This window comes from Bubalus bubalis, chromosome 20 (genome assembly GCF_019923935.1).
Source record: "Bubalus bubalis isolate 160015118507 breed Murrah chromosome 20, NDDB_SH_1, whole genome shotgun sequence".
Taxonomy (NCBI): domain Eukaryota; kingdom Metazoa; phylum Chordata; class Mammalia; order Artiodactyla; family Bovidae; genus Bubalus; species Bubalus bubalis.
Window position 1 is genome coordinate 56,193,334 of NC_059176.1, and position 288,358 is coordinate 56,481,691.

Here is a 288,358-nt window from a genome sequence, read left to right on the forward strand (position 1 = left end):
ATTCACACTTTTGGATTGTATTACAAGTTAATCACCAAAGGGATGTTGCCTAGAAGCTTAAAATATATATAATGGCCCATCTCTGGAAACTCTGCCTCCCAGGTAATGAGCATTAAGCTAAAACACCTTTGTTTAGCTCACAAGAAACATCCTGACCAGGCTCACCTGTGACGGCTGCAGAAGGAAGAAATTAACACATTCCGTCTGAAGGCTGATGGGAACCAGGAAGTGTTTGACTTTACTCCCTCCCTTTTTAGTATAAAAGAAGCCTGACTTCTTCAGGCAAGATGGTTCTTTGCGGGGGCGCTAGCTCACCATCTTCTCAGTTTGCTGGCTTTCCGAATAAAGTTGTTATTCCATGCCCCAACAACCTGTCTCTCGATTATTGGCCTTTCACTTAATAAGCCGTATGAGATTTGACTGGGTAACATTTATGTTAATCCCATACTCCTAATTTATCCCTCCTCTGAGATGACAGCTATAAGTGTTAGCTCCTGCCTCTTCTTCTCTCATTCTCCCTTATTCTCTGAATTTCTTCACCTTTTCTCCTTTTTCTTTTCTCTTCCTCCTTGGTACTGCCTCTGTCCCCTCTTCCTCCTCTCTCTTTCTTCTTATCAAGGGAAGCAGCAAGAAATACAGCACCCTGTTCCCTCTCCCCATGACAAGGCACATCCTTTCTATTTTACTGGGCTGCCTTTCCGGAATTCTGGCCTCAGGCTAGCGATTGACAACGTGTGATCTGTCAGTTGGTGCGCTAGGATCTAGATTCATAGGCCCACTGTTGCCAATATCTCAATCTTCATTCTTCAGTTTAATCAAATTTTCAGATTTCCCACCATCCAGGAAGTCTGTAGGTTCCCTTTCGTTGAGCAGTTGTGCAGCAAAGTCCCCTTCCACTAGCTGGGAGAACTTGGCTCACTATTTTTCAAGGAGTTGGGTCTTCCTCCTTCTCCTGCTAATAGATCTTATTAGCAGGCACCTCTGCCTCCAATTTGGTGTTTTGTACTTCACTCATCAGAGTAATTCTGTGAATTTCAGAAACAAAAGCAGATCCTTTATTCAAAAGTTCCTTCGTTCTCTCCTTCTCTTCCTCAGGCTCCCTCCCCGCCTCCCCGCTGCAGCCCCACCTTGTATCAAATAGTAGTCATACCTTCTGGAACAGTCCTGAGCTGTCATATGCTATGCAATGCAGACAGTGCATTTTCTCATAATCTGGAGTTGCTGGCAGAGCAAAAGGAAACAAGAAACAAAAGCTGCATTTCAGGAACTTCATTTAGTGAAATACACTTCCTTGTGGTAGTTTGCCAGTGAATTTCCTCAGCTGCCAATGATATTTTGAAAGTATATGGGGGTGGGGTGGGGTAGTGAAGGGAATCACATCAATATACTAAGTCAGGTGCCAGTTTCCAATGGTGTCTTCATTCATTCATGAAACTGTAGAAAAGAGAGAAATTCACTGGTGAATGAAATTTATTACCCTTAACTACTCTGTTCCCTGGGCTTCCTTTGTGGCTCAGATGGTAAAGAATCTGCCTGCAGTTTGGGAGACCTGGGTTTGATCTCTGGGTTGGGATGATCCCCTGGAGAAGGGAAAGGCTACCCACTCCAGTATTCTGGCCTGGAGAATTCCATGGGCTGTATAATCCATGGGGTCACAAAGAGTCAGACACGACTGAGTGACTTTAACTTTCACTCTGTTCCCTATATTTCATATAGAGGAGAATAAAGGAAAAAGAAAACAAAACTGATGATAAAAGGATTGCTATAGATTACAAACACCGCCCAAAGTATATTAAAACAAATGTAATCTCTTACAAATGCTCAAAATTGACCCTATATTAAAATGTTTTGTTTTTTGTAATAATTAAAACCTTGAGATTCTATGTTTCCTTATTTGATATTGAGGGGTCTTTAATTCAGCTGTTAAGAATACAGATAGCTACATGGGCCTGAAAAAGGCATTTTGCAGGGCTTCCCTTGTGGTCTGGTGGTTGCAAATCCGCCTTGCAATGCAGGGGACCCCTGTTAGATCCTTGGTCGGGGAAGATCCCATATGCTGCGGAACAACAAAGCCTGTGCGCCAAAGCTACTGAGCTGCAGTCCTGCAACTACTGAAACCTGCCTGCCTGGAGCCTGTGCTCCACCGCGAGAAGCTTTCCTTTCCCAATCCAGATGCTATGAGTTAAATTTCCCCTTAAAAAAAAAAAAAGGCATTTTGCATTTCTCCATATAGAGTTTTATCAAAGAATATCATCAATTATTTTTTCTCATTGGCAAATTAGCAAACTGTGGCTTAACAGATACATCTTAAAACATATAAGTCAGCATTAAAATAATACCCAGTGACTGGTCTTTTAAAAAAAATATCATGTTAGCCATTTTAAAAAGTTTTGTTGTTCAGTTGCTGTATCGTGTCCGACTCTTTGTGACCTCATGGACTGAAGCATGCCAGGCTTCCCTGTCTTTCACTATCTCCTGGAGCTTGCTTAAACTCATGTCCATAGAGTCGGTGATGCCATCCAACTAACATTTATTTCTGGCTGCACTGGGTCTTGGGGGCTGTGCGCAGGCTTTCTCTGGTTGCAGTGAGCAGGGGCTACTCTTTAGTTGGCGTACACAGGCTTCTTATTGCAGTGGATTCTCTTGTTGTGGAGCACAGGCTCTAGGGCTCATGGGCTCACCAGTTGTGGTATACGGGCTTAGTTGCCCCTCGGCATGTGGGATTTTCCTGGATCAGGGATTAAACCTGTGTTTTCTGCATTGGCAGACAGATTCTTAATCACTGGACTACCATGTAAGTCCCAGAGTGATTGATTTTAACTTCTTCTCCCAGGGTCTTTGAGCACCAAATTATTTTCTGCTCAACAGGTATTTTTGAGCTCCCATTATGTACTCCAGTTGTGCTATGCACTGAAAGAGAATAGAAAGAAAGAAAACACAGTCCCCTCCCTTGCAGAGCCTTTCACATTCAAGAAGATGAGACATCCAAGAAATCTCTTGAAAACAACTCAAGACGTCCCTATGAAAAATAAGATTAGCTACACAGCATGCACTTTCAAAACATTGACAAAATCCATGGACGTATTGAAAAAATTCAAGATGGTACAGGAGAGTACCGTGAAAAGTAATTCAGCCTCCTACCCCTCACCCAACTGCTTTTTCAAAGGCAATCTCTGCAATGAGTCCCTTGTATAGCCTTCCAGTAACAGCATAAACATTTTCAAGCAAGTTATGTATAATAGCATATATCTATTTATTTACACAAATCCTACCCACTTTTTAAAAGAAGAGTAATCTAGAAAAGCTAGGCATTGTTTAGCAATCTCAGGAAATAATCCTATAGTAGGAACTCAAATATTTCAATGACTAAGTGAATGAACAAGTCCTCTTTGTCAGGACATTTTGATTTCTTGCTATTTTATTTTATTTATTTTTGGCAACACCACATAGCATATGGAATCGAACCCATGCCTCCCACCATGGAAGCGTAGAGTTTTAACCACTGGACCATCAAGGAAGTCCCATCTTGCTGTTTTAAGTTATGCTGTGTGAAACATTTTTTCTGATTCAGCTCTTAGTTAGGTAGACATTTCCAGAAAAGGAATTACTTGGTTAAATACTTTAGGTATTTCCAAGTTGCTTTTCAATAGGCTATTTTCTCCCATCAGCACCATCATGGGTAGTTTCATTTTTCTTTACTAATCTGATAGATGTAAGCGTAATTTCCTTGCTGCTTCTGTTTGCATTTCTTTGAATTAGTAGGGTTGGGCATTGTTTCCCCAAATGTTTGCCGGCCATTTATAATCATTTCAAACTGTTTTTGAAATTATCTGGTAGAAGACTCTTGCGCATTTACCTCCTGGGGTTTTTCTTACTGAATGTTACAACCTTGTTAAATACAGAGACTACTAATCCTGTTCCATGTTCTTAGTAAATAGGTCCCCTCATCTAGTGTTTGCCTTTTTTCCCCTTTAACTGGCTTATTTTTGGCCCAGAAGATGTACATTTATATTTGTTCAGTTCTCTCTATTGAGTCATCCATAATTCATTTCATTGCCTTTGAGGCCAGAATAACCTACTTATTGCATCTTTTTAAGAACTGTGTAGAAGTTGAAGGAAAGTCCATCTTATGCTTATAGCCTGTCAACAGGGGGATTTTCTAAGCATTTGTTTGTAGAGCTAAATTTATAACTCATTCCATCTTTGGATCCCAGGTATGTGGACTTAAGAAAACATCTTAGACATCCTTCTTTTAGGGGTTTTGCCTTATTGGTGCAACTTTCATGTGGAAAGCAAATCATTTGGAGTCGTCAAATGCCGTTTTTCTTTCTCCTCTCTTTCCCTTCTACCCAGAGTGGAAAATTACTAAAGGCTTGGTCTCTAGCCTCTCAATTAGTTCATCTCAAGTCTTTGTTTCAATCTCATCCTCTTCTTGTGGCTACAACTAACAATGAATCTGATCATATCAGTCAGGGTTCTTGAGAAATAGAACCAATAGGATACACACAGACACATACACACAACCTCTCACATTAAAGCAATACCCGAGTGAAGTACGGAGAGGGAGGTTTATTTTAAGGAATTGGCTCACATGACTGTGGGGGTTGGCAAGTCTGAAGTCCAAACAGCAGGCTGGAAATTCAGGCAGGATTTCCACATTACAGTCTTGAGGCAGAATGCCTTCTTCTCTGGGAAACCTCAGATTTTGCTTTTAAGAGATTCAACTGATTTGATGAAGCATTATCGAGGGTAACTTTCTTTACCTAAAGTTAACTGATTGTAAATGTTAATCACATTTACAAAATATCTTCACAGCAACACCTAGTCGAGTGTTTAACTGAACAACTGGGCACCATAACCCAGCCAAGTTGACACATAAATTAACCTTCACCCTGATCTTCCCACTGGATTGGCTTTCTTTATATCATATACCTAGTCTTCTGTTCCTTTTAAGGTTTGTCTGTGAGTATGAGTAGCTTTCATTAAACACTGAGTATGTAGTCCACTTGGAGGAGGCAATGGCAACCCACTCCAGGATTCTTGCCTGGAGAATCCCATGGACAGAGGAACCTGGCAGGCTACAGTCCAGGGGTTGCAAAGAGTCAGACAGGACTGAAGTGACTTAGCACACACGCATGCCGTCCACTAGCTTTTGTTGAACACTGAGTATGCAGTCCACTGTATGTGCCGTGTTCTTAGTTGCTCAGTCATGTCCGACTCTTTGTGATGCCATAGACTGTAGCCCGCCAGGCTCCACTGTCCATGGGATTCTCAAGGCAAGAATCGTAGAGTGGGTTGCCATGCTCTCCTCCAGGGGATCTTCCCAACCCAGGGTTCGAACCCAGGTCTTCGCATCGCAGGTGGATTTTTTACCCTCTGAACCACCAGGGAAGCGGTCCACCAGCTTTTACTAGATGTGTCGTATGATTTTGATAACACTCACTTGTGGGTACGATCATTGCCAGATTGTTTCTATCGTTGGTTCCCTGGCTATGCAAATGTGCTGCTCTAGAAGAGGAACTGCAGTGAAGCCCATCCTTGGAATTAGGAGGGCATCATGTATATCTCTGACAGTATGGTTATTGGAGAGTTTGAGATCTGATAGGATATTTGATAAGAGGAATTGTTGATGGTGCATTAAATATCCCTTGTCTGGGGGTGGTATGGAGGTTTGGGCTAAAAATATCAGCTTTGTCCAGCTTTGTCCCTTACTAGTCTTGGGAGAACAAAGCAAGGCCTGAGAAAGGGAGGATGGAGGCATTGGTTGGTCAGGGTGCCACTAAATCAGAAGAAGAATATGGAACCAGATGTGAAAACCTGCAACTGCTCAGATACTGGGAGGAGGCAGGGTGGGAACCACCCTAGCAAAGGGGATGGAGCTATGTGGGCAGCTGCTGCCAACCTGGCAGTGAAGCACAGCTGATGTACAGGATTGGAGTTGTGGGAGGTGAAAAAGGACTGTACAGCCCCAGCACTGGTGGTGGGGTGAGGACACAGTCTTGCATCCAGGTTCTCATCCAGACAGAAGAAATAAAGTTGAGCCTGCTTCTTTCTCATAGGACAGGTCAGTCCTTGGCTTCCTGAAGACTCACAGTCTTGAAACTAAGAGCAGTAACAATCACTTTTCCTAAAAAACGAACAATCTGAGGTCCAGAGAGGGTAAATCTCCCACAGTTCAGTTCAGTCGCTCAAGTCGTGTCTGACTCTTTGCAACCCTATGGACTGCAGCATGTCAGGCTTCTCTGTCCATCACTAACTCCCAGAGTTTACTCAAACTCATGTCCACTGAGTCAGTGATGCCATCCAACCATCTCATCCTCTGTCATCCCCTTCTCCTCCTGCCTTCAATCTTTCCCAGCATCTTTCTCATACATAGGACTGATTTCCTTTAGGATTGACTGGTTTGATTTTCCTGCAGTTCAAGGGACTCTCAAGAGTCTTCTCCAATACCACAGTTCTAAAGCATTCATTCTTCAGCGCTCAGCTTTCTTTATAGTCCAAATCTCTCACAAGGGGTCATTTATAACTGTATTCACATGTGTTATGAGTTGTGCCCTCTCCCCTCCAATTCATATGTTGAAATCCTAACCGCCCCCAGTGCCTCAGAATGTGACCTTACTTGGAAATTGGGTCAGAGACGTAATTTGTTAAGATGAGGTCATACTGAATTCGAGTGGGCCACCAAAAATGGGGAAACTCTACAGACATTGCATACAGGGAGCAGTCATGTGAAGATGAAAGCAGAAAGCAGGGTGATGCTTCTTTTTTTTTCTAAATAAAATTCCCATTTTAAAAATAGCTTTATTTAGTTAGTTATTATTTTTGACTGTGCTGGGTCTTCGCTGTGCAGTCTTTTCTCTAGTTGTGGAGAGCAGGGGCTACTCTCCAGCTGCAGTGCTTCTTACTGCGGTGACTTCTCTTGTTGTGGAGCACAGGCTCTAGGGCACGTGGGCTCAGTAGTTTCGGCTGCTGGGTTCCAGAGCACAGGCTCAATAGTTGCGGTGAACAGGCTTAGTTGCACCGCGCCATGTGGGATCTCCCCGGATCAGGGATCAAACCCGTGTCTCCTGTATTGGCAGGCAGATTCTTCACCACTGAGCCACCAGGAAAGCCCAATGTGTTGCTTCTGTAAGCTAAGAAACACCAAAGGTTGCCAGCAGTCATCAGAAAGAGAAGAGGCTGAAACGGATTCTTCTTCTTGGTCCTTAGAGGGAACCAAGCCTGCTAACATCTTGATCTTGAGCTTCTAACTTCCAGAATTGTGAGAGAATACATTTCTGTTGTTAAACCATCCAATTCGTGGTATGTTATTACAACAGCTCTAGGAAATGAATACGACATGGAAGCATGTGTTACTTCATTTTTGGTTTAGACCTAAGCCTGTGGTTCTATTCGTGGCTACAGTTTATTACAGCAGAAGAATATGGACAAAACCAGCAAAGGGAAAGACTCTCAACTTGGCTCAGGCCCAGTGTCACAAACAGCTCCTCTGTCATCGGTAGGAATCACTTCTACTCGGGGTTTGATTTGCTTGACTTCACCCTCTTGTACTGACGTAGGTCCATCTCTCTCAAGGCTCAGTGGCCTAAACACCACACTCTGTTCCACCTTCCACCTCTCCTTCTCTCCCTTCCCTCCTATAATAGTAATAGCCAAGTCTCATAGCAATGTAAGATACCCCAGAAACTGTTCTAAGGGTTTTGTATATCAACTCAATAAGGTACGTGTGTTGTCATTGCTGTTCAGTCACTAAGTTGTGTCTGACTCTTTGCAACCCCATGGAGTGCAGCATGCCAGGCTTCCCTGTCCTCTACCATCTCCCAGAGTTTGTTGAAACTCATGTCCATTGAGTCGGTGATGCCATCCAACCATCTCACTACCTCCCTTTTAAACAAGAGAAAACAGAGGAATAAGCGGTAAAGCACATTCTTAAGTGGCACAACTTCAATTCAAAATCCTGTGGTCTGGCCCCAGACCCAAGGTCTCAGCTCTGTAGAACTGCGTCTCAGACTAACACACTCTGAGCTGCACACAGGCACGTGCCCATGGCTCAAAGCTGAGCTGATTACAGACCTTCCAAACACAGTGAAAAACAGGAACTCTAACAGAATCAAAGCCTGTCCTCTACTAGCTAAAACTCCACTTACAAGTGTTTCCAAATTTCTTGAATGGCCATAGCTACTGTTCTCTGTAATGACACTATGAACCACAGAATACTGAAGTGCTTTATGAACTCTTAAAAAAAAAAAAAGCCGTGCATAATAGTACAACAATGTGTATGTAGTTAATGTCATTGAACTGTATATTTTAAAGTCATTAAGGGAATTCACTGGTGGTCCAGTGGTTAGGACTCCATGCTTTCACTGCCAAGGATCTGGGTTCAATCCCTGATCGGGGAACTAAGATTCTGTAAGCCATGTGACTCAGTCAAAAATGAAATAGTAAAATAAAACAAGGTGACTAAGATGGTAAACTTTATGCTGTGTGTTATTTTACCACAATTGTTAAAAATGCAGATACAGTTCTATATATTTTAGTGTGTTATGAATGACCCTTCCTCATGCATCAAAGGAGACTTTAGAGAGAATGGTAATACTTTTATTTGGCCCTCCATGCTGATTCGAGGAAAAATGACGTATCTAGAGTCCAATTGCCACTTGAAGCCTGGTCATGAAGATCAGGTGACCATTTGTATAATACTGGTGGAAAACAGCATCAATGCCCATAAGATAGCATCATGAATGTTTAATTGCCCTGTTACATATGGGGACAGCAACGTGATTCAGTTATCTGTATATTCTTCTTCATCTTCTTTTTCATTATAGGCTATTACAGATCTTGAATATAGTTCCCTATAATATACAGTAGAATATAATATGCAGTAGGGCCTTGTTTATCTATTTCATATCAGTAGTTTGTATCTGCCAGGAGGCTTCCCAAGCCTTTGGGGTAACCCCACATCCTCCCCAGTCGTGGAGATGTTTTCTCCTTCCAGAGCCAGGAGGGGGGTCCACTTCCATCCTCATCTGTGGTCTGCGTTGACTCTCATCGGCTTGGGATATCCACTCTTTCAAATCTTCTTGATAGTCTGCTTCTTCTAGAGATTTTTTTTTTTCCTCTCAAACATAGAAAACAAACATGGTTACCAAAGGGGAAAGAAGGGCGGGATAAATTAGTAACTGGGGATTACTAGATACAAACTGTGTGTGTGCGTGCTCAGCCGCGTCCCATTCTTTGCAGCCTCATGGCCTGTAGCCCGCCAGGCTCCTCTGTCCATGGGATTCTCCAGGCAAGAAGACTGGAGTGGGTTGCCATTTCCTCTTCCAGGGGATCTTCCTTGACCCAAGGGTCGAACCCATATCTCTTGCCTCTCCTGCATTGGCAGGCAGATTCTTTACCACTAGCACCACCTGTCAGATACAAGTTACTAATATGAATTAGATAAACAACAAGGACCTACTGTAGAGCATAGGAAACTGTATTCAAGATCTTTAATAGCCTATAGTGAAAAAGAAGATGAAGAATATATAGATAACTGAATCACTTTGCTGTACACAGAAACTACAACATTGTAAATCAGCTGTACTTCAACTTTTTTTTTAAAAAAAGCTTTTTTCTCTGTCCAAGGCTGTTGATTCTCAGCAGCACAGTTTCAGTCCTACAGGGAACCTGCTCAGCCTCCCACCAGTACTTCTTCTATTTTATTTCCTTCTCAGACATTAAAAACCTTACCTCTGCTCTCAGAAACCAAGACCAAATAGGTCTTTACAGTCTCCAGGGCTCCCTTCTGCTTTTTCCTTGGAGGCCAGGGTATTGTTGTTCAGTTACTAAGTCGTGTCTGACTCTGCGACCCCGTGGGCCGCAGCATGCCAGGCTCCTCTGTCTTGCACGATATCTCAGAGCTTTCTCAAGCTCATATCCATTGAGCTGGTGATGCTATCTAACCATGTCATCCTCTGCCACCCCCTTCTCCTTTTGCCTTCAATCCTTCCCAGCATCAGGGTCTTTTGCAATGAGTCGGCTCTTTGAATCAGGTGGCCAAAGTATTGGAGCTTCAGTATCAGACCTTCCAATGAATATTCAGGGTTGATTTCCTTTAGGATTGAATGGTTTGATCTCCTTGCTGTCCAAGGGACTCTCAAGAGTCTTCTCCAGCACCACAGTTTGAAAGCATCAGCCTTCTTTTTGATCCAACTCTCACATCCATACAAGACTACTGGAAAAACCATAACTTTGACTAGACGGACCTTTGTCAGCAAAGTGATATCTCTGCTTTTCAATATGCTCTCTAGTTTTGTCATAGCTTTCCTTCCAAGGAGCAAGCATCTTTTAATTTCATGGTTTCAGCCACCGTATTGTTACTCAGCTGTGAATCAAACCCATGAGTACATCTATGGTCTTTATCCATTGTATTTACAAAGAAATATTTAAACAGAGCGAGGAGTTCCTTAATTGTTCTATACCGAGACTGAGGAGAAAGGAGTAAAGGACTCCTTTCAGTAGCTTTTCTAAACTTTATTTTGTATGGTAGTTGTATAAAGTTTTCTGTGCTAAAGCACATCCCTTCCCCCGTCTTTATTTATTTATGTAAATAGACTGAACTGGAGACTTCTGGTGAAGAAGGGGTTAAGACTGCAGCCCACTGGCATTTCAGGAAAGCAGTAAAAGCTTCTCCTTGGCTGTGGCCTCCTGGGAGCCTTAATTTTTACCCAACCTCACGGTTTTTCCTTCTAAATTTCAGACTTTTCCTTGCCTTTTTGGTCTTCTCACTGTAACAACACCCTTCCCTGTAACCCTACCCATATGTCTTGAACTTTACATGTTTTCCCACTTTTGAGTACACTGGAAAATAACAGCTCCTAGAATCTTGTCCTTCTCTTCTTTTTCAGTTTTAAACCATGTCTGTCAGAGCTGGGGAATTTAATGCCTTCAACTTCACCTTTAAACTTAGTCATGTCACACATAACACTTTCTGACTTCCAAGTCTGAAGTGATATAAACTGATTTTTTCTGCATATCCTGCATACTTTGTTGTAGTATGTAGGATCTTTTTAGTTGTGGCATGTGAAATCTAGTTCCCTGACCAGGGATCGAATCCAGGCCCCCTGCATTGGGAATGCAGAGCCACTGGACCACCAGGGAAGTAGAGTTGTGTTAATTTTTGAATGATATATACTGCACTCAGTATGAACTAGGACTTGGCTGAAAGGCTTTTGAACAAAGCTAGTTATCTATTATATAGTTTGCTAGTTTTAAAAAAACTAGGCATTTGTTAGCTAATTAGAGGATTATACAGTATACCTACATTCTTCCTTCTTGATCCTTTGGGCATTTTTCCTTTATTACTGAGCGGTAAAGACGATGGAAACAAATCACCATTGATTCAGATGGCAGATGAAGAGCTTAGAGGGAAGGACAGAACAATGAATTTATTGAAAATCTCTGGTGGAGATCAGGAACATTGATAAGCCATCGTGAACCGCAAGTGTTGGATTTTGGTTGGGGAGGGGCAAGCAGTTTTGGAATGTGGGATAGAAAACCATGTCAGGTGAGACATACAGTTTTGTCCAGAGTTCTGACAAGCACAGGGGAGCCAGAATGAAGCCTGCGCCCCTGGTCCCTGGAGGAGCAGCCGTTACTTTACCTGTCTCAGGCTAGCTTTACGTGGATGCTTCTCTTTACCCCAGTTTGAGTAGCAGCTATGTCAATGGACTAACTTTAACATGTATGACTTTTCAAAAGCATGGCGTAGGGGACTGATGCCAGCTCTGGTACTTCCTAAGTAGGAGCACCACCTCCTACTTCTGCTTACCGAGGTCCTCACAGCTCAGGCTATAACTGCACTTCTCTAAGAAGCGCCCCCAGGCAGTCCCCACCGTCTGTTCTCTCCTCCCCTGGACCTCACGAAGCCATTCTTATTTGGCCCCTCGTTTAGATCCTTAATCATATTCCAGCTTACATGACACACAATCACTTCATAAATGTCCCTCTTGCCACCTAACTTGGATGACAGCTTCTCAGGGGCAAGGCTCTTAGCACCTGTGTGTGCTGCATTCTCGGAGTTCCTGCCCAGATGGGGGCTGCCGTGATGGCCTGGGAAGGAAACCAGTTGCTCATAAAGGGAGCAGACAGAAAACAAACTTCCAGGGTAAAAAAAATCAACATGAGAGGGCTGCAAAATATTACTTTAGGTGATACCAAGCATACAGTTTGACTACGTTCTCCCAGTATTAGGGGGTATTTTGCAACCTTGATTGACAAACTTTGAAAAAGCCTTGGGCATTTTAAGTAAAGCAGACAAGCAAAAACCAGACCTCCAAAAGTCAACTCTTTACCGCTACCTGATCTTACGTGCTTCTACAAAAGAAAAAAACTAAAATAAGAAGCAAGAAAAATGGCCTTTAGATTCTGAGTAGCTGGGGACCAACAGGAACGTCCCAAGTTACCAAATTCATTCATTATGCAGATAGGTGTAAAATGCTAATAATAGAAGACTACTGTATCTTCTCCACTTGACTGAGTCACTGAAATGAAAACCCAGGATTATTAGATGTCTAATTAACTGGATGGATCAGAGGAAAATCTCATCCGTAACAGTCAAAAATTCTTCTGCTGGTTTTAGACAGCTTCTAATGTCCTTTCCTATTTAGCGCTGTATAGGAGAAGGCAATGGCAACCCACTCCAGTACTCTTGCCTGGAAAATCCCATGGACGGAGGAGCCTGAAAGGCTGCAGTCCATGGGGTCACGAAGAGTTGGACACGACTGAGCGACTTCACTTTCATGCATTGGAGAAGGAAATGGCAACCCACTCCAGTGTTCTTGCCTAGAGAATCCCAGGGACAGGGGAGCCTGGTAGGCTGCCGTCTATGGGGTTGCACAGAGTCGGACACGGCTGAAGTGACTTAGCAGCAGCAGCAGCAGCAGCAGAAAAGGGAAACAATCTTATTACATAATTTCTCAGTAAGAGAAGCCATGTTTTCCTTGAGTGGGTAAAGAGTCTTCTGAAGAGAAAAATAAAACAAGATAGAATTACCCCTGTATATAAAAGTTACATAACAAAAGTACAAATGTTGTATGATACCAGTTATATGCTACTGAAAACGGGCATATTCATAGAGACCGAAGGCAATGGCACCCCACTCCAGTACTCTTGCCTGGAAATTCCCATGGATGGAGGAGCCTGGTAGGCTGCAGTCCATAGGGTTGCTAAGAGTCGGACACAACTGAGTGACTTCACTTTCACTTTTTCACTTTCATGCATTGGAGAAGGAAATGGCAACCCACTCCAGTGTTCTTGCCTGGAGAATCCCAGGGACGGGGGAGCCTGATGGGCTGCTGTCTATGGGGTCACACAGAGTCGGACACGACTGAAGTGACTTAGCAGCAGCAGCAAGGTAGAATAGTGGTTACCGTGGGCTGGGGAGGGAAGAATGGAGGATTATCATTTAACAGAGTTTCAGTTTGAGATGAAGAAACAATTCTGGTGATAAATAGAGGTGATACTTACACAACATTGTGAAATATTTAATGCCACTGGGTTGTGCATTTCAAATCGTTAAAATGGTACATTTTATATATATTTATCACAATAAAAAAACTTTAAAAAATAAGTAGCAAGAACAACAGTTTTTGATGAGACACACAAATGACATGTCACAAAGAAATTACATAAATTTGAAAATGTTAGTTGCTCAGTCGTGTCTGACTCTTTTCGACCCCATGGACTGTAACCCGCCAGTCTCCTCTGCCCATGGGATTCTCCAGGCACGAATACTGCAGTGGGTAGCCATTCCTTTCTCCAGGGGATCTTCCCAACCCGGTGGTCGAGCCTGGGTCTCCTGCATTGCAGGCGGATTCTTTACCATCTGAGCCACCAGGGAAGCCCAACTGTACAGGAAACAAATAAATTAATGTTACACAATTTTTTTAGGAGAACCCTTAATTTCTATTCCACAGTCCATCCTTTAAGAACTTAATATATACAGTAAGTATAACTATTGTACAAAAAATAATGACACTGTGAAAAACACAGAAGGTGTTAGCTCGTTCAAAGTTATGGTTGTTTCCTGTATATGAGTCTAGAGTCTCAAATCATGTCAGGCTTTAATTATGTCAGCCGAGTCCAAGTTCACTTTGTCAAGGATATGGATTGAGAATGGAATTACATCCTATTCCTGGGTTCTGGAGAGGCAAAGCAGTAGTCAGGGTCACTCTGTTAGCACAGACTTATCCCAGGGTCAGAACCCAGAGGCCAAATAGATCTCAGTATTTGTTAGCTGCCGTGCAATTTCTGAAGGTCACCATTCCATTCGACCTAGGAGCTCACAGATCAAACTGGATTGGCTCATCCCTGCTTAAAGAGCAAGCCTGAAGACAAATGACTGCTAATTAGTATCCCATTTTGTGTGCAGAGTAATTTTTTTTTCCTATGTGATCTCATCTGACCGTCATACTTAACTGCCCTGCAAAGAAAGTGGGGCAGATAGAATCATCTGTATTATATGACTGAGGAAGTCATGAGGGTTAGGTCCAGGAAGTCCAAGTGTTGAGGCTTTTCATGGCTGTGTTGGGTCAGAACTGAAGCCTTTTGGTTACTAGAATTCCTTTTCTGCAACTCTACCATCCACGTAGGACTGGGGTTCAGGTGAACGCACTTGTCTCAGGCACAAAATTTAAGAGGTGCCAAATCAAGATAAATAATATTTTTATGTAATGTTTTTAAAGGGGAAAATTAATGCTAAAATATCCCTGAAGAACAAAATATCAAATATTTAAATCAAGACTGGCTATTTGCTGGGGCTTCCTTGGTGGTGCAGTGGTTAAGAATCCACCTTGCGATGCAGGGACATCATCAGTTAGATCCCTGATCTGGGAAGATTCCACATGCATGGGAGCAACTAAGTGTGACAGCCACAACTACTAAGCCTGTGCGCTCTAGAATCTCTGCTTTGCGACAAGAGAAGCCATCACAATGAGACTCCCACACACCGCAGTTAGAGAGTAGCCTCGGCTCTCCACGACTAGAGAAAACCAGGGAGCAGCAACAAAGACTCAGCACAACCAAAAAAAAAAAAAAAAAAGGAGGGGGTGGGGGGATTTCCCTGGCTGTCCAGTGATTGAGACTCTGCACTTTCCACTGCAGGGCGGGGTGGGTTAAATCCCTGTTGGTTGAAGAACTGCTGCTGCTGCTGCTGCTAAGTCGCTTCAGTCATGTCCGACTCTGTGCGACCCCATAAATGGCAGCCCACCAGGCTCCCCCGTCCCTGGGATTCTCCAGGCAAGAACACTGGTGTGGGTTGCCATTTCCTTTGCCAATGCATGAAAGTGAAAAGTGAAAGTGAAGTTGCTCAGTCGTGTCCAACTCTTCTCGATCCCATGGATGCAGCCTTTCAGGCTCCTCCGTCCATGGGATTTTCCAGGCAAGAGTGGAACTAAGAACCGGTTATTTGCTTGTTCTCTGACCTCGAGTTATTGTGTAATGGGAATAGTTGTTTCCCCATCAGCCTGAGGTTTCCAGGCCCCCTAGGCTACCTCATCCCCCTCCTGTGGGTTTATGAGTGTTGATGATGCTGTGCAAACAGACAGGGAAATATGAGGCTTTCTACAGAGTCACGGGTTATGTTTGGAGACAAGTATCAGAACCTGGCTGCAGAGAGCCAGGGAGCAGCCAGGACCAGGTTGGATCCCACAGCTGAGGATGCCAAGGTCCCTGTGCTCTGCTTGCTCCTGCATTGCCTCTGTCCACTCCCTCTCTTTCTAGTGCCTACATCTAAGAAAGAGAAAAGACGACAAGGTATCACCCTATGGCACCCTGAAAATCAGAGCCCAGGTGAAGTCCCAAGGAGTTCTCAGGACAGAGTCACTTCTGGGTGGCTGGTCAGGGGCTATTGCATAAACATATCAGAGTTCCAGACAGTCTATCAGAGTGCCAGGGGCAAGATCTATTTTTGATCACTGACATACAGTGTGTGCCCTACTTTTAAGAAGCTCTAACTGGAGAAGGAAATGGCAACCTACTCCAGAATTCTTGCCTGGAGAATTCCATGGACAGAGGAGCCTAGTGGGCTGCAGTCCATGGGGTCACACAGAGTCAGACATGACTGAGTGACTAACTTTCATTTTTTCAATAAGTGGAAAACTATATTTACATAAGAAGTACATGAAATTGTGATGATTTACTTTGGCTAAATCATGTTGAAGCCCATTCAGTATAAAGTTCTCCTAATCTAGTTAATGGAATCTGATTACAGTTGGTGGGTATTTTAACAGAGCAAATCTTTCATCAGCTGATATTTGAGCATCTACAACTATGCAGTAGTAAACAAAGTCTAAGTCAAGGTCTCGGCTGTCAGCCAAAGCACGTGGAGCCTGCTCAGGGAGATGTGATCCATATACCCAAGTAGACAAATATTAAGCTATGAAAGAGCCCGTTGAGTACAGAATAACATAGCCATTGTTGTTTAGTCACCAAGTCATGTCCCACTCTTTTGCGACCCCCATGGACTATAGCCCACCAGGTTCCTCTGTCCATGGGATTTCCCAGGCAAGAATACCAGAGTGGGTTGCCATTTCCTCCCCCAGGGGATCTTCCCAATCCAGGAATTGAACTTGAGTCTCCTGCATTGCATGTGGGCTCTTTACCATCTGACCCACCAGGGAAGCAACATAGCCATTAACTCATGGAAATTCCAAGGTGGGAAAGTAGTTCACTTTGGAAGACAGAAGACAGAACAGTTCGCATGAACTGGTTCAGTCCAACAAGCACAGCCCACTGTACTCTCAGGAGATGTGGTCTGCTCCCACTGAGGACTGGGCAAAGGTGAGGGGCAGGCAGAGGCTAGACAGAATCACAGGAGCGTGACATCAGCAGTCTGGCTGAGTAGCTGCTTTATGAAGCTGGCAAACCACCAATGTTATGCTTGAAAGTGGCTACAGGAAGATGACTTAGAAAGAAATGGCTGAAGCAGTTAGAACAAAGCAGGGCCTGTACATGTCCAGGTCTGAAGAGCTCCAGAGGTGAGAGGTTAGTGGGTGATGCAGGAGGAAGGTCAAGGAGAGAAACACTTGAGACTGATGGTCATATCTGTAGGGGAGAGAATGTTGGGATGGCATGACTTCACAGGGGCTCGACCTGTCTGTCTAATAGGCCCCCCAGTCCTGCAGTCTTAGAGACAACAGATAAAATACAACCACACTCTAAGTCATCTTGGTATTGTGATCCTTATAATAAAATCTGAAATATCTTTGGAAGGACATTGGGGAAACTAGTTGCATTGATTGCTTTCAGAGAGGAGCTCTGGGTAGAATAGGAAGAGAGAGTGGAGACTTTTCACTGTACAGCCTTTGAACTTTGAACCAGGTGTTAACTCTAAACCTTTTTTTTTTAATTAAAAGATAAAATCCATGTGTGTTTGAAAAAAAAAAAAAGAAACAGGAACATACGTTTCTAGAGTACAATCTTCACAGGTTCCTCCATAAAAAAAAAAAACAAATAAGCAGGGACTTCCCAAATGGCTAATACTCTGCACTCCCGATGCAAGGGGCCAGCGACCAATCCCTGGTCAGAGAACTGGATCCCACATGCCGCAAGATTCCACATGCCGCCAACTGAAAGATCCTGCAGGCAGCAAGGAAGATCAAAGATCTCAACTAAGACCAGGCACGGCCAGAAAAAAAAAAAAGCAAACTCTGGAAAATTTTAAACAAACAGCCTTATTGAGGTATAAAATTGACGTACAATAAGCTGTGCGTATTTAAAGCATACAATTTGGTATGTTTCAGTGTGCATTTACAGTTGCAGAACTATCAGCATGAAAAAGATATTCATCACCTTTAGAGATCTCCTCCCTCATGCCTTTTGATGTCCCTGTTTTACATCCCGCCCCATCTTTCTCCCATCTCCAGGCAACCAAAGCACTGATCTACTTTCTATTAGTTTGCATTTTCTTGAATTTTATATAAATGGACTCATATAGTATGTACTCTTTTTTTATTTTTGGCTTATTTTCCTCAGGCAAAATAAATATTGAGATTAACCCTGTTGCTTGTATTGATAGCTTATTCATTAAAAGTGATGGATTAGTATTCCTTTTTTCTTTTTTGGCTATACCACGTGGCTTGTGGGATCTTAGTTCCCTGACCAGGAAATGAACCTGGGCCCTAGGCAGTGAGAGCATGTACTCCTAACCTCTAGACTGTCTGGGAAGTCCTGAGTAGTATTCTCTTTTATAGACACGCACCTGGGTAAAAATCTAGGCGCAGCATCATACGTTAAGTATTTTGAACTGAACAAGAAACGGCCAACGTTTTCCAAAGGGGCTGTACCATTTAGCACTTTCAAAAGCAAAGCATGAGCGTCTTTTATGGTTGCTCTGTATCCTCCCAAGCTGGCAGAGTTTTTTTATTTTCATTTTTCAGTTTTATTGAGATGTAGAAGACATACAGCATTATATAAGTTAAAGATATACACCATAATGATTTGATTTTCATCCATCATAAAGTGATTTATCACAATAAGTTAAGTTAACATCTGTCATCTCATATAGGTACAAAATTAAAGAAAGAGGAAAAGTGTTTTTCTTGTGATGAGAACTCAGAATTTACTCTTACTAACTTTCATAAATATCATACAGTGGTATTAATTATATTTATCATGTATATTATATCCTGCTGGGACAGTCTTTTTAAACTCTCAAGTTCCTATTATGTACGTAGTAATATCTCATTGCGTTTTCAGTTTGAATTTCCCCGGTGACTAATGATACTGAGCATCTCATTTTTTTTATTTGGCTTCACTGCTTGGCTTGCATAATCTTCATTCCCCAACCAGGGACTGAACTCAAGCCCTAGCAGTGAGCCACTGGACTGCCAGAGAATTCCCCTAGCATTATTTCATGTGTTTATTTATGATTTGTGTATCTTCTTTGGTGAACTCTTTATGTATTTCACTCACTTAAAAAATTGCATTGTTTATTTTTTTATTGTGTTTATTTACTTTTCATTGATTGATGATTTCCTTACAATATTGGTCTGATTTCTGTCACACATCAACATGAATTAGCCATAGGTGTACATATGTCCCCTCCCTTTTGAATCTCCCTCCCACCTCCCACCCCATCCCACCCCTCTAGGTTATCACAGAGCCCCAGTTTGGGTTCCCTGAGTCATATAGCACATTCCCATTGGCTACCTATTTACATATGTTGGTGTATATGCTTCCATGCTGCTCTCTCCATTCATCCCACCCTCTCCTTCCTCCCCCTCACCCTTGTCCGTAAGTGTTCTCTATGTCTGTGTCTCCATGGCTGCCCTGCGAATAGGTTCATCAGTACTATCTTTCTCGATTCCATATGTATGTGTTAATGTATGATATAAAATGTTTCCAGTTTATTATTATTTAATGTTGAGAGTTCTTTATACATTCTTTATATAATTCATCTGTGATTTGCAGATATTCTGTCCCTGTTTGTGGCTTTTCATTTTCTTAACAGTTTCAAGGAGATATTTCTAATGTTACGCAGTTAGGTTATGAACTGTTCCTTTTATGACCCATGCTCTCTTCTCTCTGGTACTTTGCCCTGGTAACTCCAGCCACCGTGCCCTCCCTGGGCTTCCTGGACTGCCAATCCGTCTCCTCAGCTCAGGGAGATGGCAGGGTTCTGCCTGGGTTTCCTCTCCCAGCACTGAGGCTTGGAGACAGGGTTGCAATCCAGGCAGTAAGCGGGGGTAACAGCAGTGCTTACCACATTTGTTTCCTGCACTCAGGAATCATGGTCCTTAGTTAGCTGATGCCTAATGTCTTAAGTACCCTTGCATTTTTCTTGCCTTTTGTCTGTTTGTTTCAGGCAGGTGTGTAAATCTGGTTCCTTAGGCTCTATCTTGGCTGGGAAGCACAAGTTCCCTTATACTCCGCTTGAAAGTTTGATAGAATTCAACTTAAAATATATATTTATTTGGCTGCGCTGGGTCCTAGGTGTGGCACATTGGATCTTTGCTGCAGCATTTGGGATCTTTAGTTGTGGCACATGAACTCTTAGTTGCAGCATGTGGGATCTAGTTCTCTGACCAGGGATGGAACTGAGGCCCCCTGTACTGGGAGTGTGTTGTCTTAGCCACTGGACCCCCAGGGAAGTCCCTGAACAGTTATCACTTACTTTGGAAAGCCTGAGTTGTAGGCACTCACCTAGCTATCATGGGATATTGGCAGAGTTAGATGAAGGCTCCCAGGAGACGGCAGAGACGCATCTGCAGGTTGTAGTGTGACTGAGGCTTCCCTGGGAATTTACAAGAACCTCACCTCGGCAACATCAGGAGTGAATCCTGGAGAAGACATGCTGCAGCACAGTGGGGCGCTGACAGGCAAGACAGGAGGCGCGTGTGAGGCGTGTGGCAGTTACGTGGCTGCGAGTATGCTGTTCCATTTTAATCTGCTTCTCACCTTGGTCTAGCAGTGGGTCAAAGCAGACCATATCTGTGGAGGAAGAAGTGAGTCCTCAGCTGATCTAGATGGTGTGGCTTAATGGAGGAGAGAGGAATTTTATCAATACCTGGTCCAGATAGGTCACGTCCAGATTATAAGCTAGGTCACAGGTGTGACCCCTGAGTTAGGAAGATCCTCTGGAGGAGGAAAGGGCAACCCACTCCAATATTTTTGCCTGGAGAATCCCATGGACAGAGGAGCCTGGGGGGCTTCAGTCCATGGGGGTCACAAAGAGTCAGACATGACTGAACGACTGAGCAAGAAAGCAGGTTCACCTGGGTATTCAGTCCTCAGGCACAAAGGAAGGAACCAGGGGAGGCAGATACCGATGAAGCTATCCTGGAGTCTGTCTCTTGGGTTATGCTGCTCCAGTTCTGCCTGGTGGCTGTCTGGAGCAGACTTGACAGCCTGGGATCTCCCTGTACCGTCCACCTGAGGACTCTGTTTGCCCACCTTCTGCAATAGATCTCCCCTGTCCTCTGATTATGTCTTCCTCTTCCTTGGTTTGCTCCCTTGCAGGATACATTCTCCAACAGCTCCTTGAGAAAGCATTCATGGGAGGTAAACTCTTTGAGATTTTGCAAGAAAGTTGTCTTCATTTTACCCTCTACACGCTAGATATTTTGGCTAGGAGTAGAATTTGAAGTTGAAAATCATTTTTCCCTTAGTGTTTTGAAGATGTTGCTTCACTAACATGCTTTTTTTTTTTTTTTTTTTCTGGCCATGCCTGGCACACGGGATCGTAGTTCCCAGACCAGGCATTGAACCTGCATCCCCCGCTTTGAAAGCTCAGAGTCTTAATCACTGGACTGCCAGTGAAGTCCATTCACTAACTTCTTGATTCCAGTGATGTTATTGAGAAGCCTGAAACTATTGATTCCTGGTCCTTTGTGTGTGACCTTTCCTCCTTGAAGCTTGTAGAATCTTCCTTTGACTTCTATGTTCTGGAATTTCACAATGATGAAACTCAATGTCTACTTCATCTGTTGGTCTTGCTTCTTGATCACCCTTTTCCAATTGGAAATTGTGTTCTTCAACTCTGGAACATCTTGAATTATTTAGTTGATGATTCTTTCTAATTCATTACCTTTGTTTTATTTTTCTGGAGTTTCTATTATTCAGATGTTGAACCTACATGCTGCTGCTACTGCCAAGTCGCTTCAGTCATGTCCGACTCTGTGCAACCCCATAGACGGCAGCCCACCAGGCTCCCCTGTCCCTGGGATTCTCCAGGCAAGAACACTGGAGGGGGTGCCTACATGAGTTATCCTTTAATTTTGTTTCCTAGTGTCCATCACTGCAGATGGTGACTGCAGCCATGAAATTAAAAGACGCTTATTCCTTGGAAGAAAAGTTATGACCAACCTAAATAGCATATTGAAAAGCAGAGACATTACTTTGCCAACAAAGTTTCATCTAGTCAAGGCTATGGTTTTTCCTGTGGTCATGTATGGATGTGAGAGTTGGACTGTGAAGAAGGCTGAGCGCCAAAGAATTGATGCTTTTGAACTGTGGTGTTGGAGAAGACTCTTGAGAGTCCCTTGGACTGCAAGGAGATCCAACCAGTCCATTCTGAAGGAGATCAGCCCTGGGTGTTCTTTGGAGGGAATTATGCTGAAGCTGAAACTCCAGTACTTTGGCCACCTCATGCGAAGAGTTGACTCATTGGAAAAGACTCTGATGCTGGGAGGGATTGGGGGCAGGAGGAGAAGGGGACGCCAGAGGATGAGATGGCTGGATGGCATCACTGACTCTATAGACTTGAGTTTGGGTGAACTCCGGGAGTTTGTGATGGACAGGGAGGCCTGGCGTGCTGCGATTCATGGGGTCGCAAAGAGTCGGACACGACTGAGCGACTGAACTGAACTGAACTGAACTGAGTGTCCATTTCTGTCCTTCATACTTTGTTTTCTCTGAGTTTTCTCCAATTTTATTATTCTTTCTATTGAGTTTTCCATTTCTGTCACTATGTTTCTTTTTCTTTCTTTGAATTATTTCTTTATATGGCATCCTTTCCTTTTTCATGGATCCAATATCATTTCTTTCCCTTTTGAAATACTAATGATGATTAAGAAATTTTATTTTTTAATATCCTTTCCCTTCATGGCATGTTTTTCCTTCAAGTTACTTTTTTTTTTTTTTTTATTCCTCTTGGTTTTGGTCCTTATTGTTCATGTGAGAAACTTTTATTAGTTGTTTGGCATTAACTATTTACTATTAACTATTTATTCCTCATCAAGAGTAGAGTCTGAAAGGGTGACTGGAAGCTCCGACTGTAAGATTGGGTCTTATTGTAACTCAGCCAAGGTTTTCCTCAAGAAAGAGCCCAAGACTTACACACAGGGGAGTGATGACGTGATCCAAAGAAGCAGGAGTGGGGTCAGCGGGAGGGAAAATGGCAGAGCACAGCATCAGCGTTAGACATGTGCCGCAGCGACCGGTGCTCTGTTTCACGGCATCTTCTGAGTCCCGTAGAATCTGTCTCAGCTGTCCAATCAAGGGACCAAAGTCTTCAAAAGTATCCCCACAGGTATTATCTTCCATAAATTTCTGGCTTCACATTCCTCCATGCTGATGCAGAGTGATTCTGTTGACCCAGAGATGTCAAAGCAGCTTTGAGACAGAAAGTACATTCAGGGACGAGATAGGTCTAGATAGAGACATTATAGGGAACTGGCTCAGGAGATTATGCTGAGAAATCTCATGATGTGTCATTTGCAAACTGGAGGGCAGAAGAACCAGTTGTGTAATTCAAGTCCAAGAACCGGGGAGCCAATGGTGTAAGTTCTAGTCTGAGTGCAGGAAAAGACAAGTGACCCAACTCAAAAAAAAAACATTAGGCAGAAAGAGTAAATTCTCTTGTCTGCTTTTGTGTTCTATCAAACTCTCAACCGATTGGATAAGGCCCAATATCCGCTCTGCTTCCCTGGTGGTTTAGCAGTAAAGAATTCACCTTTCATGCAGGAGACACTTGAGATGTGGGTTTGATCCCTGGGTGGGCGAGATCCCCTGAAGGAGGAAATGGCAACCGCTCCAGTATTCTTGCCTGGGAAATCCCAAGGACAGAGGAAATTAGAGGGCTACCGTCCACAGGGTCACAGAGAGTCAGACACGACTGAGCATCCATGCAGTATCTGCTCAGTCTACCAATTCAAATGGTAATCTCATCCAGGAGTGTTAATTAATATCTGGGCATCTTGTGGCTAGTTAAATTGACACAGGAAACCCATCATATTTGCTCTGGGAAGCTATATGGAACTTGATGGAACAGTGGCTATGACTTTGGGTAGAATGACAGCTGAGATCAAGAGGATTAGGAAGCAGTGCACAAAAGGTGTCTGATACATTGATCCTGAGCTTTTCTGAAGGGTGACCTGGTTGGACCATTGTTAGGAGTTAGGAATGCCCCCTGTGGGCCTTCGTCATAGACCTATTAAATTCCTGAAAAAGAGTCTTCCAATCTTGTACCCAATGGTAAATGTCACATTGCCAGCATTCTGAGAGCCAAAGTGGGATTGTGGGTGTGCCCAGTTGTGTCTGACTCTTGGCAACACTATGGACTGTAGCCAACCAGGCTCCTTTGTCCATGAGATTTCCTGGGAAAGAATACTGGAGTGTGTTGCCATTTCCTTCTTCAGGGCATCTTCCCGATGCAGGGATCAAACCCCTGCAGCTTGGCAAGTGGATTTTTTACCACTGAGCCCTTGGGGCAAGACAACTGGAGTCATCTCACTTGCTGAGCATCTGGCCTCCGGATCTCCTGATTTTTGGTGTGGTAGCTAGGCCCTCCAATGTGCCTGGCATCCTTCAGACCAGAGACTCTCTCTTTAGAATAATCTCCAATCTCCTGCTGGAATCAGGGATGGGATGTGAGCTCTAACTGCTTCTCAAACTGCTGTCACTCAGCTCTCTTTATTTCACCCTTCCCCTTCCCACTTAGTCCCAGTGATCCCCAGCTCTGGTTTCTGAGCCTTCTGAGTGTAAGTTGGGTTGGATCTTAGCTTTCTCAAGCCTGCTTAATTTTGAGATAACCCTCATCCATCTATTTTCCAGCTTCGGAAATTGTGTTGCTCTCTTGTGTTCTTTCCCTGATAAGTTTATGAAAAGAAGGAAAGAAGGAAGTAAAGAAAGGGAGAAGAAAAGCTGTTTAATGCAGTTTGGGGATGGAGCAAAATTAGCTGCATGCATACCGTCTGCCATGTTAGCCTGGAACTGGCTACACATAGCTCCTTCCTTTGTGTCCTTCTGACTTAATTTACATGTCACCTCCTCAGAGAGGTCTTCCCTGACCACTCAACCTGTGGTTAGGCCTTCCATCAACATACCTAACTGATGACTACTTGGTATTTTCTTATGTACAGACTTCTGCCCCATGAGAATATAAGCTCCATGAGAACAGGAACCCCAATCTATGCAGCATCCCCAGCTTCTAAAATGGTACCTGGTGGGACTTCCCTGGTGTGGTCCAGTGGTTAAGAGTCTGCCTTGTAATGCAGGGGACACAGGTTGGATCCCTGATTGGGGAACTAGGATCCCACATGATGCAGAGCAACCGGGCCTGTGGAACCACAATGCAGCTACTGAGCCCGAGCCCTCAGGGACCCCAGTGCCATAACTAGAGAATGCGTGCACTGCAGTGAATATCCCGTGTGCTGCAACTAAGACCTGGCACAGCCAAACAAATGGACTTTTTTCAAAAAGGAATAAAGTCTAAAAAAATAAAATAAAATAGTACCTGGTACATGGAAGAAACAAGAACTGCGTTCGGAAACCTTTTGAATATACGAGTTTCAAGTTTGCGTGTGATGTACCCTGGGAGAAAGAAAGATCGCCGTCTGTGAAGAAGGAGCAGGGTGTTTCCAGAAATAAGAGAGGCTGCATGTAAGTCACGTGAGTGTGAGCAGCAAGAGAAACTGCAAAGAGCAGGAGCAGAGCTGTGGAATCTGGACAAGCCTGTATTTGAAAACTCTGCCTCTGACATCAAGGTCATCCTAGGTTTTGATTGAGCCTCCGTGATGAGTTGGGCTGACCCTCAAAGGGAGACACTCCAGGCAAAGGTGGATGTGTAGGACAGGACATAAGGCGGGAAGCATGTCTGGCTGGCTCTTCTTTAATGGCCACCAGAGGAGAGGAGGGCAGAAACGGGAAACAGGCTTGCGGAGCTGCAGGGACGCAAGCAAGCAGCTCTGTCCTGCAGTGTGATGCCACAGCTCACGGGGACCGGGAGCTGCTGCCCATCATATGTGCCAGGGACCCTTATCATCAGCCAGGGACACTCCAGGGGCCATTCACATCTCTGGAGGTCCTGAGTGTTGTATGACCTTTATTTCATTAAAAAAATAAAAAAAGGTACAGGTGTTTTGTGCAGCCAATGCAGATGACATATACACAAATTTTTTTTAAAGACTTTTTGGATGTGGACCATTTTCAAAGTCTTTATTGAATCTGTTACAGTATTGCTTCTGCTTTGTGTTTTAGTGTTTTGCCCGCAAGGCAAGGGGAATCGCAGCTCCCAGACCAGGGAACGAACCCACACCCCTGCATTGGAAGGCGAAGTCTTAACCATTGGATGCCAGGGAAGTCCCCACAAAAAAATCTTTTTTAAGTTACCTTTATAACAGTGGCAGCTTTTAGCCCAGGAGATTGAGTTTTCTCCCTTTCCTCTCTTCATTAAAAAAGTAATACCTTCACATGGTTCAAAGTTCAAATGTCAAGAAAGGATATAGAGTACAAAATGCCCTTCCCACTTGATTCTCCACCTTCCTCTCAGGTCTCCTCAGAGGTGACCAGTGTAAACAGATCCTTGCATCCTTCCAGAAATAGTCTCTGCCCATCGAAGTTTTTTTTTTTTTTGACAAGATTAAATTGGAACAGATCTACTTAGAGCACGAAGCATGAAGAGGCCCTTCCTCTGAGGAAGTCAGGGCTAAGGGCTGGGTTCTTCATTTTCACTGGTAAAGAGAGACAGTAGTAATAGGAGCCTGCGGGGGCTGGGGGAGGGAGTGACCTCCTCTGGGTTCATTGGCAGATCACTTAGCACGAAAGGAACTGTGGTGGAAGTAGACTGTGGTCAGCCAGGTGTCAGGTGCTTTTTTTCAGGACAGAGCTAGTCTACCTTCCCCGGTGGGTTTTCTTGGTGTCTTAGTGGGAAAGATTGAGGGCAGGAGGAGAAGCGGACGACAGAGGGTGAGATGGCTGGATGGCATCACCGACTCAATGGACATGGGTTTGAATGGATTCCGGGAGTTGGTGATGGACAGGGAGGCCTGGCGTGCTGCAGTTCATGGGGTTGCAAAGAGTCAGACACGACTGAGCGACTGAACTGAACTAGTGGTAGAGAATCAGCCTGCCAATGCTGGAGACACAGGTTCGATTCCTGGGTCAGGAAGATCCCCTGGAGAAGGAAATGGCAACCCACTCCAGTATTTTTGCCTGGAGAATCCCATGGACAGAGGAGCCTGGCAGGCTACAGTCCATGGGGTCGCAAGGGTCGGACACGACTTAGCAACTAAACCATCACCACCAGTCTAGCTTTAAAGAGGATGGCTAAAGGCACAGTGTTGACATGGCAAAAAAAATCATGACTGTCATGTGTGAGGTGATAGGGAAAACATTTCCATTGGGTAAATAAGAGCCTTCTCTGAAGAAGACGTTGTGTGGAATGTAAGCTTGGGAGAAGAAAGCTGTTTTCTGTAAGCCACCCAAGATGTATCTTCTTAAAAGGGAGTCACTCCACAATTGAACCGTGAGGATCCACAATTGGACAATGAGTAAAACAGGAGAGCTAGAGGGACTTCCCTGGTGGTCCAGTAGTTAAGAATCTGTCTGCCAACACAGGGTTCCAATCCTGCTTCTGGAAGATTCCACATGCCGTGGAGCAACTAAGGCATGTGTGCATGCTAAGTTGCTTCAGTCGTGTCTGACTCTTTGCAAACCTATGGACTATGGCCCACCAGGCTCCTCTGTGCATGGGATTCTCCAGGCAAGAATATGGGAGTGGGTTACCATGTCCTCCTCCAGGGGATCTTTCCGACCCAGGGATTGAACCGGAGTCTCTTATGTCTCCTACACTGGTAAGCAACTAAAGCCCAGGTGCCATATGACTACTTAAGCCCATGTGCCTCAAGTGTTGTTCACTGCAACAGGAGAAGTCACCACAATGAGAAGCCCGAGCACCACAACCAGAGAGCAGTTCCTGCTTGCTGCAATTACAGAAAGCCCACACACAGCAATGAAGACCCAGCACAGCCGAAAACAAAACAAACGAACAAAACCAGAACTAGAGACCTAGAGTTCCCAGGTGGCATGCCAGGCGACTGATAGCAACAGGGTGGAGGATGGGGACCAGGTCTGGGAACCAGGATTAAGTTAAAACGGATCTGACATCTCCCAGTTGGAGGAAGGCCCGATTCTGAAGGTGGAACACGTCAATGAAGTAGGGGAGAGAGCACCTGGCAAATCAGACAGCTCCCACAATGGGAGATCCAACTGAACCCATCTGGCAAGGGGACAGTCTTGGCCAAAAACTGGGAGAGGCAGAAGGGAATGGGTCTGGAGTCAGACTACTGGGTTCTAATATTTCTTAGCAGTGTGGACCTGAGCAAGTTAAACTTGTGTCTCAGTTTCCTAACAGAGATAATACACAGTGATAATAACAGCCTCTCATAGGGGTGCTGTGTGATCACCTAAATCAACCTCCAATGAGGGCTTAGAACAATGCCTGGTGCATAGCTTACTCAATGTTTTTGAGTCATACCTATTTTTAATAAGGACCTGTTCAGGCCAGTTTTGCTGGCAGAAAAGTACTCCGTGATGAACCTGGACAAGCAGAATCATAGATGGATTTCAGGTAGGGCTAGGAGGGAAAAGGTGGGGGGATGAACAAAGAACACACAAGAACAAATCAGGAAGGATGAAGACAAAAAGTTCAGGGTGGGGCTATTTCAGAGAACAAAGCCTGCAGCAGGTCTACAATGTTCAAAGTTAGATTGTGTAAAGGAATATCTCTTGGAAATTAAATGGAGAAAAGCTGAATTTCAGTTAAAGAAGCATTCTTTTTGTGTTCACTTAGAGCTCAAATTACACTCTTAAGGAGAATGGCCAGTTTGCACAGAAGGAACCCTAATATCTATATAAAGTTAGATTTGAGTTCTAGCCCTAGTTCTGTCCTAAGTAGCTGATGCTGTACTTAATGAACTAACAACTGTATCGTTTTGAAAAGAAGGGGCCAGACCTAGTTCCTAGGCCTCATGAATATTTAACATTCTCTGATTCTAATTCAAGAACAGAAAACAGGGTCTTAAGAGAATTTCAGAGTTGCCCACCTTTCCCTAAGACTCCTTCCCTCAAATAAATCCGTTAAGACGAAGAGCATCTAGTGTTCCTTTCCTTTTTCCCAGGTCCCTTGCCAAAAGGAGCAAGATTTCTAAAATGCTGGCATTGGGAGAGAGCCACTACTTTTTCTTTTCCCATCCATTTCAGTAAAGTTTAGGTTTTCAGTTATTCCTCGGTCTGCCAAGAGTTGCTTCCAGATTTAAGTAGGAAGAAGGGGAGAGGGGGCGGGGAAAGATTTGCTTAAAGGAAGTGAAGCTTGTTTTGCCTGTGTTCTGGGAGAAGGTGGTTGGCAGGTAGACTATGACTGTTCAGCTTCAAACTATCGCTTTAACACACTGGGGAAGGGTGGAATCTGGCCCAACCAGGATTAAGAGATCCTGATTTACAAGGCCGAGGGACAACGTACCTACCAATACACTGCCTTTCATAAACGGTCAACAAGAAGGTTACAAACTCTCAAATAAGTGGCATCTCAATTAGGATGCCTGGCTAGGCGGATGTGCTGGTTGGAAAATCACTTGGCTCTAATTCTTTGACCTTTAGGGAACGATTGGGTTGTTTAGAAGAAAAATCTTGAGTTCTACAGTTGAGGAGAAATGGCTGTTGCCCAAGGGCTATGAACCTGCATCTTGTTTGCCCGTCATCCTCTCATTTTCCTTTTTAAAAAAAAAAAAAAAAAAAAAAGACAAAAATCTGAAGTCAAAAACACCGAATTCCAAGTTTTTTCCAGGAGCGAAGGCCCCATCTCTAGGCCACTGTACTAATAATACTGGCCTGGCCTATTTCGCGCCTGGGACCCCCCCTAAGTCTTCTCCGAGGGGTCCGCACTGCGGGGTGCAAACCCACAAACCAGCTCCAAACCAAATGTTCCATCGTCAGCCAATCGCTGGCTGGGACCCCTCAAGAAAACCAGAGACACCTACAGAAGGTGAGTGGCATTAAGGCCAGCCTATCCGCGGGGAGGCAGCTGAAGGGGGTGGGTTCAGAATTAGCCAATAGTCTCCAAGTGGTTGTTGTTAGGCGGGAGGAAGACGCTTGCGAGCGTGCGTGAGGCCGCTCCCCGGGAAGGGGGTGGCAGGAAGCTCGAGGAGCCAATGACCGCGGCGGGCGGGCGGTGGCGCGCATGCGTATTGCCACCTGGGGCTGCGGGCGGGAGGCGGGGAGGGTGGGGGAGGGGAGCGGGCAGGAACGCGGCGGAGCTGCTGCCGCCGCAGCAGCCGCCGCCGCAGCGAAGAGGCCATGTTGTGTGGTGTGTGGGGCGGGGGGGAGGAGGAGGAGGGAGTAGAGCCGAGAGAGGAGACGGGAGAGAGACACCACACACACACGGCACAAGATGGCCGGAGAGGCAGCAGCACCCCGAGCTGTCAGGCGTTCCGCCGCGGCCGCGGAGCCCGCCGGCCGGCGAGGACCTACTCCCGGGCGGCCCGCAGACCCGCGGGAGCAAAGCGGCCGTGACTGGGGGGCGAGGCGGGCCGCGCGCCGGTCTGGGAGCCCGCGGCAGAGGCGCCCGGGGCGGCTGGGCCCACGACGCGGAAAGCGCCGCTGCGGCAGCGGCCGCCGAGGCTCCCCGGGGCCCCGGCGGCCCGACCCGTACGGGCGGGAGGCTCGGGCGGGCGCCCTGGCGCGGGAGTCGGGTGCAGGCGACCAGGAGGGGTCGGCCGCGGCGTTCGGACCCGGTGAGTGGCTCCCCGGCTCCTTTTATTGTCCTTTGTCCTTGGGAGGAAAAGCAAAATGTCCTTGAGCGCGCGAGCAGGAGGGGGCGGCGGGCCGGGCCTCGCGGGCCGGCTCTCCCCCGGCGGCGCCGCTCGCTGGCTCTCCGGGCGGGAAGAACCGCGGGGCCGGGAGCTGGGGGCGCGGGGCCCCGCTGCAGACCCCGCGGCGGGCGGGGGGCCGTCTCGCTGCCTGGACCGGCCCCGCGGGGAGAGGGGCGGCGGCGGCGACCGTGCGAGGAGAGCCCCCGTCTGTCCTGGTGAGTTATTTTGATATTTAGGGTAAGGAAAAAAGAATCCCCTTTTCATGTCCTTCCAACTGGGGAGTTTTTTTAACCCCTTTGCCGTGAGGTGGGAACTCATCTTCGTGGTCGAATTTAAAAGAACAATGGAACCCTGACTACGTTTCAACAAAAAATAAAAACTTGTTTTTTTTTTTTTTTCCTTTTGGGTGTTGGCTTTTAACTCTTTCCAAGCCGATTTTGAAAACGGCTGCAGTGTTACAGATGAAAAGGTAGTTGCTGCTTGTTCAACCCTTTACTGACGTTAAGGTTGTCTTTTTAAAAATGCAAGTTGGAGGAGTGCTTCTGGTATTTCAAAAATTACGAAGCCAAGTTTACTATGTCGTCAGGGCTGTTTAATGGAAATAGATTATAATTACGGTGCTAGAAGATGACGTTTGATTAAGGTAGTTTATTTTACTGAGTGATTACGCCAAGATTGTTTGACATTCTGTTGTTTGAACAATGATTAAATCTACTATTGGGGTACTTTTAAAAAGGTCATAAGGAGCCGTTATACCACACCTGAATGTTAGGAGGTACTTGGGTCAGTTCCTAGACTTTTAAAAGTTTAAGTTCGTCGTTTGATTATTTTTAAAAATAATGTATATCCTCACAAGCTGTGGTCGACAAAACTTTTGCAAAGGAATATTCAGAGACCAAAATCCCTTTGTGAAGTTACTTTCTGGTAGTGTAAATATTAAAGTAGGATTGCTCGGTAATGGGCGATGAAGAGGAGCCATATTTGTTGCATGCATAAAAATCCAGTTATGCTCAAAATGGAACAGTATTTCAATAGTGTATTATGATTTTTAAAAAATTTGTAGAGTTCCCTGTACAGTCTAGAAATTTTAAACATTGTCTGAGAGGGAATTTAAGTTTAGTGATTTGAAGAACAAACCACAAATGCACAAACCTTTGTGTATTTTAGAATATATTTGTCTTCGTCCTGCGGTAGCTCGTGTGTTGTTGTGGAGGTGAAGATCTACGTAAAAATAGTGTTGGGCAGATGTACGTAGTACTTGTAAAATCACAGGTAGTGTTGTATTTTTTTAATGTTTCTGAGGGTATTTTTGTTAGTGAAATTGTTTTATTTTCCGAATAGCATTCATATACTGCTACACGTTACATCAGTTGCGCATATCTTGATTTTACAGACTGTTGTTTTAACCGTTTTGGTTTTTCAAATCAACGTTTTTTGAAATTTTTGAACACTGCAAGTCGTTTTACATTAATATTCTGAATCTAGTTTTTCAGAATCCTCTAAATAGCAAAATGCAAAATAATTGCTAGTTGTTTAACCTCTTAAGATCTTTTTACATGAGAAATGGGGGAAGGGAGACTGAAAATGTTAGAGACCTCAGTTTGAAATTGAATAAAGATCATAGGTAGTACATGTTTTAGATTTGCTTTAAAGACAAAGCTAATATCCCACTTGGTGAGATCAAATAACTTGTGGTTTAAAAATTTAAAGTAACCAGTAGCCATTTTAACTTCACTTATTTCTCCTGGAGTTAATTTTTAATTGCTCATTTCTTGTAAAAGGTAGTTCTAGATGATAAAGAAAATTTAAGATGATTTCAGTCTTTACAAATGGTAAACTTCTTTGTTTTTGTATATTGCTTGGCATCAAAAGAAAAATAAAAATGAAAAGGTCATAATCTTAAATCTCTCCAAAGATGTGAATTTTTTCTTTTTTAATCTCATTGCTTTATCTCTAATGTTTATGCATGCAACCAAAAGATGAGGAAAACAAAGAGTGATAGATACTATGATAAATAACTGCAACCTTAAATGTACAGGTAGCATGTTGATGAGCCATCTTCTTGAATTTATCCAGTGATCATGTCTCTGGAATATTTTCTCATTGTTTCATCACACTGAAACTTTGGCCAAGAATTGTTCAAAAATCAAAACACTGATATTATCTTTTTTTTTTTTTAAGGTAACTTACAAGATTAAAATTAAATTTGGTTGACGACGATTCTGAACAAATACGCTGTTTATTTGAGGTAAGAATGGGTAAATTGTACTACTTTGACATAAAAGTAAGCTTATTAGGTTTTTATTTTCTTTGATAATTTATATTTTTGATACTGATTATGAGTAAGTATCTGAAATAATTTTACAAAATCTTTAAACCTTTTCATTGAGAAGTATTACGTGCATAGCTATTGTAACTTAATGTACCTTTTGAATAGTTTAAAATACTGAAGGTCCTTTAAGCCTTTGTTTAATTTTGGGACCAAGAAAAAGACTGATTATACTTTCAGGAAAACCATAAACCAAAGATATGCTTTTTATTTTTTGCTGCCTAATATACTGTGCAAACAGTTTTAATCTTTTAATATTGAATAAGTTCATTGGAAAATTCAATCTAGTTACTATTCATATTAACATTTTAGGGGAGAATGTTTTAAAAACTAGGGTTTTGTGAGCATAGATTTTAGTTTTTGTTCCTTTTATGAAATAAGAACTTTAAAAACATGTATTCCTACTTGGCTTTTGGTGGTTCCATCAATAAATTGTTTAGAATATTGTTTTCTTCCCCCCCCCCAAAAGGTATGCCATTTTGAAGACTGAGACCATGGAATTTTATCCTTGAGGATAAATCTTTGTGATAGTCTGTATTTTGTATAGCAAGTAAGTAAATGTTTTTACCCAACATATGAAGTCTAATAGCTACCAACATTTGAATAGGAAAATATCAGTAAAGGTTGTCAATGTGACATAAATTGTAGACTTAATCTCAAAAAAGGGATGAGAAAAAGCCCGTCAAATGCATTTCCTTATATCAAAGCAGTTTTGTGCTAATGTTAAAACAGTTGATACATGTGATTTATATCAGCTGTGAGACATTCAGTAATTTTCAGTTAAATGGTGGTTTAGATTCATGGTTAAATCAGAAGTTGAGTCATCTTTACAATCTGAAATGTACATTCTTCAGCCATTTTTTTTGGTGATATAGATTATGTTTTAGAAATGGCGTAGAATTTTTCTATCTGCAGATCTTACAATTCTTAAAAGAACTGTATTTCAAAAATTAAGTAGACCCTTTCATAGTCTAGTTATTATTTAGTGGATTTAAAATAGTCATTTTACCTATTTTTGTGAGTCTTTCTTCCCAAACAGGTAGAAAAATAAGTTATTTTACAGGAAACTAAAATGATGAGACTAAGGAGACTTGTTACCTATAGCTTAGTAAGTCTTTAGAGCTTGAAAGGAAGGAATAATTTCAACATGTATATGATTTTTTGATACCCTAAAATTAGATACATGAATTAGAAAAAATATGTACAGAATTGTCAGGAATAATTTCTTACTCCTTAACACTGAATGTGGAAATTAATGTCAAGTGATATTAACAAGGGATTTACCAGAGGAAATATGGAATATAATGAGATATCTTGGGAAATTTTAAGGATAGTCAAATAACCAGTTAATTCACATAAGGGCAGGTTTGCATTTGGTCTTATAATTTTTGTGGATAATATATCATTGGTGTTAGCTTATTCTGTTGATTCAAATAGATGATAGAGGTAATATTTTTATTTCTTTTAATTTAGCTTAATTTTTGCTTTTTGGTCCTTTTGCAGTTTGGTCAAATTTGTGTTTATTATAATGTACAAAAGAAACCAAATATTAGACCTTTAACAGTAATGTTTTAAAGATGTCGTATATGTCGAGTCAAGACATGTTTCATCCCAAGCGTCTTTAATACAAATATCAAGGTTAGGGATTCCTTCTTGTAAATGATAGGATGTTATTTTGGCATTCAGATGTGCTTGGACACTGTTGTAAAAATTGAGAATTGAGCTTCTTAAGACACAAATGTATGTGAAATTTAGGGTAAGTTTAAGTAGAAATTGGCAGTGACTTAGACTACCGAAGTTGTAATTTGAATCCATAAAAGTAAAAAAAAAAAAAAAAAAGACTTTAAGATTAAAATATTAAATGGAGATTTTAATTTTTTTGTCTAGTATTAATCATTATAAAAATACTTTAAATGATATAGAAACTTCTAAATTAACATAATGGAGTTCAGTTTTCCTTTTTATCACCAACAAAATAAAAAGATTTTAATAAGTCACATTTTAAAAAGATCTGCATGTCCTTTGACCTTCATAATAATACGGCAGTGTTTTGAAATCTGCTGCTGAGCCAAGCTTGTAAAATTGGCAATATTTCTGGTAGAAAAAAAGAATGGATACATGAGAGCAAATATAACCAAAGATTCCATTATTTTAAGTTAGTATATTTCATAAAAAATGATTTAGTTTATTACTATTTTCTGTTTGAGTCAGAGTTACAAATACTTAAATACTTGTTTTTATTTTAACATTTTGAATTCTTGAATCAAAATAACCTGATCAGGTTCGAGATTGAATTCCATTGTGTTTATCATTGTGGCAACAACTGTTTAAAAAATTCCCTGGAGTTCCACAGATAATGAAGGAAGCCATGCCCATAGTTAACAAAAGGCTTTCATGAACTACTGCATTATAATTAGAGGCTAGATTATATGAAATAGGTAATTTTGAATATAAATTTTCTTTCAAGCTTAGTTTACTATTCACAGTTTCTTGATTATTTAAAATTTTGGACTGTGGACAACCAATTAATTTGCCTTGTTTACTCTGATTTTCTTCTTTGTTGAGAGGGAAAAAAGATAACTTGGGGATATCTCCATCTTCTCCATTAATGAGAGGTGTGTGAAAGAATGGAAAGAATAACTGATTTAGCAGAGAGGAGACCCAGCTTCTAATGTGAATTAGTTCTGTCATCTTGACATTTTATTCACTGTGGGCTTTAGTCTTCCTAATTTGTATAAAATACTTGGAGTTTTCCAATCTCACACCAGTTTGCTCTTAAATTGTGTGGTAAAAATAATAGAGTGTCTAATTCTCTTAAACTGAACTGGAGAGCAGTTTTCATAATTTTTGCATTGCAAATTGTAGGTGTTAATTTTATGTTGAAGTTATTTGAATAACGTGAGACCTTGGGTGGTAGTATACCTGACTTTCCTAATTTTGATGGTGGTTTTGTCCCTAAATTGTGTCTGACTCTTTGTGACCCCATGGACTACAGCCTGCTAGGCTCCTCTGTTCATGGGGTTTCCCAGGCAAGAATTCTGGAGCGGGTTGCCATTTCCTTCTCTAGGGGATCCTCCCGACCCAGGAACCTGCGTCTCCTGCATTGGCAAGAGGATTCTTGACCATTGAGCCACCAGGGAAGCTGTTTCTTAATTTTAGGCATTCTAAACTATTAATAAATAGTATAAATGCAGACAATGGGGAAGTGTCTTTAAAAAATAGAGATTTAAGAATGCTGCAATGAAAGCATTTTGAATTTTTTTCCTAATTATTTCATTAAATAATTTAAAGATTAATGTATTTAATGTAACATTTGCAGCTGACCATCATGATTATAAAGCTTACATGCTTGGCATAACCTATATAATTTCTCTGAATACAACTGTATTTCAGAGATAAATATTCTCTTACTCAGCTGCCTTTCCCTTCCAGGTTAAGTGGCTCAGCGCACTTAATTGTCAAATTGAGTGTTATTTCTGAATATAATTAACCATGACAATTTAAATTCAAGGATATTCTGAACTTTACAAATAAAAACTGATTTGAATGTTTACCTAACTTCCAAGAAGCATGTTTACTACAACAATTTGATTGATACATTGTGTAAAGCTAGATAATCCACTGTTTTGGAAAACAAGCTTTTGTTTTTTGAGTTTATTTGAAATTGAGTATTTCCCAAACAAGCAATTATGTCCTTAATATATATTACAGAGTAGTCAAAATCATTTTAATTTAGGTTATCAAGCTAAATATTTTGCTTAACTTTAATGGTTTATGAGTTGTGAGAGTTTTCTTATAACTTGATGACTTTACTACTAGTATCTTATTATTTTTTTTTTTTTTTAGTATCTTATTTTTGTGAAAAATTTCTTATATTTCACAATGCTCTTAAACTTTATTCTTAATTAAGATGTTAGGTGGTTTTGAGGACTTCAAAAGATGACAATCACATGTAAGACAAGCACAGATGGCCTAGTGTTAATGTAAGACTGCACTAAAGTCATCTTTGCATTTTATTATAAAATGACCAGCAATCATAATATACCTTTCAGTTCAGTTCAGTCGCTCAGTCGTGTCTGACTCTTTGCGACCCCATGAATCGCAGCACGCCAGGCCTCCCTGTCCATCACCAACTCCCGGAGTTCACCGAGACTCACGTCCATCGATTCAGTGATACCATCTAGCCATCTCATCCTCTGTCATCCCCTTCTCCTCCTGCTCCCAATCCCTCCCAGCATCAGTCTTTTCCAATGAGTCAACTCTTCGCATGAGGTGGCCAAAGTACTGGAGTTTCAGCTTTAGCATCATTCCTTCCAAAGAAATCCCAGGGCTGATCTCCTTCAGAATGGACTGGTTGGATCTCCTTGCAGTCCAAGGGACTCTCTCAAGAGTCTTCTCCAACACCACAGTTCAAAACCATCAATTCTTCGGCGCTCAGCCTTCTTCACAGTCCAACTCTCACATCCATACATGACCACAGAAAATCCATAGCCTTGACTAGACGAACCTTTGTTGGCAAAGTAATGTCTCTGCTTTTGAATATGCTGTCTAGGTTGGTCATCACTTTCCTTCCAAGGAGTAAGCCTCTCAAATGAGGATCCTTGTTACTGTAAAATATTAAAGATAGATAGGAATACGAGCAAAATTGATACATCAAAGTTTGTAGTCTGCTTAAGGTGAACTTAGCTTGTGTTAGTGGCTCAGTTGTGTCTGACTCTGCAACCCCATGGACCCCATGGACTGTAGACCGCCAGGCTATGCTGTCTGTGAAATTCTCCAGGCAAGAATACTGGCGTGTATTGCCATTCCCTTCTCCAGGGGATCTTCCCAACCCAGGGATCAATCCCAGGTCTCCACATAAAGGAAAGCTTTGTCAGGTTTTGGAAAGGAGATCGAGTGGTAGATTACATCAGTGTCAGTAATTTTTGTGGTGGTGCAAAGTGTGATCCAACTTCTCATCTGGTTTTCATGGAGTGAGCACTCTGAACCACATACTTGTACTGGTAAAGAGCTTTTTTTAATAAGCTGATGAGTTTTCCTCAGATATTTCTTTCATGGATATTCCCTTAAGTCATTCCTGCCCTACTCTCAGGGACTAAATCAATTTATTTTTCTTGATTGATTTAGGATTTATCTTTGTTCAGTAACTGCCTTCTTTATATAAGGTCAGTTTAAATTTGGAAGCTTAAAAATGAGTAATGCTGTGTTTCTTGTTAATTGCTTCATTTTATTAACTTGTTGGGAGGAAATTTTAGAACCTTGATCTTAGAAGAAATTTTGAAGCAGGTCTTTGCAATGTTTCTTGGATATGAATAGTCAAAATGATTAATGGGTTTTGGTAAAGTTACCAGGAACTTGCTTTATAATTTGAAAATTGGAAACCTTGGTCTTGGAAAACATTTAGGTAGCTTAGTTGTTGCTTAAATCTTAAACTTTATTTTACTTTCTAAAAATTCTTAAATTGGTACTTTTTTATATTGAACTTTTAAACAAAGCATTTTGGATAGTTCTTGCCATTATTTTGATTATTATAATCTTACTTTGGCACAGGAGTGACGGGAAAAAGTATATACCTGTATTCTCAAAAATTTACTCGAGATAGAGAAACATTGTCTTCCATGTTGGTGAAGTATTTCGGTCTAACCAGTGAAAAGTATGGGTATGGTATTTTTATCAAGCTACATACTTTAGAGAGGGTTAGTGTTGATGCTGGGAAGAATTGAGGGCAAGAAGAGAAGGGGGCGACTGGATGAGATGGTTGGATGGTATTACCAACTCAGTGGACATGAGCTTGAGCAAACTCAGGGTGATAGTGATGGACAGAGAAGCCTGGCATGCTGCAATTCATGGATTCACAGGGTCCAGCAAGACTTAGTGATTGAACAAGTGTTGAGTAGGTCCATTTAATTAGTAGTAAAGGAAGGTTGGAAATTATGCTTAAGGTTTCTATCCCAGAATAGTGTTGATTTGATTAAGGTTCATGATAATATAGTAATACTGGAGAGTGAGAAACATGGCCTTGCCAGGTTGGAAATGGGCGTTTTCCTTTAGAAATGTTGAAAGCAGGTTAGATGAAGGACCAGAAGATAAAATACTTCTGTTTTGTTGAGTGAGGTTGGCTCTGTTAAACAGCTGTTTTAACAACCATGACTGCCTGTTAGGGAGCCCAGATTTTTACCTAGGAAGTTCTTGGGGACTGAGACTTAACATGTGTTTTTATAGTAACATTCTACAGGTGAAGCTCCGAGCGTTCAGATTTAAGATTCTCTGGATTAGAACTTTTGATCTTTTGGAACTATCTTTATAAATACATGTCTGGTAATTGATTCTGATAAGATGTTGAAATTTCCAAATCTATTTTTGTGTTTCTGTTCATAAAATTATATTCCTTTTGCTTTCTGCAGGAATATGAATCCTGAAGCTGAATTACCTAAGGGGCCTCTACAGCGAAGTGAAATAGATGTTGGTGGAAGCATTTAGTAAGTTTTTACTCAATTTACATGTTTAATCTGTTTTTTAAGTTTAAATATGACTTTGGAAATTTTAAGTAAATGAGTCTATAAAAACTGATTTAGTGAAATTCAAAACAATACAAAAATAGACCCATATGGTTAGATGTGTACCAAGTTTATTAAAATCTTATTAATTTACTCCAACCTTTATTACTTTCTGCTTTTCTAACTTAGGTTCAGGCAAAGTTTAAATGGCAAGAAACCATATTTGAATATGCTTTTAATACTATACCTAGGACTTCTCTGATGGCCCAGTGGTTAACACTGGGCTCCACTGCAGGGTGCAGGGTTCGATGCCTGGTCAAGGAAAGACGAGGCCACGGGCATAGCACAGCCAAAATAAAAAACCTGCACCATAGATCTAGGTGTTTGTAAACTGCCCTCTGTTTTTATAAATAAAATTTTATTAGAACACAGCTATGCTGTTTCATTTACACATTTTCTGTGTCTACTTTATTCAGAGCTACTGAGTAGAGAGTAGCTGTAGCCAATGGCCGCAAACCATTGAATACTTAGTATCTTGTCCTGTAAGGAAACCTAGCTTATTCTGGATCCTTCTTTTTTTGTCAGCTTTACATACATAGAACTTAGAAGCCCTTGAATTCTCTTGGTAATAGACCATACTTTTTACTGGATTTCATTGTTACTAATTCAAATAAATGAAGTAATCAAGAGCTTTCCTTAAACTTGAAAGCCCAACAAAAAGTTCTTTTTACACTGGGGTTTTGCCTTGATAGTGTAGAAGGTTTGGTTACTACTATGGAATTTCTAATTCACCATCTGAGAAATAGTGAGAAAAGAGTGGTGAGACTGTATAAATGAATTTGGATGAATTTTCAAATGGATTTGTTTATTTTTGACAGAACTTTTTAGTATGATAATTATTTAGTAATTGTTTTATAAAAGAGTTTTTGAATCACATTTGCGTATCTAGATTCTATATGATAATCTTTGTTTCTCATTATTGTTGAACCTCTATTATATAAATGGTGACTAGGACCTGTAAAATTGAATTTCTTTTTTAATGGGGGGTGGTGAGGACAGAGATGAAAACTTACCTAATGTAGTATAATTTATTGACTTCATGCCTTCTATTTTAAAGTGATTAATTGCCTGGCACATAGTGGGCGCTCAGTAAATACTTGTTAATTTAATGTATATAGTTGCTGTTGAACATTTGTCAACTAGTGTTTGGGGTCTAAACTAAAAATGAAGGGAGATTCATGGTTAAGTTTATACTGCTTTAAATAGTAACTTTTAGATATGCTTTAAATACTAAACTTTGACTCAGTAAAAGCTTAAAAGTTACAAGAAACCACAACTTTCAATCTTTCATGAACATGTAGTCAAGTTTTAAACTAATAGGGATAATGGGGAAGATGTGATAATAAAACTTTTAAGTAAGATGATTTTTCTTAGCCTCCATAGTTGAACAGCATAGTTTAACAGTAACAACAGCTGGCTGCTTTTGTTTCTTGCATGCCCACCTTATTTAGGACCCAGACTTGTTAATATATTTTAATCCTATTGAGGAGTCAAGCTGTTTTTGGTAATAAGACAATATGTGAATTGACTATATTAAATATTTTCAAATTTAAAGGCTGTGCAAAGAAGATTGAAATTATGACATAAGTACCAAGAAGATTAATTATGTGATGATAATGATCAATTTCTCCTCCTTTCTGTAATTTTGTACCCATTTGTCCCACTTGTTTTGCATTAAGTCTTTGAATTTTAACAAATTGTAACATTTATTAGAACCATTTGTTTAAAAAGTTGAGTCGTTCATCTTTTTCCTTGTGCTCTTCCCGTCTTCCACATTTTTTTGTTGCTTTTAAAATGGGGGTTTGCTAAGAAGTAGAGGTAAGGAAGTGGCTTATTTTAGGGGAAACTCTTAAAACACATCCAGTAATGAATCACTTGCTTGAATTTCAACTAACAACTCATTTTACAGTATCCCTATGTTTTTTTAAACAAATTTACTGAATTAGAATTTAAAACTTTCTTGTTCAGTATTTTTAATTTCTGGCTGTACAGTATTTGGGGATTTTAAGAGATAGTAGATACTTACTACCTTCTTACCATAAAAGTTTGTCTAGAACTGACTTAGAACAAGCAATTAAAAAAATAAGTATAAGTGACTATTACAGTGGGAAAATTCTCTTAACTTTTCATAGTATTAGCTTGAAGCTTGTATGTTTGATGATGGAATTCTGGATCAAACCATCATCTCTTCAGTATGTTTGCAGTAATCCACAAATTATTGAAAAGATATGGAGTAGTAGGGCTTTGATACTAAACCCTATTCAGTTTTCTGTACTGATCTTATTTTAATGCAACATTAGCATTGTGTTAGTTACTCAGTCATGTTGGACTCTTTGTGATCCCATGGACTGTAGCCCACCAGGCTCCTCTGTCCGTGAAATTCTCCAAGCAAGAATACCTGAGTGGGTTGCCATTTCCTTCTCCAAATGTGACATTAAATTCTCTTTAAAGCAGAAATTGTTTTTGTCTTTTAAATAGTTGACCCCAGGACCCTATAGATTTTTCAGAGATACCATGACGATTGGAATATAAATTGTTTAATTCATTAAGGTTAGTCTGTAGGTCCTCAGGTACTTTGGTTACTCTGGTATATTGGAGTAATAACTAATATTTATTGAGGTCGTTCTATATGCCAGGTAATGTAAAAGCTATAAATGTTAATCTTCACCACTACTGCTCCATAAGGTAGGTACTACTGTTACTTCTGTTTTACAGATGAAGAACTGGATTTAGTTACCAATGAAATTTCCAGGCTCAACTCATGCATACCTTTTCACTTTTTTAACTTCGGTTATTTGCAAATTTAATTTTTGCAAGAAACTGAAATTCCATGAAATTAAATGGCTCATTCTGAAATCCTTTACTTTTCTTTTAAGTGCTTTGAATGTTTGACTTAGCTCTTTTGCTTATTAACAGAATGCTTACTTTTTGGGTTTTGATTGGCTTCATAGGAATGCAGATTGATCATGGCTTTTCTAGTACCAATCTTTTTCTTCATCCCACTCACCTCCCCCCCCTTTTTTACCATCTTAAATATGATGACAGTATATATGATAGCACAACCAATATGCTGGTATATTTTAATCTCTATTTTTGTCACACAAGATGATGTATTCTGTTAATTTTGATACGATTTTAATATCATTTGGCTTCCTTGTGAATCTTTAAAAATATGGTTTTAATTTTTTAAAATAAGGCTTTAATATTTTACATAGTGTCAAGAATGGATTTTGCCTCTTGCTTTGTGGCAGGAGAGTATGAAGCACTGAGTTTATCACTTAGTGTACTAGATTGAATAAATTGCACCTATTGCTATTGTAATGACTGTAACTTGATATCAGTGCATTAATGTCATTGTTCATCATAATAGTATTTACATTCCAAACATCATTTAGAGCTTGATCCTTCATTGTAACAGAGTTTGAGAAATTGGTTTATAATTAACTAATCAAGAGGAATGAAGGTTTTTATCTTTTTACTTTAATATAGAGATATATGTCCCTTAATTTTAAGGAATGAACAATTCAAGTGGAAGCTATTTTACTGATCTGGGAAATGAGTTATTTTTAGTTCTTTTAGGCTGGAGAGATACGGGCAAAAACGTTAGGGAGAAATATCTTTTGTTTGATGTTATTGATGTTGTGACACTCATTTTCAGTATCTGTTTAATGAGTGGTGATATCTCGGTTAATCGTGATTTATTCAGTAGATTTTTGTACTGTATATAGTAGACAACAGCAACAATGAATCCTTATAGTTTTGGAATGAATGTATTAATGAGCAAAAAATGCCCTTGTATTTAATAACTTCCAAGTCAGTCATCCAGACTTTATTGGTATAAATTAAGTTTGAGAGCTGTAAAATTTATAGAGAAGATCAGAGTTAAAGCTTATTTTTCTAATTATGTTTGATCATGATGAATCAGGGCCATTTATTTAATGGTAAAATCTCCTGACTTCCCTTAATTCCTTTAGCTCAAATTATTTAAGCAATTTTTTTTTAAATGAGGAATATTTGATGTTTTTGAAATGAGAATTTTACTTGTATTGAATTTGAAATCTGATACATCAAATAAGACAGGCAGACACTCTGCATTTTGATCATTTTGTTTCCTAGTGGCTATATGTTTCCTGCATTCTCATGTATGTAGCTCAAGATTATCCGTATCCATTTGTGTTACCTATGCAAAATTAAGATCTGTTGCACCAGAGAACTGCTATGATCCACTGCTTTGGTCTTTTTTTAAAAAAAAATTCTTTAAGATTCTTTTCCATATTTAGTTTTATTTGAAGAAGCTTGGAAAGTTTTCTGCATTGAGATTTAGAATCCATAGTGTTTGCTGTACTTTAGCTTTCCAGAATTGTTGGATTTGACTTTTTGTTTCCATTTCTCATGTAGATAGTATAACAACATTTAACTATTAAAAATGTGACTCTTACTGCCACATTTTTATGGTTACTCTGTATCTGTGACAGGACAAGAATTTTGTTACTGGTGTGCTGTTTGTGCCATGCTTCTCTCAATGAGAAGTTGTCTGTGCAGCACATGCAACTTAATATAATACAGTTTTAGAGTTTAAAGTTGTTACAAAATTATTAAAGCATTATGTATGGTAAGCTTATCTTCAAGGTGGGTAGATGTTGTCTGTTTGAAGGAATATGATTGTTGATATTCCAACAGCATTTTTTTTTTCTTTTAATGTTTTCATCAAGCACCCAGTCAGCTTGAAGAGTCTCAAATGGACCCTACCACTGAGAAATCAAGATGGCAGTCCACTATGGGGAATTGAGAAAAATGGATTAATACAAGAGTGCTGTGATAATATACAACCAAGACAGGGTTCTTTTAACATGGATTTCATGAAATGAATGAAGATATAGGTTTCTTAACAGCACAAATGGACAGTAAATTTGACTTTCTAGAGACTTTTTGTATCATTAGAATATTTTTGACATTTGGAGAAAAAGATGGCACATTAACAGATGATAGTTTGTATGCCTGGAATTTTTTCAGTTTGATTTGTATGAGTATGACCTTGTGGAATGTTAACTTTAATAAAATTTCTAACACTTTAAAATTTCTCAGTTTGGGTTTTTTTTTTTTTTTTTTAAAAGCTCATGTTTCATTAAATATTCAGTGTCGCCTTAAATCACACTTTGACCTTTACAGTTGCCCAGCAGTCAAGTGTACTGAATAAAGCTGGTAAAATGGAAATGGTGTGCTGGAAAATATTTTACTTGGTTGATTAACATTTGTCTTTTTACAAAGTTGTGGAAATTTATTTGTGCCTTAAAAAATGATTGTTCAGGTAAAATACTATTGTATACTTTCTTAAAGCATCTTGCTTAACCAGTGGGTCAAGGATATTTGATTTGCTGTGAGACTTTAATGAACTTAAAAAAAAAAAGGCCTTTTGCTTCAAAATTCAGCATGAATGATAGTATTTTTCTGAATTAGTATGTTTTGATGGAAATGGTCCCTTTCATCTATGCTTATTAAATATTATAAATAAAACATCTTGTAGAATATCTAAATTAAACTGAATCCTCCTTTTGGCTTAATGGTTAATATTAGGTGAAGAGGTGTTGGATTTATAGGAAGGTCCTTAGGGTATTCTCAGAAGAACTTAACATTTTGGTGTCAATAATGTCTACAATAGATTTTATAAGATAAGATTGCTTATTGTATTTTTCTGATTCTGTACATTTAGAAGGTTAAGTGAACCACACTATGTCATTGATAACTTTTGTTTGAATTCTGGGTGAATGCTGCAGTTTCGTTCATTGATAATCAGTTAAAATTATTTTCAGTTACTATTATGGGGTGTGGCAGACTTTGATAAATCAATTGTTGATTATATTTTCCCATTATATAGAGAACAAATGATAGTTCAGCTTTTGTTTTTTGTTTTGGTGAGAAAATGTTAATCACACCATGTTTGTAATTAATGTCAAATACCAGGATACACAAGTCAGTGATCAATAGAGATGTTGTATTCATTCTCATTGGCTGATTTGAGTTGGTTTATATAGATCAAAAGTGGAATTTTGGATTTTGATTTTTGGTACAAAATTATCTTTTGTAGAAAGTATGGAATTGAGACTGGGTTTTGTTTATGGATTTTACATTTACCTGGGTGCAAATTATTGCTTTTGTTGAGTATAAATCTAAAGTTGGCTTCTCAGTGAGGGAAGGGTGGTGGTCTGGCAGATAACGTTGAGTAAGGAAAGTTGATTGTTTTTGGATGTGTGAATGTTTTCTTGGGGTGCTTGTTGAGAAAGATGAATAATTTGGTTTTGGCATTAGTGATTTTGTTTACGTAGATGTCATGGTTTTGATATGTAGGAGATACGTGACATTACTTTGGTAACTTTTCCATCAGATATGACAGATTGTTACTAGTTTACCATTGTTGAAATGGGTGTATACTTAGAATTTGATTTGGAGTACAAGGGGATGGTTGAAATACATGTGTTGGTTTTGGAGGTGGAGTTTCTTGGGTCTGTTTTTTCATTGGTAGTTCCATGCTCTTGAATTTAATAACATTGTTCTGCCTGAATCAGTATGGTATGAGAATTTGGGGGGTATGGTTTTGGCAAGGTTGTATAATGGGTTAAAGAATCTTGTGAAAATACAAAGAAAAGTTGAGATTTTTGAATAAAAACTAGTTGCATTAATTTTTGCCCTAATGCAACTGAACACTAGGGAGGCGCTCTTGTGCCCCTTCCTTTCAGTTGGGATGGAAAATTCCCCCTTAAACTTAATCCTTAGATAATTTTTAGGCTTTATAAGGAAGGCAAACCTTGAATTTTAATTTATGAAACTGAGGTTTTGCTTTTATTTAGAAACCATTTTACCATGGTGGGGGTAGTTTTTAAAAAGATTAGTACTTAAGCTGAGCTTTATATTCTCCTAAGAATTATCCCTTTTTCAAAATGGCTTGATAAAACACCACTTCCTGTCCAGAGAGGAAGTTATTTTAGCTCAAGGACTGAAATATTTAGCAGATCTTTAGACAAAAGGAACAAATTACATTTCTCTCTGGCTTAAAAAGGGTGTTTGAGCCAGAGGGGGTTAAGAAACCCTCCCCCCTCCGCCTGATGGGGTGGTCTGGAGGGGCAGGGAGGGGTGGGGGTAGGGGTCCTTAGGCTCCCTGGGATGGAGGATCTTTTTTTTTTTTTTTGGTGGAGATGAAGGGGTGGGTCTATGGTACATCACCTGAGTTGTGGGGTAAATGTAGAGAGTGTCAATCAAAGGCAGAGCTCAGAGCTGGGAAGGAGGCTCTAGATGGCGGCTGTGCCTTAGAGAGAGCGCGCTCAGCTCCCTGCCTTCGCCTCACTTTACGCAACTTTCCCTAACTTTCGGGCAGCCTCAGGGGGCCCCCGCAGCCCCCTGCCTCTCCTAGTGACTTACTGGGGTCGATTCGAACCTTTTTTAGGGAGAAAAGCAGCTTTTGGGAGCTTTCTTTTCGTGCCTTGTTGGAAAGAAGCAGCCGTACTGAGAGCCCAGGTCGTTGTTTTTTCCAGCTTAGAAGCCATGGCGCACCTCCATTTTTGTGCGCTCTCCTAATGAGGTTTTTTTTCTTCCGGACCCGTTTCAGGATTAATTGTTGCTTTATTTTTTTGAACAGTTAACATATTTGAGGATTATATTATTTATTTTTTGCTTTTTAGCGGAGAATTTTGTTTTTATTTTTAATTATTTGGGATCTGATATTTTTCTACTACTAGATAGGACTCTTGCTTTGGACCTACTACATGGATCAGGTAAGTTCACGATCATTAGTGGTAATTTAAAAGATTTACATGTTTAAGTTTGCTCTATTTTCTGTAAATATGTGAAATTCCTGGATGACGCAATAAGATACAGAGATTGTTATTTGTATCCAGTGTGTTACTTTGAGAAACTTTCCTTATTGATAGTGATGATTCCCTCTGTTCGGTTTATCATGTTTTTTTTTTTTTTAAAGGAAAAAATAGAAATATTTTGTTTTTTGGTACTTACCGCCGTTGTGTTATAACAATATCGTTACATAGTCAGGACTTTGTTCCTGATAATAAAAGCCATCGATAGAAGCTGGGACCTTACCTTTCTTTCAACTTTTGACAGTAAATACCTGGGCACAGGACTTCAAAGCAAACACAGATTCCCCCTCCCCCTTAATATTTAAGACTTAAAAGATGATGAGAAATAAGGACAAAAGCCAAGAGGAGGACAGTTCGCTACACAGCAATGCATCGAGGTATGAGCTATCAACTTTCTTCCTTTTTTCTTTTTTTCGGGGAAACCTCAGCTTACATTGTTTACCTTGACAGACAAGGATAGCTGTCTGTTTTATTTTAAGTATTTTACTAATTTGAGTTCGTTTTTTAAAGCGTGACCTTGAGATTGCTAATATGCCACACCCTAATTTTTTGGTAGCAATTTATGAAAGTTAAGTTGTGACTTAAGGCCTCTTACAGCAGTCAAAAGGTAAGGTACCTTTATTCAAGGGGGCCTTTCCTGCAAACCACAGGTTTTTTGACAGTAAATTTCAGTTTTTAGGTTTTCGTGCTGTGGGAAAATGACCTTGTCGGTTTAGCCATTGCTGCATTGCACCATTTTACATACAAGGCAAATTTTTTCTTTGAAGAATCTAGGATACCCAAACTAGTAACTGAAGGCCATAGAAGAGCCTTGTGGTAGTAAATTATAGTAAATAGACATTTGAGAAAGTTATATGAATGAAAAAATGTACATTTTAAAATGAAATTGCAAAAAGGACCTTTTGACTGATGCCTCTCAGTTTATATTTTTATTTGACTCTATGTTTCTTTTGATACTGTTGACATTTTAGGAAATTTTGATAAGATTTAATCAAAACCTTTACTCTTGATGGTTACAGTTCCTGCATTTGTGAAATCAAACCTGTGATCACAGAAATCTTGGAATACGATTAATATGCTTCTGTTTTGTGTGTGTTACTGTGATTCTAATTGTTTATTTTATATTTAAAATACTTTAAGGTTTGCATTTGTATGCTTATATTTAGACAATTTTCTCTGGTTGGTAGATGTAGTATTTTATCCTCGCATTTTAGTTGTAGCTGCTTTAAATTTATTGATTTATTTCGACAGAGTCGTCTGGAATGCTTTATCTTCTGAAGCTTACAAATGTTACTGTTTGTTCAAATCATGATTTGTTTCACATTTGTTGGAGTTCACCATATTAGTGACTAAGTAATAAAGTCTCTAAGATATTTTGTTGTATGAAAATCCTCTAAGATGTTTTGTTGTATAATCTGTATATTAATTTTCTAAAGTATGTATGAATACATTTCTTGATGTGTATTCTATGAACTGTCACATTACAAATTTTAAATTAATGCATTTAACAAGAATTTGATTGGTTTATATGAATTTTTTCCCTCCCCAGTTTGCTTTTACTTTTACAATTTTTTATAAACAATATATATTACTAGGTTAGTGAATTGAAAGTTTTGAACATGGTTTATTTCTAATGTTGAATTCTTATTTGTGTTATAAGACTTAAAATATTTTCACCCTTGCTTTGAAAAATACCTTTCCAAATTCTTTTGCAAATTGAATTGTCACATAGTTTGGATTGCTGTCTTTGAAATTGAATTACCCGTGTAATTATCTAGGCAAGATTTAGGACAGAAAACTCTTGATTCTAAACTGATTTTTCTGAAAAGTGATGGTGACTTGAAGACATAGGAATCCCCAGAAATCTTTGACAAATTATTAAAGATTCAATACCTAAAATTGGTACTCCCTTGAGTGTATGATTTGCATATTTCACATGGGTTCTGGCTTTCTCATGCAAGGCTTGTGGTTAATGTCATTGATCAGACTCTGCTTTCTAATTTAAAAAAATTAAATGGTTTTGTTATTTTCATTAATTTACTCTGACCTGGAAAACGACATGCAAGTTGCCATGCATTTGTCTTCTGGTTATGGGGTTGCAGCTTAACTAGGAGCATGCACTGTACTTTTGAATGTTTTGTCAAGTATATTTTGATTCATACACCTGATGAGTGTCAAATATTTGAAACACCTTGAAAAGAAGATGGAGTTTTAAATTACTGTTCCCCCTAAATTGCATACTAATATATGTACATAATTATGACATCACTTCCTTTAAAAATTGTAAAGCTAAGAGAATGTTAGTGATGTTTTATTGTAGTAAATTGTTATTTTTAAATGAGCTAAAACTATGACTTACCACAGCTAGTACTTGGTTCCTTTATGCTTCAGAATTTCTCCATAAGGACCTAGTTTCAATGGCACAAAGTCTAGTGTTTGGAGAATATTAGAAAAATCACTTTTGCAGCCTGAGCCATCAGAGGAAGGGAGGAGTTTGCAGGTCAAGTAAACTTTGGTCTGTGAAATTACTTTAGGACCTGGGAGAATTGAATGTGATCTGTTATTTTCCTGTTTGGGGAAATAATGGCAATACTTAATAGTCGTCATGTAAGTTTGTTACTCTTTTGAAGTTAATGCTTAAGTATTATATGTTAACACTTTGTATGTTATGGTTTTTGAAGGTTAAAAGTTCTCTTTCAAAAATGTTTTGATTTGGTATCTAAGTTTTAAGTATTTGAAACAAAGTTTTAGGGATGGACAGAGAAATGAGGATCACACACTTACCTAAGACAATTCGCAGTGGGGGTGACTTCAGTAATAAAATAATGGGAAGGGAAGGGAAAGTGAGTGGAAGTGTGCACACAAAGAGCTCTGTGTTCTAGGACGCTGCGTTTTGATTTTATCATAGAAGTTTATTAAAATTTATCTCCAAACCCTCTGCCTTTGAACCAGATTTATTTTGATAAGCTGAGCTGCGGGCAAAATCTGCTTTTTAAAATCAGCCTTTTAGTTGTCGCTCTTAAAAGGCTGATGATGGTTAGAAATTGGCATAATGCAGTTGCTTGTGAACTGGAACAGGGACTTTTTTAAGTGGCAGCCATTTTATGATGCTGATAATTCTTATGAGTCGGGATTTTTTTTGAGAAGACTGAAAATAAAGCAAATTTAAACCTGAATTACCAAAACATCTGCCCCTCTCCCCCCTTTTCGTTCTTTGGTACTGAAATAAAGGGCAGCTTGGTAGTTAGCGCAGGCAGCAGCTCTGAGTCCCTGGCATCTTGGTGCAGGTCCAGCTCAGTCACAAAATGGCTGTTCCTTTGTGCCGCAGCGCTGACAGACATACTGCATTGCACTGTGTACTCGCCAAACAGCAGGAAGTTGCCGTGCGGAGTTCAAAGGCCGGCCGGCGCCGGCGCCGACTGCTGATTGGCTGTGCGCGCGCCTGGCAACAGCGGGTCAACAGCGGCGGCCTTCGGGCAGGCTCCGCCCCGTGACGTCAGGTCCCTCGCCACAGGGAGGAGTGTACGCAATGACGTTAGGTTGCGTGCGCAGCCTGGGTCGTTCTTTTTCGCGGAACCAGCCGCCAGCTGCGGGGCACGGGGGTTGGGGAGGGGCAGGGACGCTGGCTGGGACTTTCCGGTGGGCGGCCTTTCCTGGCGACGTCCTCCACCCTGTCCGTGGCTGTCTCCACCCTGCTGTGTGTGTTCTTTGCCCAACCCTAGGAATGGTTTTCCTGATTTAGAAGCGGCTTCAGCTTTTGGAGAAAGTGAAGGACCTGCGTGTTGTTTTTACAATTTTCGTTTTCCTTTCTCATATCCTAGAGGGTTTTTTTTTTTTTTTTTCTCTTTTTTATTTTGGTATGTGTGTTTCCTGTGAAGATTAGTGAGTTTGTAACCATTAACCAAAAGCGTTTCACTGTTAAGAGATATTTTTATTTTAATTGAAAGTTGTTAGTTAATGGTGTTACAGCTGTTGTTTTAACACATGGCTCATAAACAAAGGGAAGATTATTTGAACTTGTCCCCGTGCATTTTTACTTGGTACCAAACATTTTCTCAATTGACATTTGATGGAGAAAAACTCAGGTCAGTATGTGCAAAGTGATTTATTTTTAAGGGATAATTAGGTAGAAAATAGCAAGAGATTTTCACCTTCTTAGTAACTGTTAGTCTACTAATGATAGGTTAACAAACGAATACATCAATAGCTATTCATTACTATAAACAAATGTTAGGAGACAAGTCTTTTTAAGTGTTAGAGCACTTGCTAAAAAATAGTGACTCCCGAAGCATGTGCAATAGTGGAATTCCTTGGTAAAATCTTAGGAAACTTGACCCGTTGTGGAAATTTTAATTCAGTCCTGGTAAATTTGTTAAAATATTACAATGATGCTCATAGTCTGCCTTGTTAGCAACCCTTGCAAGGATTTCTGGTTAAAAAAATAATCAGAGCTTACCAACCATGACTTTATAATTTGGTCATAAGTAATGAATTTAAGCACAGAGGAAAAACAGTATTGGTCTGTAATCAATACTGTAATATACCCCGGTGAATAGTTTTTTTTCCAAGCTTTTGGGGGTATTTTAACAGTAAGTGGAATATCAGATTGTTGGCAATAGTTAAGATTTTTTTTCGTAGAGTAAAATATACTTCCAAAGAGATGTGGAACTCCTGAGTGCAGGTAGAAATGTTTATCTGGGCATATCGTGAATTTTTTCTGAATTAAGTTTGTAGAGTAAAATTCACTACATTATTAATTGGTTTTGTAGATTCGCATAGTCTTTGTTCTTTAGGAGGAATTGTTGAAACTTTTAGGTGAAATTGGGTTTTCCGTTTGTTTTATAAACTTGTTCATCAAGTATTCTGTAAATGATATTTCAGTTATATGCTCAAATATATTTGATGAAAATTTTAACAGCCTTAGGGACAAGTACTTAGAATTTGAAGATCATTAACATATTAGCAACTTAAGGTGAATATAAAGCAAGTAGAAAGGTTTGTTCTTCCTATATTTTGTGATTGAGTTCTGGTTACATTAAAATTTTATTTGCTAAATGCCCTAAATTAAAAGAGAAGTAACACTGCAGTTGTGTTCTAGAATGTAAACTGCTCTGTAGTAGATGTCATAGATATTACTGTGAATTAAAATGACTATTATGATACATCCTTAATCTCTGTGAACTATTTGCATGCTAATTGGAGCCAGTTAACTTATTGAAGCGGAGTATTAGGTCTCTTCATTGAGCTTTCTATGGATTTTCCTCCTGTGTGCAGAATGTCATGAAAGGGCAGGAAAAGTGCTGGTTAATCTTTTTTCTTTCTTTTAGATTCTTGACTTGAAAACCTGCAGTTTCCATTTGATATTTGGCTTTTTGGAGTGTAAGATCTTTAGTAAAGGTTGAGTAGTTGCAGGAAGGTGGGCAAACTATTTCATGAGGTACTTTAGTTATAAAAAATTTTAGCAAGTTATTTTTTGAGAGGTGAATCTGGAAGTTCGGTTGCATTTTACTCGCCAGTATGTGAAACTCACAGATTTTATAATTGGTTGGCTTACTTACCTCCTTCCATATGGAGTTAAACCCCTGACAATTGTGAGATCTACCTCCTAAAACCACTTATTTCTAGACTCCTGTCCTTTCACACATACAATGTAGCATAGCCAGCTTGTTCCTGACATAAATATTAAGTGACTGCTCTGTGTGACATCTGGTAATTTTATTCTGGATCAGAGCATCAATTTTTTAAGAGGTTTTTTTTCTTGTTTTCTTTTTGGGAAAGCCTTAAAACTTGGTTGGATTTCTTGAAGAGATATTTCCTTTAGGGAAGAAACAGTGTTTTGTGTTTAATCACTCGAGAGTAATCTTGTATACAATTAAAAACAACTGTGTTGCCTTACTTATGCTGCTGATTGTTACTATAGCTGACTACTTCCCTCCTGCATTTCAGCGTGACTGCACATTGAATTCGAATTCATACCTCACCAAAACTGCCTGTTACTACCTCTTTGGAACTTGAGTGTTATTAGTATAAAGCCGAAACAACAAAAGTTGACACAGTTCAGGAAATGCCAGTGAGTGTCATATGTTTGTTATCAGTGATTTAGCAGTGTTGGAGCACATATTTCATGTTTGTTTTATAAGTGGAGGTTTATACGTTTTAACTACCTTCATTTAACTCCCTGCCCCCTCAGACTCCTCACTCCCCTCCCCCTGAACCATTCCCAAGCCCTGCTTCTGGTTCTCAAATCTCATCTCTATTTCTATCATTTACTTTATTTTTGAAATATAATTGATATACAGCATTATGTTAAGATGCTTGGCTAATGTCACCTTTTTTGTTATTTTAGTGATAACTTTGGAGAGACCTCACAGTTTGGGGGGGTCCTCCTCTTCATGAGGAGAATGTTGCAGAAGAGTGATGGGGCATCACTGTGATGATAGTTCTGATTTTATACCCAGGTCAGTTCTGACGGGTCCTTTTGTGATTTGTGGCGTCTTGAGCAGTTCCTTCTCCACCTGCCCTGGCGAGAGCTGGGTGCAGTGATGAGCACTAGTGCAGCATCAGGCTTCCCTGGTGGCTCCATGGTAAAGAGCCCGCCTGCCATGCAGGAGACACACAGACGCAGGTTCCATCCCTGGGTGGGGAGGATCCCCTGGAGGAGGGAATGACAACCTGCTTCAGTATTCTTGCCTGGAGAATCCCCTGGATGGAGGAGCCTGCTAGGCTAGAGTCCACGGGGTCACAAAGAGTCAGACACGACAGAGCACACAGGCACGGTGCAGCCTTTACTTTAGTACAGACGACTTCTCTGTTTAGGCCAGTGAAGTACATTGCTGGAATTTTCTGATTTTTGAAGTGTGGATATGGGACCTCCCTGGCGGTCCAGTGGTTAAGACTCAATTCCGCTGCTGGGGATGTGAGTTCAGTTTCTGGTCAGGGAACTAAGATCCCCCATGCCTTGCAGTGCAGCCAAAAAAAAAAAAAAAAAGTGTGGATAATATCAGTCTTCATTGGGTTACAGAGATTAAATTATGTAATGCTGATAAAGTGCTTAGCAGAGACACTGTTAGGTTGAAAGTACTCAATAACTGCAAGCCACTAGTAACACTTTATTCCTCATGTTTCATCTTTCTTTTTCAATACTTTCTAAGTTCCTCTTTAAGAGCCAGGTTGCCCCTGAGGCTGGTGGCCAGGCCTCCCACAGGAGTCAGTTTAGGCCAGTTAGGTTAAGATGAATTTAGAAGGCAAGATCTCTTTTAGTTCGTTGAAACCTTGGGTGTATTTTGTAGTTAATCCTAGGATTTTTTGCTTGCTTTTTCCTGAGAACCCCAGCCTTCTCCAGGGAGCGTGTGAGTCTCTGGGCTAGACCAGCTTGTGTTGAGTCATGGTCCGCTCGCAGTCGCCGAGTAGAGGCCTTGTCTCCTCTTCCCTGAGCTGGTGCTCACTGCCCCGGCCTGCCCCCTGCCTCGCCTCCATCTCAGGCTGTGCCAGAGGGGGTGATTCATACCAAGGTGCGGTGCTGTTTGGACATAAATGTAACTGCTGTAGTATTTCAACAGATGTTGAATTGGCTGTAGGTTGCTTTTACTAGTCAGTCTTCCCCGTAGTGGCACTTAATTTCATTTAATGTAACGTGCAGTGTCCAATTTATTCTATTAGACCTGTAGTCTCATGATTTGTTTCCCTTTCCTTTCCCTTGCTTTCCTTCACCTTTGGTTTATGAGTTCCTTGAGTTCTGTCTTTTTTTTGTTTGTTTGTTTCTACATCAGACCTTGGAGAGCTTCTAATAATACCAGTGTCCAGCCCAGCCCTTGTGATTCAGTTTTAAAAGCTCTCCACGTGTTTCAGATTTGCCTGTGTTTCCATACATTGACGTGATTCCCCATGTGTTTCAAATCTTCCCATGGCGCACTTGTTACATTCTTTTCTAACCCTTCCTCCATTACCTGTCCTGGTTTCTCAGTTCCCTTTTTAGGGCAACTGGCAGTTGGTCTGGAAGCAGTGGGGGATGGGGTGCTAGTAAGGAGGTGGTGTAGGGAAAGAGGGAAAGTTTCCATTTGAACGGCGTGCCAGATCCTGCTGTAGCATACCTTTAAACTGTTCATAGTGTTGGGTTTTTTTTTTTTTTTCCTTGCCCCCAATTGCTTTAAACTCTAGCTCTGTCTCTTCCTTACTGTGATTGTCTTCTTAAACCCTCTTGTTCAGTTGCTCATTCATGTCCTATTCCTTGCGACCCCGTGGACTGCAGCACACTAGGCTTCCCGGAGCTTGCCATCCAGCCATCTCATCCTCTGTCGTCCCCTTCTCCTGCTGTCAGTCTTCCTCAGCATCAGGGTCTTTTCCAATGAGTTGGCTCTTTGTATCAGGTGGCCAAAGTGTTGGAGCTTCAGCATCAGTCCTTCCAATGAATATTCAGGGTTGATTTCCTTTAGGATTGACTAGTTAGATCTCTTTGCAATCCTAGGGACTCTCGAGACTCTTTTAGAGACCTCTGAAAGTTTGGATTGCATAATTGACTTTGAATGCAGTTACATTCCCTTCAGAATTCCTTCCCTCCCCCAGCTGAGGAAAGGTAGCTCAGGGCTGGAGCAGTTGCCCTGGGTTGTCCTGTGAAGCAGTGATTTACGGTCATATTTGTCACCCATTGGTGGGTTGTGAATTGTAACCAGCATTAAAAACGGAATAAGAAAGTAGGATATAAAAATAAACCTCAAGGTATTGCATATATATGAGTGATTTCTCAGTCCAGCAATGGCTGGTAATCTTTCATTTTGGATTTTTATCTTGAAGGAAAATAACATGTGGTGAACATTTTATAAGAAAATACCTGAGTCGATTTACATTTTGTGGAGCGCTCACTGTGTCAGGCACTGTTTTAAGGAGTTTCGAATGTAGATTTTGTTTAGCTCGAAGGTTACTGTAGCAGGATTGCTAGTGACCTCCTTCCGCTAGCTTTCCCAGGCCTACCGTCCCCAGAGCTTGCCTTTGAACTTCTGTGGGTGGTCCTGCATCCTGCTGAGCTTTTTTATACTAAACATGTCATCCCAATCCTTCAGTTGGGTTGTATACCTAGCTAGAGGGTTTGTAGTTACTTCTCAGATTCGTTTTTGCTGGCTCTGCTTACAGTGTTACACTTAGGTTAAATATCAAATCAATAGCTCTGATTGTTGAGAGATGTTTCACTGGAACCTGTGTTGATTTATTCTGGAGAGGTTCAGTAATTGCCAACGGAAGTGGCTGCTGTGAGCCTGCCGCTTGCTCTGAGTCCTGGGTATGTGTTCCCTGAGCCGTCCATCCTCACGCTGTGTCTGTGAGGCAGGTACGATCGTTACTCCTGTTGTAGATGAGAAAACTGAGGCACAAGGGCAAGCAAAGGGTAGCCTTGGCTTCAGGCACTGGCAGTTTGGCCCCAGGATGAATTATTATAGATGGGAAAGCGGAAAGTACATAGGTGATTGAAAACATAGAATAATTCTGTGTTCTGTTTACCTTAAACTTACTAAGAAACCAAAAGATGAAAATCACCTTCTGATGACTGATGGTGTGACTGATGAAGAGACACATTGCTTTTCAAAAGGCCATAAGGCCATACTTTTACGTGAAACGATTCAAGTTAAATTGTTCCGGGAAGTGATTGCCCTGGGGGTAGCGGTGGGTGGAGGGAGGGAGCCGTGCTCTGGAACCTTGCCCTTGCCTGGTTTGACCTTCTCCAGTCACGCGTGCTGCAGCCCATGGGGTCGCAGAGTTGGACACGGCTGAGCGACTTGAGTTTCATGCATTGGCGAAGGAAATGGCAACCCACTCCAGTATCCTTGCCTGGAGAATCTCAGGGACAGAGGAGCCTGGTGGGCTGCCATCTATGGGGTCGCACAGAGTCGGACACGACTGAAGCGACTTAGCAGCAGCAGCAGCCGCACGTGCACTTTGAATCTGGCCAGTTTGTAGACGTTGAGCTTCTCATTTTTGTCTTTTGCTGTTGGTAAGCTTAATTTCCCACTGTAGGCTTTGCATCAGAATCACTTGTGAATTCAAAACACCAAGGCCCATACCTGATTGGATTTTGGGAGGGGAGGGAGGGAAAAGGAGAGAGGGGAGGGGAGGGCAGGGCGGGGAGGGGAGGAGAGGGATGGAAGGGAGGGGGCAGATAATCAGAATTATGCTCCAGGTGTGGCCTTGTAAAAGCCAGGGCTGGAACAGCTATTCTATGCATGCACTAGAGAAGTAGTTCCTGATGGTGGGGGTCAAAAGTCCACTCCAGTTATTTGACCTTCCCATGGAGGTCGCATATGGCTGGTAAGTTATCCTTTAGAGGGAAGTGGGTGATGGGTCAAATTCTTGTAGTGCTCCTTTTACTCTTGCCTGATTAAAAGGTCTGTTCCTTCTGAATTTAGCTTTATATAGGCATTTAAGTCCTCAAATCTACTTGCTAAGAATCACCTGAGTTGCTTGTTAAACATTCCCAGGCTTGCCTGGAAGTTGTAACTCAGTCGTTGAGGGATGTATGTGTGTTCAGTCACTTCAGTCTCGTCTGACTCTTTGTGACGCTATGGACTTGCCTGCCAGGCTCCTCTGTCCATAGGATTCTCCAGGCAAGAATACTGGAGTGGGTTGCCATGCCTTCCTCCAGGGGATCTTCCCAACGCAGAGATCGAATCCGTGTCTCTCTTGTGTTCTGCATTGGCAGGCGGGTTCTTTACCACTGGCACCATCTGGGATGGTGCCCAGGAATCTGTGTTGACAACAGGCTCCCTTGATTTCTGCACTCAGGCAGGTTTGGGAAATAGGGGCTAATGGGACAGGATTTGGGGTCTGTTTTGTTTCTTTTTAGCTATTGAATTGCAGACAGGATGCTCTGAGCTTGTTTCTTTGATAGAAGTTAGAATTAAATAATGCTTTAAAAAAATAATGCTTTAATAAACTAGTTTTGAAATTAAGGATACCACCTCCCCGCACCCCTGCAAAACTCTTGCAGCGTCTGGAGGTGTTTTTGGTTGGGGTTGGACTGCAGTTGGCATGTGGTAGATAGCAGCCAGGGACTCGGCTAAACATCCTACCATACAGGAGCTTGTCTTTCTGCTCCACCCTCTCCCCAACAGGGTTGTCTGGCCCAGAGCAGTGATGGCGAGTGTGAGAAATTGGTCTAAAACAGTAAAGTTTTTGCCTTGAAAACTGTTGGCTGTTCTTAAGAAAGTTGGGAGCCCTCACCTTTTCTGTGGACTAGTTCAGGGGCCTCACTTCCTGTGACAATGTGGGCATAAGTTCCACATTTACTACTGAGGTTAGCAGCCAGGACGTTTAAATCTCCTTTGAACTCTGGAGTTACTGTCTTATAAAAGTCTAGGACACAATTGCCTGAAAGTTATTAATAAGGAAAGAAAAGACTCAAAGGGCTGAAAGGAACTGGTCAAACAAGTTCGTACAGCCCCAGGGTTTAAATAGAGGTAAATACATCAGTTGATACGGTGGATTATGCCTTTGTTGTTCAGTCACTTAAGTCATGTCTGACTCTGCGACACCATGGACTATATAGCCCGCCAGGCTCCTCTGTCCATGGCATTTCCCAGGCAAGAATGCTGGAGTGGGTTGCCATTTCCTTCTCCCAGGGATCTTGCTGACCCAGGGAATGAACCCTTGTCTCCGGAGTTGGCAGGCGGGTTCTTTCACTGAGCCACCAGAGAAACCCATGGTGGTTTATAGGGCTAGTTTTACTTGTAACTGCCTTTCATTGCATGAAGGGTTGGTTTTACATGTTACCCGGGTAGAAAGCTTGCCTTTTGTGTAGTCCTTAGGGCATTATCAGATCCGGACTGGGATAGGTGTTTGTGAAATGGGTATTTAATTTGTGCCTTACCCAGGCTTCTTGTTGTAACCCACTTTTTTCCCCTAGTGATTTGTTTGCCCGGATTCCGTTTGTTTTACGCTTTTTAAACCATTGAGGGCCACTCCCGTGTTTCCTGGTCATCGGGCAGCAGAAGCAGCATGATAGAGATGCAGGCGCCCTCTGCCTGACCCCAGCTGAGGATTCCAGAAGCAAGGCTAAAAGAAGACAGATCCCTCCCCTGCCCCCGCCCCCGCCCCGGGCCACTTCTTGGGAGCAAGAGGTGGTTACTGATAGGACTTAACCTTTTATCTTCTGAAACTGTACACGGCATTTTGGTGTGCATTTTGTCTCATATGGGTTATTGGGTTGGCTGAAAAATTCATTCGGCTTTTCCCAAACCTGAATATACTTTTCAGCCAACCCAATACCTTTTTCTGAAAAGAGAATCCTTCGTGTTCCCAGTGTTAAATTCCCAAAGTATTGCTGAATCTGAGGATGATCTGCATCAGAATACTGATTAGTTTTGCTGTGTTAGAAACACAGCTCTTTTTTTGAAAAGTTAAGTTCAGAAAAGTTCAAAGAGTGAAATTAAAGTTTTAAACAAGATAAGTACAGTTAAAATCCTATTTACCCTTTCCCCTTGTCACTCTCGTGAATTTTGCATATGAAAAACTTGGCATTTTAAAAATTATGATTCATGCAATATATTTTGTGTTAAAAAATATAGCTTTGAAATTGTCATATTTTTATGGATGACACATCCCTAGTCTTAACTGCTGTAGTTAATTGCATAGTATGATTGAGTGACTGAACGGATGGATGACTTTCATATTTTATCTTTGCATTTTCATATATGAACATGTAAGTTAATTCCTTTTTTAAAATCTTGTGAGCAGATCTCTGAATATTTTTATACTTTTCCACCTCTTGCACACATTTGATGATTTGTTTAGGTTATATACCCACTGATCAAATCACATGACTCATACGCATATTTTTTAGCTCAACTGGATAACGCAAAATAGGTTTCCAAAGCTTCTGCTGATTACCTCCAGTAATCATATATGAGTACTATTTTCCCTACTTTCTCATCATCCTTTAATGTTACCAGACTTTTTAATTTCTGCAGAGCAGATGACTGTAAATTTAATGTGTTGTAATTACACTTCCCAAGTTACTAGTGAGGCCTAATTAACTTTTTTTTTTTTAATGTTTATTGGCTTCTGCTGTTTGGTTTTTTGTAATTGCACGTTCATTTCCTTTGCCCAGTTTTTTACTGGAATTTTCTTTGCTACGTAATTCTTCCTATGTTGTATGTGTAAATGCTTTGTTGTGGGTACATTGAAATTTCTCAGTCTCTTGTCTTTGAACCTGATTTAAAATGTTGCTTATTCTTCAGAATCATGGGACTTGAACCAGAGGTGGAGGAGGTCTTAAAGATAGGATTCAACTTGTTAGAGGAACTATATCTAGTGTTTTTTATTACGAATAAGAAACTTGTGACTTAATGATCCCTGCCTTTCTATCCTCTTATGACACAAAGGAGTGATTGAGAAGGACTTGTCCTGCACCGCCCTTGAAATGGTTCTGGCCTTGATCTCTTGCTGGGTGGTTTAATAATCTCTTTAACTGATTATGACAGGGACAGAAATACCACTTAGAGGTTAATACTGTGGATTTCATAATTCAGACTGGGGATGGGGTTGACATAGACACATTCTTGGGCGGGAACTCTTCTGTAAAATGAGGGTACGGATTGGAGGAGAATGTTAACATGTGATGCAGAAGTGCTCCGTAAATGCTAGTTATTTTATTATTGATAGTACATAGTCTGGAAGTAAGCTTCATGGAATTCCAGTGTAGATTGCTTTGTGTTTTTATTAGATTTTCCTTTCACCACCACCAACCAGAAAAACAAGCTCTGCCAAGCAACCCGGCCATTTTGTAAGTTTAGGAAAATAAACAACCCAGCAAGTGCTGAAATGGCAGTTCTTGGGCGGAGACGCGCAGGCTTGCTCTTCAGTCAAGTGTTGCTGTGCTGCCCTCTTGTGGTCATTGCTAAAGTGGTGATTAAAACGGGAGCAGCTTGCTTTCACAGTCGAGTTGTAAAGACACTTAATCTCTGTGTTTTTGCCAGCTTGAAAGGGATTTTCAAGAGTTATCAAATCTTTTTTAGCAGTGAATGACAGGAAGTGTTAAGCTTTTTTAAATAAGTATTTTTCTATTGGAGTCCAACAATTCCCAGTTTTGACTTCAGTTCCCTGTATTTATTTATGCATTGTGTTTCCATTGTTGTGATTGTTCAATCAAAAATTACAAAACTTGTTTGCAACTTAGGTTTTGTGTAATTTTTAGGTAAACTTATTTTTCATGAGAATTCTGTATGTATGGTGGATAATCATTCTCAAATTCCATTTTTCATTGCCTTATAGCTAGCTATTAATGCCATTGGAAATCAGGTAATTTTATTACTTTAATTTAGGTGAAAGCTTAGTTAAAAGACTACTTACCCTCTAACTTGATTTGTCCTTTTTTCTAGTCTCGTGGACTTTACATATCTCCTATTCTAAGCATCTCAGGCTACAGTTTAATATTGATAGTATTTTGTATTATCATTAGACATTAATAGTGAATCTTCATAATATTTCAGGAAATTTCATGTCCTTTGAATTAATAATTAGGTCATCAGTATCTTAAATGTGGAAATATTTATAGTTTCTCCTAAATATTCTTTTTCTAATTTTATATTTAGGAACTTGTCCTCCTAGAAGTAGTATGCAAATTAATTGAGTTATATCTTTATTAAGGCTTATTTTAAAAAACTCCCCCCCCCAAATATTATTTTAGGTCGCTTAAATCTGACTTGTTTCAGAAATGATTAAAAAAAAAAAAACCCTTGGTCTTACTCTCATTCATATCTTTAGTTCTTTTTGTGTAGGATTGGGGATTCTTACACCCCTTGCCTTGAATTTGACTCTCGGTTGAATTTATTATGAACAATTTGAAAGACTAAAAAGATTGATACATAGCAAACAGCTATGAACTCAACCACTCAGCCTCAGTCCTAAAACCTGTCCATATCATTTTCTGATTACATCTGCCTCCCTTTACCCCCAGAAGTAAATACAGTTGAAAATTCATGTTTTGTCTTGGGTTTGACTTTCAGAGTTAACTGTTTTTGAGGGCTTCCTGTGTAGCTCAACTGGTAAGGAATCTGCCTGCAATGCAGGAGACCCCGGTTTGATTCCTGGGTCAGGAGGTTCCCCTGGAGAAGGCATAGGCTACCGACTCCAGTATTCTTGGGTGTCCCTGGTGGCTCAGCTGGTAAAGAATCCGCCTGCAATTCGGGAGACCTGGTTTCAATCCCTGGGTTGGGAAGAACCCCTGGAGGAGGGCATGGCAACTCCTGGAGAATACATCTGCCTCCCTTAACCCCCACAATTAAATACGGTTGTAAATTTGATGTTTTCTCTTGGATTTGACTTTTAGAGTTACTATTTTTATTTTTAAATTGCACAAGTAAGTAATTCATGAAATCCACAAGGTACTTCAAATAACCCACCCCATAGAGTAAACCAGTGTTAGCAGTTTGGTGATTAAAATGATTTTATGCACGTAGCTATGTTTTACCTGAAAGGTGTTGTATGCCTGCTCACATTTCCAGAGGTCACTTTCCTACACAAACACAAATATAGAGCTGCACATGAGGCATATATACAAAAACATAGTTTTGTTATAGTGAACAATTTTAAAATCTAAATATTTTGCTCAGGAATACAGAGATATGGAAGTATGTCAATGATATTTGTAGCTTATTCGTTAAGAGAAACAGTTTAAAAATAATGTAAATGTCCCTTTAATAAGGGAGCAGTTTAAATATGTATTCATCGTATGAGGCCATTCAAAGAGAAGGAGGTATTCATGGACACAGGTGTACCCTGATGTGGGAACTGGTATCAAATTGTCTCCATCACGTTGGCAGTGACTGATGGCATGGGTTGCGAGAGGGCGCAGGCCTGAGATGATCTAGGGTGGAGACCCACGCCAGGAGGGCCAGAGCCTGCACTTTCTAACTGGTCACTTCCTCGTGTTTCTTCTCGCTTGCTGAGCACCTTCTGAGTGGTCACAGGTGGAGAGGAAGTGAGTTGAGATGTGTTAGTCACCTGGACTAGTTAACTTGACTGTGCCAAGGACCCAGGAGTCAGTAAGTACAGTGGGGCCTTGAAGATGCTGAGTCACCGTTACAGGGTTCAGGTTGATCGGCTGAGTCTCTAGGACTTTGAACTCTTGTGGTGAAATAAAACGTGAGCTTTTTAGAGCCACACTTAAGGTGGAATTTCTGCCTCACTCCCGCCCAGCACTCTCAACCTCCACACGAGGGTGGTAATGCCTAATAGTGTTGTGCTGGTGGATATATAAGTCAAATAGACATGTAAGGTGCTCAGCATCTATTACATGATCAGACAAATGATAAGTTGCTTTCCCCTTCTGCTCCCTTTCCCAAGGTAGACACTCACCCACTCCCTGTGTTCTCATTGCTTCCTTGTGTCAACTGAAGTCCATCTGACTGTATTTTGCTTGCTGTGGGTCACACAGGATATTTGGGTCAATGCCCCTTCCTTGTGTACTGTCCTGTTCATTCTCTGGACACATCTGTCAAATGGTAGCACCTCATTTCTGGTTTGGAAGAGAGTGGTGGTAGATAAAAAGCCTCGCTCTTTTTAAAACATCCTTTCTGGTTTTCCTGCCATGTGTCTTTTGTCTTCTGGTTGCTACACCTGAGGTCCTTTGTGTTGGCACTACTTTAGGTTCTGGGTTGCTGCTTGCTTCCTCCTCTGCTCTGCCTCTCCTAAATGAATAGATGGTTTCTAAGCAGAAGAGCTGGGGGAGCTCTCCACCTTTTTTTTTTTTCCTGTAGACTCCATCAGATTTAGGTCTCTTCTCTATAGTGTCCTCATTCCTGCCACCATGCCCCTGGCTCTCTTTTTAACATTGAAGAACGTGCCTTCTGTTTTATTTTTTGGTGTGACTTCTGTCGTTTACCTGTTGCGCTTTCCTGATGGGGGCTTGGAATGAGGAAGTTGGGGTTGTGTGGGAGTCCAGTGGCAGTCTTTATTGGACTAGACTCTTTGTTTATCTTTTTCTTTTAAGTCTACCAGGTCTGGGACTCACCTGCAGGAAATTTCAGGGCAGGAGTTCTGGTTTGGGGTTACTGTGTATATGTTTTTAATTTGCACCTGTTTTTGAGAGCCATTGATTGGATAGTTGCAACGATTGCATTTTTACTGTTTGAGTGACTCTGCCTTGGTTTTGTTTTGTTCTGTGTTGTTTGCTGTTTTGTTTGTTCCTTTTGATTTTGTCTTTGTCTTAAGGAGGGAGGGGCTGAATGATGAACAAATAAGACTTAGTGGGTTCAGACAGATGTTCCTGGTTTCAAACACTACCTGTGTCATCTTCAAGAATTATTCAACTACTTTTATTTTATCTTAAGGCCATGCAACAATATCTTTTATTATGTATGGGTTTTTAAGATTATTTTTGCAATATCTCCATACACGGGCCAAAAAAAAAATTGTTTAGCATATTGGAACTTGCAAACCTGATCACTGCATAGAGAAGGCAAAGTTACCCTATAGCATACATAACCAGGATTCCTGTTCATCTGCCGACCTCCAAGAGCATGGGGAAGAACGTGATAGACAGACTGGCACCCACCTGAACCTTCATTCACCACCGTTCGATAGCCCTTTTTCAGGCCCAGATGAGCAGCACATTTCTTGCCAACAATCATCAGATGTCCAAGAAGACTTTCATCATCTGCTGCTGCAGAAATCTGGGATATATGTTTCTTGGGTATCACCAGAAAATGTGTTGGTGCTTGAGGGGAAATGTCATGGAAAGCAAGACACTGGTCATCCTCATAAATAATTTTGGCTGGGATTTCCTTGCGAATGATCTTCTTGAAGATGGTGTCGCCGCCAGGCTGGGTGACCTGAGCCTTGGCGATCTCATCTGCCATCTCTGCCTCCCTCCCTTGCGGCCGGCCGGGGAGAAGGTTAGGAGGAGGGAGGTTAACTACTTTTAAGCTTCAGTTTTTCTTCATCTGAGTGAAGGACAAAATAATATCCCCCGTTTTATTTTTTATTTTTTCAAAGAGCTAATCTATATAATTATATGGCATATGGCATCATATAAGTAAATCAGGAAATGGTAGCTGTCAGGTGTCAGGGATGTTGAGAATGGCACTAGTGACATTATTTGCAAATAATATAAAAGTATATTTGAAAATTTTGATCTTGTATTACCAAATTACTATCTGCTGTCATATTAATGCTAGGATTTTTCTTTTAAAACCGATTTATGTGGCAGTTCTTAAATTTTTTTTTTAAATCTTTTTTTTTTTTTTTTTTTTAATTAAGTCATTCAGCATCTGAAGAAGCTTCGGGTTCAGACTCAGGCAGCCAGTCGGAGAGTGAGCAGGGCAGCGATCCAGGAAGTGGCCATGGCAGTGAGTCAAATAGTAGTTCTGAATCTTCGGAGAGTCAGTCGGAATCTGAGAGTGAATCGGCAGGTTCCAAGTCCCAGCCAGTTCTTCCAGAAGCCAAAGAGAAACCAGCCTCTAAGAAGGAACGGATAGCTGATGTGAAGAAGGTATCGGCCTTGCTGACAGTACAAGTGTGCCGCGAGCCTGGGCCAGAGCGCAGGCCTCTGCGTTCCTGTGGGAAGCTCCTTAGTGTGTCTAGATAATGAAAATTCATCTGCAGCTGCCTTTCCTAATAATACACTGTCTCTGGATCTAAATGGGGACTGCTATCTGCTCTACTAGTTAAGACACAGGGCTATGAGGAGAATATTAATAATTACATGAACCATCATATAGGACAGAGAGACATTTTGTTGTTTTGATTTTTAGCATTTAAAAAAGATTGTTATATATATAAATATATTTTTTTTTAGCACAATAGTAATACAAGAGAAAATCATTGACAGATGACTGTGAAATGCAGTAGTTTGATGGATGATTCCAGTCCAAGAATAAGGGATGTTTTATTTTATTAAGGAATAGAAGGAGAAGTACTCCTCACAGAAAAGAAATTATCTTTACCTAGGCAATGTAGATATTCTTCGCCTAACAGAAGAATTTTCGAGCAGAGAATGCAAAAAGGTGAAAATTGAGTTGCATAGAAATTTCTCACTGATGTCCAAACTTTGGGATGCATTCCTTTTGGGGAAAAATAATGACTTGGTCTAGGTAATCATGAGATGCAGCTGATCTTTTGAAATTCTCATTTGAGAGAATTAAGTTTAGAATCACTAGAAATATTTAAAAATTGCTTTTAGAAATTTAAAAAGGTCTTATGCTGAAAGCTTTATGAGAAATCAATTTTTCCTCTAAGATACAAATCTGTGTTTGCACACAAGAGATCTTCCCTGGAGGACAAACAATTTTAAATTGCCTACAAGTTCTATAGAATAGCTTCAGCAATCCTGAAATTAAAAAAACAAAGTGAAAAAAAAAAATAAAAAAACAAAGTGGCTTTTAACTGTTGGCAGAATTGAGATTAACTGTTATTTCAGTTCTTCTGTTCCCAGTATAGTCATTGCTTAAGGTTAAATGGCCCTGAAGGATTGGTGGGAGGTTGGGGAATGCTGGTGGTGGTGTAGTGTTAGGGACAGGGAAATGAAAACTCCTTCTTAGCTAACTCGTCACCAGAGAAGGGACTTTCAGACACTCAAGGGTTGTGCTGTGTTGCTGCTCAGTATGTGGAGGCCCTTCACAAGAGACATGTCAGGTGACTTATTCCAGAGAGACCCTATGTATGGAAGGTACCACTTAGAGTATCTTGTCTGAGTGTCATTCAGCTCAGAAATTAACCTGCAGAAGGCCTTGCTTGGCTCTTTTTTAAACTTTCTTCTGTACAGTGAAGAGTTCTTTACTTGCAGAGAGTAAAGAAAGCCATAGAAACCACGACTTGGACGGGGTGTTTAAAACTTTACTAAAGTCATGTTGACTGGGATTCTGGGAATCAACTGTAAGGCCAAATATCTATGTGTGTGCGTAATATACATATATATATGTAAAACTTAATTTAAGGAGAGACAGGATTAAGATTGCATGTCACAGTGGAAGTACAGGTTTAGGCAGAAATATTAAAGTTAAGGTGATCAATTTTAAGAAGTTAATAGATACATGGATGGATGTACTAGCCAGTTAGAATGATTAGGTTATGACTTTAATAATTATTCTGAAACGAGCTTCTAAAGAACGCTCTTTGTTTTCTGTACACTCGTCTCTTTCACATGGTAGTTTTTATTGAAGAGTTGAATTAGGTATCACTAGCCCTCAAAAGGGAGAAGGCACTGGCAACCCACTCCAGTACTCTTGCCTGGTAAATCCCATGGATGGAGGATCCTGGTAGGCTGCAGTCCATGAGGTCGCTAGGGGTTGGACATGACTGAGCAACTTCACTTTCACTGTTCAGTTTCATGCATTGGAGAAGGAAATGGCAACCCACTCCAGTGTTCTTGCCTGGAGAATCCCAGGGACGGGGGAGCCTGGTGGGCTGCCGTCTATGGGGTCACGTGGAGTCGGACAAGACTGATGTGACTTAGCAGCAGCAGCTGCTGCAGCCCTCAAAAGGACAGATGGGAACACAAGATGATTTTAGGATGTACACATTACAGTGTGTGTTGTAGTAAAGTCCCAACAGGTGAGCCTGAATGCCTCATATTTAAAAATGGTAAAACTAATTAATGTAGTACCATTCCCAGTTAATAAACACTAATTCCTGTGGAGCCACTTCATAGCTCTCAGGTTCAAGAAAGGGTGGATGTGGGTTGATTGGCAGGGCTGGAGCAAAGCTCTTGCTGCCTCCCTTTCTCTGCCCCACTGGTTCGAGTTGTGGACATTTGCTGCCTTTTTTGCCTTTATTTCCTGCCGCTTGATTGTTACTAATTCTTGGTTGGATCTTTTGTCCTCTGACTCACATTATTCTAAGGTTAAGGATTCTTCCCTTTTGTAAACTGAGGACACTGAACTACATGGTTATATGGCTTCTCGTTCTGAAATGCCTATTCCTAGAACAGCATGCTTGTTATCTTTGGAGGGGTTGTTTTTCTTCAACTTTCCTGGGATTTTTTTTTTTTTTTAAAGGTACTGTTGATTATGTCCGCCCTTGACTTTGTGACATATTGTGTTCCTGAATCGTCTTTCATCATTTTTGTCTTTTTAGGGATCCACTTTCCACACATTTCATGATGAGCCACAGCCCGAGGCTTCTCTTGCCTCACTCCAAATATTTTCATGACCGTAGCTGCCTCCCATATTTCAGAGGCAAATCCAACTTTCTAATCTTGGCTTTCAAGCATCTCTTCTAAATGTTTAACCCTGTTGTGCATCTTCACTTCAGTGTTCCACAATCTTTTAAATTCATTTTGCCTATAGGTGATTGATTTCATTAAAAGAACACACAACATGGGCTTCCCTCATAGCTCAGTTGGTAAAGAATCCACCTGTGATGCAGGAGACCGCGGTTTGATTCCTGGGTTGGGAAGATCCCCTGGAGAAGGGAAAGGCTACCCACTCCAGTATTTTTGGGCTTCCCTTGTGGCTCAGCTGGTAAAGGATCCTCCTGCAATATGGGAGACCTGGGTTCGATCCCTGGATTGGGAAGATCCCCTGAAGGGAAAGGCTACCCACTCCAGTATTCTGGCCTGGAGAATCCCATGGACTATATGTATAGTCCAGGGGGTCGCAAAGAGTCGGACACGACTGAATGACTTTCACTTGACTTCACTCACACACAACATACTTATCAGCCATTACCTGTGGGAAGAATAGAGGCTGGGGGTTAGGTGAATCCTTAGAGCAGCTTAGAGCAGCAGGGAGAAAAGGGGGGCCTTTTGTATTTTTCCTTTTGATTTGTTAATTTGAGTCTTTTAAATTCTAATAGGGGGATTATTTGGGAAGATACACACTCCATAGAAAGACTGTAGGCCATCTTGGAAGGCAGGAGAGGCCAAAATCAGGTCTTAAAGGCAAAGGGTTAAATACTGTTAGAGAGTAAAATGACGTGTGCTGGAGCAGGGTGCCAGTGGGTCTTGTTCTGAGAACTTAAAGCTGAATGTTGGAAATACTGAATTTTGACTGTATCTGGCATGTTGCACATCCTGAGGAATTTTTAAATATATACAAGTAAACTGATGCTTACTTAACAAAAAGTTGGTGGTGGGGCTCTATTGATTTTATTTGAGTTTCTCACATGAGTCTTATGCAGTCAAAGCTGAAACTGAAAGCATTAGGGACTTAAAATTCATAAGTAAATATTATTTTAGTGGAAGCAGTTGTTCTCTTATGTCTCCATATTGTTCAACTGTAAGTTTATATTTTGACAATGGGTAAGCAGCGTACTTTCTAGTTTAATAGCCATGTAGTGACGAAGAGGTATTGTCACAACTTTAATGAGTTCTAGGGTAATATGCTTTATTCTTTTTAAAGATGGTCCTTTATTGTCTCATTAAACAAATTTGAATTCACTTAAATTGAAATATATGTTCCAATAATGTAAATAGTAAATGGGGGTCAAGAAAAAAAGATTCATGTGTAGTCTGTTAATTTTACAGATGTGGGAAGAATATCCTGATGTTTATGGGGTTAGGCGGTCAAACCGAAGCAGACAAGAACCATCACGATTTAATATTAAGGAGGAGGTAAGAAAAAACAATGTTTTAAGGGGATATGATCACACTCCTTACCTTACCTCATCCTTTCTGACTCTGGTTTGTATTACCATGAACTTCAGGCATGGGAGTTAAGTGACTGGAAAGCAAGTTTTTTAAACCTAATTCAGCTGGAAAAGCCACATGTGGCTTTAAAAAAAAAATTACCAGGAAATCATGTCATAGAGGGTGCTTTAGTGGAGTGTTATATAAAACTGCCCTTGAAGTTTGTTTGTTTCTCATAGTGCAATTGATTATAGCAAGAAGTTTACTTTTTAAAGCATGGAGTTTGTAAATTCTAGATTTTGTTAACTGGGTCACCAAGCACCGGTGACAATGGAAGTAGTTTCAGATTTTCTGCTGAGAAAGGGAGAGTGTGCCTAAGTGATTATTTTGCCTAAATTGTTAAAATTCGGTTTCCGAGTTCATTTTAATGTGCAATATAAAATGTTGAGTGCCTATTTACTTTCTGAGATTGAATAGATTGATGATTTTAAAAACTAGTGTTATATATTGGATTTTGTTCTCTCTATAGAATCAGACCTTTCCTCAGTTTGTGTGAAGTTTTGGGGGAAATCCTCTGTTTTAACTCTGTGTTAGGTTTATAGCCTACATTCTGAAGAGGTGTTCTTCGGTCTCTCAGTGAAATGTCCCCTCTGCCTTCTTTGGCGGACTTTGCTGTTCTTAACTATGTAACGTCCCACTGATAACAGTTAAATATTAGTAGCCAAAGGTTAATGAGTTTGGGGCAGTAAGTATACTTTAAAAATGTGATTGACCATAACACATGCACAGCATTTATGCTGTTTTATTTTGAGTGACCTCTGAGCTGGTTACCCTTAGTTAGCTTTCTTTTTCCTTGTTTGTTATAACCAAGCACATGGTGTATATACCTTTTCCCTTTTGTATATAAATTAACACATTGTTGGTAGGTCACAGGACCAACAGAAATGGGAGTATCTTGCCGATTTAACACCTGGGGAAAAGAGCTGCTCAGATGTCCGTGACTGGAATCGCTTGCTCTGCTGCTGTCAGCGGAGTACTGCTGGCTCATGACTGAACAAGCGCTTTATTGAGTCTGAAATGAAACAGGTTCTTAGTCACCACCTTTAAAGGCACACTAAATGTTGTGTGGCATTTTCATGCCAGACATTCTGTATCAGCACCCAGTATGGTCGCCATTAGACATGGGTCTTTTAAAATGTGTATTAGGTAAAATTAGGTAAAATGAAAAGTCCATTCCCAGGTGACACCAGCCACATTTCAGGGGCTCAGCCACGTGTGACTGCTGGCTGCTCAGTGGGCCACTGTAGACACAGGATGTTTCCTTCATCACAAAATTTTATTAGACTGTGTTCTCTTAGAAGTCCAGCTGAAACAAATACTTCTTGGCGTTACAGGTAACTCAGCAGTAAGAGACAAATTAATTTTCAAAACGAAAGAGTGAAAACCACCAAACAGAGGCTTAGGTGTCTTTCTGTCTGAAAGCTCATATTGAGTAATGTTGCATTGAGTAGATCGTGGAACCGGGGTTCGTGTTGTCCCTGAGAACTGTGAACTAAAGTCTGTGATCTTTTTCCCCCCTCACACCCTGAAGGCAAGTAGCGGGTCTGAGAGTGGGAGCCCAAAGAGAAGAGGCCAGAGGCAGCTGAAAAAACAGTAAGTCTCCCCTGGGGTGGTCCTGCCTGGGGAGTTGGAGCGTGCGGCTGTCTCCGGGCCTGCCTGCCTTGTGTCTGCAGTGCGCCCTGGGCCCCAGAGCCTGCTTCTGTCTCTGCTGTCTTGGCTTCCTGTCTGTCTGAGTCTGCTGCAGCAGCAGGGGCATTTGAACGTTGGGCTGCTTTTCAGGGCACACCACAGCTATTCCATCTGATTTGCCCTATTAGCCCCATTATTTTTATTTTTTTCTTAAAAATGTGCACAAATCCCAAACATACAGGCATTTGGTGTTCTGTTCCAGTTAAGCAAGGAACACATTTAGACTGGCTGTTTTTCCTGTTCATTTGTTCTCTGTGTTGGCGTGATAAAATTATACTGATTGGACACCCATTTTAATATGAAATACCTTATTGTGTCTGTGTAGTTTTACTGTTGGCAGTTCATAAGCAAGAAAATTTTAATTCATGAGGTTAATGTGAAATTCCTTTATGATATGGATTATATATTTGTTATTGTAAAACTTTAAAAACTCTACTTATGGTAAAAAAATTTGACTTTTTTTGAGAAATAATTCAATCTTTATGGGGTGGAATGTATGAATCCCTTTGACAAACTGAATTCTACAGCCTGTCTTCTCAGAAAAATACTCAAAACCCTGCACACAAATTCAGGGGTTTCTCATGGTAAACGGTTGTCCTTGGCTCTTGTTGAGAGTCTCAGTTATATCTTCTCTGTTTTAAAGTATTGTAATCCTTAACTTGGGCTTGCCTAGAAACTCAGCTGGTAAAGAATCCGCCTGCAATGCAGAAGACCCCAGTTCAGTTCCTGGGTCAGAAAGATCCCTTGGAGAAGGGATAGGCTACCTGCTCCAGTATTGATGGCCTTCCCTGGTGGCTCAGACAGTAAAGAATCCGGAATCCATCTGCAATGCAGGAGACCTGGGTTTGAGCCCTGGGTTGGGAAGATCCCCTGGAGGAGGGCATGGGAACCCATTCCAGTGTTTTGGCCTGGAGAATTCCATGGACAGAGAAGCCTGGTGGGCTATACAGTCCATTGGGTTGCAAAGAGTCAGACATGACTGAGTGACTAAGCACAGCATAATTCTTAAGCATTTGGCCAGAGGCACAGTAACGTGAGTCTTTAAATTTCCCCATCTCTAAAATAGGGTAATACTTATTCTGGTAACTTAACACAGTTATTAGAAACTATGCTCAGAAAAGTCATAGTGTTTAATTTTGCCCTGCCCAGAGGGCACACAATTTCCATTTGTGTTTTAAATATTTCATTAGAGTTGCAGAAATGATGACTGTAGGCAAGCCCCTGCTTCGTGGCAGCTCAGAAGGCTCTATCCCTATTCCAGGGCCTGCTTAGGAGATCTCAGTTTCCCAGGCTAAAGGCTTCAGAGGCTTTTTGGGAAGTCCATGCATGTGTTTTTTCCTCCACCGTCTGTCTACATTCTGCAGGTCCATTGGTAGGAATCTAAATGTACTGTATTTGAAAACCTGAACTCCTAATTATTTTTTGGCCACTGTACATGTGGGATCTTAGTTCCCTGACCAGGGATTGAACCTTTCATCACTGGAGTGGGAGCGCAGAGTCTTGACCATTGAACCACTAGGGGAAGTCCCTGAACACCTCATTTATGTAGCTTTATTTGGGTGTGAGAATCCCTCTAGCTTTCAGCCCCTGGGTAATACATCAGACTTGGTATTTTGACTGATTTCTGTATTTGCTTTTCCCTCTCCTTTCAATCCTGAGAGCTCTCCCAAGTTTGGCAGCTCTCAGAGGCCCTTGTGACCGTTCTTTGCCCGAGTAGAACCTTTCCACTTCTTGTCGGGGAGAGGGAGAGGGGATGTCTTCTGTGAGGCTGCTTGTCTACTTCTGGGCTCTTGCTTAGGAACTTATCGTAAGCGGAGGTTTTCCTCATGCCTGTTTGTCTGGGCCCCCCTCCTCTGGGCAGCTGGAGGGCACTGGGGTTTGTGGAGAGCTCTTTTCCTGAGTCGGTTTAGTTAGTAACATGGATTAGGGGAGGTCCTGCAGGTGCTGAGACTCAGGTCACGAGAGGCGGCACTGCTGGGCCCTCTGTGGTCTCAGCAAGGGGGACGACCTAGTGTGTGCGCACATGGGCTTCAGAACTGGACATTGTGGACATTGTGAAATATTAGCACAGGGCAATGTTTTTCCAAAACACTGCAGATTGTCTCACAGATTTTAAAGTTTTTAAAAGGAACCATTTTTAAAACTTTTTTGGGGGGATTAATTTCAAAGAGTTGAAAAATTTTAAGGGTAAGAGCAGTACAAGGAATCCTGTATACTGAGATTCACCACTGTGTACCGTTTTTGCCCCATTTGCTTTCTCATTGTGAGAGTTCTCTTTATATATATTTATGTATACACACAAGGTAATGTTTTTTTTCTGAGCCATTTCAGACTAAGATTCATAAACCATGGTCTTTAACCTCTAAATACTAAGTGTGTATTTTCTAAGAATAAGGATATTCTCTTTTGTAAGCAAAATACAATTTTAAGGTAAATAGATTTAACATTGCTACAATACCGTTGTCTAATTTGGATTCCAATTTGGTCATTCAACTCAACAGTGTCATTTATAATATTTTTCTACGCACAGTACAGAATCCAGTCTCAGGTTAAATATTGTATTGGATGTCAGCTTTCATTAGTCTGGAGCACTTTCACAGACTTTATTTGCTTTTGTGACATTGACACTTTAAGGACTACAGTCTTGGAAGGGACTAACTGCTGGCGTCATGTGATTAGCATTTTAAAAGCTTAGAGGAGGAAAACATTCTTTTAATTAATTGGCAATTCTTTATGGTCCAACTCTCACATCCATACATGATTACTGGAAAAACCATAGCTTTGACTCTATGGACCTTTGTTGTCAGAGAGATGTCTCTGCTTTTTAATACTCTGTCTAGGTTTGTCATAGCTTTTCTTCCAAAGAGCAAGCATCTTTTAATTTCATGGCTGCAGTCACTGTCCACAGTGATTTTGGAGCCCAAGAAAAGAAAAATCTGTCACTGCTTCCACCTTTTTCCCATCTATTTGCCATGAAGTGATGGAAGTGGATGCTATGACCTTGGCTTTGAACGTTGAGTTTTAAGCCAGCTTTTTCACTCTATATTTTACCTTCATTAAGAAGCTCTTTAGTTCCTTTTTGCTTTCTGCCATTAGAGTGGTATCATCTGCATATCTGAGGTTGTTGATATTTCTCCCAACAGTCTTGATTCCAGCTTGTGATTAATCCGGTCTGGATTTCTCATGATGTACTCTGCATAGAAGTTAGATAAGCAGGGTGACAACATATAACCAACACACTCCTTTCCCAAGTTTGAACCAGTCTGTTGTTCCATGTCCAGTTCTAACTTGCTTCTTGACCTGCATAGAGGTTTCGCAGGAGGTAGGTAAGGCAGTCCCTATTCATGCTGTCCTAATTTGTAAAATGTTGGGTAGGATTTCTGCTGACTCATTGCAGTCCCAGTAGTGTTCAGCTCCACTGAACAGTGGTTCCAGAACCCTCTTTTCCACCTGGAATTTAAAAAATGATTTTGTCTAATCATTTGAAGTTACTCTCCTGAGATTATAGTTGAGATTATAGTTGTTTCTTCCTTGCCAGTGCAGCAAAGGAGTCTGTCACAGTCCTGTGACACAGCAGAAGAGAGTCCTTGTTAGAACAGACTTATCCTCTTCATTGAGACTTGCTTCTGAACACCATCCTCTTTGGGAAAATCGACTGAAAATCAGTGACGTTAAAGCAGTTGGTTCCCTGTTTTCCTTATCTGCCTTCTGAAGTGGAGGAGAAAGGAGTTCCCTTCTTTGAGCTCTTAAAGACAGTTAATTAGGAAGCCTCAGTGGCTCTTGGCCAAATTTTAGGCTTATTTTATTTTAAAATGGCTTTTGTTCATTCCCTTCTTTATAGTTGTTTAGATTTGATTTTTCCCAGTAAAGAAAAAAGGAATCCACTTTTTCCCAGTAAAGAAAGAAAACCATACCTAGTTAACTTGCATTCTGACTTTTTCCTGTCTATTTATATGGCCTTGAGGCCTCAGTGGTCAAATCTTGGTATTTTTTTCCCCCCCAGTTCCCAAAATTTTGGCCAAAGTTCCATTGAGTCCCATTTAGGGAATCCCACTGGTGGCTTCTTAGAACTGGATCTGGCAATTCAGGTCTCCTTTAACATGGAAAATATTTCAATCATGATCCCATATTTGAGACTTCTCTTTGTAGCCCAACTTATAATGTATGGCTTAGTCAGGGAGTCTTCCTCCTATAGTCTACATTATTTGAGAAGCCAGCAAACTCGAGGGGTGGATGTTGGTTTCACCTGTTGGAGAGCCAGGGTTGGGGCAGTAATCTGTTAGTAATTGATTGCCCTTTTCACTTCACCACTTATACAGAATTAACAGTATTGCTGGTCCTAACTTGCCCCCTCCCCCACCATTCTTGAAAATTAAAATGAAATTTGAAATAATCCACCAATTTCAGATACATATATATAAAACTCCTTTCAACCTTTTAACCCTCTTAACTGTTCAGCTCCTCCTGGAATGGTCTTCAGTAGGTTCTGTTGAGAATAGCAGAAATGTGGGTTGACATACACCAAACAGCTTGTTCCCACTGGGCTTGATTTTCCCTCTGTGTGGGAAGAGTACTTTGGACCAGTTGCTTGGCTAAGTTTTTGTACCTTCTCATATTGGAAGATTCGAAGTCCTCTTGGTTATCTGTACGTCTACAGATCTGCAGTTTAACTGGAAAGCTCTCAACCTCCATTCTCTCAGTGTCTACTGCCACTTTAGTCTCTAAAATTGTTGAAGCAGACCTCGTTAGCTACTCTGATATAACAGTCTCAGTTCCTGGCAGAGTTATAGAAATTACGAATAATACTTGATTGTAGATCTTTCTCATCTCATCTGCTTTCTGTTAGGTCTTACGTGCATGTTCTTTCAAGCTTGTTTCCTGTGAAACCACTGCTCTCCAGTTTGACTGTGTAAGCTCCTTCTAAGGGGTAAATAAACTGTTCTAGTCTTGGCCAAGGAAGGCTAGATCCTTAGGTGCCAGTCTCCCCACTGCTGGAGACATCTTTTTTCCTCCTGGCCATCACCATCTATTCCTTGGATCCTTTAGAACACATTTATTATATGAGGCGCTAGGAAACGAGAATAAGGCGGGTGCCCAAAGCCCAAAGTATGGTTTGCTTTAAAGAGGGAGGGATGGGTATTGGTGATAATAGCAGACCTTAATATTTTACCAGTCACCATCCATAAGTGCGCCCTACCTGTCTGGCAGACTGATAGGGTTCATTCTTTGTATTTAACAAAGATGTATCTCCACTTGCCTGCCTTTGTGCCAGTAGAACTTGAGTAATGTACGTGGAAGTGCTCTGTGGCCTTTTCATGGAAGGCTTGAGAACATTTTCTTTCCTGGTGTTTCGACTGAATCAAGTGTAGGACTGTTTAGAAAGGTTCTTCCACTATTACTTTGAGTTATTTTCCCATGAAGAATATTGACTTGACTTTGCAATTTGACAGCAGTTGTCTTTAACATAACCTCATTTTCTATACAGAGACCCAGAGGCACATGGTAATTGTTCTGTTTAGAGAGAAATCCTAAACCAGGTTCTTGCCTGTTGAGTTTTTTGTTTCCCTGGATGTTTCTTGACCAGTTGCTATTATGTGTATTCCTTCCTTCTTCCCTGCAGGTGGGAAATGAGCTGAGTTCCTGTGATTTCTTTTTTGGTCTTCAAGGAAACTTCAGAAACTGTTGGGGCATAGCAGGGCACCTATAGGGTATGGCTCTCCCACGCCATCCGTTATCTTGACGAGCAAAAGGACACCTACTGTATTTAGTGATTATTAAAACTACTTCATTAGCTGGACAGGTTAATTAGTGGGTGGCAGGTTTATCATTGATAACATAATTTTAGGGATTGTTTAATCAACACATTCTGAAGATAGCTAGTGTAGTACTCAGAGAACTCTCTCAGTAGTATCAGCATCATCTGAATTTGGTAACATTCAGATTTTTAGGCCTCACATTAGACCTCCTGAATCAAAAACTGGCTGTGGCCCAGAAAACTCTTTGAGCAAATCCTTTATATAGTTCTGATCCATACTAAAATTTGAAAACCTCTGATCTAGTATATATTATAGCTTCAGTCTGATCAATGATAATAGTAAATAAAAATAAAATATTAGAGAATTGGCAACATTTTTTTTTTTTTTAGAACAAATAGTTAAAAAAAAAAATACAGCCTTAGCTTCATCATTTATTTTGATACCAAATACAAAATAGGAATAGGTATTACACATCTCAGGAAGGAGCCCAACCAAAATTTGGAGCTAAAACTAATCTGTTAGCATAATATCTAAAATATACATGTTCTGCCTTGTTTTGCTCTTCTGCTTGAAATGGGTTTTGTCAGATTCTTCAAGCGAAACGATCTTGAGGAACTCTTTGAGGAAAAAAAAAAAAATTTTGCTTTGCTTTTGATCACAGAGAAAAATGGAAACGGGAGCTCTCGGAAGATGAACAGGAACAAGGCTCCAGTGCAGAGAGCGAACCAGAGCAGACAGTGAAAGCCAGAAGACCTGTCCCCAGAAGGTGCCGTGCGTGCTTGGGCGTCCCTGCCTCTGGTTGAGCTCAGTCTGTGTTAGGTTGAGGAGGACGGTGTAGTACTGGCACGGGGGCCTCAGTTGCCAAGCTGCAGTGTGTTGTGACTCTGGATTCTGAATGCCTGATTAACTTCTTGCTCATCTGCATCGTTAGCAAGTAATTAGATGACTGAGCTGCTGTGGATTTTGTGTGTTTGCACGGTACATAGGTAGAGAGTGAATCTTGCTGTTTCATATTCCAGGTGGACTGGTTATGAGGAACAAATATATCTTCCACTCTTAAAAAAAATCTCTCTGTGTATTTGACCAGGGTACAGATTCTTTTGGGGAGAACTAATTTTTCCTACGTTTAATTGGCTGATCGAAACATACTTGACTGTTTATTACCCTGTTCGTACCATCTGTATTGACATTAAGCAAAGAATCTGTCCAGAGATGGAAGTAGGTGGAGGTGGGAAGAAACTGGTAATTTCTGATCAGACAGATGGCAACAAAAGGTATTGGTGATGGGGGGAGGAAGACAGGAGGCAACGAGGCCCCAGGAAGATTTTTCTCCTTGCAGTGTTAGGAGGGGTTGGCAAATGTTGTCTTGGGCCAAATCCCACTCCCCCCACCCCCCCATTTTTATGTGGCCTGTGAACTCAATATAGCTTGTTTTTAAAAAGTTTTTGTGATGTGGACCATTTTAAAAGTCTTTATTGAATTTGTTACAACATTGCTTCTGCTTTATGCTTTGGTATTTTTTGACCACAAGGCATGTGGGATCCTAGCTCCCTGACCAGGGTTCTGCATTGGAAGGCAAAGTCCAACCCCTTGGACTACTGGAGAAGTCCCTCAGTATAGCTTCTGGTGAACATTTGTAGTTTCGTGATAAGGAACACTAAATTCGAACACTAATTAAGTGAAATGCTATCATCACTTCAAAAAGAATTCTGTTCTTCTTATTAGTAGATGTTGTATCACAAAAAATACACTTGATCATTATTATTTTATTTTGAATTTTTCCGTAAAATATTTGTTGAAATTTATTTTCTCTTGTTAGGTAAGTACCTTTGTGGTAGCCTCAACTTTGCCTCTTGTCTGAGAAAGTAAAAAATACTTATCCTCTGGCCATTTACAGCAGAAATATTTGTCTGTCCATGGCTTAGGATGTTGTACCTGCCCCCTCACCTTCCACCCCTGTAGGGAGATTCATTAGTGTTGTCTCCTTTCATCTGAGTTTCAGCTCTCAGCCCTGGAACCCACTCCAGGTCTGTCTTCTAGATTTTACCCATCTTTTACTGACTCTCTGGTCATCTGTCTGTGTCGTGTTGGTTATGGCAAGTATGAGAGAAAGAGATGGCTGTGATTGTGAGTTTCCGTCACCGTCTTTCTCCTCTCACCTTTTCGCCGCTGCTGGAGTACTTGATTTCCTTGTGAGAGCTCCTAGTCTGTGGCCCTCCGTCTTGGCTGCAGGGGTGGCGCCGCCTGCAGAGGGCCGATCTCCTCAGCTGTGCCCGTGGTCTGTGGCAGGGCACAGTCTCTCAGGTAGTCTCCAAGGTGTCTTTTATGTACATGGAAGAAAAAATATGTGTAGTTATTTCTTGTCCTTTACTTCTTTATACAGATGATAACATTCCATGCATCATCTGCATTTTTCTTTCATTATCTCTCTTGGAAATCTTTCCTTACCAATGCACAGAAAACTACTCCCTCTCTATTGTTTTTTATGGTCGCAGGGTATTCTGTTTTCAGACCCTGATGCTGGGAAAGATTGAAGGCAAAAGGAGAATGGGGTGACAGAGGATGAGATGGTTAGACAGCATCACTAATTTAAGGGGCATGAATTTGAACAAACTCTAGGAGGTACTAGAAGACAGAGAGCCTGGTGCAATCCATGGGTTGCAGAAAAGTCTGACGTAACTTAGTGGCTGAAAAACAATAACAAGAATTCTGTTTATTGAACTAGTTCCCACTTGATGACCATTCAGTTTTTCTAATCTTTTGTTATTGCAAATACCACAGTGAATAGTTTACTGTGCCTGTATCAGTTTATATCTGTTTGTATCTTTTACTTATTCCCAGAAGTAAAATGGTTACATTAGTAACTTTGGTAGATATTTCCAAACTGCCCAGAAAAGAGCTGCCCTCAGCAACAGGCTGTGTGTATTGTGGTGTCAGGCGATCCTAAGGAGCAGTGGAGAGTTGTTGCCTGAGAACCCCCAGTGCGGTCCTCCCTTCATCCTTGCCAGGGATGGGTCCCAGGAGCCTTGTGTTAAATAGATGCCAGAATCCGCGGATGCTCAGGTCCCTTCCTTACATGAAATGCTTTGCTGTTGTATTCCGTGTAGACTAGGCCTCTCCTCCCGTGTACTTTTAGTCATCTGTTGATTACTTTTAATACCTGCTGCAATGTTAATACTTATGTAAACAGCTGCTAATGCTCAGCAGTTTCAAGATTTGCATTTGGGAACTTTGTGGACTTCTTTTCCCCCCAGATAAGTTTTTGATCCCTGGTTGGTTAAGTCCGTGAGTGTGGGACCTGCAGTCACAGCGGTTGACGGTGTCTCCTGTAAATGACTGGAGGGTGTCAGCAGTAGAACCGTTTTGTTTCTAGTGAAGCAGATTTCTCATGAACTAGAATCTCATGGAACAGGACCTAGGAATATTCATGTCTTAACATTCCCTTGGTTAATCTCTATGGTAAGCCCTGCTCTGGGCAGTACAGTTATATAGATTTGAAGTAGACACCAAATGATGAAATAAGGACTTGGCCATTTTTCCTTTTCTCACTTTAGAACAGTGCCCAAACCTCGTGTTAAAAAGCAACCTAAGACTCAGCGTGGAAAGAGGAAAAAGCAAGACTCTTCTGATGATGAGGATGAAGATGATGAAGCTCCCAAAAGGCAGACGCGCCGCAGAGCAGCTAAAAATGTGAGGTAGGTGATGTCCCGGAAGGGTTTCATTAGTGAGAGGAAGGGGCATAGTGTAACTGGCTAGAGCTTGCTGTTAATAGGTCCAGGATCAGACATTTGACAGGTGAAAATAATGACCTGTGTCTTGAGATTGTATTCAGAAAGGTTCTTTCAAAAAGAATGGTCCTGGCCAATAGGAAAATGGAAATAATAGTGATAAATCATATCAAGCCTTCATTCCTCTGAAGAGAACTACTTCAAGTTCACGTTTCCTGGAGTGGTAGTGACATTATCTTCATTTCATACCATTCTTTGGGACTTCCCTGGCAGTCCAGTGGTTGAGACTCCATGCTTCTAATGCATGGGGTGCGGTTTCGATCTCTGGTTGTGGAAATAAGGTCCCACAGGCGCTGTGGTTTGGCCAAGAAAATAACAAAAATAAAAGTATAGCACTGTTTTTAGGAAAGACATTTGGATTGCAGTCTTGCTTTTGAATTACACTTTCAATCAGATAAATTCCTTTGAGTTTCAGCTTATATAGTGTTGGGCTTCCCTTGTAGCTCAGCTGGTAAAGAATCTGCCTGCAATGCAGAAGACCTGGGTTCTGTCCCTGGGTTGGGAAGATCCCCTGTTGAAGGAAAAGGCTACCCACTCCAGTGTTCTGGCCTGGAGAATTCACTGGACTGTATAGTCCATGGGGTCGCAAACAGATACGACTGAGCGACTTTCACTTTCTTTATATAATGTTACTTGGATGTAATAATCTTATCAAGGTTATGATAGTGTATGAATAATTAATAGAAAATGAAATAAAGGAATAGATACAAAACATACATATTTTACTTTATACCAGTCAGAGGGCAGTTAATTTCATTTTAGAGGGTACATAGTTTTCTTTTGGTCTACTTAAAGATGGTGAAGCTGAATCCTGAAGTTATTAATAACCTGTTAAGTGAATCCAGTTAACAATTTGAAAGCTAAGACTAGGCTTTGAATATATTAATGTGTAGCTTAGCACTTTTTCCTCCTATAGCTAGCTGTACTGCATCCAGCATTGTGTTTTTCTCTTTTGTAACTCCCAAACCCTTTGTTGTTAATGTAATATATGGTGGAAGGTTATGTTTTAATATTTTTAGTACCAGGAAGCATGCTCAGTGACTTGAAGACTTAAATTTCATATTCTTGTTATTGGGAGACAAAATGCAGGGTTGATGCATTAATCTTAGAACCAGTTTTTTCATTAGGCAATTTTTTTCATTATGCATTTTCTTTCTTCGTAGTTGTTTCCTTGTTTATACATAATAATGATGTCGTTAAAAAATGAAAACATAAGAATGTCCTTGTAGTTTTCTGTGTCTTGCTTACAAAAATCACTTTAGTCAGTTTTTATTTTGAAATATGAGTTAGCCTTCCTGCCGCTATCTATAAACATGCAGTAATACTTTAAGCAGGAACAAAAAAATGAACTTTGAGCCTACTTTATCATGGCTGATCTGCAAAACACCATGTTGGAGCCAAAAGGGTTGTCCTAATGATCTTACATATGGTGATTTTGGATCTGAAAAGATAGTTTCTTATTTATTCGGCATTATTCCTCATGCAGTTATAAAGAAGACGATGACTTTGAGACTGACTCAGATGACCTCATTGAAATGACTGGAGAAGGAGTTGATGAACAGCAGGATAATAGTGAAACTATTGAAAAGGTCTTAGATTCAAGGCTGGGAAAGAAAGGAGGTATGCAAAGACAGTGCTTCATTCTCGCTATAGGTGGCAACAAGCGTTAGGGCAGGGAGCGCAAATGTTGAAGGAGGAATGGATTTAAGGGTCACTGTTGCCTTAGGCACAGGAACAGCTTCCCTTTTTCTAGCTTTCTTAACCGCCTGTGGCCAGGGCCCTTCCCTGTGGCCTCTGCTGTTAGCTCCCTGAGTTCTTTCTGCTCCTCTTGTTTCTGCTTGAATGCTGCTGCTTCCTTGTCCATCTCCTCAGCCTGCTGCTTGCGTTGCTTCAGGAGCTTCTTGCCACCTTTGCGGCTAGACGTGGTTCCTGCTGCCACTTCCCTGCCATTGGAAGCTGGCAGATTACTTTTTCTCTCTGCTCAGAAAGGCCCAAATTTTATGTATGTAGCTTGAGTTAGTAGGGACCAAAACAAAAGGATGTTGCTGTTCCGTATTTATTGTGTTTGAACACAAAGATTTCTTTGATTTCACCAGCAAATTTTAGAATGTTTAAATGGGAAAAATTGGGTTTGCATCTTGAAAACATTTGAAATTGCTGGGCATGTTCATTCTGTATTGTTTGTGAATATCTGCATATTTGAAGATAAAGGATTTTAGTACTTCATCCAAAAAGAGACTCTTTAACAACTGTGTATTTGGAAAGCTTTTCAGGGTCTGGTTTCATACTTCTTAAAATTTAACTGAATCTTTTTCAGCCACTGGAGCTTCTACCACTGTGTATGCAGTCGAAGCTAATGGAGACCCTAGCAGCGACTTTGACCCTGAAAAGGATGAAGGCGAAGTCCAGTACCTCATCAAGTGGAAGGGCTGGTCATATATCCACAGCACATGGGAGAGTGAAGAGTCCTTACAGCAACAAAAAGTGAAGGGTCTAAAAAAACTAGAGAACTTCAAGAAGAAAGAGGATGAAATCAAGCAGTGGTACATTACCTTTCCTAGATAAAAGAAATACACTTGCAGCCTGGGGGAAGGGAGAGTTTTTAAATAGTGGAGAACATGACTGTCTAGAATATCAAATTTTGCCTCTGTCAACTGAATGAACGTGGAGGCATCCATGGTTACCTTTTATAAAACTGTGACCTGAAGATAATACATATTTTTATGTATAGCCAGGAAGTCTGTAGAGTTTAATAATAACAACGAGTTTATGGGGCGTTTTTCAGATCTGATCTTGTTGTCAGTCCTTACGGTAAGCCTGTGAGATTTATACAGAGTGTTACTTGTTGACAGAGTGAGCTACAGAGCAGCTCTGTGGGCCCCGGACTCCCGCAGCCTGAGTCCAAGGCTCATGTCCTTAAGCACCTTGTTACTTTCTCTGGTTATGCTGGCATAGCCTGGATGTCAGGAGTTTAGTGTTCTAGAACTCTCTGGGATATGGTATACTTAAAACGAATCTTGGTTTTACAGTTTACTGAAATGATGTGACAGGAATGTTCTGAAACTGTGATCACCTTGTGGTTTTTAGCTTGCTTACAGCTTTGAACATGTCAAGTTGTATGAGAAACATGGGGCTACAATACACACACCCCTAAACTGATAATAAATAAGAAGTGTAAGTTCCCCCTGGAGACACACACTTCAGTATCATGTGATCAGGTTAATTAGTGTTAGTAATAGGGACAAATGGGTTCCAATTCCTGTTTTATTACTGTGCAGAATATGCTATTTCAGTAAATCAGATACTTTTTTTCTTTGAGTCAACAACAAAATTATATATCTCTGAGGTATGGGTAGTTTGTAAAGAATCATTAGAATTTTGAAAGTCCTTGAAAGTTATAGTAGTATTTAATTTCAAGTTGCTGGTGGTGTTTTATAACTGAGAATAATTGGTTTTCTAAAAATGTCAACATTTAATCACTCCTAAAGTCCATCAGATATGAAAAAAAGACATCTTTTCTTATAATCTGAGTTTTATTGGCCTTGTCTGTTAAGATATATGAATTTATCACAGATCACATGAATTTATCACACAAAATAGTTATTTTTAGGTTTCTTTATAAACAGGCCACATCAGCAAGAACAACTGGTGTGTCCTTTAAGTCTGAGGTTTCAGTGTTTCTACAAGTCTTACATGTTTTTCTTAAAATCTCTGGCCTAATTATTAGTACAAGATCACTAAAGGGACATATGAAAGTAAAGACTAAGTTTCCTTTCCTGTTTTGACTTTGCATTGATAGATGAGTATGGATTCTCCAGATCTAATTAGTATGTACTCTTCCTCGTTTGACTTCTGGCCAGGTTAGGGAAGGTTTCTCCTGAAGATGTGGAATATTTCAACTGCCAACAAGAGCTGGCCTCGGAGCTGAACAAACAGTATCAGATCGTAGAAAGAGTAATAGGTAAGTACATGGAAACTCATTTAAGCAGTGTTGGAGTTCCAGGAATAAAGGAACTTTTTTTTGGGAGTAAGGTATAGATACTAAAAAATGCATTTTTGCAGGTGTAAATTTGGAGAAGAGTCAGATGCCTAGATTTATTTGGAAGGAAAAGCTAACAAGACTTGCTGGTAGATTTGGAGATGGGGAAAGACAGAGGGGTGGTGTCAGTATTCTTGACCTGAGCAAATAGGAGATTGGAGGTACCATTTACTGAAACAGCAAGACTGAGGGAAGAGAAGTCAAGAGCTTAGTTTGTCAGTTTGATATACTTCACAGTCATCTAAGTGGATAGTATTGTGAAGGCTGTAGAGGATGTGAATCTGGAGTTTAGAACTCAGTCTTAGCTGGAGATTGAAACTTGAGAATTTATCTGTGTGTAGATAGTATTTAAAGCCTAAGGTTTAATGAGATCATCAAGAAATGTACACATGGTGAGAGCAGAAGTCTGAGGGCATTCCAGCTTTTGAAAGTTGTGAAGAAACCAGCAGAGGAGAGTGAGAAAGGCCCGTCAATGAGGTGGCAGCCAGGGGGTAGGCGTGCCAAGCACCGGGTAGCTCAGGAGGCAGGTGGCGTTGCCAGTCAGGGAGGACTGGGGCTTGATCCTTCCGCTCGGCAGTAGTCCTGGCCCGGGGGGATGAATCCCTGGGGTGGTGGGGCTGCAGGTGGGGGTGGGGAGACAGAAATGGGGCCAGATAGGGTTGTGAGAACAACACGGCTGTCTCTTTTTTATTTTTTTAAGACATGAGATAGTAGAGTATATTTGTACTCTTCCTCACAGGGCCTGAAATGTCACTGTTTTCTTGGTTTTGGTGATAACTTACCTAATTTTCCATTTATTTAGCTGTGAAGACAAGCAAATCTACACTGGGTCAAACAGACTTTCCAGGTAAGTGAGAGATCTTGTTTATAAATACTGTCTAAGAGCGATGCATGCTTTGCCATGTGGTGTTGCCTTGGTTACACATAAAACAGAATGTCACCCCTCTCCTTTAATTGGCAGTTGCTGATCTGTAAATTTTTGTGTGAAATAGCTCACAGCCGGAAGCCGGCCCCTTCCAACGAACCTGAGTATCTATGCAAGTGGATGGGACTGCCCTATTCAGAGTGCAGCTGGGAAGACGAAGCCCTGATCGGAAAGAAATTCCAGAGCTGCATCGACAGCTTCCACAGTCGCAACAATTCAAAAACCATCCCCACAAGAGAATGCAAGGTGTGCTGACTGCTGGCCTTTGAGCTTTCAGGGGAAGATGTATTGCTGCAAAGGCCTGGCCACACACATAGATGCTGGGGGGAGAAAAGACTGCAGAAGTAAAGGACAGTTCTCATGTGGAAGAAGATGACCTAATCTTGGTATCAAAGGAAAACCATTAAAACAGGAGAGCAGGATGTGTTGTATAATGGCTTTACTGACTCTTTTCATCTTACTATTTACACAGTTAGATATACCTAGTTCAGAGATACTGTGGAGACTCCTTGAAAGAGTTAAAGCACTTTGAAGAGAAGTGGCAGGAAAAGGAAGTGAGTGAATTCTACAAAAGACAAGAATCTGTACAAGTTGTCTTATTTGATTGATCCAAAGACTGGATCAACCAGTCTCTGCTAGACTGGTTGTACAGATCCTTATCTTTTGTTGGTATTTATTCCCTGTATAAAGTGGAATGCTTGGGTCCTCAGTAATAAAAGTATACGTAAGACATGGCCTCTTTGTCCGAGAGGTTGTCTTCAGATTCATAGCACCAAACCTGTACCTGTAAAAAGCAATGTGTCACTGGAGGTCAGTGAGTGTGACGATATCCAGAGGCAGAAGTCACTGAGCCACAGGGATCACTGAAGGGGTTTTAAAACTAGAGGAAGTTGTGGTACATGAAGTGCCCTACCCTTGAAGAATAGATTGGAGCTGGTTAGACAAGATAAAAGGGGGCCCAGGTTATTGCCCTCTTGTGAAAGATACTAAGAGAAAGATGTTTTTGTAATATAGTTGGGGGACCACCGGGCCTCAGGGTTGGAAGAGGGAGGTGATATTGACAAATCAAAGTGTATATGTATTGAATACCTTGAAGGATATATTGACTTTATCCTGTGGGTATAGATAAGCCTACCCTCTTGAGCAGAGCAGCAGGCCAGAAACAGTATTTCATTTAGAAAGCTTAATCTAACGACTGTGGGTTGGAGACTCCAGAGTAAGTAACTGTTAAAGCCAGAAGGTCCCACCAGGAAGATGTAGAATAAGCCCCTGAAGGGAGAGTTGGTGTGAGGATGAAGGCAGTAGCAGCAATTGAAGGGTCAGACAGGAGAAGGTTTGTGGGGAGACTTGGCGGGAGCGGACAGCTGCGAGTGAGGCATCTGATTCTGTTGGCTGCCAGCTGCTCACAGAGGAGAGCTGAGACAAACAGTAATTACCTTATCGGATACTTCAGTAGGATGACCCTTCTTAATAGGGCACTCATTCCAGAGAGTGCTCATCTTCAGAGAAATGCTCCCTGCAAAAAAGGCTTTTGTGGGCAAATCACTCTGGGATGCACTCCTGAATGAGCTTCTCCTGTAAGCTCACGGCATCCACAAACATGGTAGACTTGAAAAGTCACGAGCCATGGGATGCATGTAACTTTTCAACCCAGTGTTTCCCAAACTGAGTTGGCCGTAGAAGACACATTTTGTGCAAACCGTAGAGACATGGCTTTACTAGGCTGCCAAATCTTCACACCTCTGAAGGTGAGAGCAGCATCTTTTCCTTCAGAAAGCCAGACTCACAGAGTTGGGGCTTCAAGGGAGGTGGGCTGCTTTTCAGAATTTACAAATGCTGTTATGGCAGCATAGACAGACTTTCCGAGAGGCATTGTTTTGTGCTGTTTATAGAGTAAGGTAACGCCAAGAGGAAAACAGGTGACTCACTGCCCCACTGTAGAGATGATGTAGAGTAAGTGCTGTTTAACGATGTTCACAAACTTACTTCAGGAAAGAAGCAATAACTAACAAAATCTCGGGCTGCCGTCTGGCTTTGGGGATGTAGACAACAATGCAGGAACTCATGGTCGGTTGGGTGTGGTTGGTGATACAGATGTGAAATTTCAATTCTTATGCTTTAGTGTAGAGTGCACAAATCATGGTTAGCATTTTAACATATGAACAGGTTTGCATATGAAGAAGGTTAACAGGTTAACATATGAAGAAGGTTTTCTTCATACCTGGTCTTTGTTCAATTCTGCATTTCAGGCCCTGAAGCAGAGACCACGATTTGTGGCTTTAAAGAAACAGCCGGCATATTTAGGAGGAGAGAATCTGGAGCTCCGAGATTATCAGCTGGAAGGTCTCAACTGGCTTGCTCATTCCTGGTGCAAGTACGTAGAAGATTATGTTTGATGTTTTCTCTACTGTTTCTGGCTGTTTAACATGTTAGATGCAAAGAATTACTCCTTTTTATTCCCTTCTTCAGGGGATCTTCCCAACCGAGGGATTGAACTTGGGTCTTCTGCGTTGCAGGCAGATTCTTACCATCTGAGCCACCAGGGAAGCCCCATTGTATATTATTATTGTTCTTTGTCACTATGTCATGTCCGACTCTTTTGGGATACCATTGACTGTAGACCACCAGGCTCTTCTGTCCGTGGGATTTTCTAGAATACTGGAGTGGGTTGCCATTTCCTTCCCCCTGGGGATCATCCTGACCCAGAGATCGAACCCATGTCTCCTGGATTGGCAAGTGGATTCTTAGCACTGAGCACAAGGGAAGTCCATTGTATATTATAGAAAAAAAAATCATATATATATATGTGTGTGTGTGTGTGTGTGTGTGTGTGTATGTATGTATGTATATATATATTTGATTAAGAGAAATCACTTCTGGGAATTTTCCTGTATGTGTAATTACCACTTTAGCCTGAAGTAAAAAGTACTTTGTTATTTAGTTATTGGGAGGGTAATAGCCAGCGACCTGTGTCATACTGTGTTATTCGTGAGCACAAATAGCAAGATAATTTGCCCAAATCTTTGGTGTGGAAGGAATTATTCTAAGATGAGAGAAGATCTCTAATTTACATACTGGTGCTAAAGAGTCCTGTGATTCCCCTGCTCCCCAATTGCTATACAGGCCATCCCATTTAGAGAAAGTTTTCTGACAGTTGAACTTGTGAAATTATCCTTCACTTTTTGTAATAAGATTACCATAGTCTTGGGAAAAAAGAAGAGAGATGAGACAATGAGGTTTAAAGGTACTTTGAGACTGTACTCATGAATTTTATTCACCAAGTTCAATTGCAGACTCAAGTATTCCCTAATTACTGTGCATTAGGAACCCATGTAGGCCTTGAGAATTTAATAGTGAACCAAGACAAGACAGGATTTCCCTGTCCTCATAGAACATACAGGGTGAAAAGTACCTTTTTAAACCCCCTCAAGGTGTTTTATTTGCAAATAAGTATTATATCCCTTGAAAAAGAATCCAAAGGTTTTCCCTCCTGTGTTTTCATCTTGCTTCTTCATGGTCCATGATGCCCACTGAGGTTGTTGGTACAATGAAAACAAACTGACGGGACGGGAGCAGGCCATTCTGCCATTTTTCTAGATCTTTCAGTTGCACATCAAATCTGGGGCTGGTCACTCCACACTTACGAAGCCTGCCTGTGAGGCTCTCAACAACTTGTACAGCGCAGTGATCATGGATGATTTCAAATTTGCCAGCGTAACCAGGCTTCTTCATCAGGGTTAGAAGCCTGACAGCAGCTTTGGAGCGTGGTTTGATAGGCACCTGGCATTTGCCTCTTTTCCACACTGTTGGTATTCCTGAGAGCGCCAGCCTGGACACCCATGTGCAGCATCATGGCGGCACAGAGAGGCGAAGGAGGGAGGGGAAGCACCTATGTCTGTCTGCACATTCCTTCCCCAGATGGCAGCTCTTAATTTTGTCAGTATTTGGTGGCAAAGCAAGAATTCTTATTTCAGAATAGAGTACAGCTCCAAAGCAAAGACTTGTGAGCTGCTTTTCTCAGTGCTGAAAAGATGGTTTTTCATTACGGAGATGCATTTATGTGACTTTCCCAGTTGAGCCATCTGTTTTTTGTCTTGTTAAAATTTATGTAATATTTAACATTCAGTGTAAGAAACAAAGATCTTGAGGTTCGATTCCTTTGAGAATGGAGGTCTGAGGTAACTCCTGTTCTCGATTGCTGGAAGATTATTTTTGTTTCCGAGAATAGTGAGATGTGCGCTTCCTAAAGGACAATTATAAGCTCAGTGGAGCCTTAGAAGTTGTGTAACTAATCCTCTTGCTTTACACTTCAGGACTCTTAGGAGCCCTCGTCCAGAGTCACACCCTGTAGAGTCTTTAAACTCATTAATTCAGAATCAGCTGAAAAAGGCCCAGTTAGCTACTGGGCCCTGGTTGTGGGAACCTTGCATTAAGTAACATGCTGTTTTGGTCTAGTTCCAGAAAAACAGGCAGATCAGACCTCCTTTCATGTGTATAAATGGACAGTGGCAGTTTGCTAGGGAGAGGAAATGTTGGAGAAAATTAACCCTGTTTCCTCCCCAGTGGTGTGAAAAGGTGAGAGAAATAAGAGGGAAATCACTCAGGGATATCTTCTTGGTGAATTAAATGTCTTGTTTTTCTAATCACTTAGTTGTCTTTAACTTGAATATTAGTTTTTGTTCTCTCTGGTCCACTGATTAAGTGTGTATTATACATATGTAAACCTCCCGTGGCCTCATTTTCAAGAACCTTTTTATATTTTCAACCTTACGGCATATATGCATCCCTGGTTTCCTGCCAAATGGACTCTTTTCTATTTCCAGAACATATTTCCTAACTCTGGCTATTTTTTTAAGTTTAAATTAGCTCAAATTAATTAAAGTTTTTTTCCTAGTATCTGGACAGTCCTTTCCTATTAGCACCCTGTTGAAATCCTGCCTGTCCCCTAGAGCCGTCTGTCTCAAAGTGTGGTCCAAGGAGTATACCCATATTACAGTGTATCCAGGAGTGCTTGTTAACAATACAGAGTTCTGAGCCCTTTTCCAGATATTCCGATTGAGCAGGTCTGGGGTGGGATTCAGAGATCTGATCTGCAGCCTACCCCTGCTAGATACCAGTATGTTTAAAGGAAGCTCTGTGCACCTGCGGCATGTAGGTCTGGAGAGTAGTGATTACAGCATTAAGCAGCCCAGTGGCAGGCAGTGGAATGGGTGGGCAGTCTGAACAAGGGCCCGTGACTGTCAGGCTGTAGGGCTCACCAGGAGTGGGGTAGCCCGTCTGCCTCTGCCTTCTGCATTGATGGAGCCCAGGGCATGTGCTTTACACCACTATTCCAAACCTGCCTTCTGTTATAAGAGGTAGATGGAAAGCGGCTCTTACAGTAATCCAGACCTCAATTATACTTAGGTTACTTGTTACCCTGCTGTCTTCTGACGCAGGAGACGATTGCAGAGGAGAGGAGAGGAGAGACATTTGAGGCTCAAAACCCCTGACTTGCTGAGGGATATCGTGAGGCCTTGATGCCTCTGCTGTTTGTGCATATACTGTTTTGTTTGTTTTTTGTTGTGAACTGATGATCTTTTTGTTTTTATCTTTTTCTTTCTGCAGAAGTAACAGTGTAATCCTTGCTGATGAAATGGGCCTAGGAAAGACCATCCAGACCATATCATTCCTCTCCTACCTGTTCCACCAACACCAGCTGTATGGCCCCTTTCTTATAGTCGTCCCTTTATCCACCCTCACCTCATGGCAGAGGGAGTTTGAAATCTGGGCACCAGAGATTAACGTAGTGGTTTACATAGGTGACCTGATGAGCAGAAATACGGTGTGTAAACAAAAAGAATTGGGATAGAATCTGTGTTATAAATGTATTTTGGAAATTGACCTAAAGCTATTATAGTCTTTAGTAAAATTGTGCTTCTGACACTGTGCTGTGCCCCTGTTACTGGGACATTTCTGTATCACAAAAATACAATTCTGATAGTCTTAAAAACGTATGCTTACTTTGTAAAGAAAAACAACAGCTGTACATGAATGGGAATCTTTCCTAGATGGATTGCAGTATTAAGTTTTTCTTCTTTCTTTTCTGTGTACTTTCAAGACCACTTAATTTACAAAGGATTATGCGATAGAGTTTACGCCTTATGAAATGTTAGTAGTATTTGACAGAGATAGTACTGAAAATAATTTAGTTCTTAGAATTTGTTTCCTAACTTTTAAAAAATGGGACAGTTGTATAACTTATAAGAAAGGAGTAAAAGGACGGTGAGCTATTTCAGAGCAGCAGACATGAGAATTATTTGTCTGATATCAAAGTTAACTTGAGCATCAGGAACTTGGAACACAGGGGCTTAAGTTTATCTTTGTTTGACAGATCTTTTCTTGGTAACGAGTAACTTTTTTTAAGGTACTGTGTGCCAGGCCCTGTGCTGGGTACTTCATATATATTACCTATAATCCTTATGATAGTCTTTAAAGTAGATGATATTCTTTCCAATCAACTGATGAAGGAAATTGACAGAGAGGTTAACACTTGGCCTCAGGCCAGCTGGACTGTGGCAGAGCTGGGGTTGGGACAAGGATGTGTTCAATCCCAGACCTGGGCTTTTTCACCACTGGATGTACGTTGGAATGAACTGTTTCTAGGAAGTTGCTGATAGTTTCATTGAAATTGCCTAACCTAAACTCTGGCAGATTTCATTGCTCTAATTTTGAGTTTCTAAGTACATAATAGTTCCTCAGTTTGTTGATCCATCCGTTAACCATTAAAAAAGAAAATCTAGATTATGTAGACTTGCTTCAAACACCACTGCACTGAAAGGTGAGGGCAAAGAAAAAGAACTCTAAATAATTGTGGGGTCAGGTACACTTTCTTTTCTTCCCAGTACTCCTTTTCTTTGTTCTTCCTTCCCACTTGATGGTGATTTTCTCAAGCTCTCCTTGACCCATTCTCCATTCCTAACTTGATAACCAAACTGTAGGAGCTTTGTCATGGACCATTGTGCTTGCTGGGTGTCCAGTTATGTACTTTATACTTTTGTATGAATGTGTTAGTTTTTATATTTGTTTGCATTGATGTTATTTTCATTCTTACTAGGTTGTATTTTAATCCTGTAAGCCTCCCTTTCCTCCTTCTTGGGGGCCATATCTTACTGCTATATGATTAATGAAATTTCTGACCAAGTCAGAAGTTGGAATTTGTTTTATTTACTAATAAAAGTATGCCCTACCCAAAGAATAATCAAATTATATTTCCTTAAGAAAATTTTCATTCTGGAAGATCTCTAGATAAGTTCAAGTCACCAGGGTTTAATTACTCATGAAATGCATTTTTTTCTCAAATGTATTGGGGCGGGGGAATATGGAGAGAAGACTATTTGAATTCTGGCAATAAAGTTTTTGCTGCTCAGTAATAGATCTTTTAATTCTAACTTGTATTGCTCTGTACTTTGGTTGCTTAGATCAGTTTAGAATGTATAAGGTATTCATTAAGTTCTAATTAGATTTAATTTTTTATTTGGCATATTTTGTTGCATCTGTCATAAGACTTGGTGGTGATATAGAAGGCTTAAAGTAGAAATTGTGTCTTAATTTCTATTTTCTTTTATAGATACGAGAATATGAATGGATTCACTCTCAGACCAAAAGGCTAAAGTTCAATGCGCTTATAACAACATATGAGATCCTCTTAAAAGATAAGGTGTGTAATTGGTAACCCAGGAGTGTGACTTGTCCAAATGGTGTGGTCTCTGCCTCCCCCTTGCCATGTTATTTTTCTGTTTTTATTTAAAAAAGCCAACAAATGAAGAACATAAAATCCATGAAGAATGTTAAGGTTATATATATATATATATATAAAAAACCCTAGAACCTTACAGTCGAATGGGACCTTGGGTCACCTAAGCCAATTGAATAAGACAGGATGAAAGGGGATTGAGGCCCACACCTGATAGGAGATTCTGGTCAGTCATTGGAAGCTGGTCTTGAGTGCCTCTCAGGCATTTGCCATCTTATTGTTAAGCACTTCTCCAGAACAGACGTTGTGAATGGTCTCTGTGAAGAGGACAGAAAAATGAAGCTCTTTAAATTATCTCCTTTCTACCGTTACTATGAAATGTATGTGCCAAGTGATCCCATTGATGATGATAGGTGTAAGCAAGTTCAGCTTGTTTACAAGCTGTGGCTTGTAACTAGCTTGTGGCTCTTGGTGTTTCTGTGCTTCAGGGTTGGGATGGAGAATAGGCAGAGAATAATCTTAATTAAGGAGAGACTGCAAAATCTTGAGTTTTTGTTTTTGTGTTGTTTTTGCCCAGCATACCAGTTTTTGTGTTTTTGCTTTGAGGCATGCAGCGATACCTGAAAGACCCCCTGTAGGTTTTAGAGGATGACCTGTTCTTTAGAGTAAACACCAGTCTGGCAACTAAGAGAATAAACAGAAGAGTCTTACGTACTTTTAAGTCAGTGAAGAATAAATGTTTCTGTGTAAACCTTTGTGATGGTATTTGTACAGAGATGATTAACACTTGAAAGTATTTTTAGGTTCCCTTCTGACCTGGTGGCTCGTTCTGTTTTGTTTTTACTTTAGACTGTGCTGGGCAGTATTAACTGGGCCTTTCTGGGAGTGGATGAAGCCCATCGGTTGAAGAATGATGACTCTTTATTGTATAAAACTCTGATTGATTTCAAGTCCAACCATAGGCTCCTGATTACGGGGACCCCTCTTCAGAATTCCCTCAAAGAGCTCTGGTCCTTGCTGCACTTTATTATGCCGGAGAAGTAAGCTCCTTCCTATGTATTTCAAAAGATGCTAGAATGTCTGAAATGCCAATGCTTTTTAACTTTTTTAGCAGACCTTAGGGAAAACAGATGGCATGGTTTGGGGAAAGCAAAGCATGGAACTGAGGCAGCAATAAAAGTGTGAAATGTTTTATAACAAATGATAGAAAGCTCAAAAATCAGTCTATTAAGGAAGAAAGCATATTGTCTACCAAGCATTTGAATTGTTTAATGCTTTGGAGGAAATAATTGATAAATAGAAAACATTTCAGACCTTCTCCCAGTAGCTATGAGGTCATCAATATAATTGGAATGGTGTATACAAGGTATACAATCTGAAAATAAAATATCCTAAATCTAAGGTTTTGATAGTAAAAGCATCAACTTCAGATTTGTTACAATTACCTATTTAAAGAATTGTGGGATGTCTTTACTGAAAAGATTTTTGTGGGAGAGATGGTATGTACATTTCATAAAACTTAAAAAATTATCCAATGGTGTTTGATGATACTTTAAATCTAAATTGTTACCCTAATGTGGAATACCCTACTCAGCATCTGACCCATCTTAGCATTTTCTCCACCACTGATTGTGCTCCATCCATTCTGGCTATCTTCTGGTTCCTTTAACAAGCCAAGCATTGCTATTCTTTTCTTTATTTTATTTTATTATTGTTTTTAGTTGATTGATGATTGGTTTACAATGTTGTTTTGATTTTTGTCATACGTCAACATGAATTAGCCACAGGTGTACATATGTCCCCTCCCTCCCACCTCTCACCCGTTGCCCGCTCTAGGTTATCACAGAGCCGCAGTTTGGGTTCCCTGAGTCATACAGCACGTTCCCATTGGCCATCTATTTACGAATGTTGGTGTGCACGCCTCCATGCTGCTCTCCATTCATCCCACCCTCTTCTGCTTCTCCCCACCTTTGTCCATAAGTCTCTTCTCTGTCTGCGTCTCCATTGCTGCTCTGCGAACAGATGCGTCAGTACCTTCCTTCTAGAGTCCATGGATATGTGTTAATATACGATATTTGTTTTTCTCTTTCTGGCTTACTCCACTCTGTACAGTAGGTTCTAGGTTCATCCACCTCATTAGAATGGACTCAGATGTGTTCCTTTTTATGGGCATTGTGTGTGTACCACAGCTGCTTTATCCGTCTGTTGATGGACGTCGGGGCTGCTTCGGTGTCTCGGCTGCTGGAAGCAGTGCTGCAGTGGACACTGGGTCCGTGTGTCTTCCTTGGGTTTGGGTTTCCTCGGGGTAGGTGCCTAGGAGTGACACTGCTGTTCACATGGTGGCTTTACTCCTGGTTTTAAAGGAGCCCTCGTGCCGTCTCCTGCAGTGGCTGTGTCAGTTGACATCCCACCCATGGCGCTGGAGGGCCCCCTTCTCTCCACACCCTCTCCAGTACTTGTTTGTGGATTCTTTGATGATGGCCATTCTGTCTGTGGTGAGGTGATCCCTCCTTGTGGTTTTGATTTGCATTTCCCTAATAATGAGTGATGTTGAACATCTTTTCATACGTTTATTGGCCATCTGTATGTCTTCTTTGGAGAAATGTCTGTTCAGATCTTTCTGTCCACTTTTTGATCGGGTTGTTTGTTTTTCTGGTATTGAGTATTGTATGAGCTGCTTGTCTATTTTGAAAATTAATTCGTCAGTAGTTTCATTTGCTATTACTTTCTCCTATTCTGAGGGTTGTCTTTTCACTTTGATTACAGTTTCCTTTGCTGTGCAAAAGCTTTTACGTTTAATTAGGTCCCATTTAATTATTTTGTTTTTATTTCCATGATTCTAGGAGGTGGGTCATAAAGGATCTTGCTATGATTTATGTCACAGTGTGCTACCTATGTTTTCTTCTAAGAGTTTTACGGCTTCCGGTCTTACAAATAGGTCTTTAATCCATCTCGAGTTTATCTTTGTGTGTGGTGTTAGGAAGTGCTCTAATTTCATTCTTTTGCACATAGTTGTCCACTTCTTCCAGTGCCACTTGTTGAAGAAACTGTCCTTTTCCCATTGTATATTCTTGCCTCTTTTGTCAAAGATAACGTGCCCATATATGTGTGGGTCCAAGCATTGCTATTCTTTTTGTCTGGAATGTTCTTTCTCCTCATCTTCAGAGGGGAAGTCACTTATTAATACCTTTGCCTTACCTTATGTGACCAGCGAACCTGAAATTCCTTATTGGACATGCTTATCTTCCACACCCCGTTTCATTTTCTATATGGCACCTTTCTCTGCCCTGCCCCCATTTATTTCCTCACTGATCCTGTGCCATTAAATTATGTATTCAGAAGTAGCAGGGATCTTGTTTGTTTATTCATCTGTGGTCCACAGACCTAGAGTAGTACATGGCACGCAGTAAACAGTTCAGTTAAGAATTGTCAAGTTAATAGATGAAGCGCCACTTTTTTTTTTTTAATTTGGAGAAGACGTGAGTGCTTACTCTGTGCCATAAACCGAGCACGGCATGTTTTGGACAGCCTAAGGAAACAGCTTATGGGAATGTAATGTATGTACCATAGAATGTGGTACAGGTGATGGTGCGGGACAGGGAGGCCTGGCGTGCTGCAGTCCGTGGGGTCGCAAAGAGTCAGACACGCCTGGACGACTGAACAACAGCAACAACCGTGGAATGTACCGTTTTAAGTATACAAGTCAATTTTTTTTTTTTTTTTAGTAAATTTATAGAATTGTGCAGCCATCCCCACAGTCTACCTTTAGAATATGTTCCTCACCGCAAAAAATTCCTTCTTGCCTGTTTGTAGTTAATCTCTGCTTCAACTTCTAGCCTTAGGCAGTCACTAAACAGTTTTCATCTCTAGAGATGTACCTTTTCTAAAAATTTCTTCTGAATTGAATCCTAATAAGTAATCTTTTGTTTTTGGCTTCTTTTACTTAGCATAATCATTTTGAGATTCGCCCATGTTACAGAATTTATAGAATTTATTAGGAGTTAGTCTCTTATTATGGAGTCATATTCCATTCTGTACACCAGTTGATGGATGTTTGGGTTGCTTCAGTTTGGGGCTATTTTGTTAATGATTATATACATGGAAGTGGAATTGCTGCGTTATTCATACAGTATATATTTAACTTCTTAAGAAGCTACCGGCTGTTTTCCAAAGAGACTGTACCATTTTACATTCCCATCAGAAATGTTTGAATTTTTTCATTTCTGTCATCTCTGGTACTTGGTGTCTTGTCAGTCTTTTGGATTCCAGCATTCTGGTGGGCAAATAGTGATATCTCGTTGTGTTTTGACTTGGTTTCTATAATGACTAGTGATGCTGAACATCTCTTCATGTGTTCATTAGCCATTAGTGTATCTTTGGTGATATGTCTGTTCAGTCTTTCACCCATTTTTAAGTTAAATTGTTTACCTTGTTCTCCTTTGTCCTTGGACGTGGGGTATCTTTTGTTGTGTTCCTACATATTCCCGTCAATGGTTGTTCAACAGCTAGTTGCGATTTTGGTGTTCTCGCAGGAAAAGATGAGTGCACATCCTTCTACCCGCCATGTAGCAGCACCCTTAATGAGTTGAAGAGGTTTTTAATTTTTTAAAAGTGGTCTAGATTGAAGTTCTTTATTAGACTCACATCTTCTCTTAAAGCTGTAGTACCTCATTTCTCCAGTGTAGGTAGATTCCTTTTATTTCTTGTCTTACTGTATTGGCTAGAATTTCCCATGTTGAGTAGAGTTGGTGGGAGTAGGCTGTTGCAGGATTTTTGTTAGGTACCCTTTATAAGGTTGAGGAAATTTTCTTGTGCTCCTAGTTTTTGAAGAGTTTTTACGAGCTCTTGAGTTGTGTTGGGTTTTGTCATGTGTTGCTCTTCTGTGCCTGTGGAGGTGACCATGAGATATCTGTTCTGTATTCCACCCGTGTGGTATATAGCATTAATTACTTTTTGGATACTGTCAGTCTTTCATTCCTGGGATAAATCTGACTTGGTCATAATGTTGAATCCTTTTTATATGTTTCTGGATTCAGTTTGCTAATATTTTGTTAAAGATTTTTCCATTTTTGTTTCTGAGGTACCTAGTTTTTTTGTTTTTTGTTTTAGTGATGTCTTTCTGGCTTTGATATCAGGATCATAGAATGAATTGTACAGTATTCCCTCCTTTATTTTCTGAAACAATTTGTTAAGATTTGTATTACTTTTAAAAATATTTGATAGGATTCGCCAGTGTTGCCTTGTGAGCTTTGGCTTTTCTTTGTGAGAAAATTTTTAATGAATATTTCCATTTCTCGTTATAGGTCTATTCAGGTTTTCTGTTTCATCTTGACTTTGTTTTGTTAATTTGTGTCTAAGAATTAGTGTATTTCATCTAAATTGTTTTGTTTGTTGGCATAAAGCTAGTATTTCCTAATAATCCTTTTAATTTTTCAAAGATCAGTACTGATCTAAATAATACTTTGATTATGGTAATTTGTGTCTTGTCTCTTGGTCTTTTTATAATAGGTAAAAGTTGTCAATATTAGGGATGTTTTCAAAGACAGCAGCTTTGGAGGTTATTGGTTTGTTTTGTTTTTTTCTATTTAGAATTTCATTTATTTCCACTCTCATTTTTATTATTGTCTCCCTGTGCTTTTCATTTAGTTTTCTTGTTTTCTGTTTTCTTAAGATGGAAGCTTAGATTATTGATTTAAGACCTTTTCTTCCTTTTCCCAATATAGGTACTTAAAGATACAGATTCCCTCCCTGTACTGCTATAGCTGCAGCCCGTAAATGTTGCTATCTTCTGTTTTTGTTTTAATTCATTTTCACCTGTTTTTGAATTGCTCTTTTGATTTTTTTCTTTTGTGCATGGGTTTCTTTTTTTTAAAGTGTGTTATTTTCTAAATGATTTGTAGTTTACTTCTGTCTTAGAGCACATGCTTTAAATGAATTATTTGTTATAGTCTAGTATGTTTTTTATTTTTGAGGATATTCCATGTATACTTGAAAAATGTTTATTCGGCCTTTGCTGGGTAGAATTCTGTGTCTGTTCAGTCACCTTTGTTAACAGGCTCCTACGTATCTTGCCGACCCCACGTGTAGTAGTTCTATCAGAAATTGAGTGAAGTGTTTTAATATTTAACTACAGTTGTTGAATGACCTACTTCTTTCAGTTCTGTCAGTTAGGGGGTTCTGTTGTTAGATGTGTGCACATTTATGTTGGGTTGACCAAAAATTCATTTGAGTTTTTCCATAACATCGTACAGAAAACTCTAAATGAACTTTTTGGCCAAACCAGTATTTGTTGTATGTTTCGGATGTATTGAGCTTGTTACCATTATAGCACGGCCCTCTTCGTCTGCAGTGCTGCTTCTCGCTCCCTGGGTCTGCTTTGATCTCGAGCTCCTCAGCCCTCTCCTGATGACTGTCTGCACAGTGTACTGCTTCCATTGGGTACTTTCGTCCTGTATCTTTCTCTAAGGTGTGGCTCCTGTGGACAGCATATAGTTGGGTTTTCCTTCTTCTCTAGTAAGATAATGTCTGCCTTTTGATTGGAGCACTTAGTTCATTCACATTTAATAGAATTATTGATATGGTTGGATTTATGTCTGTTTTGTTCTCCCTCTATATGTCTTATTTCTTTTTTGTTCCTTTGCTTTTTTCTTTGCTGACTTTTTTTGTTTCAACAAATAGTTTTTAGTGGTTGCTCCAAGGTTTTTAGTGTATACATCTTATCAAAATATTCTTAAAATTAATACTGATTTAATTCTGGTAAAATATAGCAACTTTTCTGCAGTATAGCTCTGTTTTCTCCTCCTTCATTGTTCTAAACCCAAGAATACAGTGATAAAACGATTGCTTTATTCAGGCTTGTGTTTGAAGGAAATTAAGAAAAGAGAAAATATATTTATACAGTCTTACATATTCACCATTTCACCTTACCATCTTTTAGTGATCTTCATTTCTTCTTGTGCAGTCAAGTCGCCGTCAGGTGTCACTCTAGCCTGAAGGGCTCTGTTTAGTATTTCTTGTAAAGCAGGCCTTCTACCCACAAATTCTGTCTTCATTTGTCTGTGCTGTTCTCTTTTCACCTTTAGTTTTGAAGAATAGTTTAAGACTCCTCAGAAGACAGAGAAGCTTGACTACTCTGATTATGCTCTTACTACAGCAGTTTTAGAACAGGCTTAGACTATTTCTTTTTTTTGCAGGCATCCTCACTATAGTATACTTGTAAGAGAGGAGGCCCCCTCTATGCCCCTCCTTCCTCGGCCTTCTCTTGAAACAGAATTTCTTAACCTCAGCACTGTTGACATCTTGGGCTGGATAATTCTTTTTTTGCAAAGTGGGGGTTGGCTCTCCTTTGCATTTTATGGTGTTCAGCATCCATGGCCGCTACCTACTCCATGCCAGGAGTGATCCCCCTTCCTCAGTTGTGACAACCAAAAATGTCTCCAGACATTGCCGAGTGTCCCCCAGAGGGTGAGAAGCACTATGCGAGAGAGTTCCTGCTGCCTCCCCGCATTGCCCATTCTGCCATCCTTCCCCCTCCCCCCAGTCTCATTGCTGATCTTTCGCCTGTTCCATTTGCTGCTCACCTGCTCCTCTGCTCCTCACACAGAGCTCTGTGAGTCAATAGCAGTCACCTTTTTGAGGAGGGAGGCAGTTTCCCCCTTCTCTTTAAATATTCTATTGTCCATTCTGTAATGAATACCCTGTCCATCATGTATTAGCAGAAGCCCATGTTTTTATACAGTGTGTTTTTCAAAATGTGCGTGCTATAAAACAGATGATGAATGAAAGTTTAGAAACAGTGGGGGTATCACCTATTAGTGATCTTTGTTTTCTGAAATGGATAAGAGAATTTTCAAGTACATTACTTTAGAGTTTTCATATTGTTTTCTTGTATCTGACTTTTGATATACTGTGTATGTTTAGCCTCAGATTGTAGTGAGAATATGCCGCCTTAGATGATGAAAAATGTGTCTCGTATCATATGGTTAATAACTGGATAGACTGAGATCGATATGTCTCATATCATATGGTTAATAAGTGGATAGACTGAGGCCAATCTCTGGTCTTCTGTGACCCAGGACCATGTCTTTAAACTTCAAATTCTAAAGAGAAGTAGTGCATTCTTCATAGCACCATAGAGATGAAGTAGAAGTATTCTGCATAGTAGGAACCTTGAGGCCTGTGGGAACTTATGTGCTCATTTTCTAGAGAAAGAAACGTGATGCTTAGTTTCCTCCAGTGAATGGCTAGCTAAGATTTGTCCTTTTGTTCTTGGCTAGCGAGGTGGATGGTAGGGATTTTGACTCCTAAATGGTCATAATTAATTTTTTATGCTGTTAAGCAACTGCAGCATTCCACCCAGCATGGGCTACATTTTGGGAAAAAAGTTTTATGTTTTTGTTTTTATAATTGAAGAGAGCAATTTTGAATTACTTTTTTCCACTAGAGATGATCATTCAGTTAGTGTTTGCCATTCAGTTAGTGTTTGCCAAAGTTTTCCATGTGGCCAGTTGGATAATTATTGGAGGATGGATTGGAGTTAAGGGATGTACTTTGTGTATGTGTGTGTATGCGTGTGTGTGTATCAGCATGTGTATGTGTAAGAGAGCTTTTTCTCTTTGTAAACTTTGTTTTTAAAACATTATTATTTTCATACATTTAAAAAAATCATTTTTCACGAAGGTGTATGTGTAAGAAGGAAATCCATTAGTTAAGAAGTTTAGATTTTCCTTTATTTCCATCTGAGCTTGCTGTGTGGACGACAAATCCTGTACTTTCCCCCTACCCTTTGTGGTAGGTCCTGAGGTTCATTACGGCTCTCTACAACTGTGTGTTCATTTTAGGGAAGTGATGCGCTGAAGAAATGTCATTGTACAGAAGAGAGGTTTACTCACATAACTTCCGGACTTTCCCTTCCTCAGCTGTGATAGGCCATGGTTCTCAGCATCCAAAAGTTACTGTTCTTTTTAACCAGCTGAGATGGCATTTCCTTTGTGCAGAGTCGATCAGTCACCTTTTCTGCATAGCGACTCTGACCAGGAGCGCACCCTTACTGTATATGGTTACTACCCTTACTAGAGACATATCATTGAGCCACTGTGTTCTGTATGTAGTGTTTTTGCAAAGTATGGGGCTTGCTTTTAAAGCGAGAAAGAGCTACGACTACATCAAAGAATTCAGCGTATACACATAATCATGTGCAAATGTGTATTTCATACCCACCCTACAAAATAACTTAGTTTGATAGAGTATTTTCGGAGATTTTTACCTCTTAGTGTTTTGTTGTTGTTGTTTTGCTTCTGCTGTCTAGTCCAGTCTGTGAATTGTTTTGCACTTTTCCTTTCACATATTTATCACAGGACTTCTAGTATAGTGTTCTCCCTGCTTTGATTTAATTTTCTTCTTTGTTGTTCCTCACTAGAGTGAGCTTCTGTTTATGCAAAATCCCAAGGTCTGGAAAATGCAGAATTGTTTCTACTTCGGTGAGAGGCATATGTTAAATAAATACAGAAGTTGATTAACAGAGGAATAGTTAAAATAGTGACTCTTTAGGCTGTGATGTGGTATCATCATAAGTTCACCATGATGACGGTATACCTTTTATATCCATGGTATTACAAACTGACAGTTGTCCAGTGCGTGGACCAGCAAATTTTTCTTAAAGAACTTGGTAGTAAACATTTCAACTAGGCATATGGTCTCTGTCACAACTACTCATCTGCTGTATAGACAGAAAGCATCCATAGGCAGTTTGTAAATAATTTAGTATATATCTAAGAAATAATATCTCATTAACTTTTTTAATGCAATAAGAATATACTAGGTGGGTGAAAATATTTGTTGCCTAAAACAGTAGGAGCAGTAAGTCTTGTTTTAAAAAAAAGTTTATTATTAAAGTTTTTAGACTAGTGTAGTTTTAATTAAAATGTGCTATGTAAATTAAAACATTCTCTAGAAATTATGTATCTCCCAGCTCTTAAGAAAGTAGCCTGATGTATAGGAATGGTCTTTCATTTCCAGTTGCCTCATACATTTTGCGTTGAGATGCTGTTGAGATAGCTCATTTTTCACATTGTTCCTTTTAATCCTCTTATCAGTTTTAATTCTTCAGTTTATGTTCTTATTCTTCATTGCAGTATGGCAGAATACAGTGTGCCTTCGGTTTGTCGAGGGAGAAGCTTTAATGGTTTTCTCAGGTCTCTACCGCTAAAGGTTGTTTTCTTTGCCTCTCTGAACATGGTGGTTTCGGGCATTGCCAGGTGTCACTGGCCTTGCAGCTGGTGCTCCTGGTGCCTGATGGCATGCCTGGCCGTCCCTGGGGTCAGAAGTGGCAGCAGACAGTTAGCATCCTTGTGCCCAGAGGCAGTGCTGGCATTTGACTTTCTCTCTTGTCAGAGATCTCATTACATGGTAGCTCTAGGTAATGTCAAGTCCTGAGTTTAGAATTCCGGGACTTGGCTGACCTCGGCACAGCAGGGCATCCTGGTGTTGGAAGGCAGACTGTGGGCCTCATCTCATCCACTGAGCTTCAGTCTGTACACAGAACTAAGCAGCTTCTTCCAAGTGCTTTGTTGGCTTTCATGTGGCAAGTCAGCAAGCTTATATTTTTCTAAGCCCCATGAAAGAAACTTCTTTCAATTTTTATTTTTGAAAGAGCTTTGATCATAGTGTCCCATACTGAATTTCTGCCACAGTCCTTTAGTGATCGAAAGATGGTTGAATTAATATTTACACAGGAGAAACTTTGATCTATAGAGTTCAGGCAGAATTTGTTATGGGTGACTTGTTTTTAAATTTCATTGATAAATTTTGTGCCTCCAAGTTCTGTTAGTATTAAATTTGTATCACTTACATCATTCTTCTTGTCTGGGGGTTGTTGTGTGGTTGATTGTCATTGTGATCTATTAACTTTTAAATCTGTGGGCAGTAAGGATGACTGATGGAAACGATATAGTTTTTTCATTTGGTGACAGCCCTGATACCACCACTAATTATTCTTTTATTTCTGAATATTGTTTTCCCTGTAAATTGCAGCTTATTAAACGATAGCTTATGATTAATTTTCTGCCTAACATTTTATCACAATAACTTGTTACTTATGTACTAATTGCATGATTTACTGAAATATTTTGTGAACCCTGGATCCAGTCTCAGAATCGGAAACCTGCTGTTATCCAGTATAGACTTATGAAATTGATTCAGTTGATTTTCCCTTGCCTTTTGTTTTCCCCGCTCTTATATTCAAGAGCTAGTGAAAGATAAAATTTATTTATCCTTATAGGGAAGACTCATTTTTTTTAACGGACTTTTTTTTTTTTTCTAGTTGGTTGCTTAAAAAAGAAATTTTAATTGGGAAAAAAAATTTTTTTTTTCTTCTGTGTAATTGAGTAACACTGTTCTGTTTTATCTCTAGGTTTGAGTTCTGGGAAGATTTTGAAGAAGACCATGGGAAAGGGAGAGAGAATGGCTATCAGAGTCTTCATAAGGTGCTAGAGCCTTTCCTTCTCCGGAGAGTGAAGAAAGATGTGGAGAAATCTCTTCCTGCCAAAGTGGAACAGATTCTCAGAGTAGAGATGTCAGCCCTTCAGAAACAGTATTACAAGTAAGTCATTGGCTGAGTCAGGCCCAACTGGGATTAAGATCAGTGCCAGGAAGACATGAGAGAGAGAACTGACAGGTAAACTGCCTTTTTTAGTGAAGTCTCAACACAGATTTAAATCGCAGTTTATTTATGGCCGGAGAGAGGGAAATTTATTTTTAAGGACTTGCTTTGTTTAATTTTGTTGATGATTACTAATAGTTAACAGAGCTCCAAAGCCAAAACTGCCAAGTCTGGCCTGTTCAAAGACCTGCCTTCATTCTTGTCTCCTCCATTCCAGTGTCTCTTCTCCTTAGGTAATGATTACTGTTATATTTAAAAGTCTTAATGTTTATCTTTCCTTTATTTTTAATTTTTAAAATAGGAGCAGATACACGCTAGCTTCTTCTGGCCTTTTGTCTTCTTATACAGATGGTAGCACACTGCATTTTTCTGTACCTTACTTTTTCCACTTACTGATGCCAGACAGCTGTGCTGGGAACACTGCGCAGTGGTGTGCAGAGGCAGGCAGCCCTCCTTTTACAGCCGCATGGTGGGTCTGTGGGAAAGTTTGTTACCAGTCCCCCAGTGATGGACATTTGGATGGCTCCAAGTACTTAACTTTTATAAATAGTGCTATAGTCTTTGAGCCATCCCTCTTTGAGATGGGTTCCTAAAACATGTGATTGCTGAAAGTGTAAAGAAATTTCACAGTGCAGAAGAAAAGTGCTTCTCATATTTTGGGGTTTGTGGTTAGAGCTTATTTGGATATGTGTGAATATTCACGCACCCCGTCCTCCCTTCTTTCCAAACTGAGTTGTAAAACACACTCATCATGAGCACTGTATTCTGTAAAACTCCCTTTTACACAATTTAAATGGATATGTAGCTTCTGTCTTTGATATATCTCATTTATTTAACTGATTTTCTAATTTGTGATAGCTTAATTTCCACTTTTATACTATATTAAAGACAACTTCAGTGACAGTCATTGTTTATGTGAAATACATAAATGTAATATATGTTCTAGTGTGTGTGTGTATATATATATTTATATATATATTTTTTTTTTTTTTGCCTTGGCTTTCTAAAAAAAAAGTACTTACTTTCAATTGGAGGATATTGTGTTTGTCTCTGCCATACATCAACATAAATCAGTCATAGGTATACATACGTCCCCTCCCTCTTGAATCTCCCTCCTACCTCCCACCCTATTCCATCCCTATAGGTTGTCCCATAGCACCTTAATCATTGAGCTCCCTGCATCATACATCAGTTTTTTATTGTTATTATCCTCTCTTAATATTCCTGTGCTCAGCCAGGTTGAATACCCGATAGAATGTTGAATGGTCTGACTCTGGAGGTGTGTGAGGGCTCCTGCTGAGGTGGCAGGAGATAGAAGGTAAAGCGTCCTTCATTGAATGGTCTGGCTCTGGAGGTGTGTGAGGGCTCCTGGTTAGGTGGCAGGAGGCAGAAGGTGAAGCGCCCTTCCTCGCCTTTTCAGTTCCCCTCCGCCCCCATGCCCTCAGTCATAGTGTTTCCTTTTATAATCTTCTGGTATACCCTGTTCTCTTTCTTTGCATCTGATACTATCATTATTGTCTTACTTTGCAGATGGATTCTGACCAGGAATTACAAGGCTCTCGCCAAAGGAACGAGAGGCAGCACATCTGGCTTCCTTAATATTGTGATGGAACTGAAGAAGTGCTGCAACCACTGCCACCTGATTAAACCCCCTGAGGAAAATGAAAGGGAAAATGGACAGGAAGTTCTTCTGGTGTGTGCCTACCTTGTTTGTAATTAGTTTCTTAAGGACAGTTGATTTCTGTAGATGCTTTTACTCAAAACACTCCTTTTCCTCCCTGATGGCTCTTCAAGGAGCATCAAAAGAAGCTTTAAAAACAGGTGAGGAAAACCAAATAGCTAGGAAAAATCTGGGAAGTATATTGTCACAGATACCAGGTAAAGAGCATTTTAGGAGTTGCTTGTCAGCTAGATTGCAGAAGGCTTCCAGAAGCTTTAAGATGATTTTAAAAATATGAACTCTTAGAGGTGAAGGGCAGATTGAAGTATCCTTTTGATCATGATCGTGTCTTTTTGTTCTTCAGTCCCTGATCAGGAGCAGTGGGAAGCTGATTCTGTTAGATAAACTGTTGACAAGACTTCGAGAAAGAGGAAACAGAGTCCTTATCTTCTCTCAGATGGTGAGGATGTTGGATATCCTGGCTGAGTACCTGACTATTAAGCACTACCCTTTCCAGGTAAGGATGCTCGGTACTTAGGGTCTCTCCCTTCCTCTCTCCCTCCCTCCCTCCTGGGTTGTATGCTTTGCTTGTTAAGTTATCCTCAGGTAGAAAACAAAGAGTTTTCTTGTTTGAAACAAATTGAGATTAAGAGTCCAGGAGAGTCTTAATTTTACTTTTGTAAAATTAAGGGTTTTCATCTTCATTCATTAATCTCCAGTAAGATGAGGAGAAAAATAAGGAGGAAGGAGGAGTTTCTTTAGCATAATATTTTTCTGCATGTTAGACAATAAAAAAACAAAAATTTATCTGTAATCTGTATATAGGCATGTGTGCAATTTATTTGGCCTAATATTATTACATAAGTTTTTTCTTTAGTTTTGGATGGACTAATGCAGTTAGGCTAATACCTAAGATACTTGAAGCTAGTGATTCTAAGAAGACCAAGCTTTAAAACTCAGTGCAGATTGTCTTTCAGAGTACCCTGAAAGGCCTAGTTACATCCATAATACCTGGTGTGGTCTTTGAGCAGCTGTCTTGATACTGTGGTTATTATCAGAAATAGCACAGCGGAAAGAGTCAGTGATCCTTCAGTACATCTGATCCCTGGCTGCTTTCAGGTCTGGCTCATCATTTGGCATCAGTGAAATAAGATGTTACTTTTTTCTCTAGGGAGTGAGTAGTCTGGTGTCTGCTCAGGTTATCATGACTGTTGCCTTCGCTTAGTGAGAATACTAAAAAGAGGGCATTTGGGTTTTCTGATTTCAAGACTTATCTTTGGGTCAGGGCTGTCAGGTAGACTTGGTAGTCAGAAAGAAGAAGGGGGGTTCCCACGTGTGATTCTGCCTGTGTTCAGGTGGCTCTGGGTTTGGTGGGCAGAGCGCTGAGCTGTGGGTCCTTCAGATCCCGCCCCGCCCCACCACTGATGACTGGCTAGCGGACAACATCTGTGTGGTCAGTTTTGCCCTCTGTAAAATGAGATAGTTTGTCTAAAGTGGTGATTAAGGGGCAGCAATATGAAAATGATTTTAAAGAGTGAGAAATGCTTTATATACAGTGTACAGGTAGTAATTCTTCAGTATCCACATGTTATGGTATCTCTACAGTGACATTGTTTTGGACCTAGAGTTGACATACAGTCTAATGTAAGAATTGTATGTGCTGGGAAATGCCAGAGGCTCTCTTGAGGATACATTTTGGCTGCTTGAATGCTTTAGTTTTTGGAAAAGCTGGGGTATGTGACCACCTTAATGTTTTCAATATTGTGGGGAAATGTCTTCCAAGCAAAATTATGTAAAGGATTTTTTGATGTATATAGCAGTTAATATGAGGGCAGCTTTCAGCCATATTAACTTAGGAGCATCACTTTTCCGCAGGAGCTAATTGTGAGGTGAGCAGTGGTAGTGTTTCCTGATTTCTTGAGGACCCACAGATGGAGAATCAGACAAAGCCTCTAAGCACAGCGTGGTTGCCGTCTTTCTCCTTATGTCCTAGCAGCAATTCTCATCCTCAGATGGACCTAGGTGGCCCTCAGAACCAGAAGCATCTGAGCTTGAGTGTGTAACCAGAGAGCTTGGGGCATGTTGGGTGTGCTGCTCAAGCACAGCTGCTGGATGGCACTTGGCCAGTGTGTTCTGGTTATTTTTACTCAGAGGGTGTTGGAGTGAGGAAGGTTTCAAGTCTTCTGTTCTATTTTGAGTGCAGCTGATTTTCCTACCTTATGATTTTCTCGTGGTTTATTTTTACAGCGTCTGGATGGTTCCATCAAGGGAGAAATCCGAAAACAGGCGCTGGACCACTTCAACGCAGATGGGTCTGAGGTACAGCATGCGTGGCTTTGTTACTTGGGCAGTCTGGGCTCTGTATCAAGGGGGAAAGCCTTTCTAGCTGAATGTGCTTTCTTTCAGAAACAGTTCACAGTGCAGTGTCCTACCTGATAAGAGAAATCACTGATGTAAAAGGTGGCTCTTACCTTGTTTGGTTGTCACCCTGGAAAAGCATATCCATGCTTGTTTCTCTTCCCTGGGCTGAATTAATGGCAGAGTAGCTCTGATATCAACAGAGTGCTCTCTGGTGCTCCCAGATGGCAAATTTCTGAGCCTAGAAGAAAAACAAGGCCAGGTTGTGGAGGGCTGACCAATAGGATTAACTTTGACATGTGTGCTAATTCAGAAGGTTCTGGCCTGTACTCTTGGTGACTTGAGTCTTAGAAAGTGTGTTTGTGGTATCTCAGATTTGCTGGTCCTTGGTAGGGATGTGGCTTAACTCCCTTGCTTGGGCTGATAGCAGCATCGGTCCATCTGTTAGGTGTTCAGCTTGAATTTGGCAATATGAAGTATTTTGTTTTTAAGGCATGTGTGGAAGAGCCCTTAGGACAAGCTAGAAGCCGTGTAACCTTGTAATGTGTGCCTGTCAAGCTGTTAAATACCGTGGGATTTGAGAGAAGTAGGGGGCTGTAGTGGTATGAGGAGGGGAGGAAGCCAAGGAGAGCGCTGGAGGTGGGACTAAGCAGTCTGTGGAGAGAGCGTGGGAGCCTCTGAAGCCCAGGTGGCTCTTCTGTGTAGAAAGACCGGACTTGACTTTCTGCTTCTCATGAGCTTTAAGCACTGCGTCTGTCACTCCAGAAAGCAGGACTCCTGCCCCTCGAATTGCACACAGGCCCAATTAGACTGTGGTATTCTGGCTTCTTCTCTAGCTTAAAATTTTAGTTTTCCTTGGGGAGTTTTAGACGCTAATCTCTTCAGAACCAAGGCTCTGAATAGTCAAGGACAAGAGGAATTGAATTATTAAAACTATTGATAACCGTCTAATTCCCATTCCTCCTTTCCCTCCTCCGAGTTCCTCACCTGTGAACTTTCACATGGTTTTGCTCCCCGCTTCGTAACCCTGCGGTGGCGACCTCAGAGTAGCAGTCAGCGTGCAGCCCTGAGCAAGCGTGCGGTCAGTGTCAGCTGCTTTCATTATTCAGTGTGTTGAGGTTGGCTTTTGTGCCCTACTCTAGGTTTAAACTCAGTATGAGTTAGATGTCTTATACTGCCCTGTGTCAGAAAAAACTAAAGTCAGTTTCTTCATAGTTCTCCACTCAGCCCCTTTCCCCATGGCTAGATGGAGAAGATGGTTTCTCTACCATTTTCTGCAAACCTGAGTCTTTCTTAAATTAATTTAAAAATTTATGTACTTTATTACTGGGGGAAAGGATTATATGCACATTTAGAAATTTTGCAAGTTGGTGAAGAGTACCAAGAAGAAAAGCTGTACAAACTCGCATTCCAGCTTGCTATTCGTATCATTTGGGTCCATTTCATTCATCCCAGAGGAAACCGTTTATTTGTTTATATGTTTGCCCCAGTTGGAATCAGGCTGCATATAGTCTTGTGGTCACCTTTCATTCAAAATTCTACTCTAAGCATTTTCTCCGTATCATTTAAAGATTTAAAAAATCTTGGTTTCTAATATTTCTCATGCCTATTCCCTCATTTATTTAACCATTTTATTGTTGTCAGATGTTCAGTTAAGAGGATGTGAGCATGTAAAAAAGGTTTTTAGTGCCTTTTGCTGAATCACTTTTTCCAAACAATTTATATTCATACTTTTTAATGTATTAATTTATTTGGTTGTGCCTAGTCTTAGCTGAGGCATGTGGGATCTAGTTCCCTGACCAGGGATCGAACCCAGGCTCCCTGCATTGGGAGTGTGGAGTCTTAGCCACTGGACCACCAGGGAAGTCCCTATATTCATACTTTTATGTATGAATACTTCAATTTTACCTCACCCTTTAGTTTCATAGGTTTTAACCTTTACCTATTTGGTAATAGACATAACTAATATCTTAATATAATGCATACTACCTTTGATAAAGAATGCCATTGAAAATAATTTTTTATGATCATTCAGAGCTCAGATTTCGTTTATGTTTTAGATGTCTTATTCTCAAGTATTTACCTGTGGGCTTCGCTCTAGAGTGTGGAACTGCTGGGTATTTCTACCAAGGATCACAGACTCAGTGCTTCAACACCCCTGGCAATCAGTTCTCTATTGGAACTGTTTAAAGTTCTTGTGAGACAGCTCTCTCTATTTTTAGTTCTCCGACAGTGTTGGTGAATGACTGTTATTTAGACTGGGGAGACCCTTTCGTTGCATTTATGTATATGTATTAAATACAGCCATTTATCAAAAGATAACTCAAAACTACCAGTGTTTGAGATGCAGATACCACTTTCACGAGATGCAGACGGGTGTGGGGTGCCTGCCCAGTCTCTGTTATGCCGTTGCTGTGGAAGCTGGGGTGTGTCAGGGCCTGGGTCTTTCCCGTATGCGGCTCTTCAGCTTGTTCTTCCCTGGTTTCCTTGGTGCGTGTCCATGGTGATTGAGGGCCCTGTGCTGCCGTGGCTCCGTCATGTCGCCTGTCAGTACAGTGTTTCTGTATTCCTCAGCAGCCTAATAAATGAATGGACATTTGCTCAATAAAGTTTCCTTGCTTATACGGACTGCCTGCCTTACATGGCATAACTCTCCTTTACCCAGGAAATAAGTATGTAGACAACTTACTGAAGTGATCTGTTGATAACTAAGTTTGTCTGGTTTTTGTTAACTACTTGTATACTAGTTTTAGTTGGGCAAGACCACTAATTCTTTTGCTCCTATTGCCTTATCCATTTCTACTTGACTCCCTTAGCTCATTGCACCAACTCTTACCTTTTAATCAAATGAAAATTCACTCTGCCATCAAGTCCCTGACATTCTTGTAGCCTCCATAAAGTTTGTCCATCATATCTCACTTTTCTTCGCACCTGCAGGGGTTTCCAGGTGTGAGGGCTTGTTGGACTGTGAGACTGTTTCTGAGAGGCCACTGCATAAAGTAGTATATTGCATTGTGTACAGGACTTCTGTTTCCTGCTCTCGACAAGGGCTGGTGGCCTGGGAATCAATTTGGCTTCAGCGGACACAGTTGTCATCTTTGACTCTGACTGGAACCCCCAGAACGACTTGCAGGCACAAGCCCGAGCCCACAGAATTGGTCAGAAGAAGCAGGTCAGTGGAGAAGCCTTTGGATGTGGCTTGGAGGGGAGGTCGTTGTCTATGGGTAGATATCTGTTAATTAGCTAGTAGAGAGACGTTGTCTTTAGGGCTGAGATGAGATGAGCCTATAGTTATGGACCAGTTCTTTTTCACTGTTTGTAAAGTGTATGACCAGTAACTTTCTGGCTTACTCAAAGGTACATGATGAATAGACTTAGAATTAAAAATTCCTATTTTTGTATAGAAAAGTTGTGATATTCACATTGTTCAGCACAGTCTACTTCTATTACACATGGTTAGTGTTAGCGCTGCTGTATGCTGCACAAGTACACACTTGTTCCTTCAAGGATGAATTTCAAAGTCTGCTCCAGTATTAGCTACCATTTAAGTTTCATATGTGGTTGGAGATTCAGTTTTGGTAAAACAGATAATTCTTCAGCAGCATTTTTATTGTTAGGTCAAGGCTATAATAATAGTTCTTAGAGGCAATTTTTATTTAAGAATGTAGCATGCTGCCCATAGTAGAAGATATTATATATATTAATGCTTAAGTTGTCTGCTTGGATCAATGACTTACAAATAGTAAGCCATAGCAGAGAACAGATTTTTTTTTTTAAATTTCCCCTCTTGGTTTTAGACAGAAATAACTTTCTGTGTGTGTGAACAGGCCATAAGCATAACATTGCCTTTTCCTACAGGTAAATATTTACCGCTTGGTTACAAAGGGGACCGTGGAGGAAGAGATCATAGAACGGGCCAAAAAGAAGATGGTATTGGACCACCTGGTGATTCAGCGCATGGATACCACTGGCCGAACGGTTCTGGAAAACAACTCTGGGAGGTCCAAGTAAGTGCCAGAAAGGTGGGAGAGGTAGCAGACATCAATTTTACATCGTCATTTCGTGTAATTCATTCATTCTTCTCATGAGATGCTCTACAACAGACATTAATCCGTTGATTACCTGGAAAGGACCAAGCCAAAACTGCAAGATAACACTTTGATTTTATTTTGCCTTCCCCATTTCTCCTTCCTCTTTTCTTTTTTTTTTTTTTTGGCGTACCAGCCCTCCGCATGTGCCCTCTTGTCTTTCTTGCCCTTCCTCTTTTCTTTTTTTTTTTTTTTTTGGCATACCAGCCCTCCACATATGCCCTCTTGTCTTTGCTGCCCTCCTCTTTTTTCTTTTTTTTGGGGGGTACCAGCCCTCTGCATGTGCCCTCTTATCTTTGCTGCCCTCCTCTCTAGCCTCTTGCTTTTGCCTCTGCCTGTCCTGTACGACACAGCAGCAGCAGTGGCAACTGTGTGCGCGCCCTCAGGCTTTCTGCCTGGCACGGTATTGCCTTGGACTTTTCAGCAGCGAGGCTGCAGCAGGTTGAGTTGGCAGCCGTTTCTTATTATTGGTAAAAATGTTGGGTGTGGAGATTGCCTTTCCTACTGAAAACAAAAGGGTATGAAAGGAAAATAGTTAAGTTTCAGCTGGCTTTATTTGGAAGCACAACAATTTCTCTTAGAGAGTTTACATTTTGACCAGACTGTTGAGTACCTTCTGTGGCAGTCTTACAGTTGTGTTACAGGTTAAATCAAATGAGCCCTTTCTAATTGGGTGATGATGATTTTCCACTAAAAAGAAAACTAGGACAGAAAAAGCTTGTTCTTTTATTTTGGACCAGAGAGGAGGTGTTTGAAAATTCTTGGTGAACAATAACTTTCTGAATTAAAGGATGAATAGAGGATTCCCTTCTGTCATGTTGCTAATTACCTTTCTTGTTTACCCATGTAAATATATGAACCAACCAGAAAATAATTGCTGTCTTAGTCTTTTGTTAAGTTTACCACTATAGACTCATCCTGTGGATTAAAAACCATGAAATATTTGTGAGATCATTTTTCTTGTGGCAGAATTTCTGTTCTCACCAGTAGTTGGACCTCTTTAGGAAGAATATGTATTTAGAACTCAATAGAGGTTATTTGATGTCCCTAAGAGATTACAACTACATTTTACTTCTACAGTTCAAATCCTTTTAATAAAGAAGAGCTGACAGCGATTTTGAAATTTGGAGCAGAGGATCTCTTCAAAGAGCTTGAAGGGGAAGAATCAGAGCCTCAGGTAATTAACAGCAAGGGGAAAGAATGTCTTGATAAGTATCATCTGTGAGAGTCTAAATTTTTCTGGAAGCACATTCTAAGCCTGAGACTTTTCTAAAGAAAGAGTAGTTACTTGCAGAACATAGTTTCTCTCTTTCCTTATATGGCTGAAAGTGCTTACAGAATTGAATGGGAAAGAATGAGAAAATCTGGAGGGTTTTGACTTTGCTGTTCTTTATTCCAATTTTATTTCTTGAAATTTCTGAAGTGTCATCCTATGATTTGTATAAATAGTAGTTTGAAACGTTGGATATAAAACATTATAAAAACTGTGAGTGTAAAAGAAAATGGAATCAGAGAAGAGGGTTGGTTTATTTGCACCAGTATTCTCAGTGAATGCTTGACCACTGTTGGCTTTTCACCATGTTCTTTTAGGAAATGGATATAGATGAAATTTTGCGCTTGGCTGAAACCAGAGAGAATGAAGTCTCAACAAGTGCAACAGATGAACTTCTGTCACAATTTAAGGTATTAAAATCATTGTCTGAGAAAGTCCTTGGCATTGATTTGTGAACCAATAATAAGTAATGCCTGTCAGTACTTTGTCAGTGCAAGACACTCTCTGCTTTTCTTTTTACCTAACTTGATTCATACCCCTTAAAATCACTCTCCAGAGTTCCAAGTATGGTGTGAATATAGACTGTACAGTCCTTCCCATGGGGGTGACCACTGAAGTGGTCCATCTTGCCCAGAGTCAGTGGACAGAAGAAAAATAGTTGTGGTGTGAGTAAGGCTGCAAATACGCTGTCAGTGGGACAGGTGGAGAACTAGATAATGTGGAACTCCGGGAGAGATGTTAATAGAATCATGACAAAGAGAGGTCAGAGGTATGAAAATAGAAGGTGGCAGTGGGGAGGCTCCTGATGACTTCGTGGCATTAGGGAAGTTGTGGGATGGTTGGTGGTATTTGATAGAAAATTAAATGAGATCAGGACCAAACGCAAAAGCTGGATACCGGATGAGTAGGAGGTGACCGCATTGAGTATAGACTTTATTAAAAAGCTTAGTAAGGAAAACAGCGAAAGTAATTTATAAGGATGAAGGGTCAGGCAAGGTAAGGTTTTTTAAAGGTGTTACCATGTTTATAGGTTGAGGAAAGAGCTTGAGAATAGGAAAACATTGAAAGTTCTAATGAAAGAAGGATAATTTGGTTACACATTGCCCAGGAGGAGACTGGAAGGGATATAATCAAAAGCACAGATGGAAGAATTGGCCTTCGAAAGACAAAAGAAAAATCCACTTTGGAAGAAGAGGGGAGAGAAGATGTAGAAGCTGCAGGTGGTGACCTTACTTACCAGGAAGTGAGGTGTTTACTGAGAAGTGGAGAAGTTTTGGGATGGCGCCATCCAGGAGCCAGGAGTTTCTGGGAGGAACTTGATAGGGACTAGAGCTGAATTTAGAAGGTGGGGCTTCATGTTAGAGCAAGTCAGCAGGATCAAATGACTCTCCAGCATTACTTGAGGTCAGAAAAACTGGATCAGTTGTTCATCCCAAGGTGGAAGATTGGCTTAGGAGGCACAGAAGAGTCATCAAAGTGGCAAAGAGTTGCCCAGATTCAAGTGAGAATGTGGTTGAGTGGATTCATCATTGGTTGGTTCCGAGCATGTTAGAGAAGAGGGTAAGAGGCTACATGGATGATTACGTGTGGTAGACCCACTAGGACTGAGAAGTGTTTGGGAGGAAGCAGTACTTTGTGATGAAGTCCAGGGTTGGCCACAGGTGGAAGTTGTCGCAGTGGAAGAAGAAGAAAGGGGTTGAGTGGATCACAGAGCTCTAGGATCAGAGTTAATGTGTCTTAAGGATGCAGAAGATGGAGGTGAATTGTTAGCATTTCAACTGGATTTCACTTCTGTGACTAATGCTCCCTTCTTAAACAGACGTAATCTTCATGATGGTGTCCTAGTCAAAATATTATATGATTATTTAGATCTGGAAAACTTCTGCATATTACAGATTGATCAGAAGTCAGATTATTGGTGACACTTGTCTTTCTGTAAGGCCCTTTTGGCCATTATGTTTCAGCATCAGGTTAGGTAGGATTCTGCTTAAATAGGGACTCTATATCTGGAGTGTGTCACTGAATTGACTTTCTTTTCCTAATAATTCTTTTTTGTTAACCTAATTTAACTTGTTGGAAACATAACAAACATTTCTTTGAGGTATTTATGACTACATGTTTCTTAAGTAATAATAACCAATCCTTAGAAAATTCGTACTATACTGTAAGCACTGTTTTAAGTGCATTCTGTATATCAGTCTTTCAGTTTTTACAACAATGTTATGTTGGAGTCACTGTTATTATCATTTATAGATGAGGAAACTTGAGATATAAGGAGGCTAAGTAGATTTCCTAAAGTCACACATGTTTGGAGTTGTTATTACTTCTTAGACAGGGATTCTGGCCTGTAGAGGGCTACACCACTCTTGGGAAAGTTAAATTCCCAACTGCATGAACCACTGATGTATCTGTAGTATTGGTATTTGTATCAACTAATACTATTTCAAAGTGAGATCTAAAGTAGTTACAAACAGTGCTTAACTTGAGAGATCAGTCAGATGACTCATTTTATGGAACAGAAAAATGTTAAATTTTAAATCTCAGAAATTACATACCTCTGGTTTTGTCCTGTAATATTAAAATTCTGATTGTAAAGACATGATATCCATGTTGGAAGTTAGAGTTAATTTTGCCCGAAAGTTCTGATTTCAGTGTCAGCTCTTAAGTTATTTTGAGGAATGGAACCTCGTAAACCTCTTTAACTTCAGTCCTGACCTGGGGCCTGCCCACCAGTGCTCAGAAGTGGCCAGAGTTAGTAGATGTTTCTCTGTAGCCATAGTCTAAGGCTTTCAAACTCATACATGCAGATGCCTTTCTTTCTGGGATACATATTATGTCTGTATAAATATAATTAAATGTCTGATATCAGGCTTTCCTGGTAGCTCAGTTGGTAAAAAATCTGACTACAGTGCAGAAGACTGGGATTTGATCCCTTGGTCAGGAAGATCTCCTGGAGAAGGCAATGGCAACCCACTCCAGTATTTTTGCCTGAAAAATCCCATGGACAGAGGAGTCCATGGGGTCACAAGAGTTGGACATGACTTAGTGACCAGACTACAAAATGAAGTAAATGGAATATTCTTCCCAGTTTGCTTGAATTTTTTGCATTTTATGTTTTCGTTTTTATTCCTGAGACTTAACGCAGTTGTGAGCATGTGAAATCATGAAATACCGTTAGCCTCTGTACTTGTAATAAAAGTGAATCAGGTGACCAGCTGACTAGACAGTAGCTGCTGCTTTGAGTTGTGCCTTGTTTCGGACGAGCTCTGTTCAGTACCAGCTTACAGTGCACAGGCCTGTCAGGCCTCACCGGGCTAGCATCAGGGGCTCGGATGTGATGGTCTATGTTTACTTTATTTTTGGCCACACAGCACAGCATGTGGGATCTTAGTTCCCTGACCAGCGATCAAACCTGTGTCCGCTGCAGTCTTGCAGTGGAAGCATGGAGTCCTAACCACTGGGCCACCAGGGAATTCCCTGTAAATATTGTCATCTAAATAAATCTAAAAGTTCTAGTTAATATATTAGAAAATGTGTATGATTTAATAGCACGTCTTTTAATAAAACATAAGACAGCTTGTATCTTTTAATCTTTCTTTATTCTTCAGTAAAATTCCTGATGAACTTTAGAACTCGGCGAGTAGATTTTGTTGAGGGGATAAGGGAGAAATTAGTAGAAAACTGATTTTTTTGATTATGTAATATCATAAGAGTCCTCTTATTCATAGCATTTTAGATTCAAAACACTGCATGAGTTGGTGTTTCAGTAGGTGGTGTTCAGGAAATAGTGAAATGTCGGTCAGACAGTGAAATCCTTTTGTTGTAAGGTTGCCAACTTTGCAACAATGGAGGATGAAGAAGAGCTTGACGAGCGTCCTCACAAGGACTGGGATGAGATCATCCCAGAGGAGCAAAGGAAGAAAGTGGAGGAAGAAGAGCGACAGAAGGAGCTGGAAGAGATTTACATGTTGCCTCGAATTCGGAGTTCCACTAAAAAGGTGATCAAGGGAGACAAAAGAGACGGACGTGCTTCTGACGTGCAGGGTTCCAGGGCAGAGTTTCGGGAACTTAGCAGAGGGAAGTGGAAGCGTGCACAGGGCCCAGGAGCGTACCTGGGATACGTTCGATCTCTGCATCTTGGCCCTTTGTGAGATGGCTGGACGTGATTTGAGGTTGACAGAAGGCTGCTTTTTGCACCTAGGACTAAAAGTAGTAATTTTAACAGTTGGGTTCTGCTTGGCGAGGCCTTCAGCTTTCAGAGTCAAATGTCTCTTCCTCTGTAAATGCTCTTTCATAGCACTTGGTATAAATACTTAGTAGGAGATTATATAAAGTTGCTTCAGTTACAAAGTGCCATCATAGGCACTGTCTAATTTGATTTTTGTAAGAACACAGAAATAGATAAACTCTGTTTTTATTACTCAGTTTGCTGGTGACAGCACACTGAGGTTTGCCTAAGATCCTAGTAAATCAATACTAGCTAATAGTAGTTGTCGTTGAGTATTCACAGTGTTCCAGGCATAAGTCAGTGCTTTTACACTAACTGACTCATTTAGTTCCTATGAAAACCCTGTATTATAGGTGCTATTATCCCCATTTTACAAATGGAAAACAAAGGCATGGAGAGGTAATTTGCCCAAGGAAGTAAACATGAACCTACAATCCAGATATTTTTATTCCAGTGTACTTAATGATGACCAGATGACCAGAGACAGTATGTAGTTAATGATGACCAGAGACTGTGTGTCTCTGGCAGTGTGAATACACAAGCAGATCTTCTTTCATCGCATGCTGTCTGCCTCCTCCTCTTTTAAAGGCAGATTGACTTGCCTGATAAAATAGGAAGTTCCGAGCTTTAAGGAGTTAAGATGGGCTGGTCTTAGTCCTTAGATCACTTGGACCTGGCATTTGCTACAGTGTAACTTTGCATTTTCAGGCTCAGACAAATGACAGTGACTCTGATACTGAGTCCAAGAGACAGGCCCAGAGGTCCTCTGCCTCTGAGAGTGAGACGGATGACTCTGATGACGACAAGAAGCCCAAGCGCAGAGGGCGTCCCCGAAGTGTGCGGAAGGACCTGGTGGAGGGGTTCACAGACGCCGAGATCCGGAGGTTGGTGGAGGCCCTGCTCTCCCTCCCCTCACGTGTGGGTGGGCATGCTGTAAGCCTCAGGTGATGCATCCCTGACCTGGGTGACAGGGCGGAGGGCGGCAGGGAGACTGGAGTCGTGCCCAAGACCCCGGGATGATTCTGCCTTCTCCAGGCTTTTCCTCAGTTGAGCTCTTTTGTTTACTTCTTGTTCTCTGCTCTGAACATTTCATGATGAAGAAAGTCCAGCCACGAGGAAAGAGGCTGTTGGGGGTCACCTTGGGCTGGAACTTTTTTTTGTTTTTATTGAAGAATTTAAGTACATACATGCATACATATTTAACAGTGTATATAGAAGAAATGGTATAATATAAAAAATTAAAGGAGTACAGATAAGCCCAGTTTACTTTCTGTTAGTGTTAATACTGGTATCAGTTTGGTTTACTTATACACAGCATATTGTTCGGCAGCTTGCTTCTTGTCACTTTCAGCCAGTTTTAGGTATCTTTCTGTTTCAGTACTTATTACACATTTGTTGGTGTCTGATTCACATTCCTCTGCCCTCCAGAAAAATCTAAAATTGTTGCATTGACACCATTTCCCCCTAGTTTCTATGTTATCTTTTTAAACAGGTGAAGAAAGTAGAAACTGTGAAGATAGCTAGCTTTATGATCTAATCCATATTATTAATTTAACTGTATCATGTAGTCCTTTTAGGTCAGTATTTGAAACCATGAGGTCGTTGTTTCCCACTAAATGTTACACCTGTTCTGTTCTTCTTTCTTTCTTTATTATGGAAAAACGTAAATACATACAAGCATTGATAAGACGTCAGCACCCTTCCCCTGGGCATTGTCTTAACCCTTGCGAATCGGTAGTCCATCTTGTACGTGGCCCTGCTTCTGCTGCCCCTGCCCGGAGTGTCACACAGAGAAGGCTGTGTGTTGTGCTGTGGCTGAGTGGGAGGTGCCAAAGGTGTTCACTAGGCCTGCTTGGTTTACTGCTGTTCAGGTCTTCTGTGTTCTCTGACCCTCTGCCTGATTGTCCTGTGCATTACTGGAAATGGGTGTTGACATCTCTATTGTTGCTGTATTATTTATTTCTCCTATTTTGTCAGTTATTGTGTTCCATATTTTGGGGCTCTGCTGTTAGGTGTGTATACTTGATGATATGTTGTGTTGATGGACTGGCCCTTTTCTCATTATAAAATGTCCTTTGTCTCCAGCAGCAGTTTATGTCTGAAAGTTTATATCTTGGTTCAGTACTCATGTAGATACTCTAACTCTTTTGATATTGTATGTGTGGTATCTTTTCCCTTTTTTATTGCAGTCTATTTGTATCTTTGAATCTAACTTGCAACTCTTATAGGCTGTATTTAGTTAGATAATTTTTTAAAATTCATTCTATTGGTTTCTTTGTTTTGATTGAAGTCTTTAAACCATTTACATTTAATGCAATTACTGATAAAATAGAATTTATGTCTGCATTTTTGTTTTTTATGTCTTGTATCTTTTTTGTTTTGTTATTTCCCCTATTACTGCCTTCTTCTGTATTGCATGATTTTTAGTATAATATTTTAATTTTCTTGTTTCTTTTACATTTTAAAAATTATTTTCTTAGTGGTTTCCCTGGAGATTATAATTAATATTTTAACTTAGAACAATTTAGTTTGGACTAGTATCAGCTTAATTTCAGTGGTATTCTAAAACTTTACTCCAATTTAGGTACATTCCTTCTCCCTTTTTGTGCTTTTATTGTCATTTAAAATCATTTTAAATGATTTAAAATCATTCAGTTCAGTTCAGTCGCTCATTCGTGTCCAACTCTTTGCGACCCCATGAATCGCAGCACTCCAGGCCTCCCTGTCCATCACCATCTCCTGGAGTTCACTCAAACTCACGTCCATCGAGTCGGTGATGCCATCCAGCCATCTCATCCTCTGTCGTCCCTTCTCCTCCTGCCCCCAATCCCTCCCAGCATTAGAGTCTTTTCCAATGAGTCAACTCTTTGCATGAGGTGGCCAAAGTACTGGAGTTTCAGCTTTAGCATCATTCCCTCCAAAGAAATCCCAGGGCTGATCTCCTTCAGAATGAAGTAAAAAGTTACTGAAAAAAATACATATACACTGTGTTTTTTACTTACTCAGGTATCCTCCTGAGGCTCTTGTTTATTCATGTGGATTTGAGTTGTTTCATGTGTTTTCATTTCTGCCCCAAGTACTCTCTTTTAGTATATCTCTTAGGGCAGGTCTGTAGCAACAAGTTGTGTCTTTATTTATTTGGGAATGTCTTAATTTCTCCTTTGTTTTTGCAGGGTAGTCTTTGTTCTTTTCCTCTTTCACATCGGATAGCCTCAGCTGACTTGCCTTTTCACTGATGTTTTCTTCTGTCAGTTCACATCTACTCCTGTGATTTTTTTTCATCTTAGTTATTGTACTTTTCAACTCCAGTTTATATGTGACTCCTTTATATAATTTCCATCTCTGCTAATATTTTCCATTTAGTGATACATCATTCTCAAATTTTCTTTAAATTCTTCAGACGTGGATTCCTTTAGTTCTTGTATATATTTACAATAGTTGATTAAATCCTTTGTCTATTAAGTTCAACTTTCGGATTTCCTAGAGACTATTTCCATTGAAAACTGCCTTCTTCCTCTGTATATGGATTATACTTTCTTGTTTCCTATAACTTTTTGTTGAAAACTGGACATTTTAAGTAGTACAGTGTGGCTAGTCTGGACATCAGAATCCCCCTGCCAGCCAGATTTTTGTGTTTGCTGTTCTTTGTTGTTGTCATTTGCTTACTTAGTAACTTTTCTGGACTAGTTCTGTGAAGTCTCTGCTTATTTAGCTTAGAGCTCAGCTAATGATTGGTCAGAGGCTTTCTTAAGCACCTTAAGTCTATCAAACAGTAAATCTCCAGCCTTTGCTGAAGGACTCCTTGTGAATGCTGAGGCATGTGTTCAGTGCTCTGGCAGGCAGTTTACGACTTTGCCTTATCCTTCAGCTCGTGTTTGTGTGGAGCCTGAGGACTGGTCAGAGGTGAGAGATGAACAGCTTCTCGTGTCTTTGCTGTGCCTTCACACAGCCCTACACATGTGCAGCCTTCTAGATTCCCGGGAATATGCCTGAGCTTTTCAAAGACGCCTGTGAACATCTTCTCACCTGTGAACACCCCAGTTTTTCCATCGCAGTTCTTGATCAGCTTGTTCATCCCCAGCTTATAATGCTGCTTCAGGCAGCCATGGTGTTAAACCTTTGTCTCTAATTAATTTTTGACTGATGAACTATGGACAGTGTCTTCACAAACACCCAAGTCAAATGAAGACAAGCCTGAGAATGGACTTTCTCAGGGTGCCATCGGTCAGGCCAAATAGCACTGTGCTCTGGGGAAGGAGCTTCTGTGGAGCTCCAAGCCCGTTCTGCTCCCTGTAATGGCTGCTGTGTTGCTGTTTGCCAGCTGCTGTAGCTGGGAAAGGGGTTTTCAAGGCAGTCTTGGTGCTGGGGAGAGGGCACGGGAAATAGAGCAAGTCAGAATGGCAGAGAGCTCACCATTCATACTGAGATTCAGCTGTTTTCTTGAATATATGCTTATAAGTTAGCTGCAAGCCTTTGATTAATTTCCAGCATTCCGACAAAGTTGACTTGGACAGTTTCTCCCAGGGTTCTTGTTGCTTTTGTGAAGGAGCAGATTTTCAAGGGTTCTTATTACTCCATCATTCCTAGAATGCTTCTCTGTCTCACTATTATTTTGAAGTTGGCTCAAAGGACATATTTCAGATGTAAAGTGTGTGAGTATATGTCAAGAAAGAGAAATGTCGAGTTGGGGAATAGCCCTCAGGTTTGCCTTCACATAGAGCACTTTCCTAACCCTTGTATCCATGCTGTTCCTTTAATAGTGTTTCTTAGCTGTCGTCACATTCATCACCACTTTTAAGAATTGCTCCGCCTTCTCTTTTCATTTTTTTCTCCATGGTGTCTCTTCTTTCACTGTTAGCTAACCAGATAAGTTGGCATTTTACAGTGATGACCTTCATATATTGTGAATCTTGGGTTTTAGTGAAAGTGCTAGTGGTTGGCTCTAGGGAGGGGAACAGATTAAACATATATTGGCATTTAGCATAGTTTAGGCTAGAGACTTGTGGAAGGATGATTAGGTTTTAGGTTGGAGACACCGTTTGGCAGAAGGAGTCAGAGTTTCCAAAATAGTTTTGCCTAAAAAGTTTAAAATCATATATTTTACTCTGCCTTATTACAAAAAGTACTTGAGGCAGTCCTAAAACTCTTTTAGTTGTATTATTGACCAGAACATAATGGAAAATATTGTAGTATGGAATTGGAAGTAACAGCAGTGGACTGAATAGACCAGTATAACTGTATTGGATTTTATCATAAGAGTTGTGGTTACTAAATCATTTATTACCTATTACCTATTAACTTGTACCTTCTAAAACTGCTAGTACTAGAGTTAAGCCATTTCCTTGGAGAAGGAAATGGCAACCCACTCCAGTGTTCTTGCCCGGAGAATCCCAGGGACGGGGGAGCCTGCTGGGCTGCCGTCTATGGGATCACACAGAGTCGGACACGACTGAAGCGACTTAGCAGCAGAGTTAAGCCACCATACTCAATTACATCCCTAAGCAGTTTCATGACCAGTCACTGAGAATAAAGTTGATCTTTGGTTTGAAAAGCTTTTTAGCACTCATTTTAAGTTGGCCATTTTCAAAGGCATTCAATATTTATTCGTTTAGTGGCAGTTGCAAGGATTGGGCAAAATCTCTTTTTGACCGTTTTTATGTTTTTGACCATTTTTATGGCTCATATTTCGTCACAGGATGTGTTTGCACCAGCATAGCCGAAGTCTGCTTTTTAAATGTGATTTATTAATCATTTTCCTAGGTTCATCAAGGCGTATAAGAAGTTTGGTCTCCCTCTTGAACGGTAAGCTTAGTAACACAATAGTTTCTTATCCACCTCTTTTTCCCTTCTGTTATGTAGCAGTTTCTTTTTTTGGGTCTGTTTTCCATTTTTAAGGTCTGGCACCTTTTGACAGTCTGATTTTTAGACATGACATGCTCCAGATGACTTGGAGATCAACAAAACATTTTGCAGATGTAACTGCACTTTGCTTCTAGGAACATTACAGTGAATGGAAGTAGGCTGGAGAAAGGAAAGTGAGCACAAAGAGGCAAACTAGTGCTGATAGCTTCTGGGCACTTCACCCGACGGCCCATTTAGTTAATAAAGAAAGCTGAGCCCTTTCCCCTGTTTTCTGAATTAGTCTGTTTTTGTGGACTCTTCCAAGTCAAATTCTTAATGATGGAAAGTGAGTAAGTTAGTCATAGTCACTGCTGGAGGGTTCTTGTTGGAGCTTTGAACAGTCAAATGAGGAATGAAGAGAAAAGCGTCTTTGCAGGAACAAGCTTACACAAAACCAAGCGGTAGCTCACACGGGCACAGGCCTTGAGGTGTGTCCCGGTATCTGTCTCTCCTCAGGCTGGAGTGCATAGCACGTGATGCTGAGCTGGTAGATAAGTCTGTGGCGGATCTGAAGCGCTTGGGGGAACTGATTCACAACAGCTGTGTGTCAGCAATGCAGGAATATGAAGAGCAGCTGAAAGAAAATGCCAGCGAGGGTAAGTCAGCAAGTCTGCCTCAGTGATGCTCACAGACCTGGATCGGGATCTGTGCTGCTCAGGGGTCTCTTCTCCTCACTCTTTCTTCACACTTGTATCCTGTGCTTCCCTTCTTTTTGGAAGTGTGTATTCTCACCTGCCTTTATGTGAGCTCAGTTGTTAGATCCCAAAGATTTACTCCCAAACGAAGTTGATTTGCCCAGGGTGCAGAGCACTGAACAAGTGGAATGATTTCTTTTAATGTTACTGTAGAAAGTTCACGTTGGCTTGAATGATGTAAAGATCTGAGGAGGTAAAGCCTGACTGGGCACATTTGTATCACGGTTGCAAGTGAGTACATTACAGAGCACCAGTAGGAGTTATCTTGGATGCACATACAGGTGTTGTTTTGTTGTGATAAAGGATTTAGAGGATTAATCCAAATAGACAAAGCAGTAGCTGAGTATTATAAAATTCTTGGTGAGAGTGAGACTTTCTTGGCACTAGAATTTGTTGTAATTGAATTTGACCTGTAGCATGTTTTCTCTTATACACCAAAAGCATTTTGCCTGTCCTCTACAAGCAGGAGGGGTCAGGAGAGAGCTGAGGTCCTTGTTGTTAAAGGACGCCCTTACAGTTGAACCTCAAAGAGATGAACATGTGACCATTCCAATTCCCTGGACTGTGCTGTATCTGTGCAGTTGCCTCCATTCTTGTGTCTCCCTTCACCGAGGTTACTCACAGGAGGCTCTGTCAGCTGTGATTAAGGGTTCACACGTGGGAGGCAGCCCGTGTACCTGGAATCTTGGTCCTGATGGTTCTCAGCTGCAAGATCTGAGACAAGTGATAGCCTCTCAAGGATCTGGTGCAGAATGGAGTAGTAGCCCTGAGTCAGTGGGCTTGGATGGCCACTTGAATAATTTCATACATGTGAAGTGCTTGTCATCATGTTTGCCTTGCAGTGTTAGCTATTTCACCAAGTAGAGCATTATTTGTGCTCTGAAATTTTCTTCTTTATACTATTACTGAAAGTAATAGAATTTTAAAATACCTTGAATATAGTCGAAAACATTTTTTAGGTGTGGTTTTTGTTTTTTTTCCCCCATGAAAGAAAGAAAAACTTGAGTGGTATGGACAATGATCCAAATTTGTGCTTTTATAGCACCCAGAATACGTTCAAACGTAAACCTTAGCATTACAGTGCTTTTCTTTTTTCCTTGTAATTGGTTTGAATACGTATTAACTCATATGGCTCAAAAATGAAAACCAACTATCCCTGTTTCTTGTCTCTTTCTAGAAATGTAAAATATATATATATGTTTAAAAAAGGAATAGATACTATTTTAACACAGTTGGTGATGTAGCATGCATACTGTTGTACCTTGCTTTGTCCATCTCACAGCATATTTGGGAATATTTCCTTGTGACAGGTGCCCCCTCGCCCACATACCTCTTTTCTCTGCTTATTCACAATCTGAATCTGATGGATTGCTTCCTCTGGGCATTACTTAACTTGTTTCCGTATACCTGTATTTTCTATAAACTGGCATTGAGTGTATTCCTGAGTCCAGGTTTCCTGCATTGGCAGACGAATTCTTCAGCAATACGCCACCAGGGACGCCCCTTCCATATACCTGTATTTTCTATAAACTGGCACTTAGTGTAATCCTGAATCCAATTTCCAATTCTAATGTAAGATTATTGATACCTCTTTTCTCAAGCCAAGAAATTTTTGTTCCTAGAAATGTTAGCATAATCATGTATTTGTCTTACACGTATTTCCAAATATTAATATCCAATTGTACTGTTTTGTTTTTTTTTTTTTTTGTTTGGATTTTTGTTTGTTTGTTTTGGCTGTCTCAGCTTGCTTGGTCTTAGTTCCCTGGATTGAACCTGGGCTGTGGCAGTGAAAGCCTTGAGTCCTAACCATTAGACTGCCAAGGAATTCCCCCACTGTTACTGTTAACAATAAGACTTCTCAATGCAAAGTCTGATTCTTTTGCATTTCTTTTTGTCCTTAAAATCCATGCATTAGTAATATACCAGGTACCGAAGTACCGTGTTTTAAAATTGTTTGAAATTGTTCTTTTCTCTGTGTGGTTATGCCACCAACTTATAATATGTAGTTCAATATCTTTTGTTTACATTTCAGTTTCTAGGGACTACTTTTCTTGTTTTTATGAAACTGTGTGTGTTTTAATTATGTAAACCATTTGTATGGCCCAGAGTCAGAACTGTCAAATAAGGAGCGCATGGAGAACCTTGCCTTCATCCCTGTCCCTGGGGCTGTCTTTTCTCCCACAGACAAGTGCCGTTATCTCACAGATTTCGACTTTGGCCAGAAAGTCTGTGGTTAGAGTTGACCTGCTTTGTTTTTGCCTCTAGGATTACTTTAATTTGAAACTCGAGCTAGGGATAACCTTTCCATGACTTACTTTGTTCATCCTTTTCAAATGTGTTAGGTATTAACTTGATCTCAGGCTTTTATAGTAAAGCAGTTCATCTTAAAAAAATTTATTGATGAGTTAGAAAAACAAAAGAAAAATCTTAAGTGTTTATATCACTCCTTGAAAATCTTCTTTCATTAATTAGTTTTAGAGCCAAAGTATAAAACAAAGAGGAAGATTAAAATACAATTATAAACACTGCTGGACTGAAAAATTCTAAATCTTAAAAAACCGAACTGTTTAGAGATTATTTTACAAACATTAATTGAGAAAACTTTTTGCTTTATTGATTGTATCTTTGGATTAACAGTAAACCAGAGATACACATTGAGGGAATAAGCATTTAGGATTGTTCACCTGCGTTTTCTATGAATTCTCACGTATAGTGAGAATTCTGTATACTTCTTCTGTGTACACTTCTGAACAGTGAATTCTCATGTAACAAATATGCAATTGATGTTCTTTAGGGAAAGGACCAGGGAAAAAGAGAGGCCCAACTATCAAGATATCTGGGGTTCAGGTTAATGTGAAATCTATTATCCAACATGAAGAAGAGTTTGAGATGCTGCATAAATCTATCCCTGTAGACCCTGAAGAAAAAAAAAAGTGAGTATAACATGTACCCACGCACGGGTGGTTGTGCCATTAGAAAACAGATTTGAAGTTAGAGTGTAGTATTTTCATTGTCTTTTTGAAGTACTAGAATGCTTTGTCTATGTTCATTTGTGTTTATTTCCAAATCAGAAAGGCCTCTCCTCTCACGTCTTCCTGCTTTGGAAAACTTTTCAGATATTGCTTATCCTGTCGTGTCAAAGCTGCACATTTTGATGTTGAGTGGGGAGTAGAGGACGACTCTCGTCTATTGCTGGGAATTTATGAACATGGCTATGGAAACTGGGAGCTAATTAAAACGGACCCAGAGCTTAAGTTAACTGACAAAGTAAGTGATTATCTGTGGTGCTGGAGATTTCTAGAAGATTTGTTGTATATCTTTTTATCAATGACTTACTTTTAACTGTTTTCTGAGGGGTGGGGGATCAAATTAAAGATTAGTACAACAGTAAATTCCTGGGGTTTCTATCCTTGAAAACATTGCCGTCTTTAGTGGACTGTGGCACTATTTCAGAGCTGAAGATAATAGCCAGGTGAAATTTTGGGGAAATATATAGGAGAAATCTTAAAATTCTGATATTTATCGTAGGTTAGATCTCATTGCAACAAATACCAGGGTTGGATTATTAATAATAAAAGCATTCCTCAGCCTGAGTTGTTGGCACTTTCTTTAAAACAATATTGGATCATTTCTCCACCTGGAGAAAGAATGAGCCGTGCCTTGGTATTTTTTGTAATGGAGTTAAACACGGGCTGTACTTCTCCCACAAAATCAAGCCTCCCACCCTATCCGTTGCACATCAGGCTGCCTAGTAGTGAGGCCGTGCTCAGAGCTGTAAGCAGGGAAAGCTGACTGGCTCAAATTTTCGTAGGATGCGCTCCATGTTGGGCTCCCGGCAGGGCTTTTCCCGGCACGTCCCTCAGTGCTCATCCCAGGTGCGGTGTTCTCAGAGGGTGCCAGCACCCTGCCATAAGCACTGAGACCACATCCAGCCTGGCCAGGAGGCCCAGCTGCGTCCTGGCGTAGCTCAGTGCTCTCCGGCAATGCTCTAAGAAGCATTTTCAATCTAAAACGAAGCTTTAACCTAGCTCCAGGGATTCCCTGCTCCTGGAAGGAGGAAATCCACGACGGCTGGGATGCTCTAGCAGACGAAGCCAACAAGCCCCTCCTACCTGAGTTGTTCTACCCTGTTAACAGCACAGGTAGGAGCCAGTGGGAGAGCTGGATTTCTCCATCCCATTTTGTAAAATGAGAACGGCTCATAAGGGATGTTCAGTGACTGGGAGCCATGGACATGAGATAGGATCTGAGGCTTTATCTGTGTTCTGGGTGGTTGGGGAGGGAAAGGATCGTTTAGCTGTTTGTCATCTTTGTTCATCCTGATCCACTAACCGGGCTGTGGGCCATGCCGGGTGCTTCTCTTCCTTTCCTGTTGAAGATTCTGCCCGTGGAGACAGATAAGAAGCCCCAGGGGAAGCAGCTGCAGACCCGAGCAGACTACTTGCTGAAGCTGCTCAGGAAGAGTCTGGAGAAGGAGGGCACCGTGACGGGCGGGGAAGAGGTGAGTGCAGCTGCCAGCCCGGCGTCCCCTGGGGCCTGAGGCTCCTGCCCTGCAGGGTTGGGTGGGCAAGAGATGCCCCTTCCGGGTGCGGCACAGAATGCTATCCTCTCCTTGTCAGCTGTTGCTATTGGGAGTTCAGTGGTAATGGTTTGGTTGGTAATGGTAGGAATGTTCGTGTAGTAATTGAACACCTAAACACCTTGGCATAAACCCATTCTTCTAGAATACTGCCTCAAAATAGTTCTCATCTCTCCCAGTGCCACTGGTCTAGATAGACTGTCGCTGTTGCTTTATGCCGTTTCCTTGATTTTGGAATATAGATCTTGTTACTGTCTGAATATCACTGCATTTGCCTGTTCCAGCTAACACTGGCTACGTGTAGTCACAGGTCCCAGGGATAAAATGGGTAATTAGGATACACAGTTAATTCAGACAGTGGACTTCAGTTGCAGTGAGTGACCTTACCTGCTCAGTGAAAGATTTCAGCTGAGTTACTAATGGACTCCTCCTTGACCTTTTATTTCCTCAACTTGTCATTTCTCTTCAAGCCTGGAAAGATGCAAATCACAGTTAGGAGATCAGGTTACAGCCAGCACCAGTAGCCTTTGTGTGTACATACTCCTTAAGTGCTCCCAGAGCTATGCCATTTGTGTTAATTTCAGAAAACAAAAAATCCCAGTCCCATACTTTGTCCTTAACAAAGTCCCATTATGTAAGTAATATCACTCTTCACATAATATGTTGAGGATATTCTGTAAGTTAGGTTCTGGAGAGAGAGATGAGACCATGGTTTTTACTTTTGGATGATACTATATCTGAGTAGATAAACACATTTTCCTTATTTTTAGATACAGCATGCTTCTCCATTTTTTTATGTTCCTGTTACTATCTTCTGCATATTATCTTTCTTCGTATTTGTGCATAAGGTGATTTTCCTTCTTTTGAATTTTGTCTTGAGATTGAATTCCAAAAAATGGAGTCAGTGGGTTCACGAATATGGACATTTTTGTGAGGCACAGAATGATTTATTTTTTCCTCCTTCAGATAAAATTGATTGCACTACCATGAATTTTCTTTTGCGTTTCCTCTTTTGAATTATATGGCTGCTACTATGCAAAGAATCATAATGTTATGTGGTCATACTTTTGAGGGACTTGATTTGTAGTTTTGTCATCATTTTCTTCTTGTTTCCAGGCCAAATTAAAGAAGCGGAAGCCTCGAGTGAAAAAGGAAAACAAAGCACCGAGGCTGAAGGACGAGCATGGAATTGAGTTTTCATCTCCTCGACACTCAGACAATCCATCAGAAGAGGGAGAAGTAAAGGTGTGAGGCTGCGTTTCAGTTGAGATGATTTTCTAAGTTACATTTATCGTGCCAGCTGGTGTAAAACCATTTGAAGTGTGTTTGGTTTACATACCAGAGTAGGTAAAATGGAAATAGAAAATACATGTATCTTTGCTTAACCTGTGAGAGAGGAATATAGTTGTTCATGTAAAATCAGTGATTGAAATAATGAAAGCAAATAAAGGGAACCACGAAATTTAGTGATAAATGGCAGCTGATGCTCAGCCTCACTGTTGGGATGATAAGGAGTGGTGGAGACTGGTTAATCAGGGAGCACATGCCTCATGCCTGGGGCACCTATGATGCAGTTCATTGTTGGGCCAAAAAAAACTCTTTGTGGTTCAGATTTGGCCCAGATCTGTCAATTTGTAACCTCTGGTCTAAGGAAAGTGAAAAGTAACTTGGTAGCATTCAGCCTATTGAATCAGGGACTGAAAACTATGGGATTTTATTTTGTTGCACTTTGAGGTTAGTTCCAGGAGGCTCAGAAGTGGGTATATGAACTAGCATGGATTTGAGTCAAGCATACATAAATTCAAATTGTAGCAACCTTACCAGTTACTACCTAGCAATAATCTCTTTGGTCTTCAGTTTTTTCCATGGGAATAATGATGCCTATGTAGTGAAGAGCATCTGCCTCTATAGGCTTCAGTTGAAGCAGACGGCTTTAAGGCTGTGTGCTTGAGAACACGCTTCTGTGGGTGCAGTGATGAACCATTGAGGGCAGTGCTTTCTAGTTTTTTTGTTCCTAGAAAGTAAACGAGGGAATAAAAAGTTTGTGGCAAAAGCTCACAGCCCCATTTGTTTTCTAGGACGATGGCTTAGAAAAAAGTCCAACGAAAAAGAAACAGAAGAAGAAAGAGAACAAGGAGAACAAGGAGAAGCAAATGAGTTCTAGGAAAGACAAGGAAGGGGACAAGGAAAGGAAGAGATCTAAAGACAAGAAAGAGAAGGTACCAGTGTTGTTCTACTTCCTGAGATGCCCACAGCCTTTGGGATTCCCTTCTAGGATTTAGAAATAAAACGGGGTTTGAGGGCCCTGAAAGAACTGTCATTTCATGACTATAGCCCAGGAGGAAGGATGGGGCTTCCCGTCAAGATGCCTGCAGCTCTCCTTGCAGAGAGGGGGCAGTGTGTGCATGGCGGTATTCTTCAATGTAGAAGCCTTGCTCTTTTATTACACATTTCAGAGAGGGTGTTAGAATGAGATGGATCAGGAAATTACGTGATACATGTTCTCAGACTCATGGTAGAAAAGCACCATCTACGGATGAATCTGAATACATGAAAGGTTTAGAGTTCGAACCAGATACTATCAAGAGTAGAAATGGGTTAAAAGCCTTGTTACTGTGTAATCTTCATATTTCGGTTTTATGAAGTTCATTCCAAACCTAGAATTCTGGTTCAGTGTTGAATCTTGCTGACTTCTGATGAAGTTATTTTTCAGTTAATCTTTATAATCATTGTTAAAACATGCAAATAACTGAATTCTGCCACCACTTATAAGTCTAACAGATTTCTTGATGAGGACATATGAAACTTTTTATTATTATATGCATATAAGAACAAATATAAAAATTTGTTTAGGAAACAAATTTGTAGAAAAATTAGGCTAGGCTATTTGGATTGCCTTTTCTTCCCACATAGCAATATATCACAAATAGTTTTCCAAGCAAATAAATAAAAGTTAAAGCCATTTTTAGTAGATAAGGAAGATTTTGTTTGTAACTTTTTGGAAGTAATTTAAGTTTCCCATATTGACATTGCTTTCAAATTTCTAATGTTATAAACTCTGTTGTGACACATATCTTTCTTTGCATTTGTGCTTCTGCAGAAAGATACCTTTAAAATGAAATATTTAAAAAATAGATGGACAGAGAACGATTTAACCAGCAACCGTGTACCTGATATTGGTACCAGCAACAGATATTGCAGCTGCTGACATTTTTCTTGTTTACTTCAAGTGGTTTTTTTCTGGCTGCTGTGTTTGGTGCTCCACACACCCATTACCAAACGCCCCTCAGTTGGAGCTCCCCTCTGTTCCTTCTCCCAGTTTCATTCCTCTCCTCTGTAACACTGCTCTGACACTGGTATGAAACCACCTTACCCATGCTTTTATACTTTTCCTACATGTTATGTAATCATAAGCAAAGCATAGTATTGTTTTATGTTTTTAAATGTTCATACCTACAGTTAGTTTTTATTTGTATCTGTATCTCTATCATTCTGCACCCTTTCATGGATAAATGAGCTTCATCCACCTGCATTCATATAAATTCAGTCATTTAAACTATCTTAGTTATTTAGATTGAAGCATATGTTCATTCTTAAGCTGTTAATAAAGTTGCTTCTTGCTGCTCTGTTGGAGCTCTTCAGTTTACATTCTTAACCTCTTGATGACATTTTTGTACATTTCATCGATTAGGCGATAGAAGCCAAAATAGCACTGATGAAGCTAAAATTAAAAGTGGCTCTGTTTAGAGACAGGAACGGGAATGATATATGATTAAACTGTTAATTGAATGTGTTTGGCTTCATGATATCTCGAAACCGAGGCCGTCTAGTATACCCACTTACAGTGATGTGACGCCGCGAAGAAGTCCGAATGCAAGACAGGAGCACACAAATGACAATGACTCCTTGTAACTCTTTTCTGAAAAGCCTAAAGGTGGTGATGCCAAATCTTCAAGTAAATCCAAGCGCTCTCAGGGCCCTGTCCATATCACAGCAGGAAGCGAACCCGTCCCCATTGGAGAGGATGAGGAGGATGATCTGGACCAAGAGACATTCAGCATAGTAAGTCCTGGAATCGAGGGGGCGGGGTCTGCAGCTGCCGTGCTTGCCACGCCTCTCCCAGTTCCTGCTGCCCAGCTAGTCGGTCTAGTAGGTCTAGTAAGCAGCATGGCATGAGACGAGGCTAGGGTCCGGCCGTGTGAGCCGGAGCAGTGGTGAGCGTGGCCTGTTTCACATGCTCCTGTGTTGTGGGCGAGGGGCTGAGCCACGGCCTGGGGTGTGGTCCAAGCCGCAGCGCGCCGCCTCCTGAGAGACAGGGACGCTGAGGGGAGAGTCACGGACCAGGCCTGCACAGGATGGTGACAGGCCAGCGCGTCCTCAGGGGCGTGCCCCTCATCAGAGCTGCGGGCGCCTGCCTTACTGTGCTGCTCTCGTCCCCTTCTCCTCCTCTCTTGAAGTCACTTCCTCTCCCAAACTTCCCCACATCACTGTTCACTTGATTTCAGTGTATGTTCATTTAGTTTCGAAGAAAAAGTGGTCTTCAACTCTCAGAATATTCCTGCTCTGGGGCAGCAGTGGATAGAATTTTGACCTCATCCTGTAAGAGTCTTCTCTCTTTTTACCCTTTTTTGTGTGTGTCTGTGTTCCCAAAAACCTATATGCATATGTGTATTTTTTTTTTCTCTTCATGCTTATCTCATTTTTCTTAAATCTCTTTACTCTTCTTCCTGTGAGCTCTCTGAGGGAAAGTACTATGTCTTCTAAAGTAGGTGTAGATGATAGAAGTATCTCAGTAAGTGAGTAAATGAATAATTACACAACCGCCTCTCTGATCTGTTTCTGGTTCTTCGTTGACCCAGTATTTATAGGAGAACATCATTAGCTAATGCTTCTGTGGTACCATACTATTTTAAAAGTGGCTTTTACCCAACATTGTAAATCAGCTGTTTGTTGCTCTTGTTTAGTCGCTGAAGTCATCCCTGACTCTTTGCAACCCCGTGGACGGTAGCCCTCCAGGTTCCTCTGTCCATGGGATTTCCCAGGCAAGAATATTAGAGCGGTTGCCATTTGCTTCTTCAGGGGATCTTCCTGACCCAGAGATTGAACCTGCGTTTCCTTCACTGGAAGGCAGATTCTTTACCACTGAGCCATGAAGGAAGCATCAATCAACTGCACCTGAATTAAAAAAAAAAAAGAAAGAAATCGCATTTATATATTCCAGCTCATTTACTCTTGTTTTTATATTATGATATCTTAAAAATGCAGACAATTTTCAGAAATATAATGGGCATTGATAGAGGTACCACAAAGTTTTGTCAGGTCTGAATGTTTTAAGGCTCAGACTCTAAAGTTGAAGCTCCTGGCTCTGCTTTGTTTCCTCCCCAGAAGTGACCACAATTCTAGTTCGATGTAGTTCTCATGTGTCGTGGTTCTCATGTGTGACTTTAGAGTTTTACTACTTAATCTCTTTAAAGACAGCAATAGCTCACATAATCAGCCAGGTATTGTTAGTGTGCTTTTTGTGTCTTTTCTCCATGACAACCTGTGAGGTAAGTATTATCTCTGTTTTACCCCTTAAAAAATAATGTGAGGAGAGTTAAGTAACTTGTCCTTTTTCACAGAGTTAAGATGTAGAGCTAAGATCTGACCCAGGCGATTTGACCCACGAGTCTGGGTTCTCCCCATTACACTGCACATCCTCCCAAGTGTCCATAAACAGCATGACTGCTGCTTTCCAGGTCTGGAACGCCACACTGTATATCTTGTAACTTGCTTCAGCATGCACACTTTTGAGATTTATTCATGTTGTTAATTTTGTCTCTGATTTCAGTGTTTCCTATTATTCTGTTTTATGATTTCCACAATTCATTTCTTTTTCCTATTGATGGACATTGGGGTTTTCCAAACGTTCACCACTACAAATAGGCTACAGTGAAACTGTAAATATATCATCAAACGTGTGTGTAATAGCTTCTCTAGCATGTAGCTTGTGCAGAAAAGCCGGGTGTTTCTTTGGGTCTGCACATCTGCTTTATTAGATGTTGCAGAATTCATCTTCAAGGCAATTGTAAAGATTTGTTCTCTTTCTAATGATGAGTGTGAGTTCTAGGTGCTTCCCAGTCTTGGAAACACTTGGTAATTTCTGACTTCTTACTGCTGCTGCTAAGTCACTTCAGTCGTGTTCGACTCTGTGCGACCCCATAGACGGCAGCCCACCAGGCTCCCCCGTCTCTGGGATTCTCCAGGCAAGAACACTGGAGTGGGTTGCCATTTCCTTCTCCAATGTAGGAAAGTGAAAAGTGAAAGGGAAGTCGCTCAGTCGTGTCCGACTCTTAGCGACCCCATGAACTACCGCCTACCAGGCTCCTCCATCCATGGGATGTTCCAGGAAAGAGTACTGGAGTGGGATGCCATTGCCTTCTCCAGTCTGACTTCTTAATTTTTGCCAATCTAAGAGGTATGAAAAAATTGGCTAGTGGTGGTGTTGAACATTTATTTTCATATTTATCAGGTATTTGTGTTTCCAGTGAATTGCCTGTTCATATCTTTTGCCTATTCTAGATAACTTTTATATCCATACCTTCCCCCCCCAATACCTGAGCATTTGTATTTCTCAAAAAACTTCAAGATAATTCTGATATGCGTCTGGATTTTTAAAAGTGATTACGGGTAGTACTTACCTTTTCTATAGGAATCTTGTTCATGATGCTCATCTTTTGTCTGTTACAGTCATTACAGGTATCTTCCAGTTTATTTTGTGTCCTTTTTAAAACTTTAAATATAATACTGAAAAGCAGATTTTAGGTATATGGCTATGGAGATTATCACAAGTGATGGGAGTTTGTTGGATTTTTGTTGTTATGCAGTTACGTGGACATGTGGCTTACTGGTTCCTTACACTGGATACTTAGTGGCTGACAGCCATGCCCTACAGGTCAGAGAAATACTCCTGACTTACTCTGTGGTAATTTCCTCCTCAGTTCTTAGTTTTATCCTGGTTTTCGGACATTGAACTCTGGGAGTGGTCCCTGATATTATCTTAAAAATGTTTTCCACTTCTTCGTCAATCCTACGTTTCTCAGAGATCTCCTCAGCTTTGTTTCTGAGGGGAAATGCCGTTATTTCTTTTGAGGCTTTTGCTTCTTTGTCATTTTATTTGCAGGATCTTTTCCCCCATATATCTCTCCTAGATTTGTTTCCATCATTCGTGTTAGATTTTTCCAGATGGCGTGGTGCTCCCTGGTTGTCTTCTGATATTTAAGAGTAAGGACTGAGCTTCTGATTGGAACCTCTGAGCATGTGCGTGGCACTTGATCAGCTCTGAGAGTGTTCTTCATAGGGTGATCTGGCTGGGCTGCTTCCTCAGAAAACTTCAGTCGGGTGGTCAGCATCTTTTGGTTCTTGCTTTTGGGTGGTCAGGTTTTAGGCACAAGAATCCTCCAATTCTCCTGATGGAGGATTGAGACCTGGCTTTCTTCATTCTGGAATCTGAGAGGCAAAAAAACCCCCAAAAGCCAAGCTGGTTGGTGGCTCATCTGATATGCATATATTAGCATGTATTCCATATAATGCTGTTTTCAGTGCAGCAGGCTTACCCCTCAACTATGCCTGTGCAGCCCAGTTAAAAGACTTATCCTCTCCAGAGAATAAACTGTCATATATGTTGTTGGGCAGAGTTAGAGATCTGTAAGGTTAGGTGTCTGTAATGAATCTGAGTATCTATTCCTTTTAGGCAATCTTAAAAAAAAAAAAAAATCCTTATTTTCAGCCTTCACCCCTACTGCCAGTGATACTTAGCAAGCCTTTGGGGGAATAAGTTTGCAGCATAAATCGGGCTGGCTCTCAGCTCTCTATTAAGTATCTATTAAGTGATTTCACTTGCTGTAATAGTTTGCTGCTGTTGGTTTCTTGCATTTCCCTTGTCTTTGTGGGATTATCTCTTCTGAAGTCAATTCCTTTACTGTCATGTTAGTGGATGGAGACAGCAAGAACAAGTTTTTTGTGTTCAGTCCACTTTCTTTATCTGGAAGCCTTTCCCTCAGTTTCTTATAAGCCTGAAGGACTTGTAAATATTTCACCCTGCAGTTTTAGGTAGTTTGTGGTGCCCGGTTTTCAGGTTAGGTCTGTAGTTCCACTTCAGAACTAAGTAGTTTGGTCACGAATGCCCCTCTGGCAGATGAGGAAACAACGGTGTTCTGGAGGCCAAGTAAAGTGTGAACGCCGCTGCTCTGAGCGCTGGAGCCGAGACTGGAGCCTGACGTTTTTCTGACTCTCTAACATTTTTCCTTGTTGCCCTGCCTTTCTTTCCCTGCTTCTCTACAAGTGGTCATGTGGCCTGAGGGGGGCTGTGTGTTCTCTGGGAGTTCAGGGCACAGGAAGCGTGGGGTGCAGAGGGCTTATGCCTCTCCTCTGTCGCAGTGTAAGGAGCGGATGCGGCCTGTGAAGAAGGCGCTGAAGCAGCTGGACAAGCCTGACAAGGGGCTCAGCGTCCAGGAGCAGCTGGAGCACACGCGGAGCTGCCTGCTGAAGATCGGGGACCGGATAGCCGAGTGCCTGAAAGCTTACTCAGACCAGGAGCACACCAAGCTGTGGAGGAGGTAACCCGCCGTGGCCCCGCACACCTGTCGCGTTGTCTGTCCTGACTTGATGACAGAGTGTGTGTGTGTTTGGGATTCTATTTTTGTTTTATACAACATGACACAGCCACCTAATGAAAACATTTTTTCTCAGCAAAAGCCGATGACTGGCAGCATACCTGCAGGCTTCAGTTTTCTTTTCCTGAAATAGCCTATTCCTCTGAGGCCAGTCTTGACTGGGTAGGATGATATTATTATTTTATGAGAGAAATACTGTGGTGCTGGATTTGCTGGTCTGTCCTCAGAATAAAGACTCAGTCTTTGAACCTGGAAGGGATAGAAATCATGTATAATTTCACTACTCTACCCATCTCAGGTTAATAGAGATAATATAACTAATTGGTTAGTTCTGTATCAACTAATAAGAGAAGGCAAAAGCTCAAACCACTGGAGCTGTGAGTTTTCTTCTCTCTCATAGTTGAAGAACTCAAGTAGTAATTTGGATTAGTGCAGTTAATCCAGAACTTCAGTTTGTAAGGCATCATGACTTACATAGATTCATTTATAATTCATTTCTGATGTTTATAAAACATGCCTGTAATTTCTCAAAGAGAATTGTAACATTAAGTCTCTTTCTATACTCCACAGTTACACTGAACTCATATACTTCACAGTTAATCATCTTTGTGTAATATGCCTAACATCAGTGGATGGATTTTTGAGTGAAAAGGAGATTTAAGAAAACCTCTGTCATGATGCTATTCATAGCATGCTTCACAGCCATGAAAAAAGAACATTTAAGTTTTGAAATGTGACTTGACTTTCCTCTTAGACTGTTCCCAACTTCTGGATCCCTGTATCCAGCCGTCTGGCTCGCTTTTTACCCAGCGTCACCCCTATTGGAAGATAAAAGCTCACCATCCTAGCGTATAGTTCCATGAAGCTAGGCTGGATACTGTGCACTATGGCCAGTCTGTGTTTAGATGTGCTGGGTACTGTGGTCCTGGCCTGCTGTGGTTCATAAGTAAGTCCTTGCCCACTCATGAGAAACTCTCCCTCATGCAGTGGTGCTTGGAAGAGCAAGTCTAGTAGGAATTCCAAGAAGGTAGAAACCCGTGCAGAGGAGCAGTCAGGGAGGGAAGACTTGCAAGGGGCAGGCAGGTAGACCGAGCCGGTGTGGGAGAGCAGAGTGGACCTGCTTAGATGGGAGAGTTCTCAGGCTTCAACAAAACCTTGAAAGTGGCTCCTAGGGTTTAAAGCAGGTTGTTAAGATGACTGAAGTGCTGCTTCAGAAGACTTGAGAGAGAAAGGTAAATGGCTTCCGTAGGAGGCCGCAGGTTTACTGGTCAGGAGCTGGACAGTGTTCTCTGAGTGGCACTGCGTGGCGTGGTGTGGCTGCATGCGAGGACGCGCGCCTTTCCTTCGCGCACACGAGGGTACCTGTGCCTCCGTGTTCTCCACACCTGCTCCACCAGCCACTCCCCTGTTGGCAGTCGTGCCCTGCACAGTGGAATCAGAGCGGAGCGGCCGCTTGGGGTTTGGAAGGCAGGGGTGACAGGCTGTGGTGGTGGCAGCTGGGGAGGGGGCAGCAGTGCAGAGGTGCCCCTGTGCCTGGGCCCCTGGGAGGCGGTGGTGGTGACGGGCCGAGGGCCCAGGGAGGGCAGAGGTGGGCGAGGCCTTAGGCCTGAGGTCACAGGCGCCAGGAAAGAAGTTAGAGGGGTTGTAGCTGTGAGACGGAACCCTTGTCTCCAGATTGTCAAATTCTGTTGATGTTAGTTAGCTTCCAAAGATGTGTTTCTTATTGATGCCAAGACCCGAAAGATCATTTCTCTCTTTTTTATACTTGGAAAGTATTCCAAGTATAGCAAAATCAATTAACTTGCCATCCATAAAGAGAACAGTTATTTTTAAAATTCTATAATTTACCAGAAAAAATTTCTTTTTCTTTTTTTTTAGGAACCTATGGATTTTTGTCTCCAAGTTTACAGAATTTGATGCTCGAAAATTGCACAAGTTATACAAGATGGCTCATAAGAAAAGATCTCAAGAAGAAGAGGTAAAAATACAAATTTAAGCCTAATTCATACAAACAGATAAAAACCAGTTCTGCCAAAAAAATTCCCTCATTACTGATTTTGTCTCAGGAGATGATTGTAAACTTGTAGGTTGTGGTCTGGAAAGGGCCCGGGGTTCCCTACTCTTACTTTACAGGTGGAGGCCTGGGCCCGAGAGGGGCTGCGGGTGGGTTCTCGCCTGCTGGGTTCTTCCACCGTCTTAGCCGTGCACTTTGTCCACATACTCCACAAGTAGTCAGACTATCGGCTGAGACCTGATGGGTGGTAGTGCCAGTGTACAGGAGCCAGACAGGGCTGGCATTCTGACGAGGGCCTGTTCCTCTGTGTTCTTATGTCCTGGAAGTGTTTACTCACCAGGCCCTTCCCTCCATATGCACCTGTCTTAGCGGTGGATTATCAGTGTGGCTCCTGAAAGATGACGTCGTGGGCAGCGCCCGCCTTTTCTCTTCTCTCTGGGCCATGTGCCCTTGGTGTCCCTCCAGCGTTTGCACACAGGGCCCCAACCGCTTGTGTAAAGGAGCAGACACAAAAAGGTGCCCAGGAGATGCTGCCCCTTCTTTGGTAGCGGGAGATGGGCACGAAGATATTTGGCCGATGCTGGAGGGCAGTGTTGCTTGTTCAAGTGTGTCCATTTGCAGATCTGCTGACTTGCCCTGTGGGCCCTCCCCGCAGTTAGCCACATAGGGCCAGTGTAGGAACACCCAGCACCTCCTTCACCACCCCGTCCGCTCCGCGGAGGCCTGCGGGCTGAAGGGCGCGCATCCTCTCCCGGATCAACAGCACCTGGACTCGTGCCAGGTGCAGGGCGGCTGTCTCCTGTTGCACGCGCGTGTCCTCTGCCAGCACTGCTTTGAGCGGTGGGGCAGCACCGTCAAGTGGTTTATAATTTAGTTTCACATGGAAAAATATGTTAGAACAGTAATATACAGGAATACTATAATAACATTTTTGCTGAATGTTAGCGTGAACTTTATGCGTTGTGAAAAGTCTTTGAAAGAATAGTCAGGAAAAGCCCCAGTAAGGAATGAAACAGTTGGGCAAGGCACTTGAGGAAAGAGGGGAAGTTAGGATAAGTGTAAGTTGGACATACGATGTAAAGGGTAAAGGGCTTCATTAGGCAGGTTATCAGAAGTTAGATTAAGGTGGTAATGAAACTAGCGGGCCTACTAGTTGGGGTTATTGTATACATTCACCGCCTTTCTGGAGGATAATTCAGTAAGATTTACAGAAAGACTAAAACATGCAGTTCTTCTAGAATTTAGTTGAAAGAGATAATTAACTATTTAAATATGTTTATGTGTAAATGACTTCATATATCCATATCAGGGACTGTTCAACCATAAATATAATATTATTAGTAACAGTAAGTATTCACATAAGATTTTCACAGTACATTAACTGAAAAAAGAATGTTAAGTAATACTTTTGTTTAAAACACACACACACACGTGCACGCACACACAGGATAGGAGTTCCTCCTTTGTAGTCTTGCTTCCCACAGTTTTAGTTATCTGCAGTCAGTCATGGTCTTAAAATATTACATTGGAAATTCCAGAGATAAACAATCCGTAAGTTGTAATTTACGCACGGGTTTGAGTAGCGTGGTGAAACCCTGTGCCGTCCTGCTCCGTCCTGTCTGGGACGTGACCATCCCTTTGTGCAGCATGTCCACACTGGATTCACTGCCTGTGTGCTAGTTAATTGGTGGCCCTCGGCCGTCAGATGGACTGTACGGTACTGCAGTGCTGTGTTCCCGTAATCCTTATTGCATTTGATGATAGCCGCAAAGCCCAAGCGGAGTGACGCCGGCCGTTGGGATGTCCTCTTTCTGTGCCTGCTGTGAAGTGCCTCGGGCACATGCGCGCATGGATTCGGTGCTGTCCTGAGTGTCAGGCACCTGCCGAGGGCCTTGGACTGCGCCACCCAGGGACTGGGGGGACTGCTGTGTATATATATATAAACACATACCGGACCAGATTATTAACAGTAATTCCCTTGGAGGTGAGATTTCACGTCACCTCACATTTCTTAGTGTTTCCTTACTATATTTTCTGATGTTTTTATTTTGAATAGTCATTTCTGTGGTAGAGACGTGATGTTACTTAGATGTTCAGTGTGATGACTTTGGCATGGGAACCAGTTCCCACTGGACCAGTCGGGAGGTTGGTGGTTCTGGTTTCATGTGGCCCAAGAGCAGCCTGCAGGAGGGCTGACAGCCTGGCACCTGTTCCTCACCCCAGGCAGCGACAGCCAGCAGCCTGGCCCAGGCTCTGACAGCCGTGGGTCATGGAAACTGGCTTCCTTACAGTGAGGGGCCAGTAGATGCAGCAGCAGATGGAGCTCTGTGAGGGTTTTCATGCCCTGGAGCTCAGTGGAGTTTATGAGCATTTTTTCTTAAGAAGGTATTAAGCAGCAGGGGAGCCGAGAGGGACTTGTCAAAAATCAAGAGGGAAATGTTTAAAGGTGATGATCTTTATACTGTTCTTGGGAACTGCACCTGGGATCCTGAGGGTCTTTGGTTTCCTTTGACTCTCCAGGAGCAGAAGAAGAAAGAGGATGTGATTGGTGGTAAGAAACCATTTCGACCAGAGGCCTCGGGTTCCAGCCGTGACTCCCTGATGTCTCAGCCCCACACCCCGCACAACCTTCACCCGCAGAAGCCTCACTTGCCTGCCTCTCATGGCCCACAGATGCATGGACACCCAAGAGACAACTACAATCACCCCAACAAGAGACACTTCAGTAATGCAGGTGAGTCGTCAGGGAAGCTTTAAGAAGAGGTGACAAAAGAATTGTTTTCCTTTCCAGAGACAGCAGCCTGGCCTTTGTGCTTCATTCTTTTCTCTCACTTTGTTGTCTTCTTTTTTTCTCAGTGAAATAATACACGAAATAGAGATCCAAAAGGCTTAATTCAACTTTAGGAAGAACATAACTCACACAAGTAAACACAAGACGAACGAGAGACTGAGGGAAACCGTTTACACTGTATATGAGAGTTACATGGTAAACTGCTAATACTGAAAAACCCCTTATGAATTGATAACAGCCAGATGACCAAATACAAAAATGGGCAAAGGTTAGGAATGGAGAATTCATTTGGAAGAGGAGATTCAAATGGCCCATAGGACAAGATGAACAGTATTGCTACTAGGGAAATGTATGTTAAAGTAACAATAAGTTAACCGTTTTTTTTTAGCCCATTCAGATCAGCAAAAATTACAGGGTGAAATTCACACACATTCATGAGTGTGACTTGCTACTCCAGAAAATAGTCTGGAGTATCTAAATCCAGAGGCCCATTTTCTGGGAGTCTGTCCTGTAGAAATGCAAACACGTATGATGAGGGTGCTGTTGTAGCCTTGTAATGGCAAAAAGCTGGAAATAAATGGGCTTCCCACTAATAGAAAGATGGTTAGATGAATAATAGGGCATTTATACTCTGTATTATTAGCAGTTGTTTAAAAAAAAGAGTTGCTTTATAGATAAAAGTCAAAATTGGAAGGAAAAAAAAGCAGCAGCAAGAACCACAGAATCTCTGTGGCATGTGTGTTTACTAACGTGAAAGTCACGTACCGTAAAGAAGTGTAACCATTTAAAATGAACAGTTCAGCGACATTTAGAACATTCACAAAGTTGTATAACCACCACCTCTATCAAGTGCCAAAGCGTTTTGATCATCCCAGAGAGAGAACACGCTTCATTTGCCCCTCCCCAGCTCATGACCACAGTCCCTGGATTTACTTACTCTGGACTCTGTGTGTTAATAGCGACACACAGATTCATGTAGTATGTGCTGGGCCTTCCACTGGGCTCTGGTTTTCAGGGTCTTCCCTGTGGCACGCGTCGGTGCTTGCTTCCTTCTGTGACTGAATGAAGCACCACCGTATGGTTAGACTACAGTTTGTCGTTCCACTAGTTGGTGGCCGTTTGGTTTCTGCTTTTGGTGGTTCTGAATTGTACTGCTGTGCACATTCGTATGCAATTATTTGAGTGCCTATTTTCAGGTCTTTTAGGTGTACAGCTAGGAACGTGGAATTTTTTGGTCATGTGATAATTCTGTGTTTAACTTTTTGAGGAACCGCTAAGCTGTTTCCCATCATAAATATTTGAATAATGTATTTGCATAAGCATAGAGAGAGATGTGAAAGCATACACACAATAGCAGTTACCTTAGACCTGGTGGCCCAGACAGTGGAGAGTCTGCTTGCAGTGCAGGAGACCCAGGTTCCATCCCTGGGTCAGGAAGGTCCCCTGGAGAAGGAAATGGCAATTACCTTAGGCCTGGTGGCCCAGACAATAGAGTCTGCCTGCAATGCGGGAGACCCAGGTTCCATCCCTGGGTCAGGAAGATCCCCTGGAGAAGGAAATGGCAATTACCTTAGGCCTGGTGGCCCAGACAGTAGAGAGTCTGCCTGCAATGTGGGAGACCCAGGTTCCATCCCTGGGTCAGGAAGATCCCCTGGAGAAGGAAATGGCAACCCACTCCAGTATTCTTGCCTGGTGAATCCCATGGACAGAGGAGCCTGGTGGGCTAGAGTCCATGGGGTCCCAAAGAGTCCCACACGACTGAGCAATTAACACTTCCTTTTTTGTTTTTTTTTTTCCTTCTAGGCTGGTAAAATGTGGGAGGATTGGAGGAAATTAATTTCTCCATATCTGTTACTTCACTGGTTACAATGAGCATGAATTACTTTTAAAGATAAAAATAATAAGAAAGAAAAAAGCATATAGAACAAAATCTTAAAAAAAATATAGTATATATTATGGGCCCCCAACCTCCAGGATCTAATGCCTGATGATCTGAGGTAGAGCTGATGTTATAATAGAAATTAAGTGCACAATAAGTGTGATGCACTTGAATCATCCCAAAACCAAACCTTCTCCCCAGTCTATGGAAAAATAGTCTTCCAGAAAACCACTCCCTGGTACCAAAAAGATTGGGAACCACTGGTATATATGGAAGCATTGTATTACATTTTATGGAGAGTCAAATGTTCCATAATAATCAAAATGAAGTAAACTTTCATTTCATTGTAGTTTCTTTTTAAACTTCAGTGTTAGGATTTGCATTTGACTTGTTTTCTTTAAAGTACATTCTCAGCTTCCAGTAAAGTTCTCAAGCCTTTAGAAAAATCCATGTTCTCCATCTTTTCTTCTTACTTGAAACACATTAACTGTAGGTATTTAAAAATTCTTGTCCGCTACTCTAATATCTGAATTACTGTGAGCCATTTTGTGTGTTTTCTTTTACCCCTTGGTTTTCAGTCATACAGCCCTGTCCTTTAGCGTGCCTAGTTATTTTTTATTAAATGGCAGGCACTGTGTTTTAAAAATTGTATAAGCTCCAGATGATGTCACTTTGCCCCAGAGAGGATTGCTCTTTCCTCCCCCGTCACACAGAGTGGGAGGTGATCCCTGCCACTGGTGAGTGGTCTGGTCCTCCTCCGGTCCCCGTTCCTGGGGCGTGGCCCTGCAGGGTGCTCGGCAGGGGGCCTGCTGCACTTGCTGCCCCCCACCCCCACCCCCCGCCGGCCGCTGTTACACTCGGGTCTTGGTTTACCTGGCACTGGGCCTCCCTCAACTGCTCCGCTTGTCAGAAGGCCTCCAGCTCAGCTTTTCAGCCTTCAGCTCCCTGCAGATTCAGCAAGTGTTGTGAGTGAAAACTGGCTGTGTGCTTGGAGTCCCTCGAGTCTCCAGTGCCCCTTTAGCTTGGAAAGACCAGCAAGGGCTCTGCTGGTGGCTCTGTTTCTCCAGCAGTGGTTCTCTGCTGGGAAAAGCCCAGATACTCAGCTTCTTGCTGAGGCTCAGAATCACAGATCTCCCCAGTCACTGCGGTGACTTCCGCAGAAGTTGACTCTCTGCTACCTCTTTGGTTTTTTGCTCTTCGGAATCTTATCCCTTCTAGTCTTTATTGCTTGGGCTGCTCTTGGATGTCTTTAAGCAGATTATTTTCTGTTTATCTGGCATTTTCTAATCGTTTTGGCAGGGTGCAATTCTGCAGTAGTTACTCTTATCTAGAAGAAGTTCCATGTCTATTAATCCTAAAAATCTTAGTTGAATTAATTGATCTCCATTTTGTTGGTGGGGTGAGGAATGACGGTACAGTAACGTGGTTGGAAAGTATTTCCATGTCCTTATCTGCAGTCTTAGCAGTTTTATTGTTTTTTTTTTCCTCTTGGGATTAGACTGTAAGGTCACTGATTTTCTCTTCTGATCCTTAGAAAGAACTCTTCTTATTAAACTAACTCGTAGTCTTTGAAACTTTGGATTTCTCACCCCTCTGCTTAATAGTCAGTACTTCCCAACCAGTGACCCTACCCCACGGAGGGTTCAAGAAGGAAGAAAAGCACTGTTTACTTTCTCTGGAAATAAATGACTTGGCTTGAGTTTTAAGCATCTCTACTATACCACATACCTTGACACCCTTTTGAAACCTTCTATTTCAGAATAGAAGGTTTCATCTTCTATTTGAAGATGGCTTCAAACGATCCTTTCATGTTGTGAAGGTGTGTCTTTTTGTTGTTTGTTGGTTCTTTGGTTAAATAACCAAAAGTTTTTTACTTCTTGGTCCCCTGGCCTGCTCCACCCTGGGTCAGCAATGAATTTAAGCCACTGGTTGACTTTATATTACTTTGATGGTCTAAATTTCTAAGCCAAACAGGTTCCTTGATGGAATTATTTTTTGGCTTTGTAGAAAAACACTAGAAGGCCAACAGAGTGAGTAGAGAGAGGTTTAGTTGGTGGCGCGTCTTTGACCTTAGCAAATTGTAGCAGGAAGATGGGTGTCCCGTGAGGCCACAGAGCTCCTGCTGGTTTAAGCCTCTATGTGAGTTTCCCGAGATTGCTGTGACACAGTGCTGCAGACTAGGTGGTTTAAAAGAGGAGAAGTATGTTCTGCCAGTTTCGGAGCCAGAGCTCTGAGATCGCGGTGTCAGCAGGGTGGGTTCCTCGTGTGCAGCCTGAGGGAGAGCCTGCTCGACACACTCTCCCAGCCTGCGGTGCGGGCCAGCAGGCTTTGGCTTCTGGCTGCCTGGCTCCTGTCTCTCTTCCTCTCTCCGTGGCCTTCCTCGACGCGTCTCTTTGTCCCAAATTGGATTTAGGGCCCAGTGTAAATCCAAGATGATCTCAAGTCAGGATCCGTCCCTACACCTCAGGGACCTGATCTCACTGCAGTCACAGAGGCCCCACATGGCTCTGCGTTGGGGGACCACATTTCAACCCAGCTGAGCCTCCTTTCCTGGACTTCTGTGTTTTCACTGCCTTTTATGATTCATAAGTGTGATTCTTCACCTCAGGAAAAAAGGGAGGCTTACAGAATCTAAAACAAACTGCAGTTTGGCTCCCATCCTTGAGAGTTACAGAATCCAGAGTAGAGGAATCGCTTTTTACAGGAAGAATGCAAGGAAGTGGTGTGGGCTGAGGAAGAAGAGTAGCCTCAGTAGGTATGGTCTGGCAAGGTGTCCGGGGGCCAGGCATAGCCGACGGTACCAGCAGGTAAATAAACCTTAAAGGTATAAACAGAGGTATTACCTGTGGCTGTGAAACTCAGCAGTGCCTTTTCCCGAGTCTGCCCTGGATTGGAAGGTAAGCAGATAGAAAATGAAAAGCAGTAAAAGAAAAAAAAAAAGGAAAAACAAAAAGCAGTAGTTTTTAAGATTGCAGAAGGAGAAAGGTATTACATTTTCTTTTGCCTTAAACATTTTGGGAAAGAATGTTAGGACTCATTACTTGTTTGATAACCAGCAGCACAGAGGCCAAGGAGGAAATGGACTGTCTGTCTGCAGCATGTGTCAGCCCTTTCCAGTTTAAACTTTAGTGAACGTGAAATGCAGCCATTCCTTGCAGTCATGAGATTATTATTTTCTTGCAGATCGAGGCGACTGGCAGAGGGAAAGAAAGTTCAACTATGGTGGTGGCAACAGCAATCCGCCCTGGGGGAGTGACAGGCACCATCAGTATGAGCAGCACTGGTACAAGGACCACCATTATGGGGACCGGCGGCACGTGGACGCCCACCGCTCAGGGAGCTACCGCCCCAACAACCTATCGAGAAAGAGACCGTACGACCAGTACAGCAGCGACCGAGACCACCGGGGGCACAGGGACTACTATGACCGGTGTGTGGAGGGCCCTTGGACTCTCGGCACTGACCTCTGCCTGGGGCTTTAGGTTTAGAAGGGAGGGACAAGCAGTGTACACTTAATGTTCTTCTCCATCAGATGCTCATTCTCACTGTGCGCCGGGCACGGTCCCAGGTCTGGTCCAGTGTTCTGCCATCATGGTGTCTTCAGAGCACTGGGGAGAAATAACGACGCAGCTGATGCTGAGTGCCGAGGGATGGGTGGATGAAAGAGGGGATTTTTTAGTTTTTCCTGAGGGCTAAGGAAGAAGGGAGGTTTGATGTGGGTCGTAAAGAGTCAGTTAAGCAGAGAGAGAGAGAATAGACATCACAGGACCAGGGCAAGGATGGGCCCCTAGGATGGGGTGCCCACCCCGAAGATGACAGGTTCGGTGGTGGAGGGGCCTCGAATGCCACGTTACGTTACAGGTTTTACGTGTCATTCTTGGGGCCAGGGAGCCACCTGTGGTTTCATCATCACACTTGGTAGGGAGCGTTTGCTGCCTTCCTCTGAGGAAGTCTAGAGAACGGGTAGCCATAAAATGCTAGAATCAGCAGTCAGAATGGTGAAGCTCTGTACTAGGCTCTTGGCCACACCAGGCGGGACCCAGCCTGTGGTATGCCAGGAGCTGCAGTTCAAGGGTCAGAGCCTTTCCAAGTCATCCCTTCTCTGCAGCCATGATATCATGTTCTGATGGGCCAGCTTCTGTGAGAGTAGTTGCGAGAGTTAAGAAGGGCTAAAGAGGTTTTATCTCTCTTTAATTTCAGGACTTAGCTATATTTTAACTTCCTAGGAGCTTCAGTTTCCCCTAGGCTAAAGACAGGCTCTGGCTGCACCTTGAATCTAACATAGGAAACGTTCATTCGAACATCTTCACGTCCTGCCTTCTTTTTGGAAGAGCTGGTGACACCGGGCTGCTTTAGGGTAGCAGCTCTGGCTGAGCAGCAGCTGCCTCTGTTAGGCGGTCTCTGCCCCTCGCCCCCACGCGTCTGTGCCTCTGTTAGGCGGTCTGTGCCCCTTGTCCCCACGCGTCCCTGTCCTCTTGTCTGGCTCCAGTGGGCATTTGCCCTGCGTTGTCCTGCGGGCTCTGTATTTCCATATCGCATCATTTTTCTTCTGCCTGAAGAACTTTGGTTTTAGTGTGGGTCTGCTGGTGATAAATTCTTTCAGCGTTTGTATGTCTGAAAAAGTTTTTATTTTGTCTTCACTTAACAGAAATATTTTCTGCTGAGTGTAAATTCATAGATTGACAGGTATAAATTTATAGACTGACACTTTATTTCAGTACTTTAATGATGTTCATCTACTTTCTACTTGTATCCTTTCTGATAGAAAATCTGTCATCTTTATTCCTCTTTGCATAATGTGTCTTTTTCTTCACCACTGGTTTTTAGCAATTTGATTATAATGTGCCTTGGCGTATTTTTCCTGATGTTTCTTATGCTTGGGAATTCTTGGAGCTGTATGTACATTTATCATTTTTTCATTTTTTTACGATTATTTCTTTGACTCCTTTATTCTGTTCCCTCACTCGTGTGAAGATTCCAGTTACACGTTTGTCTCACAGTTCACTGGTGCTGTGTGTTTTTTAATTATGTTTTCTCTGTTTGATTTGGATAGTTTCCGTTCCTTTGTCTTTTTTTAATCATGTCTGTCTTTGACGTTTTGAAATCTGGTATACAATTTAAAAATGGTTTTCTATCCTTGTCTGCTAATTTTTATCATTTGGGTCAGTTTCAGTGATTGATTTATTATTGTCTCACTGTAGGTCTTACTTTCCTGGTTCTGTTCTTTTCCATTTTGGTTTATTATGGAATATTGCATATAGTTCCTTGAGCTATCCTGTAGGGCCTTGTTGCTTCTCTCGTGTGTGTATAGCAGTTTGTGTCTACTAATCCCACACTCCCGATTCATCCCCCCTGACACCCTTTCCCCTTTGGTGACTGAAAGTGTTTCTATATCTGAGTCTCTGTTTTGTAAATAAGTTCCTTTGCATCATTTTTTAAAATTCCACATGTAAACAAAGTATATCAAATGATATCTTTCTCTTTCTGATTTAACTTCACTTAGTATATTATCCAGGTTTATCCATATTGCAGCCAGTGACATTATTTATTTTTTTATGGTTGAAAGTAATATTCCATTGTATATGTGCACCACACCTTTTTATTCGTTTATCTGTCCATGAACATTTGTTTCCATGTCTTGACTATTATAAACAGTGCTTCTGTAAACATAGGGATGTGTGTTATCTTCTCAAATTAGAGTTTTGTTCAGATATATGCCCAGGAGTGGGATTGCTGGATCATATGGCAACTCTGTTTTCAGCTTAAGGAACCGCCATACTTTTTTCCATAGTGGCTGTATCTATTTATATTCCTACTAATAATGTAAAAAAGGGTTCCATTTCTCCACACCCTCTCCAACAATTTGTTATTCGTAGACTTTCTATTGGCAGCCATTCTGACCAGTGTAAGGTGATACATTGCAGTTCTGATTTGTGTTTCTCTAATAATTAATACTGTTAAGTATCTTTTCATCCGTGTGTCTTCTTTGAAGAAATATCTATTTAGGTCTACCCGATTTTTTAGAGATTCATTCACATTGTACCATGTATCAGTACTTCAGTTCTTTTCATGGGTGAATGATATTCCAGTGTATATATTAGGTTGATACAAAAGTAATTGTGGTTTCAGACTGTGAATTTTCAATCACTGTAACTAGGCTCAAGCACATCTTTCTTCAAACAGGAACCATTACAATCAACACATGTTTTCCAATGAGATAGAAGCTTCTTTATTCCTGTAGCATAAAAGCCGTGCTTTGGGGTTCAGTGAGCTCTTGGAAAGCATTTTCTGCCTCCTGCTAGTTGTGGAAGCATCTTGCCTGTGAAAAGTTGTTGAGATGCCTGATGGAAGTGGTCGTCAGTTGGCGAGAGGTCCGGTGAATATGGCAGATGAGGCAACATTTCGTGGTCCATTGATTGAGCTTTTGAAGCTTTGGTTGTGTGACCTGTGGTCAGGTGGTGGTGTGGAGAAGAATTGGGCTCATTTTTCTGTTGACCAATACCAGCTGCAAGTGTAGCAGGTTTTGGTACTTCTCATTGACTTGCTGAGCATACTTCTCAGCTGTAATGGTTTCACTGGGATTCAGAAAGCTCTCGTGGATCAGACGGGCAGCAGACCACCAAACAGTGACCACAACCTCTTTTTGGTGCAAGTTTGGCTTTGGGAAGCACTTTGGAGCTGCTTCTCAGTCCAACCCCTAACTGGTTGTCTTGTAAAATCCACTTTTCATCACACATCACAATCCGAGAAATGGATCGATGTTTTATAGAAAAACGACAGTTGTTCTGATTTGTGCTCAGCTAATGAGGCACCCCGGAGAAGGCAATGGCACCCCACTCCAGTACTCTTGCCTGGAAAATCCCATAGATGGAGGAGCCTGGTAGGCTGTAGTCCATGGGGTCGCAAAGAGTCAGACACGACTGAGCGACTTCACTTTCACTTTTCACTTTCATGCGTTGGAGAAGGAAATGGCAACCCACTCCAGTGTTCTTGCCTGGAGAATCCCAGGGACGGGGGAGCCTGGTGGGCTGCCATCTATGGGGTCACACAAAGTCGGACACGACTGAAGCGACTTAGCAGCAGCAGCAATGAGGCACCCATTTACTGAGCTTTTTCACCTTTCCAATTTGCTTCAAATGCCGAATGACCACAGAATGGTCGACGTTGAGTTCTTTGGCGTCTTCCTGTATGGCTACAGAGGGCCATCTTCAGCGGTTGCTGTCAGTGGGTCGCCCTCTGCTTCCAGGGGCCGGCCACTGCATTCCTCATCGTGGAGGCTCTCGGCTCCTTTGCAGAGCTTGAGCCGCCACTGCGCTGTCCCTTCATTAGCAGTTTCTGGGCCAGATGCCTTGTGGATGTGAGTTGTCTCTGCTGCTTTACGACCCATTTTGAACTCATTAAGAAAATCACTCGAATTTGCTTTTTTGTCTAACATGATTTCTGTAGTCTAAAATAAACATAAACAGCAATTAATATGTCATTAGCAAAAAAACGTGAAGTGAGAAACGCACATTAAAATGATGTATAACACATTTATTTAAGAACGTATTTCAACATCAAATGGCAGAGTTCAGCAATGCAAAACCAGAGTTACTTTTGCGCCAACCTAATACATTGTCCGTTTGGTTTATCCATTCATTCATTAGTAGACATTTGAGTTTTTCTGCCTTTTGGTTGTTGTGAATAGTGCTACTGTGAGCGTGGTATGTAAGTGTTTGAGTATCTGTTCTCAATGCTTTGGGGTTATTTACCTAGGATTGGAGTTGTTAGTCATATGGTAGTTCTAAACAGAACCACCAAACTGTTTTCCGCTAGAGCGGAACTATTTTACAGTCCCAACCAACTATGTATGAGAATTGCAGTTTTCCCACATTTTCACCAACATGTATTTTCAGTGTTTTGAATGTAGCCATCCTGACGGTAGTTTTGACTTGCATTTACCTAGTGATTAATGCTCATTAAAGACGTTGAGCGTCTTCTCGTGTATTTTGGAGCCGTTTGTGCATCTCCTTTGGAGAAATGTCTGTTCAAGCCCTTTGCCCATTCTTGAGTTGGGGATTGTTATCGACTTTGACAGCTTCTCTGTTAACAGTATAACAGCAGTTTGCCATAGTCCCGACTAAAAATCTTAATATTCTTCACATTGAGTCTGTTTGAAAGTAATTAACGCTGCACTTACTGTTGAATATCTAGGTTGCTTGAGTTTTTGCTGTTATTAATAACTTGGAAAATGATTTCCGTGGCTCTTTTTCTCCTGGGCTGGGTGAGGAGCATGAAAGTGTTAGTAGGTCTTGCCAGTTTTCCTGAAGGGAATGTGAGTTTACAAAGCCGTCAGTGAGTCAAGCTTGTGCTTGTTTCATTGCAGACTTGATGAGGCTCTTGTCATTTCATGGGCTGTGTTTTGCCAACAAGTATAAAATAGCCCTTTGTTACTACTTTAGTTTGTTTTTGGTTTTGGTTTTGAGTTCTAGTAATGTAAGTATTTGCTCTGAGTCCCTGGAAGTGTCCTCCAGCGTGAGGAAGAGCCAGTGGATGACGGAGGAGGCGTGGGAATCCAGCCTTGGTCTTCAGCTGATTGATTCTCTTGTCTCTATTTCAGGCACCATCATGACTCCAAGCGGAGGCGATCCGATGAATTTAGGCCTCAAAATTACCACCAGCAGGATTTCCGACGAATGTCTGATCACCGCCCCCCTATGGGCTACCACGGCCAGGGGCCCTCGGACCATCACCGCTCTTTCCACACAGACAAACTGGGGGAGTATAAACAGCCCCTACCCCCGCTGCACCCCGCAGTCTCAGATCCTCGCTCGCCCCCTTCTCAGAAATCTCCTCACGATTCCAAGTCACCCCTGGATCATCGGTCTCCTTTGGAGAGATCACTAGAACAGAAAAACAACCCAGATTATAACTGGAATGTTAGGAAAACATAAAGGAACGCTTGGAAAGCAGGGGAGCGCGAGCGTCATGAAGCACCTGGACGTCTTTGGTCTGATCCACAGGAGCCGGTTACCCAGACCCGAGAGGGTGTTTCTGGACGCGGGGCTGCCGTCAGCCTGCTGCTGAGGGGCACTCAGAGTGTGGGGGCCTTCGGCTCAGTCCGGCTTTGATCTGGGTCACCCCCTCCTGCACTTGGGCACCCATCGCATTCCGGCCTGGTCCTGGCCTCCCACTCGGATGGGTGCCAGGAGGAAGCGGTGATGCTTTTGTCTACCAGCTTCACGGGCTGTTTCCCAGTGAAGGCAGGAGAGGTCTTAGAGTCGTGAATGTTTTGTTGCCCTGGACCTCAGTGCGGGGTCAGGGAAGGCACGAGTGCATGAAGGCTGCTGGGACCCGCTGGACACACGGGGTCTGGTGCACTCTGATGAGACGGATGCTGCTGATGGGGTGAGGGGACACGTGGGTGGGGTCTCGCACCACAGGACTTGCAGGGGAGCAGGTACCCCCTCAGACGTGTCCTCGGGAGAAGTGACACTCGAGCCTCTGTGTGACAGCTGTGGGGCGGGGGCGGGGGTGGGGGTGGGGAGCCGCCGCCTCCACGGCCTCTTCCCCAGCAACACTAAATTTCCCCACACTGTGTGTCTCAGAGGTGTGCTGTCCTGCGTGGGACTCCTTTACCGCCCGCTCATCCCATCCCACACACCCCACCACCCCCATCCCCCAACCCCACCCCTGTCCCCGGCCCCCCGCTAGGCAAGGTAGTGGTTCAGCGCTGCAGCGGGCAGGGGCTGGTTTGCCTGGGAGTGGCCTTGAGTGCAGGGCGGGGTGGGGCGGGGCAGGGCGGGGTGGGGCAGGGGTGCGTGGCCAGAGCTCGGGAATCCACTTCCAGTTGGGCCCCCACACCGAGGGGTGATGACTGGAGAGGATGGGGAGGGAAGAGGCTTGTGCCTGGCTGGGTGCTGGCAGCACCGGGGCAGGGCGCTGGGGAGGGGGGCGGATGGGTTTCCCAGCCTGGGGGTGGGGGGGTTGGTGGTGTGGTCCGTGCGGTGGTGGGTCACCATCTGCAGCTCATCTTGGTTCCCTTTGCACAACCTGAGGAAGGAGGATTCATGGAATCACACATCTGCCACTCCTGCGGTGGGTGACCAGATACAAATCAGTTACTCCCTGTGGTGAACATGCTGCATTGCTAGTTGGACATCATTAGAACTGAACTCAGTATCGTTTTAGAGTGAGGTCAAGCTAAGTCTAAACCTAAGTTCATTGTTGCCCCCAAAACTGGAAGCCTTCAAGGACAGGGTGACTGAGCTGTAGATAGGAAGAGCTGGACTAGAGGAGGGGATGGGAGGTAGGTTAGCTACAGCAATTTAGCAGCCTCAGAACTCCTGGTTCTGGGGCCTTCCGTTCTGTTCACCTGAAATATAACTCACCAGTATTGTTAGAGTAATCCAAAGGCCTTTCTAGACGGAGACAGAATAACTGACTTGAACGTGCAAGTGAGCCTGTGAGACTCCCGGCTCAGAGCTGGTGGAAACCCTTCCCTCGGTGTACACAGGGTCACACTCCCCACACTAACTGCTGCTCTACAGGGGACTCCATGAGTCACCATCACTCACTTGCCGGTTCCTGGGCAGCACCACTCACGCCTTTAGTGTTGCCTCACACGGTGAAGCAGGGGCGGCTCGGGGGGCTCTCGCTCTCTGCTCCCCGGAGCGTCTTTGGCTCACCTGTGACAAGGTCCTTGTGAGAGGCTGGGTCCGCACAGCTGGTGTGGGGGGCTCCGTGGGCTCAGCACCTCCTGGTCCATTTCTTCTCCTGGTACTTGGGGTCGTTCAGCTTGGGCTTGCAGAGCGCCTGCCCGGAGCACTGCCTGGGGACCACAGCGGAGCCCCAGCCACGGTCACCCCACTGGGGCCATGCCTGAGTGCTGTGTGGGGGAGATGGGAAACTGCCTCTGCTCAGGTTGGGTTCCCTCCCCGCAGTACTGACACTACCCGGGCCAGAGAGGAAGGGCAGGCCGGCTTGCAGGCCCCCGAGCCATCAACAGGCCGTGGGGTCTGCAGAGCAGGCCCCAGCTCGGCTTCCCCTGTAGGAGGTCGGGTCATGACCCTTTGAGTTAGAGGGGCCAGGGGGAGGACTGGCGGGGCCTGCATTTCAGAGCTCAAGGTTTTTTTTTTTTTTTCCTCTGGAGTTGTTGATAGGAGATGCGAGTTATTCCCAAAGATGTCTCATCATGAGGAAGAAGGAGCTTCCTTTTGTTCACATTCAGGACTTGTAGTGCCATATGCTGCAGCAAAAGGCAGCATCAGCCAGATCAGTGTTAAATTGATTGCAGAAAGTACAGTATCCTCACAAAAGCATCTGTTTAGGTGCCGGAGTGTGTGTGCAGAGTGGGTTGGGAGAAAAAGCATTTCCTCATTGTCGTCAGTCAGTATGAATGCAGTATGCTTCTGTCAAAACCAGAAATTTGCACAAATAGGAATTATCTCACTCGTGGATGGGAGAACCCGCCCCCAAGTCTCTGAGGATGGTTTTCCATGGAGACTGGCTCTGAAGGATGTAGTTATTAGGTAGAGCAGGGGCCGAAGAAGAGGGGAGTTAGCGCCACTGAGAACCTGACCAGGAGCACGGATTCACCTGTGTGCCCTCGTCTCCGCCGAGGACGCGGCAACCCCAGACTGGCCCCCCCATCGGCTGCTGCCCCGGGCTCCCCCTCCTTTCAGCCATTCCTTCCTCACACCCTCCGACGGGAACCCAGGACACCTCTCACGTCGTGCTGCAGACACTCGAACCTGATACCTGAGGGCCGCATCAGGGCGCACGCGCACGGTGCAAACGCAACCCAGTTACGAATTCACACAGCGACGCGGAAATCCTACAGACCAAAACCCACTCGTCAGCAGGAGCGGTGGGCCCCCGGCTCATCTGGGGGCGGCCGTGTCGGCGAGGAGAGCCAGGCCAGGGGTCCAGGCTGCTTTAGTCCATCTGCGCCCCACTTGGTTGGGGACGGGTGATTTTTCTTTATTGTAAAATTGTGGACTTTTAAAACCTGTTGACTAAACAGTAATTAATTTATATTTGTGAAAAATGCCACTGTCCTAGTGATTTCTGATGTAAATAATGTTGTTTATATAGTATGTATTAAATTTTCCTACATTGTAAAACTGCTGTACTTTTGACTCTTGTATATTAAAAAGTGTTACTGAGGATTTTTAGAAGCAGGCGAACACCTTGCATTGCATTGGCGTGACCCGTGACCGCACCCACCTCCTCATCTTGCTTCCTCTTGTCGCTGGGTCATCGGGATTCTTGGACAGCTTGTGAAATGGAGCTTTTCCCCTACCCGGGCCCCTGTTGTGTCGTTGGGTCCAGGACCTAACACCGCACGCAGGTTCTAGACTTTTCTCCGAGTAGCAGAGGCTGACAGCCCCTGGCCAGCCGCTGCCATCCCCTTCCCTTGCCTGCGCTCGCCAGGGTCCGTGCAGGGCAGCTGCCCCCTGAGTCCTGGATGGGTCACGCCGGGCCGGGGCCATCCCTGGGGGTCCCTGCAGCCCCGTGGAGGAAGCCAGACCGCCGGGTCTGAGCCAGCCTGCAGCCTCGAGGGTAATTTTACAGTTGGGCCGTATATTCCTGAAGGAGGAAAGAGCACTTTATAATGGAAACACTGACACGAATGTTAACTCGAGCGATTTGGCGCAGGGGCCGGCTCAGCTCCCGCAAGGCCCAGACGGAGGGAGGGTGGCACGGCGGTGAGACCGTCTGCGCAGGAGGCGGAGAGGCCTGCCAGACCCCAGGGGTTTCTCCAGGACTTGGTGATTTTGAAACCACACTGCAGCCGTCACGAAGGTCTTCCATTAATTCTTAACACCAAATAGGCCCGTGTGTCCGCTCGGAGCCTGGGGGTGAACTGTGGCGCCAGCCCAGGACACGCTGCTGCAGGGGGCCTCCCTCGCCCGGCTGCGCTGGGGTTCCAGCATAAGGAGTGGGAGTCAGAGACTCGAGGAAGAGCTCAGGGTTCTTCCCGACCATAAACTTAACTCTCAATTGTGTTGCAACTCACTGCTTGCCTGGAACCGCTCTCGGAAACTTTAAGAACAAGTGCAATAATCAGCTTATGATTTACAATAGCAGCCAGGCTTCTAAACTGACCGCTGCCAAAAACGCCTGCCTTTTACTGGAAGGAGCAGGCTCAGGCCCCTCCCTGCTCCCTGGCAGGGCCCCCGCACGTCTGGCATCCGGGCAAGTCCTCCTCAATTAGCGCCAACAGAAAGGTCACTTACTGAAACACAAGGCCCCACAGTTTGCCAGACCTGCGGCTCCGGGTTCCAACCTGTGGCTCTTAAAGGAGCAGAACCAGCTGTGCCTGAGGCAGTTCTTCCATCAGGTTTTAAGGTTGGAGAACCGCTGGGCTCACCTCCCAACCTGCACTTGTTCTGCTTTGCGAAGTGGGAGGAAGATACGGCTCATCTGGATAAACATCTGTAGAAACCCGGGCCTGTGGGGCCGCCCCCGCTGCTGCTGGTGGGGTCCTGCCCTGGGCTGAGTCTTGGGGACTCCAGGTCAGTTCTGTGCCCCGTGACAGGACTTCGTGTGGAATATAGGCAAGTCCCTAACCTACAGACTTCTGACCTCCAAGATGGGCAGAATGACAGCCACCTTCTGCGGCCAGAGCTGCCCCACAGAGGGTTCACACCTTTCTCTGAATTTCTTTTGTGACCCAAGAGGAAACTGTTACCAAAGCAGGGTCCCCACTGACCCCATGCACTGAGATGGCCTTGGGGGCAGGGGTGGTTTGGGGGCAGGCAGGGAAGCCATCCTTCGTCCCTTTGGCCCCTCTCTGTGTGCTGTAAGACAGGTGGCCTTTTCACCTTCATTTGCACAGGAAGCAGAGGGCTCCTAGGGTAAGTGAGAACTCCGGCCATGGAAAAGAGAGAGGTTTGCAAGCCCCAAGGACCACGTGGAACAGTCAGCATCCATCAGTTCTGGGCTGGGGGGGCTGGGGGTGGGGGTCTAGGAGGGAAGGTTGGGGGGACCTAGAACGTAACAGCCCTCACCCTGGAGCTGACCTGACAATGGGAGCCGCCCGTCCTGAGAGCCCTGCAGGGGGGGCCTCAACAAAGCCTGCTCTGCTCCGGAGGAGATTAAACACAGGAGGAAGGCCCATGGGGACTGGAGCCAGGTAAACACGGAGACAGGGCGGCTCCTTCAAGGCTCCCAGTCCGGTGGGGGAGACAGAGCTGGGACGAAATCATGAGAGCGAGGTGCTCCCCTGAACCGGGCTCTGCGCTAGGCTCTGTGACCCTGCCCTCTTTCAGCCAATTTCCTAGCTGGGGGTTGGGGCGGGGGGCACGCCCTGGACAGGCAGGTGGTAGGAGGATGAGATGTCACATACATGCCAGGGGGAGAGAGACGGGGGCCCGAGACGGCACGAGGGCCAACCCAGGGAGGCATGGGTCTGGGAGGTGGGCACACTTGGCTTTTAACCAGCTGGCGTTCTTGGGCCAGTTTGCCACCTCACCAAGCCTCGAACACAAACTATGTGAGAGCCTCCGGCCAGGCTGTGGTGACCTGCGTGAGGTCCCTGCGGGGTCTCTTGGCATCTGTGGGGCATGTTGGCATGCCCTGAGGCTCCAGGGTCCCTTGGATGCAAGGAGATCCAACCAGTCCATCCTGAAGGAAGTCAGTCCTGAATATTCATTGGAAGGACTGATGCTGAAGCTGAAGCTCCAATACTTTGGCCACCTGATGAGAAGCACTGACTAATTAGACGAGACCTTGATGCTGGGAAAGATTGAGACCAGGAGGAGAAGGGTCTGACAGAGGATGAGATGGTTGGATGGCATCACCGACTCAGTGGACATGAGTTTGAGTAAGCTCTGAAATAGATGGGGAAACAGTGGAAACAGTGTCAGACTTTATTTTGGGGGGCTCCAGAATCACTGCAGATGGTGATTGCAGCCATAAAATTAAAAGACACCTACTCCTTGGAAGAAAAGTTATGACCAACCTAGATAGCATATTGAAAAGCAGAGACATTACTTTGCCAACAAAGGTCCATCTAGTCAAGGCTATGGTTTTTCCAGTGGTCATGTATTGATGTGAGAGTTGGACTGTGAAGAAGGCTGAGCACCGAAGAATTGATGCTTTTGAACTGTGGTGTGGAGAAGACTCTTGAGAGTCCCTTGGACTTCAAGGCGATCCAACCAGTCCATTCTAAAGGAGATCAGCCCTGGGTGTTCTTTGGAAGGAATGATGCTAAAGCTGAAACTCCAGTACTTTGGCCACCTCATGCGAAGAGTTGACTCATTGGAAAAGACTCTGATGCTGGGAGGGATTGGGGGCAGGAGGAGAAGGGGATGACAGAGGATGAGATGGCTGGATGGCATCACTGATTCGATGGATGTGAGTTTGAGTGAACTCTGGGAGTTGGTAATGAACAGAGAGGCCTGGCGTGCTGCAGTCCATGGGGTCGCAAAGAGTTGGACACGACTAGTTACTGAACTGAACAGAACTGGGGGTTGGTGATGGACAGGGAGGCCTGGCGTGCTGCAGTCCATGGGGTCGCAAAGAGTCGGACAAGACTGAGCGACCGAACTGAGCTGAGGCTGTGGGGAACCGCACCTGGGGAGCGCTCTTGGCCGGGCCAGCTGGGTGGGGTCCGCCTTGGCTTTGGGGATCAGCACCGGGTCTCTGCAGGAGGGTCCTAGTGACGCGGTTCTAGAACCGTCCTGCAGAGGGCAGCAGATTCCCACTAGAAATGGCCGGCCGCGCCGCCCCGGCAATGAGCTCCCCGGGATGGGGAGGGGGTCGGTCCCCGGGGCTGTGAGCCCGCACCCGAGCCAGAGACCTGGAGGCGCCCTGTCCCTGCGGGCGTGTGGCGGGGTGGGGAGAGAGGAAGGTGCCGGCTGCAGGGAGGCGCGGTCTCGCCGGCCCCCACCAGCCGTGCCCCGCCACGGCCCATCCTCGGGCGGGCCTCAGCCAGCCGCGCAGGCTCTCTGCCCCCAGGATGGTCCGGCGGCCCCGCTCGATGGCCACCTCCCGCCACCCTGCGGGGACGCATGGGCTCAGCCAGCGCCAGCCTCTCCTCCTTCCCAGCCCTACGCGGCGGCAGGCGGCGCCGCCCTGAGCCCCGAGGCCCAGGCGTCCCTCTGCGGCTCCCTGTGACCCTCGCCTTAGCTCTAAGCTTGCTTGATGGGGTCCGAGGCCCAGCACGACCTGACCAGCTCTCCGGCTCATCTTCGTCTCCTGAGTTCCCCCGGCTGCAGCCAGCCCAAACCTTCCAGCCAAAGGCAGACCTTTGCCCCCGCAGCCTCAGATATCAGCAGATTGGCTTCCAGCCACTGTTTTCCCCTTCCTCCCTTGTGGCTCAGCTGGTAAAGAATCCACCTGCAATGCGGGAGATCCGGGTGCGATCCCTGGCTTGGGAAGATCCCCTGGAGAAGGGAATAGCTACCCACTCCAGTATTCTGGCCTGGAGAATCCCATGGACAGTATGGTCCAGGGGGTCGCAGAGAGTCGGACACTACTGAGCGGCTTTCCCATCACTCACCTCCTGGTGCCTGACGAATCCTATTTCTCCCCAAGATGCAGTTGGAGCTTGGTTTCCTCCACCGCCTTCTCTGACCTGCTGTTCTGTTCCTATCTGTCCCTTCCCTGTGCCCACAGACATTGGCAGAGCCCCCAGGGTAATCCATTGCCCCCATGTTGTCACTGCTGACACCCCTGCTGAGAAGTGGGGCTCCCAGCAGGGCCCAGGTCTCCTTCGCTTCCAGTCCTGAGCCCCGATTCTGCAAGGGCCCTGTGGGTGTGAGGCTTGGAGCTCTTTCTTGTACAGTGCCCAGACAGGGAATCCCGGGAGAGGAGGCCTGGGGTGCCCCCTTCCCTGGAGGATGAGCAGGCTGAGGGTCAGACCAGAGTTCAGGTCCCAGTTGGCAGGCCGCCTGGACCAGGGGGACATTTAAGGCAGACAGAAGCCAGTTCTGGGTGGTGGAACAACTTCCCCAAGGTTGCCTGGCCTGCGGCCCATTAGCTCTTCATTTGCTGGATTTTTAAGAAGGTCCAGGGAAATAACTGCAGGGGTGATGAGGCGATAAAGGCCTGGGGGAAAGATTGGTAAGCTGCCTTAGTTGCTCAGCCATGTCCAACTCTTTGCAACCCCATAGACTGTAGCCCGCCAGGCTCCTCTGTCCATGGGATCCTCCAGGCAACAACACTGGAGTGGATTGCCATGCCCTCCTCCAGGGGATCTTCCAGACCCAGGTATCGAACCTGGGTCTCTCCCGCTGCCGGCAGATTCTTTACCATCGTAGCCACCAAGGCGGGGAGTATTAAGTACCAGCAATTTGCTAAGCATCCTCCCATCATAGCTCCTGGACTGGCTATGCTGGGCAGACACATGGGTTCACGGTCCCCTGGCTGCCTTAGCCCAGGAGGGAGGCACCCAGGTCCTGGCCCCAGGCTCCCTGTGCCAGGCAGGAGGGTGAAGAGGCAGCGAGGTCTAGGGTAGTGGCCACAGCAGGGAGGGGAGCTCCCTGGGCTCACACAGGAGGGCCTGCGGAGTGGGGAGGAGACCCAGGGCCCTCAAAGCAGCAAGGCTGAGATTTTGGGTGCTGGTGAGACCACCTAACTTCAGATCAGGCTGCTCCCGATTGCCATGACCTGGGCCCAATGTTAACCTCTGCAGGGTGGGGACCAGGGTTACCCGTTTGATGGGGAGCAATGCCCGGCCGGGTCAAGCATCCTGCAGGGTGAGCCATCACCAAGGTGGCTGGCTCATCGGGGTGGCCTGGGCCTGGTGACCTGTCGTGAGGTCCAGCCCACTCTCTGCCCTCCGTACCCCAGGGGAGGCTGGAGATGAAGGCTCCGTGGGCCTCCCTGTCTCCTTTGGGGGCCACCTCTTCCCACACCATTCTGGGCCCCTGTGGCCCCAGCCCCCTGCTCAGGGCCTTCCTGCCTCCTCCTCTGAACCCTGTCCTGGATCACTCTATCCCCTGCACAGAGCCAACGCCCCTTCACTCCCTGAGTTCTGGGACAGCGGATGCAGGTGGAAATCAGATTAGCCAATTCCTGTCCTGCTGGGTCCTAGTTCAGTGTTTCCCGAAGTTGGGGCCTACAGATACAGGGAGGGTAGTCCTTTGAGATCTCTGCGTGCTAAGTCACTTCCGTTGCATCCGACTCTTTGAGACCCTATGGACTGAAACCCGCCAGGCTCCTCTGTCCATGGGATTCTCCAGAGAGGAAAACCGGAGTGGGTTGCCATGCTCACCTCCAGGGGATCTTCCTAACCCAGGGATCAAACCCACGGCTCCTGCATTGCCGGCAGATTCTTTATCACTGAACCACCAGGGAAGACTTTGAGATCTCTAGAAGAATTTAAATTCCTTTATGTTTCCATTTCAATGAACATCTTTTCAGTCATTAGGAAGGGCAGGAGGGAGAAAAGAACCTGGGACTTAAGGGGTATATTGGAGCTGAGAGATCCACGCTGGCTCTCTGGGTAGTCGAGGGGACTCACGCCCATGACAGGCTTCCTAGGGTCTGTGGAGTCAAAGGTAGGGGGAGTGGGGGGGGCGGATGACGGGCAGCCGAGCTGGCAAGACCTTGGCCCAGGCGGCCTGCCTCCGGCCTCCATCACATGGGGAGGGCCCACTTAGCCTCTGCGAAACATCACCCATTGCTTAAATTAATGCTATCCCTTTGTGTTTTATTGGTCTTGTAGTTTTGTTTGGGCTCAATTAATAAATGTGTCTTGATTTTATAGCTGAGAGAAGCTATAATTATAAAGATTCTATCCCTACCTCATAAATTATCAAATGAACTCCAGCCCTGGAGGGGACCGGGGAAATATTAGCCCCTAGAAAGCATCTGGATGTCATGTGTGTCTGGGAGCCCTGAGCTGGTCGTGGCCTTGACTCGTGAGTGAATGAAGCCACCTGAGCGACAGGCGGGTGGGCAGACGCCCCCGTCTACAAAGGATGGTTACCGGGTGCCGGACTTCGGGCCTGTTGTTTTATTCTGCTTTCTCCTTTAGTCCTCATGAAATTGCCACGAGGTCAGATTTTCCCCCATTTTCCAGCTGGGGATCCGGAGGCCCAGAGACTTGGAGTGACTCACCCGAGATCACAAAGAGAAGTGGTGGTGCTCAGATTCCATTCCAGCTGCTCCTGCCTCTAAAGGCAGAGCTGGTTCCTGCCCATCCAGTGACTTCTCTGACTGTCACTCAAGTGCCTCCGACGGGTACTGTCTTATCCTCCTGACTGTCCTGCGACCCTGTCCGGGTCCTTCCCCAGGACTAGAGATGGGGGCTCGGGGCCAACATGTGGCTGGCTCAAGGCCAGAGAACAAGGCAAGCAACGCGAGGACCAGTGCTGGGCCATTTCCCCCGGCAGTTCTCATCTCCTCCTTGCAGTTCCATCCTCTGTGATCTGTCCCAGGTGGTGGCCTGGGATCCCTGCTGTGTCCCCAACAGAGGGCTCAGCCCCAGACACGTCATAGGGTCTCACTGAATGCGTGTGGACTAAATAAAGTGTCCCCAAGCAGACATGCAGGGAACACGCCTACCGGGGTCTGTCCAGATGGGAGAGAAGGGAAGGTTAGACAGCCTCAGAGGGAGGGGCCTGGGCACTTCCTGGAGGGATCTACCGCCCACCTCCTCCCACCCGGGAAGGATGCATCAACTCAAGGAGGCAGATGTTGGGGCTGCCCTGTCCTGAGGGCCTTGGCATTGACCCTGGGGGTCCAGACCCCCCAGCCTTGACTTGAGGGCTGCCTGCTCGCCAGGCCCATCTGATGGAACCCAGGAGTGCAGTCACCTGAGCCTCAGGAAGGAGGCAGCTGGACGGGGCTCCTTGGTGACCCACCAGTCCTTGGATCAGACAGTCGGCAGGGTACCTGGCACACGGCAGGTGGCCCTGGCTGGGGCAGGGTGGGGGGCTCCAGGCTCCATGCATTTGGGAGTGGGGTCTGCACCGGCAGCTGCAACAAGACTGTCCCCCAGCTGGGGGTGCTGATGACCGCCCCTGGATGGTGGTGACCCCGCCGAGGATCCACAGGTGCCTTTGATCCCAGGGCTCGCAGACTTCAGATCTGGGGGACCCTCTTTGCCCTCCTCGTTCTCTCCAGGGCCCATCGACATCCCTCTATGCGCCCAGCCTGCAGGTGAGGGTCTGGGCCCAGGGAACTGCTGGCCCCAGAGCAACCAGATCCTTGGCTTGACGCCACCCCTGCTTTGGGGATCCTCAAGGGAGGGGCAGGTGGGTGGCATGGGATTTACCTGGAAACCAGATGGCATCTGCTTTCTAGGGCTCTTGTGAAAATGGTCACAGCAATTGTGAGTTCAGGGCAGGTGCAGAGGTTGGCATTTTGTCTGCAGAGGACACACAGTCATCTTCCCTTACGGGTGAGGGCGCCGAGGCTGAGAGCCATCACAGGTCACCTATCACACAGTCAGGAGGGGACAGGGCTGGGGACTCTCTGTCCAGATGTCCACATGCCAGCTGCCATCCAGGCCCACCAAACCCAAGGCACAAGCCCTGCCCTGAGCTGAGGGCCTGGCCCTGGGCCAGGTGGGCCTGGTCCAGTCAGCCAAACTGTTGCTATTTCCTTTCCGACGAGCTGCAGACTGCTTCTCTACCAACTTCCAATCGCCTTCAGGGGGTCCCCCTTAGCCCAAGCCAGCTCACCCATGTTCATAAAGTGCCCCAGCCCCAGAGACAGCCGATGCTGACACTGGGCTTGTGTGCAAGAGGAGCCTGGAGTGAACTTGAGACCCAGGCCCCAGCCCGTTTCCAGCCGACGATTCGGGTGTGTTCTTCCCCAGGCAGATCTGCTTGGCCAGACTCCTTTGCTTTGGTTACAGGGGGTGGCCTGGGGAGGGCTCTGATTCCTGTGGGAGGGAGGGACGAAGGGGACAGAAATGAGTTCAAATGCAGAAGAATCCATGAGGCTTCCCAGCACGACTCTGGGTGAGGCTGGAGTGACGCTGGGGGACATGCCTGCCCCCACACATCATGCCTTGCACACCTGCTGGCCCATACAGTTTCTTAATTAAGCCCATCCTTCTGAGACCATTTTTTTAAATAGCCTGGCAGGCTATAGTACATGGGGTCATGAAGAGTCAGGCATGACTGATGGATGAACATATAGTGAGACATGGCTGAAAAAAAGAAAAAAACGAAAGTGTTAGATTACTCAGTCAGCTCTGAGGCTCCATGAACTGTAGCCCACCAGGCTCTTCTGTCCAGGGAATTCTCCAGGCAAGAATATTAGAGTGGGCAGCCGGTCCCTTCTCCAGGGGATCTTCCTGACCCAGAGATGGAACCCTGGTCTCTTGCATTTCAAGCAGATTCTTGACTGTCAGAGTCATAAGGGAAGCCCCAGTACAGCATGGCTACTGGTTACGAACTGCCTGGTTAGAGACCCGTCTCACCAAGGAGAACATAAGGTAGAGTGTTTGGTCTCTGTCGCATCCCCCAGCACCCATGATCATGGAACCCAGTCAATCAGGGGACACGTGCAACGGCAAAGGCAGGATGAGGGCCGTGTCTGGCGGCGCCTCTGTTCTGCCAGGGCGCCGGGACCCGTGTGCGAGGCGATTTATGAATGTTAGCTCATTGGATTTCTGTAATGGCCTTGGGAGGTACGTACTCATAATTCCATTTTACAAATAAGGAATCCAAGGTTCAAAAAATGCAAGGGAGACCACACAGTCAGCGACGGGCAGAGCCAATCTAGATGCCAAGCCGGCCGGCCGCCCGGGACCAGGGCCACCCCCGCTCTGTGCCAGCCCGCCCCCACCCTGCACGCTGGCCTGACACTGATGAGACCCCTCCGGCCTGGCTCCACTGCTTTTCCTCCCAGAATCTGCCCTCTTCGTTACCAACAACGCACGCTCCTTTGTGTTTAACGGCCCTTTCTCTCCTGTCTTCCATTCTTAGGAAGTCTGCCTCGCCAAGATGTCCAAGTTCCTGGTGAGTGGGGATGGGGCAAGGAGAGGGCCCGAGCTCTGTCTGCTAATGCATTTACCTCCAGGCGCAGGGCCTTGGAGTGTCTCTGCTCCAAACACAGCCTGCGGAGCCAGAGGAAGCCGCTTCTTGGGAATCATTTAACTCACGACTCAGTGTTCCATATTCACGGTGAAGTGCAAATTTCCGTGTTCAGGAGGGCAGCGAGTGGCATGGTACTTGGAAGGAATTCCAGCTGGTAGAGTTTAAGGTCCTGAACACGTTCCAAACCAAGCCTCTTATCTGGCGACCGCCGTAGCCTTTTCATCTGATGGCCTGATTTTTTTTTTCCTGATTTTTTTCTTTTTTTCCTCTCTCCTGTGTGCCCTGGCTTCTTAATAATCTGTTTTTCTGCACTGGCCGACTGCCAACAGCTCTTGGTGGTACTCCCTCCCCCCCCCACCATTAGTGTTCATTTCATTCCAGTTTCTAGTGAGGGTGAGCAGCCTATCAATTTGGGCGACTGGGTAACTGGGTAAGGCGTGTGTGGGATGTCCCAGCTTTTTTGTGTCCCTTCTAAGCTGGTTCTTCCTCCCAAAGCCCAGACTCCTGGTTCTCTCTGGTGTGCGTGTGCTAAATCGCTTTAGTCTTGTCTGACTCTTTGCGGCCCCGTGGACTGTAGCCGGCCAGGTTCCTCTGTCCATGGGATTCTCCTGGCAAGAATACTGGAGAGGGTTGAGGTGCCCTCCTCCAGGGGATCTTCGCAACCCAGGGGTTGAACCCGCATCTCTTGTGGCTCCTGCATTGCAGGTGAATTATTTACCGCTGAACCACTAGGGAAGCCCCCTCACCACCACCCCCAGTAATGTGTGTGCTAAGTCGCTTCAGTCGTGTCTGACTCTTTGTGACCCCATGGACCCTAGGGAACCCACCTCTCTTAAATCTCTTGCTTTGGTAGGAGGGTTTTTTACCATTAGCGCCACCTGGGAGGCCCTTGGTTCTCTCTGGGAGCCTGCTTAAATAAGCACGAGGCTTAGAAAGAGCTCCCTTTCTATTTCGGCTTTGGGGTGGTGTGCATGCGCCCTGTCTTGGTTGTCCTCGCTCCCGCGCTTCCAGGGCTCTGCGGCCCTCTCCCCTCCCCTCCTCCCCATCTCACTTGGCCCCTCTGGCCCTAGGGCAGCAGCGACATCAACGCTGGGCACGTGCTGTGCCAGGCCCTGTCCTTGGTGCCTCACAGGAATGTACTTGCTGAATCTTCAAACAACCCTAGGGCATTGGCACCCCCCACTTTCTAAGGGAGTTGATGGAGGCTCAGAGAGGTTAGTGACTGGTCCAAAGTCATGGAGCTGGCAAAGTGGAAAGGCTGGGACGTGGCCTGGCGTCACAGTGCAGCTCGTCTGCCACCTGGCCTTTGGTATAACGGACTGGCAGGGATTTGGAGGGGGGGCAAAACACACCTCAGTGTACGTGTTGACCCTGCCCTTGCTAAGGAACCCTGGGCCAGTCCATCTCCCTGAGCCTCTTTTTGGAGTCTGTAAAATGGGCGTGCATTTTACATGCCCATATACACGCCTGATTCACTGGATAGCTTTAAAGTGGGATGAGACTATGTGTTTTTTAATAATTTTTTTTTCTGATAGGGATCATTTAAAAAAATCTTTGATTTTGCTACAATACTGCTTCTATGTTTTTTGGTGATGCTGTATGTCTTTTATGATGTTTTATGTTTTTTGGGATTTTAGCTCCCAACCAGGGATCAAACCTGCACTCCCCACACTGGGCGGTGAAGTCTGGACCACCAGGGAAGTCCCTGTGCTGCGCTGTGCTTGGCTGCTTCAGTCATGTCACTCTGTGTGACCCCATGGACCATAGCCCACCAGGCTCCTCTGTCCATGGGATTCTCCAGGTAAGAATACTGGAGTGGGTTGCCATGCCCTCCTCCAGGGGATGGTCCGACCTGGGGATTGAACCTGTGTCTCCTGCACTGGGAGGCAGGTTCTCTACCAGAGAGCCACCTGTGAAGCCCAGGGACGTCCCTGGATGCAATGTGCACACAGCCAGTAGAGAAGCTGGCCCCGGCAGGCTCTGGTCCTCTGCTCACCAATGGGCCCTTGGCAGCGCCGTCAGCCATTACCTGGGCTGCAGGTGAGGGGGGCACCTCTGGACCGGAGGCAGCTATTCCCTGCTCCTGGGTCTCGCACTGATGGGAGAAGCTGAGATGACTCCTCCTGGATCTCAGGCCAGCCCACCCTACCTCAGCCCAACCGCCCTCCACGTTCCTCCAGCACGCGGTCATCTGTTTTGGGGATGATGCCAGCTTTGCAAGGGAACCTGGACCCCTCAAGCCCCAAAGACAGCTCATAGCAAGGAAAGTAATTTCAGAGAAGGGGCTTTGGTTGTTTAATTGCTTCCTCTTCTGCAGGCATTCACAACACTCAGCTCTCTCACACACACCCATATGCTGCCCCCTCCCAGGTATATACACGGGGGGACGCCCCCCTGTAAGGGGACACCCACCACCGACACCCACCATCCCCGAAGGAACCAACGTCCGTTCAGAAAACAAACTCTGACACACAGTCCAAAAGAAAATAACAAAACAAAAAAACCCCCAAACTTTACTTGCATTTAGCCATTAATAAATAATTTACAGTATGTACACGCGGTGACACTCCACACAGGTCGCAGACGCGGGACACAGTGAGGGGCCCCCACTTCCAAGCAGAACGTGATCAAACACAACCAAAATAAAGTGCTTCACTTTTTACTTCCAACGTAGGGACCAACTAAAAACCAGCAGGGAGGGGCCGGGGCCACACTCCCGCCGCCCGCCCGCCCAGCGCGCGGCTTGGCAGGGCTCCGAGGGGACCTCTTGGAATGGGAGGCGGGGACCAGTCCGCAGCCTCCTGGGCCAGTGTATGAGAGGTCCCCGGGGTCAGCAGAGGGCGGCCGGCGGGGGGACAGTGATGGGGGGTGCAGGGCTTGCGGAAGGGGGCCCTCGGGGGCACGGCCACGCCTTTGGGGGCGGAGCCCAGCCCGCGGCGGCCTCTAGGGGTCTCTGAAACAGCAGCGGAGGCGGGAGTGGTCTGGGGCTCCTCGGATGGACAGCCTGGCTGACGTATAGTGGGGAAGTCTCCGTGTGGACGCGGGGCTTAAGAGGAAGTCCGAGCCAGAGGGGACCCTGCCACCGATGCTAAGGGTTGAGATATCCTCCCGCTCCTCGCCCCGGAAGGCAGATGTGTGGGTGGGCAGGGTGGGGAGCAGGGCTCTGGGAGTGGGGGCAAGCGAGGAGAAAGCAGAGGATGAGGGCAGGCCAGCTAGCCCTCTCCGCTGGGTCCCCGGTTCACAGCCTGCAGCCCCAGATTCCCTGCCCACTGGATCTTACCACCTGCTGGGGAAGACCAAACATCAAGGCGGTCGTTCTCCATGTAGACAATTTAGAAGCAAAGGTTCGACTTCCTAAGGACGGTAGACTGGAAGGGGGATGGAAGGACAGGCGGTGGGAGTAAGGGGCCAGAGCAGGTCATTGCTCAGAGCGCGTGCCAACATGTAGGGGGCCCGGTCACGGGGGCCCGAACCCGTGCCCAGCTGGGGGGCGCCTGGTGGTCTCTCCTGGGCTCACGGGGAGGCCACGGGCGGGAAGGCATGGGGAGGGTGCAACGTTTTGGCCAAAGGATTCCCCCAGTTTTCTACAGACGCCAAGCAGCGCCCTGGGGCGTGTCCTAAAGGCCCAGCAGGAAGGGATGCCCTGCTCGGGGGTCCAGCCTGGGCCTGGGCCCGCCCCCGCCCCCGCCCCCGCCCCCGTGTGTGCGAGTGTGTAGAGTGTGTGTGCGTGCGTGGGTGCAGGCGGCCCCGGGGGTACGTGTGCAGCAGTCAGCCGGGCCTCTCTCAGTGCATCGCAGGGGTGGGAGCAGCTTGACATGCTGCCCCGCCCAGGGTCTCTGGCATGGGGTGGGGGCTTCCCGTGGGGGCTGGGGCTCTGATCTGCACATTCACACGGTGGGGAGCGCGGAGATGGGGGCGGAGGGAGGGGGGCAGCTTGTTCTCTGCACAGCTGGAGGTCACACACGTCACAGCACCCGTCGCCACCACCCCCAGTAGCGGGTCCCCCGGGGGAGGGGCAAAGAGGAGACATCCCATGCCCCCAGCCCTCGCCAGCAGGCAGCCCAAGGCGGCGGGGAGGTAACTGTCCCCCGCGGGGCCCACGGGGCCAGCAGGAAGCCACCAGACCCCATGCAGTGAGGGGCCGCCCCCGCGGTCTGTCCTAGGCGGCCCCCAGGAGCGCGGGGAGCAAGGCCAGGAGCAGGAGGGTGCCGAGAAGGGGCCAGGGGGCCGGGGGCGGCCCAGGGGCTGCCCCCGCCCGGCCTGGCGGCTCCCGAGTCCTCGCGTACAGGTGCAGCTTGTCCTTGTTGGAGTGAAGCATCTTGACGTCCTCCAGGGCGTAGTAGGCGGCCAGTGTGAAGTTCACGTCCCCCGTGGTGAGCAGGTCGAAGACGCAGGCCTGGTAGTACAGGTCCTCCACGGGCAGCTTCTCTTTGCACTTAGCCACGGCCGTCTCGTAGGGGAAGGTGTCCGGGGCTGGGGGCGCGGGGCTGGCGGCCGGCGGCTGAAGGGCGCCAGGGCCCTCGGCCGCGCCGGCTCGGAAGGCCTGGAAGTCGATCTGCTGGTTGAGGGGGCAGCCCCGCAGGCAGAGGTAGAGGCCCTGGCTGTCGCGGTCCTCTACGGCGTTGACCACCTCCTCGGGCATGCGCACGGCGAACGTCAGGTAGCGGCCCACCTGGCGCACCACGATGGTGGTGCCGATGTACTTGGCCTGGATCTCCACGTGCTGGCCCGACACCTTCTCGGTGATTTTCAGGCTGTTGGCCCCGTGCTTGTCCCCACCGTTCTTGGAGCCATCTGCGAAGGCGGCCGGCAGCTCGTCCATCTCAGCCTGGTACACCTTCTGGTCCACACACTCCTGGAAATTCTTGAAGATGATGGTGAGCTGTGGGCCAGAGGGTACAGAGACAGAGAGGCGTGAGATGGTGCTGGTGACTGCAGGGGGACGAGGCCCAGCCCTGGACTCATCATGACGCTCTGCACCGAGCAGACGGAAGGCCGGAGGCCCCAGGACGCTCTGCACTGTCCTTTCCCTGTTTTGGTCCCTGTTCGGTGAGACCTGTGCTATTATGCATTTAATATTTTTCTTTAAGACAATTTGCTTAATTTTTTTTTTATTATTTATAAAGGGAACTTTAGAAACTACTTTTCTAAATAGAAAAGCAGCTCATTTACTATATGCAGAGGAGAATCATAAAACGACAAGCAGGGCTAATTAAAAATAAAAGGTCTTTATTCACTGTGGTAGGTTGAAAAACAGCCTCTAAGATATCATGCCCTAAACCTTGGAACCTGTTAAAATTCCAATACTTTGGCCACGTGATGGGAACAGCTGACACACTGGAAAAGATCCTGATGCTGGGGAAGATTGAAGGCAGGAGAAGGGGGCGACAGAGGATGAGATGGTTGGTTGGCATCACCAATGCAACAGACATAAACTTGGGCAAACTCCAGGAGATGGTAAGGGACAGGAAGGCCTGGTGTGCTGCAGTCCATGGGTTCGCAAAGAGTTGGCGACTGGACCACAACAGCAATGGTAAATGGGATTTTACAGGTGGGATTAGGTTACGGATACTGAGATGGAGAAATGATCCTGATGGACCCTAAGCGTAATCACACGTGTCCTTGTAAGACAGAGGCAGGAAATCTGACCGCAGAAGAGAAGGCGGTATTTCTACGGAGGCAGAGACTCGAGGGACGTGGCCACAAGTTGAAGGATGCCGGCAACCAGCAGAGGCCTGGAAGAAGCAATGAACGGACTCTCCCCAGAGCCCCCAGAAGGACTGGCCTGGCCAACACATTGAGCTTTTTTTCTTTTCTTTAATTTAGGCTATTTTATTTATTTATTTAGGCTGAGCCAGCTCTCAGCTCTGGCATGTGGGATCTAGTTCCCTGATCAGGGATCGAACCTGTGCCCCCTGCATTATGAGCACAGAGTCTTATCCACTGGGCCATCCGAGAAGTCCCCATCTTGAGCTTTTTAAAGAGTCGTTTCAGACTTTTCGCCTTCAGGAGTATAAGGGGCTCAATTTCTGTCTGAATCACTTAGTTTGTGGTACTTGTCACAGCAGTGACAGGAAACTGATACGGTCCACAACCAAAGGACGGCGAGCCCGGGGCTGAACAACACAGCAGCTAGAACAAAGGAGGCTGCTGTGCACAGAAAGAACAAGCAGGCAAGGTCCACGAGGCAGAGGCCAGCAGAGGCCACGGCGGCGGGGCTGGCCCGAGGGGTCTCCCAGCCCAGCCTTGGCGAGCAGGAGGAAGCGGTGGGGGAGGGAGGTGCTGGTCAGCAGAAGGGAGACGGGTGCCCCCGGCGGAAAGGGCAGCTTTGGCCAGGGGAGCAGGGAGGCCCATTTCTGCTGAGCCTGCAGCCGGGGCAGGGGCTGCGCTGAGCTGCTGGAGAAGCAGAAGCAGCAGAAGGCCAAGAAGCTCCATCAGGAACTCTCCTCCTAAGAACACAAACAGAGGCTCACTCGCCACATTTATTACTAACACACCCATATGGTGCTGCAGGGGAGGGGACAATACCCCCGATTTACAGATGAGGACATTTTCGTTCAGACAGTAAAGTGACTGGCCCAAGGTCACACAGCCAGCAGGAGGCAGAGCTGGGACTGGGCTCTTGGTTTGCAGCCGCTGGACACTTCTGGCCAAAACAGTCATAGTGTGGGCGGCCTGGGAGAAGGACAAAAGACAAGCAGCCCACGGAGTGACCTGTCTCCCTATCATCAAGGGTGAGACGCGTGGCTATGCTTTCCTTCCTGATGTAACTAGGAAGACGGAGGGGGGCAGAGACGTGAGTGAAGCTAGAAGCCCCCATGCCCGTTCCTGTTGCCAGGGGCACGCTGTTTTACCACTGGTGGCTCTGGGTGCCTTGACAGCCATGGCACCACCCGGACCAAGGGCAGCTGGAACCTGGACTCGCAGCCTGAAGCCAGGCAGGGAGGAGAGGTGATGGGGGCAAGACGGTGCCCAGGCCTTGTGGGTCCCTGGCTAAAAGCCCACCCCCAACCTCTGCAGGGCCCCTGGGCCCTCATTCTCAGGCCTTGCCCCGTCACCCCCACTAAGCCTGGAGAAGAAGAGCCTCACCAGCTGGGGCACCCCGCCTCCTCGTGATGTCTGCAGGCCCAAGGGGCTTCGGCAAAGGGCAGGGCACTGCTGATGCTGCGTGAGGTTGGCCTCGGTGGAATCCCCTGCTTGGGCCCCGAGGGCGGTGTGGTGGCTGAAGGCCATGACGGTGGTCTGTACCCCTCTCCCGGCCCAGGGCAATGCAGCAACGCACTAGAGGAGTGTCTGGCTTAAGGGTGAGCGTGCAACGGAGCAAGGGCCCAGACCGGCCGGACACCAAGGAGAAAACCCAGAGAGGTGGCGACGGGGCAGCGAGGGCAGGAGGGTCGGGGAGGGGCAGCCAGGACCGCGGGTGTGCGGTGGGCACAGCCCAGGGCCCGTCTGCCCGCCGTTCTGGGGTAGCCGGGGGCACAGCCCGGAGCCCGAGGGGGGAGATGGTCCTGGCTGGGGGCCTCAGGAGCAGGGGCTGAGAGTCCCAAGGGCTGGAGGGGGCAGACTAGCAGCTACAGAAGGTTCTGGGCTGAGCAAACCAACAGGACAGAAAGAGCGAGAGCCCGCAGAGGTGTCCCCGGCTGCGTTTTGCCACTGTTCTGCAGGTCCCCTCACGTAGCGTAAAGCCCAGAGGTGACCAGCGGCGGATGAGGGCCCTCGGGGGGAACACAGACAAGACCCCGGCCCTTCTCACCCTGTTCCTGAGAAATGTGAGGATGTCTGAGAGAGGCCGACTACAGTATGACTTTGGGGGAACTCCAGGCCCCTGGGCCTTCCTGCGTCCCTGCCTCCATCAGAAACGGTAAAAATTAGGGACTTCCCTGGTGGCCCAGTGGCTATCACTCCACGCTCCCAACGCAGGGTGGGGCCCAGATTCGATCCCTGGTCAGGGAATGAGATATCCCATGCAGCAACAAAGATCGAATATCCCACGTGCAAAGACAAAGATCCAGTGCAGCCAAACCAATAAATAAATATAAAAAAAGAAACATTAAAAAACCACCTCTTGTGACTACATGGGTGTAAAGACTAATATAGTCCAGGCTGGCTCACGCTGGTTTTCTCCTTCGGGCTCTAAAGGAAGGCAAGCCTTTTTATGGGCCCTATCCCGGACGGGGAAGCCTGGTGGGCTGCCGTCTATGGGGTCGCACAGAGTCGGACACGACTGAAGCAACTTAGCAGCAGCAGCAGCCGTCTGGGGGCGGAGGCGCTGGGGCTGCAGGGCCTGGCGAATGACGAGGAGGGTGGGAAGGGGATACAAGCAGGGGCTGGTGCTCAGAAGCTGAGGCTGGAGGCTCTGTCCGAGCCACAGAGGGCGACGTCGGGGGGGCCCGCGTGCCTAGCTCCCTGGGCCCGGGGGTTCCGTCTCCCCACCTCCCCCGGGAGGTCATAGCTAGTCTGGGGAGGTGGCCCTCTGGTTCACTGAGGGATGTCCAGGAGGGCTGCAGCCCCACCACTCCGCCCGGGCCCTGAGCCTCGCGGAAGCCCACAGTGCGGCCACTCCCCCACCACCCAGACCTGCAGGGGGACCCACCTCTGGCTGCCTCACCTCCATCCAAGGCTTTCACCCCATGCGGAGGCCGCCTGCCTGCGGGGGGCGGTGGTGGGGAGCAGCCAGGGTGGTCCGGGCAGTGGGTGGTCCTGCCCCGGGGGTGGGAGGGGGCGTGGGCCGCGGGCCCGGGGGTCCATGCCCGGTGCTGTGCGCAGGGCCACACAAACACACGGAGGCCGCGGGCGGGGAGCGGGCCAGCCTTCCCGCTGCCATCGGCCTCCCTAGAACAGGAAAGGCTGGTTTCACTCTCCCCACCGTCGCTCGCGGAGACAGTCTGCTGGAAGGCTGACAGGCTGCTCGCCTCCTCTTGGCACCGGGGCCTGGGACTCAACCACAAGTAACAGCATGAAGGGGGCCTGTCGAAAGCGGGGCGGCCGGCTGCCAACGCGGCCACGGGCGCGGCTGCCGCTCCCGCAGCGCCCGCCCCGCTCCCCGGGGGCCCGCGCCCCCCCCCCCCCCCACCCCCACCGGGAGGCGGGCGGAGCCCCGTGTCATCAATCGACCTTTGGGGCCAGACCTGGGGCTGGGGGCTGTGTCCACACGCGGGAGGAGGCAGTCCACGACCCCAGTCCTCACGGGCCCACACTGCGGGGGCGGGGCGTGATGTCACGGGCCAAGCGGGTGAAAGATGCTGGGAATGCGGGTGCTCCAGGGAACCTGCCCGGGGCGGAGGCACGGAGACCCGAGTTCCTCTCCTCCCCAGCACGGCAGGAAAGAAAAAGGCAGCGCAGGAGGGTGGGCAGGAACGGGAGGCAGGCCCCAAGGGAATAGGAAGCTGAACTGTCAGCCTGGGCTGGAAATCTCTAGATCCGGACTCTCTACGAGAACAGGGCGGGGGTGGGGGCGGCCGAGCAGGGCTGGGCAGCAAGGATATCACGCTCCTGGGTGAGGTACCGTGGCTGGGGAGTGCGTGCGTGCTAAGGCACTTCAGTCGTGTCCAACTCCGCGGGACCCCACGGGCTGTGGCCTTCCAGGCTCCTCTGTCCATGGGGATTTTTCAGGCAAGAACACTGGAGTGGGTTGCCATACCCTCCTCCAGGGGATCTTCCTGACCCAGGGATCGAACCCACGTCTCCTATGACTCCTGCTTGGGCAGGCGGATTCCTTACTACTAGCGCCACCTGGGAATTGGGGATCGTGATGCAGGGGCTCCACTACCTTGGGGATAAGCTCTTACTCCGCCTGCTTCGGGGGTAAGCTCAGGGCCAGGACGGGCAGGAGGCCTTCCCCAGGGCTCCGGGTGGAGCCACCTGACGCCCCGACCCCGAGACCCTCAGCATCCTGCTGTCCCAGCCCCCGTCTCGAGCACCCTCAGGGCTGATCTCGCCGTCATTAACCCAGGGGCTGCTGGGCGGGAGGCGTCGCAGAACACAGAGGCTGGCACAAAAGAGCTGTCTGGCTGATGTTTTCTGCATCGGCGGAGAAACAAACACACCTGAGGACTGAAGGCCCACAGGAGAGCAGGCCGAGGCAGGCCGAGAGCGCTGGCAAGCAGCCACTGGTGTCTCTCGCCTGGGCACACACGGCCCTGCGGCCCAAGACAGGCTTGGCCACAGACTGGGAGCCTGTGGCCGTTCAGCCTCCAGCAGCGCTCGCGTTGCCTTCTGGCTGATGGGGAGATCAGAGAGGGTGCTGCTCAAGCACTTCTCCCGCCGGAAAGACGGAGGTGGCCCTGGGTCATGGCAGAAAGGGGCTGCCTTCATTAGGGAGCTCTGCAGCAGAGTGCCAGGCCCGTCTGGAGGCTCCACGCTGCAAGAGGAAGGGAGGTGCTCCCGAGTCTGCTTAGGCAGCTCTGCCGACCACGGTGCCCAGCAGTAAGACGGCCACAGAGCGAGCATTTGAAGCGTGTGGGCCACATGAATGAATGAATAAATGGAACGCAAGAAGGAATGAATGAAGGAATGAACCGCCGCTGAGCTAAGGGTCCCACCGAGTGTCCACAGAGAGCCCAGGGTGGCATCGAGGCGTTCTACAGCCAGGCACCTCACCCTGGTCTGTAGGACTCCCTGATACGTGATCTAAAAGCTCTTTCTCTACCTCGTCCCCCCAAGTCTAAGGTGCCAGCAGCCCCGCCTTGCTGGTCACTGAGCACAACCCCGCCCAGGTCTGTTATCACCCCTGATCCCCACGCCACGTTGGGTCAGGTCCCCCGAGGCCCAGAGCCCTCTCACACCCTCAGGAGCCTCCCTCTGCTCCCTGCCAGGACGGGACGGGGAGGCGGGGTCCCCCTCCACGGCATGTTTGCTGCTGGATTTAGAAGCCACAGCCTCAGGCTCCCGACACTCATTTATCTTGGCTCCTGGGAGAAAGGCGGGTAGGGGAATGGGCCGCAGAGAGCACAGCCGGGACCTTGCCTCGGGGCCCCCCTTGGTCTGCAGAGGGCTGGGCGTGGGGAAGAGGTGAGGCCGCCCACCAGGCTTCATGGCCCGGGGCCAGAGGCTTGTAAGAGCACCCACGGGGCCGTGGCCTGCTTATTTTCTACCCAGCAGCTGGTCCCTGGAGAGATCCCTGTGGGCAGGCGGGGGCCACCGGCGCAGAGGGAGGTGGCAGGAATTTTCCTGGCGGCCAGGTCACCTTGGTGTCCTACCCCGGGGTGTGGAGGGATGAGAAGGAACAGAAACACCCTTGTGGGCCAGCCTGGCACTGTTCCACACACTGCCCTGCAACGTGCTCTTCTTGGCAAAACAGACCCACTGCCAGATCGGAAGCCCTGGGGACTCTGAGGGCCATGCCCTGGGGAGGCAGAGGTGTCCCTGTCACCTGGGCCCTGATCACCCTGGGCCTCCCGGACTTGAGACCACGTCCTCTGGCTAAGTCTGAGTGTGAGATCATGGGAGACCCTCCCTGCAAATGGGGGGAGAGTCTGGAGGGGACTGGAATGTCCCATGGCCTGGCCCCGGCCACATCGGGGCTGCCTCTGGGTGGGGCTCTGAGAGCAGCACTCAGGTCCTGCCACCCAAACACTGAAGCCTCCCTGGATAAGAAGACAACTGGCTCTTGGTGGCCTCAGGGGCTTCTAGGTGGGAACTGCCTCTCCTGACAGCAAGAACCTGCTGGGCTCTGGAGTCCCCTGGCCCGGGTGAAATCCTAGCGCGGTTTCCAGCCGAACGCACTTGGGTGGGGAGGCCGCTTTCCCTCTTGAAGCCTCAGTTCCGGATGTGTCAAATGGAGGTCCCCCGGCTGGGTAGGCTGCCTGGGTGGCCCCTGGGGTGCCCAGTGGGCTGATGCCTAATCCTCACTTGTTCCCTCTTCCCGATGCCCCCGGCAGCATGCTGCAGCCCTGTCCTCCAGCCAGCATCTTTAATGCCCTTCATGCCCCAGAATCACTGGGAGCTTTAAACAACACATCTGATCCCCACCCAGATATCTGGTGTCAGACTGGCTTGGGGGCTCCAGAACCACTATCCTCTAAAGTCTGCTTAGTTTGTAAATGTGCAGCCGCAATGGGAATCCCTGGGTAGGGCCGTCACCTCCAGGAGGCTGTCAGGCCCACTTGTCTGGGGTGGGGTTTGACCCCTATTGGACAGAAAGTGCAGTGATGACGACGGCAGAAACATACCTGCATAGAGGATCCTCTTGATCAGGATTTGACACTGGGCTTCTACCAAAATACAGTTTGAGGCAAGAGAAGAATACTCCAAAAGTTTGAAACTGAATGCTCTGGGAGTATTTCTAAACTTTCCGGACTATTAACCGCAGGAAAAAAAATCCATCTTACATGTATACCCAATGTGCAGGCACATGAACAACAGAAACTAAGTTCCCTAAATGTTTACTCTCCTACTTACAAAGCATTCACAAACTGCCTTTAAGGCAGGCTAGGTTTTGCTATCTTGTTCTACTCTGCCCGCCCACCCCACTCCCCCAACAACTCTATGCCTATGTGCTAGCTTGTGACCCTAGAGTGCTGATTTCAAAGACCCCCTAGTGGATGGTGGCTGGCAGTTAAAGAAACATCCCACTCCAGGCAAAGGGCAAAGGTGGTTCCAGGGTGTTTTGTTGTTTAGCCACTAAATTGTTTCTGACTCTTTGCGACCCCATGAACTGTAACTCGCCAGGCTCCTATGTCCATGAAATTCTCCAGGCAAGAATACTGGAGTAGGTAGCCATTTCCTTCTCCAGGGTATCTGCCCAACCCAGGGATCGATCCCATGTCTCCTGCATTGGCTGGTGGATTCTTGACCACTGGGCCACCAGGAAAGCCCTCCAGGGTGGTTTGCTGTGTTGTGCTGTGCTTAGTTGCTCAGTTGTGTCTGACTCTGTGACCCCATGGACTGTAGCTCGCCAGGCTCCTCTGTCCATGTGATTTTCCAAGCAAGAATACTGGAGTGGGTTGCCATGCCCTCCTCCAGAGGATCTTCCCAACCCAGGGATTGAAGGGCAGGTCTCCCACATTCGAGGCAGATTCTTTACTGTCTGAGCCACCAGGGAAGGCCAAGAATACTGGAGTGGGTAGCTTATCCCTTCTCCAGGGGATCACCCAGGAATCAAACTCGGGTCTCCTGCATTGTAGGCAGATTCTTTACCAGCTGAGCTACCAAAAAATTCCTGCCTAAATATTCAGCTCATTGACTGACAATAAGAAAATGTTGGGTGCAGGAGGCGTCTGGGTCTGGTGGGGGAAAATCTGGGCCCTCCTGACCCTAGGACCTGGTGCTGTGACACCCCGCCCCCGCCTCGGCCCCCCCCCCCACCCCCGGCCCCTCCGCCACGCCCCGGCCCCTCAGCTTCCCCCATACCTTGCTGGTGGCAGTGGCCGCCGAGCCGGGCAGCACCGGTGTGTTGGTGACCTGCACGTTCAGGTAATTATTGTCGATGAGCGGCCAGGCGCCCTGCACCTTGCAGGTCTGGAAACGGTCTGTGAAAGTCCGGAGGTGCGGGTCCCCGAAGAGGCCGCAGTGCGTGTAGTTGGGGGCAGCCGCGCGGTTGTGGAAGCTCTTCTCGTAGTGGCAGATCTCCGGGCTGTCCGAGCGCTCCTGGCTGTCCCCGGGCGGCGGCAGCGTGCGCAGGTGCGGCTGCGACGTGGGGCCATCCTTGGAGCAGTTGTGTTGGCTCATGAGGTCCTCGATGCCATGGACCGCCGAGTGGTAAGCCAGGTCCCCCCGGCAGGTGCGCGCAGTCCGCCGCGTGCACAGGGCGTAGGTGCGCAGTGCCGCGCAGAACTCGGGGGCGTCGTCCGCGGCCGGCGCGTGGCTGCCCGCCGTGGCGCTCCAGAACTCAGAGTTGCACTTGAGGATCTTGCACGAGGAGGAGGCTGCAGGGACGGGAAGAGGGGGTTGTCTTCAGGTTGGAAATTGTGAGCCCAGGCCTCTGGAACCCCCGCAACAGGCCAGGGCGGTGGGCACGTGCAAGGGAGGAAGGCGGCCTCTTCCCAGGTCCCGCAGGTGGTAGGTGGTCCAGTGCAAGATCGGCCCTGCCTACCTTCCTTAACGACCCTGGGTGGCCAGCCCTCTGCAGGCTTAAAGGGTTGAGGGAGCATGCCCCTATTTTCCCTATTCCAGCCCAGCCCCCCAAGCTTTCCGCCCACCCTTGTGCCTTTGACACATTCACACCAACAGCAACCTGGCAGGGAATGAAGCCCCACTATTCAGTATGTGTTCTGATCTCTGCCGCTGTGTAACCTTGCACAAATCACTTAGCTTCTCTGTGCCTCAGTGGGTGCTCAGTCCTGTCCGACTTTTTGCGACCCCAAGGACTATACAGTCCACCAGGCTCTTCTGTCCATGGGATTTCCTCGGCAAGAATACTGGAGTGGGTAGCCATTCTCTTCTCCAGGAGATCTTCCCTACTGAGCCACTTGGGAAGGCTGCCTGCCTCATTATATCTATCTAGAATGTGGGGTAATAACAGTATCTACCCTATGAGGTTGCTTAAAGTGTTAAAGGACTTACCCTGCATGGTGCACAGAGCAGAGGCTCAATGAATGTTGGCCACTGCGATTATTCTACTAGCCCTGGTTCCCTGGCTTCCTCCACAGACTAAGGGCAGCTTCCCCCTCAGTTCTGTAGCTCCGCACACCATTATCCTGCTCTGGACAGCAAGCTGGGAAACAACTAAGAGTGATAACCTTGGACGTGCTCCAGTTCATGCTTTTTTCCCCCAAGGTCACTCATAAGCTTTGAGACCTTAGTGACAATTTTATTGTTGTCACTAAGCTGTACCTGACTCTTTGCACTGCCATGGACGGTAGCCCACCAGGCCCCTTGTCCATGGAATTTTCCAGCAAGAAGACTGGAGTGGGTTGTCGTTTCCTCCTCCAGGGGATCTTCCCCACACAGGGATTGAACCTGCAGCTCTGACATTGGCAGGCGGAGTCTTTACCACCTCTCCACCTCATGCCTGAGAACTGTAACTTTAACACACCTGAATCTTGCACCCCCCCACACACGGACGCTGCCCTTTCCCACCCAGCCTCCTGGGTTCTTCTGTAGAGCTCGTGGAGACTACACGTGGCAGCAGGAGGGAAGCCTCTACACTGACGTCCAGGGGCAAATGGGGCCAGCAGACCAGCTAGGAGGCCCAGCGTTTGGTGTCGCAGCCCCGTCAGCAGAGGAGAAGAGGGGCTCTGGCTCCAGCCACCCCTGCCTGGGCCGCTAATCTGGCTCTTAACCTTGGAAAAGTCTATTTACTTTCTTATACTGGCTACCTGATGCGAAGACCCGACTCATTGGAAAAGACCCTGATCCTAGGAAAGATTGAGCTCAGGAAGAGAAGGGGGCGACAGAGGATGAGATGGCTGGATGGCATCACTGACTTGACGGACATGAGTCTGAACACACTCCAGGAGATAGTGAATGTCAGGGAAGCCTGGCATGCTGCAGTCTATGGGGTCGCAAAGAGTTGGACACGACTGAGCCACTGAACGACTGGCTTTTTACCTCTAAAATCAAGTGGGGATTAAAAGCAGGGACAGAAGTCCACAGGGGCAGGATTCCAAAAGCACTGTGCAGGCTGCCGCCCGGCCCCATACCTGGACAACCTATCTTGAGGCGCTCACTCACCTCTGCAGGAGCAGACACCATGCTCCTGGAGCAGATGTGGCCTGCCTAAGTCACACAGCTGGGAAACAAGATGCTCGTCCTAAAATCCAGGCTTTTCCTCTAACGTGACCTGTGTTTATCACACTGCTGGTGAACAAGGCCATTTCAGGTGGTATCTGGGTGAGCAGTCTTCTTTTAACTTGAGAAGTTATATATTTACTTAAATATGTATTGGGAAAAATAAAATAGATTTGACAGAAGAGCTACACATTTCCCATCTTAAGTTGAAGAAGCGTGCCGACCAAAAGAAGCAGACCTGGTAAACGATAGGTGGTAAGGGCCATGAACAGCTGCCGGCCAGGGAGACCCCTGTGTGGCTGGCCTCCCTGAAAGACATGTTCCTGGCCCAGGGCTCCTTTAAAACGCATCTAGAAGGGATGTCCCTGGTGGTGCAGTGGATAAGAATCCTCCTGCCAGCGCAGGGACACGGGTTTGATCCCTGGTCCAGGAAGATTCCACATGCAACTAAGAGTGTGCGTCCCACCTACTGAGCCTGCGTGCTCCAGGCCTGTGCTCTGCAGCAAGAGGAACCACTGCAATGCGAAGCCCCGCAGGTCCCACGTCCTTCAGGGCCCCGGGCAGCCCGGTGGGCAGGCGCTACAGCAGCCCATCTCCTAGAGGAGCAGAGCCAGGCTCAGGGGGGCTGGCTTTCGTGCCTGAGGCTCCACTGTGAGGAAGAAGCAGGAATTTAATTCAGCCCTTTAGGTAAAGAAGCTTCCTCCCAATGCAGCAGACACAAGAGACGTGGCTTCGATCCCTGGTTTGGGAAGATCCTCCAGAGGAGGGCATGGGAACCCACTCCAGTGCTCTTGCCTGGAGAATTCCATGGACAGAGGAGCCTGGGGGGCTACCGTCCACGGGGTCACACAGAGTTGGACCCGACTGAGAGCGCACAGTCGCAGACCTGAAGGGCCTAAGGGTCCTGAGGGCTTGGGCCCTCAGCAGCGCCAAGGCTTCAGACAACCTTGGTGCCTTCCTGATGCCCCCCAGCGGCCGCTGGGTGGTTCTCGGGCACACTCCCCCGCGGTGGGCTTCAGGGTGACTGAGCCTGCGGTGCTGAGAGGCCCCCACCCACCAGGAGGCCCACATACTCTGTGGCACTGCATCCACACTCTGGTTCCCAGGGTCTGTTTCTCAGGGTGCAGCCAGCGGCGGGCAGGGACTTGAAAGCTGGGGTCAGGAAGGTGCCTAGGGCAGGGCCCGCCTGCACTCAGATGGTGTGGGACATGTTGGGGGGCACGCCTCACCCCCATCATGTGTGGCTCCATCCCCCGCAAACATGCAGTAGTGGGGAGCTGTCCTGCTAACTCCACAGCCTTGAAAACCAGGCTCAGAGCCGTGTCTCAGAGCTCTCTGGTGTGTCTGGAACCCATGACTGAAATCCCCCTTAAGGTGCCCCCACAAAGGGAGTCCCTCAGATGCTCGGGGATCTGCTCAGAGGGTGCTCCTCAGATGTCCCTGTGCCCACCAGGGGGCGCTGACCCCACCGGCCTGCTGGGCCTGAAATCTGCATTTCGGCCAGGCCCTCTGGGGCTAGAGTGGGTTCTTTTCTTGTCAACAGTCACAGCCTCAGAGGGGCCGTTACTCCCCACCCCTTCCACCGCCACACGCACAGGTCTGGGGTGTGCGCTGGGAACTTGGTCTGGGCTGGGGGGCAGCGAGGAGCAAGCCCAGCAGGGAGTCCAGTTGCCAACGTGGAGTGGCCATGGAGAGCAGCTCTCATCTGCTCATCCCTGCTCATCCAGGCACCTTCTCTTACACCCCCTGCCCCCCCAGCCACGGGGAGCAATGGGGGTGGGGGAGATGGCAGGCCTGCCCGCCCCCCAGGTGGCGGCAGAGGGTGCTCTCCCGCCCTCCCTGCGCCCAGGGGCCAGGGCCCTGCTCTCCGCCTCCATCTGGGCAGGGTGGTGGTGGTGGGGCTGAGCTCGAAGCTCTCAACCTTCTGGAGAACGTTTGCTGTCACCCGGGACTGGGCCGAAAGTGGAGAAGTCTGAAGGAGACGCTGCTCGTGCGCGGTGCTGGGTGGGGGTCTGGCCTGAGGTCCTGCTCTGTCCCCTCCTAGCACTTGTGGGGAGTGGCTTGGCCTCAGTTTCAGCATCTGTGAAGTGGGGGCAGCACCGGCTTCAGAGCCTGCTGGAGACTGACGAGGTGGATGGGCGGTGCCTGGGGCCAGCGGGCACTCCCCAGATCAGAGTCCCTGCCAACAGTCTTGGAGGGGGACACATACAATCCCCGTGGGGTCAGAGGCTAAAGGTCACGCGGCAGGGCTGGAAGGAAGCAAGCACCTCCCCCGCTTCCTCCCCGGGAACCCAGGGATCGCCCGCAGCCTCCACTCCACCGCCTCCTGCTCAGGTCAGGGCCCTGGCTGGCCCTGGAACCTGCTCTTCCATCCTGACTCAGATCAGAGTCTGGGCAGCTATTCCTGGGTCCACTCACACCCAAAGGCCCAGCCCCACCTGGATCAAGCCAGGACCGTGATGCCTGTGGCCACACATCCCCGATGTCCTGGGTCTCCTCGGGCCTTGCACATCTTCCTGGGTATCTAAGAGGAAGCCCAGGCACTCTCATGGTAATGGACATACTACCGATCAGGGTGGGGGAGAGTCTTGCAAGAGGCCACTGCATGATGAGAGTGGGGGCCAGAGGTGGGGGACCCCGTTCCCCTCTGCCCTCTCTCCAGGAGGTCCCAGCCCGGCAGCTGTCATTTCCTGGGGCTGGGGACGGGGGGTCCCAGAGAAGGGCGTTAGGGATGCCAGAGCTGGACAGTCACCACGGGTGGGGAGCCGAGGGGGCACTGACCCCTGTGGGGCCATCTTGTTGCCCTGTGTCCACTTCTGTAAATCACAGGCGGAAGCTCCCCTCACCGCCACCTCCCAGGTTAGAGACTTGATGTAATCTGGCCCAGCATCAAAAGGAAAAGCTCTGCACTGGGGCGTCACCTGCCAGAGACAGCCCAAAGCGGCTGATTTTTATGTGCTGTATCTTTTAAAAAAAGCCAAAACCACCTGAATTCCAGGCAGTAAACCTTAGCCTTTTCTGATGTGAGTGTTCAAGGAAGGAAGGAAGGCAAGTCTGAGAGTTTGAAACACCTTACTGTGAGTGGGAGGAGGAGGTGAGCTTTTCTGAGCGAAGCCTTCTCTGCTCAGGCCTGGCTCCTGCAGACCTTGTTACGCAGCCAGGAGTGCAGAGCCAGGGCCTCAAAGTTCTCCTGAGCTCCTGTTTCCATCTCAGATGCGGCCGTGTCTGTCCTAGGGCGGGGGCGGCTCTCAGGGAGCCTGTGCTGACCTTGGGTACCTGGAGCTCCATCTCAGGCACCCAGGAAAAGGCTAAGACCATGCACAGACTTCTCGGAAGCCTAGGACACCTGTTTTGTTTTTGACTCAAGCCTCTTGGGACTTAGGACTTCGGGGATTAGCTACTAAGAAATAAACAGGAGAATCCAGAGGCTGCAAAGACACTGGCCGGCCCAGGTCACCACTAGGAAACCCCTGAAATTCCCTCCGGTGCCCTATGATGCTGGACACTTGGCTCAAAAAGTGGGGTGCAGGCTGGGGCTGTTATGGGAACCAACTGACTGAATGAAACTGCCTGCCCTGGCCAGGGAAGACAGTAGCCACCTGCATGAGTTATCTTAACAACAGGAGGTCCTGGTAAGGAACAAGGAACTAAGAAGCTACCACCAACTGGAAGAACGCAGGAAAGGTCAAAAAGAGACAGGAGACACCAGTCGGTATGTCCTACCAGCCTCCCAGAATCCTTGTTGGAATCCATCCTTCTCAATGCATGTACCACAAGGAAGGACTCCGAGTTAGAATGAGGGGCCAGAGACAACCAAGAAACTAAGCCCATCCCCGGAAAACCTGGGGCTACCAGCCACGTGGCAGAGCAGTTCTGGGTTCCCTCACCCTCCTGCTCTCCACCTTTCCCAATAAAGTCTCTTGCTTTATCAGCATGTGTGTCTCCTTGGACAATTCATTTGTAAGTGTTAGACAAGAGCCCATGCTCAGCCCTGGAGGAGGGTCCCCTTGCCACAGCAGGACTTGGGGACCCCGGGGATCCATTCACTCCTGATTTGTGCAGTGAGGCCCAGGGCTTCTGTTTCGCCATGCAACTGGCTTCGTCGAGATCACTGTAACTACGGATTGCTTGGTGGGCAAACTCCAGGTCAGCTTCCCAATGTGTAGCATGGAATTTTAAAACCCGGGGCCTGAGAGTGGCCACAGGTCAACAATTTGCACCTCCACCCAGCCCCCGCGGCAGGAAAGCCCCCTGCCCGGGCGGCCCCCAGGGCCGCCAGAGCTCTGCTGGGCTGGGCTGGCCCCTCCTGCTCTTGACAGCTCCAGCTGTGGACCCCAGGTCTGCCAGCTCGAGGGAGATGGGTGGGGGCTCTGGTTCTTCTCTAGAGCCACAGAGAAAAGGCTCAACAGTAACCCTGCAGTTACTGGAGATGGCCCCTCGGCTTTCCTGGGCCGCCTTCTTTGGGCCTCACAGAACTGTGTCAACCATCTACGGCCGAGTTGGGGTGCCACCTCGTGCCCACAGATCCCCTGAGAATCCTCTGACTCCCGCACTTGTCACTCAAAGCACCTGTACCCCCTCCCCTGGCACCCCGCCTCTGTAATCTTTCACTTTGTGGGGAGGTGGGATCCAGCCTGGTGGTTAAAAAAAAAAATCTGCCTGCAATGCAGGAGATGTGGGTTTGATCCCTGGGTTGGGAAGATCCCCTGGAGGAGGGCATCGCAACCCACTCCAGTATTCCTGCGTGGAGAATCCCATGGACAGAGGAGCCTGGAGGGCTACAGTCCATGGGGTCGCAAAGTCGAACTCGACTGAAGCAACTGAGCATGCACACACGGGCTTCAGACTACCTTCCTCGAGGTCTGAGACACAGCAGCGAGAGAAATCACAGCCACATGGCTTGCCTGACTTAATTCTTTTCCTTTAAATAGCAACCCAGAGCCTCTTGGAACAGAAAGGCGGGGGGCAGGGGGCGGGGTGCCGGGATCCGGGAGCAGCAGCTGTACAGACCCAGGCAGGATGGAGATATTTATGCACCGCCATGGCATTAGCTGCTTTCGGAGACCTCCTTTGAACTGTTAATCAAGCCCAATCTTTCAGAATAATAGCCTGATTATTACCGCCTTGTTTGCATAACAAAAAAGCCCAATAAAACTCACTTCGCCGAGTGCCGAGGGGTGCGAAAGCCCGGCCCTGAGAAAGGAGTCTTAGGAATGTGGAGCCGCTCCTGCGCCTGAACCCGGGAATAAAGACAATGCAATTTGCCACCGAGAAAAGCCCAACAGACCAATAAATTACCCTCGTGCAAAGGGATTAGATCAGGTTTCACTGGCGGTGTAGGAGGGGTGGGGTGAGCCAGGAAAGAGAAAAAACCTGCCTCTTCTTAAAGGAGTAAGGCGTCTTAGAAGGCAAGCCCGCCCATCACGTTGGGTCTGTCCAGCTCTGTGGTCTGCAGGGTAACTGCCTGGGTTCGTATACTAGCTGAAGGTTCTGGACTCAGTCCACTGCGTGCAGGCAAGGTGCTTCCTGCCATTCCTGGAACAAGCTCAGGTGAAGTCGGCTACAAAAACCACCAGGGTGCTGGGGAGAAGGTTCACATGTACAGAGATTGAAGGATGGGAGCACAGATAGTAAAGGGAAGCAGCCGTTCCACGGGGTCTGGAAGGGCAGTGGGATTCGCCAGGTGATGTGGGGCAGAGGTACATAAGTCCAAGGGGCTCCGAAGCAGCTGGCACGGGCCGGAACGCGAAATGCCGGATGGTGAGAGTGCGCTGGGAGTTTGGAGCCAGACACGGAAGCCCTGAGTGAAAGCCGGGGATGAAGCGAATGTAGTTCAGCTTCAAACTGCTTTGCTCTGCTCCGGTGCAAACCCTGTGTCCCCATTCACCCAGCTCCCAGTTGCCCGATTCCACCACAAGGCGGCGCTACACGAGGCCCAGCCAGGTTGACCCGGTCATCACAATCCAGCCTTGCCCCTTCTTCCCCTCCAGCTGCTGCTGTTCCAGTACCCAGCTCAGCCGTGCAGCAGCAGCCCTCCTCACAGCCCCGGGCCCCCAAGGTCCTCTTCAGTCTGCTCAGTCGCAGGAGTGGATGTCCCCTCCTGCAACGCTGTGTCTGCCTCCGTGGTCCCTCGTGGCCTTGCCCGTCCTCCCCTGCCCATCTAGACACAATCCATTGTAACAGCTCCCCCCTGTGGCAACACCCTGTGTGGTTTCTGTTTCCCTGACTGCACCCTGATACGCCAGCCCAAGGATTTCAGGTCGGATCCCGCTGAAAGCGGGAAGCCCACAGAGTAATTTTCAGTACGCACGTGGCATGATGAGAAGGCTATTTTAGGGAGTGGCGTAAAGTAAGAGAGGGTGGCTTTAATTAGGGTAGGAGCAGGCCGAGCAGAGGGAGAACAGCTTTAAGGAGAAAGTGGAAGGGGTGCGACACCCCCTCCCCGCCCTTGCCCCGGGGCAGCAGTGATGCTGAGGCTCGTCTCTTAGCAACGAGTTGGGATGCGGATCCCCAAGGAGGTGGGAGACCTGCTCCCATTCTCTGGGAGCACCAGGAGCACCGCACTGGCACCAGGCAGGCGCAGCGGGCCACTCCCCACCCTCTCCTGTTCTCCAGCACCGAGGCTGGGAGGGGACAGGGGACGGATACAGTGCCAGAATTTGGCAAGCTCTGGCTGGGCAGTGTTACGCAGTCTCCTAGCTTGAGAGGTGCCTGGGGCTGCCAGGCTTGTTGCTCCATTGTCCTGGCGTAAACACGCAGGTGTCTGGCGTCAGACACCAAAGAGGCACACACCCAGGTAAGGGACTGGCTTTTTCACCAGGTGCAGAGGACCCTGCCTTACTTAACCCACAAGCAGCCAGAATGATCCCCTTTCCTCAAAGGTATTCCTCCCAGCTCAGCCTGAGAACGGTCCAAGGAACTGCCCTTGCCCGTGACTCCAGCGTGCCTCTTGGCCCCCCTGAGAGCACTGGGGACTCCCTCTGGGGACCAGCTGACCTGAGAAAGATGAAGGCAGGGGGAAGCCTCTCAGAGCATCTGTACTGGCTGATGAAAGGCAGGAGGGGATGTGTGCTCTTGTGCTAAGTCCCTTCAGTCGTGTCTGACTCTGCAACCTCGGGGACTACAGCCCGCCAGGCTCCTCTGCCCCTGGGATTTTTCCGGCAAGAATACTGGAGTGGTTGCCACTTCTTCCTTCGGCGGGGGGTGGGGAGGTGGGGGCGTGGTCTTCCCAGCTCCTGTGTCTCCTGCATTGCGGGTGAACTCTTTACTGGCTGAGCCATAGGGGAGCTGGGGGTTAACTAACTCACTGCTAAGTGTGGGCAGAGGTGGCTGAATGCCACTCGCTGAGCTGGGCAGGCAGCACTGCCCCCTCATCACACCCAGCCAGGCTTCTCTGTCCCAGCTTCCACACATGCCAAGTCGCTGCAGGAAACCACGCCGAGTGCCAAGGAAAAGGGCACACCTCAGCTTTCCCAACTGGACACCCCCCCCCCCCCCCCCAGCTCCCCCTGGAGCCACACGCAGCCGGATCTGCAGCCAAGAGGGCCATGGCAGGCCTGTCAGCAGGGCTTCTCTGGGTCAGAAGGGCCCACAGCAGGCAGGAGCCGGGTGCGGGATCCCATGCCAAGACCACCCTGCCAGGAGGGCAGAGAGCTGAGCAAGCCTGGGTTCCACAGGGAGGATGGTTTGGGGGCCAAAGCGTCACTTTTTAGGTATAAATGAAGCTTGTGGGTGAGCAGTTTGGGCTTCCTGCTTTGAGGCACACTCCCTTTTCCTGAGTCTAGATAGCTGCTGCTATGCTCAGTCGCGTCGGACTCTTTGTGACCCCATGGACCGTAGCCCGCCAGGTTCCCCTGTCCATGGGATTCTCCAGGCAAGAATATTGGAGTGGGTTGCCATGCCCTCCTCCAGGGGATCTTCCCGATCCAGGGATCGAACCTGCGTCTCTTGAGCAAGTCTAGGTAAGGCTGGCTTCAGAGATGACAATTTTCCATTCTGGTCCTGCCTCCAGGAGCCCTGTGCTCCTCTGCTCAGCTGTCCTGGGTCAAAATCCACGTGAAGTGGCTTTGCTCCCCCACCTCCCTCCGCAGGCAGGCCCTTCTTCCACCTTCCTTGAGCACTGGGAGGACACCGGCCCGGCTGGTGCACACACGTGTGTGAGCCTGTGTTCCTGGAACATTCCTTAGCACGGGGAGCAATAATGGCTCCTTTCTGCAGGGACCTGGGCGCAGAGGGATCACTTTAATAGGAGTTTCGGTATTCCAACTGCCCGGGCGAAATGGTGCATGAAATGAATAAATAAGCAAAAACCCCAAAGACATAAATCTGACTTGGGAAAATTTGCACCATGAGAGCTCTGCCAAAGTGGCATCTGCTTTGAAATGCTAAGTCGGGGATGGACAGGGAGCAGAGAGGGTCTCTGGGAAGAGGCAACAATGTGGCAGCCGTGGGAAAGTGTGGTCACTCTTCATTCTGCTATCCAATCATATCTCCAAAGTTTCTTATTTTTTCCCTCTCATCATAAAGCCTTGTATGCTACACAGCTCAGAGTCTGAAATGCTACAGAGCACGTTCAATGAGTGTGTTTATCCAAAATCTGGCGTGTGGAAAAGCACAGAGGTCTGAGTTCTCCTGTTGGCTCTGCCGCTGACTCAGCTGTGTGATGTTGGGAACCTCTCTGACCCTCTGTCTCCTCATCGACACAGTGCGAATGATGATGCTCGGGGGGAGGGGTGACCATCTCATGAGGTGACACATTTCAAACATTTAGCAGAATACCTCGGATGTTCTGGCCACTGGATAAATGGGAGAGCTTTAAAAACTGTTGTTTGGGGGGATTTCCCCAGTGGTCCAGTGGTTAAGGCTCTGCCTTGCCATGCAGAGGACGCAGGTTCAATCCCTGGTCAGGGAACTAAGGTCCCGCATGCCTTGGGGCAACTAAGCCTGTGTGCCACAACTGCTGAGCTCAAGGGCCACAACTAAGGCTGATGCAGCCAAATAAATAAATAGATAAATAAATATTTTCAATGTTGTTTTTCACAAGGACCTGTCGTACAGCACATGGACCTCTGCTCAATGCTATGTGGTAGCCTGGATGGGAGCGGGTTTTGGGGGAGAATGGACACATGTATATGTACGGCTGAGTCCCTTCGCCGTTCACTTGAAACCATCACAACATTGTTAATAGGCTCTACTCCAATACAAAATAATAAATTTTAAAAAATTGTTGTTTTGCTTCAAATGATCATATTGTTTAGAATATAACAGTACCATGTCTTAAAGGCTATTCATGAATGTTAACTAGTGATGGCAGCCTGTGGGACGTTGGAATTTTGGTTATTTCCATTTTCTTATTTATCCTTTTCTATCTTTAGGTTTAAAAATGAGTACTGTCTTTATAAACAGAAAAACATCTTTTGGAAAGAATGATTGAGATATTTGGACAACCCCCTTCCCCAAACTTGCGATCTCGGTCCATGGAGCAAAAAAACAGAAACACAAAGAAACGCAACGGTCCTGTAATTTCTGGGATTGTGCCAGGCGTGTTTGGGGTGCATCTCAGAGAAAAGTGCACGCAGGAACAGGAAATGGGGTTCCTGCCCTTATAAACAGATCCAGTGATTTAGAAGAAGATTAAAAACCCAAGACTCGGGAAGCAACCAGGACACGAGGAAGACAGGTGTTAGTAGTCAAGGTGGCCGGTCCTCAGGTCATCAGAGGGACGGCGCTGGGCCCCGCCAGGTGGCACTGACCTTGGGCTTTGCCAGTGGGCGTTCCCTTTCCAAACCAGGCATGGCATAAGCAAGGCCTAGGGGCTGCCCACCCATAAGGTGGGTGGGTGGTGGCAGGTATGGAGACCAGCAGGGACCTGGAGCCCAGGGGCATGCCAGAGGCCACGGGAATGAGACTGGAGAGGAGTGTGGAACTGGGTGTCAGCGGGCTCTCCCTTCTGGGAGCTCCGGAGAGGGTCATGCAGAGCCCTGAGCTCCTGAGCAACTTGGATAGTGGGGCGGGGGCGGGGATCACCCCAGAGGCAGGTCCTGGGGTAGCTCAGCTGCTCGCGGCAGGTGCCAGTGGAGACAGGCAGGACAGGGCGCAGGAAGGAGGCCCAGTGCCGGGCAAACGGACAGAAGGGGAGGCCCTTTACATCCAGTACTGAACTGTCTGCGGCGGCAGGATTAACAGACACAGGCCAAGCCCTGGTCCCAGGACACAGAGAGTCCAGGGAGACCGACCATCCTGGGGTACCCAGGACTGAGGAGGCTTCTAAAGACATGGGACTCCCAACTTTAAGACTAGAAATTCCTGGCTCCACTGGAATGAGTTAGTTGCCCTAAAGAAACAGTGCCCTCAATTTCAGGCAGGCTGAATGCAGCCAGGCATTGAAACAGTATGACGTCCCAACCCCTCAACCAAACATAAAACCTGGATCCTCTAACAAGGGCCGGGCACATTGCACCCAAGAAGGACATGTTAGCAGGAACCGTATGACCTCCAACACAGAAAGTGGTCCCCATGAAGTTCCCTCACCTCCACAGAGACCTGGACCCAACTGCCCCATCTCACGGAACGTCCTTATCTAAGCCTGTTGATCGTCTCTGCCCAGTTCTCCTTTGGCACTGGGGTGACTGCTAGCAATTCCTCCAAGCTTGCAGCGGTTTCCCTTCCTAAACCTGACGACCAGAGATCCTCTCCTTATGCCCCAGCTCATCCTCAGGGCCAAAGGGTCAACCATCCACAGGACTTTACATCCCACCCTCCCTGGGAGCCAGGGCTCAGCCCTGCAGATCCCTTGGCGTGTCACGCACCAGCCTGCAGGCTGGAGCTACAGCCACCTGGCTCTGGCAATGGGACTCATTTCAGTCTCTCCCTCTGGGACACAAAGTCCTCCTGGGAGGACAATGATGTGATAAGCAGGTGGACTTGCTTGCACATTTTTGAATGGCAGCTCTCAGATAAACGTTCTCAACTCTAGAATGGCATGGATGTCCTTGGATACTGCACAGGGCCTGGGTCTTTGCAAGCCTTAGTTTCCCCACGAGGATTAATTTCTTAAACAACTGCAGTTTAAAAGGAAAAGGAAAGACAGGAGGAAACATAGAAGGCACAGGGCAATAATTTTTAGAACACTGATCCTCACAGTTGAGGTGCATCAGAGCCCCCTGGAACGTCTGTCACAGTACAGACTGCATGTTCCACTCCCAGAGCATCAGCTTCAGTCAGTTCCTAACACGTTCCTGGGGGAGGCTGGTGCTGCCGGTCCAAGGACCACACTTTGAGAACCACCGGAGCTGGAGAACAGCATCCATATGTAGCCAACGGGAAGCGTGCCAACATGTCTACAACATATGACTTTGATGAGTTCCTCTTGGAAATCTGTTTTATTAAGTCAAGGTGGTTTCAAAGTTTTAAAAAGTATCTATTAATTGTGTTTTGAAGTGTATGTTATTAGTGGAAGACTCTCCTAAGAAGCCTTTCTTGGCCTCCTGCCACGCGCCCCCCTCCCAACTAGACGTGGCCACCCTGTCCATTGGCTAAAAGTACAGCATCATGCCCGCAGACACCCTGACGAGCCGAGGGACACGGAAGGGCCCTTGTCCTTCCACCAGGCCTTGGAGGTGGACGCCAGCCTTGCTCAGATGAGGGCCCCCAATTCTGTCCCTGCATCAGGAATGCACGAGATGCGCCATGCAAGCTGAGAACATGTGAGCACTCTCACAAGCCCTCTCTGTCTAGCAAGAGGTTAAGGCATCTTTCTCCACATAACTATGTCCAATTTAATTTGCACTCCTATGGGTTTACTCCTGGACGCCATTCAAGTCGACTAGCACTGAACAAGCCTATGCTTTCATGCGGCTGTTCCAGAGGATTCCACCTGTCTTTGGAGGGAGAAGCCGGCACACAGGGCCCCTGACTGTCTCCAGCGCTTTCTTTTCTTTTTTCTCAAATGCCCACCCCACTCCCCACCAGACCTGCAGATTCTCTGACTTTATCCCCAAGCAGCCCCTCTGCCGACAGGTCAAGAATACGATAGTCCATCCCTTTGTGGTGGAAATGATCCATTTCACCTCTTAAGAGCCTCTCTTCTTGACCCAGGATTCTGGAGCCCACACGTTCTCAGAGCCCCCCAGTGTATTCTGTGCGGGCATACTGGAAGCTCAGTTTTCAGCAAGGTGGGCAATTTTGACTAAATGCGCCTGTCAAGGCCTCAAATTAGAAGAAACATTAGCCAGTTGGCATGACAGTGCAACAGCTATCTGCTCTATCTGCCAGGTTTTAGTTACCAGCCTTGAAGCCAAAAAGAAATGGGCTTCTTGGAAACAAGTGATGGAATTCGGGCTGTGAATTATATAACCCACCAGCTTTCCTCAGACTATGGGGGAGATGTTTAAAGTTTTCTAAGTTGGAGAAATGCAACCCCCTCCACCCCTCACCACCATCCTGGCAGCTCCCTCCTACCTCTGAGTACCTCCTACCAGCCTTTCCTTTCCTCTCCCTCCAGCCCAAGAAGCTAACAAGTGCTGCCGCTTTAAGAGCGGGAAGGTGTTGTTTTAAGGGCCTCTAAGCCCCCCTTCTCAATTTCAGCTCCAAGCTGAGATCACATCCCCCATGGCAGCCAAGGGACAAAAGCCATTTATCAACCCATCTGATAAAACCTCCAATGGGCTGGATCTTTATCTGGACCAAATAGAGATGCACACACACACTGCAAACTCCTGCTCCTCCAAAAGGAGGGATTTCTTTTCTTTTTGAAAGAGGAGGGTCGCTTCAAATTTTATTTTCTTAGTTATTGGGAGGGAACCAAATCAGCCAGACCCTTCTATGGGGGGAAGCAGGAGGGAGTGGAAACTGCCTTTAAAAAAAAAAAAAAAAAAGGAAGAGGAGGAGGACTCCCTGCTGCTTGACCCGGTATGGAGGTTGTAATATTCCAGGGCGAGGGTGCACCGGGTGGGTCCAAGGGCTCTTTGAGGCATTGACACCCTCCATCCTGTCTTTGGTCGGGGCCTCCCCAGTGGAATCCTGGGCTACAAGCAGGTTGCGGCTCACCCGGGACGCCCTTGGGGCGCGCAGGGCCAGGTGGGTTCCGGGGAGGGGGGTCCCCCTCCCCGAAGCAGGGCTGGGGCGGGAAGGTAAACGGATCCTTTCTCCCTTACCGCTGCGGCACGGTCCTCCCACCGGGAGCCCCAACTTACAGCCAGGCCGGGTCCGGACTGCCCAGTTCTGCCAGTTCCTGAAACCCAGTTGGCTGAGGAGCAAAACAAAACAACCCAATCCCCGGTCTAACTCAAGTCCTTTCTTGCAAAGCTCGGGAGTGCGCGGGGTCTGCGGATTCGTTCCGGCTGCCGAGCGAAGGCAAGCTCTTTGCAAAAAGACACCTCGGAACCCCGCAGCACAATGGAAGTGGCCGGGAAATCCCGCCTTGCGTCGGGGACCATTTGGTCCGTGACGCTGGGTTTATCTGTATTTTTTTTTAGCAAGGGGAAAATGGATATAAAGCTTGGCGTTTCCAGGCTGTGAGTAGCATATGGCAAAAATGGAATAAACTTTAATGAAACATTATAAAGAAAACAGACCCGGGATTTAAGTTTCGTGCCTTCCCCCTCCCCCCGAAAGGAAAAAAAAAAAAAAAGTAAAGAAACTGGAGCGTTTGGGAAGGAACAAATGCTTCTCTGTGGAGTTGGTCTCCCTTCCCCCAACAAAAACAAGAGGTCCCGGCTCGGAGGAATTTGAAAGCAGCGATCTGCCAAAAACATTGTGAAAAACTATGGGGGATTCATTGGAAACAGATGGGCTTTTTCAGCTTTAATTCTGAAATTCTCTCCCTTTCTGACACAATAAAAACAAACAGGGGCCGACGCGGGATGTTATCACAGGAACAAGGGGCCGGCGGTGCCCAGCCCGTGGGCTTCCCCGCGTGGGCAAGCCCGTGGGGGCGGGACGGGGTCCCGCGGGAGGGGGCGGTCCGGGCTCGGCGGGGACCTCAGAGGCGCCCCCGGCTCCACCCCTGGGCACCGGACAGGTCTGCAAACTGCGGGACGAGAAGCTAGAGAAAGTGCCCCCCGGATCCGAGTCCGTGCCTCCCTTTCTCCCACTTCTCCGGGGCCCCTAAGGGGAACGTCCCGGGTACCCCCTTTTCTGGGAAGTTGGGAGACGTCCCCGGCGACTGTGATCTCCCCGCCTGGCTCTTTCTCATTACAACCTGAGAGGGTTCCCCCCCAACCCCAGGTCCCCACGCGCATCCATCGCGCCTTCGGCTGGACGCGGGAGAAACAAAGAGGCGTGGAAACGCGAGGCGGTGGCCCGAGGGCGCCCGGCGAACCTGAGCTCCGACTCGCCCGCAGACCTGTGGCCCGGCGCCGCGAGGAGACCTGGGGAGCGGGCCCCGCGCGCCCAGCCGGCCGTTCCCGGGCTGGAGCAGTGCCTTACCTGCGGGGAAGCTGCAGAGGAGGAAGGCGAGAGTCGGCCAGAATCCCAGGGCTGGTCGTCCTGCCCCTCTCCCCATACCCATCCATCCAGCTCGGCCTGTTACCACTAGCCTCTCCCTGGAAGAAGAGTTCAGGAGAAAAAGAAGAAGCAGATAAATCACGCTGCCGAGAAAGGGCGGCCTCGCTCCGCCGGCGGGAGCTGCGAGCCGGGAGGCTCGGTCCACCTCGGCCGCGGGCGCCCGGCGCGCCCCCCCGCCCCGCGCGCCCCTCCCTCGCCAGCCATCGCCCGGCTCCCCGCCAATGTCGGCGCGGCCCCGCGGCCCCCGCCGCCGCGCGGCCCGCCCCCTCGAGCTCGGATTTCAGCGCGGCCCGCGGGGGGCGGGCGGAGAGGAGCTGGGCGGGGACCGCGCCGCGGCGCTGGCCTCGGGGACCCGGGGAAGCCGGGGACTGTGGGCGCGCCGCGGCGCCCCGAACCCCGCGGCTGTACACCCGGGAAAGGACCCAACCCTCCGAGACGGCCAAGCCCCGCAGAGTGCAAGGATGGCCGCACGGCCCCCCGGCCCCCCGCCTTCTTCCCTAAAAGTGGCCAACCTAAGTAGAAACTGAGCTTGAAAAAAAAAAAAAACACCACCAAAAACCCAGGACCCTTTTACAACTAGACTGCAGTCCCAAAGTCGCCACTGACACCCGGGCTCTTCTCTCACTCCGATGTGTCCCGGGTGCAGGAGGCTGAAAAATCCACCTCTGATGTGTCCGGGGTGGGGCGGGTGGGTGGCCCTCCGGATCTCCCCACCCCCCATCCCGTGGCCCCCGAGCTGGGGCCCCCGCCCAACGGAGGCGGCAGGGTAGCGACCCCCCCCCCCCACGCCCACTCCGAGGCGTGGATACTGCGGTTCGTGCACAGGGCCCAGACACCGGGCACTGCCAGGGCAAGGCCACCAAAGCCGCTCCTGGGAGGGCATCAGGGTGGTGACTTCCTTTAACTTGGTCACTTATTTTTCCAGGAGTAAAATGTCTCCTCCTCAAGATTCCCGAGACCTCGCAGCTGTCTTGCGGCTGTTGGGCTATTTAAAAGAGACTGGCAAGGTCCCCTGAGAAAGGCCTTTTGGATGGAACACAAATAGGCCGGAGCAAGTGTGTTTAGTCAAACTCTTTGAGCGACCCCCTCACCTCACTTCCAAGCCTACTCATCTGGTTCTTTGAAAAAGACTTCTGAGTTTTTATCCCACTCCGATGTTTCTCTTAAGCACTGCGGCAGTCGGTCACTCGCTGCCGGCCGCGAAGGCCGCAGGGCTGCGTGTCTGCCTTTGGGACGCTGCCGGCCTTCAAGGGAGTGAAGCTGCAGCGGAGAAAGCTCTGGGCGAGGGGAAGAGGACCCTAGGTCTGTATGCAACCGGAAGCAGTCAAAGTGCTGAAATTGGCTTCCACAAAACAGGTAGGAAAGAGGACTTAACAGCTCAAGCAGCCAGGCCACGGGGCAAAAGCCAGCCGTTGTCCCCTCAGGGCAAAATGCCATGATGGCCACTGCTGGCCCTTACAATCTGGAGCACCACCATACTTTTCTCAGAAATTTAGGTCTCAGTCCAACAGGCTCTAATTATCATTACCCCCTCCCCCCTCAAAAAAAAAAAAAAAAAAAAAAGGGATTTATTTTAAGCCCCGGTTGGCAAAATGCTAGAGGTTCGTCTAGGGAAAGGCCACCACCTCAAAATCCAGATCTCAGATTGCATTCCTCTCAGGCCCGGCCGGACTGGGAGCCAGACCCACAATTATTCTCTAGAATCGCAGGATGACCCCAACACAGTGAGGCGGGCCCAGAACCAGGCTGCACAGAGGCACCTTTGAGGTCCACCAATTAACACCCTCCCCTAGATCCTGCCTTTCACAAGTTAGTTCTAAAGCTTCTCGCTAATGAGAGAGAAAGGGTCCATTAGCATTCCCAGCAGCCCCACCCCCACACAGCTGCAGCGTCTCCAGGTCAGAGAATGGGACTCGGGGACCCTGCAGGGAGGCTGAGAAAGAGGCCTGTGAGCAGGCCCTGCAGGCACTGTCCTTGCCCAAGAGTGGGGGCCTTTGGCTGCAGGACTTTGAGCCTCTACACTTCAGGGTCTTCATCTGTAAGGGGCAGGCTGATAATGTTGTCACCCCAAGATCACAACTGAATACAAACGTACAAAGCAACTGGGCAAGTCATGTGATTTTTTTTCTGCTTCCCAATGCATATCAAAGTTGTTTACACTATACTGTACTCTGTTAATTGGAGAAGGAAATGGCGAAACCTACTCCAGGGTTCTTGCCTGGAGAATCCCAGGGATGGCAGAGCCTGGTGGGCTGCCGTCTATGGGGTCGCACAGAGTCGGACACGACTGAAGCGACTTAGCAGCAGCAGCAGCAGTACTCTCTTAAGTATGCATTCGTATTATGTCAAAAAGACAATATGTATACCAGGTGGCATTGGTGGTAAAGAACCCGCCTGCCAATGCAGGAAATATAAAAGACCCAGGTTCAATCCCTGGGGTGGGAAGATCCCCTGGAGGAGGGCATGGTAACCCACCCCAGTATTCTTGCCTGGAGAGTCCCATGGACAGGGCAGCCTGGTGGGCTATGGTCCATGGGGTCACAATGAGTCAGACACGACTGGGCGACTAAGCACTTGCCCTGGTATACAGAGGTGGGAGGGAGGGTCAGGGTGGGGGGGCACATGTACTCCTGTGGCTGATTCCCGTGAATGTATGGCAAAAACTACCACAATATTGTAAAGTAATTAATCTCCAATTAAAATAAATTAAAAAAACCAAGACAAACAAAAATACTTTGCTGCTAAAAAATGCTAACCATTGAGTGAGCCTTCAGTGAGTCTTTTTGCAAGAGTAACATCAACGATCACTGATCACCTAACAAATGTATAAGTAAAGAAAAAGGTTGAAGGACTGAGAGAATTACCAAAATGAGACACAGAGACACAAAGTCTGTGAAGCAAATGCTGTTGGAAAAATGGCACCGATAAACTTACTGGATGCAGGGTGGCCAAAGACTTTCAATTTTTTTTTTTTTTAAGAAAGCAGTGTCTGTGAAGTGCAATAATATGAGGTGTGCCTGTACAATCCGGGAGGGACACTGGGCCGTGGACGCGCCCCAGCATTCCTGCTGGGGCCTGGCCGCCATTTGGGGAGGAGATCCAATTCCTACAGCGTAAGGGCATCATTTGGGCAGGGGACACAAAGGGCTTCCTTCTCACAAGGAGAGATGTGTGAGGCTGAATTTGGACATCGTAAAAGTAGAGATTTGGCTTTCACACAGCTAAGACTATGAAGAGAAATTCAGCCACAAATAGAGCAATATGGGGTTGTGTTGACCTTGAGGAATCTGTCTATACTGGCCAAACCAACCAGCTTATTATTGACAACTCCCCGGCTCTCTGCAAAAATAAGAAATTCTTGAAATGTTGGGTTTGGGAACTTAGCACTCCGTTTACCATAGAAATTCACTTAACTCCGCGTGTAGCTGACTTAAGACTAACAGCTATCGTTACCTTCTGACCACCTCTGCATTTTCCCTGGAGACTTTGTCATGCTTCGGCTCCCTTTCCCTCAGTCTTGGCTCTGGAGGCGGCCCCACTGAACCATCATCCCTCCATCTCTCCCTTTCCACCTTGAGGGGTGGTGGTGCTGTGTGATGAATGGGCAGAGGGCTCCTGGAACGCAAGGTCTACATAAGGTTGAAGCCCTCCTGGGACAGGGATTTCTGGCTTCCCCAGCCTCTGGGGTATGAACAGGGTGTTCTCAAGTCCAGGGCCTGAGTCATCGGTCAATAAATACATATTTAGGACTAGAGCATGCTAGTCCCTGGGGGACAAAGCAATCAATAAGGTAACTCCTGTCTTCTGAACTGCTGGTAGAAATAGATATTAGAGGAAGGTGAGGGGAGAAAGCAGAGGTCAGAAGTGAACAGCTGACTACCCGGGGAAGGCTTGACCCAAAATCTTGCAAGATGTCTTCAAAGATTCATTTTCAGTAAGAATGATAGTAACAGGGGCTTCCCTGGTGGCTCAGTGGTAAATAATCTGCCTGCCAGTGTAGGAGACGCAGGTTCGATCCTTGATTTGAGAAGATCCCACATGCCTCAGAACAATTTTAAGCTGTGGGCCACAAGGACTGAGCCCACGCTCTAGAGCCTGTGCCCTGCAACAAGAGAAGCTGCTTCAATAAGAGGCCCGTGCACCGCTACTAGAGAGCAGCCCCTGCTTGCCACCACCAGAGAAGAGGCTACGCAGCAGCAAAGACCCAGTACAGCCAAATAAATAAATACAATTTAGAAAGGAATGATAATAGAAATGGCTCATGCTTCAATGTGCTCTCATATTATGTCAGGTGCCGGCTAAGTGCGTTACGTTTCTAGACACTTTACGCTAAGGTAGTTTCTCTTATGATCCCCATTTTGCAGATGAGGAAACTGAGGCTGGGTGAACTTAAGTACTCACCCAATTACCAGCTAATAAACTGCAGAGCCAAGCACACCAAACCCCATCCCTGACATGCTGTATGTGTCTTTCATGCCAATGAAGCAAGTCTACACTGGGCTTAAAGTCAAGGCAAGACAGATAAAACTTAACAATCTCTTTCAATAAGGAATAACAGACTCTGACAGGGAGGCCCATAGGCACCGGGGGCCTCCAGCCCACTCTTGGGTGCAGCATGGGAAGTTCTCCCAGTGTGGGTGTGTGCCAGGGGAAGATGGTGGGCAAGGGAGGAGGCACAGGGCAGGGCTTCCAGGTAGAAGGAACACCAAAGATACCATTTACCAAGGTGTGGCTTGTCTGAGGAGGTGGAAGATCTTGATGATGGCTATAGGAGAAAGAGGTGAGGCTACAGAGAGAGTACGAGCCTGGGAAAGCCTCTGCAAGGCCAGCACATGCTCTGCTAGGGTGTGCATCTTTAGGAATCAGGAGCCACCCAAAGCCTCCTGAAGAAGAGGGATTTATTCCTTTGGTAGCCCATCTCAGGGGACTTAACAATAATACAGATGCCCAGGCGCCACTCAGGGCTTCCCAGGTGGTGCTAGTGGTAAAGAATCCACCTGCCAAAGCAGGAGACTTAGGAGACGCAGGTTCGATCCCTGGATTGGGAAGATCTGCTTGAGGAGGGAATGGCAGCCCACTCCAGTGTTCTTGCCTGGAGCATCCCATGGACAGAGCAGCCTGTCAGGCTACAGTCCATAGGGTGGCAAAGAGTCAGACATGACTGAAGCAACTTAGCATGCAGGCGCCACTTAGAGCATCTGAATTTGAATCTCAGGAGGTAAAGCCTTGGGTGTCCGCATATTTAATGAGCTCTCCCAGGTGACAAATGTGTAGGGACTTGTAAGTTTTAAGTTCCATCACCCTCCATCAACCTTGGGTGCACATAAGACCCAGGTTGATTCAATCAGTTCATCCTCTTGGACTTAAAGTCCAGGCAAGACAGAGAAACCAACGATCGCTTTCACTAAAGCAGAGACTGGCATGTGACCCAAGCTGACCAATCAGCACCTGTCCTGAGACTGTTGCCATGAGGAAGCGCCCAGTTCTGATTTCTGATTCCTCTGTAGGATGGATCTGGGGATAGTAATCTGACAGGAAGGCAAGTGTTGATGAGTGCTGTGGGTTGAAGCTGTATCTGCAGCATTGGCATATATATATCTTTATTATTAAACTTGAACTGTGTCTGGCGAGCTTTTCAGGAACTGATGGAGATTTTCAGGGCTAACCATCCCCACACCACTCTTTAGCATGTGATTCTCCCTGAAGCTTTGTCTTAGCTCCTCGGAGCCACCTAAGAGCCTGTTCCAGCTATGGGAGCCAACAAAGTTCTAGTTTTGCTGAAATTGGTTTGATTTTGGGTCTTCTCATGTCTAGGCAGATTCCTGACCAACCGGGAGAAAGCTAAGGTCCAATACTGGTCCCAGGAAGTATTTTTGCCATCCTCAGAAGTGCAGGGATGTGTTGTCAGTTCAGCTCAGTCACTCAGTTGTATCCGACTCTTTGTGACCCCATGGACTGCAGCATGCCGGGCCTCTCTGTCCTTCACCAACTTCTGGAGCTTGCTCAAACTCATGTCCATCAAGTCGGTGATGCCATCAAACCATCTCATCCTCTGTTGTCCCCTTCTCCTCCTGCCTTCAATCTTTCCCAGAATCAGGGTCACTTCCAAGGAGTCAGTTCTTTGCAACAGGTGGCCAAAATACTGCAGTTTCAGCTTCAGCATCAGTCCTTCCAATGAATATTCAGGACTGATTTCCTTTAGGAGTGTCTGGTTTGATCTCCTTGCAGTCCAAGGGACTCTCTAGAGTCCTCTCCAACACCACATTTCAAAAGCATCAATTCTTTGGTGCTCAGCTTTCTTTATAGTCCAACTCTCACATCACATGACTACTGAAAAAACCATAGTTTTGACTAGACGTACCTTTGTTGGCAAAGTAATGTCTCTGCTTTTTAATATGCTGTGTAGGTTGGTCATAGCTTTTCTTCCAAGGAGCAAGCATGTTTTAATTTCATGGCTGCAGTGATTTTGGAGCCCAAGAAAATAGTCTGTCACAATTTCCATTGTTGTGTTGTCAACGGCTCTTAATCCACTGGGCTTCCCAGGTGGCGCTAGTGGTAATGGGTCCGCCTGCCAATGCAGGAGGCGCGGGAAATGCACGAGTCGAGTCGAGGGTTAGATCTCTGGGTCAGAAAGATCCCCTGGAGTGGGAAATGGCACTCTTTTTTTTTTGGCTGGAAAAACTCATTTACTGGCAAAATTTCTTGAGCCTCCTCCACTCCTCACATTTGAGTAAATTTTCTCTGTACTACATTTTGAGGAACTCAGTTGTTTAGTGGGACCCAATCCTCTTTCGTAATTATCCCTCAAATTCCTCTATTTTAAAAAAAGTATTTTTAATTGGAGGATAATTACTTTATAATATTGTGTTGGTTTCTGCCATATATCAACATGAATTGGCCATGGGTGTACATGGTCCCCTCCGTCTTGAACCTCCCTCCCACCCCATGCCATCCCTCTAAGTTGTCACAGAACACCGGATTTAAGTTCCCTGCATCATACAGCTCAAATTCGTCTTTAAGACTTCAAGGGCTACACTGAGTCTGGCCATCTCAGACTTGATGAACTAGAGCAGTTCAATCTGTGCGTAACCTTTAAGGTTTTATAGACTTTTGATCATATCACCTTTCTGGCTTCATCTTTCCACGCTGACATCCTTCAAGAACGAAGCAGGCCAGCTTCTTGGGAAAGCCTTCTGTTTGGGTGATTACTCACCTTCCTACAGTTCTGAGATATTCTTCTCTAGAAGAAGGTCATAAAACTGCCAGGTTTGGGTAGAGCCCAGGGAGAGCACTATTTTTGGCTTAGCGTCCAATACCATTTCTGAATGCTTGGTCCTGCATGGCCTTTAGCAAACAAACATTTTGCAAAGACCCTCAAGATTCCTTGGGAGCTATAAACAGCCTGGACACAGTCCGTTATTTTTGTAATTTGGATTATGTTTTCCTAAGTGCATTGGATGAGGCTTGCCCCTGCGAAAGCTTAATATGCATCTTCTTGTAAACTCATAAACTGGTCCTGCAGTTAATCACCATTTGTTTGCCATCTCTCCACAGAGTCTGGAACCATTTCATCTGCAGGCCTGGAACCATTCATTCCTCCAGATGATCTATGGACATTTAAACAAAGTCTGGGAGCACTGGCAATCCTTGGGGATCCCCACTGTTTATAATTCTTCATTTAGAAAAGTACCTGTTTATCATATTTTTTGTTTCCTATCTCTAAGGACAATTCCGATTCATGGCGATTTCCCCCTGCATTCTGGAGGAACTTACTGTTGGAAATGACCTTTGGGGTGGAACTTTGTCAGAAGGAATTTTGAACGTCTAAACATAATTCTTCCCTGTGTTTCTCCAGGCCTATTTCTACCTCCTCGAGGAATGCTAATAGATGATTGGTCCAGTTTCACGTTCTCTTTTCAGAAAGTGTGTTGTGCTTTGGCCAGTTAATTAGGACTTTACAAAGTACCTGCTGACACTACCCTTTTAGTATCTGTTCCACCAAAGTGACTATTAAATGTGATTCTTCCTGGATGGGTGGGCTTCCTTTGTGGGCAGGAGGCCCGGCATGTACGCCCTTGGGCGAGGGCCAGTGTGGAAGGAAAGTTGCCTTTTTTGGCCACCGAGATATGACTGCCATCTTTAATTGCCACTTCTCCCTTTCCTCCAGATGGTCCTGGGGTAGAGGGCCCCAGGCTTTCCTTGACCTGTTTGTTGCCATGACGACACAGGAATCTCCCTGCTTCTCTTCTTCCAAAGTCTGGTTCTCACTGTCCTTACTCTGGCATCAAAAAACCTCTTTACCGTTGATTCTGGAAAGCCTTACAGTGTGTTCCCGTTTTGGCTTATCTTGTTGGTTTTTTTTTTTTTTCCCTTTGCTTCAGGCTTCCTTTCTCTCTGTGTGCACATGGCTTTCTTGGTTCTGAGCTCTGTCCCTCACCCTGAGGGATGCTTATTTGTACTAATTAAAACACACAGATTTTTTTTTTTTTACAATATTTTAATGGATTTTTGAAACACACCTTTCCCTGACATTCCAATGGCTCTCTTTAGAAACTGAATGAATATTTCACCTTCACTTTGAAACCTCTCAATGGATTTAAAACACATTAGCAGATTTTATTTGCTCTTGGACATGTCTTTTGCTTGCCCGATGCCTCAGAGGGTGAAGAATCCACCTACAATGCAAGAGACCCTGGTTCAATCTCTGGGTTGGGAAGATGCCCTGGAGAAGGGAATAGCAACCCCCTCCAGTATTCTTGCCTGGAGAATCCCATGGACAGAGGAGCCTGGTGGGCTATGGTCCGCGGGGTCGCAAAGAGTTGGACACAACTGAACAACTAATACTCTTCACATGTCTTTTAATGTCTATGATTAGGTTAGTAAGATCCCTCCACTGCTACCAGGCAGATTCTTTTAATCAGTTTTTCTGTTTCATTCATTCAACAAACATTCACTGAGTACTGGGCTCTGAGCAGGTTTTGGGGGTTCTCAGATGAGCAGCAGACAGTTCGGCACCCCCCTCTTGGAACCCCGGGGGGGCAGTCAGATGTGGAGATGAAGAATTCTACTTTTGAGGACTCTTGAGAGTGGTGTTTGTGTGGTGTCTCAGGAGCCTCATATTTATTTCCCATTCGGTTGCCACAAATCAACGTGGGACTTAACAAGGCTGGGGAGTCTTTCAGAACTGGGGTCTCTGTCAGTAGCTTCTTTAAGCAACTGGACCACTGACTGCAGAGCAAGACGTCATCAGCACCAGGTATGCTGGCAGCTACATCACTAGTGGCCTCAGGACTGCAGCACCATCTGGCAAAATGCCACCTGCCAACAAGGCACGTGGGACTGCCCCGTGCGCTGGCACCCCTGCTCAGTTCAGTTCAGTCGCTCAGTCGTGTCCGACTCTTTGCGACCCCATGAACTGCAGCACGACGCCAGGCCTCCCTGTCCATCACCAACTCCCGGAGTTCACTCAGACTCACGTCCATCGAGTCAGTGATGCCACCCAGCCATCTCATCCTCTGTCGTCCCCTTCTCCTCCTGCCCCCAATCCCTGCCAGCATCAGAGTCTTTTCCAATGAGTCAACTCTTCACATGAGGTGGCCAAAGTACTGGAGTTTCAGCTTTAGCATTATTCCTTCCAAAGAAATCCCAGGGCTGATCTCCTTCAGAATGGACTGGTTGGATCTCCTTGCAGTCCAAGGGACTCTCAAGAGTCTTCTCCAACACCACAGTTCAAAAGCATCCATTCTTCGGCGCTCAGCTTTCTTCACAGTCCAACTCTCGCATCCATACATGACCACAGGAAAAACCATAGCCTTGACTAGATGGACCTTTGTTGGCAAAGTAATGTCTCTGCTTTTGAATATGCTATCTAGGTTGGTCATAACTTTCCTTCCAAGGAGTAAGCGTCTTTTAATTTCATGGCTGCAGTCACCATCTGCAGTGATTTTGGAACCCCAAAAAATAAAGTCTGACACTGTTTCCACTGTTTCCCCATCTATTTCCCATGAAGTGATGGGACTGGATGCCATGATCTTTGTTTTCTGAATGTTGAGCTTTAAGCCAACTTTTTCACTCTCCACTTTCACTTTCATCAAGAGGCTTTTGAGTTCCTCTTCACTTTCTGCCATAAGGGTGGTGTCATCTGCATATCTGAGGTTATTGATATGTCTCCTGGCAATCTTGATTCCAGCTTGTGTTTCTTCCAGTCCCCTGCTCAGAGGTCCTCTTTGGAGGACATCTGTGTGGAGTGTCTGCCCCAGAACCTTCCAGAAGCACACCCCTGCTGGTAGACATGTATGTGCATATTCATGATGCTGGAGAGATATAAAAAGGATTTTTTTTTTTAAAGAAAACACAGAGAGAGCAAATTTCCTGGACTTTCTGTTTCCCTCCATCTAACATCAAATTTATTTCAAGAAACTGAAACAGTATTATACATACATTAAAAAAAAATCAATTTCCTGTTAAATGAAATAAATTCACTATCCCTGGAGGTCATGACTATTTACAGTTTCATGTGTATCTTTCTAGATATTTCTATATGCAATAAGCACACATAAAATCAATCAATCAATCGATTTCTCTAGCTAGCTAGCTATCATTTTACCAAAAAGTCTTAGCAAGCCCCCAAATGCTCCCTCCCCAGCGGGTACTTCCTATTTCATTCTGTCTCTCAGTGAAATAGCCCTGTAAATCCCTCCACTCATGGCAGGAGCTGAAGAGACTAAGAACTGAGTTCCCCAGCTAAAGGGGATATATGTCCGTAGAGAGAGATTTAAATATAAAACAGTCCATGTGAACAAAGAAGCAGACTCAGATTTACAGAGAGCCAACTAAGGGTTACTTGTGGGGAGAGGGGAGTGGAGAGGGGCACGACAGGGGTAAGGAATTAAGAGATACAGCTTCAAGGTATATTGTACAACATGGGGGATATAGCCAATTTCTGTAATAACTATAGATGGAGAATAATGGAGAATAACTTGGACAAATTGTGAATCACTATGTTATACACCTGTAACATATAATACTGTGCACCAGCTATGTCGCTGTTGCTGTTCAGTCGCCCCGCTGTGTCCGACTCTTTGCAACCCCAGGGATTGCAGCACGCCAGGCCTCCCTGTTCCTCACCATCTCTCAAAGTCTTTCCAAGCTCATGTTGCATCAGTGATGAGTTGGCTGTTTGCATCAGGTGACCAAAATACTGGAGCTTCAGCTTCAGCATCAGTCTCCTTCCAGTGAGTAGTCAGGGTTGATTTCTTTTAAGATTGACTGGTTTGAGTTCCTTGCTGTCCAAGGGAGTTTCAGGAGTCTTCTCCAGCACCACAGTTTGAAGGCATCAGTTCTTCGGTGCTCAGCCTTCTTTACAGTCCAGCTCTCACAACTGTACGTGACCACCGGGAAGACCATAGCCTTGACTATATGGACCTATGTCGGCAGAGTCAGCTATACCCCACTTTAAAAATAAATGAAAATAAATAAAATAGTCCATGTGAAGGAATGCCAACTGCCTTTACAAAATTATATCCTCTTTTTCTCCTGGACTTAATTCCCATTTTCAAAAACATGTATTCTGTCTTCTCTCATCTGTAAGTTAGTAAATCCACATTTACCCCAACTTACACGGTGGAGAAGGAAATGGCAACCCACTCCAGTGTTCTTGCCTGGAGAATCCCAGGGACGGGGGAGCCTGGTGGGCTGCCGTCTATGGGGTCGCACAGAGTCGGACACGACTAAAGCGACTTAGCAGCAGCAGCACACGGTGGAAGGTAAGTAATCTGCGTCAGGTCATCCAGCTAGCTGAGTGGGGTTTGGGCAGGTCTGGGTGACTCCCAGCCGTCACCTGCCACCTCTGATAAGCTCACTGGCCCCTTCCCAGGCACAGAGATGGTGGGTTTTCTGTCTGCCTCTGCTGACCCTTGTCCATCTATTAATACATGCTCATCTTATTCAGGACAGAAGGAAGGATTCCCTTTGAGATGCCCCAGTCTCATCTCAGGCTGAGCTGGAGGCCTTCATATGATCTACTAACAGTTTTTGGGGTCGCATTTCCATAATGTAAGCCCCTCCTTTCATCTGTTTGTACCTCTCCTTCTTGACCGCTGAGACTCTCAGTAAGCTCCTGGAGTAGCTTCATTCATTCTTTTGCTACATCTTCCCTTTCTCCCTAGATGGGATTGTCAACTAGTATATAGTTGGAGTTTCATTTATGAAAGTCTTCCTCACTTTCCTCTCCAGTTCTTGTCCGTGACTCCAGCCCACACCTACTAGTTGGTCTACAGCTGCCAATTCTGCCTACAAAGGTCAGTACAGAGTGATAGCATTTGTGAATTGCTTACTTGTCAGTGTTGAGATTGAGAGTTTTTATTTATTTTTCTTTTTTTGGCAGCATGGTGCGGCATGCGGGATCTTAGTTTCCTCACTAGGGATTGAACTTGTGCCCCCTGAAGTGGAAGTGCGGAGTCTTAACCACTGGACTGCCAGGGAAGTCCGAGATTGAGAGTTTTTAGACACTGAAGTGGATATGGAGAAACAGCGAGGCCTGGGGTTTGGGGCAGTTCTACGTCTAGCTGCGTGGCCCCTGTCCCATCCTATCTCTGGATCCACAGCTTCTCAATCTACAGAATCATGACCTGGGTGCCCCACTCCCCTGGGGGGTGGTGTCTCCCAGCTTCACAGTCTGGTATCTCTAGGGATTCAGTGACCAGGTATTAGCTCTGTAACTAAATGGCCTTGCCCACACCTGACTCTGAGGAGCCACTCTGGGGCCCCATCTGGACCATTTCTGGGTTCCCCCAAGTGAAATGTTGATGAGCAAGTAGGAAATGTTATTTGAAAAGTGACATTTGTATGTTTTAGTGCCAGCATGAAGTTCTTCAGCAATCATTCCCAGCAATATGACCGTATACATGAAACCACACCTTGAAAACACTTAGTAGCCTCGTTTTAAAACAACTTTTGGGTGCCTATACTAAGATGCCCCAGGTTCCTATAAGGGAGAACAGGCCACCCAGTATGTTCCTCTTCTCATTCCAGTAAGTTCTTGGGAGAAGAACCAGCTTGGACCCATTTATCCACCAAATGGCAACTGTTTGAACTGACAGTGCATCTGCATCTCTCCCAACCAGCAGAAGGCCACGGTATTTGGATTAATGAACAAGTAAGTTGGTGCCAAGCACAAATACCATAGGCATTTAGCAATAGGAACAGATAACCAAGTTATTCATCAAATTCAAAACTGTTTAGAATGGCTAATGCAAAGCTGAAATAAAGAAGATCCCTAGCTGATGGGTGGCGGGGAAGGGTGCCAATCTAGGAAAAAACCAATCTATTGCTTTATGTGACACTTTCTCTACCACCATGGTTTTCTTTTTTTAATTTGTTGGAGGCTGACGGAATGTCTTCACTTTTACATTAGAGAGTCAGTATAGCACGCTGGCCAAGAACACAAAGTCTGAACAGATACTAAAGCTCAGTTATCCCAACTGAAAAATGGGGATATACTTTGGCTGCCTCATAGGGTTATTGTGAAGATTAAATGAGTTAACACAGTGATAGACCACTTAGAACAGATGCTAGGAATAGAGTAAGTGTTGATAAGTAATAGCCAATGTTAGTTCTTGCCTGGACAATCCCAGGGACGGGGGAGCCTGGTGGGCTGCCGTTTGTGGGGTCGTACAGAGTCGGACACGACTGAAGTGACTTAGCAGCAGCAGCAGCATTCTTATATTACCAATAAGAACCATTGTTTTGATTGTAACAAAGTATCTACTATAGGTTACAAGCCTTTAGATGTGTGGGAATTGGGGGGAAATCCGCAGAATTCCCCAAGGACTTTTATTTTGTTTTTTAAATTAAAAAAAATAGAAAGCCCAGAGATAAATCCACGCACATATGGACACCTTATCTTCGACAAAGGAGGCAAGAATATACAATGGATTAAAGACAATCTCTTTAACAAGTGGTGCTGGGAACTCCGGTCAACCACTTGTAAAAGAATGAAACTAGAACACTTTCTAACACCATACACAAAAATAAACTCAAAATGGATTAAAGATCTAAATGTAAGACCAGAAACTATAAAACTCCTAGAGGAGAACATAGGCAAAACACTCTCTGACATACATCACAGCAGGATCCTCTATGACCCACCTCCCAGAATATTGGAAATAAAAGCAAAAATAAACAAATGGGACCTAATTAACCTTAAAAGCTTCTGCACATCAAAGGAAACTATTAGCAAGGTGAAAAGACAGCCTTCAGAATGGGAGAAGATAATAGCAAATGAAGCAACTGACAAACAACTAATCTCGAGAATATACAAGCAACTCCTCCAGCTCAACTCCAGAAAAATAAATGACCCAATCAAAAAATGGGCCAAAGAACTAAATAGACATTTCTCCAAAGAAGACATACAGATGGCTAACAAACACATGAAAAGATGCTCAACATCACTCATTATCAGAGAAATGCAAATCAAAACCACTATGAGATACCATTTCACACCAGTCAGAATGGCTGCGATCCAAAAGTCTACAAGTAATAAATGCTGGAGAGGGTGTGGAGAAAAGGGAACCCTCTTACACTGTTGGTGGGAATGCAAACTAATACAGCCACTATGGAGAACAGTGTGGAGATTCCTTAAAAAACTGGAAATAGACATGCCTTATGATCCAGCAATCCCACTGCTGGGCATACACACTGAGAAAACCAGAAGGGAAAGAGACACGAGTACCCCAATGTTCATCGCAGCACTGTTTATAATAGCCAGGACATGGAAGCAACCTAGATGTCCATCAGCAGATGAATGGATAAGAAAGCTGTGGTACATATACACAATGGAGTATTATTCAGCCATTAAAAAGAATACATTTGAATCAGTTCTAATGAGGTGGATGAAACTGGAGCCTATTATCCAGAGTGAAGTAAGCCAGAAAGAAAAACACCAATACAGTATACTAACGCATATATATGGAATTTAGAAAGATGGTAACAATAACCCTGTGTACGAGACAGCAAAAGAGACACCGATGTATAGAACAGTCTTATGGACTCTGTGGGAGAGGGAGAGGGTGGGAAGATTTGGGAGAATGGCATTGAAACATGTAAAATATCATGTATGAAATGAGTTGCCAGTCCAGGTTCGATGCACGATACTGGATGCTTGGGGCTGGTGCACTGGGACGACCCAGAGGGATGGAATGGGGAGGGAGGAGGGAGGAGGGTTCAGGATGGGGAACACATGTATACCTGCGGCGGATTCATTTTGATATTTGGCAAATCTAATACAGTTATGTTAAGTTTAAAAATAAAATAAAATTTAAAAAAAAATAAAAAAAAATTACTTTTTATATAATTTTGAAAGGTCACACTCCATTTCCAATTATTACAAAATATTGGCTCTATTTCCCATGTTGCACAAACACATCCTTATAGCCTATCTCACACCCAGTGCTTTGTCCCTCCCACTCCCCCAGCCCCACTTACAACCACAGGTTTGTTCTCTATACCTGTGAGTCTGCTTCTTCTTATTTTGTTATATTCACTAGTCTGTTGTATCTTTAAACTTCCACATATAAGTGGTATGATGCAGTATTTGTCTTTCTCTGTCTGATGTACTTCGCTTAGCATAACGCCCTCCAAATCTATCTATGTTGCTGTAAATGATGCTTTGACATCTTGGCAATTTGTAAGTAATGCTGCTATGAATATTGGGGTACAGTTTATCTTTCTGAATTAGTCCCAAGGACTTGCAGATAACCTTGACCTCTGGGTGGGTTCTAAGTGCATTATCAGTTATACTCAAGTTTTGTTGAGCAACCAGTATAAGACAAAGTCTCCCACATGACTGTAGGGTCATTTCAACAAAGTGATGGACACAGCTGTTTCCAAATGAGGAGACTGAGACTCAGGGAGATTAAGTGACTTGTCCAAGGTCACTGAGAATATAAATGGCAGGGAGAGGTTCAAACCCAGGTCTTGTGGGGCCAAGTTCAGTGTATTTCCCACCAAATCATAGTTATTTCACATTTTCACCAGGGTTTACTTTTCCCTGTTAGTCATATAATACGCTCCATATATATAATGATGGCTCATGATTATAGATGCACATATGTTTAGAGATATACTGTTTTCCATAAACAAACAAAGATATTAAAATGTTTTAAGAAAAGAAAAAATTTCCCGAACCATCTCCCCTACTGTATCCCCATAAAAACTTAGGAAGTTGAAATAGAGAGGTTTTTTTCTGTCTTTTAGGTATTTTTAGGTCGAGTTTTCATAGAGTTTTCATAGAGCACTTACCTGGGCTTAATAGCCTCTGTGTGTTATGCTCCGTTGCTAAGTCGTATCTGATTCTTTGAGACCCTTTGGACTGTTGCCCGCCAGGCTCCTCTGTCCATGAATTCTCCAGGCAAGAATACTGGAGTGGGTTGCCATTTATTCCTCCAGGGGATCTTTCCTGATCCAGGGATTGAACCCTCATCTCCTGTCTGCATCTCCTGCATTGGCAGGAGGGTTCTTTACCACCTGAGCCACCTGGGAAGCTGACAGCCTCTGACAGACAGGTAAATATTACACAAAAAGATGTTTAGGGAATGCTATCTACAATATCAATTCATTGGAGTCCCTTCAGACCTCAAGCCATTCAGAGTCTGTGTTAAATTCAAAATCAGATGGGCTTCCATCTAGAGATTGGTCACTGACCCAGAACGGGAAGACTTGGGCGCCACCTTGGTTCGGTTTCGGTGTCATCTTGGCTTGGGTTTGCTTTACGCTCATTGATTCTTGGCCCAGGTGTGTACATTTTGGGAGCAATACGTTCCCTAGCAATGCACCCCTCAAGTCAGCAGACTCTGACAATAGCATCTATTTGCTCATGAAGAAACCAGATGCTTGGAGTTTAGGAATCTCCTCTATCAAAATGCTCTCAGCAGAGAAAAATCAAAGCAATTATAACCTCACCACATGTCTGAAGAGGGTTGTGTCAAGCTTTTCCTTACCATATGACCTTGAGATACCCAAGGACACAAAACCAAGGCGAGTAAGGGGAGCACTTTGAAATTGGCATTCAGAAATTTGACTTTCAAACTATTTTAGCTGTACTGACTGATGTAAAACAACATAAGCTCCCATGAACTCCTTGTTCTGTGGCAGAAATGACCTACCAAACCTAGCAGTGAGGGGTTATTAGCAGGTCTGGACCTGTGAGGGAAGCGATCACGGACCTCCTCACATCTACAGGTGAGCCAGTCCTCAAGCTCTACAGTTTCCATTTTTAAATTTTGGCCACACCACGAAGGTTGCAGGATCTCAGTTCCTTGACCAGGGATTGAACCTGGACCACAGCAGTGAAAATGCCAAATCCTAACCATAAGACCACCCAGGAACTCCTAAAAGCTCTGTATTTCTTTGTGCTTGCATAAATGGAAGCCCATGTGAGAAAACAGAGTTGTATTAAAACTCTATTTATTATTTATATTTTACCTCTTTTCCATAAAGGATATTAAATTAAATGTGGCTCAGACGGTAAAGAACCCACCTGCAATAAGGGAGACCTGGGTTTGATCCCTGGACTGGGAAGATCCCCTGGAGGAGGGCATGGCAACCCACTCCATTACTCTTTCCTGGAGAATCCCATGGACAGAGGAGCCTGGTGGGCTACAGTCCATGGGGTCTCAAAGAGTCGGACATGACTGAGTGACTAAGCACAGCACAGCACACAAATGAAAGTCATGTACCCAAACTTCCAAACAAACATGAATTCTCACTCTCTTCAAGGTTCCCATTGTTTTGAGGAAACCTGGTAGCTGTTACAACTCTGTGAATGAAACTCGCATCCGCACGTGCTTTTGTGCGAGGACCTGTCAAATCCCCACTCTGATGCGGGGTGTGTCCACTGCCATTGGAGCACCGGCTGCCAGGTGGGAAGCCACGGCTCACCTGAAGACCATGGGACGAACTGAAATAAGGACGTGGGCCACTCACAGGTCCTGCAGGACGGACCTGGTGTACCTCAGGGGGCCACACAGGGAGGTCACGGCCAAGGGCAAACAGAGAGACAGGACTCGGGGCACACGCCTTTAGGGGCTGTGGGTAGAGGGTGCTGGGGTTCCTGACCTAAGGCCAGATTGGTCAATTAAAACCAAAAATGTGGGCTTCTGGTGAGCCTGAAGGGAGTCTCAGCTAAGGGGGGGGCACAAGTGGTGGGTCCTGGGGAGAAGGAGAGACTGTGGATCATGACCCCTGGCTGCTATTTTGGGCGTGCACTTGCATGAGGGGGCTGGTGTCAATTTAAGCTCCCCACAGCCCTCCTGGCCAAACAAAACAGATGCGGAGGCAGCGATACCACGGGGTAGCTTAGCTAAACCCTCAGCAGCCCAGCAGATTTGTTCCTGTGCATGCAGGTCTGCTCAGTCACTCAGTCGTGTCCCACTCTTTGCAACTCCAGGGACTGCAGCCCGCCAGGCTACTCTGTCCAAGGGATTCTCCAGGCAAGAATACTGGAGTGGGTTACCATGCCCTCCCCCAGGGGATCGTCCCGACCCAGGCATTGAACTCCAGTCTCTTTTGTCTCCTGCATTGACAGGTGGCCTCTTTACCACTAGCACCACCTGCGAAGCCCACAAGATGCCCTAGTGAGATAGAAGTGAACAAACTTTAGGGCACTGGTACTTGTATACGCTCATCCTGCTGCGTGTCCTGTGAAGGACACAGAATCTAAAAGACTTGGCTGTGTTTTATCAGATTGTTGACGGAATCTTTTGTTTTCAAGTTTCTGCCAGATTTTCAGACTCTGACAAACCCAGGATCCTGATTCCTGAAAGCTCTTCATCTTGGAGTGTTGCTTTAAACAAAACAATCGAAAAAAGACAAGTAAACTCAACTGGCAATTTTATCATAGTTTTCTGCATAAACAGTGTCTGCAGCACTTTCATTCTTTACTGTAGTAAATCTGGATATAATAATTTTATAAGGTATGTAGCATGCATTTATGTTTGTCTAGTAGCAGTGACTTTTAATCTTTTGGTGGTGGTGGTTTAGTTGCTAAGTTGTGTCCGACTCTTGCGACTCCATGGACTGGAGGCCACCAGGCTCCTCTGTCCATGGGATTATCCAGGCAAGAATACTGGAATGGGTTGTCATTTCCTTCTCCAAAACGGCTGCAGAATCGATGAAACTGTCATTCAATCATGTCTGACTCTCTGTGACCCTGCGGACTGTAGCCCCCCCAGGCTCCTCTGTCCATGGAATTCTCCAGGAAAGAATACTGGAGTGAGCAGTCATTCCCTTCTCCAGAGGATCTTGCCGACCCAGGGATCAAACCTGAGTCTCTCACATTGTGGGCAGATTCTTTACCCTCTAAGCCACAGAGACAAATTCTTAAATCTTTCAAAGGGGGCTGTAAGATATTTGCATTTGGCATTTTTTCCCAATTTCTGCCCAAATCACAAAATTTCTTTCCTCTAGCCCTTAGAATTATAAAGTTTCACACCTCAGTGGGCATTCTTGCCTCCTGATCCTTAGGCTCTAATGTGATATCGCATTTTCTCCTTATGGGTCAGATCTGGCTAAGAAACTGTCATCCTTGTAAAAGATGTTCATTTTTTCACCAAGGAAACTGACTTCTGACTGACTTTGTCTGCACACTTGGGCAAGGCAGTCCTTAAATTTTTTCCACCGTCCTGTTCGTCGCTCTTCAGAGCAACGTTGCTAAGGGAAGGGAGGCTGAAACTGTCACTCAGTCAAAAGGAGGAAAGGAGAGGCCTGTCATCTGAAACGCTGGATCTCCCCTCTTCAAGTTAAGTCTCTGTTAAGTTTGTTGAATGAATAATGAATGTTGTTTGAAAAGCAAAGCCATTCTCCCGGAGAGCCACAAGGATACTGCAGACACTTAAAAGTTGGGTGAACTTACACTTGATATTATAAGTCAAGTTCTAGAACAGTGATCTTTAAGGAGGGGTGCCCTTTTGTTTCACGGAAGAGGTGGCAATAAGCCTGCACTCTGTTCAAGCTCAGTTTCATTTGGGTATATCCTGCCTCTCTTCCTGGGTGGCAGACTTTGGGAGAGAGTACCCCTCTAAGACATGACTTAATTTGGGGACCACACTTGGCAAAAGCAAGTGCTTGAGTTTAATTCGCTTGGTAGCAAGGCTGAAGGGAAAAAAGCCCTTTAAACTTGCAGAACCTTGGCTCCACCTCTCCACCTCTCTAGGCATCAGTTTTGAGAGGCGGAAATGTCAGCACCTCTTCCTGAACGCTTCCCTAGAAGCAGCGAGCATCACTGTGAGAGTGACTTGAGACCCCGCCGCCCCGTCCCTGTGTTAGGAACGCTCCGTGCCTGATCATTTTGTTTCGTATCTCCTCACCTAAGGACTCCTCTATCTGGCCCCCATGGGCTGGTTTAACAGCCAAGTCAAGGGGCATGTGAACTAGGGGCTTCTCATCCTCCGCTGTGTATTATTACACACACTGGGGAGGGATTGAATCAGGCCTCAGAGAGGCTTAGAAGGAGAGAAAGCAGACAGAGGTTTTCTAGTGAAGGTCACAGAAGCCCTCTTTGAATAAGATGCCAGGTTACGGCAAGACCCTTTTTGTCTTAAATCTAGTTATTAACTAAACACCCGCAAAGGGGGACACAGTTTGCGATAGTGTGGGGAGTGGGCGGAGAAGCCGCCTCTCCTTTGGAATGTCTGCTCGGAGCATAGGCGCCTGTCTGCCATCTGAGAGGGAAAGGGTGGGAGCAGGGTTATTGAAAAAAGGATGCTGGGGACCTCCCTCACCACCACCACAGCTCAGAGGCTCTCGAGGGGGCAAGGACCCTCCCCACAAGGAGAGCACCACACCGCTCTACAAGGAACCAGCTGACTCTTCAGAACAGGGAGAGTCCAGCGCATTGCTAATATCATCTGCCCTGGAAGGTGGCAGCAAAAACCAGGCTCCGGGAGACGGTGGAGCCCGCCTGGCTGTGTGGGTGCCCCACCCACAGCCTTTGTCCGCTCTGTTTGCCATCCAACAAAGTCTGCCCCAGTTGCTAATTGTCGATCGTGTCCCTTATAAGGGAGGCCTGCTAGTTGCTTGCCCTGGTAGTGGGACAGCAGGAAGTCTCTGTGCAAAAAAAAAAAAAAGCCATTTTTGTATAGTATATCTCTTCTGGATGGATTTGTGCCAGACTCTTTTCCAGTTCTCCTTCAGCTGCCCTCCAGAGCACAGCCCACCTCTTTTATAGGGGGTCAGGGCTCAAGACTCCCCTGACAAATCATTCGTGTGTGTGATGCACAGGAGAAGATCACAGTCGGGGCACAGGTTTTGCTAATTTCTGCGACACGTGTCCAGAGAACAGGCACAGGCTCACCCTGGTGACATTCTAGGTCATGTCTGTGCTGTGTGCTCAGTCGCCAAGTCATGTCCCACGCTTTGCAACCCCACTTACTCTAGCTCGCCAGGCTCCTCTGTCCAGGGAATTGTCCAGGCAACAATACTGAAGTGGGTTGCCATTTCCTCCTCCAGGGGATCTTGCCCACCTAGGGATGGAACTCATGTCTCGTGCGCCTCCAGCATTGGCAGGTGGAAGCCCTATGCTTGTGAGAGAGGACCCTTAAGCCAGAAGGAGAAGGTGACGGATCTTCTCCAGGTGAAAGCCTGCCACACTCAGTGCGACCTGCAATTCTGACCCGTGAGCTGGGTGCGCGGAGCTCTGTCGCCGCTGCGCTTCAGCTCAGCCGGAAGGTAAATAAATACAGCAGGGAAAACTCGTCCCTGGGTTAGCTCCTGCCGCCCAGAGAGACGCCCCGAGTCTCCACTTTGAGAACATTCAACTTCGAGGCCTAAAAAAAACGCGCGGCTCATCATTTCCGCTAGATGGCGCGATGTCCCCTAATCCGTCCGCAAGACACCCGATTTATAAAAATAAATACAATCCGACGCCTTCCGAAACCACATCACATAATAGCAGCTCGCAGGCTCCCATCAGAAAAAAAAAAAAAAAAAATCTAAATCTGGGGGAATTGACTCTACGTCCGAGCAAATCTAACGCAATCACATTAACAGGCTGCAATCAAGAATTGCACGGGGGAGCCCCCTTCATCGGCCCTCCCCCTGGGTACACCTGTTCCCCTGCCCCAGCGCTTCCGCTGGGATGGGCCACGGCTCGAACCACGCGCGGAGCCTTCTCTGCTCGGAGCTCGCCGGGTCCACCTGTCCGCTCAGGAACACCAGGGCCCCCCGGGATCCTACCCCTTAAGCATTCAGCCCAAGCCCCTCATCTTCCTGCGCACCTGCCCTTCCAGGCAAGGGACCACTCGGACCCGAGCCCACACGGAGCGCAGCGTCGATGCCCCCGGGGCCGGCGCTCGAGCCGCGGCTCTAACTAGGTAGCCTGGCGCAGGGCAGGGGGACGCGGCCCGGGCGAGTCCGGCCAGTGAAGGCTCACGGCGGGACGGCCGGGTGGCCCGCTCGGTCTCAGGCCCCGCGGGCCGATCGGAAGGGCCGCCCGAGGAGGAGGTGGCAGCGCGGGAGAAACGGAGCTCCCAGCACGCGCACAGTGTACAGACGGTCTCCGGGTGTGCCCAACCGCGCGCGCTGCAGCCTGCCGGGGAAGAGCATTTTAGGGAAAAAAAAGAACAAATACCAAACCACAAAAACTTTACTGCTGCCAAGAGCTCAAGCGATCGAGTCGCAGCAAAGCTCCAAATCTGGGCAAGATGAAAGCAAGATGAGACGCAGGGTTGGAGCGGGGGGAGAGGTGGGGAACCAAAGCGGTGCGGTGGCCCGGGCAAGTGGCGGCGGCGGCGCCTCGGGGCTGTCAGAGCCGGGTCGGTCAGGCTCCCGGCGCGCGCTTACCTTGGCGGCTGCATGAGCCCCTGCAGCCCGCGGGGGGTGGCGCTGGCCGGGCGGCGGGAGAAGAGGGGGTGCCGGGGCGCCGCTCTCGGCCCCGGGGCAAGGTGGGAGGGGCTCGGCAGGCGCTGGTCCCCGCCACCCCGGCCGTTTCAGCAGCGGCCCGGGGCGCGCCGCCTGCTCCCGGGCTGCATGCCTGCGAGCGCCTGGAGGAGCCGGCCCGAGAGCGAACCGCGAGTGCTTCCCCAGCCCAGAGGCTCGGGAGGCGCAGCCGGCGCTCGGGAGACAACTGCCGAGTCGGGCTGCTCGGGCCAGCCCCCTCCCTCGCCCGGCCCCCGCCCGCCGCCGCCGCCGAGCGCTCGGCGTCGCGAGGTTCGTTTGCGCGCGGAGGGGAGGGGGCCGGCCGGGCGCCCAGGGCGCGGGCGGGGGGCGAGGCGGGCGGGGCCGGCGGGGAGGGGGCGGGAGAGGAGGCGGAGGTGCGGACTCAGATTGCCCTGTCCTCCGCGGCCGCACCTTCCCGCATCAGCACCGGTTGAGGGGTGGGCTGGGGGTGCGCACGCTGCAAATCGAGACTTCCCTAAACCGCGCCCGGGTCAGGGGGGCGCGGGCGACAAGTGCGGCGACACTCGAGGCGCCTCCAACTTTCCTAATCTCCCTCTAGGATGCCCTGGAGAGCACGTTTCCATCATCCTTTCCAAGGTGGTCCAAGGGTCAGGGACCGGGGCGGGGTCGGGGGCAGTTGCTCTGAGGTTTCTGGAATAGACCTTCGCTTCCAGGAGAAATGCCGCTGCTCTCTCCAGAGACACACCTTTGTTGCAGACTGAGATGTTTGTTTTAAGACTCTTCTGTTGGAAAACCAACACACGTATGTTAAATGTGTAATGCACGAATACATTGTTACGTACAAAGCTGAGGCATATCTAGAGAATAAAGACGACTATATTACGTCCCCTCCACCTTGCAGCCGCTCCCCAGCGGTCACCTCGGGTCGGGGTGTGCTCCGCTGCGGGTCTTTCTCCTTGCTCTGCCCTTTTACCAGCACACGCGCGGATTGCAAGTGGATTCTCACGGGCTTTTCAAAAGAAATGTTTCACCGCGCGGCGCACGCACACACTGGCGAGAACACGGCCACTTGAGCTGCGATAAATTCCCCAGAGGCTTCCGGAATCCGGAGAAAGATCCGGATCCCTGCAGTGACACACAAGGAGCCACCCCATCGCCCGCAAAATCTGAAACTGCAGCTGGGCCCTGAAGTCAGCCTGAGCACACAGCTCACGCCCCTGTTAGCGTTGCGCGGCTGGAGAAATTGGCCAGAGCATTTCAGACGGGGTGATGCCCTTGGCGTGTTTTTTTTTTTTTTTTTTTTTTTTTTTTTTAACAGAAAACAAGCCGTCTTTGGATTTGGATGTGATGAGACCTCTTTGGATTTGCAAAATAAAAAGGTATTATCTACATTAAAACATGATCGTTGTTTATGCTTGTGGTCCTGAGGGATGTGGTTTGAACTCTATATTCTGTGTTTTATTGGCATTGAGATAGTCTATAGCTGGGATATAAATAAAATCCATGTGATTTAGCAGGAAGAGATTGGGTGTTGGGATCGCTGGTTTCTATAATTAGCTTTGACCTTGGGCAAGAGTTTCAGCTTTGCTGGGCCTCAGTTTCCTCACCTATAAATAGAGGAGTTGTGCTAGATGTTGGGAGAGGGAGCCGGAGGGGGAGAGATCCAGCCCTAACAGTTGGTGAAAACTGATTTCTTCCTTCCTCTGTCTTTCAACTCAAGCTCTAACCTCTCCTCCTTAGGGATGGCTATTCCAGCACCACATGTTTCCCTTCCTAATAGTGATCTCACTTCGCAGTTATGCACTGGTCAGCATGACCCTTACATAATGTGTCCTTCTCCCAACAGACTGTAAGCACACTGAGGGCAGGAGTCTGGACCACTGGGGTCCTCATTGCATCCCCAGCATTTAGTACAGTGCCTAGCCCTTGACAGGCATGCCACAAGAATCTCTGAATCACTATCACCCAAATAGACAATTTCTTATTGCTTGTCCAACTCCCTTGTCATTTTAAAAAGATCTGTAAGTGGAAACATTTTAAAATGAAACCTTTGGAAAGGACCCAGCAGGGTTTTCCCTTCTTGGGGGACAAACTTTTCACTGTCTAGATGAGGACAGACGATCCTCAGCTTAACCAAAGGCCGTGGAGACAGCTAGCTGCTATTTACCTTGATGAGCGCCCGCTCCTGTGGAGGAGACAACGAATATGAATGTTACTCATTAAAGTGCTTGATTAAGTTGGAACCAGGCAAAGGCAGTCGCAATGTACACACGAGCAGTCAGACTTAAATGAGGCCATGGGGTGTGTTTAGGGTGCAAATGAACAAATGTACATGCTGTCAACCAACCATCTAAAACACTCCTGATATCAAGTTCCAGGGAATGCTTGTCTTTCTTTACTGCAAAGGATCTGAATTCCTTAAAAAAGATGAACAGGAAATGGGCTAACCTGGGTCCAAGAGTTTAAAAAAAATTAAAGCCATTATGAAAAAAGGGGTGGAGAGGGGAGTGAAGGTCTAATGCAGCCTGAGACTAATATCTGTAAGTTTCTCTCTCGTTCCGTGTCAGAGTTGCTGGGAGAGGTTAAAATCTGGCTTTACATTTATAGAGGAAAATGGGAGGGGTGTGGTTTTCACCCCTTCTCAGCTACTTTTTTCTTTTCTCTTGTTTGCAAGGGATAGGTACAGCCCTGGATGCTCAATCCAAGTCCCTTGTGCAAGATTCTGGTTTCCAGTGAGCCTTAGTCTGCTGGGAAGTGTGCCGTGTGGGCGAGGCTGATCGGGCTGGTGCCTTTGGGTAGAGGCGCCACCCCCCAGTGCAGGGAGCCCTGTGTTACTGGGGTGTAGAGCACGGAGCTGTTTCTGGTGAGCGGTGGCACCTGTAGGCAAGAGCGCACCCTCTGAAAGTAAATTCCCGATGAAACTGATTAAGGCTTCTTCCCAGCTGGCAAAGCGGTGTGAAGTGAACTGGCATGACTCTCCACTGAGGGCTGGCACCTTGACTGTCACTTTGGATTGAGTACCACTCCATCATGATTTTCCGGATAAATTCAGGTTCAAAAGTAAAAGTGAGGCTTAAAGGAGAAGCAGGTCAGGAGCTGTCATAGGAGCCTCTTAAAGAGAGAGGGACTGGCTGTCCCACACCTGGCTTCAGTGAGACACAAGGAGGGAGCGGATGCTGAGGACTTAACTTGTTTGGCATAGACCTGAAGAAGCGGCACGGGGTGGGTTGCATCCCAGAGGCATTGCCTGCTCTAATAAACCCAGCGCATTTTGTGTCAAGCAGTTATTCTACAGCTGGCTCTGTGCTGGACCCTGCAGCAGGCACTTACTTGAGGAACACAGCCTCTGCCCATAAGACACTTGCGGTCCAGCGGGAGAAAGGAAGGTAGAGCAGTGAAGTCTCAGTAGCTGGGGTTTGCGGGGGGCGGAGCCTCAGCAGCTCCATTTTTCATTTCATCAGCCTCTGTCCTCATATAATTATAGTGACACAGAGTGTTTGTGCAAATGCAGCTTTAGGGCCAGACTCTGGCCTTCCCTTCCAGCCAGACTGCTGCTCATAAGTCGCTATAGACTCTCTGGAGTTGACACTACAAGGTAAGGGGTGGACAGTGTCATAGGATTTAGAAGGTAGGTTCATCACTGGTTGGAAGGATTGGGAGCAAGTCTTTATGGAAGAGGTGTCATTGGAGATGGTCTCCGATGGGTGGACTTGATTTTAGTCTGTGGATGTTAGGGGAGCAGGGAGAGTGTTCCAGGCGGAGGGTTGGGGGGAGCCCCATGAATAAAGTCCTGGAGATAGCAAAATATGGGAAGTTCAATAAGGAATGGTTAAGTCTAGTTGGAATTTATGGGCTGGAATAGAGATGTGATGGAGCAGGAGGTTAGGGCCACCATGTAGGGAAGCTCGGTTGCAGAAGGGCTAATAGGAAACCACTGAAGGTTACTGAGTAGAGAAATAATGGAAGTGAAGCTGCACTTTAGGCAGGTCAATGAAAGATGGTTTGGAGAGACAAGAGTTGGGCAACCACCCAGAAGAGTCTATGAATCTTGACACATTATTGTCAGGAGCATGACCCAGGGTGCTAAGACTGTACTGGGAGATACAGAGCTGTAGAAGACGCAAATGCTTTGCAGAAGTGGATGACAGAGGAGTATCAAGGTCGGTGTCAGATGGGGTGAGTTCTCATTACAGAGACTGGGAAGTTATGAGAAACTTGGGAGGGGGTAGATGGCGATTGGGCTAATCACCATTGTCTTTGCATGGGGGGGAACCCCAAAATTCCATAGAGAAAATCACTCAGTTTTCCATATTTGACAGCATGTACGCAAGTTTAAACTAAAACCCAGTGCTTGCGCTCACTGTAAGAAAAGCAGCCCTAGTTAGTTCATTGTTCCTCTGCAGCTTTTCTCCCCACAGGCCAGTCACTGCTGCCTGATGGTGTGTTAGTCACTCAGTCGTGTCCGACTCTGTGCGATCCCAAGGACTATAGCCCGCCAGGTTCCTCTGTCCATGGAATTCTCTAGGAAAGAATACTGATGTGGGCAACCGTTTCCTTGTCCTGGCCCAGGGATCAAACCCCGGTCTCCTACATTGCAGGCGGATTCTTTACCATCTCAGCTACCACTGTAAGGACCAAAGTAAGGCAAAATAAAGGTTGTTTTTTCTTTCTTTGGTTAGGTAAGCAAACCATCAGCTCAGGAATAGAAAGAAAACAAAACCTTTCTTTACTGTTGTTTCATGCCTTGGGACAATGGAATAAGGTGGTGGAAAAAGCAGGCTTTTCTGACTGATTTAGCCAGGAGGAGAGCTGGAGGGTTTGGGCAGCCACAGCTGCAGGAGCACAGCTGGACTGTGGTGGGCGAGCATAGCCACCTGCCCCACAACAGCATCCGCAGAAGCCTGTTTTTGACAGTTCAGAAATGGGGGAAGGGGGAGCAGCTGGCACTGCAGCTCCTCATGGTGACATGGCCAGACGGGCAAGGCTTGCCGATTTCTTTGTCTCAAGGCAGGATCAGTTCGGGTTTGGTTTTGCTATTGTTTACTGAATGCTGACTGTGCCAGAACATTCTATGTTATAGATGCTTCCTTCCTCCTCATAGTGCTCTCTTTTGCTCAGTTGCAAAGTCGTGTCTGACTCTTTGCAACCCCTTGGACTGCAGCACATCAGGCTTCCCTGCCCTTCACTATCTCCTGGAGTTTGCTCAAACCCATGTCTACTGAGTCGGTGATGCCATCCAACCATCTCATCCTCTGTCATCCCCTTCTCCTCCAACCTTCAGTCTTTCCCAACATCAGGGTCTTTTCCAGTGAGCCAGTTCTTCACATCAGGTGGCCAAAGTATTGGAGCTTCAGCTTCAGCATCAGTCCTTCCAATGCACACTCAGGGTTGATATGCTTTAGGATTGACTGGTTGTATCTTCTTGTTGTCCAAGGGACTCAAGAGTCTTCTCCAGCACCACAGTTCAAAAGCATCAGTTCTTTGGCACTCAGCCTTCTTTATGGTCCAACAACTCTCGCATCCAAACATGACTACTGGAAAGACCATAGCCTTGACTGAGGAGATCTTTGTCGGCAAAGTGATGTCTCTGCCTTTTAATACACTGTCTAGGTTTGTCATAGCTTTTTGTCATAGCAACCCTCTGAGAGGGTGCAGATATTCTTATTTTATCAACAACTGAGATTCAGAGAAGTCAATGAGTGAATGAACACGTGGTATAGTCAGGATCTGAATCCATGTCCTAGTCCCCAGACAGTGCATTTCCCGCTAAGAACGTGTCCCATTTTCCCGACCATCCTTCTCCACCTCTCCTGCTCAGGTTTAAGCTGGAAACGCCAGTGCCCACAACCCCACAAAGCAAGCTTGGGCCCCACTTTTGGCGGCACTGCCAAGGCTGGTGGAGAAATATGTAGTGCTCTCTCTCCAGCCACATGCACTCGATGTTCACAGAGCAAGATCTGCTGATGGGATGTTGTTCTGGTAGGTTTTGGAAGGCTTTGTTAGTTTGTGAACCAAGGGGAAGGGCAGCCAGATTGCTGGGTTCCTTTAAATATTCAGATGTGCTTCCCAGGATGTAACTGAGTCACAGCCATCCCTGCGGCTCTTAGGATGGTGTTCACATTTGGACCCTTTGGAGAGGAGCTCCTTGACTGATATAAATAAATTCTCATTGATCAACTGGGGTTTTCACCTTGTTCCCTGACTAACTCACCAACATCTTCAGTAAAATCATTCATTAACATGTGAAAGCCAGATCTCTTGACCCTCCTAGAATCTGGCCCTCCTGGAATAAACTTAATTTAAAAATCTATTTCTTTTCCAGCCAAATTAATATTAGATTTCATGATATGGGGCTTCCCTGGTGGCTCAGATGGTAAAGAATCTGCCTGTCAGTGTAGGAGACCCAGGTTCAATCCCTGGGTCGGGAAGATCCCCTAGAGAAGGGAATGGCAATCCACTCCAGTACTCTTGCCTGAAGAACTCCATGGACAGAGGAGCCTGGTAGGCTACAGCCCATGGGATCCCAAAGAGTTGGACACGACTGAGCGACTAACACTTCCATGATTTTAAACTTTGCTTTTTCAATTGTTAAGCATTTATAAAGAACAAGGAATACAACACTTAATTCAAATATTTTTACAAATAAAAAATAGTACTTAAAAAAAAAAAAGAAAGAGAAATTCTACCTCATGCGTGGAGGTCTTGTTGATTTTGTTTTCCAACCCAAACTGGGTTTTAAAGGCACTCCTGAGAGCACACCAGGTATTGAATCTAGTCCACAAATAAGAAAAATTCAGACACAGATTGGAATAGGGACCCTCAAGGATCTCCCATTGTCTGGAGGTACTGTTTATGGGGTTAAATTATTTTTTAACGGAAGAGGCCACTGGCATTCAAAAACATATAGATCAGTTAGGCTATGGCTGGAGTGCTGTAATCAAGAGACTTAACAATAATATGACTTAAAGAATAAAATTTATATACGTTTTCTCCCACAGTCCTGGTGGGCGCTTCAGACTCCATGTGCTCATTCTGGGATTCAGGTTATTTTCAAGTCATTGTTCCATGCCCCCCAGAGCCTTTTGGTGACTTGCATAATCAAAGCCATAAATAAATGGTTTCTGCTTGCATCATCATTTCTCCTAATGTGCCACTGGATGAAGTCACAGGTCCACTCCGAGCTGCAAGGGAGGCTGGGAAATTAATATAGTTAGGCAGCTGTTCTGTTTCCATGGAACAAGGGAGCTTCAGTTTTGGTGGACAACTGGCAGTATTTGGTGAACAGCTAGCAGCGCCATGTCAGTCTGGCACATGGCACAGAGAAGGAAGTGCTGGCTGTGGGCTCCGAATACCTGGGTTTGAATCCTCGCTCTGCTGTTCCTGATTGGACAGGCTGCCTTATCTCTCAGAGTTTTGCTTATTTCCACTGCTGTGCCCCTCTTATTGCTCGATGGCCTCAGTCAAGGTTGCAAGGAATGAAAACCAGCTTGAGCTAGCTTTGAGGAAAGGGAGATTTACTTTATGGTCCAAGTCATCCCACAGAACCCAAATGCAGGACGTATACAGGAACCTTGGTAGAAAAGGACCAGAATTAGAGCTGGAAGCATTTGATGGGAACAGGAGGAAAGAGAGGGAAATTCTAGGAGTCAGCCATCGATTAGCAAGTCCTGTTGGTACTAACTCCAAAAGCAGTCCTGACTGCACCCACTTTCTCCCTCTCCACCTCCTAGCCTAGTCCAGGCCACCCTCACGCCTTGGCTGAACCAACACAGCAGCCTGTGACTAGTCTCTCTGCCTCTGCTCATGCATTCAAATCCATTCTCACACAGCAGTCAGAGTAAAGTGTAGCTCCAGTAATGAGATTGTGTCTCCTGTTTGAGACCTGCAGTGTCTTTCCCACAGCACACAGAATCAAATCCCAGCTCCTTACCCTGGTTTACCAAACCCACAAGACCCAGCTCCTGCTCTGTCTTTGACCTCATCTACTGCTCTGCCCTCTTACACTTTGCTTCAGCTGCAGGGCCCAGCTATAGCCATTCAAGTCATCTAAAGCTTGCTTCTGCCCCAGGGCCTTCTTTGCATTAGCTGTTTTCTGTGCCTGGGGTGCTCTCATCACTTCCTCTTCTTTGTTATTCAGAGCTCAGTATAAAATGCCAGAAACATCTATTTATTAAGTCCTGCATGTCCCACTCTTTGAGACCCTAGAGACTGTAGCCTGCCAGGCTCCTCTGTCCATGGGATTGTCTAGGCAAGAATATTGGAGTGGGTAGCCATTTCGTTCTCCAGGGGATCTTCTTGACTCCGGGATCGAGCCTAGGTCTTCTGCATTGCAGTTGAATTTTTTAACGTTTGAGCCACCAGTGAAGCCCATTAATTAAGTCACCAACTTTAATTCTCTTGATAGCAGTTATCACAGTTGATAGTTTTCTCACTAATTTATTCATTGTTATCCAATCCCCAGACTCTGTCACCCCAGTAAATGTAATGTAATGTAAGAGCAAGGAACTATCTTGATCTTTAATTGTTTAGTAATATTTGTTGAATAAAACAATGAGTAAGCAAACCCTCATCCAACAACACAAGAGAAGACTCTACACATGGACATCACCAGATGGTCAACACTGAAATCAGATTGATTATATTCTTTGCAGCCAAAGATGGAGAAGCTCTATACAGTCAACAAAAACAAGACCCGGAGCTGACTGTGGCTCAGATCATGAGCTCCTTATTGCCAAATTCAGACTGAAATTGAAGAAAGTAGGGAAAACCACTAGACCATTCAGGTATGACCTAAATCAAATCCCTTATGATTATACAGTGGAAGTGAGAAATAGATTTAAGGGACTAGATCTGATAGACAGAGTGCCTGATGAACTATGGACGGAGGTTCGTGACATTGTACAGGAGACAGGGATCAAGACCATCCCCATGGAAAAGAAATGCAAAAAAGCAAAATGGCTGTCTGGGGAGGCCTTACAAATAGCTGTGAAAAGAAGAGAAGTGAAAAGCAAAGGAGAAAAGGAAAGATATAAGCATCTGAATGCAGAGTTCCAAAGAATAGCAAGAAGAGATAAGAAAGCCTTCCTCAGTGATCAATGCAAAGAAATAGAGGAAAACAACAGAATGGGAAAGACTAGAGATCTCTTCAAGAAAATTAGAGATACCAAGGGAACATTTCATGCAAAGATGGGCTTGATAAAGGACAGAAATGGTATGGACCTAACAGAAGCAGAAGATATTAAGAAGAGGTGGAAAGAATACACAGAAGAACTGTACAAAAAAGATCTTCACGACCCAGATAATCACGATGGTATGATCACTCACCTAGAGCCAGACATCCTGGAATGTGAAGTCAAGTGGGCCTTAGAAAGCATCATGATGAACAAAGCTAGTGGAAATGATGGAATTCCAGTTGAGGTATTTCAAATCCTTAAAGATGATGCTGTGAAAGTGCTGCACTCAATATGCCAGCAAATTTGGAAAACTCAGCAGTGGCCACGGGACTGGAAAAGGTCAGTTTTCATTCCAATCCCAAAGAAAAGCAATGCCAAAGAATGCTCAAACTACTGCACAATTGCGCTCATCTCACACGCTAGTAAAGTAATGCTCAAAATTCTCTAAGCCAGGCTTCAGCAATATGTGAACCATGAACTTCCTGATGTTCAAGCTGGTTTTAGAAAAGGCAGAGGAACCAGAGATCAAATTGCCAACATCTGCTGGATCATGGAAAAAGCAAGAGAGTTCCAGAAAAACATCTATTTCTGCTTTATTGACTATGCCAAAGCCTTTGACTGTGTGGATCACAATAAACTGTGGAAAATTCTGAAAGAGATGGGAATACCAGACCACCTGATCTGCCTCTTGAGAAATTTGTATACAGGTCAGGAAGCAACAGTTAGAACTGGACATGGAACAACAGACTGGTTCCAAATAGGAAAAGGAGTATGTCAAGGCTGTATATTGTCACCCTGTTTATTTAACTTCTATGCAGAGTACATCATGAGAAACGCTGGACTGGAAGATGCACAAGCTGGAATCAAGATTGCCGGGAGAAATATCAATAATCTCAGATATGCAGATGACACCACCCTTATGGCAGAAAGTGAAGAGAAACTAAAAACCCTCTTGATGAAAGTGAAAGTAGAGAATGAAAAAGTTGGCTTAAAGCTCAACTTTCAGAAAACAAAGATCATGGCATCCGGTCCCATCACTTCATGGGAAATAGATGGGTAAACAGTGGAAACAGTGTCAGACTTTATTTTTTTGGGCTCCAAAATCACTGCAGATGGTGACTGCAGCCATAAAATTAAAAGACACTTACTCCTTGGAAGGAAAGTTATGACCAACCTAGATAGCATATTGAAAAGCAGAGACATTACTTTGCCAACAAAGGTCTGTCTAGTCAAGGCTATGGTTTTTCTTGTGGTCATGTATGGATGTGACAGTTGGACTGTGAAGAAAGCTGAGCGCCGAAAAATTGATGCTTTTGAATTGTGGTGTTGGAGAAGACTCTTGAGAAGACTCCTTGTACTGCAAGGAGATCCAGCCAGTCCATCCTAAAGGAGATCAGCCCTGGGATTTCTTTGGAAGGAATGATGCTAAAGCTGAAACTCCAATACCTGGGCCACCTCATGTGAAGGGTTGACTCATTGGAAAAGACTCTGATGTTGGGAGGGATTGGGGGCAGGAGGAGAAGGGGACGCCAGAGGATGAGATGGCTGGATGGTATCACCAACTCGATGGACATGAGTTTAAGTGAACTCCGGGAGTTGATGATAATGGACAGGGAGGCCTGGTGTGCTGTGATTCATGGGGTCGAAAAGAGTTGGACACGACTGAGTGACTGAACTGAACTGAACTAAACAAAAAAGTATGCTTATTGTTTGTAGCTCTTTTAAAACAATAAAATTTGAACCACTGTCTATTTCAACACAAAGCCCATATCATTTAAACTTCCATTCTTCCATTACACAGACCATAACTGATTTAAACCACTTCCTACTGTTGGATATTTACTGAACATTAAGTCTGCACATTCTCCATTATTTCCTGGAACACATTTGTGAAATAACAGAATCAAAGGATACGCTTTTTTTTAAAGGTTTATTTTATGTTCTGGCCATGCCTTAGGGCATGTGGGATCTCAGTTCCCCTCCCAGGGATCAAACCTGCACCCCCTGCATTGGAAGTGCAGAGTCCTTCCCACAGGACTGTCAGGGATTTCCCCTGGATGCACATGTTTTTGAGGTTCAATGTAAAGTAAGGCCTTCCCAGGTGGTGCCAGTGGTAAAGAACCTGTCTGCCAATGCAGGAGACATAGGGGACTCAGGATCGATCCCTGGATTGGGAAGATCCCCTGGAGGAGAGCATGGCAACCCACTCCAGTATTCTTGCCTCTAGAATCCCATGGACAGAGGAGCCTGGAGGGCTACCGTCCAAAGGTGACCCTATGGACTGTGTGTATATATATACACACACATACACACACACACACACATTCCATGAGAGATATGTGTGTGTGTGTGTGTGTGTGTGCGTGTGTGTATGGAAGGAAAGTTATGACCAACCTAGACAGCATATTAAAAAGCAGAGACATTACTTTGCCAACAAAGGTCTGTCTAGTCAAGTCTATGGTTTTTCCAGTAGTTATATATGGATGTGAGAGTTGGAAAAACCTGAGTGTCGAAGAACTGATGCTTTTGAACTGTGGTGTTGGAGAAGACTCTTGAGAGTTTGGAGAAGACTCTTGAGAGTCCCTTGGACTGCAAGGAGATCCAACCAGTCCATCCTAAAGGAGATCAGTCCTGGGTGTTCATTGGAAGGACTGATGTTGAAGCTGAAACTCCAATACTTTGGCCACCTGATGCGAAGAGCTGACTCATTTGAAAAGACCCTGATCCTGGGAAAGATTGAGGGCAGGAGGAGAAGCGGACGACAGAGGATGAGATGGTTGGATGGCATCACTGACTCAATGGACATGAGTTTGAGTAAACTTTGGGAGCTGGTGATGGACAGGGAGGCCTGGCATGCTGCAGTCCATAGGGTCACGAAGAGTCGGACACAACCGAGCGACTGAATTGACCTGAATTGAACTGATATACATATATTTGTATACACACACACACACACACATATTCATATCATGGAATATTACTCAGCCATCAGAAAAGATGAAACCTTGCCATTTTCAGCAACATGGCTAGACCTAGAGTGAAGAGTGAAGTAAGAGAAAGACAAATATTATATGATATCACTTATATGTGGAACCTAAAAAATGCAAATGAATCTATTAGAGAACAGTAACAGACTCACAGACATAGAAAACAAACTTATGGTTACCAAAGGGGAAAGCAAGGCAGGGGAGGGATAAATTAGGAAGAGGGGATTGACAGATACACATTACTATATATAAAATAGATATAAAACCAGGGTTTACTACATAACAGGGAATAAAATAATATCTTGTAATATTCTATTATGGAAAATAATCTGAAAAAATATATAACTGAATCACTTTGCTATATACCTGAAACTGACATAGTACTATAAATCAACAATACTTCAGTCAAAAAAAACAAACAAAACCCTTTCTTGATAAAATAAAAGGTTAGCAAATATATATTTGTTTCCCCTCCTCCCCTTTTTTTCCTGATATCTGTGAACTCCCCAAATCACTGGATCCACTGCTTTCAGTGGCAGGCTTTCCATGTTACTGTGGTGTGTGTTCTGTCTTAGGGCTCCCCGAGTGGTACTAGTGGTAAAGAACCCACCTGCCCATGCAGGAGACACAAGAGACCAGTGCTCCATCCCTGGGTGGGGAAGAGCCCCTGGAGGAGGGCATGGCAACCTGCTCCAGTATTCTGCCTGAAGAATCCCATGAGCAGAGGAGCCTGGTGGGCTACAGTGCATGGGTCACAAAGAGTGGGACATGACCAAAGTGACTCAGCACGTACGCAGGTGTTCTGTCTAAAGGGGAAGCTTGCTATACTTTTTGCAGTGAGCCCCAGAAGAATGACGCCAACTCCCTTCAAATGCTAGGAAGGCGTTGCTTTACCCACAGTGGGAACTGGGGCTCCTCTGGCATCACCCCAGGGAGGAGGCTGTGCTACCAAGTACAGGGGGGCCTCGCCTACACCACAGCGCTGGTACAACTGTGGTCGGGGGGCATACTCAGCCCAGGAGAGAAGTTACCTTGGCAACAAGGAAGGTCCTCTGATCATAGGCTTGAGAAGATTCTGGAAAGCAAACTGAGGCAACGTGCAGGCAACATCTTCTCCACTACTAATTCTCTCCTCTTCCTCCCCATCTCCTGACTTCCTCAGATGGATTCATTTTAGGAACCTTGGGGGCCTCCAGGGAAATTATTTAGGGGGCCAGTTTATGCAGCCAAAGTTAACTTGCTTGTTTTTAAATAACCAGGGTCTGGACATTGAATTTTTAATTTAGAAAACTCCAAAAATAAAGCAAGAGGCTAAAGGTACGTAAAAAGAAAGCTTCACGATTTCCCCTATTGTTGGAGAAAAAAAATGAAAAATGCGTGGAGGAGCTTTTGGTCCAGAGCCGCAAACATGCATGATCAGTTACATGGATGCAAAGCCATGGCAGGAGGTGGGGTCCCCTTATCGCTGTCGGTGACTGCATCCATGCTAATTCTCAGGGCGGGAGACTTTGGAGGTATGATTAGGCGACTAGAAGGCAGTCTCCTATTCCTGGGAGAACAATCCCCGCCCCACTCCGCGTGCGATCTGCAGTAAGATCTTGGATTTGACCTATGCCTTCTGTGTCTCGAAGGATCAGTGATTGCGATTCGGTAACAGGACAGGACCAGCTCGCCTTTCTCCCTCTCCATCCTTCCCTCCCTCCCAAGGATAACCTCCATTTCGTTGGAATCAGGTTTAAGCAGCAACCTTATGAGATGCCAGAGGCAGACTGGAACCCACCGTCAGTGTGTTTTGGGGCCCTGACTGCCCCGCCCCCTCAGAGCTGTCTTTCAAATGAATAGGCTCAGTCTCTGGCGCGGAGTTCCCACCGAGACCGCTTGGTTTGCATTTCTACTCATCCTGGGGGCTTACCTTGCTATCATACTGCGTACCTGGGGATGGGGGTAGGGGTAGGGGGTGTGTGGGTGTTGTCCACTTGGAGATGAGAAGGGCTTGGGAAATGTAATTGAAAAAAAAATCTTCTTAAAGGTTGCGAAGGAGAGCTTGCAGCTGGGTGGAAGCTCGGAAGGAGAGGCGCCGGGCAGCACTAAGCGCTGAGCGGGTCGTCCCCTCTCCACCCACCAACCCAGGGCAGGGCCCAGCGGAGAGCTCCCCTGAGGTGGTCCAGGCACAGCTCGGAAGGGATCTGCCCTTCCTCGGGCCTGTGGCTTTCCGCAAGCGGGCAGGCTGGGGAGAGGGATTCTCGAGTTGAAAGAGCCACCTGTTCCCCGCGGAGGAATTGGGGGCGGGCGAGAAGGGCGGTGGCGGGTGCGGGGGAGGGGGCGGGGGGAGTCCCCCGGAAAGAGAGCAGGTGGGAGATTGCCTTCAGGAAAAGAATGCCCAGGGGACCCGAAAGCCAGTACTTTGGAGCCCAGACCCCTTGACCCTGGGAAGACCAACTGGCCGGAAGTCATGGGCACTTCTCAATGATTAAACATTTTGCACGCTTTCACACGGGGTTTAGCACTTTTATTATGTGGTTGAAAAGTACTCATACTGGGACAAAAAAATCTATAAATAAAAATTCGTTAATGAATGTGTGAAATCATAACCGAACCTATATATTAATACAAGTTAAAAACTCAGGTGTGTGAGGCGTGTCACGTGGTATGGAAAATGCTTGTCTACAGGGGCCCCTGCAGCGCCCCAGATACCTGGGGGCGTGGCCTACAGGGAACCCAGTAGAAGAGCGTTTTAAAACATCAGCCCCCTCCCCCCAGTAATCTTAGTGATGAGGGGTCGCTGAGTTTCCAATTCTGTACCTTCAGCCCAGATTGGACCCTGACTTTTAGTGCTCATATCCAGATGCTTTGGGCTACATGGATATCTTGCAGGCAAAACTCATTTCCAGATTGAATTTTTCTCTGTCTGAGTTAGAAACCTAGAAGTTATCCTGGATTCCCCCCTCTCTTTCAGTGATGCCGTGCCCTGTTTCGCCCGTGGCCATATTTGGCCAACTTTGCTTCCTAAAGCTCCTCTGTAACCCCCTACTCCACCCATCTCTGTCTCTTGACGCTCCTGGCCTGGCTCAGGCCAGCAGTGGTCCTTGTCAGGTTCAGTAGAAACCACTTCCACAAAAACCTTTCAAAACTGCCTATTTGCCATACCACCCTGGTGCTTAACAATTAACCCAGTGAAGATGGTCAATATGAGTAGTCATGAGAGAAATGCAATCACCCTGAGACACCACAACACACCATTCAGAGTAGCTAAAATAAAAAATAGTGACAACACCAAATGCTGGTGATGATGTGGGCAAATTGCATCATTCATCCGTTGCTGGTAAGAATTTAAAATGGTCCAACTCTGGAAACCCTTATGGCAGAAAGCAAAGAAGAACTAAAGAGCCTCTTGATGAAAGTGAAAGAGGAGAGTGAAAAAGTTGGCTTAAACCTCAACATTCAGAAAACTAAGATCATGGCATTCGGTCCCATCACTTCATAGCAAATAGATGGGAAAACAGTAGAAACAGTGACAGACTTTATTTTTGGGGGCTCCAAAATCATTGCAGATGGTGACTGCAGCCATGAAATTAAATGATGCTTGCTCCTTGGAAGAAAAGTTATGACCAACCTAGACAGCATATTCAAAGCAGAGACATTACTTTACCAACAAAGGTCCATCTAGTCAATGCTATGCTAAGTCACTTCGGTCGTGTCCCACTCTGTGCAACCCCATAGAAGGCAGCCCACCAGGCTTCCCCGTCCCTGGGATTCTCCAGGCAAGAACACTGGAGTGGGTTGCCATTTCCTTCTCCAATGCATGAAAGTGAAAAGTAAAAGTGAAGTTGCTCAGTCGTATCCGACTCTCAGCGACCCTATGGACTGCAGCCTACCAGGCTCCTCTGTCCATGGGATTTTCCAGGCAAGAGTACTGGAGTGGGTTGCCATTAAGCTATGGTTTTTCTGGTAGTCATGAATGGATACGAGAGTTGGACTATAAAGAAAGCTGAGCACCAAAGAATTGATGCTTTTGAACTATGGTGTTGGAGAAGACTCTTGAGAGTCCCTTGGACTGCAAGGAGATCCAACCAGTCCATCCTAAAGGAAATCAGTCCTGAATATTCATTGGAAGGACTGATGCTGAAGCTGAAACTCCAATACTCTGGCCACCTGATGTGAAGAACTGACTCATTTGAAAAGACCCTGATGCTGGGAAAGATTGACGGTGGGAGGAGAAGGGGACGATAGAGGATGAGATAGTTGGATGGCATCACCGACTCAATGGACATAAGTTTGAATAAACTTTGGGAGTTGGTGATGGACAGGGAGGCCTGGAGTGTTGCAGACCATGGGGTCGCAAAGAGTCGGACATGACTGAGCGACTGAACTGAACTGAACTCTTGGAAAATTGCTTGACAGTGTCTTAAAAAAGCCTAGCATGCAATTACCATGGAACCAATAAGTACACTCCTGAGCAATTATGTTCATGCGAAAACCTATACATGAAGGTTCACAGAAGTTTTATTGTAATACCTCAAAACTGTCCTTCCATACTCCAGATATCATTCAATAGGTGAATGAATGGTTAAGCAAACTCTGATACATCCATACCATGAAATAATATCCAGCAGCAACAAGGACCAAACTATTGAGAGATGTAACAAATTGGATGAATCTCCAGGAAATGATACTGAGGGTAAAAGGTCAAACCAAGAAGGAATGGATGATAGGAATGTACAATTCCATTTATATAACATTCTTCAAGTGATAACATTTTGTTTCATTTTTTATCATTGTCCTTGGAGGACAGGGGTTTGGGATGGGGTGGGGAGAACAGGAGGGAGGTGGGTGTGATTATAAAAAGGCACCATGAAGGACACTTTTGGTTGAACTGTTGAGTAGTTAGTTTGACTGCAGTGGTGGATACCCAAACCTGCAGAGGGGACAAAATTGTTTATCTTTAACACATGCATACGTGCACACTGCTGCTGCTGCTGCTAAGTCCCTTCAGTTGTGTCTGACTCTGTGCGACCCCATAGACGGCAGCCCACCAGGATCCCCCGTCCCTGGGATTCTCCAGGCAAGAACACTGGAGTGGGTTGCCATTTCCTTCTCCAATGCATGAAAGTGAAAAGTGAAAGTGAAGTCGCTCAGTCATGTCCGACTCTTAGCGACCCTGTGGACTGCAGCCTACCAGGCTCCTGCATCCATGGGCTTTTCCAGGCAAGAGTGCTGGAGTGGGGTGCCGCCGCCTTCTCCATGCATGCACACAAGTATGAGTAAAACAGAGAAATCTGAATAAGATGGGTGTAGACTGTATTAGTGCTAGCATCCTAGTTGTACTGCAAAATATAACCATGGGAGAAATTGGGTAAAGTCTAAGAGACTTTTCTGTATTATTTCTTACAACTGCTTGTGAGTCTGCAATGATCTCAATATTTTCTGTTAAAAATTTTAATTTCTTTCTGTTAAAAATTTTGTGGTAAACTATACATAACATAATTTACCATCTTACCATTTATGAATGTTCAGTTCTGAGGCATTAATGCCACAGAATTAATGCCAGGAAGTAACTAATGGTTGTGATTAATGGTACAACCATCACACCTGTTCTTTGCCAGAGCCTTTTCATCTTCAGCAACGCAAACTCTGTACTTATTACTTACTAACTCCCTATTCTCTCTTCCCTTCATACTTCTTTTTTTCATCTGGAAAAAAAAAAAAAAAAAGAAAAACCAAACAACCTTCCTTGAAATGGAGCAGGACCCTCTGGGCCTTGCTCCCCACCGAGTCCTCTGCCTGGTCTTTGTGGAAAACTTTAGTCAAAGAATAAGTTTAATCAGAGAAGTGAGAAATGCGGAAACAAAGGAAAACAGTCAAAGGAGACTAGATAATAATAATGAAGCCATTTAGCTTAGTCAAGGACCTTTAGTTCTTTCTCAAGGGCTATAGACAATACTCTGAGCCATAGCGGGTGAGCTGTCTTATAGATACTGCAATTCAGGTGGAAGAAGCTACCCACATGATGACCAGACTGTACCCAGGACATGAGCTGCCACAATTCCCAGAACTGGCCTCAGAGGAATGGAAAAAAACCACCCTGGAACTGAAGACGAACTGTACCTAAAACAATCAAGATGACGCTGGTCAGACCACCGATGACCAATCTGAAGATGACTGTCAGAGCTGACTGTGGTTTCTGCATGTATCTCCCCCCCTCAATCTGTCTATAAAAGCTCTCACCCCATTTGTCAGGGCAGAGGAGTCAGCCTATGAACAGATGTCTGCCACCCTCCCTCCCCCAGTTGCTGGCATCTGAAATAAAGCTAACTTTCCATCCCACCAACCTGGGCTGTTTATTGGTTTTTGAGCAGCAAGCAGGCAGAGCTCACACACACACGCTCCTTTCGGTAACATCCTGAGTGTCTCACTGACCACAGGGCAGGCTCTCTCAGTATCTTGAGCTGCCCTGTGCTGGTCTTGCTGGTGTACCGGCCTCATGGGAACCTTGTCTGGCCTCGTCAGTTCCCTGGGAATTTTGTTGCTGTCGCCAGCCTGTTAACGCACTCAGCTTCTCTCTGCCTGTGGATTCAGGTTTAGGTCCCTTCCAAAGCCCTGGAAGGGCAGCTGGCAATGTGTTCACAAGGCCATAAGTTTTTTTTTAATTGGGGTATAGTTGATTTACAATATTTCAGGCGTGCTTATATATGTAGGGGCTTCCCAGGTGGCACTAGTGGTAAAGAAGCTGCCGGCCAGAGCAGGAGACATAAGAGATGCGGGCTTGACTCCTGGGCTGGGAAGATCCCCTGGAGAAGGCTATGGCAACCCGCTCCAGTATTCTTGTCTGGACAATCCCATGAACAGAGGAGCCTGGTGGGCTACGGTCCATAGGGTTGAAAAGAGTCGGATGGTGACTTGGCAGGCACATGCGTATCTATACATATACATATTTTTTCTGATTCTTTTCCATTGCAGATTATTCTAAGATATTGGATGTAGTTCCATGTGCTATACAGTAGGTCCTTGTTAATCTATTTTATATCCAGTAGTGTGTATATGTTAACTCCAAACTCCTAATTTACTCCTCCCCTCAAGCCATACATTTTTGTAAATTTGCAAAAATAAAATATTTTCTCTGCAATCAAGTATGACCTTGGACATCTTCTTTCCTGGTCCCCCTGCTGCCTCTACCATGCCTAAAGTTGTTGACTATTTTGGTACGCTGGTATGTTCGGTGGTTTTTTCCCAGGTTGGCCAAGCATGGATTTTTCTTTCAAGAATTTAAGTGTCATGAGAAGATCTGCCCATTATGAAACCATGTGAGCCTTGTAAAATGGAATGTGTCAAGTACTCTAAAATATATTTCTGAAGATTTGGGAGAAGAGCCTAAACATAATTAAGAAGAAAAAGCTTATTGAAAAAGTTGATAAACCTTGAATATGCATTTTTCTTGGCATTTGGAAAGAGATTTTGGAACATTTCAATAGAAGAAGTGGGAAATTACAGACTCTTAATTTGGATGTAGATGAAAGAGAATCTATTTTTGTCATCTTTAAATTAGTTTGTTTATTTGAGAGCCAACAGATAAACTTAATGGACTATGAAAAATCATTAAGATAAACCAAGAAATAAATACAAATTATTCATACCTTAAAAAATTGTAAGAGAAATTTTTTTGATATTTCAAAGGCAGAAATTCACCAAGAGAAAGATATTTTCTTTCTAATAGAGGAGATGACTAAATCCTTGGATTTTTTTGATAAGCCAGTTAATTAAGAGGAGTGAATCATATGAACATGTTGGGAAAAGGCTTAAGTTTCTTGCTGATTTGCTCCAGAATACTGACATTGACAACACAATTTAAACTTATAATACACACTATAATAAAAAATCAACACCAAACTGGTTAATGACATTCATCAGTTCAAAGAATTTGAAGAATCTCATAGTCACTGCCTAAGAAAATTTGAAATACCCGAACATTTCACAGCTCATATATAATCCTTGAGAGGTTCTCTTGGTTTTGACAACAATCCTACAATTTCCATGAACAAACCAGAAGTTAGTTGGGAAGTGGAAAGAATTCCTTATAAACTGTTAAGAATAAAAATAAAATTTCTATCAATCATGTCAGGAGAAGAACTGAATGATCTATTTTCCCTGCAGAAAAAATTACATTATTAGAGGAAGAGCAATCAGAGAATGTGCAGGACAAATGTGTAGGGATGAAAGGAAAGCCCTCAGATTGCATTAGCCCCACAAAATCTGGCTCTATCTCTACCCCAGGTCTCACCTCACCTCTCTTAGTTGCATGACTCCCTGGGATATTCTAAGAGCCCGTCTAATATCATCCCTCCCAACATGTTAAAAAAACAAAACCCCAAAAAACTTTGCTTATACTTTCATCTTCCTAACCATGAAGGACAATCATGTAATGGACAAGAGCAGATACTGAGTTGGCAAAAAAATTTGTTCATGTTTTTCCATGCTATCTTCTGGAAGAATCCAAATGAACTTTTTGGCCCATCCACTATTTGGGAGCAAGGCTACCTGGTTTGAATTCCGTTACTCTGGCCTGGCTGCCTTGTGACCTCAGGCAAACTCCTTATGCTCCCAATGCCTCCATGATTTCTTCTATAAAACAGGGATGATAATAGTATACACCATAAAGTATCATTGTGAGGATTAAATGACTTCAATACACGAAGTGCTTTAAAAAAGCCTGGCATGTGTTCCCAGGACCTAGCAAGGGATCTGGCAGAAAGTCTGGCATGTGGTAGGTACTCAGTAAAGGTTGGGTTAACATGAGTGAGTGGCTTGCTTGTGGAGAAGGGCCGAGGCATATGGCTTAACAGGATACAGCCTTCAGTGCATCGATCTTTTTGGTAAAATCCTATGAGTTAGTGGAGACACAATAATATGTAATTGTATTACTCATTAGAGTGAACATTCACGGAAGCTCAATAACTTTAGTTCTCTTGACAATTTCTGGATACTTGCTCTTGACTCTGATTCTTCAAATATTTTCTGTAAGCAAGCAGGATAAAAATAGTAACAGCATCCCAACTCTAGACTTTGTGATTACAAGTTCATACTCATCTTATTACTAATAGTTGTCAGTCTTGAACATCCTTATTTTTCTTCTCTTTAGTAGTACCCATAGTAACTTGTATTTTTATACATCTCTAGATTTAGGAGGTATGTGCTCGTGATGGTGAATTTCATGTGTCAACTTGGCTAGGTTATGGTGCCCATTTGGTCAAACATTTGTCTAGATGCTGCTGTGAAAGCCTCTCCAGACATGATTAACATTTACCATCAGTTGACTCTAAATAAAGCATTTTATTTTCCATAACGTGGATGGGCCTCATCCAATCAGTTGCAGCCTTAAGAGCAAAGACTGAGGTTTACAAAGAGGAGGGAGTTCTGTTTCAATATCACAACATTGAAACCTTGCCTGAGTTTTCAGCCTGCTGGCTTGCCCAGCAAATATGTTGCCAGCCCCACAATCATGGGAGCTGCGAGAAGAGAGATTTAAGATCTCTTTCTCTATCATATGTCTACACGTATATCTGAAACATATATTCTGTTTCTCTGGAGAACCTAGACTCACACAGAACTCCAATAGGTCAACTCAAGATGTATACAAAGTATGCATGCATTCATTCATTTCTTCGTCTAGTCAGTAAGAAATTATTGAGATAAACATGTATGTGGCACCATAAAGGGGATTGAACATGATCTGTAAAATATCATAGGAAGTCTGATGGACTCATACTGCGGTTTCCTGAAAATATCCAGTAGCATCTTATTAAACAACAAAATAGTAAGCATTAAGGGCTTCTCTGATGGCTCAGTTGGTAATGAATCCACCTGCCAATGCAGGAGTCTTGGGTTTGATCCCTGGTTCAGGATGATCCTCTGGAGAAGGGAATGGCAACCCACTCCATTCTTGCCTGGCAAATCCCATGGACAGAGGACCTGGAGGACTACAGTCCATGGGGTCACAAAGAATCGGATACAACTTAGTGAGTAAACCACCACCACCACCAGTAATTACTATAGGTGCTCAGAGGCGACACTGTTAGTTTGGTTTGACAAAGGGCGTTTTTTTCTGGGACCTCTAGAGTCTAAACTTTAATGATTGGAAGATGAGATAGTTAGCAGAATGTTCTCCGAAACGAGATCCTTCTTTTTCTCCTAGATTCTTGATGGCACTCATCTTCAAATCTTGATATTTTTAACATTAATTTTTTTTTTTTGCTGTGCTGTGTCTTTGTTGCTGTGCTTAGGCTTTCTCTAGTTGCAGTGAGCAGGGAATAACCTTCATTGTGGTGCACGGGCTTCTCACTGCAGTGTCTTCTCTTGCTGTAGAGCATGGGGCTCTAGAGCTTGGGCTCAGCAATTGTAGCCCTGGGGCTTACTTGCTCCAGCACACGTGAGATCCCATGTACCCTGCATTGGTAGGCGGATTCTCATCCATTGTACCACCAGGAAATTCCTAACATTTTTAATCTGTGAAATGTTTTGATGGGGCCAAAAGGCTTTGGGACTGTTTTGGAGCTGGAAGGTGGGAAGGGGGAATGAGAAGGCAGAGTGAGAGGGACAGGGCATCACGACCAGGACAGAGAGATCTGGTTACCAGTGCTGGCTCTGGCATCAACTGGGTGACCATGGGTACACCGCAGAGCTTCCCTAACTCTCATGTTCTTATTTGTAAAGTGGGGGAGAATCTGTCCTTGAAGGGCGATTAGAGGACTCGCTAAGATCACACGCATCGGATGCCAAGAACAGGATCTTTTTTCTTCCCAGCCAGCACGCCATCACTAGGTCGCCCCTCCCACCTTGCCTCCCGTGCGCCTGCGCCTGGGCCAACAGGCTCTTGAATCCCGTGGTGGGAGTGTAGCAGAAGGCAGAGAGCCTTTCCCTGTCCGTTCATCCTTGCAACTTTGCATTAAAGACAGAGAGAAGCTGACCTACCGGTTTAAAGCCCGAACACGAGCCATGCACACTGTTTATCCAAACTGTGGACGACACCTTTCCGGGAACCAAGCAGCAGACTTCTGACCGATGCTGCGTCTCACAGTTTGAGGGTCTGCTCTAGGGCAGCGCCCATGGGGTGCAGCCCTGTTCTCTCCTGTTACAGTAAGTCCCTCCATACGAGCCTTCCAACTGAGAACTTGAAAGCATGCGAGTGTGTATTCGCAAGTCCAATCACGGAAGTTAGTTCTATTTGAGGAGACACTGTCGGTTTTTGAGATGCAGGACCTGAACGTGGAACGGTGCATGACGTTTGTAGCAGCTATTCAGAATGCAATCCAGTGCCACCATGTCATCCATGACAAGAATAAAAGAGTTGCTACCCAGATATCACTGGATTGGTTCTTCAAGAGGGTGCTGCTGCTGCTAAGTCGCTTCAGTCGTGTCCGACTCTGTGCGACCCTAGAGACGGCAGCTCGCCAGGCTCCCCTGTCCCTGGGATTCTCCAGGCAAGAACACTGGAGTGGGTTGCCATTTCCTTCTCCAATGCATGAGAGTGAAAAGTGAAAGTGAAGTCGCTCAGTCGTGTCGGACTCTTCGCGACCCCATGGACTACAGCCTACCAGGCTCCTCTGTCCATGGGATTTTCCAGGCAAGAGTACTGGTAGATAGACTTAAATCCAGCAAGGAAGCAGAACCCTTGCCATCAATGTCAGGCGTGAGTGAACTCTTAGCTTGCCCTCTGTCTCCTATTGCCGGGGACCCTTCAGCTCTACAGTCTCCCACCTCCTCTCCCTCCTCCCACCTCCTCTCCCTCCTCCCACCTCCTCTCCCTCCTCCATCAGGAACTCTTCTGGCCTGTTCACTCCGTGCCAGCCCCTGTGTGCCAGCTGTTGTGATGTAGTGTTCAAGGTACTGCACTGTAAGATCAAAAATGCTTTCTTAACTTTTTTGTGTGTTTGTCCTTTATGTTGTGTTTGTGTGAAAAGTATTATAAACCTATTACAGTGCAGTACTATATAGCCGACTGTGCTAGCTGGGTACCTAGGTTAACTGTGTTGGACTTAATAACAAATTGGACTTAGGAATGCACTCTTGGAATACAACTTGCTCATACATAGGGGACTTACTGCCCTCTTATCCTGTGGTGTTGGATGGCATCTTGAGTGACCCAGGAGAGCTGCCACCTGCTTAGAGGAGTCAGAGAAGCTTAGTCTGTGAGCCTAATAGCATGGTGTTTGGATGAGAGAGATGAGCTTGAATCCTGGTTCCTGGTCTTCCTATTCTAAAGAGGACAGTCAGATGTCCCCTGTTCAGGCTCTTGGAGCTGACATTTATAATATGGAAGCTATTTTTACTTTCACTGGGGTGGGATTACTACAGAACCCATCTGATACAAAGGAACTGCAAAGAGGACTCTAGACTGGGATCAGCTCAATTTGTTTGGGATCTAGTTCCTTGTTTCCCAGACCTGGTCTGGCCTTGGAATCAGCTGAGGGGGAAGGTCTTGTTAAAAATGTAGGTTACCAGGACTCTTAACAGAGCTAATGAAATAAAATGCCTGTTGGGCATATGTGTTTATAAAAAAGGGACTTCCTGGGTAGTGCTAGTGGTAAAGAACCCGCCTACCAATGCAGGAGATGCTGGAGACATGGGTTTGATCCCTGGGTTGGGAAGATCCCCTGGATTATGGGTACGGCAACCCACTCCAGTATTCTTGCCTGGAGAATCTCAGATATTTGTGCACCCCATATTCATAGCAGCACTATTCACAATAGCCAAAAGGTAGGAACAACCATGAGCGTGTTCATGGACAGAGGAAAGGAAGAAACAAAATGTATTCTACGCAAACAATGGAATATTATTCAGCCTTAAAAAGGAAGGGCATTTTGACACCTGCTACAACCTAGGTGGACCTTGATGACATTATGCTAAGTGAAATAAGCCAGTCACGAAAGACAAATACTGTGTAATTCCACTTAAACGAGGTACCTAGAATAGTCACATTCTCACAAACGGAAAGAAACAGTGGTTGCCAAGGGCTGGAAAGAGAAGAAATGGGGGATTACTTTTGAATGGGCACAGAGTTTCAGCTTAGGATGATGAAAAAGTTCTGGAAATGGATGGTGTTGATGGTTGCACAAAAGCATGAATGTGCTTAAGGCCACTGAAGTGTGCACTTTAAAATATTTAAAATGGTAAATTTAATGTCATGAACTTCACCACGCACATACACAAGCAGCACAGGCTTTTCTATCACAATGAGGCTGGGAAGTTAAAATTAAGAATCCTTTGCCATTCCAGGATAAAGAAGTTGTGGTACATAGACATACAACGGAATATTACTCAGCCGTTAAAAGCAGCAACTTTGAGTCAGTTGATGTGAGGTGGATGAAACTAGAGCCTGTTATACAGAGTGATGTAAGTCAGGAGGAGGAAAACAATGATTAAATATTAATGCATAGAGGATAGAATCTAGAAAAATGGTACTGATGAACCTATTTGCAGGGCAGGAATAGAGATGCAGCACACACAGAGAATGGACTTATGGACACAGAGTGGGAAGGAGAGGGTGTGAGGAAGTGAGAGAGCCGCGTTGACATGTACACACTACCACGTGTGGAACAGATAGCTGGTGGGAAGCTTCTGTAATACGCTGGGGGCTCAGCTCAGGGCTCTGGGACGACCCAGAGTTGTGCGATGGCAGTGGGGTGGGCGGGAGGCTCAACAGGGAGGGGATATGTGTATACTTATGACTGATTCTGTTGGCAGAAACCAACACACCATTGCAAAGCAACTATTTTCCAATTAAAAATAAATGAAAAAAAAAATAAGGTGAATAGGAAGAAATCACAAAAAAGAGAATCCTTTGCTGTTCCACATGGCTTCCTTTCTGTTCTTTTACCCAGTTTATCCTGCACACTTCCTCCGGGCATTGCCACCCCAAGGCACCCTTTTAGATAAGGATGCAGCTGAGCGGGGTGCCTGGGCTGGGAGGCAGAAAGGTTCAGCTGGAGGAGCTGTGGAGGGATTTCCTGTCAAGCCACAATCACGCCACTGCTGCTGTCCCATCCTCTCCACCCTCTGTTCGCTTTGCAGTGTGAGGACAGGCGGGCTCGGGGAAGGTGAGCGCCAGACCCGCCTAGGTCCTAGGGACCACTCTTGGCTCAGCCTTCTCCCCATCACTAAGCTCCCGCATCTGACATCAAGCAGCCAGGATGACTGACCCAGGGCATCTCACCCTCACCTCCTCGGAGGGTTAGGGGAAGTGAGAGCCTGCAGCCTTCCTCCTGGGAGACAAAATCCGGTGGCCGTGGGAGTTGAAGGGTCAAGAAGGAAGAGAAGGGCAGGTTCCCAGGGACCTGCTGTTCCCCCAGCAGCCATCTGCTGCTGCCTGGGGTCAGAGCCACATTTTCCTACACGCTTCTCGCTTCTCGCAACTCAAATGTTGCCCTTGAATCAAGATTGTGGTTAAATAGCGCTAAATAATTAATCGCACTCTTGAACTGGTGTTCTCGGCCTGCTTATGCTTTTCTGGTTGCTTCTGCTGGTCTCTCTTTTTAATTCAGAAGTGGTATTAATAATTTATGAGCACGTCCGTGGTCACTTATACCCAGGACCCGCCGTCACTCTGTGAGTCAGAATCAATACTGGGGAAGTTACAGCCTCCAACCTCAGGCTGTCTCTTTCCTGCTCTTTTTGGAACAGAAATGAGGGTCAAGTCTATGTATAGAGAGCTGGCCTGGATCAGGCTCAAGAGCTTTTTATTCTGTTCAACGACGTTGACGGGTGCTGGGTCCTGACAGACTTTAAATAGATGTATGTTCTGTGACAAAGAGCACCCAGGGAGAGAAATTAGAAAATGGAAAATGGAGCACTGCTTTTTATTTAGCCAGGACTTCAAAAAAGGGGGAGTAGGGGTATCTGATAAGCTAATTCCAGGAGGCAGAGTTGCAGGAGGAGAAGGCTCTGGAAGGTTTGGGATCCTTATTAAGGAAGTAAGCGGCCCCCACCAAAATGGGAAACAGAAGCAGGACTGGGACCTGGTGTAGGAGATCTCTGCGGTGCATTTCAGGCTGGCGGATAAAGGATGTCCTAAAGGAACCAAGAGGGAAATTAAGCACAAAGAATGTCCCTGGGCTTGCCTGTGGCTCAGTGGTAAAGAATCCGTCTGCCAGTGTGGGAGATGCAGGAGATGTGTGGTCGATTCCTGGGTCAGGAAGATCCGCTGGAGAAGGAAATGGCATCCCACTCCAGTATTCTTGCCTGGAAAATTCCATGGGCAGGGGAGCCTGGTACACTACAGTCCGTGGGGTTCCAAAGAGTCAGACACAACTTAGCTACTAAACAACAGCAACAGACTGTCCTCGATTACAAAATGTCTGCAGAGGACAAATGAGAACACTCTAAATATAGGACTGCTCTAGAAGGGGATCAGGGATGAGGGCAGGGTAGGTGGGAGATTCATTTTTACTGAATATGTTCCAGAATCTTAAAAAATTTTGCCATTTGTAAGTATTCTTCTTTGGAGGAATCAGGAAACGAATCCATGAGGACATCAACTGGAGGCAGGTTCAAAGAGGCTTATTTATGGTGAACAAAAAGAAATCAGAAACACATAGACCGAGAGGGCTTTTTTCCTGGTTTGTAAATATTTTTATTAGGTCCTGTAAGTACTCTTGCCTGGAAAGTCTCATGGACAGAGGAGCCTGGTAGGCTGCTGTCTATGGGGTCGCATAGAGTCAGACACGACTCAGCAACTTCACTTTCACTTTTAATGCATTGGAGAAGGAAATGGCAACCCACTCCAGTGTTCTTGCCTGGAGAATCCCAGGGACGGGGGAGCCTGGTGGGCTGCCATCTATGGGGTCGCACAGAGTCGGACACGACTGAAGCGGCTTAGCAGCAGCAGCAGCAAAGATGTAAAACACAGTTAAATGAGGTTGTACTATGCAAAATGACTTTATTGGTATTCAATAGGTCAGATATGGTATAATATTGGCAATTTTACACAGGTTAATCCAGAGCTTTTCAACCTTGGCACTATTGACGTTTTGATAATTGTATGGTAGTGGTCGGGGGGATGTTTTGTGGGTTATGGGTTGTTGAGCAGCATCTTTTGTCTCTATTCACCAGATGCCAAGAGCACCTCCTCAAGTCGTGACAATCTTTGATTTCCATGTCTCCAGCAGGAGTAGCAACATAATTTTGGGGTTCAGTGCAAAACAAAAATGCCCCTTATATAAAAATTATTAAGAATTTCAAGAGAGTGACAGCAGAAAATTAAATGAAACCTGGGTCTGGGGCCATGCTAAGTGTGGTACCCCATTCCACTATACAATTTACAGACCCACAAAGCTGATCTTGGTCTCCAGAAGCTGCCCAATGTGGGAACCAACCACTGGTTTAATCTAGTACAACTGGATCAGCATATACACATGTTCAGAGTTACAGAGAGAGAGTCCATCATTTTTTTGTTTGTTTTTTAAAATAAGGTTGCAGGAGATCTTAAGAAATGCTATAGCTGGACTCCAAGTACCAGGAGGTTTGGATGGCAGCCAAATCTGGCCTGCCACCTGATTTGTAAATAAAGTTTTATTGGCACACAACCATGCTCCTTTGTTTACACATTGTCTGTGGCTGCTTTCCCCTATGGCCGCAGCATTGAGACATTCCAACAGAGGCTGTGAGGCCAGCGAAGCCTGAAATATTTATTACTGGCTTTTTACAGGAAAAGTTTGCTGACCCTGTTCTTGATGATCGAGTTTGCAATCAGTGCTGGTGGTGATGGTTGTGGAACAGATGGAATTAGCTAGAAGCCCTTGGGTACGTGGTCCTCTAGACCTTGTTATCCACACAAGCTAGAACATTGAGTGTTCTTGTGGGGAGGCGATGGAAAACCACCCTGGACTTATTTAAGCAGAGGTGAAATTTATAGGAAGGATATTGGGGGTATTCAGAATCAGTGGGTGGCTTGATTAATGCATGTGTGGACTGCATAAGATGGAATGCCTTGGATTCTTTTCATTCACCTTCCAGGCTCATTTGGTAACCTGAGTGCATGTGAGAGAAAAATGAACAAGATAGAAGCTCTTTGAGCGTTAACAGTTGTAGGATGAGCAAAGGTAGCGTCTATATGAGTTTTTATTGTATCCAAACAGGTTTATTTTATTCCTAATATTCTTTTACATGGCAGTTACTTTTCTTTTTCTTTCATTTTTAAAAAAATATCACATTGCTCAGGAGACATGTTTGGCAAAAGCAGTTGAAAGGAAAGACGTCTGATGGAAACTCAAGTGGTTTTGCATGAGCAATAATAATTATTATGATGATAGGTTTCCTGCCTAAGCCTTCTCGGTGGGTAGTATTTGCAAATTAAACACACCATGAAATATTCAGCCCCTTGCCACACATCTTGGGTGATTTGCATAATCCCCCTGCACGGGCTCTGGGGTGAGCTACTCCCTAATTAATTATTAAATTCCCATCTGTACAGTGTGAACAGGATAATGAAATTCCAGCAGGCCCTGAGAAAGGCCGAGCACTGCCTCCTGGAAGAAGGGTCTTGGCTTTCCTGGGCTTGGGTCCTTCTTCTGGCCACGAGTCCCTTCCTGGGCACCTCCCCCAAGGACTAATTGTAGATCTGGCCTCTGACCGAAGCAGTTCCAACCTTCTTATAACCCAGGATTCCATGGTTCTGGTCTCAGCCCCTTACCACCCACAGCTCGGCCACCGAGGACTCGCCATGTGACTTTATAAGGACATTTTCAAAACAATCTTCTTAGACTTGCTTTACGGACAGCCCCTAAGGTTCATTGCTATTCCCTTATTACTTCATTTCTGGGTGCGTTTTTCCATGTGGCAAAAGATCAGTTTTCCTCTAATTGTTCAGCATAGAGGTTGAAAGCCATGACGCCCTCTCTACTGCTCTGTGTAAAGCAGACCTAGAATACTTGTAGAGGGGTGGGTGGTCATCCTGGGTGCAGAGGCAGGGGTGGGCGGGCATCCTGGGTGCAGAGGCGGGGGTGGGCGGGCATCTTGGGTGCAGAGGCAGGGGTGGGCAGGCATCCTAGGTGCAGAGGCAGGGGTGGGTGGGCATTCTGGGTGCAGAAGCGGGGGTGGGCGGGCCTCTTGGGTGCAGAGGCAGGGGTGGGTGGGCATCTTGGGTGCAGAGGCGGGGGTGGGTGGGCATCTTGGGTGCAGAGGCGGGGGTGGGTGGGCATCTTGGGTGCAGAGGCGGGGGTGGGTGGGCATCTTGGGTGCAGAGGCGGGGGTGGGTGGGCATCCTGGGTGCAGAGGCGCAGTCACTGTGGCAGATGACGCTGAGGCTAGGGGCCACGGGAGCAGAGGATTCAGGTGTAATTCGGGGTCCCCCAAAGTGGGCTCACTCACCCGGAAACAGATTTCTGAGACAATCCCTGGTGATCACCTCAGTTTGGTCTTGTTTAGGAGCTATGTCTCTGGGTTTTTTGTATTTAAAAGCTGGTGCTCACTAGTCAAATTCTGTTTTTGGATACCCCAGAGAGAATTGTCCATAAAATGGCTGATATTTGAGATCTTCTGGGGTCCAGTGCATCTCAGACTTTCCTGTGTATGCACATTACCTGGAGAGTCTGTTGACATGCAGACTCTGATTTCATGAGTCTTGGGGTGGGGCCTGAGATTTCACATTCCTAGGAAACTCCCAGATGGTGTTGAGGCTGCTGGTCCATGGACCACACATGAAGTGGTGAAAGGCTGGGAGACAAGCTCATGCTTGTAAATAGGGAGGAAATCAGACTCACAGATGAAGGGGAAGAGCCAACATGCCAATATCACGTATGCTTTTATTTTTAGTTTTTTAATTAAAAACACGATTAGCAGGGATTATAGCAAAGCCAGCATCAGACTTCTTTCTTATGCTTATTATAATCATTTTTTCATTTCCACTAAGCTTGTGTTAAAATTTAGAAGTGGATCTAGAATTGCCCTGGGGTCTGTGCCTAGTATCATCCTGAGGTAATTGGGAATCTGCTTTTTTTTTTTTTTTTTTTAACAGCCGGGTGTGACTTCTAGGAAGTTTTGTTATCTCTCTGAGCTTCTTCCTCCATCTGTAAAATGGGGAAAATAATAGCACCCTCATGAAATTTGTACAGCTGGCATCATTGGGCATAGGCTCTGGAATTGCTTATCTGTTGTTCAGTCGCTAAGTCGTGTCCGACTCTTTGCAACCCCATGGACTGCAGCGCACCAGGCTTCCCTGTCCTTCACTATCTCCCTGGGAGTTGCTTTGACTTGGGTTCACATGCTAACTTTGCTACGTAAGGGTTTTTTTTTCCTTCTCTGGCCCTTGTTCTCCTCATTTGTAGTGTAGGACCAAGTTAGGACCAGTCTTGGAGGATTGTTGAGAGGGTTTCATTAAGAATAGGACCTGGCACATGGCAAGCACTCAGTAATGTAGATACACTGGAAGTCTATCAGCTTACGGAAAGCCTGGCTGTCAGCTGGTCTAAGGCAGAAATGCTTGCCCAGGGGCAGAGAAGAGAGAGTGGGCTGAAGGTTCCGGATGCCCTTTGTTCTCTGATTTCACACTTGTGAAATGCTCGCTGTTTTGCAAACTCTGTGTGAGGCTTGGTGGGATCTTTGAGGAAGAATCTTAAAGGGATCCTATAGGAAAATAGTCAAAAGGCTGATGGGGGCAAAAGAAATGCCAAATCTGATGCAAATGAAAAAGGTAGTCTGCTTCTGGGAGGGTAGCTGATACCACTGACTGAGCAAAATCATGAGGTTATCCTACTGTGAGTTGAGGAGAAAGTGAAGTGAAAGTCGCTCAGTCATGTCTGACTCTTTGTGACCCGATGGCCTATACAGTTCATGGAATTCTCCAGGCCAGAATACTGGAGTGGGTAGCCTTTCTCCTCTCCAGGGAATCTTCTCAACCCAGGGATTGAACTCAGGTCTCTTGCATTGCATGTGGATTCTTTATCAGCTAAGCCATAAGGGAAGCCCAAGAATACTGGAGGGGGTAGCCTATCCCTTCTCCAGGGGGTCTTCCTAACCCAGGAACTGAACTGGGATCTCTTACATTGCAGGCTGTTTCTTTACTGACTGAGCTATCAGGGGAAGGAACCATGGAAAAGCAGGAATTAGGTTGAAGAAGGTAGCCTTGTTGTTGGGGGCATCATTTATATTTTTAAAAAATATTTTATTTATTTATTTGGTTGCCCTGAATGTTAGTTATGGCAAATGGGATCTCTGATCTCCACTGTGGCACATGGGATCTTTTTTAGCTGTGGCCTGTGGGATCTAGTACTGACCAGGGATTGAACCCTGTCTGCTTCCTTTGGGAGCACAGAGTCTTAGCCTCTGGATCACCAGGGAAGTCCCCATTTCTGGGTTTGAATCCTCAGAAACTCCAGTCCTCTGAGAGAGGTAACAACCAGAGTGAGGCAGGCAGCGTGCCAGGAAATCGGATGTTTCACCTAGGCTCCACCTGGCAAGATGGTGCTATGTGGAGTGAGCAGGTGCCCTGGAGCTGAGTTAGATAGATTTACATTGGTTGATCCCAGGTCTAGGCAGTAAGACTGCACCAGAGCTTACAATCTGCTGTGTTCAGCTTGCAGATGTATTTGTTTGGTCCTCAGTGTTTGTTTTTTAAAAACATTTGAATTAGTTGTCAACAAAAAAATATTGGAGATTTTACATCAAAATCCAGATTTTCCAACTACCAATGAGAGTGCATGCCTCTGGGCCTGTGTTCCTATGTGGTAGCAATCTGTCTGCTCTGAATTAACCCTGGGACCTTTAGGTGGGCACATCCACTTAGGTAGGCCACCATCCCCACCTGGCTTGCTTCAGCCATTCACGGACCCTGCCTGGCCTTGGTAGGCATGTTAATTTGTGGGATACACTATTGAGACTATGGACACGACTGAGCGACTGAACTGAACTGAACTGAACTGATAAAATGCAGGAGATGTAAGAGATGCGGGTTTGATCCCTGGGTCAGGAAGATCCCCTGGAAAAGGGCATGGCAACCCACTCCAGTATTCTTGCCTGGAGAATCCAATAGACAGAGGAGCCTGGTGGGCTACAGTCCATGGGGTGGCTAAGATTCGGACATGACTGAAGTGACTTAAGCACGCAGGCACACATAAAATAGTTTATAATGAGAACCTACTGTATAGCACAGAAAACTCTACTCAGTGCTCTGGGATGACCTAAATGGGATGGAAATTTAAAAAATGAGTGGATTTATGTATGTGTATAACTCATTTGCTTTGCTGTACAGTAGAAGCTAACACACCATTATATAAAGCAACCATACTCCAATAAAAATGAATTAAAAAATATGTCCTGGGTAGAAGATGCCTAGTTTGACTCAAGTTCAAACTGACACACTGAGGTTTTCCCCACCAAACCTCCTTAGTTGGTGGTGAAGAAGCTGAGCTTTGGCAAAGGAGGATCTTCATGAGAAGCTTGGGGTGATGGCCGAGTGTGAGTCAAAACAGAGTTAAAAAGAGGATTTTGGCCCTTTCTGTCTGGAATCATCACTATGCATTGATGACTGGAGAAAATAATGTAATTTGATTGTTCCACTGGGTCATTTCTGGGAATATGAAGACATTTTTCCAAAACTGGAAGTCCGCATACATTGGGAGAGTATCTTAAGGCCGGGTCCCGCGTTCTCCTTGGCGTCCACGCTCCCTGGCCCCCTGCTCCGTCCACGGCAGATGCTCGTGTCCCCGGGAAGCTCGTCTGCATTAGAGGTGACCCAGTTTTCTCCCCCACGGAACTCTGTTAGGGTTGAAGCCGCATTGGTCTGCTCGAGAAATCCCCAGCCTGCTTCCCCTCGCTGCATGGCATTTGGCAGATGTGTTCTGCAGAAGGAATGTGGAGTATTTCCCTTTTCATCATGTCAGATCATCTGGCCTGGGCCTGGCCCTTCCCCAAGAGTCCAGTGGACACAGCTGGAGCCGGGCGGGGCCCAGGCCGGGTGCTGGCTCGAAGGCCGCAGCGGAGCAGGACTGATGAGGCCAGCGCGTCCCACGGGGTGGGGGAAGGTGCCCTGCATGACGCTCGGGTGGAAGGAGGTGGGGCATGTGAGGTCCCTGCCTGCTCCTCGGATCTCAGCTCTAATCCTGAGACCGTGGCCTGTGAACTCTCCCACAGAGCTCACGGCTCAACCCGGAGATCCCCACGAAGAGGAAGTCATTTCTGCAGCGGTGGGTCCAGGTTCCGGGTGGCTCGAGGTTAATACAACTTTTGGAATCGTCGTGGAGAAGATAAAATTACCCATAGAGAATTAAGGTCAATAGAGGGGCTCTGGCAGGGAGGAGGCCTGGTATCTAAGCTGCCTGAGTGTCACAGGGCATCTGCCTTTTCAGTTTCTGTTCTATTAGGCCCGCAGGCGCAGTTGTGAAGGGTGGAAAGACACGTTGGGTCAGGTTTTGGTCGTTCACCTGTGAACCTTCCAGTACTTGGTCACCTGATGGTCAGGGTAGGCCTGACAGGGGGGAGAGGGTGGGCATGAGGCCCAGAGGACCTGGGCATGTTAGGACATCCATGGTGGATACTCCACACTGGGGAAAGTCAGGGAGACACTCCAAAGTCAGCAGAGAAGGTCAACCCAAATGTCAAGTGCAGAGGAGCCAGACAGAATTCAGAGAGGCCGGACTTTTGTTTGCAAGATTTTGCACAAGTAGGTTAGAGGTTGAGAGCTATCATTTCAGAGCTTCACCAATCTGGATTTAAACACAGACCAAAGTGTATCTACTTGCCCTGGCAGCGGGATCCTTTCTTCAGTTGCAGATACTGACTTTTGGAAGACTGACTCCTTTGCAAAGCAGACAGGTGCCAAGCCTGACTGTCACTTCCCAGCTCTGAGACTCCCGTTTCTTTGTCTATAAGACTCACATCATACATGTTTTTGAAAAGTTGTGATGATCAAACTTGTTGATACAGGTAAAGGCCTCTACTATAATTTTAAACATAATTCTTTAGAAACCAGAGTAAGTGAACACATCTCTAATAGTAAGTATATGGCACTTCTGGAGGAGGGCCTGGCAGCCCACTCCAGTATTCTTGCCTGGAGAATCCCCCGGACAGAGGAGCCTGGCCGGCTACAGTCCATGAGGTCGTAAAGAGTCAGGCATGACTGAGAGACTGAGCACACACTCACACACATGGCACTTACATGCTTAATCTAATTGACGCACATGGAATCAGAAACATCAGAGATGAGGCATCCTTTGTAGGCCCACATGGAACATTTCCATAAACTGACCACATTCTAGGTCTGAAAGTCTCAAATCTGAAGGTATATGTCGCATTCCTAATGACTGCCCTTGCCTTCATGGAATAAACTCAGCAATGTTGCTGAACTCACTTATTGATCTACACTGTCAATACTCACAGTTCTTGAAAACTCAATGTCAAGTGAAGCCATGAAGCTGCAGAATATAAATATCATGTGATACCAATTACCTGAAATGGAAAACACACAAGTCTTTTTGTTTTTATGGATACATATCAACACTTAGATTAGTAAAAGCATAGAGACATGGTAGGAAGGATTTACACAACTGTTGTGAGTGTTTGAGAAGTTACTTAAATCAGAAAGATTTTGCTAAAAAATAAAAAGGTCTGAAATAAATGTGGCGAGTCTACATATGTGAAATCTAGTCTGTGTTTACCGAGAGGATCGTCATATCCCTTACTTCATAGTCCTTATTGGCACGAAAAAGAAAAGGCTCAGTATTGGGCTCGTATTGGTATTTAGCAAACAAACAAATTTAGTTTAGTCCAGACTAGTTCAAAAAAATTTTTTTAAAATTCATTTTAAGTTCGTTTAGGCTGAGCTGGGTGCTCATGGCTGTGCACAGTCTTTCTCTAGTTGAGGCGAGCTGGGCCACTCTTTGCTGTGGTGCCGGGGCTTATTATCGGGGCTTCTCTTGTTGCAGAGCACAGGCTCTTGGTGTGAGGGCTCAGTAGCCGTGGTGCAGGGCCTTAGTTGTCTCTTGGCACGTGGGGTCTTCCTGGACCAGGGATCGAACCAGTGTCTCCTGTACTGGCAGGCGGATTCTTAATCACTGGACCACCAGGCTTTAGGGAGCATTCAGTGAGCTAACATGGGTAAAAGTTCCCAGGGCAGGCGCCTAGGATGGGTTTGCACTCTCCTTCCCTGTCTTCCTGTTCCTGTCCAGCCTCTCACCGGGACGGTATATCCCATGGCACCAGGCTGGCTTCTGGGGTTGGGGCAGCAGTAAAACCATCAGCTCCCACTTGTCTGTTCCCTCCAAATCTGCTCAGCTCCACGGGAACTGGAAGCATCAGAGAGGCAGCAGGGAGCCTCAGAAGCTGGGGAGACAGGGCATTTTAGTCCATGGCCAACCCTCTCATCCCTGCATCTTATAGGGTATTGAAACACTCTCCTGCCCAGTCCTGCCTGGCAGGTCAGGGAGCCATGGGTGCAGGAATAGCTGCCCTGCTCCTCTGTTATCCTGCTGTATTATTCATTAATACCTACCCTGATCTCCCATTAGGCAATGGGCTTTCTTACCTTTTTAGGATAATTAGCTAACCTATTACACAATAAAACGTGGCTTGGTTTCCATGGTGATTTGTATGCTCTGTCTCAGGAACTTTCAAAGGAGCCTATCTTAATCTCCATCAGCCCTACCACGGCTAGTCTCTGCCGAATCTCATTACAGGGAAAGTTTCCTTAAGAAAACACTGTATTTTTTAATGCTCCTTTGGCCGGGGCAAAAATTCCAACATACAGCATGACGATTATAGTTATCACTCTTGTATTCGTATACTTGAGGTTTGCCGGGAAAGCACCAGATTTGCAGTCTTCCTGAGATAGTCACAGGCACACACACAGTGGTAACTGTGAGAAGTGATGGATGTGGTAACTATCGTGGTGAACATTTCACAATACGTGTGTGTATCAAACCGTCACGTGGTACACCTTAAATCTAGACAATTCTCTTTGTTAATTGTAGCTCCATAAAGCTGGCGGGGGCGGGGGGCGGGGTGGAGAAAATTTGCATTTTGGAAACAAAGGCTTCTTGGGTTCAAGTTCATTGATTTGCCTCCAATGCAGCCTGTAATCGAGAGCAACTTGTTTCTTGTCACGAGTTTCATTATCATCAGGATGGATTAAACACTCAGCATACACGCTGTTAAGCATCTTAAAGACACTCAGGACGTGTGTCTTTGTGGCCACCCTGCAGATATGCGCGTTGAAACCTTGACATCTCCGCTTGGGGAATCTCTGAGAAATGCATGAGGGATTTCAATCAATGGCTCAAATGGAGAGTGTGCAGATGGTCAAGCACTGAGAAATATTGGGCGGGCGGGAACAAATCATTTTGAGTCAGACCCAGTGGGAGGCATGCAATGTGGGCAACTTCGTAACGAATATAGACCCTCACCATCCCGTGCATTATTTACCCAGCTGCGCCTATTACTATTTCAATAATTTAAGGCAATTTGTTACAGGGCTAACCTGACTGATTGCAATCAATAAGCAAGAAGCCTTGAATCTGATGTAAACTGCTTCAGGAAACCAGCCGGTTTTTCTGGGGCAGCACAGTGCCCCTCCATTAACCCTTTCTGCCCCTGAAACATCTCAAGAAGGGTCTTAAGAGATGGGTGTCGAAGGGTCCTCACTGTGCCCTCATCCAGCTGTGGGATACACTTGGCAGGTTCTTTTTGCTGTTGCTACTGGAAGCGTGGTCCAGGCATTGGTGGCTTCAGTTTTAGCATCAGCATCATCTGGACCATGTTAGAAATGTGAGTTCTCAGGCCCCTCCTATCCCAGACCTACTGAATCAGAAACACTGGGAGGGGGCCCCATTAGCTGTGTTCTAACAAGCCTTCCAGATCGTTCTGGTGCCCACTCAAGTTTGAGAAGTTTGCCCACTGGACTCGGGCAAGACCAAGTGTTAAGATAATAATAGAGAATGTAAGTGGAGTTTAGCTTTAATATCCATCAAATGTGCTTGTATCGTGGTCCCCAAGATTATGAGCTGCAAGGCATCTGACTTCTCCACCCCGATACCCACTCCCCCGCATGTGTCACTCCAGCATCCTCTCCACCACAGCATCCTGCATCCCTCAGGCTCTGCTCCACGGCTCCCGCGAGCAGAGCTCTCACTTTCACACCCCGCAGGGAAAGTTCTGGTTTTGCACATATTGCAACTGCCAGAATTGACAGAAGTGACATTTATTATAAAACATGTATTTCGCTTTATCGCATCTCCCCGACGACTAACTATGACATTCCTTCCAACCCCCAAACAAATCTAGGAATAGAACGAGCTCAGCAAGCAGTTTCTGGGAGAAGCATTTCTTGATTAGTGTCTCCTGTCTTATGACAGGGGAGTGACTCTTATTTCAATAATTGAATTAATAGGCAGTATTTAGAACTGATCAGTATCTTAACCTACCCCCATCTTTACAACAAGAATAAGAGAGCTTTAGTATAGTTAATACACGCATGTATCTAAAGCAGCTTTCGTGAGCTCTCATTCACATACCATGCGACTTACCCATTTAAAGTGTATCCTTTGGAATTCCCTGGCCGCCCAATGCTTAGGACTCACTGCCTTCACTGCCAAGGGCCCAGGTTCGACCCCTGGTAAAGGAACTAAAATCCCACAAGCTGTGTGGAGCAACCAAAAAATAAAAAAGAGAGAAAAGTATACAGTCTAAGCCACCCGGCTAGCTCAGACGGTAAAGCATGAGACTCAAACTACACAGGTCAGGGGTTTTTAGTATATTCTGAGAGTCATGCAACCATCATACTCTCAGTTTTAGAATATTTTCATCTTTCCCTAAACAAACTCTGAGCCCTTTATTCATCCCCACCCCCAATTCCCTCTTGCCCTGTAGCCCTAGGTAACCATGAATCCACTTTCTGTCTCTATGGATTTATGTATTCCAGACATTTCAATTATTTCATGTAAATGCGCTTCTTCAATATACAGTCTTCTGTAAATGGCTGATTTCCCTTAGCATAATGTTCATCCATCTTGTAGTGTGAATCGGAACTTTATTCCTTCTTTTTGGCCGAATCTCAGCACCGTTTTCCTTCCTGACTCCCTCCTCTTCACCCTGTCACTTAAGTTGGATTTTAGCTCCAGACTGTTTTGTGTGTGTTTATTTTTAAGAATCAAGAGTTATTTACATTTTGTTTCATCATCAGCATCCTTTCCCCCTTTTCTCTCCTCTGCTTCTCCTTCTTCTTCCCCCTTCCCTCCCCCCCGAGGTGGGAAGCAGATTCTTGCACTGAGAGATTTTCGAGCAGTGAAAATAATTTTAATAGTGTAGTTTATTTAACTCAATATACATAAAATATTATTTAAATGTGTAATCAATATTCCAAATTATTAATATTTCATATTCTTTTATTCATACACGATCATTTTACACTTATAGTACATCTCAATTTCGATGCGAAATCTGCACTAGAAATACTTGGCCTGCATTTGAATTTCATTAAGCTTAACTGTCAACATTTTTTTTCACTGAGTGTAGCTCCCATATTGCACTATTTATCTAAAGTTAAAAATAAGCACTTGCAATTTTTCAAATTTTGAATCAACACATGTTTAATATTATTTGAAAGGTCTTATATTCTACAGGCAATGGTTTGGATCTTAATTGGAGATCTTTCACTCCTGCAGAATACATTTAAAATTTTTCTCTTCATCATTTTAAGCAAAACTTCCATAGCTGAAATAACAACTTCTTTTACCATCTTTCCATCTAAAATTGTGTGTGTGTGTGTGTGTGCAGGAATCTAAACCATTTTATAGCTGGCAGAAGTTATAAACTCAGATTTGTTCAAATTTGTTTAAAAATCTTTGTTAGATACAATTCTGATATCTGATGACTAATTTTCTTGATTCTTTTCTGGCCATTGACAAGAAACTTCTTATAGAATTCTCTGTGTACTTGTTGAACATGTCTCTTAATAGTATCCACTTAATTGTCCTAATTTTTTGTTACACAACAGATTCTCATTTTACTCTGCTGCAATAAGTTGCATTTACTATTTGTTGTGAAATTTGCAGCATGCTTTCTTTTAGCTTCTTATTTTTTTTCTGCAAAAAATATTCATAAGCAAATTACAATGTCATATCACTGTGTAACAAAATAATTAGAACTGAGTTAGTTCATTGATGCTGAGAAGATTGGTGATGAGTTTAATGCTAGAAAAAACACAAGCAGTTTGAATCTTGTTGCTGGGCATATTATGAAACCAAGCCCTATCAAGTGACTTTGTTAAGCGTTTCCCTCTTGCCTACAACATGGGCTTCCCTTGTGGCTCAGACGGTAAAAATCTGCCTACAATGCAGGAGACCTGGGTTCCATCCCTGGGTTGGGAAAATCCCCTGGAGAATGGAATGGCAACCTGCTCCAGTATTCTTGCCTGGAGAGTTCCATGGACAGAGGTGGGTTCTTGCTTGGAGAACTCTATGGACAGAGGTGGGCTACAGTTCTTGCATCCCAGAGAGTCAGACACGACCGAGAGACCATCACTTTCACTTCACTTGCCTGTGACAGATTATAGCACACAAGACAGTGCTCTGTGGATCTCGACTGCCTCCATTACAAAGAGACATTTTCCTTTCCTCCCAAAGAAAAGTCTGCCCGTCATCAGAGCAACATGGGTCCATGGCGCTCCTCGGCAGGGATTGAGGGGGGGACGGTGACCTGAGATCATGCGCCTTTGAAAACCTCTGCCATGCCTTCTGCTGCCATCCCTCACTCATGCTGGCCTCTCCAACCTTATGGATGTTTCTTTTTTTAATATTTATTTTTATTTGTTTAGTTGGCTGTGCCAGGTCTTAATTGTGGCACACAGGATCTTTGACCTTCGTTTCAGCATGTGGATCCTTAGTTGTGGCCTGTGGGATCTATTTCCCTGACCAGGGATTGAACCCAGGCCCCCTGCAATTGGAGCACTGAGTCTTAACCACTGGACCACCAGGGAAGTCCCCTATGGATGAGTTTCCTGATATAGGAACCTTTTCAACACATCTGGGTATGGCCCCAGACCCAGCACTGTGCCGGCCCAAGGGTGTAAGCACAAGAGTGATTTGGGCTCCAAGGTGAGGCGTTAAGGGGACTACAGCTACACCATTGGGAGGAACACTTACTTCACAGACAGAGATCCTGGGGCTTAAACAGGTACAGTAACTTGTCTGAGGCCACAGGGAACACGGGCAGGACCAGGGTTGAGGGCAGGTTCTCCTAATGAACGGTTTGCCCACCTTCCCACGTGTAGGAAACTTCGAATTTATTGCGGTTGCTTCCTTTCCTTCAATACCCTTTCTTACTTTTACTCCGAAACAAGCCTGCCTAATGCAAACCCCAGGGGTCATTCCATTGTGTGTACTCCCTTCTGGGATCGATGGCGTCACAGTTCTGTTCCACAGTCTTTAAGTTTCTTTCTGGTTCCAGCTGAGATTGGAACCGCCCACTTCCCCCACCCCAACCTCCAATTCCAGCCCTTGAGCTGCAGACTCGTGTCCGCCTGCCTCATTTTTTTCTTGTATTTTACCTTAATTTTAATTTTTTTTCCTTTGAGTCATTTTATTTTTATTCATTATTGGAGTCTAGCTGCTTTACAATGTTGTGTTAATTGCTGTACTCACTGTACATTCACTGTACAGCAAAGTGAATCAGCTGTACGTACGCATATATTCCCTCTTCCTTGGATGTCCTTCCCATTTAGGTCACACAGACCACTGAGTTCCCTGTGCTACACAATAGGTTCTCATTAGTTACCTATTTGTACATCATAGTGTTTATATGTCAATTCCAATCTCCCAGTGCATCCCACACTCCTTGCCTTCCCCCTTGGCATCCATACGTTTGTTCTCCACATCTGTATCTCTATTTATGTTTTGCAAATAAGTTCCCCTATACCATTTTTCTAGATTCCACATATATAATAATATACGATACTTGTTTTTCTCTTTCTGACTTATTTCACTCTGTATGACAGACTCTAGGTCCATCCATGTCTCTACAAACAGCACAATTTCATTCCTTTTTATGGCTAATATTCCATTGTATGTATGTGCTGGAGAAGACTTTTGAGAGTCCCTTTGGACTTCAAGGAAGTCAAACCAGTCAATCCTAAAGGAAATTAGTCCTGAATGTTCACTGGAAGGACTGATGCTGAAGCTGAAACTCCAATAGTTTGGCCACCTGATGCAAAGAACGAACTCACAGGAAAAGACCCTGATGCTGGGAAAGGTTGAAGGCAGGAGGACAAGGGGGCAGCAGAGGATGAGATGGTTGGATGGCATCACTGACTCTATGGATATGAATCTGAGCAATCCCTGGGAGACAGTGAAGGACAGGGAGGCCTGGAGTGCTGCAGTCCATGGGGTCCCATGCAAAGAGTGGGACACGACTTAGTGACTGAACAACATTATATGTGCCACATTTTCTTTATCCATTCCTCTGCTGATGGACATACAGATGGCCAATAAACACATGAAAAGATGCTCAACATCACCAGTTATTAGAGAAATGGAAATCAAAACCAACTGCTTTCTTAACATCGCTACACAGATGTCTCAAACTGTCTAACACAAGACTCTGATTGTCCATTGCCTACCAATGGTTCCTCCCTGTGCTCAGCCTTTTCCGTCACATAAATGGCATCACAGTTCCTTCACTGCCTAGGGGAAGAATCCAGGAGACCTCCCTCACTCGTCTTTCTTTCATCCCCCACACTGGTGGACCCCAAAGGCACATTGGAAATCCATTCCCAGATTGTCACCTCCAAGAGCTACCCCAGTCTAAGGATCTTCCGAAGTTGCTGGACTTTATTTTTCTGGGCTCCAAAATCACTGCAGATGGTGACTGCAGCCATGAAATTAAAAGACGCTTACTCCTTGGAAGAAAAGTTATGACCAACCTAGATAGCATATTGAAAAGCAGAGACATTACTTTGCCAACAAAGGTCCATCTAGTCAAGGCTATGGTTTTTCCAGTGGTCATGTATGGATGTGAGAGTTGGACTGTGAAGAAAGCTGAGTGCAGAAGAATTGATGCTTTTGAACTGTGGTGTTGGAGAAGACTCTTGAGAGTCCCTTGGAATGCAAGGCGATCCAACCAGTCCATTCTGAAGATCAGCCCTGGGATTTCTTTGGAAGGAATGATGCTGAAGCTGAAACTCCAGTACTTTGGCCACCTCATGCAAAGAGTTGACTCATGGAAAAGACTCTGATGCTGGGAGGGATTGGGGGCAGGAGGAGAAGGGGACCACAGAGGATGAGATGGCTGGATGGCATCACTGACTTGATGGACGTGAGTCTGAGTGAACTCCGGGAGTTTGTGATGGACAGGGAGGCCTGGTGTGCTGCAATTCATGGGGTCACAAAGAGTCGGACACGACTGAGTGACTGAACTGAACTGAACTGAAGTTGCTGGATCTACTACAATAACTCTTAGCTTGATCCTATAAAGGATTGAGTGTATCCTAAAAACCCATTCTTTCCTTAACTGCTAGATGGCCCGTTCAGAGTATGAATCAGAAAACGCCACTTTCTAGCTTCAACGCCTGTGATGGCCTCTGCCTGTCTCTAGAATGAAATCTAGGCTCCTTTTGGCTGTAAAGCACTCCCCAGTCTTTTCCAGGTCTGTCACCTCTCAGGAGAACAAGAGCTCTTTAGGCAGGGACTATTCTGTCCTGTCCGCCACTGATCCCTTGTGTCCAGCACACCATGGGAGCTTAGTAACTGTTGATTGACTGTCTAACTGGTTCTACTCCTGCCTCGGCCTTTTTGCTTCCTTGTCTGACCAGGACCCCAGATCCATCACTGACCTTGGGATTCCAGTGCTCAGATCAAAGGCTGACAGTGGTGCAGTGATTTTTGTGATGAATACACTCATTTGAAAGTACCAATTCAAGGTATGTCTGTTATGATACCTTCCAAGGAACTATAGCGTGGTAAAGTTTGGAATTTGTTGGGAAGAGTGGATTCTTCTCCTTCACTCCATCGCTCATTTTCATCTGAAAGCTCTGTTGTCCTCTGATTGGGGTCCTTTGAGCTTTGAAGACCGCATACTGTGTTTTGTCCAGAGGTCAGGCTGCAGCTCTTGAAGAAACCCCCACCTCCACCCCCACTCCGTGTAGATTACTTTAAGGTGAAACGAGCCTGGGAATGAAGAATGCTCTTCACGGTAGGAAGCCACTAACACTTCTGCATTTGAGAAGAAGAGTAAGCATCAAACCATTAAAACGCTCTGGCTAATGAAACGGAAGGAAAAAGAGCTGTGAGAGCAGCATTCTCTACACTCATAAATACCAAGCAGTGTTCCTAGGTGACCAGAGAAAATGCCTGGGGGACTCAGAGACCTTTTCGGGGCATAGTGGGTTCAGCAGGGAGGGAAGGGGTCTGTGCCATTTTCCCCTTCCCCTAAAGGGCAGGCTTCGGGGTTGCAAACTTTTGGGGAACGGTCCTTTAGCCCAGCCTTCTGATCTGCCCCTTGGGTTCTTGTCCACAGGGCTCCGCACATCCAGACTGGCTGTATTCTGAGGTTGGTCAGGGACTGTCCTGGGCAGAAGGGAAACATCACTGATGAGGCAGGAACTCCTTCAAATCCTTAGTGAGAAGGGATTTTCTGAAAGCTGCTTAGATGCTGGGATTCATCCAGGGGTAAAAACGGGGAGCTCACACTCTTACTGAGTGAGACCTGACTTAAGTCCTTAACAAGTGAAGGACTACAGGCATCTGATGACTGCCACGTTAGAGCAAAGCTCTAATGGTAGGGACACAGAGGATGGAGAGATTGACACGGAGGGCAGGGAAAGGAGTCAGACAAGGAGCCCAGGTGAGCAGACAGCCTGGGTGAGGGCCTGGGGCTGTGAAGCATCTTGGGGAGCTGCAGACAGAGCTGTCTGGCTGGAGCATCAGGTTTGGAAGCAAAGTTTCCCCTGGAAGGTCTGTGCTGGGTTGGTCAGTGCAGGATCGGGTCTGCATTTTAGAAAAGATCACTCTGGCCACAAGGTGAAAAGCAGATTGGGGAGGAAATGAGGGATCAGAAGATATGTGCATCCCCAGTGTCCACTATTTACAAAAGCTAAGACATGGAAGCGACCTAAACGCCCTTCAACAGGGGAATGGATGAAGAAGATGTGCTGTGTATATATATACACACACACAATGGAATACTACTCAGCCATAAAAGGATGAAATAAAGCCATTTGCAGCAACATGAATGGACCTAGAGATTATCATACTGAGTGAATTATGTCAGACACAGACAAAAACCATATGATACCACTTACATCTGGGCTTCTCAAGTGGCTGAATGGTAAAGAATCTACCTGCCAATGCAGGAGACACAGGTTCGATCCCTGGGTCGGGGAGTTTCCCTGGAGGAGGGAATGGCAACTCACTTCAGTATTCTTGCCTGGAAAATCCCGCAAACAGAGGAGCCTAGTGGGCTACAGTCCATGGGGTCGCAAAGAATCGGATGGGCCTGAGCACACACGCACCACTTACAGGCGGAATCTAAAAAGAAAATACTAATGAACATATTTGAAAACAAATCTATGGTCACCAAAGGGGAAATGTGGGGGAGGGATAAATTGAGAGTTTGGGATTAACGTATACACACTATATAAAACAGGTAATTAACAAGGACCTACTGTATAGCACAGGGAACTATACTCAATATTCTGTAATAACCTACATGGGAAAAGAATGTGAAAAAGAGTAGATATATGTATACGTATAACTGAACCACATTGCTGTACACCTGAATCTAACACAACAGTGTAAATCAACTATACCCCCAATATAAAATACAAAATTAAGTTAAAAAAGAAGACTGATGTTCTAATCCGGCCAAGGCTGCAGTGGGGTACAGAGGAGTGGATGACAGAGGTATCAAGCATTTAGGATCAGCAGGTGGTGGTGGGTTGGTTATAGGAAGAGTTGAGAATAATTTTCATGAACATGGCACATAGCTTTTTCCATATAGATGGGGACAGGGGTTGTGGTTAGAGGATCAGATTTCAGGAGAAGATAGAGTTTGGTTTTGCACACACGAGTTTGAGGTGTCTGCAGGTCACCTGAGGATACTCTGAAGGTAGGGTGCTCTAGTTTGGGGTTCAAAAACATTATCCCATTAGACATAGGTTCAGACCTAGGGAACATCAACTTCAGAGCAGAAACGGAAGCCAATAATTCATGAGATTGCCCAGGGAGATTACAAATATAGACACTGGGCCGGATCGACCAACAGGGCTTGCATGTTAAATTTCTCACATCCAGTGCCCTGGTGGCATGGATAGGCAGCTGAATCCCTGGTAACCAGGTGAAAAACTGTTTCACTCTGAGAGTCAGCTGTGGACCTGCATATAAGCCTTGCTGTGATGTTTAGGACACCGGGGAAGCAGGGTTACAGCTTCTCAGTAGAGGGACGGGGGTTTGAATTCAGTGCATTCAGTCTGAGTTGGGTGAGAGGGGAATGAATATCTAAATGAGGAGACCCTGGTGGCTAAAGCTTGGGCCTGTGGGGCCAGGATCATTTGAAACAAATCATTGAAATCAAAGGAGACTTGCTCCGCTTGCTACGTAGCTGAGCTCTAGCTTCTTTCCATGGTTGGAGCTGCACTGGTTTTGTCTGGAGTGGAGAATAAGACAAGTTGGTAAATACTCAGGAGGCACTGATGAGCTATTGATATTCTTAGCCTAAGCAGCCAGCAACATGTCAACAGTCAATAGCTTTTACCACCAGTTTAATCATCGCCATCTGCTCCATCTCATGTGCCCTTACTCTTCAGTGCTAAGTGTGATGAGCCTGAAAAGAGACACATGGAATGTTGCTCTTTCCTTCTGAGTGGAGGGTTTCATTACTATTTCCATCACCAAAGACAAATCCTACTGAGTTCAGGACTACAAGAAGTGCCATTGTTGATCGCAAGATGAGTGTGGGCAGGAAGGCTTGAGCTTCCCTGTGACAATGGCCTTCAGAGGAGAAAAGGGCAGGGGATGTTCCTGTAGACAGTGACCAGGAGGCAAGGCGCTGGGACTTCATGCCAAAAAGTTGCCTGGGCAAGTAAGGGGCAGAGCAAGGTCAGGCACTGTTCAGCTGCTAAGAGGATCATGGTCAACTCCAGCTGGTAAGTAAAGCAATGCCATGGGTGCATGTTGCTGAGACGCCTGGCCAGCATCAGGCACGACTGGCTACAATGCTCAGGTGTACCAGACTTCGTCTCTCACCTCTTTCTTCTTCCTTTTGTGTGACTCCGCTGTTGGACAGGTTTTTCACACACAGTGGCTGCCAGCAGCTGTGGCTTCTTTCGTCCAGCTTTACAACGATATTAGCTGAAAGTTCTGGCTAAAGTTCCAGCACTGAATCTCACTGGTGTCCGTAGGACCTCTTGTCCATGCCCAAACCAATCACCATAGCCGCAAGGATGGACGCTTGGATAGATCTGGCTTGAGTTGGTGTATCCTTGTTGAGATAGGGAGAGATGGAGGTAGCCCCAACACGATGATATGGAAGAGGATAAGAATGGGGGAGGTGTTTCCCCAAAGAATAGTGGGTCCCTGGATGAGTTGAATGAGTAAAAGTCAAACAAGTGGGAGTCTTGCAACAAGTTGTGGAAGTGTCTGGTAGCAGAAAGCTTTGAGTTGCATAGTAATTCTGGCCATCACTCCATTCACAAGAGGACCCTAGTGTCATGAGGTGGGGAGCTTGCTGGGGGCAGGTGGGGCCTCTGGGGTCCAGCCAGGTTATTGTGGTTCAGTTGGGAGATTGGTTTTAGATGGGTCTGGGATAGATGGGTTTTAGATGGGTGGCGGAGAAGGCAATGGCACCCAACTCCAGTACTCTTGCCTGGAAAATCCCATGGATGGAGGAGCCTGGTAGGCTGCAGTCCATGGGGTCACTAGGAGTCGGAAACGACTGAGCGACTTCACTTTCACTTTTCACTTTCATACATTGGAGAAGGAAATGGCAACCCACTCCAGTGTTCTTGCCTGGAGAATCCCAGGGACAAGGGAGCCTGGTGGGCTGCCGTCTATGGGGTCGCACAGAGTTGGACACAACTGAAGCGACTTAGCAGCAGCAGCAGCAGCAGATGGGTCTGGGATAGCAGGAAGGATGCCTGAATATTTCTAGTGGAGGGGAGGAGGTCTCTGAGATTTGTGGTTGATTCCAAGAGTCTTTTTGAACATAGGCAGGGATTTGAGTGGGATCTGAAATGAAGATCTCCTATGTGTGTCATGTAATGGACTGTTACTAACTATATCAGTATGTATTTATTATTGCAGGACAAACTGTTGCAATCATTGAGGATTGTGAATGTTGTTTGTTACACGTGCAACCCAATTATGCTGCTGCTGCTGCTGCTAAGTCACTTCAGTTGTGTCTGACTCTGTGCGACCCCAGAGACAGCAGCCCACCAGGCTTCCCTATCCCTGGGATTCTCCAGACAAGAACACTGGAGTGGGTTGCCATTTCCTTCTCCAATGCATGAAAGTGAAAAGCGAAAGGGAAGTCGCTCAGTCATGTCCGACTCTTAGCGACCCCATGGACTGCAGCCCACCAGGCTCCTCTGTCCATGGGATTTTCCAGACAAGAGTACTGGAGTGGGGTGCCATTGCCTTCTCCAACCCAATTATGAGGGACTTTCAAATAACTGAATAGGAGAATAGATCAATAGTTAATTCAAACATTAAAAGAGTCTAAGTTTTGTTTATTTTTACTTAGTTTTTAGTTCAGTTCAGTTCATTCTCTCAGTCATGTCCAACTCTTTGCGACCCCATGGACTGCAGCACACCAGGCCTCCCTGTCCATCACCAACTCCTGGAGCTTGCTCAAACTCATGTCATTGAGTCGGTGATGCCATCCAGCCATCTCATGCTCTGTCGTCCCCTTCTCCTCCCGCCTTCAATCTTTCCCAGCATCAGGGTCTTTTCCAGTGAGTCAGTTCTTCACATCAGGTGGCCAAAGGATTGGAGTTTCAGCTTCAGCATCAGTACTTCCAATGAATATTCCAGACTGATTTCCTTTAGAATGGACTGGTTTGATTTCCTTGCTGTCCAAGGGACTCTCAAGAGTCTTCTCCAGCACCAAAGTTCAAAATCATCAAAAAGGATCCTTAGTTTTTAGGATATATTTATTAAAATATATTATTTTAAAGCCTACAAAAGTTAATAACAATTTAAACAGTAATGTAAGGAAAGATGGGCTTCCCTGGTGGCTCAGATGGTAAAGAATCTGCCAGCAATGCAGGAGACCTGGGTTCGATCCCTGGGTTGGAAAGATCCCCTGGAAAGGGGAATGGCTACCCGCTCCGGTATTCTTGCCTGGAGAATCTCACAGACAGGGGAGCTTGGCAGGCTAAAGTCCATGGGGTCGCAAAGAGTCACACACGACTGAGCGACTAATACATATAAGGAAAGATAATAGAAATTACGCATATCATAATTCTAGTCTTTTCTGGGTTGTTTAGTATATTGCTGGATCATTAGATGAACTTGAGCTTGGCTGAGCCCTGCTAGGACCCTAGATTTCAGGTTGGGTTCAAGTCTGCTGAAGATGGAGACGTGGAGCAGACCTGAACCCAGTGGCTATGCAGGGCGAGTTCTCATGCAAGTACAAGCAGCCTCCAGGCCAACCCAAACCAACGCAAGCCACCCAAGCACATGTAGAGCCTCTGCACCTTAAGTCTGCTGATGTCTGATTGGCCAGAGCAGATCACATGGGTGGGCTCAGTCAGCTGGGCGGGGCTCTAAAGGGAGGGTCTGCAAAGTCACAGGGCAAGGGGTGGGCAAGGAAGGAATAAAAATGCTGTCTTCTCAATGGCAGAAGGGAAGACACTGTACAGGTGTTCTGTGGATGGTCACTATGTATTAGAAAGAAGACACTTGTGTCCCAACTTGTGTTAACATCGCCATCAACAGCACTCCATTCTGGTAGAACTAGACAACAATTAACTAGCCTGCTAATGGCTTTAGTGTGTGTGTGTGTGTGTGTGTGTGTGCAAGTAATTATTTACCTACAATGTACACTGTCAGTGTCTTACAGTTTGGTTACTATTAATAAATTAATAGTAGAAAGGTGATTACAATGAATGTTTATGGACTTTGAGATTTAGTTTTGGGTCCCAGAAGTTCGTTCTACATGGTGCTATTTGGATTTGACCTCTTTTAGCTGAATGTATATATTTCTTCCCTCTTGGCCTTTCAGCGTGTGGTTAGATGTATACTGGTGAGCCTCTCCTATTTCTTTCTCTCTTTGTCTATATATATATGTATGTGCAAGTGTGCATTCAGGCTTGCTCAGTCATGCCTGACTCTTTGCAGCCCCATGGATTGTAGCCCGCTAGGCTACTCTGTCCATGGAATTTTCCAGGCAAGAATACTGGAGTGGGTTGCTATTTCCTCCTCCAGGGGATCTTCCTGACCCAGGGATTGAACCCTTGTCTCCTGCATTGGCAGGCAGATTCTTTACCACTTAGCCACCTGAAAAGCCATATATATTCTGCTCAATACCTCATGGCAACTCCTTTCCTTCCTGTCCATGCCCCCCTTCCTGGTCACCCACAGCCAAGCTCTGACGCCTCCACAATCAGATCCCTGCCCAGAACTCCGCCTGGCCTCGCCTCTGGACGCACCCCCTGGAGAGGCCGCAGCCCCTCACCCCCCTCCCACCTGAGCCCCATCTTCCCCCGTGCTTGCTGCCTTGGTAACTGGTGTTGCCGTCCACCCAGCCATCACGGCAGGCCTCTCTATCACTCCCACATCTGATTAACACATCCAGGTATGACAATTCTGCCTCCCGCCCTCACACTTCTCAGCTCCTCTAATCATCATGGGTGTCTCTCTCCTGAGCTTCCCTCGTGGTTGCTTTCCCCACCTCCTGCCCACAGCACATTCAAGCCATCACATCCTGTGGCATCAGGCCTGGCTGTAGCTCTGAGATGTGTTCTTTGTCCTGTCACAGAGTCATCAATGAGACCGCCTGCCTCCCAGGGCTCTAATTTAAAGTGCATAGTATGGGCCTCCACCACACATGCACAGAATCAGAATTGCTGTTCTGGGGCCTAGGAATGTGCATTTTAATGCACTCCTCAAGTGATTATTAGGTTCCCCAGTAAGGTGATGGCACCCCACTCCAGTACTCTTGCCTGGAAAATCCCATGGACGGAGGAGCCTGGTGAGCTACAGTCCATATGGTAGCTGAGGGTCGGACACGACTGAGCGACTTCACTTTCATTTTTCACTTTCATGCATTGGAGAAGGAAATGGCAACCCACTCCAGTGTTCTTGCCTGGAGAATCCCAGGGATGGGAGAGCCTGGTGGGCTGCCATCTATGGGGTTGCAGAGAGTAGGACACGACTGAAGAGACTTAGTAGCAGCAGCAGCAGCTATAGAACAAAGTCAAGATTTCCTCCTGGCATGTACAAGAAAGGCCCTATTTTGAGCTTCAGTCTCTTCAGCTGCGAATTAGAACCCAGAATTTGCTTAGAAATCTTGGGATTATTGGGACTTTCCTGGTGGCTCAGAGGGTAAAGAATCTGCCTGCAATGCCGGAGACCTGGGTTTGATCCCTGGGTTGGGAAGATCCCCTGGAGAAGGGAATGGCAATTCACCCTAGTATTCTTGCCTGGAGAATTCCATGGACAGTGGACACTGGCGGATGTGAGAGCTGGACCATGAAGAAGGCCGAGGGATGAAGAATTGATGCTTTCGAACTGTGGTGCTGGAGAAGACTCTTGAGAATCCCTTGGTCTGCAAGGAGATCAAACCAGTCAATCCTGAAAGAAATCAACCCTGAATATTCTTTGGAAGGACTGATGCTGAAACTCCAATTTTTTTGCTACTTGATGTGAAGAGCCAACCCACTGGAAAAGACCCTGATGCTGGGAAAGATTGAAGGAAAAAAAGAGAAGGGGGTGACAGAGGATGAGATGACTGGATAGCATCACGGACTCAACGGACACAAATTATAGCAAACTCCAGGAGAAAGCGAAGGACAGAGGAGACTGGTGTGATGCAGTTCATGGGGTTGCAGAGAGCCAGACACGACTTAGCGACTGAACTACAACCTGGGATCGTGAAGTCTTGGGACATGATCATGAGATCATGTATGTGAAATGCAGTGTACAGTCTGGCCCTCGGGAGATACAGAGAGTGCCAGCACCTCTGGTCCTGCTATTGCTCTTCGTGGCACCAGAGCCCGGGTCCACAGACCAGGCCCACTTGTCCTGCTGGTGTTATCCGGCCGGCCTGCTGCTTCTAGGAACCTGCGCTGTGGACTGTTTTCACTTCTACCCAGGCTCTGGCAGCCCTGGGCCTCCCTTCTCCTTGAGGGCAGCACCTGACTCTTGGTGGGGAAGGCATTTCCCTCTGACTCGATTCCAACTTTCCAGGCTCGTGTGGAGTTTCGAGCACAGAACTGGTTCCTCTCAGCTGAGTACTCAGCGTTCAGAATGAACTGATGATTCATTGGGCATAGATTCTTCTTCTTCGCCCCTTGCCCAGGGCCCTCTGTGCTCTTCTCTGCTCTGCTCTGGGCTCCAGCAGGCTGACCCCTAACGATCACGTGGCCACATTGCTTTGCACACTGGCTTCCAGCTGGGTGTCTCTATTAGCTTCTTCAGGCACCCGGAACACGCCCCACTATCTGGTTTAGACAATGGAAATTCTTTTCTCACAGTTCTGGAGGCGGGAGACTCTGAGATGAAGCTGTTGGCTGGGTGGGTTCCTCCTGAGGCCTCTGCTTGAGGAGCAGAGACGGCCTTCTTCTCCCCGTCTTCACACGATCCATCCCCCGTGCCCCCACCTGTGTGTCTGCTCCAATCTCTTCTCATAAACACACCAGTCACATTGGATGACGGCCCACCCTAACTACCCCATTTCACCTTAATTACCTCTTTAGGGGCCCTATCTTCAAATGCAGTCACATTATGAACTGCTGGGCGTTAGGACTTAAACATCTGAATTTCGGAAGGTGCAACCCAGTCCCTAAGAGCAGCAGCAGGAGGCACGGTTGGAGATGAGAGGGCGGCGGCGAAGTGAGGACCATTTGCTCCACCTCCCTCCTGCCCTAGCATCTTCCCCCAAACTGCTTCCTCCTAGTAACATTGCTCCCCCACTGGCAGGGGTGGCACCTGCTTCCCTGGCATGGGCCTCTGGGCACTTTAGTCTCCTTTGTTGGTCCTCTCCAGCCTGGATTAGAGCCTCTCCATCTGAATCACCCGAGATAGATTCTGTTTCCTGCTGGGGAGCTGGTGGTACGCTTTGTTCATTCACGGTTGGTTCAGCCCTGGTGGTCTTCCACTCGCTTGTCCCAGACACCCAATCATATTGCCTCTACCCAGTGGAGAGGGGTCAGAATCCATGCTGATGGAATAGTGTTGTTGTTCAGTGGCTAAGCGGTATCTTACTCTTTGCCACTTTGTGGACTGGAGCACACCAGGCTCCTCTATCCTTTATCTCCAGAAGTTTGATCAAATTCATGTCCATTGAGTTGGTGATGCTAACCCAGCCATCTCATTCTCTGCTGTTCCCTTCTCCTTTTGCCTTCAATCTTTCCCAACATCAGGGTCTTTTCCAATGAGTCAGCTCTTCGCATCAGGTGGCCAAATTATTGGAGCTTCAGCTTCAGCATCAATCCTTCCAATGACTATTCAGGACTGATTTCCTTTAGGGTTGACTGGTTTGATCTCTTTACAATCCAAGGGACTCTCAAGAGTCTTCTCCACAATTTGAAAGCATCAGTTCTACATCACTCAGCCTTCTTCATGGCCTAACTCTCACATTCGTGCATGACTACTGGAGAAACCTAAAACACTAAGATAACAGCATCCATTCCCATCACTTCATGGGAAATAGATGGGGAAACAATGGAAACAGTGACAGACTATTTTTTTGGGCTCCAAAATCACTGCAGTTGGTGACTGCAGCCATGAAATTAAAAGACGCTTACTCCTTGGAAGGAAAGTTATGACCAACCTAGAAAGCATATTAAAAAGCAGAGACATTACTTCGCTGACAAAGGTCTGCCTAGTTAAAGCTATGGTTTTTCCAGTAGTCACATATAGATGTGAGAGTTGGAAAAAGCTGAGTGTCAAAGAATTGATGCTTTTGAACTGTGATGTTGGAGAAGACTCTTGAGAGTCCCTTGGACTGTAAGGAGAGCAAACTAGTCAGTCCTAAAGGAAATCAACCCTGAATATTCATTGGAAGGACTGATGCTGAAGCTGAAGCTCCAATACTTTGGCCACCTGATGCAAAGAACTGACTCATTGGAAAAGATCCTGATGCTGGGAAAGATTGAAGGCAGGAGGAGAAGGGGATGACAGAGGATGAGATGGTTGGATGGCATCCCTGAGTCAATGGACACGAGTTTGAGCAAGCTCTAGGAATTGGTGATGGACAGGGAAGCCTGGTGTGCTGCAGTCCATGGAGTTGCAAAGAGTCAGACACGACTGAGCCACTGAACTGAACTGAACTGGAGAAACCATAGCTTTGACTATACAAACTTTTGTCACCAAAGTGATGTCTCTGCTTTTTAATATGCTATCTAGGTTTGTCAAAGCTTTTCTTCCAAGGAGCAAATGTCTTTTAAATTCATGGCTGCAGTCACTGTCTGCAGTGATTTTGGAGGCCAAGAAAATAAAATCTGTCATTGCTTCCACTTTTTCCCCTTCTATTTGCCATGAAGTGATGGACTTGGATGCCAAGATATTAGTCTTTTGAATGTTGAGTTTCAAGCCAGCTTTTTCACTTTCTTCTTTTCCCCTCTTTCACCAAGAGGCTCTTAGGTTCCTCTTCACTTTCTGCCATTTGAGTGGTATCACCTGCATATCTGAGATTGTGAAGCAACACAACACTATAGGAGAGAGGCTCCCTTCCCCTCTGATGGTAAAGAGGGCTTCCTGGAGGAGGAAACACCGTGGATGCAATGGGGATGGATCTGGTGAATAAAGAAGCATGTGAGGTGGGACAGAGCTTACAGCAAAAGCCAGAGCTGAGAGCTCCCAAAGCCAGGACGGCCCTCCCTGGGCTGGGGTCCCTGGCATCGCCATCTCCATGGTCATGCGGCTAAAGCCTTGGCACCAGCCTCAAACCTTCTCTTTCCCTCCCTTCCTACGTTTGGCCTGTCATTGAGTCTCCTTCTAATATGCTTCCCCTCTGTCCATCCTCTTTTCTCCATTTCCCTGACACTTTGGTGTGACAGCTTGACATGGGGGGAGGTATTATCTGGCCGTTGTGTGGCTGGAAGAAATGCAAAAAGATGAGCTTTTTAAGAATTATTTTAATTGGAGGAAAATTGCTTTACAACATTGTGTTGGTTTCTGCCGTAGGACCACGAGCATCAGTCATAATTATGCATGTATCTCCCTTCACTCCTGAGCCTCCGTCCCCTCCCCCCATCCCACCCCTCTAGATCATCACAGAGCCCCGGGCTAGGTGAGATGAACCTTTTCTGGACATCTCCTTGAGGACTTGCAGTAACCTAGGTAGTTTATCTTTTGTAGGTTTTGTTTCTTTTTAGAAGCTTTTTTGGCTGTGCCCCTTGGCACGTGGGGATCTTAGTTCCCCAACCAGGGGTTGAACCTGTGCCCCCTGCAGGGGGTGAACCTGTGCCCCCTGCAGGGGGTGCTCAGAGTTTTAACCACAGGACCACCAGGGAAGTTGGATAGATTTTATTTTTGACTTTCATCACATTCTCGGGAGGTCAGGTGGTACGATCCCATCAGTTGAGGAAGAAGATGCGCCTCAGAGGTGCTCGTGAAGTGTGTTGTCTCTCTGCGTTGCAGATGACGTTGATCCGGACCCAGGGCCAGACCAGGACTGGTGGCAGTCTGTCTCTGGGAGGTGGCCAGGGCTGAAGGGTTGCAGCATGCCCCAGCTCAGGTGCTTAGAGACGGAGCTTGTGTTCCCCGCAGCCAGCTGCAAACAGCCTTTCTGGAGATCTGGACAGGCCCTGAAGGGGGGTTTTATTTCTCTGGGCAGCTCTAGGAGCATTTTCACCCAGTGGGCCCCAGAGAGGAGACGAGAGCAAACCTGTTTTTTTTTTTTTTTTTGGCCTGCCTGCTGGTGAAATGGAGAATATTTTTAGCAGATTTGAAAGCTTTGGAGACAAATCCTGTTACTCAGAGCCCAGCTCGTAGCAGGCACTCAATAAACCTTTGTTGAATGTTGCTGAATGTTACTCATTGGCACAAATGATCTCAGTGAATGCGCACATTAGGGGATTTGATGAAGATGTCAGCCATCCTGACCGTAAAAAGTAATCTTTATGATGCCATAAAGAGGAACGCGGACAATAGATAGAATGTCATCTGTGAGAACAATAAATATTTCCCTGAAGTTCCTCTGCCCATCAGAAAACCACATTGCATGCACTTTCAAAACCAGTGGCTCGTTTCAACTTTATGTAAAATGCCATTCTTTTAAATGGGAAATGATTGGGTTTGCAATTAACCAAAGTGCACAATAATCATGTCCACCTCGACTGATTTATGGAGCATCGAAAATTGCAAGAGGGTTAGTGGGCAAGCAGGGTTTTTGGTGCCGGCAAACACATTCAGGATACTGTTCCTGGTGTGGATTTAAAAAAAAAAACCTTGGATGATGTGGTTATTCAGTCAGCCAGCCAGTGCTTGCTGAGAGCCTGCTGTGTGCCAGGCATGGTCCTAGGGATTCAGAGTTAAAAGGTCAGAGGTGCTACCCCCAGGGGACTCACAGCCTAGTGGTAGCCAACAGCGAGAAAATGTCACAGGGTTGTGGGGAGGCGAGCCCAGGTCACTAGGAGAGGACAGGGAGGGAACAGCAAAATGTGACTTGGACAGGTCAGGAGACATTTAGGAAAATGGAAGGGATTCTTGGGAGGTGATGCAGGGAGCTAGGCGAGGAGGCCCTGGGTCCATCCTGGACCTGGTGGAGGACTGGGAATGTGGGAGCAGCTGGAGGAACGGTATGGGTGCTGAGGCTGGGTAGGTAGCAGGGGCCAGGGCGTGGTGTCTCTGCCTGTCGAGGAGTCTGCACATCACCCATACCTGCCTGGGGGGGAGATGGAGTTGTAACTCTATACCAAGGGAACATTTCATGCAAAGATGGGCTTGATAAAGGACAGAAATGGTATGGACCTAACAGAAGCAGGAGATATTAAGAAGAGATGGCAAGAATACACAGAAGAACTGTACAAAAAAGATCTTCATGACCCAGATAATCACGATGGTGTGATCACTTATCTAGAGCCAGACATCCTGAATGTGAAGTCAAGTGGGCCTTAGAAAGCATCACTACGAACAAAGCTAGTGGAGGTGATGGAATTCCAGTTGAGCTATTTCAAATTCTGAAAGATGATGCTGTGAAAGTGCTGCACTCAATATGCCAGCAAATTTGGAAAACTCAGTAGTGGCCACAGGACTGGAAAAGGTCAGTTTTCATTCCAATCCCAAAGAAAGGCAATGCCAAAGAATGCTCAAACTACTGCACAATTGCACTCATCTCACACGCTAGTAAAGTAATGCTCAAAATTCTCCAAGCCAGGCTTCAGCAATATGTGAACCGTGAGCTTCCTGATGTTCAAGCTGGTTTTAGAAAAGGCAGAGGAACCAGAGATCAAATTGCCAACATCCGATGGATCATGGAAAAAGCAAGAGAGTTCCAGAAAAACATCTATTTCTGCTTTTTTGACTATGCCAAAGCCTTTGACTGTGTGGATCACAATAAACTGTGGAAAATTCTGAAAGAGATGGGAATACCAGACCACCTGATCTGCCTCTTGAGAAATTTGTATGCAGGTCAGGAAGCAACAGTTAGAACTGGACATGGAACAACAGACTGGTTCCAAATAGGAAAAGGAGTACGTCAAGGCTGTATATTGTCACCCTGTTTATTTAACTTCTATGCAGAGTACATCATGAGAAATGCTGGACTGGAAGATGCATAAGCTGGAATCAAGATTGCCCGGGAGAAATATCAATAATCTCAGATATGCAGATGACACCACCCTTATGGCAGAAAGTGAAGAGAAACTAAAAACCCTCTTGATGAAAGTGAAAGTGGAGAATGAAAAAGTTGGCTTAAAGCTCAACATTCAGAAAACAAAGATCATGGCATCCGGTCCCATCACTTCATGGGAAATAGATGGGTAAACAGTGGAAACAGTGTCAGACTTTATTTTTTTGGGCTCCAAAATCACTGCAGATGGTGACTGCAGCCATGAAATTAAAAGATGCTTACTCCTTGGAAGGAAAGTTATGACCAACCTAGATAGCATATTGAAAAGCAGAGACATTACTTTGCCAACAAAGGTCTGTCTAGTCAAGGCTATGGTTTTTCCTGTGGTCATGTATGGATGTGACAGTTGGACTGTCAAGAAGGCTGAGCACCGAAGAATTGATGCTTTTGAACTGTGGTGTTGGAGAAGACTCTTGAGAGTCCCTTGGACTGCAAGGAGATCCAACCAGTCCATTGTGAAGGAGATCAGCCCTGGGATTTCTTTGGAAGGAATGATGCTAAAGCTGAAACTCCAGTTCTTTGGCCACCTCCTGCAAAGAGTTGACTCATTGGAAAAGACTCTGATGTTGGGAGGGATTGGGGGCAGGAGGAGAAGGGGACGACAGAGGATGAGATGGCTGGATGGCATCACTGACTCGATGAACGTGAGTCTGGGTGAACTCTGGGAGTTGGTGATGGACAGGGAGGCCTGGCGTGCTGTGATTCATGGGGTCGCAAAGAGTCGGACACGACTGAGCGACTGAACTGAACTGAACTGAACCTGGAGACTGATCCATGCGAGGCTGCCGCAGTGGACAGAGAGATTTTCCTTATTTGAAACTGGGATCTGTCTCTCTGACGTTCGAAATCAATGGCCATTGTCCCGGCGTCTGCAAGATCCCAGAGTAAGCCTGTATTTTCTTCAGGTTTTATGATGGTTATTTATAGTTTGCATTTTTATGGAGTTGACAGTTACAAAGCCTACCGCTGTAGGTATGTGATGATAAACACCCTCTAAATCTTCTTGGGGCACAATATCATAGCCTCCTTCAAACATGCCCTAAATGGCATACTTTCCTTTCCACGCAATCCACAGCGTCTCAACCTTAATTTTTTTTCCGTTTTTAAGTGTAATATGCCTGTTGTAGAATATTAGGAAAACACAGACAGTGAAAAGAAGACAAGGGACTTCCCCGGTCGTCCTGGGATTAAGACTCCATGCTTCCAGTGCAGGGGGTGAGAGTTTGATCCCTGGCTGGGGGACTAAGATCCCGTATATTGTGTGATGTGACTTTTTTTTAAAAAACAAAAAGACAGTTGTAAGCAGCTTTCTGGGCACTTCTTTCAGCCAGACTCTCTCTGGATTGCCTCTTCTGCTAGTTCTGGGGCACTCAGGTTCCTCCCCGTGACTCAGTTCAGCTCACATTAACTCGTCAGTCTCAGATTCAGTGTAAATCCCATCTCTTTGCCTCCCTCTTCACAGGCTCACGCCCAGGTCTTGGTTTTCCTGTTTGTCCTCCCCTCCCTGTCCAGTGCCCTGGGGTGGGCGCTCGGAAAGGACTTAGCTCCTGGGGACTGCCCTCGCTCCCGTCCTGACTGGCTGTGGGCGCTCTGTCTGTGTCAGACCCGAGAATGCTGGTGGCCTTGTGGGGCACATAGAGGAGTTATTTGGGGGGACTGTGGAGCTCCCCGACACCGTTCCCAGGTGCTGGAGACACGGCTCTTTTTATCCCTCTCAAGTCACCCACAAACTCAGCTCTGTCCTTTGGCTGGGGGTGGGGTGGGTGGTCCTTGCTCAATGGGCTGCTCTCTTAGGCAAGGCACCCCCCACGCCCCGCCTCCCAGCAGGTGTCGTTTGCCCCCCAAGCATCCTTAGTGGGGCACATGGCAGGAGTGTGTGTGCAAACTGTGTCTCCCCAGCGCCTGTCACTGTCTTCCGCTGTGCTGTTGAACTCAGTGTGTGTGCTAGTATCTAGTTAGGATTTAATTAGAAGCTTTGCATCCTTATTATTGAAATGACTTTATTCGCTTTTCTGCTATATCCTTTCATAGGTTTTATTCTTAATGCTGTGGTAGATTTATAAAATAAATGAGAGCATATTCCTTCTTTTTCTCTACTTTGGAACAGTTTACATAATGGGAGAATTATCTGTTCCACGAACATTTGAAAGAACACGCTGTGACAACAGTCTGACCCCAACGCCTTTTTTGGGGAGGCAGTTTTTCGAAACTTGTTTGCTTTCTTCCATGCTTGCTGGTCATTGCAATTTCTTCACTTCTCTTGGAGACAAATTGAGTAATGTGTGTTTCCCCAGAAAATGATCCACTTCTTTGAGACTTTGAAATATACTAACGTAGAATTGTACCAGCTTACTCTCTTATAGTTAAAAAACAACCCTTGCATATCTGTTCTTCTGTCTTGTTAAAAAAAAAACAGCCCTTGCATATCTGTTCTTATGTTTTGTTAAGAAAAACCCCTTGCATATATGTTATTTTTTGTTTTTGATTCCTATATATTTTTTGTCATCTCTCTCTCTTTTTTTGATATTAGGATTTTCAGAGGTTTCTCTACTCAAATGCAAGTCTGTAGAACCAGGTCTTGGAATTCCTGCTCATTTCTACAGTGGTTAATTTCTCTGAGTTCTGCTTTATCATGTCTTCTCATCTACTGTCCTTGGGCTTAAAAATTCTCGAGTTGAATGTTTATTTAGTATTTTTAAATAATACAAATATTTAAATCTATGACAATTCTCAGATGACAGCGTGGTCCCTTTCTTTTAGTCCTCCAGCTCTCAGCCACAAAATGTAACAATCTTGCAAATTTTTCCTGTAGTTAGAAGAGCTCAAACCTTCTCTTCCCTATCAGCAGCCCCTCCGTAGTGATTTCTGTGGCAGCAAACCCATCTGCTTGTTTTGGAGTGGCTGCTACTGCGCTTGGTAGGAGACCTTGGGCGCGCTTGAGGTGTGTTTGCTTCCTTTATACCTCCAGTAGGCTCCTCCTGCAACGAGCATGCCTTTAACTCTCCCGATTTCTCCTGGGACACTTGGTGGAACTCAATTCCCATAAGGTGGCACAAATTCTAGAATATTCCACTGTGAGATGGAAGTGGCATCCAATTAAAGGCCAAACCTGGCCTAGAGACTTCAGCCATCTGAAGAGTGGCTGTCTACATTAGCCTGTGACACAGCCTCACCTACTGCTCGATCCAAACTGGTGCTCTGAGGAGGGTCTTCCTGTAACGCTGGCCACTGACAAGAGAGCAGGGGTGAAACAGCCCTCCCTGGGATGGGAAAATCCATTGGGATGTCCCATGCGCTCCACTGTAATGGAGCTAAATTGCTGATGACCCGTGGCAGAGAAAATTCTGCCAATGCACTGACTAGATTGGGACCCTGGCCATAAAATATACTGACCCCAAATTTAGTGAAATAATCCTTTACATAGATGCATGTACTGTTGCTGATGACTTAACTATATAGTCAGGGCCCCAGACACCTAGTGTTGGACCACTAAGATCATACCCACATGAGGTACTTGCCTATGGAGCTGAGTCCCGGAGCTGGTCATGAGTGTGGCCTTTGTTACCCAGGTACGTGCCCACAGGAAGCAATCATAGCTAAAAGGGAGCAACTCGTCAGCAAGCAAGGCTGTCTGTCGTCCCTCCTCCAGGATCTTCACCCTGGGGTGGGGCGTGCCATCGCCCATTCCTGGCCTAAGCTGGAGACAAGAGGGTGTGGGATCCCATGGGACTGACATGTGCTCCTAAGTCCTCAGAGGACCTCAATTTTCTGTCTGCCTGACATGGTGCTGGTGAGTGTATCCTTTGTATGAGTAAAAATGTGTTAAAACTGATGCCACCTTCTCGGACCCATCTGATTCGAGTTCCTGCCCTTTCATGACTGTGAGTTTCAGTTTGGAGTGGTTATATAATCTATCATGTGTGCGTGCTAAGAAGCTTCAGTCGTGTCCGACTCTTTGTGACTCTATGGACCATAGCCCAGCAGGCTCCTCTGTCCATGGGATTCTCCAGGCAAGAATACTGGAGTGGCTTGGAGTGGGTTACCAAGCCCTCCTTCAGGGGATCTTCTGGACCCAGGGGTCCAACCTGTGTCTCTGATGTCTCCTGCATTGGCAGGTGGGTTCTTTACCATTAGTGCCACCTGGGACGCCCATATAATCTATCATAGCAACAACTAATAATTACTGATTGTTACTAGAGGCTGGGCACTCTGCTAAGAGCTTTATATATTTTAACTCACTTCGGGAGATAAATACAATGATCTTTTCTTTTCTATTAATTTCTTTTTTCCCACCTCAGAAAAGGAAAGAGAGGCACAGAGAGGTTAAGAATTTGTCCAAGGTCACACAGCTCTAAGTGGTGAGGCCAGGATTCAAACTTAGGCCATCTGCCTCCAGAGCCTGGGTCATTAAAATCATCTGTCTTGATGATTTGCAGGTCAGCTGGAGGGAAGGTTTGGGAGGTGAAAATAAAAAGAATTCTGGTTATCTTGGAAAATGGCACCCCTCTGTCCAAGATAGTTGCATTATTTTCTGATCCCCAAGAAGCATCTCCTTATTTCCTTTTAATCCCTATGTTTAGTTCTCACAAAGAACAAAGCCTTTCTGCCTTCCGCCTTCCACTGACTGTGCCTCAAATACACTGTATAGATTTTACATCTGACATCATTCCTTCCAAGATTTTTGCAGCAGGTCAGCTATGAGGCCCAAAGTTTCTGGGTTTTCACTTGTCAGCTTGCTTTGCTGAGTGTGCCTAGGTTCCCAGGCAGGAAGTGGGGTGTGAGCGGCTGTGGTCCATCCTAGAGGCAGCCCAGCTGTGGGCTCCATCACCCGCAGTCCTTGCAGCTTGGCTCTGGCTGCCCCCAAACGCCGCAGCCCTGAGATTTGGAAGGAGACGGTGATTGCGGAAGGCGTGGGCTATGACGGCTGCGCCCGAGGCCCCGGGAGCCCGAGCAGCAGGGGAAGTGGCTCCAGCACAGGTGGCCAAGACCGTGGTGTCCTCGTAACCTGGCCATGACCAAGGCAGTGGCTGCTTGTCCGGAGTATATTCTGGAAGCTCAGCTCCGGGTCTGCTCCTCCGGCCCCACCATCAGCTTGTCAGGGAGGGCCTCGTTCCCTTTCTGTGTAAACTAGGTAGAGCGGAACACGTAATAAGAAGAACCGAGGTGAAATCCGTGGGTCCTCCTGCCCTTTGTTTGGGGGGCAGATGCATTCATATCTGCCCCTTTTTCCTTGGTCACAGCCTCTAGTCTTTTCAGGCCTGGGGGACGCGCTGGCAGGCCAGTGTTACTTTACATGTGTTGGATGTTTCGGCTTCCCCCAGGGGCACGGGGTCAGCCACGTGGAGCAAGGGGAACTGACATCCAAGGCAATGGTTCCCTGGATTGCAGGCAAGCCTGGAATCAGGGATCGCTCACAGCCTGGGTCTGAGAATGAGCCTCACTATTGTCAGGGAACAAAAGGAAGAATCTGCTTCCTGGGCCTCAAGGTGGATCCTAAGATCCCAGAGATTCACATTCTTGTAAGAGGAAGTGGTGGGTGGTCCCAGAGTGGAGAAGTTTATAAGCACGAAACCCCCCCCAACCCTGATATGTCAGGAGACAATGCCTAAGGAAGCAATTTGAGAAAGATACAAGAGGATTGCTTCTCCTTCACAGTTTCTCATTATTTCTGCAGTTCAGCTCTCCCGGGTCCTTTTATAAAGGGAACAGATGACTCATATATTTCCCAAGCCGAAGATACTGGTAAGGAAGGAATATATGACATCATGGAGAAACAGAGAAATCCTCAATTGTTAATGTACATAATAGAAGAGCATCATCACAGGGATCTTCTTTAAATTATGTCTGTCTTTCTTACGGAGCAATTCAGTCGTTCCATGAGCGAGCCAGGTGGTCTGTGAGGAGCTGGGCTATGAAGCTAAGATGAACCTTTAAAATGCCTAAGAGAAACAGAAGGGGACACAGAATCTCAGCACAATGAGAGCTCTGAGTGATGAGGACATGTGGTGGAGCCTGGGCATGTGTTGGTCACTCAGTTGTGTCCGATTTTTTGTGACCCCATGGACTCTAGCCCGGGGTCCATGGGATTTCCCAGGCAAGAATACTGGAGTGGGTTGCCATTTCCTTCTCCAGGGGATCGTCCCAATCCCAGGATTGAACTCACGTCTCCTGCATTGCAGGCAGGCTCTACCATCTGAACCACCAGGAAAACACACACGATGGAGGAAGGAAGTGCATAAAATGGTGAGCGCCAACGATACACCAGGTACTGTAGTTAGCGCTGGGGATGGGGTAGCATGCAGGGTGGAGATGGAGCTGGGATCTACAGATGTTTACCGGTCACCCCAATGTTAATCACTGGCCCTACCATGGGCATACCACCTTAAGGTCCTGCTTCAAGCTTAGGTTCAAGTTTCCTGTAGAACTCCTGTTCTAGAGGGCTTATTGGTGCCCCCCACCCCCACCCCCAGCCACTTAGCCGAATAGGATCCTAGTTGAGGAAGTGACATTCCCCAAGTGACATCACTGCATTAGAGAAATCCCTCTTTAACAGTCAGTTCCCTGAGACCAACAGATTAGATGGATGAAGTTTGCTTGAACCGTTCTGTTTGGTTTTAGAAACATACTATGGTATTTTCCTTCTTCGTCCCTCCAAAGAGCCTTCTTGGCCCCTTGCATCTGAATGCTTATTAGATTTTGCTCCTCCACCCCCAGCCTCCCTAACTGTCCTATTTATAACTTTCAGCTGTTGGCAGGTCCTCAGTGTTGAGCCTTTGCGGAGACATATGCAGAACAAGATGCCTGTGGGTTGTCTGGGAACATGGGCTGGGGTGATGCAGTCACCCAGGCCCATCTTTTCTTTCAGAATTTATAGGGAAGGCTTGGCTTTCGAGAGCCTGGGGTTGGTGATGAAACAGTCCTGTGCCTGGAACACAGAGAGGTGGGGGTGGGGCACATCCCCCTGAGGCCAGAATTGGCTAAAACCAGCTTTTGGATGCACCAATTAGTCAATAACTCTTTAGCAAAAATTAGAAATAGCAGTTTCAGTTACAAGTTGTCTTAGCTTAAACAACTTTTTTTTTTTTTAAACAGAAAGTGAGATATTTGGGACAAAGTTTAACTAAGGGTTTTGGGCAGAGAGCTTTTTTCTGGAACAAAGATGCAACTGATGTTGGGTCTGTAAATGGGTCTTCTGAGAAATGTGCCAGGAGAAGGTTGGTGGAAATGGAGATTAATGGATGCTGGGGCTGTCTCTAGGTTTAAATCATTCATGCTAAAACGGCCCTGATGAGTGTGCATGCGTGCTCAGTCCTTCAGATGTGCACAGCTGTTTGCGACACTATGGACTACAGCCTGCCAGGCTCCTCTGTCCATGGGATTTTCCAGGCAAGAATACTGGAGTGGGTTGCCATGCCCTCCTCCAAGGAATTCCTAACCCAGGAATCGAACCTGCCGTCTGCTGGGTCTCCTGCATTGGCAGGCGGGTTCTTTACCACTAGAGCCAGCCGGGAAGTGTAAATAATTCCAAAGTGACCTCCAGTTTGTTCCCTGGGGTTCAGAAAGCTACACTTCCCCCAAGGCTTTACCTGCTCCCTGTCAAGGGAACAAACACCATTTTAGAACTTGCTTCCCAAAGTCTGATTGCCCTCATTCTGAGAAGCTTCTGCTGAAGACCTTTTGAACTATTTTGTCCACAGTTCTATCCAATTCAGTTGAGATCATGGATCTATTTTTGGACTGTGGGTGAAAAGACCCTGCTGTAACATCATCACCCTAACTTCTCCTGGGCTATCTTGTTTAAAAGTTGCTCTCCCTGAGATTTATGCTGCCTCAGTTTTTTTCACTTCGCAGAGCTTCAGATTAAAAAAAAAGTGTTTCTGATGCTCAGTATCTTGGCCTGAGATGGGCTCGCAGGGGGAACTTTCTCCCCTAAATTTGTCTCGGGCTTTAGCACATCAAACCCATTGTAGTCCAAGTTAACAGAGCCCCAAAGCTCTGGGCTGGAGTACTGCTAACTCTCCAGCTCATGGATGGAGCCAGACAAAGCGCCTGAGGTCAAAATGTTGTATCCCAAGCTGTGTCCAGATGTATCTGTGTTAACTGGAAGAGGAGGACTGGTCCCTCTTTGTCTGAGATCATGTAGAGTCCCTGCTGTGAACCAGGTAAGCATTTATTACTCCCTCTTCAGTATTCTTTGTTCATATGGCTGGTTAAGCTTTCAATCTGGAGAGTCACTTATTATTATTATTATTTTTTAATTGAAGTACAGTTGATTTACAGTGGTCTGTTAATTTCAGGTGTACAGCAAAGTGATTCAGTTTTATGTATGTATTCTTTTTCAGATTTTTTTCCCTTACTGGCTATTACAAAATATTAAATATAATTCCCTGTGCTATAAGTAGGTCCTTGTTGGTTATCTTTTTTTTTTTTTTTCATCTGTTTCTCTCTTTCGCTGGTATGCACTGACCCCAGAGGGTAGGGTCTGTGTTCTAGACCGGTCTTCAGTCTCCTGGCTGGTGAGGGAGGAACAGTCAGAATCGACAGATGGTTGCTGAATGACTGAGTGAGTGTATGATGGGTGACTTTCTGTCAACTTGGCTGGGCTAAGGGATGCCCAGGTCGCTGGGAAATGGTTTCTCTGGGTGTGTCTGTGGCGGTGTGTCCAGAAGAGAAGGGCTAGAGTCAGTGGTCTGGGTGAGAAGATGACCCTCACCGGTGCTGGAGGGCATCTTCCTATCTGCTGAGGACCTGAATAGAATGAAAAGGTTGGAGAGGAGTGAATTTGCTCTCTGCTAGAGTTCAGACATCCAACTTCTCCTGCCTTTAGATTCTGGCACTCTTGGTTTTTCGGCCTTTGGATTCTGACCGGAACTTTCGCCACTGGCCCTTGATTCTCAGTCCCGTGAACTTGGGCTGGATTGCACCCAGGGCTTTCCTGCTTCTCTAGTTTGCAGATAGCTTTTGGGGCTTCTCAGCATCTGTAACTGATCCCTATAATTCGAATTGTGGTGTTGGAAAAGACTCTTGAGAACCCCTTGGACTGTAAGGAGATCAAACCAGTCAATCCTAAAGGAAATCAATCCAGAATCTTCATTGGAAGGACTGTTGCTGAAGCTGATGCTCCAATACTTTGGCCACCTGATGCAAAGAACTGGAAAAGACCCCGATGCTGGGGAAGATTGAAGGCAAAAAGAGAAGGAGGTGGCAGAGGAAGAGATAGTTAGACAGCATCACTGACTCAGTGGACATGAATTTGAGCAAATACCAGGAGATAGTGGAGGACAGAGGAGCCTGGTGTGCTCCAGCCATGGGGTGGCAGAGTGGAACACGACTTAGCAACGGAATGAAAACAACAACAAAAATCTGTATCATCTCTCTCTCTCTCTGTCTTACCTGTTATCTGTCTATCATCTATCTAATCGATCTATCTCTGTTATTTATCCATGTATCTATTGGGCTTCCTTGGTGGCTCAGGCAGTAAAGAATCTGCTTGGAATGAGGGAAAACTCGATTTGATCCCTTGGTCTCGG

The 288,358-nt window shown here is 45.4% G+C and overlaps 3 protein-coding genes across 9 annotated transcripts; 1 reads left to right on the plus strand and 2 right to left on the minus strand.

Moving 5' to 3' along the window:
* Window positions 1–46,624: 46,624 nt before the first annotated feature.
* On the plus strand, window positions 46,625–157,741 carry CHD2 (chromodomain helicase DNA binding protein 2). Of its 7 annotated transcripts, XM_006078755.4 has the most exons (39): window positions 46,625–47,221; window positions 47,565–47,697; window positions 65,561–65,792; window positions 69,765–69,851; window positions 71,458–71,519; window positions 78,033–78,137; window positions 80,926–81,066; window positions 82,646–82,779; window positions 83,477–83,702; window positions 85,020–85,120; window positions 86,001–86,045; window positions 86,191–86,369; window positions 88,373–88,497; window positions 91,731–91,947; window positions 93,733–93,822; window positions 94,708–94,898; window positions 105,269–105,457; window positions 107,048–107,210; window positions 107,542–107,694; window positions 109,425–109,496; window positions 112,558–112,707; window positions 113,394–113,542; window positions 114,704–114,800; window positions 115,214–115,306; window positions 118,724–118,894; window positions 119,833–120,008; window positions 124,885–124,926; window positions 125,482–125,621; window positions 128,515–128,653; window positions 128,837–128,987; window positions 130,099–130,221; window positions 131,416–131,544; window positions 132,378–132,518; window positions 134,227–134,361; window positions 138,718–138,896; window positions 140,832–140,931; window positions 143,488–143,701; window positions 148,821–149,067; window positions 154,237–157,741. In XM_006078755.4, exons 2-39 carry the CDS (start codon window positions 47,636–47,638, stop codon window positions 154,568–154,570), a joined length of 5,484 nt encoding a protein of 1,827 aa, XP_006078817.1. In that variant the 5' UTR covers window positions 46,625–47,221; window positions 47,565–47,635; the 3' UTR covers window positions 154,571–157,741. The 7 variants fall into 7 exon arrangements, 6 of the variants coding, with proteins under 6 accessions (XP_006078817.1, XP_006078820.1, XP_006078815.1 ...); XR_003105200.3 differs by lacking the exons at window positions 46,625–47,221; window positions 47,565–47,697; window positions 154,237–157,741 and adding exons at window positions 50,942–51,405; window positions 143,824–143,953 and having other exon boundaries at window positions 148,821–148,942; XM_006078753.4 differs by lacking the exons at window positions 46,625–47,221; window positions 47,565–47,697 and adding an exon at window positions 50,946–51,405.
* Window positions 63,297–65,160, minus strand: LOC102391652 (histidine triad nucleotide-binding protein 1). Its single transcript, XM_045163840.1, has 2 exons — window positions 64,788–65,160; window positions 63,297–63,427 (listed from the first exon to the last, which is right to left on the minus strand). The coding sequence occupies exons 1-2, from the start codon at window positions 65,158–65,160 to the stop codon at window positions 63,297–63,299; spliced, it is 504 nt and encodes a 167-aa protein (XP_045019775.1).
* Window positions 157,742–170,105: 12,364 nt separating the features above from the next.
* RGMA (repulsive guidance molecule BMP co-receptor a) lies at window positions 170,106–220,783 on the minus strand. The gene is made up of 4 exons (XM_006078764.4): window positions 220,634–220,783; window positions 197,720–197,835; window positions 180,974–181,488; window positions 170,106–172,505 (listed from the first exon to the last, which is right to left on the minus strand). The coding sequence occupies exons 1-4, from the start codon at window positions 220,645–220,647 to the stop codon at window positions 171,783–171,785; spliced, it is 1,368 nt and encodes a 455-aa protein (XP_006078826.1). The 5' UTR covers window positions 220,648–220,783; the 3' UTR covers window positions 170,106–171,782.
* Window positions 220,784–288,358: the final 67,575 nt, after the last annotated feature.

Excerpts from the sequence above, each read along its gene's own strand:
- CHD2 (XM_006078753.4), top strand. The coding sequence starts at position 51,305 with ATGGCTCATAAACAAAGGGAAGATTATTTGAACTTGTCCCCGTGCATT. Across the intron at positions 82,780-83,476 it reads AAGGCTGGGAAAGAAAGGAG|CCACTGGAGCTTCTACCACT; the intron begins GTATGCAAAGAC and ends AATCTTTTTCAG. Across the intron at positions 140,932-143,487 it reads AAAGATCTCAAGAAGAAGAG|GAGCAGAAGAAGAAAGAGGA; the intron begins GTAAAAATACAA and ends TTGACTCTCCAG.
- LOC102391652 (XM_045163840.1), bottom strand. The coding sequence starts at position 65,160 with ATGGCAGATGAGATCGCCAAGGCTCAGGTCACCCAGCCTGGCGGCGAC. Across the intron at positions 63,428-64,787 it reads GCAGATGAACAGGAATCCTG|AGTTCAAAGTCCTAGAGACT; the intron begins GTTATGTATGCT and ends TTTCACCACAAG.
- RGMA (XM_006078764.4), bottom strand. Across the intron at positions 181,489-197,719 it reads CCTCTGCAGCTTCCCCGCAG|CCTCCTCCTCGTGCAAGATC; the intron begins GTAAGGCACTGC and ends CCGTCCCTGCAG. Across the intron at positions 172,506-180,973 it reads CGGCCACTGCCACCAGCAAG|CTCACCATCATCTTCAAGAA; the intron begins GTATGGGGGAAG and ends TCTGGCCCACAG.